General features: G+C 46.3%; 2 protein-coding genes across 8 annotated transcripts; both read right to left on the bottom strand.

The window, feature by feature from the left end:
• Window positions 1-25676: 25676 nt before the first annotated feature.
• On the bottom strand, window positions 25677-96755 carry slc2a12 (solute carrier family 2 member 12). 3 transcript variants are annotated; one of them, XM_085997570.1, is made up of 7 exons: window positions 96302-96755; window positions 78349-78463; window positions 73143-74468; window positions 72711-72833; window positions 67817-67949; window positions 62859-62938; window positions 25677-27256 (listed from the first exon to the last, which is right to left on the bottom strand). In XM_085997570.1, exons 2-7 carry the CDS (start codon window positions 78449-78451, stop codon window positions 27243-27245), a joined length of 1779 nt encoding a protein of 592 aa, XP_085853696.1. In that variant the 5' UTR covers window positions 78452-78463; window positions 96302-96755; the 3' UTR covers window positions 25677-27242. The 3 variants fall into 3 exon arrangements, with proteins under 3 accessions (XP_085853696.1, XP_085853694.1, XP_085853695.1); XM_085997568.1 differs by lacking the exon at window positions 25677-27256 and having other exon boundaries at window positions 61175-62938; window positions 96302-96754; XM_085997569.1 differs by lacking the exons at window positions 25677-27256; window positions 96302-96755 and adding an exon at window positions 88339-88436 and having other exon boundaries at window positions 61175-62938.
• A 59773-nt stretch (window positions 96756-156528) lies between these two features.
• Window positions 156529-280138, bottom strand: sgk1 (serum/glucocorticoid regulated kinase 1). Of its 5 annotated transcripts, XM_085997563.1 has the most exons (16): window positions 279602-280138; window positions 276560-276775; window positions 223031-223231; window positions 186233-186305; window positions 161444-161522; window positions 160966-161038; window positions 160814-160863; window positions 160633-160690; window positions 160440-160523; window positions 160118-160249; window positions 159736-159848; window positions 159453-159576; window positions 158665-158760; window positions 158402-158557; window positions 157914-158003; window positions 156529-157738 (listed from the first exon to the last, which is right to left on the bottom strand). In XM_085997563.1, exons 1-16 carry the CDS (start codon window positions 279668-279670, stop codon window positions 157571-157573), a joined length of 1782 nt encoding a protein of 593 aa, XP_085853689.1. In that variant the 5' UTR covers window positions 279671-280138; the 3' UTR covers window positions 156529-157570. The 5 variants fall into 5 exon arrangements, with proteins under 5 accessions (XP_085853689.1, XP_085853690.1, XP_085853692.1 ...); XM_085997564.1 differs by lacking the exon at window positions 276560-276775 and having other exon boundaries at window positions 279602-280134; XM_085997566.1 differs by lacking the exons at window positions 186233-186305; window positions 223031-223231; window positions 276560-276775; window positions 279602-280138 and adding an exon at window positions 163601-163706.
• Window positions 280139-287116: the final 6978 nt, after the last annotated feature.

Genomic DNA, 287116 nt, shown 5'->3' with positions numbered 1-287116 from the left:
AACCGCCCGTTCAGTGGCTGTCTCCTGCTCTGTCTGCTTCTTGTGTCTCTGTTTGTCTCCCATTGACTAACGTGTCAGTAATTAGAATGTTGTGGCGACACGCCACCATTGGACATAATCCGCTCACGGCGGCACGGACAGTTTACGCAGGCGCACTGCCGGCAGCAGCCGCCCCCAGCCATGGGCCCTTTCCTCCGGCAACTTGTTTCCCGCAGGGACAGGCTGCCGGGAGCACTTCCTGTCTGGGGAGTATTTAAGTGGTTGTGCGGGCTTTTTAACTTCACTTGTTTTGTCATGATGTAAATTAAAGCAGTTGTGTTCCATCAACTCCGGTCTCGACTCCCACGTTTGCCGCAGTATCTCAACACTGGTGACCCCGACGCTCAGGACTAATCCTAAGCTAGCATGGCGGATACAAACGCAGTCACGGTTAAACTACAGGACTTTTGGGAGAACCTGGCTGAGGCCTGGTTCGTTCAAGCCGAGTCCAGATTCCGGCTGAGAAGCATTACAGTTGACGCCACGAAGTACGACTACCTCGTTGCCTCTCTCACCTGCGCCACAGTCCCCAAGGTTTGGGCAGCGCTGCAGTATCCACCAGAGGAAGGCAAGTACGAACAGCTGAAGGCCGTGCTCCTTAAAAAATTTTAGGCGTCCTTCTACCAGCGCAACTGCCAACTCCTCGACCCCCCAGGCCTTGGTGACGCTTCACCATCAGACCTGCTTTCCCACATGCTGTCCCTCTCGGACGACAAAAAACCCGGCACCCTCTTTCGCACGCTTTTCATTCGGCAGCTCCCCGCCAGCATCCGCCCGCTCATTGTGGAGTCTGGCTCCATGGACCTGAACGAGATAGCCGAAAAGGCCGACCGGCTGCTCTCCGCGCAGACCGCCCGCGACGTCGCACCCGACCTCACGGCAACGACCACTAGGCCCGACCGTCCTTCCACTCCGGGTCACTGCTACTACCACACCCGTTTTGGCACTAGGGCCCAACGCTGCACGCCGCCGTGCACTTTCAAACCCCCCGCACCGGCCCCCACGATGGCCGCGGGGCAAAAGGGGCCCCTACTGTACGTCACCGACGACAGCACCAACCGCCGATTTCTGTGCGACACAGGAGCCCAGCACAGCATCACCCCCGCCTCCGCCCTCAAAATCCAACGCGGCGCATGGGGTATCACGCTGGCTGCAGCCAATGGCTCTGACATCCACACATACGGCACCCGCATGGTCACGCTCGACCTCGCAGGCCGCCGCTACCGCTAGGAGTTCCTCACAGCCATGGTCCTCTGCCCACTCATCGGCACCGACTTCCTATGCGCCCACGGCCTCCTTGTTGACATTCCGAGGCACCGCCTCGTCGACATCAACACTATGGCCCCCATCCCTGGCGCATTCACCCTGGCCCGTTCGGCCGGCCTGACGACCTACTGCCTCGCCAGAGCCACGGACGACTACTCGGCACTACTAGCCGAGTTTCCCGCCCTCACTAACCCGACCTCTTCGGCCAAAGCCGCCAAACATGGTGTGGAGCACTATATCCCCACCACCGGCCCCCCGGTCTCTGCCCACGCCCGCAGACTCGACCCGGCCAAGCTGGAAATCGCACGGGCCGAGTTCACCACCATGGAGCAACTCGGCATCATCCGCCGCTCCAGCAGCCCTTGGGCCTCGCCCCTCCACATCGCCCCCAAGCCCGGCGGAGGCTGGCGCCCCTGCGGGGACTACCGCCGCCTCAACGACGCCACCACCCCCGACCGATACCTGGTGCCGCACATCCAGGACTTCGCGGCCCGACTGGCCGGACGAACTGCCTTCGCCAAGGTCGACCTGGTGCGCGGTTACCACCAAGTCCCCGTACACCCCGCGGACATCCCCAAAACGGCCGTCATCACCCCATTCGGCCTGTTCGAGTTCCTGAGGATGCCTTTCGGCCTCAAGAATGCAGCCCAGGCTTTCCAGCGCCTTATGGACTCAGTCCTCCGGGACCTGAACTTCCTATTCGTCTATTTAGACGACATTCTCGTGGCCAGCTCCTCCAAACAGGAACACCTCGAACACCTTCGCATCCTGTTCGGGCGCCTAGCCCAACACTGGCTCATCCTCAGCCCGGTGAAGTGCCAATTCGGCCTAGCCGAGATCGACTTTCTCGGCCACCACATCACCCCTGCTGGGGCCGACCCCTGCCCAACAAGGTGCAGGCCGTCCAGCAATTCCCCCGCCCCAAAACCATCAAGGGCCTCCAGGAGTTCCTTGGGATGGTGAACTCCTACAACAGGTTCATCCCCAGAGCTGCAGCCCTCATGAAGCCCCTATACAACTCCCTCCGAGGTAAATCCGGCAAGATGGCCGTAGCCTGGACCGCTGACACGTCAGCCGCCTTCGATGCCACCAAAAACGCGCTTGCCGACGCCACCCTGCTCGTGCACCCGAGGGCCGATGCTCGGGTCGCGCTCACCACCGACGCCTCTGACCATGCGGTCGGAGCCGTGTTCGAGCAGTGGGTCAATGGCGCGTGGCAGCCACTTGCCTTCTACAGCCGCCAACTGCGCCCCCCGGAGGTCAAATACTCTACTTTTGACCGCGAGCTCATCGCGCTCCACCTGTCGGTCCGCCATTTCAGGTTCCTCCTGGAGGGCCGCCCCTTTACCGCGTACGTGGACCACAAGCCGCTCACATACGCGATGGCCAAGAACACCGACCCCTGGTCCGCTAGGCAGCAACGCCAGCTCGCGGCCGTGTCCGAGTTTACTACGGACATCCAGCACGTCTCCGGTAGAGACAACGTTGTCGCCGACTGCCTTTCCCGTCCCGCCATCTGCGCGAATCACCTAGCGGTTGACTACGCGCAACTAGCAGCGGTCCAGCTCACGGACCCAGACCTCCTCTCGGCGGCTACCAGCCTGCCAGGGCTACGCCTAGCCAAGGTCACGCATGGGCCCGAAGCCACGGCAGTCACTTGCGACGTCTCACTTGGCCAACCCAGGCCGGTTGCCCCTGCAACCTGGCGCCGCCGCATCTTCGACGCGCTCCACGGGCTCTTCCGTCCGGGTTCCCGCACATCCGTCAAACTCCTCTCCCAGCGCTTCGTCTGGCGCAGCCTCAGCAAAGATGTTCGGACTTGGGCCAACTCCTGCCTCGCCTGCCAACGGGCTAAGGTGCAGCGGCACACAAAAGCACCCCTGGGAGACTTCGAGGTACCCAGCCACCGCTTCGACCACGTACACGTCGACATCGTCGGTCCTCTGCCACCATCGCATGGCCAAACTTATCTCCTCACAATGGTCGACCGCTACACACGCTGGCCTGAGGCAGTGCCGCTGACCTCCACCACCACAGCCGACATCGCCAGGGCATTCGTTAACACCTGGGTTGCGAGGTTCGGCGTACCGGCCGACATAACCTCCGACAGAGGCGCCCAGTTCACCTCCGAACTCTGGACGGCCACAGCATGCAACCTCGGGGTGACGCTTCACCGAACCATGACTTACCACCCGCAGGCCAACGGGCTGTGTGAACGCTTCCACAGGTCACTCAAGGCCTCGCTCCACGCCAGCCTGCAGGACAGCACCTGGACTGACCGCCTACCGTGGGTGCTACTAGGCCTATGCACCGTGGTCAAGGAAGACCTCCATCCTCAGCAGCGGAGTTGGTCTACGGACAACTGCTGCGCGTACCAGGCGAATTCCTCCCGGAGGCTACCACGCCTTGGTCGGCCGAACAGCAGCGGCTCAACTCTTTCTCTTCCGCTCAACAGTTCGCCCCACTTCCGGTTAACCGACACGGCGAACACGCACCTCACGTCCCGCCAAACTTACAGCAGGCACGCTTCATCTTCGTGCGACACGACGCACACCGCGGACCCCTGTGACCCCCATACGACGGATCGTACGAGGTACTACAAACCGGGGACAAGGTCTTCAAGCTGCGACTCGGCGACAGGGTCGAAACGGTCTCCATCGACCGACTCAAACCAGCACACACAGAACCAGGGGAACAGGTCCCCGTGGCCCGACCTCCAACTAGAGGCCGTCCCGCCAGCAAGCCAGCACAGCTGGTGGTGAACCGCCTGGCCCCACCAACTAGACCGGCGGCCACTCAGAGCAGCTCCGGCAGAACCATAGACCACTGTCACGACTCGTCCACTCCTCCTAAGCGGATTCTGGGGGGAGCTCTGTGGTGACATAGATACATAGATACATAGAAGATAGGAGCAGGAGTAGGCCATTCGGCCCTTCGTGCCTGCTCCGCCATTTAATGAGATCATGGCTGATCCTTTAATTCAGTATCCCGTCCCCGCCTTCTCTCCGTAACCCTTAACCCCTTTTGCCCGTAGAAATATATCTAATTCCCTCTTAAATATATTTAATGAGCTGGCGTACACTGCCCTCTGTGGCAATGAGTTCCACAGGTTCACCACTCTCTGAGTGAAGAAATTCCCCCTCATCTCTGTCCTAAATGGTTTAGCCCTTATCCTTAAATTATGTCCTCTAGTTCTGTTCTCACCCGCCAAGGGAAACATTCCTTCTGCATCCAGTCTGTCTAGACCTGTCAGAATTTTATACACTTCTATGAGGTCCCCTCTCCATCTTCTAAACTCCAGTGTGTACATCCCTAAACTACATAGTCTCTCCTCATAGGTCATTCCCGCCATTCCTGGTATCAGCCTGGTGAATCGCCGCTGCACCCCCTCCATGGCAAGAACATCCTTCCTCAGATGAGGCGACCAAAACTGTACACAGTACTCGAGGTGTGGTCTCACCAGTGCCCTGTACAGCTGCAGCAAGGTATCCCTGTTCCTGTATTCTAACCCTTTTGCTATGAAGGCCAGCATACCGTTTGCCTTCTTGACCGCCTGTTGCACCTGCATGCTCGCCTTCAGTGACTGGTGTACAAGAACACCCAGGTCTCTCTGTACTTCCCCCTCTCCCAATCTATTGCCATTTAAATAATAATTTGCCCTCCCGTTCCTGCACCCAAGGTGGATAACTTCGCACTTGTCCACATTATAGTGCATCTGCCATTTATCCGCCCAATCGCCCAGTCTGTCCAAATCGCTCTGGAGCTTCCTGGTCTCTTCCTCTGAGCCCACCCCACCTCCTAGTTTAGTGTCGTCTGCAAATTTGGAAATGCTGCATCCGACTCCCTGATCCAGGTCATTAATGTAAATTGTGAACAGCTGGGGGCCCAGGACAGATCCCTGTGGTACCCCACTTGTTACTGCCTGCCATTCAGAAAATGAGCCGTTTATTCCAACTCTCTGTTTTCTATCTGACAGCCAGTTCCCTATCCACGCCAAAACTTTCCCCTTTATCCCATGAGCCTCAATTTTCCATGCTAATCTTTTATGTGGGACCTTATCGAAGGCCTTTTGGAAGTCCAGGTACACCACATCTACTGGCTCTCCCCCATCTATTCTACCAGTTACTCCCTCAAAAAATTCCAATAGATTAGTCAAGCACGATTTACCCTTTGTAAATCCATGTTGACTCTGTCCTATCCTGTCCCCATTTGCTAAGTGCTCCGCTATTTCATCCTTAATGATGGACTCCAGCATTTTGCCCACAACTGATGTAAGGCTTACATGCCACCATTGGACATAATCCGCTCACGGCGGCACGGACAGTTTACGCAGGCACACTGCCGGCAGCAGCCGCCCCCAGCCGTGGGCCCTTTCCTCCGGCAACTTGTTTCCTGCAGGGACAGGCTGCCGGGAGCTCTTCCTGTCTGGGGAGTATTTAAGTGGTTGCGCGGCTTTTTAACTTCACTTGTTTTGCCATGATGTAAATTAAAGCAGTTGTGTTCCATCAACTCCGGTCTCGACTCCCACGTTTGCCGCGGTATCTCAACAATGTTTACATTTTCTATCTACAAAGCAGGTGATAATTAGAAGTTCACAGTTTGTTTTCAGACTTCAATTCATTTGTCTTTTAATATATAAAAAGAACTCCAGTTAGATGAATAGGCATTCTGGAGTAGTTTAAGCTTTTTCTGCAGGGTTTCCACTGATCTTCCACTGATGTTGGAGTGGGAGATTGGGCGAACCCTTGCAGAAATTGGGTCTGTCTGCCTCTCTCAATATAATTGCTTAATTTGTAATTTGAACACCAACTAAACAATAATAACTTGCATTTCTTCTTCTTAGGCAGTCCCTCAGGAACCGAGGATGACTTGCTTCCACATTAAAAATAAGTTTGCAGGTGACTGATGAGTCCAATGCAGGACCTGCAGTCTCTGTCACAGGTGGGGTGGGTGGGTGGGGTGCTTGGGTTGACGTGCGCTCCTTGTGCTGCCTGCGCTTGGCTTCCGCTTGCTCCTGGCGAAGAGACTCGAGGCCTTCGGCGCCTTCCCGGATGCTTCTCCTCCACTTTGTGTGGTCTTGGGCCAGGGATTCCCAGGTGTCGGTGGGGATGTTACACTTTTTCAAGGAGGCTTTGAGGGTGTCCTTGAAGCATTTCCTCTGCTCACCTGGGGCTCGCTTGCCATGTCGGAGCTCCAAGTAGAGCGCTTGTTTTGGGAGTCTCGTGTCGGGCATGTGGACGATGTGACCTGTCCATTGGAGCTGATCGAGCGTGGTCAAAACTTCGATGCTGGGGATGTTGGCCTGAGCAAGAACACTGACATTGGTGCGCCTATCCCGCCAATGGATTTGCAGGATCTTGCGGAGGCAGCGTTGGTGGTACCTCTCCAGTGCTTTGAGGTGCTTGCTGTACATGATCCATGTCTCATGAAACATAAGAAACAGCCCATGGCGCTTCACTGAGGCATAACGAAGAAATGAGTGTAGAGCCAAAGGAGAAAAGGTTACGAGGGGTCACCAAAAACTTGGTCAAAGAGGAGTGTTTTGAAAGTGAAGAGACAGGAGGGTTAGGAAGGAAATTCCATAGCATGGGGCATAAGTAGCTGAAAGCGCAGCCACCAGTGGAGAAAAGGGAGGGAAGAGATGGAGTCAGAGGAACCTAGTTTCGGGAAAGGAGTTTACAGAGAAAGAATTTGCATTTATATAGCCCCTTTCATGACCTCAGGACGTTCCAAAGCATTTTACAGCCAATGAAGTACTTCTGAAGTGTAGTCACTGTTGTAATGTCGGAAACATGGCAGCCAATTTGCACACAGCAAGGCCCCACAAACAGCAATATGATAATGACCAGATAATCTGTTTTTAGTGATGTTTGAAGGATAAATATTAACCAGGACATTGGGGAAAGAGAACACCCCTGCTTTTCTTTGAAATAGTGCAATGAGATCTTTTATGCCCACCTGAGTGGGCAGACGGAGCCTTGGTTTAACATCACATCTGAAAAACAACCCCTCCCTCAGTACTGAACGAGCGTGTCAGCCTCAATTTTGTGCTCAAGCCTCTGATATGGGACGTGAACTGACAACTTTCTGACTCAGGTGAGAGTACTACCACTTAGCCACAGCTGACATCTATCAGCAAGGAAGGGTGAGGGTTTGGGAGGATTTTTAACACCAGGATGAGAATTTTAACCTTAAGGCATTAGGGAACCAGTAGCCAATGTAGGTCAGCAAGGACAGGGCTGATGGGTACAATATTGGCAACAGAGTTTTGGAGGAGCTGTAGTTTATGGAAGTGAAGAATGGAAGGCCAGTGAGAAGACCATTAGAGTACTAGAGATAGTAGCAGGAAGGGTAAGTGGAGGCCTCATTTAAATAATCTGCAGACTCCCGCCCAACAGCTGGTCAAATTAGCAGCCTGGCCAGCAGGCGGAAACTAGATTTTGCAGCCGGAGGATGCAGCCAGGAATCGGTGGGAATGGACCTCAGCAATATTGGGAGGGGGGGTTCTGACTGCCATTTGGGATGGGAAGGGAGTAGCCCAGTGCCAGGGATGCCCATTGTGAGACCCGGAGGAGCACTCCTACTGTTGAGTCTGTGTGTCCCAGTTATGCTTAGGATCAATCACTGGACACAGACAACAAGAATAACTTTTAACAGGTCTTTACTATTCGGAGGTCAGGGCTGAACTGCCCAGCAAATCCCTACACAACACTTATATACCGGTGTGGTCACCACCGGTATTACAGTATACAGCAGCCAAGAGAAAGTAGTACATCTCTTAAGGTAGTTCTCTTAAGGTGGAACAGGTTACATACACCACAATCCTCCCTTTTTAGCTTAACAGTTATATCCCCATTTAACATAACATAATAACATATATATATATACAACTTCATGCAAAACAGTTCAAAGATTCAGTCTCTGAGGAGGCCTCCTGATTCGAGTTGGATAACGCCTTTCAGGGGTCTCTGATTCTCGTTGCTGGGGTGACTCATCTAGTTGGTCTCTTATGGATTGGACATCATCATCAGGTACATTCACTTCTGAGGTAGATGCTTCAGGTTCACTAACTTCTTCCACGGTTGTCTCTGTCGTAACCATGGGTTCGACCCTTGTTCTCGATTCTACCAGTTGGTCAGCATGACGCCGTATTACATTTTCACCAATATCTACCATGTACATCAGGGGTCCTTGTCTGGCCCGAATTGTTCCAGATTGCCATTTCTCGTTTTTATAGTCCCGGGCTAACACTGGTTGTCCTATTTCGAAACTCCGAGTGGTCTTGTTATTTATATGCTGGAACTGTTTGTTTTCAACTTCCCTCCGCACATTTGGTTTCAACAAGTCCAACCTGGACCGCAACCTCCTGTTATAGAACATCATGGCAGGACTTTGGTTTGTCACTGCATGAGTGGCATTTCGATATGCCAGTAGGAATTTGTCCACCTTGTGTTGTAGTGGAATCTGATCTTCGCTCATGGCCTTTATTGCTTTTTTAAACGTTTGTACAAATCTCTCGGCCAACCCGTTTGTAGCCGGATGATATGGGGCAGAGGTATAATGTTTCACCCCATTCTTCATGAATTTCTGGAATTCTTCTGACACGAACTGTGGTCCGTTGTCTGAACATATTTGTTCTGGCAATCCATTTCTTGCAAATATCGTTCTTAGCACCGCGATCGTCTTTTCCGAGGTAGTGGTAGTCATCTTAATCACTTCTGGCCATTTAGAATGTGCGTCCACCGCAATTAAAAACATGGAGTCCATGAATGGACCAGCAAAGTCAATATGTACACGTTGCCATGGGGTTGAAGGCCATTCCCATGGATGCAGCGGTGCAATCGGAGGTGCATTTTGCACTTTTTGGCACCCTGAGCAGCTTTTCGTCAGATCCTCTATCTGTTGGTCGATACCCGGCCACCACACATAAGCCCTAGCAAGGCTTTTCATCTTGACTCCCCCCAGATGACCTTCATGCAGTTCCTTTAGAACTCTCTCTCTTAACTTAGGAGGAATAATCACCCTTGTTCCATACATCAATGTTCCTTGACAGACGGACAGCTGTTCTCGTCTTGCTGAGAATGCCGGTAACAGTGGATCACCATGTGCTGGCCATCCTTTCACTGTCACTTCGTAGACCCGGGACAGTGTCGGGTCATTCCTGGTTTCTCTTTCAATACTTGCATTGGTGACTGGTAAACATTCGATGATGGTCGAGTGAAATAACTCAACAGGGTCAACCGTCGGTGCCTCCTCCTCTGTAGGTAGTGGCAGGCGCGACAGCCCATCAGCATTACCATGCTGCTTTGTACCTTTGAATTCAATCTGATATTGATGTGCCCCTAGGAAAAAGGACCATCTCTGGAGTCACTGTGCTGTCATCACCGAAACACCCTTCTTAGGGTTAAAAATGGATACCAACGGCTGGTGGTCTGTCAGAAGCGTGAACTTTTGGCCCTGCAGGTAATGATTAAACTTCTTTACTCCCCACACAAGGCTGAGAGCCTCCCTATCTATCTGAGCATAGTTGCGCTCAGCGAAGGTCAATGATCTGGATGCGAACGCAACTGGCCTCTCCAGGCCATTTGGCAACTTGTGTGAGAGTACTGCCCCAATACCATATGGAGAAGCATCACAAGCCAACCGAATAGGCAGCGTTGGGTTGAAGTGAGCCAACACTTCCTCTGAGGTGATCAATGCCTTGCTTTTGCGAAAGGCCCTCTTACAGTCCTTGCTCCACTTCCATGGTACTCCCTTCTGCAAAAGAGCGTTCAGCGGGTGCAGCACCATGGATAAATTTGGCAGAAACTTATGGTAATAGTTAATCAACCCTAGGAACGACCTCAACTGGGATACATTATCCGGAGCGGGAGCCTTCACAACAGCTTCGATCTTGTCAGGAGACTTATGAAGCCCCTCCTGGTCAATGACATGACCACAGTACGAGATCCTCTTCTGAAAGAACTCACATTTCTGGCGATTAACTCGAAGTCCATATTCTTTCAATCTGGTGAGCACCAGTTCCAAATTTGCAAGGTGTTCCTCGTCATCATCTCCTGTAATCAGAATATCGTCCAGGTAACATTGTGTGCCTGGAATTCCCTGTAATACCTGCTCCATGGCCCTCTGCCAAATTGCTGGCGCCGATGCCACTCCAAAAACCAGTCTATTATACCGGTACAAGCCTCTATGCGTGTTGATCGTGAGATACTGGCGTGACTCTTCCTCAACTTCCATCTGTAAGTACGCCTGCGCCAGGTCTATCTTGGTGAAGTGTTTCCCGCCAGACAACGAAGCGAAGATATCCTCAATCCGCGGAAGCGGATACTGCACCGTGTGAAGCATCGGATTAACAGTGATCTTGAAATCTCCACAGATGCGAACCTTCCCCGGTTCCCCCGGCTTGTTGCTCGATGAACACTTCATGACGGGAACAATGGACGTGGCCCACTCACTCCAGTCTACCTTAGACAGTACTCCTGAACGTTCTAGCCCTTCCAGCTCAGCTTCCACAGCAGGTCGTATCGCATAAGGTAGCGGTCTGGCTTTGAAAAATTTCGGGTTTGCATGTTCTTCAACCTTGATGTTTGCCGTAATTCCTCTCAGTGTTCCCAGTCCCTGTTGGAACACCTCTTTAGCATCGTCCAATATTCTGGACAATCGTTTAGGTTTGACATCTTTTTTACCGGAATCTACCGTTAGTGCTTTTAAGGAATGCCAGTCCATATTTATTTTCCTAATCCACTCCCGTCCCAGTAGTGGTGGACCTCCCTCAGGTAGCACATATAAGTCCATTCCTCGGCTTTCTTTGCCCTTGTGGACCACCTTTACCTCTATCTTCCCGATGGGGTATACTCTTTGCCCCGTGTATGTTTTCAATACAATCTCCGTATCCCGTAGGGGAATATGTGGGAATAACCTTTTGTAATCTTGCTTATTCATGACCGTCAATGCCGATCCAGTGTCCAATTCCATCTTCACTTGGACTCCTGCTATCTGAAGCGTGACCCAAATTGTTTGGAGGTCTGCTTCCTTACCAACATTGTGCACTCTTAGACTACCCAGTTCATTACTGCTGGAGTCTGAATCTGACTTCTGTTCATTCGAACTGTTCTCTGTCACCTTGTGTACCTTTCTGTACTTTTCCTGCGGTGACTTTTTGTTGCTGGTCTTCTTTCCTGACCAGCATACTTTAGCTATGTGACCAAGCCTGCCACATTTTCTGCATCCCTGATTTTTGAACCAACACTGGTTCTGATCGTGCGTTGTCTTTCCACAACGATAACATTTTACTGTACCCAAGACCATTTGATTGGTGCTGAGTTCCGGTGACCGTAGCTGCATTTCCGCCGTGCCTCTCACTGCGGCTTCTTGCGATGCTGCAATAGTGACAGCTTTATCAAGCGTAAGATCATTCTCCTCAAGCAGTCGCTTTTGTGTTCCTTCTTTTAACAATCCACACACAAATTTATCTCTCAGCGCATCTGCTAGTCCTGTTCCAAACTGACAGTACTTCGATAGCTTACGCAGTTCAATTAAAAATTCAGCGTTGCTTTCGTCTTTCAACTGCGTTCTTCTGTAAAATTTAAATCGTTCCGCTATCATCAGCGGCGTGGGGTTTAAATGATTTTTCAGGACAGTAACAATATTCACGAAAGTCTGATCCGCCGGTTTATTTGGTGATAGAAGGTGCTTCAATAGCCCGTATGTCTTCGTACCCATTGAGCTTAATAAGGTTAGTGCTTTCTCATCATCTGGTACCTTATTTGCTTTACAATAAACTTCCATGCGTTCTACATACGTGGTCCAATCTTCGATATCGCTATCAAAGGTATTAATGCTCCCATGTTTAGGCATCCTTGCAAGTTTTTAAATTTTTCTTTTTCTCAAAATGGCGGCTTCCCGCGCTTGTCTTCTTCCCCCGCCTACTAAAATGGCGGCTTCCCACGATTGGCGGTCTTTCCCGCGCTCGTCTTCTTCCCCCGCCGACTACAATGGTGGATTCCCGCGTTTGCCTTCTTCCCCCGCTGGCTGCAATGGCGATTTCCGTGCTGCTGCCGTTCTCGCCTCCCCCAGCGGTTCTCAATTCCCCCAACGCTGCTTTGCCTCGCAGCCCCGCTTGCAGCCCGGTCCTTTACACCGGCTGCATTTGATTTCTCCACGGCTCTCATGCCATAAGCTGCCCCAGTCGCTGCGCCTCTCGGCCTCGATTGCAGCGCGGCCCTTTTTACCGGCCGTGGTCGAGTTCTCTGCCCTTATTCCTCCATTTTCCCTCCCCTACTCCACAGCCAACGCGGCCGACTTTCTGCTCGTGTCGCTGATCGGCTTACCCACCACTGTGGTAGAAGGGATGATCACTGCCTGTCGCTGATGGAGGGCTTCGTGGTCAGAATTTTTTTCTTTTTAACCCGGGTTCTCGATGCCTCCCGTGCGATGGTGCTCAGCAGAATGATGAGGGCGGATGCCTCTTCTCGACGCCCGTTCTGAGGACGAAGCTGCCTTGGATGTAAAACTGCCGCAGGGTAAGATCGGACTCGTCGCCACTGTTGAGTCTGTGTGTCCCAGTTATGCTTAGGATCAATCACTGGACATAGACAACAAGAATAACTTTTAACAGGTCTTTACTATTCGGAGGTCAGGGCTGAACTGCCCAGCAAATCCCTACACAACACTTATATACCGGTGTGGTCACCACCGGTATTACAGTATTACAGTATACAGCAGCCAAGAGAAAGTAGTACATCTCTTAAGGTAGTTCTCTTAAGGTGGAACAGGTTACATACACCACACCTACCCCGCAAGGAAACCTGAAAAATAAATGTAAAACTTACTTTCTGGGGCTCTTTTGACCCAGGTTCTGACTCCTGGCAGGTTTTGTCTGACAGGGCAGCTGACACTGCCACCCACCCCTGATCAGGCCTCAGCTTGAAATTGTAGATCAGATCCTAATGGCATCATTTGACACAATTTACCTATTTAAAGCAAGACCCCGCTTCATTCTTGCGGGTGTCCTGCTCAAAAGAGCAGGTTAATACCTGGACACTGCAAGAAGGAAGTGGAATTGAAGGGGGTAACTGGCTTGCATTATTTTAACTGTCCCTACCCAGTTTCCACCAGGTGGGGGCAGTTATAATCAGGGTCATTGAATCTGAAGGTGTCAAAGTCAGGAGAGTACGAGCACCAGGTGGGCTGAGGTCTTCTTAAGCACTCCCTCGGAACCGAAGATGACTTGCTTCCACATTAAAAATGAGTTCTCGGGTGACGGATCAAGTCAAATGCAGGACCTACAGTCTCTGTCACAGCTGGGGCAGACGGCGGTTGAAGGGGCGGGTGGGTGGGGAGCTTGGGTTGACGTGTGGTCCTTCCGCTGTTTGCGCTTGGCTTCCGCTTGCTCCCGGTGAGACTCAAGGTATTCGGCGCCTTCCCGGATGCTTCTCCTCCACTTTGGGCGGTCTTGGGCCAGGGATTCCCAGGTGGCGGTGGGGATGTTGCACTTTTTCAAGGAGGCTTTGAGGGTGTCCAGGAAGCATTTCCTCTGCCCACCTGGGGCTCTCGTGCCGTGTCGGAGCTCCAAGTAGAGCGCTTGTTTTGGGAGTCTTGTATCAGGCATGCGGACGATGTGACCCGTCCATCGGAGCTGAGAGTGCGTGGTCAAAGCTTCAATGCTGGGGATGTTGGCCTGAGCAAGAACACTGACGTTGGTGCGCCTATCCTGCCAATGGATTTGCAGGATCTTGTGGGGGCAGTGTTGGTGGTACCTCTCCAGTGCATTGAGGTGCCTGCTGTACATAGTCCATGTCTCTGAGGCATACAGGAGGGTGGGTATCACTACTGCTTTGTAGGCCATGAGCTTGGTGCTGGGTTTGAGGTCCTGGTCTTCAAACACTCTCTTCCTCAGGCGACCGAAGGCTGCACTGGCACACTGAAGGCAGTGTTGGACTTCGTCATCGACGTCTGCCCTTGTTGACAGTAGACTCCCAAGGTATGGAAAGTGGTCCACGTTGTCCAAGGCCTTGTCATGGATTTTGATAATCGGGGGGCAGTACTGTGTGGCGGGGGCAGGTTGGTAGAGGACCTTTGTCTTAAGGATGTTTAGTGTAAAGCCCATGCTCTCATACGGTTCAGTGAAGGTGTTAACGATGGTTTGGAGTTCGACCTCCGAGTGTGCGCAGACGCAAGCGTCGTCTGCTTACTGTAATTCGATGACAGAGGAAGGGACGATCTTGGATCTGGACTGGAGGCGACGGAGGTTGAACAGTTTCCCGTTTGTTCTGTAAATTAGTTCCACTCCAGCGGGGAGCTTACTGAGGGTGAGATGGAGCATTGCCGCAAGGAAGATTGAGAAGAGCATTGGTGCGATGATGCAGCCTTGCTTGGCCCCGGTCCGTACATGAATTGGGTCTTTGGTGGAACCATTGGTCAGGATCACGGCTTGCATGTCGTCATGAAGCAGGCAGAGGATGGTGACAAACTTTCGAGGGCAGCCGAATTTGAGGAGGACACTCCATAATCCCTCACGTTTGACAGTGTCAAAGGCCTTTGTGAGATCAAAGAAGGCCATGTACAGTGGTTGGTGCTGTTCCCTGCATTTCTCTTGTAATTGGCGCGTTGTGAAGATCATGTCCATTGTGCCCCTTAGTGGGCGGAATCGGCATTGCGACTCTGGGAGGAGCTCTTCAGCCACTGGGAGAAGGTGATTGAGGAGGATTCTTGCAATGACTTTCCCTGTGGCAAACAGCAGGGAAACTCCTCTGTAATTACCACGATCAGACTTGTCATCTTCCTTGAAGATGGTCACAATTACGGCATCTCTAAGATCCCCTGGCATGCTCTCCTCCTTCCAGATAAGAGAAATTAGTTCATGAATTCGCGCCAGTAGTGCTTCTCCACCATGCTTTCGCGCTTCGGCAGGGATTCCATCTGCTCCTGAGGACTTGTTGTTCTTCAGTTGTCGGATGGCCTTTTCAACCTCATGCCAGGCTGGGGTTGTGCTGAGATGGTGGCGGGTAGCATGCTGCGGGATGGAGTTGAGGACACTCGCCTCGAAGACAGTCTCGGTTAAGGAGATCTTTGAAGTGCTCCTTCCAGCGGGCACTGACTGCCTCCCTGTCCTTGATGAGTAACTCTCCATTCTTGGCCCGCAGTGGGATAGGACCTTGGGTGCTTGGGCCATAGGCGGTCTTGACTGCGCTAAAGAATCCACACACGTCGTGGTTGTCGGCTAGCTGCTGGATCTCCTGCTCTTTCTCCACCCACCACCTGTTCTTTAGGTCGTGAGTTTTTGTTGGACCTCGGCCTTCAGGCATCTGTAGAGCTGCTTTCTTGCTCTCGAGTTGTGTTGCTGTTTCCAGATCAGGAATGCCTTGCGTTTGCGGCTTATTAGCTCCTGGATCTCCTGGTTGTTCTCGTCGAACCAGTCTTGGTGTTTCCTGGTTGAGTGACCAAGCGTCTCTTCGCAGGTGCTGATTATGAAGGCCTTGCGTGCAGACCAGGTGCTGTGGACACTGTGTCTCTGCATCACTGGGAGTCGTCAGGTTGTTTGTGAAGCGCAGGCTGAATAGGGCTTTCTTAGCGGGGTCTTTGAGTGCTCCAGCGTGATGGAGGCAGCCAGTGTTATGGAGGATCAATCATGCATTTTTTTGTCATGGAGGCAAATATGGTTTCAGAAGCTCAGCTTGGTTGAATAGGGCACTAAGATTGTGAATAGTGTGATTCAGCCTGAAACACGGGATGGGATAGTTGCAAACTCACACACAGCTACATAGCAACAAAAGAGGGAACTGCCTCCGCAGGTTCCAGTTCATTGGGGAGACAGTAAGGTGACCTATCAGCACCCTCCACCCTTGGGATGGCATTGCCAGTGCTAGTCAAAGCAACAACTCTCAACCTTCGTACCTCTGTTTCCTTCCAGGCTATCATAGGAATCATCTCCAGTGTCAGTAAATTTGTTGCCCATATCTAAATCAAGCAAGTGGCTGAGGCATTATTGCACAGGGACTGGACTTTCACAGGGTAGACTATTTGGTCCATTATGTCTGTTCCACCATTTTTGTTGGCTTTGACCAATCCCAATTTCCTGACTTTTTTCCATGTCTCTTATACTTGCCTCCCAAATAAGTATGTATTTCTCAAACACCTGGGGATTTCTGCTTTTTTGGGCAGTGTGTTCCACATTCTCCCAACACTTTGTGTGAAGAAGTGTTTCCTGGTTTCATTTTTAGTCAGTTTAGTTCAGACTCTAAGATTATGTCCCATTTATTCTGGATTCCTCTGCTGGAGGAATGAGTTATTCCCTATTAATTGCCTTTATTATTTAAACACTTCAATCAGGGTTCCCCTTTGTCATGGAATATAACTCCGTTTATTCAGTCTCTCATCATTATCAGTCCCTTCATCCAAAGTTTCATCCTATTGAGTTGTCGCTAGATTTTCTCCAAGGCCAGTATATCCTTCCTATTGTATCACCCAAAATTGAACAAAATATTCCAAATATAGTCTAACCAGAAGCCTGTATGACTGCACTAGTCCTTTATTGCTTTTATATTTTAAACCTCTTGTGATGAAGTCCATTAGCCATTTAAAAAATATTTATTTTCATCTGCAAGCTAACTTTTAATGGCTTATGTACCTGGTCCCCAAATAACTTTTTCCATCTACCGCCCCAGCACTTCACTATTTAGATGATGCCATATCTGGCATTCATGGGTCCAAAATGTATTACATCACACACTATGCTCTCATTAAAATATATCTGCCCTTGTTTTGACCACTTACTTAATCTATCTCTTCTACTCAATTCACTGTATCTGTTAGCTTATTACCATCATCCACCTTGGATATACTCCCCACTATTAATCAAATCCAGCCCATTTATATATAGAAAATAAAAAGCTGGGGCTCTAAGAGTTCGTTTCCCATGGAATAGTAACAGGATCATGACATGGATTTTTTAAAAGTATATGGGATTATTGATGGCATCTATGGTTAGCTGTGCAGCTGGTTCCTGCTCTTCTGGCACCAGTACTTGCACCTCCTCAGTGCTATCTCCTCAAGCACACTATCTGTATCCTCTGGCATGCGCGTAGCTATGTTGGCACTTACAAATGTGGGGCAGCTTAATGCAGGGTGCTGACTTAGTCAGGGCAATTGGCAAGATGTTCTTCCAGGCCTCTAATAAAAGAGGAACAGTGTTTGAATTTGCGGGACGGTATGTGTGATGTTTTTATGGTCGTGTATATTCCTGTGTGTCAATAAATGATAGAGGACAAGGATAAGAAGATAAGAGGATGGTATCAGCCATGAGCTTGGGGGGAATACCTTTGGCTTCACTTTTCCCTACTTCCTTGATGCTTTAATATGTCCAAGGTGGCCTCCTCAAAGGGAGTCAAGAACTTGCAATTTCTGGGCCTCTTTCAGTTTGGGTCTGATCCCTTTTTTTATGTGCCATCTTGTCCTGCAAGCAGAGAAGTAGGTCTGGATGCGCTTGCCCACCTCCCCAAAAATGCATGCACAAGTGGGCAGAACGTGGTCTGGATCGCCCTCTGCCCAGTTCCCACCCACACATTAGTCGGTCAGCTTTTCTGTCTGCCCTGGACATTAGCGCTGACGAGGCCTGCTGGAAACAAAATGGAGGAGATGCATATGTGGGCAAGATGACAATGTCACATCATCAAAATATTTGCCATTATCCCACCCCCTTATGTCAGTCATAGGGCTTTCTGGAACAGAATAGGAGCTTCAGGCTCAGCTCGCAATATAAATTTCAGCAGAGGATGTTTGAAAGCATCGAAGTTAGAAATCTGTTTCAGTAAGGTGAGATTTTGATCTATTGTAAGTAGAGCATTTATCACACAAAATATTTTATTGCTTCTGTTAGTTTAAGTACCTTAACTTAAAGCTCATTACTACTGAGGCCTGAAGCTGTGCTTTCAGAGTAGGAGTGTTTTAAAAGGTCTGCACAGTCTCTTAAAGTGGAAATCCCCTTGGGGTGCCTGACAGCATAGCTTTATCTCTGTGCATTCCTCTCTACGTTTTTGATGAGTAGAGGTGAAGCTGCATCAGAAGAGATGGAGGATGCCCAGTCACCAGATTGTACAGAGCACAGAACACTTCTCTTCAGTTGTCTGAAGAGCAGTGCCTGAAGAGACTCATATTCTCAAATGATGTACTCCATGAGCTATAGGAACATGGAAACAGGAGTAGGCTATTCAGCCCCTTGAACCTGTTCGCTCATTCTATTCGATCATGGCTCCATTTATCCACCTTTGACCCATATCCCTTGATAACCTTACCCAACAAAAATACATTAATCTCGGTCGTGAAAATTTCAATTGTCCTGACATTCACAGCCTTTTTCTGGAGGGGTGCTGGGGAGAGTTCCAGATTTCTACTACCCTTTGTATGAATAAATGCTTCATGATTTCACTCCTAAATGGCTTGGCTGTAATTTTAAGATTACGCCACCTTGATCTAGATTCCCTCCACCAGAGGAAATAGTTTATCTGTATCTACCCTATCCAATCCCTTTATCATTTTAAACATTTAGATTAGATCACCTCTCATTCTTCTAAACTCAAGGAATACAAACCAGGCTTATGCAGCCTGTCCTTATAAAGTAACCTTTCAAGCCCCGGTATCAATCTGGTGAATCTGCTCTGCACCCTCTCCGAGGCCAATGGTGCACTGCCCAAAACTGAACACAGTGCCCCAGATGGTGTGTTCACTTCCTCACTTTTATGTTTTAACCCCCTTTGAGATAAAGGCCAACAATTGCATTAGACTTTGATTTCTTTTTGTACCTATACACTAGTTTTTAGTGATCTGTGTACATGGACACCTAAATTCTTTTGCCCCTCCACATCCCCTAGACTTTTTCCCATTGACAAATCAAAATATTTTCTTATTCTTGGATCCAAAGTGAATGACCTCACACTTCCCCACATTGTCTTCCATCTGCTATAGATTTTCCCACTCATTTAGTCTGTCTATGTCCTTTGTAACTTCCTGCTCCCATCTACACAACTTGTTGTACCTCCTAACTTGAAAAGAAAAAACATTACAACATTGACTACACTTCAAAAAGTACTTCATTGGCTGTAAAGTGCTTTGGAATGTCTGGTGGTCGTGAAAGGTGCTATATAAATGCAAGTCTTTTTCTTTTTCTTTGAGAGGGAACTGGGCTTTTTCAGAGTGGCAGGTTTCCTAAGGGTGCAAGAGGCTGTGGACTGCACTGATATGGCTATCAGAACATCAGCATGAAGTACAGTGGCCTACATCAACAGAAAGATATGTGACCAGAGGGAATGGCAGCATAGTGATAGTTGTAATCCAGAGGCCTGGACTAATGATTCAGAGATGTGAGTTCAAATCCCACCAGGGTATCTGGGGAATTTAAATTCAGTTAATTAAATAAATCATGAAACTGTCAGATTGTCATAAAAACCCATCTGGTTTACTAATGTCCTTTAGGGAAGGAAATCAGCCACCCTTACCTGGTCTGGCCTATATACTCTTAACTACCCTCTAAAATGGCATAGCAAGCCACTCAGTTGTACCAAACTGCTACGAAACACAATAATAAGAATGAAACGGGATGGACCACCCGGCATCAACCTTGGCACCAGCTACGGACACGGCAACGGCACACCCAGCCCAATCAACCCTGTAAAGTCCTCCTCACCAACATCTGGGGACTTGTGCCAAAATTGGGAGAGCTGTCCCACAGACTAGTCAAGCAACAGCCTGACATAGTCATACTCACAAAATCATACCTTTCAGCCAATGTCCCGAACTCCTCCATCACCATCCCTGGGTATGTCCTGTCCCATCGGCAGGACAGACCCACCAGGGGTGGTATACAGTCGGGAAGAAGTGGCCCTGGGAGTCCTCAACATTGACTCCAGACCTCATGAAGTCTCATGGCTTCAGGTCAAGCATAGGCAAGGAAACCTCCTGCTGATTACCACCTACCGCCCTCCCTCAGCTGATGAATCAGTACTCCTCCATGTTGAAGACCACTTGGAAGATGCACTGGGAGTAGCAAGGGCACAGAATATACTCTACTTGGGGGACTTCAATGTCCATCACCAAGAGTGGCTCAGTAGCATCACTACTGACCGAGCTGGCCGAGTCCTGAAGGACATAACTGCCAGTCTGGGCCTGCGACAGGTGGTGAGAGAACCAACACGAGGGAAAACCTACTTGATCTCGTCCTCACCAATCCACCTGTCGTAGATGCATCTGTCCATGACAATATTGGTAGCAGTGAGCACCGCACAGTCATGGTAGAGACGAAGTCCCATCTTCACATGGAGGTCACCCTCCATCGTGTTGTGTGGCACTACCACCATGCTAAATGGGATAGATTCAGAACAGATCTAGCAACTCAAAACTGGGCATCCATGAGTCGCTGTGGGCCATCAGCAGCAGCAGAATTGTATTCCACCACAGTCTGTAACCTCATGGCCCGGCATATCCCTCACTCTACCATTACAATCAAGCCAGTGGACCAACCCTGGTTCAATAAGGGGTGTAGAAGAGCATGCCAGGAGCAGCACCAGGTGTACCTAAAAATGAGGTGCCAATCTGGGGAAGCTGCAATACAGGACTACATGCATGGTAAAAAGTGAAAGCAGCATGCTATAGACAGGGCTAAGCGATCCCACAATCAATGGATCAGATCAAAGCTCTGCAGTCCTGCCACATTCAGTCGTGAATGGTGGAGGACCATTAAACAACTAACGGGAGGAGGAGGCGGCTTCATGAATATCCCCATCCTCAATGATTGTGGAGCCTAGCAGCAAAAGACAAGGCTGAAGCTTTTGCAAGCATGTTCAGCCAAAAGTGCCGAGTGGATGATCCATATTGGCCTACTCCCGAGGTCCCCAGCATCACAGAAGCCAGCCTTCAGCCAATTCGATTCACTCCACGTGATATCAAGAAATGGCTGAGCGCTTTGGATACAGCAAAGGCTATGGGCCCTGACAACATCCCGGCTATCATGCTGAAGAAATGTGCTTCAGAACTAGCCGCACCTCTAGCCAAACTATTCCAGTACAGCTACAATACTGGCATCTATCCGACAATGTGCAAAACTGCCCAGGTATGTCCTGTCCACAAAAAGCAGGACAAATCCAACCCGACCAATTACCGCCCATCAGTCTACTCTCAATCATCAGCAAAGTGATGGAAGGTATCATCGACAGTGCTATCAAGCGGCATTTACTCACCAATAACCTGCTCACTGATACCCAGTTTGGGTTCCGCCAAGAGCACTTAGAGTCATAGAGTTTTACAGCGCAGAAAGAGGCCCTTCGGCCCATCGTGTCTGCGCCGTCCATCAATCCCTGTCCAGTCTAATCCCATTTTCCAGCATTTGGTCCATAGCCTTGTATGCAATGGCATTTCAAGTGCCCATCCAAATGCTTCTTGAATGTTGTGAGGGTTTCTGCCTCTACCACCCTTTCAGGCAGTGAGTTCCAGCTTCCAACCACCCTCTGGGTGAGAAAGTTCCTCCTCAAATCCCCTCTAAATCTCCTGCCCCTTACCCTGAATCTATGCCCCCTTGTTATTGACCCCCCTACTAAGGGGAAAAGTTCCTCTTTATCTACCCTATCTATGCCCCTCATCATTTTGTACACCTCAATCAGGTCCCCCCTCAGCCTCCTTTGCTCCAAGGAAAACAACCCCAGCCTGTTTAGTCTTTCTTCATAGCTGAGGCGCTCCATCCCAGGTAATATCCTGGTGAATCTTCTCTGCACCCTCTCCAAAGCAATCACATCCTTCCTATAGTGAGGCGACCAGAACTGCACACAGTACTCCAGCTGTGGCCTCACCAGCGTTTTGTACAGCTCCATCATAACCTCCCTGCTCTTATATTCTATGCCTCTGCTAATGAAGGCAAGTTTCCCATATGCCTTTTTAACCACCTTATCTACCTGTTCCGCTGCCTTCAGGGATCTATGTACATGTACACCAAGGTCCTTCTGACCCTCTGTACTTCCTAGGGTCCTACCACTCATTGTGTATTCCCTTGCCTTATTTGTCCGTCCAAAATGCATCACCTCGCACTTTTCCGGGTTAAATTCCATTTGCCACTTTTCCGCCCATCTGACCAACCCGTTTATATCGTCCTGTAGCCTGAGGCTTTCCTCTTCGCAATTTACCACCCCACCAATTTTCGTGTCATCCGCAAACTTACTGATCATACCCTTTACATTCTCATCCAAATCATTAATGTAGGTCACAAACAGCAAGGGACCCAGCACCGATCCCTGAGGTACCCAACTGGACACAGGCTTCCAGTCACAAAAGCAACCTTCAACCATCACCCTCTGCCTCCTGCCACTCAGCCAGTTTAGGATCCAACGCGCCAAGGCCCCCTGGATCCCATGGGCTCTTACCTTCTTGACCAGTCTCCTATGCGGGACTTTGTCAAAAGCTTTACTGAAGTCCATGTAAACCACATCCACAGCATTTCCCTCATCCACACACCTAGTCACCCCCTCGAAAAATTCAATCAGATTGGTCAGACATGATTTACCCTTGGCAAAGCCATGCTGACTAGCCCCGATTAATCCTTGCCTCTCCAAGTGGAGACTAATTTTGTCCCTCAGAATTTTTTCCAATAATTTCCCTACCACAGATGTTAGGCTCACTGGCCTGTAATTCCCTGGTTTATCCCTGCTACCCTTCTTGAATAATGGTACTACGTTAGCTGTTCTCCAGTCCTCTGGTACATCCCCTGTGGCCAGAGAGGTTCTGAAAATTTGTGTCAGAGCCCCTGCAATCTCCTCCTTTGCCTCACACAACAGCCTGGGATACATCTCGTCCGGGCCTGGGGATTTATCCACTTTTTGGCCTGCTAAAACCGCTAGTACCTCCTCCCTCTCGATGCTAATATGTTCAAGTATGTCACAGTCCCCTTGCCCGACTTCTATGTCTACATCGTCTTTCTCCATAGTGAACACAGAGGCAAAAAATTCATTTAAAACCCCCCTACTTCATCTGGCTCTACACACAGCTTGCCACTTTGGTCCCTAATGGGCCCTACCCTTTCCCTGGTTATCCTCTTGCCCTTAATATACTTATAAAACATCTTAGGATTTTCATTTATTTTGCTCGCCAGTGTTATTTCATGGCCCCTCCTCGCCCTCCTAATTTCCTTTTTAAGTATGCCCCTGCACCTTTTATACTCCTCTAGGGCTTCCTCCGTCTTTTGTCTTTTGTAACTGCCAAAAGCCCCCCTTTTTCTCCTAATGCATTTTTGTATATCCCTTGTCATCCAAGGTTCCCTTTGCTTGTTGGTCCCACCCTTGACCTTTACAGGAACATGTTGGTGTTGTACTCTCTCTATTTCCCTTCTGAAAGCCTCCCACTGTTTTGATGTGGATTTTCCTATAAGTAGCTGCTCCCAGTCCACTTTGGCCAGATCCTGCCTTATCTTATTAAAATCGGCCTTCCCCCAATTTGGAACCCTTATTTCCGGGCCGTCTTTGTCTTTTTCCATGACCACCTTAAATCTCACCGAATTATGGTCACTATCGCCAAAATGCTCTCCTACAGACACTTCCACCACCTGCCCGGCTACATTCCCTAGAATTAGGTCCAGTACCGCCCCCTCTCTTGTAGGACTTTCTACATGTTGGCTCAAAAAGCTCTCCTGGATGCACTTTAAGAATTCTGCACCCTCTAAGCCTTTCACACTCTGACTATCCCAATTTATATTGGGGAAGTTGAAATCCCCCACTATTATTACCCTATTATTTTCACACTTTTCTGAGATTTGCCTACATATCTGTTCCAGACCTCATTACAGCCTTGGTCCAAACATGGACAAAGGCACTGAATTCCAGAGGTGAGGTGAGAGTGACTGCCCTTGACATCAAGGCAGCATTTGATTGAGTGTGGCATCAAGGAGCCCTAGTAAAACTGAAGTCAGTGGGAATCAGGGGGAAAATGCTCCACTGGCTGGAGTCATACCTAGCACAAAGGAAGATGGTTGCGGTGGTTGAAGGTCAATCATCACAGCCCCAGGACATCGCTGCAGGAGTTCCTCCAGGCAGTGTCCTAGGCCCAACCATCTTCAGCTGCTTCATCAATGACCTTCCCTCCAACATAAGGTCAGAAATGGGGATGTTCACTGATGACTGCACAGTGTTCAGCGCCATTCACAACTCCTCAGATAATGAAGCAGTCCATGCCCGCATGCAACAAGACCTGGATGACGTTCAGGCTTGGGCTGATAAGTGGCAGGCAACATTCGCACAACAGAAGTGCCAGGCAATGACTATCTCCAACAAGCGAGAGCCTAACCACCTCCCCTTGACATTCAACGACATTACCATAGCCGAATCCTCCACCATCAACATCCTGGGGTCACCATTGATTGGAAACTTAACTGGACCAGCCACATAAATACTGTGGCAACAAGAGCAGGTCAGAGGCTAGGTGTTCTGCAGCGAGTGTCTCACCTCCTGACTCCCCAAAGCCTTTCCACCATCTACAAGGCACAAGTAAGGAGTGTGATGGAATACTCTCCACTTGCCTGGATGAGTGCAGCTCCAACAACACTCAAGAAGCTCGACACCATCCAGCACAAAGCAGCCCGCTTGATTGGCACCCCATCCACCACCTTAAACATTCACTCGCTCCACCACCGGCGTACCGTGGCTGCAGTGTGTACCATCTACAAGATGCACTGCAGCAACTCGCCAAGGCTTCTTCGGCAGCACTTCCCAAACCCGCGACCTCTTCCACCTAGAAGGACAAGGGCAGCAGGCACATGGGAACACCACCACCTGCAAATTCCCCTCCAAGTCACACACCATCCTGACTTAGAAATATATCACCAGTCCTTTATTGTCACTGGATCGAAATCCTGGAATTCCCTAACTAACAGCACTGTGGGAGTACCTTCACCATGCGGACTGCATCGGTTCAAGAAGGTGGCTCACCACCACCTTCTCAAGGGCAACTAGGGATGGGCAATAAATATTGGCCTTGCCAGTGACACACACATCCCATAATTTTTTTTTTTTTAAATAAGCTCCTACAGATCAATGTGTGTTACCCTGGCATTTGCCAAAAGGCATTTATAATGAGATGCTTCTCTGCCAATCAAAGGTCAACAGATGGCTTCTTGGAGATAAAGGTTACCCTCTACAAAGCTGGCTACTGACCCCAGTCAAGATTCCTCGCAGTGATGCTGAAGAGAGATATAATGAGGCCCTTGTGTCCACCAAGTAAGAGTAAAACAAATTTTTGGAATTCTCTAGGCATGCTTCTGTTGTTGGGACAGGTGTAGTGATGTTCTACAATATGATTCAGCTTGACTACGAAGGATAGTAATCACCTGCTGCATCCTACATAAATATGCACTGGGGGTAGGAGTCCAGATGCAGGTGGAAGAGGAACCATTACGGGAAAGGAAGTAAGATGTGGAAGCAGATGCTAATGATCAGGAGAATGAGGATGATCTAGGCGCTTATTCTGTGCCAGAAGTATTCTGATAAAAGACATTTTTTAAAGTTTTAAGTAATGAATGTATTTAGTCATAGATACACCCAGGCTCCAATATCTAGACTTGGCTACACCACCCCACAACACAGATGGCTCCCATAACATCACACAGCATCATCCCTCTTTCTGACAGTATGGTCAATGGAATAAAAGCAGGAAAATATTGTGTCTCAAAAGTATTGCGTCAACATATTAATCTTCCTCATAGTGCTTCGCCTTTGTGCCACAACATGCCTTACAACCTTCTGCAAACCAGGAAATTCTACTAGGTGCCATCTGAGTGACCAAAGTGGAGGGGGTGGCTGGCTGTTCTCAGCCTATCTGAGACTCATACTGCTGAGGTGGTTGTTGTGCCCGGCAGCCACCGCCCTGAGAAGGGCCAGCTGCAGGTTGCATTTCTAAATCAAATACTCAGTCCTGCTGCTGCGACCCAGTATGTTCAGGCATTAGAGGATCTGATAAACTCACTGTACCTGATTTCCTGAGAGAATGTTCGATCGTGTGAACATCTATCTGCCTGCCAGGTTTGAACACCTGCCTGCTAGCTACATTCTCTGATGGGCAGCGACTGGCGAAGAGGTAGACTGCATGGTCTTAATCAGAGTTGAAAATAATCCATATCTAAACTTTTCTCAACGAAGGTCTCCATGGCAACAGTGTAAGTTGCCTCTCAGGAAGCAAACATTGCTCCAGAGATGTCATTGAGGAAGTGGCCTCTGCAGATCTTAAGTTTCCGTCCTCTCCAGGGAAAGATGCAGTGAGGAGAAATCCTCTTCAATATTGCTTCACCTGCTGGTGATGGACTTCTCCAGCATACCAGACAGATGTGGCGTATTTTGGGAGACAGGGCGTGCTGCCTGTACATCAGTGCAATGTTCCGTAAGCATCTGTAGTTTGAAAGGAGGTCCTGTGAGATTTATGTCCCAAAGGTTCTCAGCCAAGGTCTGACACCTCTGACCCTTCTGATCAGAGATGTCATTATCCTCCTCATCCCCTTTTCCATCTGGCCACTTGTGAATTGTGTATTACCCTGATATTCCCTGCCCTATCAATAGTGTGCAGCTCTCATGAGATAAGAACATAAGAAATAGGAGCAGGAGTAGGCCATACAGCCCCTCAAACCTGCTCCACCATTCAATAAGATCATGGCTGATCATCGACCTCAACTCCACTTTCCCGCCCGATCTCCATTACTCTCGATTCCCCTAGAGTCCAAACATCAATCGATCTCAGCCTTGAATATAACAAAGACTCAGCATTCACAGCCCTCTGGGGCAGAGAATTCCAAAGGTGCTCTCAGATGCTTGTCCTTGGGCTGGCACTTGGAAGTGGTGGAATGAATGACGGTGTGGGTTACGGTATTCTGGCAGGGCTGCAGTCACAGTGGGAAGGCTCTTCTTCATGTCCTCAGGCACATTTCAAAGAGTTTCATCTGGATGGAGGAAAGAGTAACAGAAATTAGTATAACACCTTTCGTCACTGAGCTCCCCTGAATCTTCCAGAATGCAATACAATTACAATACGCCAGGTGAGGGCCTCAGAAGCCAGAATTGTTTCATCTATACACAAACATGGATCTGCCAGCTGCTTACCAGTCTCCCCATCTCCAACCCCTTCTGCCATTGGACTTCCTATGGTGCTGGGTACCTCCTTCTCATGGAGATTAACTTGTGTGTATTTGCTACTCTCCTGTGGACTTTCTCTCCTTGTTTATTCACCATGTTTTCCTTCAACTCAAATGCAGCCTAAGTTATGTGACAGTCTCATTCATCTCCTTGGAAATTTGGAAGAGCATCCACAGACTGCATGCAAACTTCAAGATTCATAACTGTGAAACCCAGGGGACTGGCAATGACAGTTTAACATAGAAACATAGAAGATAGGAGCAGGAGTAGGCCATTCGGCCCTTCGAGCCTGCTCCGCCATTCAATGTGATCATGGCTGATCACCCAAACTCAGGACCCTGTCCCCGCCTTTTCCCCATATCCCTTGATCCCTTCAGCCTCAAGAAACATATCCAACTCTTTCTTGAATATATTTAATGAACTAGCCTCCACCGCCCTCTGTGGCAGAGAATTCCACAGGTTCACCACTCTCTGGGTGAAGAAATTCCTCCTCATTTCAGTCCTAAATGGTTTACCCCTTATCCTTAGACTATGACCCCTGGTTCTGGACTCCCCGGCCATCAGAAACATCCTTCCTGCATCTAGTCTGTCCAGACCTGACAGAATTTTATAGGTCTCAATGAGATCCCCTCTCAATCTTCTAAACTCCAGTGAGTATAAGCCCAATCGACACAATCTCTCCTCATACGTCATTCCTGCCATCCCAGGTATCAGCCTGGTGAATCTTCGCTGCACTCCCTCCATGGCAAGAACGTCCTTCCTCAGGTATGGTGACCAAAACTGCACACAATAATCAAGGTGCGGTCTCACCAAGGCCCTGTACAACTGTAGCAAGACATCCTTGTTCCTGTACTCGAACCCTCTTGCTACGAAGGCCAACATACCATTTGCCTTCTTAACCGCCTGCTGCACCTGCATGCTTACCTTCAGCGACTGGTGCACAAGGACACCCAGGTCTCTTTGCACTTCCCCTTCTCCCAATCTATTGCCATTCAAATAATAATCTGCCTTCCTGTTTTTGCCACCAAAGTGGATAACCTCACATTTATCCACATTATAGTGCATTTGCCATGTTTCTGCCCAATCACCCAACCTGTCCAAAAAATGGCAGCCGCCTCACTTCCGCCCACTTCTGGCGCATCTTGGTGAGGGCAATAGCATGGGCGGGACGTGCGTGGGCCGGCAGTATTCAGAGTAGGCAGATCGTGACATCAGTCAGCGTGCAATGCTGATTTGACGCTTGACCTTCCAATTTTGGACGTCGCCGTTCCAATCAACACCCTCTCCTAAACATGCACAGCTGAACGTGCACGAGGAACCCCCCCACCAGTGCTATTTAAAGGGATACATCGAACTTGCAGGTGAGTTGATTATTTCTCTTGTACTGGCTCTTGCAGAGTTTATATTGGCTTGCTGGAAGACATTTATAATGTTGCTAAAGTGTGCAGGGAGTGCTGCTGGACATTGGGAAGGCACTGGCTGCAACTGAAAGGTCTCTGATTACACCACTTGCTCCCAGTCATGGGGGCTCTACTTGCTGTCCCCCTCATGCTGCAACATGACAGGCACATGGAGCAGAAGCAGCAAAGACAAGCTGCTCGCAGAGGGAGGAAGAGGAGGGGGAGGAGGGCTCTCAGCAGGAGGCCTTACCCACCTAGGGTCTTCAGGGAGCACCTCTCCTACCTGCACCTAAGCCAGGAGCAGTGTTTTCGGTGGCTCTGCTTCACCAAGGAGGTGCTCCTTCACAGTGACAAGAGGCTCTCTGGCATGACTGCAATTCCACCAGGCATTTCTGTGTGCATGCTCATCACCTTTCTTCTGAAGGCCGCCCCATCGAAGTCATTATCTGAGTCCTCTGCAACAGAACTCCTATGCGACCTCGCCCTCCGGGGAGCTGGCACCTGCGCTATCCTTTCTCCCTGGCCTGGCTACAGCCCACTTGTGCCCAGTGACTCACCATGTGCAGATCCCACCTCTATACTACCCACTAAAGTTTGTGTAGTGCCATTTTCTGAACTGGTGCCTGGGAGTGTCAGATCGAGTGACGGTGTCTCTTCTTCGCCATCACTCTCTTCCTGCACAGGCTGGGCTGGTGGCAGTTCTTGGGTATCTGAAAGGAAAAAGGCAAGGGTCGGGTTTTGGTGAGGGGATGGGGGGAAGCATGCTTACACCATCAGCAGCTTGTAAGTGAGAAGAGATTGTGGGATAAGGGGGAAGTGGGATGTGGGATTAGGTATGATCATAGCGTCATTATCAATGCTTTCAGCCTCGCCGATCGCCACAGCCTCAGTGGAGGAGCAGGGCAACTCAGACAGCAACTTCCTGAATTCTGCGTTTAACTGTGCGTGTGCGGACGCCAGAAGTTGCTGTTCAATTTACTCCTTAATAACGCTGATAGCCTCACAATTATTCTTACTGCAAAATCCAGGCCAATATAAGCAGATGCTTCAGTGCAGTATGGAGGGAGTAACTCAATATCAGAAATCTGTAAGTTATGTGCACTACAAGTTAGGCAAATGTCCTGCTACACAACTTTCCCACTATTAGCTAATTTAAGAGTCGGTTGGCTCAGTTGGTACCACTTTCAGCTTTTAAGTCAGAAAGTTGTGGCTTGAAGCCGCACTCTCGTCTTTGAGCACTTCATTCAGGCTGACACTTCAGTGCCTTACTGAGGGAGTGCTACATTTTCAGAGATGCTATAATTCAGGTGAAAATGATTTCTACTGTCAAATTTTAAAGAGGGAAACAACACTATTTGAAAACAAGTTATAAAGTAGAATGTGAGAGATAAGATTACACAAGGCAGCATTGATAGGAACAGAAACACAGTGTACAGAATAGAAAAAGACATTTTATTTACTTTTCTTCCTGGAAACACCATGAGAAATCAACTATCCGGTATTATAGAAAAACACAGCATGTGTTGCTGGATATAATGCTTCTGTATATGTATTATATTAGAATGATGATATCCCACAGCACTCCTCATGGTAGATTGTTGCAGGAGGAGTTTGCCAAGGTGTAGAAGTGGTGGAGTGGACAGCTCCACTGACAGAATTTAGAAAGAGGATTGTTAGAGACTACCCCGCAAGAGAGTGAAGTAGGTATTTTTTAATTGGTTACTGAAAATAAAGTAGATAGTATTTTCTTTTGTGTACGTACCTTTAAGAGAGAGCTGTTTTACAGCTCCTGTATACTGTAGTACCGGCAGTGACCACACCTGTATATAAAGCCGGAGCAGGCTTCTGTACTTCAGTCTTGAGACTACACTACTCCAGTAAATACCTGTTGATTGTTAAGTTACAGCATCCGTGTAGTTCTTGGGGAAACATCCTATTTAAAGAATCATGGCTCTAACAGTGGCGCCGAGTGTCGATTTGAATCTACCTGCAACTCTGCATTTCCCTTCGAGGATTCGCTCCGGGAGGGCGGTGGAAGAAAGTCAAGGCCAGAAACACGGGCGTCGACCACGAGCAACTGCCCAGTCGTCCGGCAGAGAGTGAACATCGCAGGGGAGGCTGTGGAGAGCTGGGCTTGGTTCCCCAGCCACGACGATCAGCAACAGACTGACGACAGGTACAGCGCAGACCCTTTCTGGACAGCGGCGGCTGGAGCCGACCGACGGCAGAGAAAAAGCCGAGCAGCGTCGACGGGGTAAGATAGAGGGTGAAGCGCACAGGGCACAGCCGGGGGTTGAAAACCGAGCGGCGTCGAGGAAAAACAAAATGGAGAGAGGGTAAAGCAGCAGCCGGGTTCAGGACCGAGCGGCGGAAACGGGAAAGGCGCACAGAAAAAAAAAATAAACGCGCAGAGCACAGCCAGGGCTCAAGGGCTGAACAGTGTCCGCGGGGAGAAGAAGGGAGAGCGCGGGAGACACCATTGAGTCGCGGAGAAGAAGGAAGAGCGCGGGAGACGCCATTTTTAGAAGCCGCAGCGGAGAAGAAGGGCGAGCGCGGGAAGAAAGGAAAGTGCAGGAGACGCCATTTTGTGCCAGCGGAGAAGAAGGGAAAGCGCGGGAGACGCCATTTTTGACAGTTAAATCACACCCAGGGATGCCGAAGAGTGGCAGTATCTCTACGTTCGACAACGAAGTCGAAGATTGGGCGACATATGTGGAACGTATTGAGGTGTACTGCAGGGCGAATGAAGTGCCAGATGCTAGGAAAGCACTGGTTTTGTTAAATTCCATGGGTGCAAAAACTTATGGGTTACTGCAAAACCTAATAACCCCAGAGAAGCCTGTGAATAAGGATTTCGAAAGCATAGTAGAAATCCTGCAGGATCACTTAAACCCCACACCGCTGCTGATAGCAGAACAATTTAAATTCCATAAAAGGAACCAACACAAAGACGAAAGCAATGCTGAGTACTTAACGGAACTGCGCAAGCTATCGAAACACTGCCAGTTTGGAGTGGGACTAGCAGATACGTTATGGGACAAGTTTGTGTGTGGGCTTCAAAGTGAAGGAACCCAGAAACGGCATCTATCAGAAAAGAACCTTACGCTGGACAAGGCTTTCAGTATGGCAGTATCACACGAAGCAGCCGCAAGGGGCGCTGCAGAGATACAACGGAGACCGCAAGAATATGGCACCAATGAAATGTCCTATGGAACAGGGAAGTGTTATCGCTGTGGCAGAACAACACACGACCAGAAGGATTGTTGGTTCAAGGACCAAGTGTGCAGACAGTGTGGAAAAAGCAGGACACATAGCAAGAGTCTGCAGGTCTGGGAAGAAAACCAACAGCAAGAAATCTCCACAGGAGAAGTACAAAAAGGTACACAAGGTGATGGACAGTAGTTCAGACGAACAGAAAAGTGACACAGACTCCGGAAGCAAGGAGCGGGGTTGTCTGAAACTACATAAGGTAACCAAAATGGAGGATCACCAGACTATCTGGGTTACACTCAAGATAGACGGAGTCCAAGTGAAAATGGAATTGGACACAGGATCAGTCCTAACAGTCATAAACCAAAGGGACTACAAGCGGCTATTTTCACATATACCCTTGAAAGCTACAGAGATTGTCTTGAAGACGTACACGGGGCAAAAAGTCTACCCCAAAGGAAAAATAAGGGTGAAAGTGATATACAAAGGCCAGGAAATACCTAAAATGGACTTATATGTATTGCCAGATGGAGGACCACCACTGCTAGGACGTGAATGGATCCGGAAGATACAATTAGATTGGCATTCCATACAGGCACTGGAGGTTGAGGCCAAAAAGGATGATGACGTCACACCTGGACGACTGTCAAAAATGCTAATTGATGCAAAAGAAGTGTTCCAGGAGGGACTCGGAACACAAAAAGGCATAACAGCAACGATTAAAATAGAGGAAAATGCAAGCCCAAAGTTTCTTAAGGCCAGACCAGTGCCTTATGCGATCAGACCAGCTGTCAAAGCAGAGCTGGAAGGGTTGGAACGTTCAGGAGTACTGTCCAAAGTAGACTGGAGCGAGTGGGCTACACCCATCGTTCCTGTAATGAAGAGGTCGTTGAGTAATACGCCTGGGGAACCAAAGAAGGTCCACATCTGTGGGGATTTTAAGGTGACAGTGAACCCAATCCTTCACACGGTACAATATCCACTTCCACGAATTGAGGATATTTTCGCCTCGCTATCTGGAGGTAAACGCTTCACCAAAATTGATCTAGCCCAGGCGTACTTGCAAATGGAGGTAGAAGAAGCCTCGAAACAATACCTCACGATCAACACTCATAAAGGTCTCTATCAATACAACCGGCTGGTGTTCGGGGTAGCATCAGCTCCAGCTATTTGGCAAAGGGCGATGGATCAAGTCCTGCAAGGGATTCCAGGGACCCAGTGTTATTTGGACGACATCCTGGTCACGGCCGAAAATGACGGTGATCACCTCGTCAACTTGGAGAAGGTGCTCACCAAATTAAAGGAATATGGGCTACGAGCTAATCGCCACAAGTGCGAGTTTTTCCAGAAGCAGATCTCGTATTGTGGCCACATCATCAATGAAGAGGGGTTACATAAGTCCCCTGAAAAGATTGAGGTAGTAGTCAAGGCTCCAGCACTGGAACATGTGTCATAACTGAGGTCGTTCCTTGGGCTGGTAAACTACTACCATAAGTTCTTACCAAATTTGTCCACGGTATTACACCCACTGAACACCCTACTGCAAACAGGGGTGCCATGGAAGTGGAATGACGAACGTAGACGAGCTTTCCAGAAGTGTAAAGAATTGATCACATCAAAAGAGGTGTTGGCCCATTTCAACCCAGCACTACCAATTCGTTTGGCATGTGATGCATCACCCTATGGTATTGGAGCAGTGCTGTCGCACAAATTCCCAGACGGGTTGGAGAGGCCAGTAGCCTTTGCGTCTCGGTCACTAACCTCAGCCGAGCGCAACTACGCCCAGATTGACAGGGAGGCCCTCAGCCTAGTATGGGGAGTAAAAAAATTCAACCACTATCTGCATGGGCAGATGTTCACCTTGCTGACTGACCACCAACCACTTGTCTCCATCTTTAATCCAAAGAAGGGCGTTCCAGTGATGACTGCACAACGGTTACAAAGATGGTCCCTGTTTCTAGGGGCGAATCAATATGAAATAGAATATAAAGGCACGAAACAGCATGGAAATGCTGATGGGCTATCACGCTTGCCACTGCCTACTGTGGAGGAAGCACCAGCAGTGGACCCTATCGAGATATTTTATTCATCAATAATTGAACAATTGCCAGTAATGAACGCGGATATAGAGAAGGAGACCCGCAATGATCCGACACTGTCTCGGGTATATGATTTGACGGTGAGGGGATGGCCAACACATGGCGACTCACTGTTGCCAGCATTCTCATCCAGAAGAGAACAGCTGTCAGTATGCCAGGGGACAGTGATGTGTGGATCCAGAGTGGTGATTCCACCCAAGTTAAGGGAGAGAGTGCTAAATGAGCTTCATGAAGGTCATCTGGGAGGGGTGAAAATGAAAAGCCTTGCTAGGGCTTATGTGTGGTGGCCGGGGATCGATCAACAAATCGAGGACCTAACCAAGAGCTGCTCAGGATGCCAGAAGGTCCAAAATGCACCACCACATGCCCCTCTACACCCATGGGAGTGGCCCTCCTCTCCATGGCAACGGGTGCATATTGATTTTGCTGGTCCATGCATGGACTCAATGTTCTTAATAGCAGTGGATGCTCACTCGAAATGGCTGGAGGTGATAAAAATGTCCTCAACCACTACAGAGAAAACGATTGCAGTCCTACGGACCATATTTGCCAGGAACGGCTTGCCAGAGCAGATTTGCTCTGATAATGGACCACAGTTTGTGTCCGAAGAGTTTCGAAAATTTATGAGAAGGAATGGGGTAAGGCATTACACATCCGCCCCGTATCATCCAGCCACAAATGGATTGGCTGAAAGGTTCGTACAAACCTTTAAAAAGGCAATAAAGGCCATGTGCGACGATGAAATTCCACTACAGCATAAGGTGGACAATTTCCTATTAGCCTACAGAAATGCGACACATGCAGTTACCAACCAGACTCCGGCCATGATGTTCTTTAACCAAAGGTTGAGATCTCGTCTGGATTTGCTCAGACCCAATGTGCGAAGAAATGTTGAGGATAAACAATTCCAGCACATCAATGAGAAGCCGACAAGGAGCTTCAATGTCGGACAACCAGTCTTGGCCCGTGACTACCGAACAGAGAAATGGCAACCCGGAATGATATGCACAAGGCAGGGGCCATTAATGTACACAGTGGATGTCGGGGAGAACATTGTGAGATGCCACGTCGATCAGATCTTAGCGTCACAGGAACGAGTCAACCCCATGTCTCGAGTACCTGGGGATGAATCCGACATACCGGCAGCATCTACCTCCGAACCAATAGCAGTGGAAACCGATGAACTAACCGACGAAAAGGGGCCAGAATCGCCTCTGCACCAAGAACAAGAACCTCAGGAAAGGCGCTATCCTGAAAGGGTCAGGAAGCCGCCCCAAAGACTGAATCTATAAATGGACTATTTTTAGTTAATGTTGCATGTTAAAAATGTTAATTGTTAAATGAATGTTATGGTACTGTTAATCTAAAAGGGGAAGAATTGTTGTGTATGTACCTTTAAGAGAGAACTGTTTTACAGCTCCTGTATACTGTAGTACCGGCAGTGACCACACCTGTATATAAAGCCGGAGCAGGCTTCTGTACTTCAGTCTTGAGACTACCCTACTCCAGTAAATACCTGTTGATTGTTAAGTTACAGCATCCGTGTAGTTCTTGGGGAAACATCCTATTTAAAGAATCACGGATCTAACATTTTCCTTACCCACTGCAGGTAAATAAAAGAAAAATGATTCCTTATATGCTACGCTTACATACTGTAGTTAGATAAATCTCTGCATGCAAACTCTTTACTTTCCATCTGCTTCATGTGTGTGTTTTTGACACTGAATGCAAAAATAATATATAGAAAAGATTAAAGCAATTGCATCTTTACCAAATATCCCTGCAATAGTACTGTGTTTTACCAAATTAAGATTAAAAGGGCCCAAAAATCCTCATCGGATTTAAATATTTTTGGTGGGTGCCCGTGCGACTACTGGTGCATCTTGGACACCCATTAGAGAAAGGGAGTGCAGAAGATATGGCACTCTTTAGTGTAGGTGGTGAAGAGCCCTCTTTGGCCATATGGAAGTGTTGCTGACAGGCCTCCCCCAAAAGGTGCAGATCGGCATTTGAACAGTCATTTCCAGGGTCTTCCTGTCTCTACAAGGATCTGTATAGAAACATTGAAACATAGAAACATAGAAGATAGGAGCAGGAGTAGGCCATTTGGCCCCTCGAGCCTGCTCCACCATTCAATGAGATCATGGCTGATCATCCAAATTCAGTACCCTGTCCCTGCTTTCTTCCCATATCCCTTGATCCCTTTAGCCTTAAGAAATATATCTAACTCCTTTTTGAATATATTTAATGAACTGGCCTCCACCGCCCTCTGTGGCAGAGAATTCCACAGGTATGTTGGTTTCTTCTCGTTGCCTAGTGTTGCTTGTAAAAGAAAAAGAAAAGAAAGACTTGCATTTCTATAGCGCCTTTCACAACCACCAGACATCTCAAAGCACTTTACAGCCAATGAAGTACTGTTGTAATGTAGGAAACGCGGCAGCCAATTTGCACACAGCAAGCTCCCATAAACAGCAATGTGATAATCTGTTTGAGTGATGTTGATTGAGGGATAAATATTGGGTAGGACACTGGAGATAACTCACCTGTTCTTCTTCGAAATAGTGCCATAGGATCTTTTACATCCACCTGAGAGAGCCTCAGTTTAACGTCTCATCTGAAAGACGACACCTCCTACAGTGCAGCACTCCCTCAGCACCACACTGGAGTGTCAGCCTAGGTTTTTGTGCTCAAGTCGCTGGTGTGGGACTCTGAACCCACAACCTTCTGACTCAGAGGCAAGGGTGCTACCAACTGCACCACAGTTGACACTAAAAGAGGCAGGAGCCACAGGAAATTTAATGGAGTATGCCATCCATCCAGCCCCACCTCCTTGCCACGTCATGGGACAAATATGGGGCAGTCAGAACTTCCACGTAACCCAGGCCTCATCAGAACCCTAGCAGCATTATTCCTCTGGGCAGAGTCCTTGCGTCCGCACTCTGCAATGCCCCTACCCCCGACCCTCATGCTCCACATGAGGCCCCAAGAAATGTTATGATCATTTGAATTCAGGATTTTTATTTTTAGCCTCTTTCCGAATTTGAACTATGGTATAAATCTTCCAGAAGTTGCTCTTTCCACTCAGAACTCAAAACAACATTATTCATATAAGCATAAATAAAATTGCATCAACTGATTCCATTTAGAATACATTACAAAGTAAAAAAAAACTTCTCCAAGTTGTTCCTTTACCAATTTTCTCCTGTAAATACACCCATCCATATCAGGGCAGACATATTCCAAATTTCCCATCAGTTCTGGTGAAAAATTCTGGAAATGGGCAATATTGCTGAGGTGGAATTGGTGGGCCTTGGTGACGGCGGCACGGATGTGGGATTTGAAGCTCAGCTCGAGATCAAACAGGGCACTAGGGTAACTTAGTGAAGGAGGGTATTGAGTGCTAACGTGAAGAATTGTAGAGGGAATCTGACCAGGATCGCTGTAGTTTTGCTAAGTGTTAAGTTGAGGGAACTTATTGCTCATCCAGGGCTTGATATTAACGAAGCAATCAGACAGCACAATCCAAAATGTAATTTTATAATGAAGTCCCTCATTAAATTCATAACCAATTAGCTTACTGATTACATTTTGGGGTTTGATAGATTTGGAGTGGGGCAGAATCTGGTAGAATTAGGGGTTGCTGGGATATGGTAATATGGGGGTGGGGTGGAGAGTCAGTCTAGCAGCCTTATGGGGAAAGGGGTGGACAGGAGAATAGGACCCAAACAGTCCTTGTCCCCTTTCACACCAACAGGCTCCTCATTGCAGTCTTGCATGTCAGCCTCCGACCCGACCCATCGACAGCCTCTTTTGTGCCATCAGGTACCTCTCCCATCCCCCATCGCTTTCCCCATTGTCAGCATATTTTGCCTTAAAGCAATTAGTGCAGTATTAATACATTTGACAACTTAAACAGTCTTTAATAACCATAAATTGCCACAAAATACAAAACTTAATTCATTAAATGCTTAAGGGGGAGAAATTGGGTTGGTTAGCGCCTCCCGTTAGTGCCTGGGGGGGGCACCAACGAGGCGCTAATGGGTTTGCGGCAGGGTGCGGAGAATCCAACGCCGCTCACAAAATTCACCCGCAATTTAGCGTTGTCGATAATAATCAGCGCCTACGTCTTTAGCGGCTGCCAGATTGTGATGTCAAAGCATGTGTAATGCCCCGTTAACAGCCCAGATGCAAAATTGGCTGCCATCCCCTGCCTTAGTGCCTGGCCTGAACAACAGCAGGAAGAGGAGGCATTCGGATGGCCGCTGTAGGAGTGGTATTTAAAGGGATCAACATCCGGTTTCATTTTAGTCGCCAATCAATGCTGCCTGCTCAGTTGCGCATAGGGAAACAGTTGTTTTCACTGAGGTAAAGGTGTATTACTTTCAGGAGTGTTCTGCCTGCTAAAAATTTGTCACTTTCATTCTGCTGAGATTTGCAACTCCTACACTTGGTAACGTTAATGGGGGCTGTACTGGCACTGGACCTCGCCCTCTAGTATCAACGTTGGAGGCAGTGGAGGCAGAGACAAAGATTGGAAAATGTGGCCAGAGGGAGGAGGGCCAACAGGGCTCTCAACAGGAGGCCTTACCCTCCCAGGATATTCCGGGAGCACTTCTACATCAATTTAACTGAGGAGCAGTGTCTTAAAAGGCTCCGCTTCACCAAGGAAATGGTCACAAAGCTCTGCCACCTTCTGCAGCCAGACCTCAAGCTTCAGATCAGGACCATCACGGCTCTCTCAGTGGCAGTCAAGGTCACCGTCGCCCTCAATTTCTACGCCAGCAGATCCTTCCAGTCTGCAGCAGGAGACATAGCGAACATCTCGCAGTTCGCCATCCATTGCTGCATCCAGGAGGTCACAGAGGCTCTCTAGAAGGAGAAGGGACTACATTTCCTTCCGCATCACCAGAGAGAAGCAGGACGAGCGTGCATGTGGCTTTGCCAGGATAGCGGGCTTCCCCATGGTGCAGGGCGCCATTGACTGCACCCACTTCACTTTGTGGGCACCCCTTAACAATCCTGAGGTATTCTGTAACGCAAAGACTACCACTCACTTAATGTCCAGTTGTTGTGCGACCACAGACAGTGAATCCTCACTGTCAATGCCCACTATCCAGGCAGCAGCCATGATGCCTTCATCCTGTGCCAGGCTGGTGTGCCAGCACTCTTCCAGACACCACATCAAGCTCACGGCTGGCTGGTCGATGACAAGGGCTATCCACTCTCCACCTGGATCATGACTCCACTCCACAATCCCAACTCATTGCTCAGCACTCATACAATGAGAGCTATGCCGCCACCAGGAACATCATAGAGCAGACCATCGACGTGCTCAAGTAATGGTTCCATTGCCTTGACCGCTCGGGAGGAGCTCTCCAGTACTCGGCTGAGCGGGTGTCCCTTATCGTCGTAGTGTGCTGCATGCTGCACAACTTGGCCACCAGGCATAGCGGGACCACCTCAGGAGGAGGAAGAGGGCGAGGATGAGGAGGTGGAGGAGGAGGAGGAGCAACAGCAGCGAGGGAAGAGGCAGCCACTCAATCGGCCTTCTGATCGCCTCATCAGACTGTGGTTCCAATAAATTCTACCCCACATCCATTTTGCCTGCCATATCACAGCACAAAGCTGAAATGAGAAACAGCACAAAATCTATAACATTTCATTAATAAATTTATCAACATTCAGTAAAGACATATATACAACAACAATATTAACTAATCACCCCTCTTTACAGTGCCTTTTCTTAATCTACTGCTCCTACGTAGTCTGTGCCCAGTGACTGCAGCAGGGCTGGTGGAAGGCTGCTGAGTGTCGGTGCCAGAGACTACAGATGGCCTTGCAGGACGCCCTCAACCAGCTCTGAGCCTGGAAGGCCCGGCTGTAGACTGCACCGCCTCAGGATGGGCGGCGGCAGTCTGACCTGGCTGGATGACAGGCAGCGACAAGGGCAATGGAGGAGTGGCAGTGGTGGGAGCAGGAATGCTGTCATGCTGAGAGAGGACAGCAGGTTCCTGCTCCATTGACCTACTGACACTGCCCCGGGGCAGCATCTCAGCATTCCTACCAATCTACTGCAGCGCAGATTGCTGGCCTGCTGCAACACCGTGAGATCCCCGGTGGACTGTGGTGGACCCAGTGACGATGGCAGCAGTCAGAGCTTGCGTGGCATCAAGCTGAGACTGCATGAGAGCGGTCTGAGACTAGATGGCAGCAATCATTGACTGCATTACAGCACTAAGATTTTGTGTGGCTTCCGCCTGTGCTGCAATGGCTGCTGCCACATCGCCAATGACACACGGCATGAGGTCTGGGTCCCCACAGTCTCTCAGGGAGTCCATCATCCTCTGCAGACTGCCAAGGATGGGCTCCATGGTGTGCGCAGAGCTCTGTGCAATGTTGGAGGCGGACTCCTCTACGCTCCTTAGTATTGCCCAGAGGCTCTCAGGCACCCTTGCCATTGCACCTATCATCTCGGTGTGCATGCCCATCACCGTTCTTGTGAACGCCACCCCATCGAGGTCCTCATCTGAGTCCTGTGCAGCAGAACTCGCGTGTGAACTCGCCCTCCGGGGAGCTGGCCCCCGAGCTACCCTTTCCCCTGGCCTTGTTGCAGCCCGCTCATCCCTGGTGCATCACCCAGTGCAGACCCCTCTACTAAACTTGCCTCTAAAGATCACGTAGTGTCAGTACCTGAGGTGGTGCCTGCGGGTGAGAGATGCAGTGACGCGGTGCTTTGCTCCTCCTCCTCCTCCTCTTCTCCCACCTCACTCTCACTGGCAGGCTCAGGGACAGGCTGGTCAGCTGGTTGCTGATTCTCTGAAAGCATAAAGGCACAAGACTTGTGTTAAGGTGAGGGCAAGGGGGCAGGAAGGAAGCAAGGAATACAGACAGTATCATGAGCTGGAAAGTGGGAAAGGCTTGTGGTGTGAGGGGAAGTGGGATGAGAGAAGAGGGGATAAACATACCGTTGTTGCCCCCAAGGGGTTCGACATCGCCGATGGCCACAGCACCCACCACCTGGCGCCCAATGACTCTCAGCACTCGCTCCTCCATAGAAACATAGAAACATAGAAGATAGGAGCAGGAGTAGGCCATTCGGCCCCTCGAGCCTGCTCCGCCATTCAACCCCTCGAGCCTGCTCCGCCATTCAATGCGATCATGGCTGATCATCCAAATTCAGTACTCGGTCCCTGCTTTCTCCCCATACCCCTTGATCCCTTTAGCCTTAAGAAATATATCCAACTCCTTCTTGAATATATTTAATGAATTGGCCTCTACTGCCTTCTGTGGTAGAGAATTCCACAGGTTCACCACTCTCTGGGTGAAGAAATTCCTCCTAATTTCTGTCCTAAATGGCTTACCCCTTATCCTTAGACTGTGACCCCTGGTTCTGGACTCCCCGACCATCGGGAACATCCTTCCTGCATCTAGTCTGTCCAGGTATGTCAGAATTTTATAAGTTTCAATGAGATCCCCTCTCATTCTTCTAAACTCCAGCGAGTATAAGCCCAATCAACCCAATCTCTCCTGATACGTCATTCCTGCCATCCCAGGTATCAACCTGGTGAATCTTCGCTGAACTCCTTCCATGGCAAGAACATCCTTCCTCAGATAAGGCGACCAAAACTGCACACAATACTCAAGATGTGGTCTCACCAAGGCCCTGTACAACTGCAGCAAGACATCCTTGTTCCTGTACTCAAACCCTCTCGCTACGAAGGCCAACATACCATTTGCCTTCTTAACCGCCTGCTGCACCTGCATGCTTACCTTCAGCGACTGGTGCACAAGGGCACTCAGGTCTCGTTGCACTTCCCCTTCTCCCAATCTATTGCCATTCAGATAATAATCTGCCTTCCTGTTTTTGCCACCAAAGTGGATAACCAGGTCTGTAAGCTGTTGGATGTCCGCTTTGCCCCTGCCTATTTGTTCCTTCTCCCTCCTATTGTGGCCCAGCTTGGCCTGCAAGAGAAAGGAAAGTGTGTGAGTGAGTGTGCAGCTGTGTGTTTGGGAGACGTGCCTGCCATAGTTGAATAGCTGTGATTGTAGGCAAGGCGTGAGATGTAGATGTGAGTTTGAGTACGTGGAGATGCTTGGTGGCTGAGTGGTGAGGTGTGGTGGTTTGTGTACAGACTGAGGCTCAGATGCTGGGATGTAGGACTTGTTGAAGCATGTACTCACCCTGACCACCCGAGTGAGGTCGTTGAATATTTTATGGCACTGTGTGAGGGTCCTGAGGACCACACTGCTGGCCGAGACATCCTGGGCCACTTCGCTCCACATTTCCCTGAAGACCTGGGGCAATGGCCTCCTGCTTGTTGCTGGGAACAGCACTGCCCTCCTTCTTTCGACTGTCGCGATGAATGCCTGGTTGCTGAAACGGCGAGCTCTCTCCCTGGGACTGGGATCAGCCATGAGGATCAGAGGTGTAGCTGCTGAGTTGCTTAGAGGTCGTCTTCAGAGCCAGCAATGTTGAGAATGAGTTTGTGCAGAATGATTGAACCTCCCCTTTAAGAACTGGAAGGAGCCCGTGTGAATGATGAGTCCCGATTGGAGTGCACCTGAAATTGGTTAGTGCTCTGCCGGTTGCGCTCCTCTCAGAGGTTAGTGTTATGTCCGTGTATCTTAATGTTGTGTCCTTCAATAATCAGACAACAGACTGCAGGGAACGATTCAACAGGTGTTTACTGAATGAGGGTTACTCTAGAACTAACTGTACAGATCACTACTCAGGGTTTATATACAGGTGTGGTCACTGCTGGTACTACAGTATACAGGAGCTGTAAAAAGTAGTTCTCTCCCTTAAGGTATATATACATTACATACATTACAATTCCTCCCCTTTTAGATCAACAGTACCATAATACTCATTTAACAATTAACATTTTTAATATACAGTTATATGAAAATAGTCCATTCATATATTCAGTCTCTGGGGAGGCTTCCTGATTCATTCTGGATAATGCCTTTCCCGAGTGTCTCGCTCTTGGTGCGGAGGCGATTCTAGCACCCTGTCGTCAGTTGATTCATCAGCTTCCAATGCTATTGTTTCTGAGGTAGATGCAACCTGTACGTCGGGTTCCTCACCAGGTACGTATGGCCGAGACATGGGGTTGACTCGTTCCTGTGACTCTGGGATCTGGTCAGCATGGCATCTCACAATGTTCTCCCCAACATCCACTGTGTACATTAGTGGCCCCTGCCGTGTGCATATCGTTCCTGGTTGCCATTTCTCTGTTCGGTAGTCGCGGGCCAAGACTGGTTGCCCTACATTGAAGCTCCTTGTCGGCTTCTCATTGATGTGCTGGAATTGCTTACTCTCAACATCTCTTCGTACATTTGGTCTGAGCAAATCCAGACAAGATCTCAACCTTCGGTTAAAGAACATCATGGCCGGGGCCTGGTTGGTGACTGCATGTGTCGCATTTCTGTAGGCTAACAGGAAATTGTCCACCTTATGCTGCAGTGGAATGTCGTCATCGCACATGGCCTTTACTGCTTTTTTAAAGGTTTGTACGAACCTCTCAGCCAATCCATTTGTGGCTGGATGATACGGGGCGGATGTGTAATGCCTTACCCCATTCCTTTTCATAAATCTTCGAAACTCTTCGGACACAAACTGTGGTCCGTTATCAGAGCAAATCTGCTCTGGCAAGCCGTTCCTGGCAAAAATGGTCCGTAGGACTGCAATAGTTTTCTCCGTGGTGGTGGAGGACATTTTGATCACCTCAGGCCATTTCGAGTGCGCATCCACGGCTATTAAAAACATTGAGTCCATGAATGGACCAGCAAAATCAATATGCACCCGTTGCCATGGAGATGAGGGCCACTCCCATGGGTGTAGAGGGGCATGTGGTGGTGCATTTTGGACCTTCTGGCATCCTGAGCAGCTCTTTGTCAGGTCCTCGATTTGCTGATCGATCCCCGGCCACCACACATAAGCCCTAGCAAGGCTTTTCATTTTCACCCCTCCCAGATGACCTTCATGAAGCTCATTGAGCACTCTCTCCCTTAACTTGGGTGGAATTACCACTCGGGATCCACACATCAAGGTCCCCTGGCATACTGACAGCTGTTCTCTTCTGGATGAGAATGCTGGCAACAGTGAGTCGCCATGTGCTGGCCATCCTTTCACTGTCAAATCATATACCCGAGACAGTGTCGGGTCATTTCGGGTCTCCTTCTCTATACCAGCGTTAGTTACTGGCAAGCATTCAATTATAGTCGAACGAAATATTTCGACAGCATCCACTGCTGGTGCTTCCTCCGCAGTAGGCAGTGGCAGGCGTGATAGCCCATCAGCGTTTCCATGCTGTTTCATGCCCTTATACTCAATTTCATATTGGTGCGCCCCTAGAAAAAGGGACCATCTTTGTAGCCGTTGCGCAGTCATCACCGGAACGCCCTTCTTTGGATTAAAGATGGAGACAAGTGGTTGGTGGTCAGTCAGCAAGGTGAACTTCTGCCCGTGCAGATAGTGATTGAACTTTTTCACTCCCCACACTAGGCTGAGGGCCTCCCTGTCAATCTGGGCGTAGTTACGCTCGGCTGAGGTTAGTGACCGAGACACAAAGGCTACTGGCCTCTCCGAGCCGTCTGGGAATTTGTGCGACAGAACCGCTCCAATGCCATAGGCTGATGCATCACACGCCAACCGAATTGGTAGTGCTGGGTTGAAATGAGCCAACACCTCTTTCGATGTGATCAATGCTTTGCTCTTCTGGAAAGCTCGTTTACATTCGTCACTCCACTCCCATGGTACCCCCGTTTGCAGTAGGGTGTTCAGTGGGTGTAGTATTGTAGACAAATTCGGCAAGAACTTATGGTAGTAGTTCACCAGCCCGAGGAATGACCTCAGTTGTGATACATTTTCCGGTGCTGGAGCCTTGACTACTGCCTCAATCTTTTCAGGGGACTTATGTAACCCCTCTTTATCAATAACGTGGCCACAATACGAGATCTGCTTCTGGAAAAACTCGCATTTGTGGCGATTAGCTCGGAGCCCATATTCCTTCAATCTAGTGAGCACCTGCTCCAGGTTGGCGAGGTGATCACTGTCATTTTCGCCCGTGACCAGGATGTCGTTCAAATAACACTGGGTCCCTGGAATCCCTTGCAGGACTTGTTCCATTGCCCTTTGCCAAATAGCCGGAGCTGATGCTACCCCGAACACCAGCCGGTTGTATTGGTAGAGACCTTTATGAGTGTTGATCGTGAGGTACTGTTTCGAGGCTTCTTCTACCTCCATTTGCAGGTACGCCTGGGCCAGATCAATCTTAGTGAAGCGTTTCCCTCCAGATAGCGAGGCAAAAATATCTTCAATCCGCGGAAGCGGATATTGTACAGTGTGAAGGACTGGGTTCACTGTCACCTTAAAGTCCCCACAGATGCGAACCTTCTTTGGTTCCCCAGGCGTATTACTCAACGACCTCTTCATTACAGGAATGATGGGTGTAGCCCACTCGCTCCAGTCCACTTTGGACAGTACTCCTGAACATGCCAAACCTTCCAGCTCTGCTTCGACGGCTGGGCGGATCGCATAAGGTACCGGTCTGGCCTTAAAAAACTTTGGGCTTGCATTTTCCTCTATTTTGATCATCGTTGTTATGCCTTTTAGTGTTCCGAGTCCCTGCTGGAACACTTCTTGTGCGTCAGTTAGCATTTTTGACAGTCGTCCAGGTGTGACGTCGTCATCCTTTTTGGCATCTACAGTCAGTGCTTGTATGGAATGCCAATCTAGCTGTATCTTCCAGATCCAGTCATGTCCTAGCAGTGGTGGTCCTCCATCTGGCAATACATATAGGTCCATTTTTGGTGTTTCCTTGCCATTATATATAACGTTCACCCTTATTTTTCCATTGGGGTAGAATTTTTGCCCCGTGTACATCTTCAAGACAATCTTTGTATCTCTCAAGGGTATATGTGAGAATAGTCCCTTCGGTTTATGACTGTTAGGGCTGATCCTGTGTCCAATTCCATTTTCACTTGGACTCCTGCTATCTTGAGCGTGACCCAGATAGTTTGGTGATCCTCCGTTTTGATCACATTATGTAGTTTCAGACAACCCAGCTCCTTGCTTCCGGAGTTTGTATCACCCTTCTGTTCGTCTGAACTACTCTCCGTCACCTTATGTACCTTCTTGTACTTCTCCTGTGGAGATTTCTTGCTGCTGGTTTTCTTTCCCGACCTGCAGACTCTTGCTATGTGTCCTACTTTTCCACACTGTCTGCACACATTGTCCTTGAACCAGCAATCATTATGGTTGTGTGTTGTTCTGCCGCAGCGATAGCACTTCACTGTTCCATATGACATTTCATTTGTGCCATATTCTTACAGTCTCCATTGTATCTCTGCAGCGCCCCGTGCTGCTGCTTCATGTGATACTGCAATGCTGAAAGCCTTGTCCAGCGTAAGATCCTTTTCTGATAGAAGCCGTTTCTGGGCTCCTTCACTTTGAAGCCCACACAGAAACTTGTCCCTTAAAGTATCTGCTAGTCCCGTTCCAAACTGGCAGTGTTTCGATAGCTTGCGCAGTTCCATTAAATACTCAGCATTACTTTCATCTTTATGCTGGTTCCTTTTGTGAAACTTAAATCTTTCTGCTATCAGCAGTAGTGTGGGGTTTAAGTGGTCCTGTAGGATTGACACTATGTTTTCAAAATCCTTTTCTACTGGCTTCTCTGGGGTTACTCGGTTTCGTAGTAAGCCATACGTTTTTGCACCCATTGAATTCAACAATACCAGCGCTTCCTTGTCATCTGGCACTTAATTCGCCTTGCAGTATACTTCTATGCGTTCGACATATGTCGTCCAATCTTCAACTTCATTGTCAAACGCTGTGATACTGCCACTCTTCGGCATTTTTGGGTGTGGTTAGACTGGCTTAAAATGGCGTCTCCTGCGCTTTCCTTTCTTCCCCGCTGCGGCTTAAAATGGCATCTCCCGTGCTGCTGCCAACGCTGCTCTCGGCGGTCCTCGTGGCAATGGCAGCGCCTCGCGTTTTCCTGCGTGCCTCTCTCCCCCGTTGATGCTGCTCAGCCCTTGAACACTGGCTGCGCTCTGCTCTCTCTCGTCTCTCTCCCCCGTTGACGCCGCTCGGTCCTGAACACCGGCTGCGCCCTGTGCGCTCTGCCCTCTCTCCCCCGTCGACGCTGCTCGGCCTTTTTCTATGCCACTCGGTCGGGCTCTAGCCCACCGCTGTCCGGGAAGGGTCTGCGCAGTACCTGTTGCCAGCCCGTTTCGCTGGACCACCGTGACTGGAAAGCCAAGCCTGGCTCTCGACAGTCTCCCCTGCGATGCTCAAATCTCCGCTGGATGACTGGGCGGTTGCCCGTGGTCGACGCCCGTGCTTCTGGACTCGACCTTCTTCCACTGTTCTCCAGGAGCGAATCCCTGGGAGGTGATGCAGAGTTGCAGGTAGGTTCGAATCTGCGTCGTCGCCAATGTTATGTCCGTGTATCTTAAGGTTGTGTCCTTCAATAATCAGACAACAGACTGCAGGGAACGATTCAACAGGTGTTTACTGAATGAGGGTTACTCTAGAACTAACTGTACAGATCACTACTCAGGGTTTATATACAGGTGTGGTCACTGCCGGTACTACAGTATACAGGAGCTGTAAAAAGTAGTTCTCTCCCTTAAGGTATATATACATTACATACATTACAGTTAGTGCCCTAAGTTAGGAGTGTAGTGCTTGATTTAGCCTCTTGGAGCACTAATAATGAATTTCGCAGGAGTCGACAGCTTTTACATTTTCAGCGCCCCAACTGGGGCCATGCGGAATTTCTAGCCCGAATTCAAAAGTTCGTGGTCTATAGAGTTTCCCAGTTTTTAATTAAAAGGATCATCTTGGGTCAGTAATGCCACTTTCACCTTTGTGCCAAAATTTGTGGGTGCAGGATTTGAGGACATAACTGAGGCTAACTCTTCAGTGGGCTACCCAAGGAGAGCTGCATTGTCAGAACTATTGGGCTGGAAATTGCGGTCGGAGGCTTCCCACGGGCGAACGCCTCCGAACCGCAAGTAAACTCCACACCTACCTGGTGCCTCTGTACCTGCAAAGACTCGAGCTCCTGGGCCTGCAGGCGTATGCCTGCGTAAAGGCCCATGTATCCCGGGAGTGCATGCGCTGTGCCTACGTGGTCATAGGCCCTGGAAAATCCGGGCCATTGTCTTTCGGATGATACATTGAACTTAGACCCCATTTTCCTGTACATGTGAATGTAAAAGAATGTAAAAGGACGGGAACTCAAAACACAGGAGGGTTGTGCCTCGGCCACCATGTATCTCACAACTAACACCAACAAAACCAGATAAACTGCCCAGTTATCCCTTTGCTGTTTATGGGATCTTGCTTTGTACAAATTGGCTGCTGCCTTTGCCAATAAAGCAACAGTTTCTACACTTCAAACGTAATTTTTGGCTGTAAAGCACTGCGAGATGTCCCGAGGACATGGAAGAGACTATTTAAATGCAAGTCTTCCTTTCTTTCATTTAACCCCAAAAATGGTTCACAAGGCAAAGATTTGTTAGTTGAATTTTCAACCTCTGACTGGGGAAAAAGAAATACATCTATATATATAAATCGGTACTTCTGTCTGTCATTCTGTCTGTCTGTCTGTCTGTCATTCTGTCTGTCATTCTGTCTGTCATCGCCTGTGCGTCTGTCGGGCTATGCGCTCGAAAGTTACAGGGCGTACCTACGCGCGCGTTACCTCCAAAGAAAGCTTACGCTTCCAAGACGGTTTTAAGCGTATTTACGTTTCGGCCGGGCTAAAATCGCGCCCGCGGTATCCCAAAAACCTTCAACGTTCTGCTCATTAGCATCTCATTATCCGCTCATTAGCGACAGAGTGACCTCGAGCTCGACCAATCGTACGCCGGGTTGCTGGCGTGTGCCGCCGGGCCAATCGGTGCGTGTGTGGCCGGGCCTTATCGTTCTGAACCGAGGTGAGTCGCCGCCATCTTGATTCCAAACTTTTCCTTTCTTTTTCCCGCTTTCTGCGTCTTAAACAAAAACGTTGCTTTTAAAACACATATTGTTTTAAAAAAAAATGATTTAGAAAGTAATTAACTTATCTAATCTCATTAATTTTCCTACCTTTCCCCGTTTTTCCAGGTAGGCCTAGAAGCCTCGGCGTCTCCTCCGCACCCACGCCTGAGCTAGGCACCTCCCAGCCCCACTCGAAGGCTGGAGGGCCGAGCCTCAGCCCAGCGCCGCTAGGGTGCACGCGCAGCAGGAGCTGAGACGCGGCGTCTCTCTCTGGCTCGGCCGGGGGGCGGGGCTTGCTGAGCGTCAAGCGTTACCCTGGCAACCGGGCCCGCCGGCCGTCTCGCACAGCCGCAATCGGCGGTATTCACCTCGGGGGGGGGGAGGGGCGACCCTCGGGGGGCGGCTGCGACCCTCGGGGGGGCGCGACCCTCAGGGGGGGCCGTGACCCTCGGGGGGGGCAGCGTGCGCAGCAGGAGCAGCTGAGACGCGGCATCTCTCTCTCTGGCTCGGCCGGGGGGCGGGGCTTGGTCAGCGTCACGGTTACCCTGGCAACCGGGCCCTCCGGCCGTCTCGCACAGCCGCAATGTTGAAGCCAGCTCGGGAGGCCGGTGCTCGGAAGATCGCGCCTCCGGAGTTCGGTGCTTGGTTGGTGGGGGGGGCGAGCCTCAGGGGTGGGTGGGTGGTGCGCAAGCCTCGGGGGTGGGGGTGGGTGGTGGGCGAGCCTCGGGGGTGGGGGTGGGGGTGCGAGTCTCGGGGGGCCAACCTCTGGAGTTCGGGGGGTGGGGATCAGGGGGCTCGGGAGTTTGGGGGGACGGGGATCAGGGGGCTCGTGGACTCTCCCCCTTCCCCTCCCCTCCCCCCCTCCTCTCTCCTCCTCCCTCCTCCCCCCCTCCTCCCCTCCCTCCCCCGCCCCTTCTTCCCCCCTCCTCCTCCCCCTTCCCCTCCTCCCTCCCCCTCCCCTCCCCCCCGCCCTCCCTTCCCCGCCCTCCCCTTCCCCCCTTCCCCCTCCTCCCCTCCCCCCTCCCTCCCCTCCCCCTCCCCTCCCCTGCCCCCTCCCCTCTCCCCTCCCCTCCCCCCTCCCCTCCCCTCCCTCTCTTCCCCCAGTCGCTCTCTCTCTTCCCCCCAGTCGCTCTCTCTCTTTCCCCCAGTCGCTCTCTCTCTCTCTTCCAACAACAACATGCCCTCGAAAAAGCCTCGGCACCGCCGGGCACTTCAGCTAGTCTATATATATAAATCGGTACATCTGTCTGTCATTCTGTCTGTCATCGCCTGTGCGTCTGGCGGGCTATGCGCTCGAAAGTTACAGGGCGTACCTACGCGCGCGTTACCTCCAAAGAAAGCTTACGCTTCCGAGACGGTTTTAAGCATATTTACGTTTTGGCCGGGCTAAAATCGCGCCCGCGGTATCCCAAAAACCGTCAACATTCCGCTCATTAGCATCTCATTATCCGCTCATTAGCGACAGAGTGACCTCAAGCTCGACCAATTGTACTCCGGGTTGCTGGCGTGTGCCGTCGGGCCAATCGGTGCGTGTGTGGCCGGGCTTTATCGTTCTGAACCGAGGTGAGTCGCCGCCATCTTGATTCTAAACTTTTCCTTTCTTTTTCCCGCTTTCTGCGTCTTAAAAAAAAACGTTGCTTTTAAAACACATATTGTTTTAAAAAAAAATGATTTAGAAAGTAATTAACTTATCTAATCTCATTAATTTTCCTACCTTTCCCCGTTTTTCCAGGTAGGCCTAGAAGCCTCGGCATCTCCTCCGCACCCACGCCCGAGCTAGGCACCTCCCGGCCCCACTCAAAGGCTGGAGGGCCGAGCCTCAGCCCAGCGCCGCTAGGGTGCGCGCGCAGCAGGAGCTGAGATGCGGCGTCTCTCTCTGGCTCGGCCGGGGGGTGGGGCTTGCTGAGCGTCAAGCGTTACCCTGGCAACCGGGCCCGCCGGCCGTCTCGCACAGCCGCAATCGGCGGTCTTCACCTCGGGGGGGGGGCCGCGACCCTCGGGGGGGGGCTGCGACCCTCGGGGGGGCCGCGACCCTCGGGGGGGGCCGCGACACTCGGGGGGGCCCCCCGCCCTCCCTCCCCTCCCTGCGCCCTCCCTCCCCCCCGCCCCCCCTTCCCTTTTCCCCCCCTCTCCCCCCCTTCCCTTCCCCCCTCCTTCCCTTCCCCCCCTCCCCCCTTCCCCCCGCCCTCCCTTTCCCCCCCCGCCCTCCCTCCGCCCCCCCTCCCCCCCCGCCCTCCCTCCCCACCCCTCCCCACCCGCTCCCCCCCTCCCTCCCCCCCCTCTTCCCCCCCCCCAGTCACTCTCTCTCTCTCTCTTCCAACAACAACATGCCCTCGAAAAAGCCTCGGCACCGCCGGGCACTTCAGCTGGTTCTTGATAAACAATCTTCATTGACAGTTAGAAAGGAAAGCAAATAAACCACAGCTGCTGCTAATCACAGGTCTAGTCTAACTGGGCACTTCATAATAGAAAAGTTGTTGAAGTTTTAAGTGAGATGAGCCTGAAATAAATCTTTTGAGAACTCGGTCTCCAGTTTGTTTGAAAGTCTTTTGGAAAAAGCAAAGAAACTCACAAATCCTCATAGCAGAGGGGATGCGCCAGAAGTTCTGAAAACGGCACATGCTCAGAATGCAAAACGTGGCTAGAAACTCTGTGCAGCTTTTTGGGGTGAAAATTTTCAGTCAGCGCCAAGGCATTTGAGGTAGGCAAGGTCTTGGGAAAAAAAGCTTTAAGAAGGGCATTAAAAGTACAAGACAATTCAATAGATAAAATTAACCATGTTATTGTGGAGTTTTGTATTTTTTTGATTACTGAGAAAAAATGGCAGTTGAAATTTTTTTCAAAAAGCATTTTGAATGATTTGATTGTTTTTTAAATTCATGGGATGTGGAGATCACTGGTGGCCAGTATTTATTGCCCATCCCTATTTGCCCTTGAGAAGGTGGTGGTGAGCCACCTTCTTGAACCGCTGCAGTCCGTGTGGTGAAGGCACTCCCACAGTGCTGTTAGGTAGGGAATTCCAGGATTTTGACCCAGCGGCGATGAAGGATCGGCGATATACTTCTAAGTCAGGATGGTGTGCAACGTGGAGGAGAACTTGGAGATGGTGGTGTTCCCATGCACCTGCTGCCCTTGTCCTTCTAGGCGGTAGAAGTCGTGGGTTTGGGAGGTGCTGTCGAAGAAGCCTTGGTGAGTTGCTGCAGTGCATCTTGTGTTTATATGGCTGGTCCATTTAAGTTTCTGGTCAATGGTGACCACCCCCCCAGGATTTTGATGGTGGGGGATTCGGCGACGGTAATGCCATTGAATGTCAAGGGGAGGTGATTAGACTCTTCTGTTGGAGATAGTCATTGCCTGGCACTTGTGTGGCATGAATGTTGCTTGCCACTTATCAGCCCAACCCTGAATATTGTCCAGGTCTTGCTGCATGCGGGCATGGACTGCTTCATTATCCCCCACTTCTGACCTTATAATGGAGGGAAGGTCATTGATGAAGCAGCTGGAGATAGTTGGGCTGAGGACACTGCCCTTAGGAACTCATGCAGCGATGTCCTGGGGCTGAGATGATTGACCTCCAACAACCACAACCATCTTCCTTTGTGCTAGGTATGACTCCAGCCAGTGGAGAGTTTTCCCCCTGATTCCCATTGACTTCAATTTTACTGCTCCTTCCAGAGAGGCAGTCAGTGCTCGCTGGAAGGAGCACTTAGAAGATCTCCGTAACCGAGACTCTGTCTTTGACGCGAGTGTCCTCAACTTCATCCCGCAGCATGCTACCCGCCACCATCTCAGCACAACCCCAGCCAAGCGTGAGGTTGAAAAGGCCATCCGACAGTTCAAACCGGCAGCAGTGAGTCAGGAGCAGCCCGACTAGAGCGGGCCTGTGTGGGAACACAGCATCGGCGGCAGTTCAAACCGGCGGCAGTGAGTCAGGAGCAGCCCGACTAGAGCGGGCCTGTGTGGGAACACAGCATCAGCGGCAGTTACAGCGGCGGCAGTGAGTCAGGAGCAGCCCGACTAGAGTGGGTCTGTGTGGGAACACTGAGCACCGGCGGCAGTGAGTGAACGAGGCCTGACGAGTTCAACAGCAGGGGAGAGAGGTAAAAAGTAATCAAAGTGTGACGTCACCAGGAAGCAGGTAAGTGATTGGTTGGTGAGTATTTGGTTGGTGAGTATTTCTCTTTTTTTTTTAAACTTTAACTCTGGTTTATAGTTTCTAAGGTCTCTGGTGTAGCAGGGACTGTTGGTAAACCAGTTAACTGTAGTGTAATTAGTGGGATTGATTGATTTAATTTAAATTCAATTAATTAAAGGGTAAGTCATGGCAGGACAGCCGGGCCCCGAGATCTGCTCCTCCTGCGATATGTGGGAAATCAGGGACACTTCCTGTGTCCCTGACAACTACGTGTGCAGGAAGTGCGTCCAGCTGCAGCTACTGACAGACCGCATTACGGCGCTGGAGCTGCGATTGGACACATACTGGAGCGTTCACGATGCTCAGGACATCGTGAATAGCACATTTACGGATTTGGGCACACCGCAGGTAGAGGTTAGACAGGAAGAAAGGGAACGGGTGACCAACAAGCAGAGTACTAGGAGCAGGCAGGTAGTGCAGGGGTCCCCTGTGGCCATCCCCCTCTCCAACAGATACACCACTTTGGGTACTGTTGGGGGGGGTGGCTTATCAGAGGAAGGCAGCAGCAGCCAACTTCCTGGCACCAGGGGTGGCTCTGCTGCACAGAATGGGAGGAAAAAGAGGGGTAGAGCTATAGTAATAGGGGATTCAATTGTAAGGGGAATAGATAGGCGTTTCTGCGGCCGCAAACGAGACTCCAGGATGGTGTGTTGCCTCCCTGGTGCAAGGGTCAAGGATGTCTCCGAGCGGCTGCAGAACATCTTGGAAGGGGAGGGTGAATAGCCAGTTGTCGTGGTGCATATAGGCACGAACGATATAGGTAAAAAGTGGGATGAGGTCCTAAAAGCGGAGTATAGGGAGTTAGGAGATAAATTAAAAAACAAGACCTCAAAGGTAGTAATCTCAGGATTGCTACCAGTGCCACGTGCTAGTCAGAGTAGAAATAGAAGGATACTTCAGATGAATACATGGCGAGAGGAATGGTGCCAGGGGGAGGGATTCAAGTTCCTGGGACATTGGAACCGGTTCTGGGGGAGGTGGGACCAGTTCAAACCAGACGGTTTGCACCTGGGCAGGGCTGGAACCAATGTCCTAGGGGGAGTGTTTGCTAGTGCTGTGGGGGAGGGTTTAAACTAAAATGGCAGGGGTTTGGGAACCTGAGCAGGGAGACAGAGGAAAGGGAAACAAGGATAAAAGCAAAAGATAGGGAGGAGAAAAACAAAAGTGGCAGTCAGAGAAATCAACGGTTTAAATCAAACATGGCCACAGTAAATAATAATGCTAATAGGTCTAAGAGCGTTAAAAAAACAAGCCTGAAGGCTTTGTGTCTTAATGCGAGGAGCATTTGTAATAAGGTGGATGAATTGGCTGCGCAAATAGAAATAAACAAATACGATTTGGTTGGGATTACGGCAACGTGGCTCAAGGAAGGCCAGGACTGGGAACTCAACATCCAGGGGTATTCGATATTCAGGAAAGATAGGCAAAAAGGAAAGGGAGGTGGGGTAGCATTACTGGTTAAAGAAGGGATTAACACAATTGTAATGAAGGATATTAGCTCTGATGAGCTGGAATCTGTATGGGTAGAATTGAGAAATACTAAGGGGAAAAAAACGTTAGTGTGAGTGGTTTATAGACCTCCAAACAGTAAGGCGGAGGTTGGGGATGGCATTAAAAGGGAAATTAAAGAAGCGTGCAATAAGGGCACAGCAGTCATCATGGGTGACTTTAATCTACATATAGATTGGGCCAACCAAATGAGTAACAATACTGTGGAGGAGGAATTCCTGGAGTGTTTACGGGATGGTTTCCTGGACCAATATGTCGAGGAACCAACCAGAGATCAGGCCATCTTAGACTGGGTATTATGTAACGAGAAAGGATTAATTAGCAATCTTGTTGTAAGAGGCCCGTTGGGCCGGAGCGATCATAACATGATCGAATTCTTCATTAAGATGCCGAATGAAGTAGTTGACTCGGAGACTCGGGTCCTCAATTTAAATAAAGGAAACTATGATGGTCTGAGGAGCGAGTTGGGTAGGATTGATTGGGGAATGGCACTCAAAGGGTTGACGGTGGATAGGCAATGGCAAACATTCAAAGACCGAATGGATGAACTACAGAATTTGTTCATCCCAGTTTGGCATAAAAATAAAACAAAAAAGGTGACCCAACCATGGCTAACAAGGGAAATTAGGGATAGCATAAGGTCCAAGGAGAGGGCATATAAATTGGCCAGAAAAAGCAATAATCCTGAGGATTGGGAGCAGTTTAGGATTCAACAAAGGAGGACAAAGGGATTAATTAAGAAAGGGAAAATAGAATATGAGAGTAAGCTTGCAGAGAACATAAAAACTGACTGTAAAAGCTTTTATAGATATGTGAAGAGAAAAAGATTGGTGAAGTCAAGCGTAGGTCCCTTACAGTCAGAATCAGGGGAATTTATAATGGGGAACAACGAAATGGCAGACCAACTAAATACATATTTTGGTTCTGTCTTCACAACGGAGGACACAAATAATCTCCCAGAGATGCCGGGGAACATAGGGTCTGATGAAAGGGTGGAACTGAAAGAAATCAGTATTTGTAGGGAAATGGTGTTAGGAAAATTGATGGGACTGAAGGCCGATAAATCCCCAGGGCCTGATAATCTACATCCCAGGGTACTTAAGGAAGTGGCCCTAGAAATAGTAGATGCATTGCTGGTCATCTTCCAGAACTCGATAGACTCTGGAACGGTACCCATGGATTGGCGGGTAGCTAATGTTACCCCACTATTCAAAAAAGGTGGTCGAGAAAAGGCGGGGAATTATAGACCGGTAAGCTTGACATCGGTAGTGGGGAAAATGCTAGAGTCCATTATAAAAGATGTAATAGCAGAGCACTTGGAAAGCAGTGACTGGATCGAACAAAGTCAACATGGATTTACAAAAGGTAAATCATGCTTGACTAATCTACTGGAATTTTTTGAGGATGTAACTGGTAAAATAGATAAGGGAGAACCAGTGGATGTGGTGTATTTGGACTTTCAGAAGGCTTTCGATAAGGTCCCGCATAAGAGATTAGCGTGCAAAATTAAGGCACATGGGATTGGGGGCAAGGTATCGACTTGGATAGAGAACTGGTTGGCGGACAGAAAGCAAAGAGTTGGAATAAACGGGTCGTTTTCCGAGTGGCAGGCAGTGACTAGTGGGGTACCGCAAGGATCGGTCCTAGGACCCCAGCTGTTCACAATATAGATTAATGATCTGGACGAGGGAATTGGATGTAATATCTCCAAATTTGCAGGAGACACAAAGCTGGGTGGGAGGGTATGCAGTGAGGAGGATGTCGTGAAACTCCAACACGATTTGGACAGATTGGGTGATTGGGCAGAAACATGGCAAATGCACTATAATGTGGATAAATGTGAGGTTATCCACTTTGGTGGCAAAAACAGGAAGGCAGATTATTATTTGAATGGTAATAGATTGGGAGAAGGGGAAGTGTAAAGAGACCTGGGTGTTCTTGCACACCAGTCGCTGAAGGTAAGCATGCAGGTGCAGCAGGCGGTTAAGAAGGCAAATGGTATGTTGGCCTTCGTAGCAAGAGGGTTCGAGTACAAGAACAAGGATGTCTTGCTGCACTTGTACAGGGCCTTGGTGAGACCACACCTTGAGTATTGTGTGCAGTTTTGGTCGCCTTACCCGAGGAAGGACGTTATTGCCATGGAAGGAGTGTAGTGAAGATTCACCAGGCTGATACCTGGGATGGCAGGAATGACGTATGAGGAGAGATTGTGTCGATTGGGCTTATACTCACTGGAGTTTAGAAGATTGAGAGGGGATCTCATCGAAACCTATAAAATTCTGTCAGGCCTGGACAGACTAGATGCAGGAAGGATGTTTCTGATGGCCGGGGAGTCCAGAACCAGGGGTCATAGTCTAAGGATAAGGGGTGAGCCATTTAGGACTGAAATGAGTGGAATTTCTTCACCCAGAGAGTGGTGAACCTGTGGAATTCTCTGCCACAGAGGGCGGTGGAGGCCAGTTCATTAAGTATATTCAAGAAAGAGTTAGATATATTTCTTAAGGCTAAAGGGATCAAGGGATATGGGGAGAAGGCAGGGACCGGGTACTGAATTTGGATGATCAGCCATGATCTCATTGAATGGCGGAGCAGGCTCGAAGGGCCGAATGGCCTACTCCTGCTCCTATCTTCTATGTTTCTATGTAACTGAAGAATGACAAGGCCTCAAGATCAGATGGAATCCTCGCCGAGGCAATAAAGCATGGCGGAGAAGCACTACTGGCGCGAATTCATGAACTAATTTTTCTTATCTGGAAGGAGGAGAGCATGCCAGGGGATCTCAGAGACGGCGTAATTGTGACCATCTTCAAGAAAGGTGACAAGTCCAAAGTGGATGATCTCACATTTGCCTACATTGAAATTCATTTGCCACAGTATTGCCCATTCACTTAATCTATCAATATTCCTTTGTAATTTTATGCTTTCATCTACACTGCCTACAATTCCACCTATCTTTGTGTCATCGGAAAATTTGGATATGTGGCTTTCTATGCCATCATCTAAGTCATTAATAAATACAGTGAATAGTTGTGGCCTCAACACAGATCCCTGCGGGACACCACTAGTCCACCCTGCCAATTAGAGTACCTGCCCATTATCCCTACTCCCTGTCTCCTACCAATACTGACAGAATAAGTTGAGGGGTGATTTGATAGAGCTGTACAAGATTATGAAGGGTTTGGATAGGCTAGATGGGGAAAGGCTGTTTCCATTAGTTGATAGTACAAGGACTAGGGGACACAGATTTAAGGTTTTGGGCAAGAGATACAGGGGGGACGTGAGGAAAAACTTTTTTACACAGCGAGTGGTGATGACCTGGAATTCACTGCCAACGGAAGTGTTGGAAGCGGAGTCACACAATGTTTTCAAGGGGAGACTGGATAGGCCCTTGAGGGAAATACACTTGCAGGGCTACGGGGATAGAGCGGGAGAATGGAACTGACTGGATTGCCCTACAGAGAGCCCGCATGGACTTGATGGGCCGAATGGCCTCCTTCTGTGCCGTCATGACTCTATAGAAACATAGAAGATGGGAGCAGGAGTAGGCCATTCGGCCCCTCGAGCCTGCTCTGCCATTCAATGAGATCATGACTGATCATTCAAATTAGTACCCTGTCCCTGCCTTCTCCCCATATCCCTTGATCCCTTTAGCCTTAAGAAATATATCCAACTCCTTCTTGAATATATTTAATGAACTGGCCTCCACCGCCCTCTGTGGCAGAGAATTCCACAGGTTCACCACTCTCTGGGTGAAGAGATTCCTCCTCATCTCAGTCCTAAATGGCTTACCCCTTATCCTTAGACTATGACCCCTAGTTCTGGACTCCCCGGCCATCTGGAACATCCTTCCTGCATCTAGTCTGTCCAGGCCTGACAGAATTTTATAGGTTTCGATGAGATCCCCTCTCAATCTTCTAAACTCCAGTGAGTACAAGCCCAATCGACCCAATCTCTCCTCATATGTCATTCCTGCCATCCCAGGTATCAGCCTGGTGAATCTTCGCTGCACTCCTTCCATGGCAAGAACATCCTTCCTCAGATAAGGCGACCAAAACTGCACACAATACTCAAGTTGCGGTCTCACCAAGGCCCTGTACAACTGCAGCAAGACATCCTTGTTCCTGTACTCGAACCCTCTTGCTACGAAGGCCAGCATACCATTTGCCTTCTTAACCGTCTGCTGCACCAGCATGCTTACCTTCAGTGACTGGTGCACAAGAACACCCAGGTCTCTTTGCACTTCCCCTTCTCCCAATCTATTGCCATTCAAATAATAATCTGCCTTCCTGTTTTTGACACCAAAGTGGATAACCTCACATTTATCCACATTATAATGCATTTGCTATGCTTCTGCCCAATCACCCAACCTGTCCAAATCGTACTGGCGTTTCACGACATCCTCCTCACAGCATACCCTCCCACCCAGCTTTGTGTTGTCTGCAAATTTGGAGATACTACATCCAATTCCCTCGTCCAGATCATTAATATATATTGTGAACAGCTGGGGTCCTAGGACCGATCCTTGCGGTACCCCACTAGTCACTGCCTGCCACTCAGAAAACGACCCGTTTATTCCAACTCTTTGCTTTCTATCTGCCAACCAGTTCTCTATCCAAGTCAATACCTTGCCCCCAATCCCATGTGCCTTAATTTTGCAAGCTAATCTCTTATGCGGGACCTTATCGAAAGCCTTCTGAAAGTCCAAATACACCACATCCACTGGTTCTCCCTTATCTATTTTACCAGTTACATCCTCAAAAAATTCCAGTAGATTAGTCAAGCACGATTTACCCTTTGTAAATCCATGTTGACTTTGTCCGATCCCGTCACTGCTCTCCAAGTGCTCTGCTATTACATCTTTTATAATAGACTCTAGCATTTTCCCCACTACCAATGTCAAGCTTACCAGTCTATAATTCCCCGCTTTTTCTCTACCACCTTTTTTGAATAGTGGGGTAATATTAGCTACCCTCCAATCCGTGGGTACTGTTCCAGAGTCTATCATGTTCTGGAAGATGACCAGCAGTGCATCTACTATATCCAGGGCCACTTCCTTAAGTACCCTAGGATGTAGATTATCAGGCCCTGGGGATTTATCGGCCTTCAGTCCCGTCAACTTCCCCAACACCATTTCCCTACAAATGCTGATTTCTTTCAGTTCCTCCCTCTCATTAGTCCCTATATTCTCCGACATCTCTGGGAGGTTATTTGTGTCCTCCTTCGTGAAGACAGAACCAAAATATGTATTTAATTGGTCTGCCATTTCTTTGTTCCCCATTATAAATTCCCCTGATTCTGACTGTAAGGGACCTACGCTTGACTTCACCAATCTTTTTCTCTTCACATATCTATAAAAGCTTTTACAGTCGGTTTTTATGTTCCCTGCAAGCTTACTTTCATAATCTATTTTCCCCCTCTTAATTAATCCCTTTGTCCTCCTTTGCTGAATCCTAAACTGCTCTCAATGCTCAGGTTTGCTGCTTTTTTGGCCAATTTATATGTCATCTCTTTTGATCTTATGTTATCCCTAATTTTCCTTGTTAGCCATGGTTGAGTCACCTTTTTTGATTTATTTTTATGCCAAACTGACTCTATGAGATGTAGATTGTGAGGATGAGGTCAAGTAGCTTTTTCCCTTGTGTTGGTTCTCTTACGACTTGCCGCAAGCCGAGTCTGGCAACTACGTCCTTCAGGACTTGGCCGGCTCGGTGCCACTGACATTGAAGTTCCCCAACCAGAATACATTCTGTGCCCATGCTTCTTTCAACATGCAGGAGTCCTGATTCATCAGCTGTGTTAGGTGGTAATCAGCAGGAGGTTTCCTTTCCCATGATACCATGAGACTTCGGACTCAATGTTGAAGACTCCCAGGGCCACTCCCTATTGACTGTGTACCACTGTGCAGCCAACTTTGGTGGGTCTAGCCTGCTGGTGGGACAGGACATACCCAGGGATGGTGGTGGAGGAGGAGTCTGGGACGTTGACTGAAAGGTATGATTCTGTGAGTATGACTATGTCAGGCTGTTGCTTGACTCATCTGTGGGACAGCTCTCCTAATTTTGCCACAAGTTCCCAGATGTTCGTGAGGAGGACTTTGCAGGGTCGACTGAGCTGAACGTGCCTTTGTCCTGTCCGAATCCCTTGGTTAGGTTGATGCCGGGTGCTCCGTACGGTTTTATTCTTATTGTACTTTGTTGTAGCGGTTTGATACAACTGAGTGGCTTTCTAGGCCATTTCAGAGGTGAGTTCACCACACCGCTGTGGGTCTGGAGTCACATATAGGCCAAACCGACAGGTTTCCTTCCCTAAAGGACAATCCGACAGCGTCATGGTCTGATACTAGCTTTTTATTCCAGATTTATTTAATTGAATTCAAATTCACAAGCTGCCATGGTGGGATTTCAACTCACATCTCCAGATTAATAGTCTAGACCTCTGGATTACTAGTCCAGTAACATAACCACTATGCGACTGTACCCTACTTCTCCGCCAATATAACCAAGGAGGCCCAGTATAGGTAAGTTTTAAATTATTTCTTGAGACCTGGAGGAGCAGGACTGCATGTTGCATTTTTAAATTATTTTCCATAATCAAGTGAAATCTGCTCTATTGACTTTCTCTTATTAATTAATTTTTAATTTTAATAAACTTGATCTGTAGTTTATAACCTAAGCCACATGGACTATCTAAAGGCCAGAACATGAGAATGTTCATGCCATTTCTAGCAAGGAAGAGAAGCAGAGGCCCCGATATTGCCAGGGGCGGGTTACGTAGGTGGGGGAGGAGTTTTGGCGGAGCGAGGGGTGGGGGGGGGATCCGATCCCTGATCCTGGATGCGGCGGTGGGGGGGGTTGAGGTCGGATGCCCGATCCGGGGGGATGTCTTTGGATGGGGGGAGGTGTCCGATAGCCAGGGGTCTTTGGCTGGGGGGAGGTGTCTGATAGCCAGGGGTCTTTGGATGGGGGGAGCGGGTCCGATGGTAGGAAAGAAGGTAGCTTGGTGGGCTGGGTGGTAGCACTCCTGCTCCTCCTGGCTCACAGGCAATGCTGTAAAAGGTACCTACCTTTTCGCAAAGCAGTCCTTGCTTCCCTTGAGCTGGCGGGTTAAACGTCTCCTGGGAGCGGGCTGGCTGCCCGCCCCCATCCCGCCTCCGTTAAACCCGGAAGGAGGCGGGTTGGGGTCGGGTCTGAGATTTTTAAAAGATTTACATCTCACCCTACCCCAACCCACCCGTTTTGGGGAGTTAAAATTACCCCCAGAGTCTCTTTGGTGTTGAAATACAGGTGATGGAAGATTGGAACCAAGTCAAACCTCTGTGACACATATAGCAATCTGATACCTGAGTCAGGCAAGCCTGCAGTAGTCCAGGGCAATGACCAGCCTCACTAATGGGACCTACAAGGGTATTCCAGGCACTAGTGCTGCGATTCTTCATACATGGCTCTAGATAACCCTGCAAGACAATGTCCTAATGGGCAGGCTGGTCCTGGCTGGACAGGCAGGGATTGGTGCACCACAGCGATAAAGCCATATGGTTTTAGCAGGTTAAACTCCAGCAGTATCTTACACACTTATCTCGAAGATTTTCTGGCCCTTGCCAACCTGCGCCTGAGCCCTCTGAACTCTGGTAAGTTAAGTGTGCCCCTACCAGAGAGTGCGTGCACTCCTTATCAGACACACAGAATCTCCACCCGTGTTGGGTAGTTTGTTTTGGAGACTTTTGAGCATGGTGATGGGTATTTGTGCATGGCAACACATTAAAAAAAAATCATGTGCCAATAAATATCATCAACCAATATTTGTAGACTATTGCATGCGAAGAAATGAGAACCAATAACATTTTTGAATTAAAACAAAATTTGTAGAAAATCAGTGTAACATCACTTCCAAACAATCAGTTACATTTTTTTTGGAGTACAAGTTACAAAGTACTGTCACCAAAAGAATTTTCGAAGCCACGTGTGTGGTATTGCATATCAGTAGCCCAGATGGAGTGCTCACCATCTTTCCGTTTCCGAAGTAGTCCTGGGATTAGTCCCTTTAAACGTTCAGTTGTACAGCAAGTTGCAGTTGTGTTGAACCTGGAAGATTGTTGACATTTCATGCTGGTTAGAATTCAACTTAGTATTTGACCTTTCAACCACAAATCTATTTCTTTAGTTATATTAATAAGTATTCTGGGCTGCAAGCTAAGTCAAACAGTTTTAAAAAGATTGTCATTGTTCAAATTAAATCAGGCTAAAAGTATTTCATCATGAACCCATTCTCAGCTGAAAATAGCCATGGACAAACTAACGTGTACTAGAGAAGTACATTGTTGAATGATAATACAATTTTTCTAATGAGAATATAGCTTGTTAAAATTCTGTATTCAATAACTTGTCACTTGGCTGTGCAAAATATATACAAAGTTTCATTTCAGATGCCATGAGGATAGAAATTCCTCAATCTAATCAATCAGTCAAGGAGTGGGACTGGTGACAACTCGTTGATGTTCCAGGTCGGTTGACTTCCCACCTGAGAAATTGTGCACTGATGGGGTGAACAAATAATATGTCCCTGGTGGGACAAATTGTTCACCATCATGGTTACTAACACTACTCCTCAAGATGCTAGAGTTACATCTGGAAGATCTACCTTCTCTAGAATTTTGATTGAAGCCCTTTTTCCTTCCACACATTTATGATTTTTCTCAGATATGTGAGTAATCAGAAGCCAATAAACTTGGCTACAAATAACCCTGCAAGCCAATGCCCTAAATTTGTAGGATGGTCCTAGCTGGACGAACAGTAGGAAGCTTACCAGCACACTGTACTGGTAAGCTGTCCAGTTTTAGCTGGTTAAACTCCATCAATGCCCCTGTGCACTCTTGAGGACCTTTAAGCCTTGGGTCTGCCAAGCTGCACCTCTCTGGACTTGGATAATTGAGATGCCCTCATGGAGTGGGAGTGTGCACTCTGCATCAGGCAAGCAGAAATTCTAGATGCGAATTTCCCAGTGGCTTGGTTCTAAAACTCAAACACAGAGCTGGGCTTCCATGTGTTCAGAAACCTGGCTGACCAAAACAAAACAAAAAATGACATTACCTGACTTCATTTATAAGCAAGCCGGCAGCTTCTGCAAGTATACCAATGACACACAACTGTACTTCTGTCACCACCACCAACTTGAAGGCTATTGCTGTACATTCTAACTCCCTGTCTAACATCAAGTCCTGGATGAGCCATAGGCTCGGAATTTCTTTGGAGCTGCTGCTGTTGTGACTTTGCCCGAACTGCACATAAACAGGGCTTCCACCACAATTCTGGCAAAGTTACAGCAGCCGAATGGAAGTAGCTCTGAGAAAATTCCTGACATAACGCCCATTGGTGCAAAGCTAGGAAAACCAAAACCATCCTTTCTTGGCTCCCAGAACGTCTTTGTGATAGAGAGGATACCAGTTCAGGGTTGAATAGGATGGCGAGATTGCGAACAATCTGGTTCAGCCTGTGATAGTAGGTGAGGAGAGGGGTCGTGTTTGTGGCAGGGGCTGAAAACAATAGCTTTGGTTTCCTCGATGTTTAGCTGGAAGAAACTGTAGCTCATCCAAGATGGATAAACTGACAGCACAAAGGCAATGAAGGGTTTGAGAGAGGTGGTGGAGAGGTAGAACATGGCTGCTTGGCATGGTTGCCCTCTCAAACAGAATTGGGTGGGGCACAACTTGGCATGCTGTACAATGCCTATAATCAATCTGTTGCTGGGGCCCATTTTTTCACCTCCATAACATTGCCCGTGTATGTCTCTACTTCTTCCCCAACTGCTGCTGAAACTCAAAGGCATGTCATGTACATATTACCTTGAGGATTGACTTCTCATACCCGTTCTTTGTGGTGTCCCTGCCCCCACCCTTCAGAAACTTCAGATATTCCAAAATTTCAGTGCTTATGTCCAATTCTACACAAAATCTCATACAATCATCATTCTCATCATTACTGAGCTCCATTAGTTCCCTGTGCCCATCAAATTGATTTTGAAATCTTCATCCTCATCCCCCTCCACAGCCTTGTTCTACCCTGCGTGATCTCCCCAACTATTCCTGCACTTCTGATTCAGAATTATTGCATGTTACATGCTCGGCTGCTTTTTTTAAAAAAGGTATTCATCATGGGATGTGGGTGTTGCCAGCAGAGCCAGCATTTATTGCCCATCCCTAATTGCTCTTGGAGGCGTTTGGGGACCAGAAGCCATTGCCGGTCAACAAGGACAGGGGTGATAGCTGAGTGAAGCTTGGTGCAAGATAGGATACAGCCAGCAGAGTTTTAGATGAGCTGAAGTTTATGTAGGGATGGGAAGCCGGCCAACAGAGCATTGGAATAGTCAAGTATGGAAAAAGGCATGAATGAGCCTCTTTTAAGCAAATTTTTCCTCTTGTCTCTTTCTATCCTAAAGACATTAAACAAATACTTTGGTTCAGTCTTCACAGAAGAGGACATAAATAACTTCCCAGAAATGCTAGGGAACCAAGGGTCTACTGAGAAGGAGGAATTAAAATTAATTAGTATTAGTAAAAAAATAGTGCTGGAGAAATGAATGGGACTGAAAGCCAATAAATCCCCAGGGCCTGATAATCTGCATCCCAGAGTACTAAGAGAGGTAGTCATGAAAATAGTGGATGCATTGGTTGTCATCTTCCAAAATTCTATAGATTATGGAACAGTTCCTGCAGATTAGAGGGTGGCAAATGTAACCCCACTATTTAAAAAAGGAGGGAGAGAAAACAGGGAACTACAGACCGGTTAGCCTAACATCAGCAGTAGGGAAAATGCTAGAGTCTATTATAAAGGATGTGATAACAGGACACTTAGAAAATATCAAAGGGATTAGACAAAGTCAACATGGATTTATGAAAGGGAAATTGTGTTTGACAAATCTACTGGAGTTTTTTGAGGATGTAACTGGTAGAATAGATAAGGGAGAACCAGTGGATGTGGTGTATTTGGATTTTCAGAAGGCCTTTGATAAAGTCCGACTTAAGAGGTTAGTGTGCAAAATTGAAGCACATGGGATTGGGGGTAAAATACTGACATGGATTGAAAATTGGTTAACAGACAGGAAACAGAGAGTAGGAATAAATGGGTCTTTTTCGGGGTGGCAGGCAGTGACTAGTAGTGTTCCACAGGAATCAGTGCTTGGGCCCCAGCTATTCGCAATATATATCAATGATTTGGATGAGGGAACCAAATGGAATATTTCCAAGTTTGCTGATGACATGAAATTGGTGGGATTGTGAGTTGTGAGGAGGATGCAAAGACGCTTCAAGGCAATTTAAACAAGTTGAGTGAGTGGGCAAATACATGGCAGATGCAGTATAATGTGGATAAATGTGAAGTTATCCACTTCGGAAGGAAAAACAGAAAGGCAGAGTATTATTTAATGGTGACTGATTGGGAAATGTTGATGTACAGAGGGACCTGGGTGTCCTATACACCAGACTCTGAAAGCAAACATGCAGGTGCAGCAGGCAGTTAGGAAGGCAAATGGTATGTTGGCCTTCATTGCAAGAGGATTTGAGTACAGGAGCAAGGATATCTTACTACAGTTATACAGGGCCTTGGTGAGACCACACCTGGAGTACTGTGTGCAGTTTTGGTCTCCTTACCTAAGAAAGCATATACTTGCCATAGAGGGAGTGCAGCAAAGGTTCACCAGACTGATTCCTGGGATGGCAGGACTGTCATATGAGGAGAGATTGGGTCGACTAGGCCTGTATTCACTAGAGTTTAGAAGAATGAGAGGGGATCTCATGGAAACGTATAAAATTCTGACAGGGCTAGACAGACTGGATGCAGGGAGGATGTTTCCCCTGGCTGGGGGGTCTAGAACGAGGGGTCACAGTCTCAGGATACGGGGTAGGACATCTAGGACTGAGATGAGGAGACATTTCTTCACTCAGAAGGTGATGAACGTGTGGAATTCTCTACCACAGAAGGCTGTGGAGGCCAAGTCACTGAATATATTTAAGAAGGAGATAGATAGGTTTCTAGACACAAAAGGCATCAAGGGGAATGGGGAGAGAGCGGGAATATGTTATTGAGATAGCGGATCAGACATGATATATTGAATGGCGGAGCAGGCTCGAAGGGCTGAATGGCCTACTCCTGCTCCTATTTTTCTATGTTTCTATGACATGAAAGTCTTTTGGGGATAAGGTTTCATGAGTACTGGACACCAGCAGGGATCAAGAGACAGCGATCAGGAATAAGAAACCTGGCTGTATTTTATTCGCTGTAACCTAAGGGAAGAGAGGTCAGTTGTATCACGTGCTCCAGCTGATATCAAATATCTGAGCACAGGTGAAGATCAAACCTGAGACCTCTCTAGGGCCTAAGTAAAAACTTCCAGCTTCTCCAATGGCCCATGGAAATGGTTCAAATTAATGGACCACCTCACAATGTAACAAACACTCGTCACGTAGTGACTCTTGCTAATAGGTCTTGAAGAGGAAGCTCCGATTAAAAAAAAAAAAATCAAAAGTAACTTAGTAATAGACCTACCTGTTTTTTTATCTGCCTCCATTATCCTTCCATTCACGATTAATCTGGGACTCGCATAAGTTAAATCTAATAATTGATTGGCTGGTTTTCAGAGATGAAGTTTTAGGTAAGGAAAAAACTGAACATTGTAGCTTGACTTTGTTGCATCATTTCAGTAGCCAGGACAAGCTATGAGGCCTTTTTCAAGACAACATTCAATGTCCTGAAGTGGTTAGAACAGCCAATAATATTAAGTCAGCAGAGGCAAAGGGAGTTAAAAACTGCCAAAGCGAGTTACCTCACTGGTAGTACCCAAAGACTTAATTTTGACACAAAATACAAGATTCAGTTTTTAGCCTGCTACACAATGCTAGCCAGTACTGAATCTGGTTCGCTGGCACACTGCTCTTACCATACCGAGCACTGGATTTTACATCAACTTACCCTTGGCCTAGTTGTTCAGATATCTCCTCCAGTGACTGACCTTTTGTCTCCGGTACAATGAAAATGACAAAAATCAGTCCGGCAAGACTCAGCATTGCATATATTAGAAGCATCCACATCATGCCAATTGATTCTGGAACCAGCAAATAATCATACATGTCAAGCACATTTTCAAAAACAAAATGACAATAGTTTTATGGTATACTCCACAAGTTTGCCATAGGCGCAAAGTAAAAATCACCACACAAAAGTTACAGTTATAATGTTGAATGCACCCTTAGGTCATGAATTCAGTGCATGTCTCAGCCAGTTAAGAGATCTAATTTAAACTGCAGAAAAATTTGGATGGAGAGGATCATGTGTATTTTGAACAAATATTTCATTAATGTCTACTCATAATGGATCTTTCATAGCTAGGAACATATAAGCATGAGTAGGCCATTCAGCCCCTCAAGCCTGTTCCACCATCCAATTAGATTATGGCTGACCTGTACCTCAACTCCATTTACCTGCCAATGCATCCCTTGATACGCTTACCCAACAAAAATCTATTGATCTTAGTCTTGAAAATTTCAATTGATCCAGCTTCCACTGCCTTTTGGGGGAGTTGAGTTCAATCTTGGTGAATACATAGCACATGCTTGCTGAATGATTGAGTTACTTGGACTCAGACTACTATAGACTGTGACTGAGCTGACCTTTTTAAATGCAGATGATAGGAATCTGGGTCCAATAGTGCCTTATCATGGTTAAATACCTCAAAGCACTCCAAATAATGAATTACTTTTTGAAGTGCAAAGACAAATATTCTCTGGCGAGAAGCCAGAATTTCCAAGGAAGTCACCGAATTTCCAAGAAATAATTCATTGTATGAAGTGGTTTAAGATATTTCAACGTGATAAGACATTATTTCCTTGCCTTTCCAGCTCCTTTTTATTGGGGTTCGTCTGCAGCAGATCAGGATTTCTGCTCGTCACAAAGATGTACTCTGAACTCCGCCAAGGCCTCGGAGTCACTTAAATACACGATGTGAAAGAGCAAAAATAAAGACTTGGATTTATATGGTGCCTTTCACGACCTCAGAACATCCCAAAGTGCTTTACAGCTAATGAAGTACTTTTGAAGTGTAGTCACTGTTGTAGTGTAGGAAACGTGGCAGCCAATTTGCACACAGCAAGGGCCCATAATGTTAGCTCCACAGCCTCCACCAGGGAGGACTGCCAAAGTGTGGGCAGTTTTGCTGCTGCAAGCTTTGGTAGCCTGCCACAGCGTAGGGGTGCAGACAGCCTCTGAACTGCTGGTAAAATAGTAATTAAAAAAAAAGTTTTGCTCATTCCTCCTTGGGCCTTTGTAAGGCACCACTCTGAGGATTCAATTTAAATGTTCTTTCTAAACACACACCCAGATGTAGACAGGGGCATTCTGTGTCATCAGGTCTGGGCACCGGGAAATGGAGGGAAGGCGCAAAGAGATGGTGGAGTGCATCTCCGATTAATTTTCCATCTTCACCCAAATCTGATCCACTTTTGAAAGGCAGTAGCAGAAAATCAAGGTCTATATAAATGCAAGTATTATTATAGGAGACTCTAGTCTAAGTCCCAGCTTATCTGACATTTGTATTTGGCTTTACACTTGGAAGAAAAAAATGTTTTGGCTGTCTCAGCCAAGATTTGATTTGGTAACATGAGTTGGATGTGGCATGCTACAAATCTTGAGAGATGGCATGTAGATGGAGTAAGGGTGATATATCATAGTACACTTTGTTCTGGATCTGTAAAACAGCAAACATTGATCTGTTACTATGAACCATGAGTGTTCAAAACATTTGTATGCTACATTTTTCTGTGATATTGGACAGTAACTGCTCCCGCTTGACAAATATTGAAAATAGTCACTCAGCCACCTAACTGAATATTTAGTAGGTATTTACAGAATCAGAGGAATTAGTTAAGTAGGAGGTTAAGTTTGCAGTAGAAACCTGGATTTTGGGCAGAGTTGATTACAATTTAAAAAAACATGCAACTATTTTAATGACAACATTGTGCAACAGATTGAAGTCAATTTGCAAGAGCAATTTCGGATCAATAATTATTAATATATATTTCATTTGTTGGAGACAAAAAATTAGATTTGAAACTTATGTTACAGTAAGCTAAGACAGAACATTGGAAACAATTTACAATGTTTTACGGCTTAGTTAGAATTTCCATTACATGAGCAGTTTACTCCCAAATAGTTACAAACAAATACAAATCTCACCTGAAGAGCTGTTTAGGAAAGGCTCAAAAGGCATTTCAACACATTGTCAGACTTTGCCGAGGCTAAATGGACACAGAGCTAAGAAGTGACAGGCAAAAAAATAACTGAAGGGCAAGCCAATGTGCAGGCATGAGTCTGCAGGCAAGTGTTATGTGGATGGTAGTCCTGTTTGCCATTATATAGCATCATCCCCATAGATCAGCATTGCCGTATGTCTAGTCAGAAGTAGAGGCAGGTTTGAGGCCTCAGCTGACCAGTACTTTCATTGGACTTGCCAGTCTTATGCTGCATATTAGCTGCAGATGTCCTTACAGAAGATGGCACAGCTCTGCATTTGGCTTTCTGCTGACCTGGACCCTGTGAAAACAATTGCCACCCTCATTGGCAGGTAGATGTGACAATGTCTGTAGATGCCTGGTTTGTGTCATCTGGGTGGGTGTGGGCAATCAAGCTATGTTGTATGTTGATCACTCTGGCATATTATCTTTCATGCATTGGCACTACCTTCTACGACTGGGGGGCTTTTTGAAGAACCATCCAGCATTACAATTCGCCAGACATTGACACATCATATTTGTGCCATCTGCTGCCACGGCCTATCTTGGAAATTGGAGCCTCTGCATACACTAATCCTCGGCCAAAGCAAGGGATGTGCACCTCTGCCTGTGGTTGCAAGTGTGAGGGTATCAACAGATGGGCACAGAACACAAAGCTTGACCTGCCTGGCAGTCCTCCATTGGCCATTCTTTTTGCCCTCCAAGAAGCTGAGATAGTGGTAATTCCCACTGTATAGCACTGAAAGAAGTAGCAGAGTCATTGTCACAAAGGCCTCTCAAACCTAAGTGGCAGCAGCAAAAAGAAAAGAACAAATGAAGAGAAACAGTGCAGAAGTGGCCTTAAACTGTTTTCCTAAATTAATTTCCTTATTATGCCCTTCAAATGAACTTAAGCACACAGCCAAGCAAGACTGAGTGGCCGTAGTTCATTGATGCAAGTATGATTGAGCATCTTGCATGTCCAAACATCGGATAATTGCGTGCTTGCCCTAATTTTAATATTTAAATGAAGCTCTCACCTTTGTCAGGTGGCTGCTTACTGCTCCCATTCTCCCCACCCCTGAAAGTGGTAGAGATCCTGCAACATGGATCTTCACCCACTTTTCCACTTGGGTTTACCTGATACATTTAGATTTCTTGCCTCTGTTTGTTTTAATTGTACTGGATGTAACTTTCTTTGTTGGCGGACCCAAGTGAAGGGTCAAGTGCCACAGTGCAAGGCATCATTGAAAAAAGTAAAAGTAGTGACTAGCAGATGCTAAGCTTGAGTTTTAAAAGTCTGAAGATTGTGGTCCTGAATTTCTGAAGGAATTGTTTTGGTCCCTTGCTGTAACTTCAGTGGGAGCGCAGTGGAATCCCTTCCCTCTTAAGCAGTTCGCTGAGGCGGCTGCCGGCAATGCAGTGGCCATAAATTCCAAGCCCATTCGCAAGCAAGCTGCCTGGGGATCCACAGCAGGTGTCCACAGCTCGCTGGTCTCATTTAAATGAGGCCCAAGGCCCAATATCAGGTGCACCTCGGACCTAGCCATTCAGGCGCAGGGAATTTCTAGGCCAGTGCCTATTCATATCAACCCCATGGCCTTCATGAAGAGAAAGAGTTTGCATCCAATCCATGTACAGGAGGTATCTGCTCACAGAAAGACCATGATGTACATCAATGACCATTATAAACTGAATTATTTGGGGTACAGTAGTGCAGTGGTAATGTTACTGGACTAATAATTCTGGGAATGAGAGTTCAAATCCTACCATGGCATTTTGAGTATTTGAAGTGTGCCATATAGCTTTAGCACCATGAAGGACTGTGTATAACACAGCAAACGTTGTATACAATGCTGGAAATGGTATCCTCCAGAGGGTGTGGGAGTTCCTGTCTTAGATTTACTCCATGCTTGATAGGATTCACGGGAAATGTGCTTAACACTGAAGAGTACACGTGCCTTCTTTCTGATACCAGCAAACTTATTCTTTATTTTCAGCCACGTGGACTCAGCGTGTGATCTCCTCTGATGCAGCTTGCACCTGTGCTTTTACTGGAGGGTGGTCTTCAGCTCCAAATAGCCCTGCCCTTTGTGCACCTCCTGCCGCAGGACCTCCAACTCTCCAGCAGAAAAGGGAGTAATGTTGCCACTGTGCCACTGGGTTCCATTACTGCCCTTTTCAGTCCCTGTCACAACTTGCCCTTTAATGGCTAGCTGCAGCCCTTTCACAGTTGCTCCCTGGATGGATTTTCTCATCCCTAGCCAAGTATGCCGCAGGTCAAGCTCTCTGGGCAAGCTTTTCCTTTGCCTGTGGCCTATCCAAATTAGGGAGGGGCTGGGAGGGGTGGTTGTGGGGTGGGTGGGGGAGCTTCTGGAAAACTGGGTCAGGCCGGACCTCTGTGCTGGAGGAGCAGGCGAACCTGCAAATTGGGTCAGTACAATCCCATTTTTGCCAGACTTGGGAAATGGGAGCAGATTTGTAAAATAACTCAAATAAAGTTCAAGTTTCAAACTGTGACCACAATTACTCTCAATACATAAGTTCCAGGATTCATCCCATAATTACATTTTCCAAAAGCCTTTGTGGCTGTGCCTTACCAGTCATGGATAAAAAAGTTAAAGCAATGAGCAGATTCAAGGCCCAGTTCAAGCATCCTATGAAAGCCACAGCCCTGCCTTTTATCCCAATTGGAAAAATTTCACTCAGCAGCACCCAAACTACTGTAATCAGAGACAGAGAAGAAAATAAAGTTAGAGTTCGTACTTCCAAACTTAAATACTGCTCATAGACAATCATTTTACAATGCGCAAATATAGTGACACATCATTTTGAACACAAGTAAAAATCTCAGCAGACATCAAACTATAGGAGAAAATCACATACAGTTTATAACCATTATACAATTAGATTCAAATTATATTACATATATATTTAACCAACTAAATCTATACTCTAAAGTATTCAGTTTATAAAGTTTACCACCGATAGCATGATCTGTGCAGGATTTGTTTCTACATAGAGTTGTTTACCTGGTCCAAAACTTATAGAATAGGCAGCCACATATACAAGCAGGCAACAAAGAGACAGCCACTTCAACAAAGGAGAGACATGTTCAGTCCTATGTCCATCCATCTTAGGGCTTCCCGTGAATGGAGAAAAGGATTCATTTTGCAGTATTGCAATTCCCATATTGCTTTGGTTTGCTACTGTAAAGTTTGTAGGTTCTGATGAACTAAAGTGTATATTCGAAGGAAAGACTGTGGCAGTTGTTGAATTATATCCAGGCATTGCAGATGTGACGTTATCTTGCCAGTGATTGGGGTGATTGCAGATATCCTTGAACTGCATTGGGATTTTACGGATAATCATTGCCATTATAATCAATGTTACAATCATAACAGTACTTCCAATGTAGAGAAATGTTTTACGTCCTACTTGGTCAATGAGGAACATTGCTAGAACTGTACCAAGCACTTTCACTATCCCCACAGTAACTGAAGCTAATGTTGCTGTTGAATCACTTTCAAAGCCAACAGATTTTAAGATAGTGGATGCATAAATTAAAACATTTGGTTGACCCGTAGCTTGCAAAAAAAAGGCTAAACCAAATCCTAGTCCGATTCGTGCTTTCATGTTGTCCTTCGACCTAAACAGATCTAAAAAGGTATAATTGCATTCATTGTTCAAGGAAGATTTGATGCTTGTCAGCTCATCATCAACATTGGAATATGATCTAATCTTCTTCAGGATGAGACTTGCCTTTTCATCATATCCTTTCTTAACCATAAACCGAGGACTTGGTGGAAGGAAGAACACACCAATGGTTTGCAGCACAGCTAGTGGGAGAACAATCGCAAACATGTACCGCCACCCATTTGAAATGCTAGAAAAAGCATAATTTAAAATATATGCCAACAGAACACCAAGAACAATCATGAATTCAGTCAGCGCTACCAGCAAACCTCTTCTGTCTGATGGTGCAACCTCTGATAGATAAATACATGCTGCAACTATTCCTGAAGTTGTAGCGATTCCCACGATGATGCGGCCTCCAACAAGCATTGGGTAGGAGGTAGACGCTGACATAATGGCATTTCCCACTATAAAACAGCCAGAAGTTACAATGATTCCTATCCGCCTTTCCCATCGATCTATGATGTATCCACCAACGAGGGAACCTACTATACCTCCAATTAAGATTGAACTTACAACTACTTCTTGTTTCTCACAGGTAAGCTGGAAATCAGCGTTCAGTTGTAGAAGAGCTCCAGAAATGTTTGCAAACACGTAGCCAAAGATGAGTCCACTTCCAGAAGCAATTACAGATGCAGCAATGAGAATAAGGCTAAAAGGTCCTACAAAAAAAGTAAAATAATTGATGAGACTTAAAGTGATCAAAACTGTGGCAATTAAACTAAATCATGAGGAGTCATTTAATGCCCCGAGGAACGGCTGCAGCTGTACCGTAACATTCTATATCAAAACCAAAAGAATTCAAACTGGTTATTGGTGACAGATTCTCCTGGTTGGGGAACTGATTTACAGTTGGCACTGCATGGGACTCAGTTTGTTGCACATAACAGTTCAAATGGAGAATTAAATCACTCGTCAAACCCAGTTTATTTCAGCATGCATTAGACTTTGGGAAATCTGAGATTTCTTCAAGTCTTTGTGTTGCCAGCAATAACCAGGATGGAATTACTGAGAAGTCTGTTATTCTTACAGGTGCACCCGGTTATGCTACTGTCCCACAATTTACATGCTGCTTTGTAAAATGTGGGACTGTAGCAGTTGTAAGGGCAGATTATGATGTTATTGCACTTGGGTATATTGGATCATCTGCGGCAGTGCATAGGCAAAATTGGACAGGAAGATTTGCATGCACATAATGGAGCCCACCCAATTTTTTGTCTATGGCATTTGTTGCAAAACAAACTTACACAGGGGCCAGTATGGCAGCTGGGTTTTCCTTGCCTCTGTCATATTACAGAACTACTTCCAATACGCATTCCATAATTGAGCCATTTCCCTTGGTGCCAATTTGATCCCATTTATACTACAGGGCGGATTAAGCAATAACAGACCAATTGCATATCCATAAATAAAATTACATTTGACATGGGAAGATTTGTACATGCCAGCAACAGCAAAAGTGAATTGCTGACCTATTTGGGTGAGCTGAGAGTTCAATCTGCTTGCAAACAAAATTAAAATGGCGGAGGATCATAAGTGCTGCCAGCGAGCACAATTTATCTTTGCTGCCACTATCAACTTTTTGCCGTTAGAATTCCCTAGTGAAACAACCTCCCAAGGAAGGTTCAGTGCCTCCCAGGGTGCTGAGCCTTATTAATTAAGACTACAGGATTGCTTTCAATAGAGCGCTTACTATCATAGGCAACTCTGTAAGATAAAAGAGATATAGATATAAAGCAGGCTTTTCCAGGGACTAAGCCTACCCAGACATTTCCCATTGAGACAATAACACCCCCTATAATAAACAAAGCACACTTTAAATATTATTCCTAATACAATTTGATTTTTATAACTATCATTTATAGTTGAAATAAAATATTTTTGACTTTCTGTAACAGTCATTAATTGATTTGGATAGATTGTCAAAAAGCCTTTACTTCACAGATGAGTGAGCATGTTAGAGAGGTCCATTTAACAACTATATAGAGCTGCTTTAACATAGAAAAATGTTCCCAGATATTTCATAAATAGACAAAAGGAAAACAGGTGCCAAGCTAGGAAGGGAGAGTTTAGAAGAGGTTATGAAATGCATGGCACAAGAGGTGGATCTTGAGGAGGTTTTAAAAGGTGGAAAAAAGGCGGAAAGAGTTGGAGAAGAAATTCCGATGAATAAGACTGAGGTAGTTGAAAGTTCTTCTGCCAACAGCAGGGCTGAGGTAGTGGCAGAGGCCTGCAATTTTTAGTGGTGCAAGTAAGCAGTCTTGGTGATGGATAAAATGTGGGGTTTACAGCTCAGATCAGGGTCAAACAAGAGTACAAGTGGTCTGACTGGTCATGAGAAGAGTGGGCAAGGAACAGGGTGGAATCAGTCACAAGGAATGGAGTTTGTGGCATGTCCTCTACACAATGGCTTTAGCCTTCCCAATGTTGAGCCAGATAAAATTGTGCCCAATCCAAGACTTGATGATGGACAAAAAGACTGATAGCATGGAAGCAGTCCAGGGGTTAAAAGAAATGATGCAGATGTAGAGCTAGGTATCATTCATGCACATGTGAAAGCAGGCCATATGCCAGCGAAGAGAAGACATTGCTGGAGATTCATTAGCTGTTTTCAGATAGGTAGGAATGGAACCATGTAAGGCCAGTTCCAAAGATTTGGACGCTGGAGGAGAATAGCATGGTCAACTGTATCAATTGTTGCAGAAAGGTTGAGCAGGACAAGAAAGGAAAATGCACCAGGGTCACAGTCACATAAGATGTCTTTCATGACTTTGGTTCGAGCCATCTCAGAGCTGTGAAAAGGGTGGAAGCTGAACTGGAATGATCTGAACAAGAGGTTTTAGGTAAGGTGGACATGAGGTGGACATGAAGCTGGGAGTATATGCCACATTCAAGAACTTTAAAGAAGAAATGGAAGTTGGATAGGTGGACGTAGTTGGAGAGGATAGATGAGTCAAGGATTTTTGAAGAAGGGCAGATTATAGTGGTTTTGAAGGAAAGAGGGGGCAGAGCTGGATGAAAGGGAACTATTGGCACAGATAACATGGCACTCAGGGAGAGGATTGGGGGAATCGTAGGTGGGTTTCATGGATGTGATGAACTTTGAGTGAGTGGGCAGTGGGGGGGGTGCAGGAAAGATTGAGGGTCTGGGATAGAACAAGTTGGAGACTCTGGAAAGATAGGGGATGTTTGGACAGAAGGAAGAAGAGGAAACAGTAGAGGCAGGTGCACAGTTTATCTCAGTCTTAGAGTTGAAGAAATCTGTGAGCTCCTCACATTTGGTGTATGAGATGAGAGTTATGGGGGATAAGGAGGTGGTTGGACTTGGAACAATGGGGCGTGGAGTTGTCTTTGCATTCCAGGATGATCATTGAGTAATATATGGTTTTAGCTAAGGGAAACAAAATATGGTGGAACCTGACATGGTCAAGCCAGATCTGATGATTGATGACTAAGCTAGTTGTGCACCAGGTACATTTGAGTTTACACTCTTCTGACCAAATCAAATCAAATCAACTTTTATTGTCATTGTTAGTGCACAAGTGCAGTACAACGAAATGTAGGCTTGCGGCTCCCAAGAGTGTACATTTGGATTAAGACATTTAAACATTCAACATACATTTGGCTTGTAGTATATTAACATAAATATAACCATAATAAAGTGCATTGGCAGATGTGCAGGCTTTAGAGTTTATTTGTGGAGTTCAGTAGGATGACAGCCCTGGGAAAGAAGCTGTTCCTAAATCTGGTCATACGGTTGCGAATGAAAATGAGGGCTATACCAAAAGGGGCAACAAGGCAGGGAAATAGGTGATAAATTTGCAAGGGACAAAAGCACCGAGGGCAGAGGTGAGAGAGCGATTAAGTAGATCCATAGTCGTAGAGGTGTCCCGATGGGTGAAAGGTCAAAGGTGAGAGAGCTGGGAATTTGAGAAGGAGCTGGGGGAAGAGTTTTTTCATGAGCAGATTGTAGGAATAGTTGTATTGGAAGAGAATAGGGGGATGTGGGTAGTAAGGGAGAGGAGGTAATGGTGAGATATTGCCTTGTCAGTGATCAAGATCTAGGGTGCAGTGATGAGGTCAGGAAGATGTGGGTGGGGGAGTTCATATGTACAGGAAACTCTTTGGTATCCGGCACCTACGGGACCGGGATGGTGCCGGTTGATTAAAAATTCCGGATAACGGAGAGGTATACCTACCAAGGTACGAGAGCCCCATTACACAGCACACCAGTTACACGGCCACAGATCCAGGAGTCCCTGTTACATGGCCATAGGTGCAGGAACCCCTGTTACACAGCCACAGATCCAGGAACCCCAGTTACACGGTCACTAATATACAGTAAAACTTACCTGAACCTACTCCTGAATTTTGCCGATTAATAGAGATTTCCGGATATTTAGGTGCCGTTTAAACGAGAGTTTCCTGTAGATGAGATTGAGGGGAGGTGGGAGGACAGTGAAGTCAGAAGGGAGTGAGCTGGCAGGTTGAAATAAGTAACGCTGCAGCTTTGAGGAATGTACCAGCACACAACCTTTCTACCTTTTTTAGTTGTAGGCTGGTTCAGGATACCATATTGAAAATCACTTTGCATCTCAGTTGACTTGAATTTACGTTCCTGTTCAAATTCTGCCTCAGTGTTCATTATTACGGCTTGCTGTAGAAAAGAACAGAATAAAATGTATTCTTCATTACTTGTTTGCACATATGTAAGAAGTCACACAACACCAGGTTATAGTCCAACAGCTTTATTTGAAATCACAAGCTTTCGGAGCGCTGCTCCTTCTTCAGGTGAAGTGGAGAAATGCATAAAGACACAGCTTATATAGTCAGAGAATCATGTCAGATGTTTACAGGTAACCTTTCCAACTGCCATTTATCACACCTCGGCAGAGAGATAATCACAGCAGTCAAAGATGTGAATGGTGTCCAAACAGGTCAGTCAGGGAAACATTACATCAAAGAACAATGAGGTGGGGTCACAAGGGGTCAAATATTGCAGATGCTGGGGTCTGTATGAAAAACAAAAAAAGACAAAAAACAGTTTTTTTGGCTGGAAATCACAGCAGGTCCGGCCGCATCTGTGTAGAGCGAACAAGCCAATGTCGACTCGAGTCTGGATGACCCTGCATCAGGTGGGGTTACATGTAGCGTGACATGAACCCAAGATCTTCGACAACCAGTTCTTTATCCAAACACACGGAACAGCCATGGGGACCAAATTCGCACCCCAATACGCAAACATCTTCATGCACAAGTTCGAGCAAGACTTCTTCGCTGCACAGGATCTCCAACCAACGCTATACACCAGATACATCAACGACATTTTCTTCCTATGGACCCACGGCGAAGAATCACTGAAAAGACTACACGATAGCATCAACAAGTTCCATCCCACCATCAAACTCACCATGGACTACTCCTCAGAATCAGTCTCATTCCTGGACACACGAATCTCCATCAAAGACGGACACCTCAGCACTTCACTCTACCGCAAGCCCACGGACAACCTCACGATGCTTCACTTCTCCAGCTTCCACCCTAACCACGTTAAAGAAGCCATCCCCTGTGGACAAGCCCTGCGAATACACAGGATCTGCTCAGACGAGGAGGAACGCGATGGACACCTACAGACACTGAAAGACGCCCTTGTAAGAACGGGATATGACGCTCGACTCGTCGATCGACAGTTCCGACGGGCCACAGCGAAAAATCGCATAGACCTCCTCAGAAGACAAACACGGGACACAACCAACAGAGTACCCTTCGTCGTCCAATACTTCCCCGGAGCGGAGAAACTACGCCATGTTCTTCGCAGCCTTCAACATGTCATCGATGACGACGAACACCTCGCTAAGGCCATCCCCACGCCTCCACTACTCGCTTTCAAACAGCCGCCTAACCTCAAACAGACCATCGTTCGCAGCAAATTACCCAGCTTTCAGGAGAACAGCGACCACAACACCACACAACCCTGCCACAGCAACCTCTGCAAGATATGCCAGATCATCAACACAGATACCATCATCACACGTGAGGACACCACCCACCAGGTACATGGTACATACTCATGTGACTCGGCCAACGTTGTCTACCTCATACGTTGCAGGAAAGGATGCCCCGGAGCATGGTACATCGGCGAGACCATGCAGACACTGCGACAACGGATGAACGGACACCGTGCAACAATCACCAGGCAGGAGTGTTCCCTCCCAGTCGGGGAACACTTCAGCAGTCAAGGACATTCGGCCTCCGATCTTCGGGTAAGCATTCTCCAAGGTGGCCTTCGAGACACACGACAACGCAAAATCGTCGAGCAGAGACTGATAGCCAAGTTCTGCACTCATGAGGACGGCCTCAACCGAGATCTTGGGTTCATGTCATGCTACATGTAACCCCACCTGATGCAGGGTCATCCAGACTCGAGTCGACATTGGCTTGTTCGCTCTACACAGATGCGGCTGGACCTGCTGTGATTTCCAGCCAAAAAAAATGTTTTTTGTCTGTTTTTTTGTTTTTCATACAGACCCCAGCATCTGCAATATTTGACCCCTTGTGACCCCACCTCATTGTTCTTTGATGTAATGTTTCCCTGACTGACCTGTTTGGACACCATTCACACCTTTGACTGCTGTGATTATCTCTCTGCCGAGGTGTGACAAATGGCAGTTGGAAAGGTTACCTGTAAACATCTGACATTATTCTCTGACTATATAAGCTGTGTCTTTATGCATTTCTCCACTTCACCTGAAGAAGGAGCAGCGCTCCGAAAGCTTGTGATTTCAAATAAAGCTGTTGGACTATAACCTGGCGTTGTGTGACTTCTCACATTTGTCCACCCCAGTCCAACTCCGGCATCTCCACACCATGTTTGCACATAGATAGCTAATGACTCAGGCACAGCATAAACATATGAAATGCACCTGACTGTCACTGTAGAGTGTCAGCCACAAATTAAAATTCAATTTTTCATTCAATAAACATAAAGCATATTGTAAAAATACAATGAATGTGCCATATAAGAGATTGGTCCACAACATTGGAAGGCATGGCATAGGTAGAGTGCTTCTGAAATGGATCGGAATTTTTTTGAAACAAAGGAAGCAAGGGTTGGTTGTACATGGAACTGGATCAGCATGGAAGTAACTTGTGGGATGCCTGAAGGATCAATGGTAGGGCTATTATGTTTATATGTTATAATGGACATATAAATAATCTAAACAGAACTAACTCTCCAAGCTTGTAGATGATATCGAACTGGAAGGGACTACAAATAATCAAGAAACAAATGAAGGGGGGCCTGGATAGAATAGGGAAAGAAAGAAAGAAGGAAAGAAAGAAAGAAGGAAAGAAACAAAGAAAGGAAGGATGGAAGGAAGGAAGGAAGGAATCACTCACTCACTCACATAATGCATTTCATGACCGCAGGATGCCCTAAAGTGCTTTACAGCTAATGAATTACTTTTGAAGTGTAGTCACTGTTGTAATGTAGGCAAACAGCAGTAAACAGCAACAATATAAGCTAAATGGTTTATTCTACAGGACACAACACAAGAGACGGATTTGGGGGTGCTGGTGAACAGATCGCTGAAGCCAGGAGCACCATGTGCAACAGTAGTACATTGAGCGAATAGGCCATATAGTCAGAGAAATAGAGCACAAATCTCAGGAAGTGATTCTGAGTTTGTGCAGAACACTGGTCTGGCAACACGTGAAGAACTGTGTACAATCTGGTCACTATATTGAGAAAGACACCCAGGCATTGGAGAGAGTGCAATGAGGAGCAACTAAAGTGATAACTGGGATAAGGAACCTGAATTATGAGGAGTAGCTGCGGAAGGCGAGAATGGTTACACTAGAGAAAAGAAGATTCAGGGGTGATCTTTTTGAAGTATTCAAGATCCTAAAGGATATAGACATGATAAACATCAATGGGCTAAAAATTTGTGGCCGGCACGAGAGTTGCCGGTATCACCGTGGCCTCGGATTAACGGCTGTTGAAAATGAACGAAGCGCTACAAGAGAAAAATTCACGCTGAGGGCTAAAAAATTTTTAGCCCAACGCTAGCTTTCTGTGTAACACCCTTCTGGTGCTGATAGTGCAGGCATTGCAGGCGAAGTTTGGCATCCAGAAGCGACGTTCCAGCTTCCAACAGCCTCTGGAAGCGAGACAATAGAGTTCACTAAGCATTGTGGGAAATTAAAAGGGCAATGCATTAAAGACCAATGCCTTCTGAACTAATAAAAATAAAAATGAAGTGAAAAATAGCAAATTTTCAGCCCTTACTGCCTTTTAAAGTAAAATTTACATTAAAAAGTCTCAAATGGGAGTCTTCAGCTCTTAAAGCTGAATTCCCTTCCGAACCTCAAAAAAATGGGAAAACACCATCACTTTATTTGACACTCCCAACCACCAGCTCCTCAAGGTTGACCAGCAAATCCATTTGCAGTGTCCCCTACTGAAAGTCAGCAGCCTTCTACCAGCCATGCTGCAGCCACTGGGGAGCACTGCGTGACATCAGTAGGATAGGCAAAGGCACACATAAGACAGTCACTAAGGGAATGCATAAGGGTGATGAGTTGATTTCTTGATGTCATATTGGATGGATAGACGTATAAAGTTGGATTGGAAAGTTTGTTTTGTGGTGGCTTTTATTTCAGCATCGTGTCCAGGAGGACATTGTGATGGTCAGTAACAGATGGAAGGTAAGGTGTAGGACTAATGTTGAAAGGGGAATTGGGGTTGTGGTCACTGGTACCGCAGGCGGATGATTCCATCCGGGATATCCAGGCCTGGCAGGGGCTGTCTGGGTTACATCCTTCCTTCTGCTTCCCCCTCTTCAGCTTCCTCCTCTTCGGCGTCTTCCTCTTCCCTCTGTGAGCGGATGCTGTACATCTGAAATGACAGCATAAAATGCTGGAAATATTCAGCAGGTCAGGCAGCATCTTGACTTGAGACGTGAACCCTGTTTTTCTCTCCATGGATGTTGCCTGACCTGCTGAGTATTTTCTGTCTTCTTGGAGGCCTTCCTTTATCATATGAGGTCTTGCAAGCGTCCAGCAGTGCTCCCTGCACATTTTTAAAACTTTCAACATGTATTGCAGCAAGCCACTACTTAAGTAAAATTTAAAAAACCAGGCCAAAAATTTAAATGCAAACTTACCTGAAAGATGTGTGTGTCCCTTTAAGAGGTGCTGACAGCACCCCTGTCAGTCTGCTGCAAGCTCGGTTTACATGGTGAGCTTAGGACTCAGCGCTGAACTCAGTGCAAAGATCCAAGTTCGCAGTGGTGACGTTAAGTCAGCGTTGCACACCGACTGACATCACCTCTCCCTCATTTCAATTTGCCACGTGATAGATATTACTGGCAGCGCTGCCGGGCCTTGGAAAATGGAGGATGCCGCGGGATCTGCCACCAGTGGGCGAAAGAGCGGCCACCCTCTTAATGCAACCTTTTGCCGGTAACAGGTGGCGTTGAGCCCCTGAAATTTTAGCGCAATACGTTTAATATAGATTCTACAATAAGAGGGCATAATAAACATATAAGAGCGAGGATGAAAAGACAGTTTAAGTTTAATTATTTTGTGCAGTATGGGATGGACTATCAAGGGAGGCAGTGAGGGCTGATTGTATCAGCAAATTCAAGAGAGAGTTAGATAAGTATCTGAAGAAAAAATTAATAAATGTGTTTGAGTGATTTCATAAGATATATTATTTCCAAGACACTGTGACCAGCCAGGTGGACCATAATGGTCTTTTCCATCCTGTACATTTATGTGTTCCTAAATACAGTGGGGTAGATCCTGACTTTAGTGTCAAACAGGTGGTAGCAAGTTGGCAGCCCGTTTTACATCTCTCCTGATTTTTATTTCCATTGAAGTCAGTGAGCTGCCGATTGGCTATCACCCATTTTACACTATCAAGATCTACCCCAATTAGTCAAAAGTTATAAGGTGATTTACAGGGCTATTGGGAAAGAGCAGGGGAGTGGGACTAATTGGATAGCTCTACCAAAGAGCCGGCACCGGCACGATGGACCAAATGGCCTCCTTCTGTGCTGTATCATTCTATGATTCTAACAACAACTTCATCATATATATATAGTTCCTTTAAGCATCGAAAAATGTCCCAGGGTCCTTCCACAGAGGCGTACTCAGAAGAAAATGGGCACCGAGCCAAAAATAGAGATACTAAGAGGGGCGAACAAAAGCGTTTGAGGAAGGTCTTAAAGGTGGAGAGGGAGATGGAGGTAGAGGTGAAGGGATAAAGGATAAGGTGAAGGGATAAGGTGTGAATTCCAAAGCATGGGTGACAGGTAGATCCACAGGAACAGTGCAGGTGAGGGAGCCGGTCCAAGTTACCACTGTAGGGAGGTGAGGAACACACAAGTTCGGGAGCAGCTGTAGGAGCTTGAGGAACCAATCCAACCATGTCCAGCAAGGGCTGATGGAGAAGTGCTGAAGGGCAAATGGATCAGTCAGCAGTGGTCACAGGAAGCAAAGCAGAGATCATTCAGCAGCATGGGTGCAGAATCCAGAGCAGGATGGGAGCCAGCAGGAACAGATCTGAGCTCGCTCAGAGTAGAGTGAGAAGTCCAGAGGAGGAGCAGAAAATTGACCCTGCAGGCAGCCCAGCACAGGATACAGTCTCAGTAGAAAGCTGGAGAGAAGGTGAAAGTCACAGTAAAGCCCAGAAGCCAGTGAAGAACTGGAATTTGGCACAGGAAAAAGTGGATTTCTGTCCAGAACTCAACACAGTATAAGTCTTTGCCTTCTTCATAGGAAGGAGAAAGAGCACAAATAAAACAGAAGTCCCAACAACCAGAGGAAAAATACCTAATTAGTAAGCTCAGGGAATGAAGATCAGAGGTTGACCTGATTAGATTACAGGTCAACCAATACCAGATTGCTAAACGTCCCAAGTCGTCTTATGTTCATTTGTTGAGATCCCCCCTCCCCCCACTTCAATTTTCTCCCTCTCTCCTGAAGGCCTCATCCAACAACAACAACTTGTATCTATATAGCGCCTTTAACGTAGTAAATCATCCCAAGACGCTTCACAGGCGTGTTATAAGACAAAAAAATTGACACCGAGCCACATAAGGAGAAATTAGAGCAGGTGCCCAAAAGCTTGGTCAAACAGGTAGATTTTAAGGAGCGTCTTAAGGAGGAAAGAGAGGTAGTGAGGTGGAGAGCTTTAAGCAGGAAATTCCAGAGCTTAGGGCCTAGGCAACAGAAGGCACGGCCACCAATGGTTGAGTGATTATAATCAGGGATGCTCAAGAGGGCAGAATTAGAGAAGCGCAGAAATCTCGGGGGGGGGGGCGGTTGTGGGGCTGAAGAAGATTACAGAGATAGGGAGGGGTGAGGCCATGGAGGGATTTGAAAACAAAGATGAGAATTTTGAAATCGAGGCGTTGCTTAACCAGGAGCCAATGTAGGTCAACGAGCACAGTGGTGGTGGGTGAACAGGACTTGGTGCAAGTTAGGGCACTGGCAGCCGAGTTTTGGATCACCTCAAGTTTACATAGGGTAGAATGTGGGAGGCCAGCCAGGAGTGCGTTGGAATAGTCAAGTCTAGAAGTAACAAAGGCATGAGGGTTTCAGCAGCGAATAAGCTGAGGCAAGGGCAGATACGGGCAATGTTACAGATGTGGAAATAGGCGGTCTTAGTTATGCTGCGGATATGTGGTCAGAAGCTCATTTCAGGATCAAATATGACACCAAGGTTGCGAACAGTGTGGTTCAGCCTCAGACAGATGTTAGGGAGAGGGATGGAGTCAGTGGCTAGGGAACGGAGTTTGTGGTGGAGCCCGAAAACAATGGCTTTAGTCTTCCCAATATTTAATTGGAGAAAATTTCTGCTCATCCAGAACTGGATGTCAGACAAGCAGTCTGACAATTTAGAGACTGTGGAGGGGTCGAGAGATCCTAGTTTGCAAGTCCATTGGCATTGTTTACTGCTGACACCTCACCCAAGCAGACAGGCTCCTGATTCAGATGCAGGCTTGGTGCCAAGACTGGTGGGAGATGGAAATTGTTTGAGTAAGTCCAATAGATGGACCCAGCAGCAGAGTGAGCTGGATAGGCTGATCGACCTTATCTCATTCCTCAAATAACTTTCTCTATTTATAAATCTTTTCAAGTCATTGACGAACATCATTTGTAAATTTACACAGGATAATAATTTTCATAAATGAGCTTATAGCTCTTTTTAATTAAGTTTCATTATCCAGTGGGATATTGACTTAGCAGATTGGCTGAGAGATGTGGGGCAGAATGCCACCATGTCCAGACCATTGACGGACCTTGGTAAAAAAAACAAAAGGGTAATGCATTCAATTTGCACCCCTGCCCTAAGTGTCATGAGTGGACAGAAAGTTGGGGGCAAATCACCTGTGATTTTCTGCTAACCCTCCTGCCACAGGAGCTCCAGGATTTTCACTCGTGGTTCTAGTCAATTAAAATCAGGTGACTATTATTGTCACCAGGCTTATTCCACATATTGGTACCTGATAGGAATAATCGCAGGTAATCTAATACACTCTAGTATTGTAAACTTCTTGTGTAATGCTCGAAATTAATTGGCACTGAACTTCCACAGAGGTTCTCCTGATCTCCTGCCATAAGGAGATTGGTGGAACCACCGTGGTTGAAAATGGCCCTTTATACTGTTTCTTTGGGAGAGCCACCACATAATTTCCATGCCATTATTTCAAATTGTTCTTCCCACTAACACTCATTAGTGACAGACCTATAACCTTCAGTAACCACCCCAGTTATAGAACTCAAAATGCTCCCTCCAGAAATAAGTTTTTAAGGATTAAGGGGGAAAAATTCATTAGAGCCCCTTTTGGGGCGCTAACATTTAAAAGTTGAAAAAATTAGCACCAGGCGCTAATGTCTTTCAACTTTTAAAAAATTCGGTTTTGCGCTTCAGGAAGGAAGTGGAGCGCTGAATCAAGCTCTCCACTTCCTTCCTGGAGCACAAGAGGCAGCAGGCGGGGTGGTGGGTGAGCAGCGCTGCACACTGGGCCGTACAGTGCTGTCGCGTTGGAAGGCTCCTTCCCTCCCTTAAAGGAAAGGACCATCGCTGCAGGCTCTGCAAGGGCAAAACTTACCTGGTCCCCGACGGCAACTGCGATCCGGCCCGATCAGCCCGATGCACTGCAGCAGAGTGCCGGGCTGATCGATCACTGTAGAAGAAAACTGAAAAAAAAAACAGAAACATAATTTCTGATATTTCATTACTTACCTCGGCCACCTCGCCTTTAAGTATCGCCCCCGACGTGCCCGGCCTCCTGATGAACGCCTCCTGCAGCTGCCGGTGTTTTCGCCCGGCGATGCTGCAGGGAGCGGAACCGAAGTTCGGGTCCAGGTGCTACTGGGGCGATGTGCACGGCGATGACGTCACAATCTCTGGGCGAAGGAGATCGGGGCGTAACGCCATACCGCCGCCGCAAACCTCCCGCTGAATATCGCGGGAGTCGATCTTCTTGCCACACCTGGTCGGAAAGTGATTACCGCCCCTGTTATCGCCCCCCACAGGTGATAATGAGAGGTGCAAAAGTACCCAATTTCTCCCCCTAAATCTACTATTGTACTATTGGATCTATGGTTCAAGGTACGTAATAAGGCCAATTTAACAAATGTCTGCTCTCAGCAGGGTGCCTGCTAGGAGCAAATAGCAAACATGGTCCCCATAATTTTCCATTCATTCATTTTAGTAGGCAGAAAATTGTGGGGGAATCACATCAGAATTTCTCAATATGTAATCCTAGCAGGAATCAGCTGGCTCCTACACTGGGCAGGCTGGCAGGGCAGGTATGTGAAGGGTAAAGGCAATCGGAGGAGAGGGGCTTCGCACGGCTCAAGAGGAGCAGTCTTGCTTCTTCTGGGCCCACAAAAATAAAAACTCAAAATTTCCTGGGCTTTTTTTTTTTTAAGCAGCCTCCAGTGGTCCCTTTAGTGACTGCTGGGTTAGGTCGTTCAACACCTGGTATCCGCCTGGTGTGCACGACGCATGTTTTGCTCCTTTGTACCTGAATTATGCAATTGGGGGCCTACAACTGGTGTAGGACCACGAGTTATATATTTAAGCAGCCTGTTTCAGGTAAAACCTAAATATTCTATCAGGCGGGCCTTGGGAGTCAAAAGGGGCAGCCAAAGTGCCCCCACCCTGAGATTCAACTGCTGGGTGTCCATTCTTCAGGCACAAAATGTGTGGTTGTGAGTTGAATTTCTGCCCCATGGTTTCTGTTTCAATCATTAACTCCAGTTGTGCATTCCACAGCCTCACAATGCTCTTGTGTAAAATGGTTTCTCCTGTTCTTTGACCTAAATATCTTACATTTAATCTTATATCTACAGTATATCCCTTTGTTCTAGGCTCCTCATCCAGTGGAAACAGTCTGTTTCCATCAAACTCTGTCCCATCCCTTCATAATTTAATGACAACAATACTACTAGATTGTTTTTCAACAACAACAAAAGTCAAAAGCTACAATCAGTTGTGATAAATGAATTCTTTACCTATAGCTCATCATAGCTGTTCCGATCTTGAGTTCAGAAGAAAGTCTCCTTTTCCTGAGAACTACATCTGGCCGTAAGGGCAACGTGTACTACCGGGTGCAGGGTGCAAATGCGCTGATTTGAATTTAAAAGATCATAATTTCAATGGGGAGGTTTTAAGCTCATATACTTCCTGTATAATGTTAATACAGAATACAGTTGGCACAGTGCCAAGTTGGTTGCTACAGCTACCTTGCACTGAACAGTACAAAGGGAGAGAAAAACAAGGAAAGGAAAAATAAAGGGAAATAAGAAAGCTTGACAGAATCAGCAAACTGTGAGCCCACTTTTCTTTATTGAGAAAGTTAGATGAAGGGCCAGGGTCCATAGTGCAAAAAGCCAGCGCGAGTAAAAGAGAAGAAACAAATTAAGAGTAGGGCGGAACTTTCAACTTGAAGTTAATGGAAAGGAAAATCAGGCGGGGTGTATAATACTTGGCCAAACCACGACCGCCCCTTTGTTCATCCCAGTTTGGCATAAAAATAAAACAAAAAAGGTGACTCAACCGTGGCTAACAAGGGAAATTAGGGATAGCATAAGATCCAAGGAGACGACATATAAATTGGCCAGAAAAAGCAATAATCCTGAGGATTGGGAGCAGTTTAGGATTCAACAAAGGAGGACAAAGGGATTAATTAAGAAAGGGAAAATAGAATATGAGAGTAAGCTTGCCGGGAACATAAAAACTGACTGTAAAAGCTTTTATAGATATGTGAAGAGAAAAAGATTGGTGAAGTCAAGCGTAGGTCCCTTGCAGTCAGAATCAGGGGAATTTATAATGGGAAACAAAGAAATGGCAGACCAACTAAATTCATACTTTGGTTCTGTCTTCACAAAGGAGGACACAAATAACCTCCCAGAGATGCCGGGGAACATAGGGTCTGATGAAAGGGTGGAACTGAAAGAAATCAGTATTTGTAGGGAAATGGTGTTAGGAAAATTGATGGGACTGAAGGCCGATAAATCCCCAGGGCCTGATAATCTACATCCCAGGGTACTTAAGGAAGTGGCCCTAGAAATAGTAGATGCATTGCTGGTCATCTTCCAGAACTCGGTAGACTCTGAAACAGTACCCATGGATTGGAGGGTAGCTAATGTTACCCCACTATTCAAAAAAGGTGGTAGAGAAAAAGCGGGGAATTATAGACCGGTAAGCCTGACATCGGTCGTGGGGAAAATGCTGGAGTCCATTATAAAAGATGTAATAGCAGAGCACTTGGAAAGCAGTGACAGGATCGGACAAAGTCAACATGGATTTACAAAAGGTAAATTATGCTTGACTAATCTACTGGAATTTTTTGAGGATGTAACTGGTAAAATAGATAAGGGAGAACCAGTGGATGTGGTGTATTTGGACTTTCAGAAGGCTTTCGATAAGGTCCCACATAAGAGATTAGCGTGCAAAATTAAGGCACATGGGATTGGGGGCAAGGTATTGACTTGGATAGAGAACTGGTTGGCGGACAGAAAGCAAAGAGTTGGAATAAACGGGTCCTTTTCCGAGTGGCAGGCAGTGACTAGTGGGGTACCACAAGGATCGGTCCTAGGACCCCAGCTGTTCACAATATATATTAATGATCTGGACGAGGGAATTGGATGTAATATCTCCAAATTTGCAGACGACACAAAGCTGGGTGGGAGGGTAAGCTGTGAGGAGGATGTCGTGAAACTCCAGTACGATTTGGACAGGTTGGGTGATTGGGCAGAAAAATGGCAAATGCACTATAATGTGGATAAATGTGAGGTTATCCACTTTGGTGGCAAAAACAGGAAGGCAGATTATTATTTGAATGGTAATAGATTGGGAGAAGGGGAAGTGCAAAGAGACCTGGGTGTTCTTGTGCACCAGTCGCTGAAGGTAAGCATGCAGGTGCAGCAGGCGGTTAAGAAGGCAAATGGTATGTTGGCCTTCGTAGCAAGAGGGTTCGAGTACAGGAACAAGGATGTCTTGTTACAGTTGTACAAGGCCTTGGTGAGACTGCACCTTGAGTACTGTGTGCAGTTTTGGTCGCCTTACCTGAGGAAGGATGTTCTTGCCATGGAAAGAGTGCAGCGAAGATTCACCAGGCTGATACCTGGGATGGCAGGAATGATGTATGAGGAGAGATTGTGTTGATTGGGCTTATACTCACTGGAGTTTAGAAGATTGAGAGGGGATCTCATCGAAACCTATAAAATTCTGTCAGGCCTGGACAGACTAGATGCAGGAAAGATGTTTCTGATGGCCAGGGAGTCCAGAACCAGGGGTCATAGTCTAAGGATAAGGGGTAAGCCATTTAGGACTGAAATGAGGAGGAATTTCTTCACCCAGAGTGTGGTGAACCTGTGGAATTCTCTGCCACAGAGGGCGGTGGAGGCCAGTTCATTAAATATATTCAAGAAAGAGTTGGATATATTTCTTAAGGCTAAAGGGATCAAGGGATATGGGGAGAAAGCAGGGACAGGGTACTGAACTTGGATGATCAGCCATGATCTCATTGAATGGCGGAGCAGGCTCGAAGGGCCGAATGGCCTACTCCTGCTCCTATCTTCTATGTTTCTATGTTTCTATGCCCCGCCGATGTTGAAAGCTCACCCATAGGCTTATTTATGTCAGACTATTTTTAACTTGTGTAATGCTGATGGGTGTAAAGCAGTACAGTCCTTATCACTCAGTAGTGTACCTCCAGGTCTGTCTAGTTTCAGCAAAGGTGCAGTACTTGATTTCAGGTTTCAGTTCTGTAAGTATTTTACAGTCTTAGGTCTCGGTATGAACAAGGTACCAGTGCCGTTTTTACACTGATTATTTCAGCAGCACTGTGAGCAAGGAGTTGTGATTGCACTGCCCACTCAAATCTCTGTAGAGTGGAGTAGGACAAATTTCCTTTTGTGGGCACTTAAATGCTCCACAGTACCACCTACCAACCACCGATTATGGTCACTAGCCAACAAGCAACAATAGCTAAAATGACAACAAATTGCATTTATATAATGTCCTTTAGTGTAGAAAAACACTGCAAGGCTCTGCACAGAAACGTAATCAGACAAAAATTGATACCAAGCCATAGAAGGAGGTATTAGGAGGGGGACTAAAAGCTTAATCAAAGACATAAGTTTTAAGAAAGATCTTGAAGGAGAGAGAGAGGTGGATGGGGCTTAGTGAGGAAATTCCAGAGCTTAGGGCCTAGATAGCTGAAGGCATAGTCTCTAATAGTGTGGCAAAGGGAGTGGGAGTGCACCAGAGGCCAGAGTTGGAAGAATGCAGAGTTTTGTGAAGGTTGTAGGGCTGGAAGAGATTACAGAGATAGGGAAGGGCAAGACCATGAAGGGATTGAACAACTCTCTTTTATGTTGCAGATATTGAAAGTCATAGAGCAGGGGTGTCAAACATACAGATGTGGCCCGTGGAACAGTTTCATCAGCTCATGGTGTGCTTTGCTTATGGTTGCCGAGTTAGAATCTGTGCCCAAGACAACTGCGCCTTTTAAATTTTGTGCCACAGAATCCACCCAATCCCACCCCGCTCTTTGACGTCAGCCCTTCCCCCCACTCAGGAGTGACCGGAAACGGGATTGTCTTGTGGAGAGACATGGAGGAAGGAGAGATGCAGGGTTGGGCTGGACTGGAAGAGAGTGAACAGGAACAAGGCAGCAGGCAATCAGGACTTGGGAGTTTGGGATTCAGGGAGGGAAGTCGGGAGTTTGGGACTCTGGTGGAGGTGGTTGGGAGTTTCGGACTCAGGGACAGGAAGTCGGGAGTTTGGGACTCTGGTGGAGGTGGTTGGGAATTTGGGACTCAGGGACGGGAGGTCGGGAATCTGGGAGGAGGGGTCGGAAATTTTGGACTTGGGGCAGGGGGGTCTGGAGTTTGGGACTCGGAGGGAAGGTCGGGAGTTTGGGACTCAGGGAATGGGTGGGTCGGAAGTTTGGGACTCAAGGGTGTTGGTAGTTTGGGACTCTGGGAAGGGGGGGGTCAGGCGTTTGGGACTCTGGGATGAGGGGTCAGGAGTTTGGCACTCTGGGAGTGGTGAGAGAGGAGATGGTGACTGTTGGATACGTGGTTCAGTGGATAAATAATTACACGGATGCTGTACATAAACAAATAACAGGTCTTTACTGGAGGAGGGTAATCTCTAGACTGGGGTACAGAGGCATGCGCACAGCTTATATACCGGTGTGGTTACTGCCGGTACTACAGTATACAGGAGCTGTAAAAAGTAGTTCTGACTTAAAGCACATACACTACAATTCCGTTGCCTTCAGAAACTTTGGGCTTGCATTATCCTCTATTTTAATTGTTGCTGTTATTCCTTTTAGTGTTCCTAGTCCCTCCTGGAACACTTCTTTTGCGTCAGTTAGCATTTTTGACAGTCGTCCAGGTGTGACGTCGTCATCCTTTTTGGCCTCCACCTTCAGTGCCTGTATGGAATGCCAATCTAAATGTATCTTCCGGATCCATTCACGTCCTAGCAGTGGTGGTCCTCCATTTGGCAATACATATATATCCATTTTAGCTATTTCCTGACCTTTATATGTCACTTTCACCCTTATTTTTCCTTTGGGGTAGACTTTTTGCCCCGTATAAGTCTTCAAGACAATCTCTGTAGCTTTCAAGGGTATGTGTGAAAATAGCCGCTTGTAGTCTCTTTGATTCATGACTGTTAGAGCTAACCCTGTGTCCAATTCCATTTCCACTTGGACTCCGTCTATCTTGAGTGTAACCCAGATAGTCTGGTGATCCTCCATTTCGGTTACATTATGTAGTTTCAGACAACCCAGCTCCTTGCTTCCGGAGTCTGTGTCACTTTTCTGTTCGTCTGAACCACTGTCCATCACCTTGTGTACCTTTTTGTACTTCTCCTGTGGAGATTTCTTACTGTTGGTTTTCTTCCCAGACCTGCAGACTCTTGCTATGTGTCCTGCTTTCCCACACTGTCTGCACACTTGGTCCTTGAACCAACAATCTTTCTGGTCATGTGTTGTTCTGCCGCAGCGATAGCACTTCCCTGTTCCATAGGTCATTTCGTTGGTGCCATATTCTTGCGGTCTCCGTTGTATCTCTGCAGTGCCCCTTGCGGCTGCTTCGTGTGATGCTGCCATACTGAAAGCTTTGTCCAGCATAAGGCCCTTTTCTGATAGAAGCCGTTTCTGGGTTCCTTCACTTTGTAGCCCACACACAAACTTGTCCCTTAACGTGTCTGCTAGTCCTGCTCCAAACTGGCAGTATTTCGATAGCTTGCGCAGTTCCGTTAGGTACTCAGCATTGCTTTCGTCTTTGTGTTGGTTCCTTTTATGGAACTTAAATCGTTCTGCTATCAGCAGCGATGTGGGGTTTAAGTGGTCCTGTAGGATTTCTACTATGCTTTCAAAATTCTTGTTTACCGGCTTCTCTGGGGTTATTAGATTTCGCAGTAACCCATAAGTTTTTGCACCCATGGAATTTAACAGAACCAGTGCTTTATTAGCATCTGGCACTTCATTCGCCCTACAGTACACCTCAATACATTCCACATATGTCGCCCAATCTTCGACTTCATTGTCGAACGTAGAGATACTGCCACTCTTCGGCATCCTTGGTTGTGCGTTAACTATCACCAATGGCGCCTCCCGCGCTTCCCCTTCTTCTCCGCTGGCAAAAATGGCGTCTCCCGCGCTTTCCTTCCTTCCCGCGCTCGCCCGTCTTCTCCGCTGCGGCTTCGCAAAATGGCATCTCCCGCGCTCTTCCTTCTTCTCCGTGGTTCAATGGCGCCTCCCGCGCTCTCCCTGCTTCTCCGCGGCTCAATGGCGTCTCCCCTTGCTTCGCCCCGCGGACCCTGATCAGCCTGTGATCCCTGGCTGTGCTCTGCGCGTTCTTCTCTTGATATTTGTCGACGCCGCTCAGTCTAGAACCCGGCTGTTTCTTACCCTCTCTCGCTCCGGTTTTGCAGTATTTTTCCTCGATGCCGCTCGGTGATCAACCCCCGGCTGCGCCCTGCTCTCTTCACCCTCTTTCTTACCCCGTCGACGCTGCCCGGCTCTCTCTCTCTGCCGTCGGTCGGATCCAGCCGCCGCTGCTCGGGAAGGGTCTGCTCTGGACCTGTCGTCGGTCTCTTACTGCTCGTTGTGGCTGGGGAACCAAGCCCAGCTCTCCACAGCCTCCCCAGCGAAGTTGGATCTCTGCCTGACTGCTGGGCGGTTGCTCGCGGTCGACGCCCGTGTTCCTGGACTCGACTATTTTTTTTGTTGTTGTTTTATGTTGCAGGTAGATTCGCATCCACACTCGTCGCCACTGTTGGATCCGTGGTTCAGTGGATAAATAATTACACGGATGCTGTACATAAACAAATAACAGGTCTTTACTGGAGGAGGGTAATCTCTAGACTGGGGTACAGAGGCATATGCACAGCTTATATACCGGTGTGGTCACTGCCGGTACTACAGTATACAGGAGCTTTAAAAGTAGTTCTGACTTAAAGCACATACACTACAGTGACTGAGCTGGGGTCCGGGGAGAGGGGCTCAGGGGAGAAAGCACGACTGGGAAATAAGGGTCAGGGATGGGGGCTTGGGGGAGAGATGGGGACTAGGGAATGTGGCTTGGGGGATTGGTGCTTGGGCTTGGAGAGAGAGGACTGAGGTGGGGTTGTATGGGTCTGATGCCTAACATTTCCTGCAGAGCTGGGAACAGCAGCAACAGCAATAGCCACAGCCACATGGTGAGTGTAAGTGGTGGTGAGAGAGGAGCAGCCAGTAAAGGGGGTGAGCGAAACCTGGGGAATTTACTTTGGGCAGATAGTGAAAGATGTTGTTGCACTGCTGGGTGAGTGGGGAACAAGGGGATGGCGTCTGAGGATTCTCACTGTACACTCTGACTTTACATCGCAAGGTCCAACCAATCCACTCACACCGGGCTCGGAGAGGGTTGGAGCTGTGCACCAGTTTGTAAAGCAAGACCATCCATAACAGGCTGAGCCAAAGTAAATTTGGTTTAGTAGCCCAATAAAGCCCACTCTTTGAAACGGAATCGAGAGAAAGAGCTGGAAGCAGAAACCTCAACAAATAATTAATATACATAATTCCAGAGTTACATCTGCAGTTTGAAGCAAAATGCTGATTGATCAGTGATTTTGTTACAATTACACAAGTATTAAGACTTCATGTCAGTGATGTAGGATCTGATACAGGGGGAACAGCTGAAAGACGGAGTTGGAGGGGGAGACTGTCCTGGTGGCTGGGATTTTAATGATACATATCCATAAATCTTGGAGAGGCACATGTGTCTATGCCTAAATCCATTGGTATGCTTTTATTCCCACCATTTACTTTACTAATGGTGATGATAAATCGAACAACTCAATGTTTTACTTTAAAAATGAAGTCGTTATTTTGCCTCAGCAGAACCCAAGCTACCGGTGCACTCGATCAGAGGGAGAATATTTGAGGAACTGCGTGATAAATCCTGCAGAAAGAGTGGGCTGGAACTTCAAATCCGCGCCAAAAGCTGGGGTCCGAGACTCATCTGAAATTCAGCCCCTGTTTTAGTAATAGAGGCGAGCTGCGGCACCGCCAGAAGCAGCTCGCCTGACATCGGAGATCAGATTTGGGCCTGCTGCATCGCCGGAATGGCTTGGGCGGCGGGTGGTGGTGGAAAATGAAGGAGGGCCGAGTGCGGGCCGGCAGTGGCGCTGTATAGCCCAGAGAGGCACTCAGGCTTGCACGGCGCATGCTCCACCTAGTTTCTCGTGCATTTTACAGGAGGGTCCTGAAACCGCTGCAGGATCCTTCTTTGCGTATTTAATTTGATCCAGTGCTGAGTTCAGGCAGCTGCCAGGGATAAGTAAAAACAGTAAGGTCCAATATGACGGTGGTTATGCCACCAAAGCAGATTAGATGTTGGACCTCGCCTCCAGAGATTGGTGCACATTGAATCCGGCCAAAAAGCAGGCAAAACGCATACTAATTCCTACCGTAGTGTGTCCAAATAACTTCTGCGGAATGTGTCCCACGCCAAGTGCCAGGATGTCAGATCAGGCCCACCAAATAAAATTAATTTGACAACCCTGTTGTAGAGGGTTTTTAAAATACTGAAAGAAGTAAGCTTAAATATATGCTTCGAGCCAGCAGCAGCTGCATAGCTGTCTGTGGCACAAAGGTAGTAAAGCATTAAAGTTACTTCATCTCATAACACCAGCAGAGATCACAATTTATGAGCTGGTTCTGCATGGATTAAAACTGGTTTAACCAGACCAGCTACTTTCGCAACACAAAATTCCTTTGTAAATGCACAGAGCATATTTTGTAATCAAAATTGCTGTTTATAAAAGTCTGTCATATTGCAGTCACACCGTCCCCGCTTATCCTGGACAGCCACTTATATTAGGCAAACACCGCTGACCAGTTGTCATTAACATAGGCGACAATTACAAGGGCACTGCTTAAACCGTATGAAGCACACTGACTATTTCAGGCAGTTTAAGCAGCTGCTCGCCCCTTCCGTAAAGTGCAATTACCTGTCATTAAGTCCTAACCCCCGTGGCCTCTAGGGGCTAAAAATTGGATATAGCCACAAAATGGGCAGTGTTAAGACTGAACAAGGTTAAGCTGCGCTACCTGAAAGTGGTGTCGGTAGCACGCAAAATTTGTGCTGACTCTTCATTAACATGATTATAGTTATGCTTTCAGCACTAAAACTGATGCTCATTGGCTTAACGCTCAACAGGTGGACCAATATCGGGGCCAGTCTAATTCACAGTCATGCTTGCCCCAGGCTTTATCCACTACTTAAAGGGGAGGTGCATTAATGCTGCAGCACCTAATTGTCAGGGTGGTTGGGTTTGCAGCTGCCCCAACAACAATCAGAAGAAGGCCAAGGCCAAGGCCAAGGCAGACTTATTTAGAAATCGTGATGGCAGATCCTCGACCAAGGGCGAGAGCCCAGAGGTTTTCAGATGAAGCTCTAGAGGTATTGATATTCACAGTGGAGAGGAGGCAGGCGGTCCTATACCCGCAAACTGGCAGGAGGCCCTTGCCCTACACATCCCGAACCATGTGGTGGGAGATTGTGGATCACGTCACGGCCAGCTCTGTGGTCCCCAGGACCCTCACCCAGTGCAGGAAGAAGTTTAATGACCTCACACTGGTGGTCAAGGTGAGTGAAGGCTTCAGCAAATGCCACATACCACCATCTGCACCACAAGCCTCACACATTGCTCAATGCACCACCTACCAACAGTCTCTACCTATCACCACTCACACCTCACAATCAGAACTTCACTTCAGCCTCACAACCTTACCACTGCTGCAACACTCACACCCACATCTCACACCTTGCACACACTGACAGCTATTCAACTACGGCAGACATATCACCCAAACACATTGACTAAACTCACTCAACACTTTTCTTTCTCTTGCAGGCCAAGCTGGCACACAAACGGCGTGAGCAGCAACAGACAGGCGGGGGCCAGGCGGACACGCAGGGCTTCAGCCAGCTGGAGAAGCGAGTACTGCAGATCATTGGGTGCCACGTTGTCGACGCCATGGCAACCAGCGAAGTTGAACCCCTTGGGGACAACAACGGTATGTTCATTCCTAATCCATCTTCTCACATCTCACTTCCCCCTCAGCCCACAATCTTTTCTCACTTTCAAGCTACTCATGCTGTATGCGTGCATTTCTGGCTTCCCCAGAAGTGGGGGGGGAAGGGAAGAAGACTCCGCGTCACTGCATCTGTCAGCCGCAGACACCAGTTCAGAAACTGGCACTACATGAACTTTCGAGGCTAGTGTAGAAGCGGGATCTGCACAGGGTGAGGCACCGGGCATGAGTGGGCTGTAGCAAGGCCGGGGGAAAGGGTAGCTCGGGGGCCAGCTCCCCGGAGGGCAAGTTCAGGTGCGAGTTCTGCTGCACAGGACTCAGAGGAGGACCTCGATGGGGAGGCCTTCAGAAGAAGGGTGACAGACATGCACACAGAATTGATGGGTGCAATGGCAAGCATGCCAGAGAGCCTCTCGGCAATGTCAAGGAGTGTGGAGAAGTCCGCCTCCAATATTGCACGGGGCTCTGTGCAGAGCATGGAGCCCAGGATTTCCAGCCTGGAAATGATGGTACACTCCCAGAGAGATCGTCGCGACCCAGACATGTAGGCGCGCATGATGGGTGATGTCGCATATCCATTGCAGCACAGGCAGAAGCGACCCAACATCTTATTGCTGCAGTGGAAGCTCAGACTGCTCTCATGCAGTCTCAGTTTGAAGCCACCGAAGCTCTGACTGTTGCCATTGTGGCTGGGTTTACCAGTGTTGACCGGGGCTTGCAAGGTGTTGCAGCAACCCAACAATCTGTGCTCCAACAGATTGCTAGGGAAGCTGAGATGCCGTCCCAGGGGAGTGGCAGTGGGTCAATGGAGCAGGAACCTGCTGTCCTCTCTCAAGATGACAGTATTCCTGTTCCTACCATTGCCACTCCACCATTGCCCTTGCCACTGCCTGTCAACCAGCCAGCCCAGACTGGTGCCACCCATGCCGAGGTGGTGCAGTCTACAGCCGGGCCTTCTAGGTCCAGAGCTACTCGAGGTCATCCTGCAAGGCCATCTGGGGTCTCCCGCACAGAAACTCAGCAGCCCTCCACCAGCCATCTTGCAGCCACTGGGGGAACACTTCATAGGAGCACTAAGTTAGGAATATTCACACGAAAGACAGACACTCAGGGCTGGATTTTGTCAATGGGGGTGCATTGGGGGCGGGACTGCTGGTTGTCAGGTTTCAGTCCCGCCCCCAACGACATCTGGGCAACCCACGCTATTTTCCCTTGATTGACCTTGTTAAGCCTGCCCTGCGGGCTTAGCCAGCCAATTAAGGGAAAGCCGGTGACAGAGGACGTCAGCGTATGACGTTTCATCTGTTGAAAATTTTTGACAGATGAATTGTCAGCGTTTGACAGCTTTGCGAAGCTGTCACAGTGACAATCTCTGTTCTAAGGTGAGCCCATACACAAAGACTCCCCAAAACCTCTTTCCTCAGTAGAAATCAGATGGCTGCTGCATCTGAGAATGCAGCAGCCGTTCTGTCATCTCTGCCGTTGAGATGAGGCACCTCCGGATCCCCAAGGGTTGAAGCCTGCAGGAAGAAGCAACGGTATGTAAACTTTTTCTAACACTTTACACTCACCGCTCATATTTAGCTCTCCACACTTGCACCCATCACTCACCTCCACAGCGGACTTTTTGACCCCTCTCACCCCTGCAGACCCACTGCTCGCCTTGCTGACCCTGGCGAGGTTCGCAGCCGTCGGGAAGTCTGCACTTGCAGGGGTAAAATGTTGATAAGCCTCAAAATTGCCTGTTAACTACCTGTTAACAGGCAGTTAATTGGCTCTAATCACATTCCCGCTTCGAGGAGAGACGGGTCCCTGCGCGAGTCAGGGGACCCACCTCCCGGGAAGATGGCACGAAGGTGGGTTGGGAGTGGGTTCGGTACCCACTCCCAGTTTCTGCCATTTTTCCGGCAGTCCCACCTCCATGCCCACGTCCCCAGGGCTGGCAAAATTCCCCTCTAAGGGATTGCACAAGGATGATTAGTTAATAGTATTAATGTAAATAATTGTGATTTGATTATTGATAAATTTATTAATCTTTTGTGGTGTCTCATTTCAGCTTTGTGCCCAGGAGGACACTGTGATATTCCGTAAGTCAGGGATAGTGTGATGGGGATGTGGTGAGCAATGGGGATCTGGGGTTTCATTCATTCGATTCGGAGTCTGATGAGCCGTTCACAGACAGCCCATCTGGATGGACGAATGGCTGCCTGCCTCCTCCCTCCCTCATCTTCCTCTTCCTCCTCTCCCTCCTCCTGAGATGGTCCCACAATTCCTGCTGGCCAGGGCTGCGCCCTCATGATGGCCAAGTTGTGCAGCATGCAGCAGACCACCACGAAATGGGACACTCGCTCCGCCGAGTACTGGAGGGCTCCTCCCGAGCGGTCAAGGCAGTAGAACCATTGCTTCAGTAGCCTGATGGTCTGCTCGATGATGTTCCTGGTGGAAGCATGGCTCACATTATATGAGTGCTGGGCACGAGTGTTAGGGTTGCAGAGGGAAGTTATGAGCCAGTTGCAGAGCGGATAGCCCTTGTCTCTGAGCAGCCATGCTCGAGTTTGCCGTGGTGGCTGGAAGATTGCTGGCACAATGGACTGGCGCAGAATGAAGGCATCATGGCCACTGCCAGGATAGCAGGGCAATGATATTGAGGATTCGCTGTGTGTGGTCATACACCAACTGCACATTAAGTGTGTAGAAGCCTTTGCGGTTAGGGAAGATCTCAGGATTATTCTGCGGCGTCCGCAAAGCCATGTGAGTGCAGTCGATGGCGCCCTGCACCATGGAGGTTGCCCGCTATCCTGGCAAAGCCACATGCGTGTTTGTCCTGCTTCTCTCTGCTGAGAGAGAAACCAACATAGTTCCCATCTCCTGGTGTAGAGAACCTCAGTAACCTCCCAGATGCAGCAGTGGACGGGAAAGATCCGCTGGCGCAGAAATTGAGGGCACTGGGAGAGCCGTGGTCACCCTGCTCTGAGGTTGCAGGTCTGGTTGCAGGAGATGGCAGAGTTCTGTGACCACCTCCTTGGTGAAGCGCAGCCTTTTTAAAGAATTCCTTTATGGGATGTGGGCGTCGCTGGCAAGGCCAGCATTTATTGCCCATCCCTAATTGCCCTTGAGATGGTGGTGGTGAGCCACCTTCTTCAACCGCTGCAGTCCGTGTGGTGAAGGTACTCCCACAGTGCTGTTAGGTAGGGAGTTCCAGGATTTTGACCCAGCGACGATGAAGGATTGGCAATATACTTCTAAGTCAGAATGGTGTGTGACTTGGAGGGGAACTTGGAGGTGGTGGTGCTCCCGTGCACCTGCTGCCCTTGTCCTTCTAGATGGAAGAGGTCGCGGGTTTGGGAGGTGCTGCCGAAGAAGCCTTGGTGAGTTGCTGCAGTGCATCTTGTAGATGGTACACACTGCAGCCATGGTACGCCGGTGATGGAGGGAGTGAATGTTTAAGGTGGTGGATGGGGTGCCAATCAAGCGGGCTACTTTGTCCTGGACGGCATTGAGCTTCTTGAGTGTTGTTGGAGCTGCACTCATCCAGGCAAGTGGAGAGTATTCCATCACACTCCTTACTTGTGCCTTGTAGATGGTGGAAAGGTTTTGGGGAGTCAGGAGGTGAGACATTCGCCACAGAATACCTAGCCTATGACCTGCTCTTGTTGCCACTGTATTTATGTGGCCGGTCCAGTTAAGTTTCTGGTCAATGGTGACCCCCAGGATGTTGATGGTGGAGGATTCGGTGATGGTAATGCCATTGAATGTCAAGGGGAGGTGGTTAGACTCTCGCTTGTTGGAGATATTCATTTCTTGGCACTTCTATGGCGCAAATGTTACCTGCCACTTATCAGCCTGCAGGCATGCGGGCATGGACTGCTTCATTATCTGAGGAGTTGTGAATGGCGCTGAACACTATGCAGTTATCAGCGAACATCACCATTTCTGACCTTATGTTGGAGGGAAGGTCATTGATGAAGCAGCTGAAGATGGTTGGGCCTAGGACACTGCCCTGAGGAACTCCTGCAGCGATGTCCTGGGGCTGTGATGATTGACCTTCAGCCACCACAACCATCTTCCTTTGTGCTAGGTATGACTCCAGCCAATGGAGCATTTTCCCTCTGATTCCCATTGACTGCAGTTTTACTAGGGCTCCTTGATGCCATACTCGGTCAAATGTTGCCTTGATGTCAAGGGCAGTCACTCTCACCTCACCTCTGGAATCAGTTCATTTGTCCATGTTTGGACCAAGGCTGTAATGAGGTTGGGAGCCGAGTGGTCTTGGCAGAGCCCAAACTGGGCATCAGTGAGCAGGTTTTTGGTGAGTAACACTGAGGACACCCTCCACCGTGCTAAATGGGATAGATTCAGAACAGATCTAGCAGCTCAAAACTGGGCATCCATGAGTTGCTGTGGGCTTGATAGCACTGTCGACAACACCTTCCATCAGTCTGAGAGTAGACTGATGGAACAGTAATTGGCCGGGTTGGATTTGTCCTGCTTTTTGTGGACAGGACATACCTGGGCAGTTTTCCACATTGTCGGATAGATGCCAGTGTTGTAGCTGTACTGGAACAGCTTGGCTAGAGGTGCGGCTAGTTCTGGAGCACGTCTTCAGCACGATAGCCAGGATGTTGTCGGGGCCCATAGCCTTTGCTGTATCCAGTACGCTCAGCCATTTCTTGATATCACATGAATTGGCTGAAGACTGGCTTCTGTGATGGTGGGGCCCTCAGGAGTAGGCCGATATGGATCATCCACTCAGCACTTTTGGCTGAAGACGCTTCAGCCTTGTCTTTTGCACTCGCGTGCTGGGCTCCGCCATCATTGAGGATGGGGATATTCATGGAGCCTGCTCCTCCCGTAAGCTATTTAATGGTCCACCACCATTCACGACTGGATGTGGCAGGACTGCAGAGCTTTGTATGCTGCTTCTGCTTTTTAGCATGCATGTAGTCCTGTGTTGTAGCTTCCAGCTTTGCACCTCATTTTTAGGTATGCCTGGTGCTGCTCCTGACATGCTCTCCTACACTCCTTATTGAACCAGTGTTGCTCCCCTTGCTTGATGGTGATGGTAGAGTGAGGGATATGCCAGGCCATGAGGTTACAGATTGTGGTGGAATACAGTTCTGCTGCTGCTGGTGGCCCACAGTGCCTCATGGATGCCCAGTTTTGAGCTGCTAGATCTGTTCTGAATCTATCCCATTTAGCATGGTAGTAGTGCCACACAACACAATGGAGGGTGTCCTCAGTGTGAAGATGGGACTTCGGCTCCACAATGACTGTGCGCTGGTCACTGCTACCACTACTGTCATGGACAGATGCATCTGCGACACGTAGATTGGTGAGAACAAGGTCAAGTAGGTTTTCCCCTCATGTTGGTTCTCTCACCACCTGTCGCGGGCCCAGACTGGCAGTTATGTCCTTCAGAACTCGGCCAGTAGTGGTGCTACCGAGCCACTCTTGGTGATGGACATTGAAGTCCCCCACCCAGAGTACATTCTGTGCCCTTGCTACTCTCAGTGCTTCTTCCAAGTGGTGTTCAACATGGAGGAGTACTGATTCATCAGCTGAGGGAGGGCGGTAGGTGGTAATCAGCAGGAGGTTTCCTTGCCCATGCTTGACCTGAAGCCATGAGAATTCATGGGGTCTGGAGTCAATGTTGAGGACTCCCAGGGCCACTCCTTCCTGACTGTACTGCCACCCCTGGTGGGTCGGTCCTGCCAGTGGGACAGGACATACCCAGGGATGGTGATGTTTGGGACATTGACTGAAAGGTATGATTCTGTGAGTATGACTATGTCAGGCTGTTGCTTGACTTGTCTGTGGGACAGCTCTCCCAATTTTGGCACAAGTCCCCAGATGTTGGTGAGGAGGACTTTGCAGGGTCAACTGGGTTGGGTGTGCCATTGCCGTGTCCTTAGCCGGTGCCGAGTGGTCCGTCTGGTTTCATTCTTATTATTGTGTTTCATAGCAGTTAGTTACAACTGAGTGACTTGCTGGGCCATTTCAGAGGGCAGTTAAGAGTCAATCATATTGCTGTGGGTCTAGAGTCACATATAGGCCAGACCAGGTAAGGACGGTAGATTTCCTTTCCTAAAGGACATCAGTGAACCAAATGGGTTTTTATGATAATCCAATAGTTTCATGGTCACCATTACTGATACTAGCTTTTTATTCCAGATTTATTTAATTAACTGTGGTGGGATTTGAACTAGGATCATTAGTTTAGGTCTAGTTAGGATTACTAGCCCAGTGACATTACCACTACGCTACCGTTCCCTTGGACCGTTCCTTCTAAGACACTGCCCCTCACTTAATTGGAGGTAGGAGAAGTACTGTCAGATGACCCTAGGTGGGTAAAGCCTTCAAATAAAAACAAAGTACTGGAAATACTCAGCAGGTCAGGCAGCATCTGTAGGTTCCAGTATTTTCTGTTTTTATTTCAGATTTCCAGCATCTGCAGTTTTTTTTGCTTTTGTGGGTAAAGCCTTCTGTTGAGTGCCCTCATGGCCCTCCTCCTCCTCCCTCTGCACGCATCTTCCCATCTTCCTCGCTGCCTCCGCTCCCTCTGCCGAAGATCCTGGAACGTGAGGTCGATTGTCAGTACAGCCCCCACAATTGTGAGCAAATGTTGTGAGCAGAAGCCTTTAGAAAATAATGGAGTTCTTCACTTGCAACAACACTCCCTGTTACCAAAGAACCTTGAAAGAAGTAAAGAAAGCTTCTGGAGTTGCAGAAAGTAGCACAGAGCCAATCAAACTGCATAACCATGTCAGATGCAACTGATTGCTGATAATCCCTTTAAATATCGCTGCTGGAGCCTCCTTCCTGTTGTTGAACGCCTGTTCTCCCTGTCATTGCTTAGCCATGCCGGTAAGTTGAACGGCGAAATCGACTGCTGCAGATCGGGCGTCAAGTGAGCGATGCGCACTCACTGACGTCACGATCTCATTGATTTAAATCCCTCCAGTGATCGCGTTTACCGGCAGCGTTACCGGTTCTTGCAAAATGGTGCCCGCCGCGGGATCCACCACCAGCTGGCAGAAGAGCGCCGGCTGCTGTTTTTTCGACATTTCATAGCGTTGACGGGTGGCGCAAATCCCCCGAATTTTTAGCCCTTGGACTCATGTGATTGCATCTTACAAAAAAGTGGCAAAAATAAAAGACCTCTCCTGTCACAGCCTGCTGAAACTCATGCTGAATTTACCTGCTGTAGTAGTGAAACTAAGCAGAGGTGAAAGTGACCAGTTGAAAGTGACCAGTGGTTTAACTGAGCAGAGCTGAAACTGGCCAGTGTACTGACCAGAGGCGAAACTGACCAAACTGCTGCATACTTCAGCCTCGTTCAGCTCTCCATAGCTGCATAATGTGAAATGCTTCCACCTTGCAAAGCTTGTCTGTAGCCAAAAATATTTTCATAAATATAATTAAAAACATCAGAGAAGGAAAGAAGCTCAAAGTCACACAATTTAAAGTGACTACAATAGAGCCCAGGTTCAAATATAAATAAATATTAACAATATAGAAGCCCAGAAATTCTCTTCAGACCACCAACAGCAAATTTCTACTGGGAGTGCGAGAGAAGTGGAGAGGTGGAGGGTGAAGATTACACCGGCAACTGTGTATAATGGGCAAATTGTGTCACCACTGTACATGCAAATGATTCTTTTACAACTAGGTACATGGCGCTGGTCCGTCTAGTTGCCCCTCAAAATTGTATTGAGGTCCAATGTATGTCATAGGATTTGCATATAGTAACGAAGCTCCTGCCGAGGGTTGGCAACCCTCTGGGATTGTCCAGGAATTAAAGATGAATCTCCAGGGTGTAAGAATCCTGAGAAATCCTGGTTTCAGATTCTCACTAACTAACATGGACGAAATTAAATAAGCATTATTACTTATAGATTTAAGTTTGTTTTATGTAATTGTAGTGCAATGCATGTCAATCCTTGAATAATGATGCCTTTAACCTAGTGTAATACACCTTGGGTAGACCTGGTTAGAGTTAAAATGGAAGAAACGAGGTGTTGGGCCTACTTGACCAAATGAAAACTGCAGATCTCAACAAGCCTCATTAGCAAAGCTGACAGTCAGTCTGTGAGAAAAGCTGAAAGAATTAGTGGAATTCCAGAGACTGAGATAAGAGGCAGGGACTGTAAGATTGTTTTGAATTATATGTTAGCTGTTTTTTTGAATAATTGTTTTGATATCTTATAACCATTAATATCTTATCAGTAGTAGATCTATAATCATGTGTAAGGATTAAATGTAGAAGTCTGTAATTATCAACTGCATGCAATGATAACCTGAATTATGTATAACATGTAACGCTTTTTCTTATGCTTAAAAGTCTGTGAGTAAGCTGTAACCAGACAACCTGGGGTGAGAAAGAGATTGCCATGGTCGAATAGACTGCAGTTAGCCTGGGTAGGTGCAGTTACCATTGTGCTGAAATGTTATAACATTCACAGTGAATTATAAACAAAGGCCAACAGCAAGGGCTGTATCTCACCCTATGGAGACATATTCCTTTTGTATTGCCATAACTACCCCATATATGAGTCTTGGTGGTCAAAAACAGATGATGTAAGAATGTCATAAGACTAAAAGCCTGCATAAACCAAAGTGCTACGAACGTGGCAGCTTTATGATTGGATTTTGGGTTTGGGTGTCAGCCAGTGATTGGTTCAGGAGGACTCCATAGGTATTGAATGAGAGTAAGGGTATAAGAAGGGGATCTTAACAGCCACAAAGTAGCTGTAGAAGTAGAAGAGCAGAATCCGGAATAGAAGATTTCAGGACTAGAAGATTTCAGGAAGAATCAAGGAGACACCCGAGAAACGGAGGGGGGTGGAGAGAGAGAGAGAGAGACAAGAGGCACAGGGTGCAGCCTGCTCACAGTTGCCCTTCTACCCAGAGTATAAGTGGTAATATAAGTCTCAATTATTCTCTGTAAACTGCTGCTCGAATACTGTAATGTATTAAGTCTTGCTTGTGCTGAATAAAGCTAAATCACTGTCCCAATACGGGTCAACCTCGAATCATTTGTGTTAAGTCCGTGAATGATTGAGACACGGACTAGCAGGAGTGAAAACAAACAGATCTTTACTGGTGGAAGTCAATAACGAAACTAAACAACAGAGGCTCTCTAGCGCCTTTTATACAGGGGTGGTCACTGCCGGTACTGCAGTCTGAGACCAGTTATTCTCTTAAAGGTACATACACAACAATTCCTCCCCTTTTAGATAAACAGTACATAACATTCATTTAACAACTAAATGATAACGAATTACAATCACAATTACTGTTACTAGATACAATGGTTAAGTTTAAGCAATTATAAGTTCAGTCTTTGAGGAGGCTTCCTGATTCTGTCTGGATAACGCCTCTTTGGGGTAACAGGTTCTTCTGGCAATGTTGAGTCGGAATCAATGTCGTTGTTTGGCTCATCTGCTTCCAATATTACCGGTTCTGCGGTAGCTGCAATTGGAACGTTGATTTCATTACCAGGTGTATCAGATCGTGGTGTGGAGTTGACGTTTTCCAGTGACTCTAGAATCTGGTCAGCATGGCATCTTACAATGTTCTCCCCAACGTCCATGGTATACATGAGGTCCTTGTTGTGTACAAATCGTTCCTGGCTGCCATTTCTCAGTGCGGTAGTCCCGGGCCAAAACTGGTTGACCTATCTTAAAACTCCTGGTCGGCCTTTCATTCATATTCTGAAACTGCCTGTTCTCCACATCTCTTCGGACGTTTGGCTTAACCAAATCCAAGCGGCATCGTAGTCTTCAATTGAAGAACATCATGGCTGGAGTTTGGTTGGTAACCGCATGTGTCGCATTCTGGTAGGCAAACAAGAAGTTGTCCACCTTGTGTTGTAGGGGTATATCTTCATTACACATTGCCTTGATAGCCTTCTTGAATGTTTGGACAACCCTCTCGGCCAATCCATTAGTGGCTGGATGATATGGGGCAGATGTGTAATGCTTAACACCATTGTTCTTTAAGAACCTCCAGAACTCTTCAGACACAAGCTGTGGTCCATTGTCAGAGCAAATCTGTTCAGGCAGCCCATTCCTGGTGAATATGGTTCGTAAAACTGTGATAGTTTTTTCCGTGGTGGTTGAGGACATTTTTATTACCTCTGGCCACTTTGAATGTGCATCCACCGCAATTAAAAACATCGAGTCCATGAAGGGACCAGCAAAATCAATGTGCACCCTTTGCCATGGAGATGAGGGCCACTCCCATGGATGCAGAGGAGCTTGTGGTGGGGTGTTTTGGACCTTCTGGCATCCTGCACAGCTCTTGGTCATCTCTTCGATTTCTCTATCGATTCCCGGCCACCACACAAACACTCTGGCTAAGCCCTTCATTTTTACCCCACCCAGATGACCCTCATGAAGTTCATTGAGCACTCTATCCGTCAACTTAGGTGGAATTACTACTCTGGATCCACACATTAAGGTTCCTCTGCACACTGACAGCTGTTCTCTTCTCGGCGAGAATGCTGGCAGCAGTGGTTCGCCATGTGCTGGCCATTCCTTCACCGTTAAATCATAGACCCGTGATAGTGTCGGGTCATTCCGTGTTTCCTTTTCTATGTTTGCATTCGTCACAGGAAGACATTCGACTATGGTCGAGTGGAATAACTCCATTGGATCCACTGCAAGGTCTTCTTCTTCCACCGTCGGCAACGGTAGATGTGACAATCCATCAGCATTTCCATGCTGTTTAGTTCCTTTGTACTCGATGTCATATTGGTGTGCCCCTAGGAAAAGGGACCATCTCTGCAGCCGTTGTGCTGTCATTATCAGTACGCCCTTCTGAGGGTTGAAAATGGAGACAAGAGGTTGATGATCGGTTAGTAGAGTAAATTTTTGACCGTGCAGATAGTGATTGAACTTCTTCACCCCCCACACTAGGCTGAGGGCCTCTCTGTCAATCTGGGCATAGTTACGCTCGGCAGAAGTTAACGAGCGTGACGCAAAAGCTATCGGCCTCTCCAAACCATCAAGGAATTTATGTGACAGTACCGCCCCAATGCCGTAGGGAGACGCATCACACGCCAGCCTGATTGGCAGTGCTGGGTTGTAGTGAGCCAATACTTCCTTTGAAGTGATTAAGTCCTTACTCTTCCGAAAAGCACGCTTACACTCATCGCTCCATTTCTATGCTACCCCCGTTCGTAGCAGGGCGTTCAGTGGGTGCAGAATTGTCGACAAATTCGGCAAAAACTTACGATAGTAATTCACCAACCCGAGGAATGACCTCAGTTGCGACACATTTTCAGGCGCTGGGGCCTTAACAACCGCTTCAATTTTGTCAGGGGACTTATGTAACCCCTCTTCATCAATCACGTGGCCACAATACGATATCTGTTTCTTAAAAAATTAGCACTTGGGGCGATTGGCTCGCAGCCCATGTTCCCGTAGTCTAGTGAGCACCTGTTCTAGGTTGTTAAGGTGTTCACTGTCATCTTCACCTGTTACAAGGATGTCGTCCAAGTAACACTGAGTCCCCGGAATCCCTTGCAGGACTTGTTCCATCGCTCTTTGCCATATCGCCGGAGCCGATGCTACTCCGAATACCAATCGATGATACTGGTAAAGACCTTTGTGAGTGTTTATCGTGAGATACTTCCTAGAGGACTCTTCAACCTCCATCTGCAAATATGCTTGTGCTAGGTCAATTTTTGTAAAACGCTTTCCTCCAGACAGCGAGGCGAAGATGCCTTCTATCCTTGGAAGAGGATATTGTACTGTGCGAAGGACAGGGTTCACCGTCACCTTGAAATCCCCACAGATGCGAATCTTCCTTGGCTCTCCGGCCTTATTGCTTAACGTTTTCTTCATGACAGGAACGATGGGTGTTGCCCACTCGCTCCAGTCGACCTTAGACAACACGCCCGCCTTCTCCAGATTCTCCAGCTCTGCCTCGATGGCTGGGCGAATTGCATATGGTACCGGTCTCGATTTGAAAAACTTGGGAACTGCATTCTCTTCTATTTTTATTGAGGCGGCTACGCCTTTAAGCGTGCCCAGTTCTTGTTGGAATACCTCTTTGGCGTTAGCTAAGATTGTTGACAATGGTCCAGGAGTGACGTCTTCATCTTTTTTACCGTCCACCGTCATTGCATGAATGGAATGCCAATCCAAGTTTATCTTCCTGATCCATTCCCGTCCCAATAACGGTGGTCCACCATTTGGCAGTATGTAGAGATACAATTTCCGTATTTTCTTGCCATTGTATTCGACAGGCACCCTTATTTTTCCTCTGGGGTATACTTTTTGCCCCGTATACGTCGTCAAGACGATGGATGTCTCTCTCAAGGGTATGTGTGAAAATAGCCGCTCGTAGTCTCGTCGATTCATGACGGTTATCGCTGATCCTGTATCCAATTCCATTTTAACTTGGGACCCTGCTATCGTGAGTGTGACCCAAATGGTTCGGTGATCCTCTTTTGCGATTACATTGTGAAGTTTGAGACAGCTTAGTCTCCTGTTTCCGGATTCATTATCGCTCATCTGGTCTTTGGAACTACTGTCCGTCATCTTTTGTACTTTCTTGTACGGTTCCTTAGTAGCCTTTTTGTTGTTGCTGGTCTTCGTCCCAGACCTACAAACTCGTGCAATGTGTCCAATCTTCCCGCATTGTCTGCATATTTTGTCTTTGGACCAGCAGTCCTTCTGGTCATGGTTAGTTCTGCCGCAGCGATAACATTTTGCAAATCCCCATGTCATTTCGTGGGTGCCGTATTCCTGTGGTTTTTGTTGAATTTCTGCAGCTCCCCCGGCTGCTGCTTCACACGATACTGCCACGCTGAAAGCCTTATCTAGCGTCAGCTCTTTTTCTGAGGGTAACTTCTTCTGTGTTCCTTCACTCAGGAGTCCACAGACAAATTTGTCCCATAGGGTATCTGCCAGTCCTGCTCCGAACTGGCAGTGCTTTGATAGCTTGCGTAGTTCCGTAAGATACTCAGCATTGCTCTCATCTTTGTGCTGAGTTCTCCTGTGGAATTTAAATCTTTCTGCTATCAACAGCGGTGCAGGGTTTAAGTGTTCCTGTAGAACAGCAACAATTTCGTTAAAACTCTTCGCCTTCGGTTTGGCTGGAGTAATCAGATCCCGCAATAGGCCGTACGTTCTAGCGCCCATTAAGTTTAGCAATATCGATGCCTTTTTCCCCTCCGCTATTTTGTTTGCCTCGAAATATACCTCGACTCTTTCCACATACGTGGTCCAGTCCTCTAATGCATTATCAAAAGCAGTGATACAGCCAGTCTTCGGCATCTTGCAAATCTAAAATGGCGCCTCCCGCGCTTTGCCTTCTTCCCCGATTTAACAAAATGGCGCCTCCCGCGCTTTGTCTTCTTCCCCGCTGTTGTTAGCGCTGCTTTCCACGGTTTCTTGCACGTTAAATATTGATTTTTTTTCTTTTATTATTTTCCCGTCGTGGAGCGGACCCTCTGGGACACTTCCCTCCCTCTTCTTAGGTCCGAACGCTGCCCGGCTTCGAAGCACTGGCCGCGCCCTGTGTGCTCCACCCTCTCTCTCTCTCTTTGCTTCCCGACTCGCTGCCTGGCCCCGTTGAAAAGCCACCCGATCGAGCTTCAGCCCGCCGCAGCCCAGGAAGGATCAGAGCACTACCTGCCACCAGCCCGATTAGCTGGGAAACCACGGACCGAGGAACCCAGCCTGGCTCTGGACAATCTCTCCTGCAAGTTTTTAAACCGATGATTGACGGTCGACGCCCGTTTCTCGAGTTTCAATGGACTCTATATTTTTTTCTTTTTTTTTCTTCTGGCTCCGACCTTCAACAGCGTCGTCGGAGCTGCTGCCGAGTTGCAGGTAAGTACGTTTCTTACTCGTCGCCAGTGTTAAGTCCGTGAATGATTGAGACACGGACTAGCAGGAGTGAAAACAAACAGATCTTTACTGGTGGAAGTCAATAACGAAACTAAACAACAGAGGCTCTCTAGCGTCTTTTATACAGGGGTGGTCACTGCCGGTACTGCAGTCTGAGACCAGTTATTCTCTTAAAGGTACATACACAACAATTTGTAAGCTGGGTCCCTCTGGGATGTTATAAAGGTATTATTGCAAGCCACCCAGGAGAAGGATCAGAGGGGGATTAAAAAATATTGGGGGAAAGATTCAGTATCGACCATTTTGGGGCGCTAACATCGGCCGGCCGCAAACTTTAGTGCCTAGCGCAAATTAGCGCCGGCGACCATGAAATTCGTCTAAATCAAGTGCTACACACTTCTCTTAGGGCGCTAATGTCGGGGAACGGGGCACTACCTCAGAGTACTATTCAAGCTTATGCGCTGTGAATTACCTAGTTCTCAGACATACTGGCGCCTTCCAGTTCTTAAAGGGGAGGGTCTATGATGCTGCACAGCCTCACCCTGATCGTTGCTGCTTTTGAACTGGGCCTGCAAGGAGGTGCAAATCTTGAACAATGAATATCATGGCTGCTCAAAGACCCAGGGAGAGAGCTCGCCAATTTAGTGACCAGGCATTGGCAGCTCTGGTTGGCACTGTGGAATGCCGACAGGCAGTGCTGTTCCCAGACACTGGCAGGAGGCCATTGCCCCGGGAGTTTACAAGGGTGTGGAGGGAGGTTGCCCAGTACTTTTAATCCAGGAGCCTGGTCCAAAGGACTCACACCCAGTGCCGTAAGAAGTTCAACGGGAATAGATGCTTGAAATGCCTCTACATCCCACTATCCCAACCTCACTCTGTGCACAGACGGTATCAACTGCCAGATCCCCAACATTCACCCAACAACTATGCCCATCTACTAAAAGTCACATCCACATCTCACGCCTTGCAGACATTAATGGCTATTCAACTATGGTAGGCACATCTGCCACACACATGGCTGAACACTCACTCACACGCTGTCCTTTTTCTTGCAAGCCAAGCTCTCTCATAACAGGAGGGAGCAGCAACGCATGTGAGGAGGTCAGACGGAGCTGCATCCCTTTACACAGCTGGAGGAGCGAGTGCACAGATTCATCGCGAGTCATGTCATGGGCGCTGTGGCAGTCGGAGAGGTTGAACCCCTTGGAGACAGCAATGGTTTGTTCATCATCTCTCTCTCCTCTCACATACCACATCCCCCTCACAACACGAGTCCTTCCCACTTTCCAGCTAAGTATACTGCCACCATTCCTTGCTCCCTTCCGGCCCCCCTCCCCTCACATTAAAGCCACTTTTGTGCCTTCCTGCTTTCAGATAGTGAGCCACCATCTGAACAGCCTGTCCCTCAGCCTCCCAGTGGAAGCGATGCGGGAGAGGATCAGGAACACCAAGCCGGAGCCTCACTACCTGTGTCTCCCGAGGGCAACACATCCGATACTGGGGCCACGCGGTCACTGGAGGGGAGCAGAGGACTTGGCTCTGATGTGGGTGAAGCTCTGGCACCCAGCGGGCTGCAGCAACGCCATGGGGGAAGGGAATCTCGGGGCCATCTCCCCGAAGGGTGAGTGCGTGCACGAGTTCTGCTGCACAGGACTTGGATGAAGGCCTCGATATCGCGGTGATGAACACGCAGGCGATGAGCATGCATACTGAGCTCATGGGTGCAATGACAAGGGCGCCCGAGAGCATGGATGCACTGGCTAGGAGCGTGGAGGAGTCCACCGCCAGCACAGCTGTCATCTGTGCGCAAACCCTTGAACCCATCCTTGCCTTGTTGCAGAGGATGGTTGACTTGCAGAGAGACCGTGGGAACCTAGACCCCATGCTGAGTGTAATGGGGTTTGCTCTCATGCAGTCTCAGATTGATGCCACACAAGTGCTGACTGCTGCCATCATCGCTGGGTCGCCCACAGTCCATCGGTGATCTGACGGTACCACAGCAGGCCAGCAATCTGTGCTCGAACAGATTGCTCCGGATGCTGTGGTTCTGCCACAGGGGAGTGGCAGTGTGTTGGTTGAGCAGGAAGGTGCTGTCCTCTCTCAGAATGACAGCATTGCTGCTCCCACCACTGCCACTCCGCCATTGCACTTGCCACAGCCTGTAACCCAGCCAGCCCAGACTGCTGCTGCCCATGCAGAGTTGGTGCAGTCTGCAACCGGGCCCGCCAGGCCCAGAGCTGGTCAAGGGCGTCCTGCAAGGCCATCTGATGTCTCTGGATCCGAAATTCAGCAGCCTTCCACCAGCCTTGCTGCAGCCACTGGGGCCACATTATGGAGAAGCAGTAGGGTGGGAAGGGGGGAAGTGGGAAGGGGATGGAGATCATTGAAGAAGGCCGACTAACTAAAATTTTTCAACCAAAATGGGTGGAGTGTTTGTACCAAAGTTGGATGTGTTTGTAAATATATTGTTCACTTTGTTAAGAATTATTTCGATGCGTTCAATGTGCTAAGAACCAGTTGTCTTTGTTAATAAATTGTTGTGTTTGTTTGTTATTGGTTGTGCTTAATAAGACACAGTTGTTCAGAAGAATAACATTTTTTATTTAAACGTTACAAATTTCCTCATGTTTCTCATTGGACTTTGGCTGGTAATAGGGGCTGTGGGCTTGCTGTAATGATGTGGTTGTTGATCCCAAATGCCATCTTCTCTGTCATTCATCGGAAGCGCGTGTTATGAGGCGTTCATGAATGGCCCTGGCAGAAGCTACATTGAGCGGCTCCCTCCTACATTGGTGCTGCTTATCCTCCTCTTCATCCTCCTCCACCTTTCCCTCTTCCTCCTCCTGAGGTGGTCCACCCATCCCTGGTGGCAATGGCTGGGTCCTCAGAATGGCGAGGTTGTGAAGAATGCAGCACACATCTATGAAAACTGATACTCGATCAGGGGAGTACTGCAGGGCTCCTCGAGAGTGGTCAAGACACCAGAACCGTTGCTTCAGCATGCCGATCGTCTGTTCAATGAGGTTCCTAGTGGCGCTTTGGCTCTCATTGTAGGCGAGCTCAGCAGGAGTGTTGGGGTTACAGAGCGGTGTCATCAGCCACGTGCAAAGTGGATAGCCCTTGTCCCCAAGGAGCCAGCTGTGAGCTTGATGCAGTGGTTGGAACAGTTCTGGGACACCAGTCTGGCGCAGGATAAAAGCATTGTGGCTGCTGCCAGGATAGCGGGCATAGATGGCGAGGATGTGTTGTCTGTGGTTGCACCCCAGAGAGTGGAAGCCTTTGCGGTTGCAGAAAATCTCTGCATTTTCATGAGGTGCCCGCAATGCCACATGCGTGCAGTCAATGGTGCCCTGAACCATGGGGAAGCCCGCTATCCTAGCGAAGCCACATGTGTGTTCATGCTGTTTGTCTTGGGTCATGGGGAAAGAGATGTACTCCCTTCTCCTTTTATAGAGAGCATCTGTTACCTCCTGGATGCAGCAATGAACAGCGAACTTGGAGATGTTTGCAATATCCCCTGTTGAAGCCTGGAAGGAGCCGCTGGCATAGAAATTGAGAGCCACTGTCACCTTCACTGCCACCAACAGAGACATCCTGGTCCTGAGCTGAGGCTGGAGCTCTGGTTGCAGGAGGTGGCAGAGCTCTGTGACCACCTCCTTGCTGAAGCAGTGCCTTCTAAAACTCTGCTCCTCGGACAGATGGATATATGAGAATTGCTCCCGGAATACCCTGGGAGGGTAAGGTCTCCTGTGCAGAGCCCTGTTGGCCCTCCTCCCTCTGGCCACATTTTCCACTCTCTCTCTCTCCGCCTCCGCTGCCTCCAACAGTGAAGCTGGAGGACGAGGCCCCGTGCCAGTACAGCCCCCATTAACTCTTTTAAATGTCGTAGTACTAAAGGTTACAGAAATGGGAACCTGATAAGTCTTGCTGACGACCAAAGTAGGAAACTGTTAAATGTCTCCAGACACCTCTCTCCCTCTCTCAACCTACATATGCAGAATTGATTGCCGGCAGGAAAAAACAGGAAGCGAATGCCTTTAAATAGCGCTCCCCCAGCTCCCAGCCAACTGCAAACTGTCCCCCTCTACCTGTCTTTCCAGGTGCTGAGGCAGGGGACGAGAATCAATTTCCGGCCCGGGGCGCTACCGGGGCAATGCGCGCTTAGATGACATCATGATCTCCGGGCGCAGGAGATTGTGGCGATAGTGTTTAGCGCCACCGCAAACCGCCAGTTGAATTTTGCGGGTGGTGCTAAAATCGCCGCGCATGGGCGGTATGTCGTTAGCGCCTCGTTAGTGCCCCCAGAGCTGCTAACAGGCGGCGCTAACCAACCGAACTTTTCCCCCATTGTGTTTTTTAAAATTTCTTTGAACACTTTCATTGATAAGTTATATAAGTATTGGAAATGATTTAAAAAAAGGCTGTTTGACTAACAGTCAATAATCATCCAATCGGATAGCAAAGGGTTTGTTCGCTTTCCAGTTGGTGTGGGCAGGCAGTGTGCCCCCCACGGACCGACATGTTGAGTGACCAATGCTGGCCCAACTGGTCCATGCCGGTGTTTATGCTCCACACGAGCCTCCTTCCATCCCTCTTCATCTAACCCCCATCAGCATATCCTTCTATTCCTTTCTCCCTCAGGTACTTATCAATGAAACATCCTGGCATACACCCAACATGAGCTGGCAACCCTACTCCTCTCTGATGCAGGCAGGCGCCCACTGAAGACTCCGGGAAATATGGCGGTGGCTAGAATCCGAGCGGGACTCTCAATTTTAGGACTGCTACTGCCAATCAGCCCTGTAGGAAATACACTGGATATAGTTCACTGAGAATAAGTCCTTAGGGTGAATTTTTAGATATGGGTACTAATATTGAAAGCGGAGCTACTGGTGTTGAAAATCTTTTGTCTCCCACCGATTTTTGAAGCACAGATTCAGCACTGGATTTACTGATTTCGTAGGCGGACTTCCCACGGCAGAAGTGTGCACAAATAGTGACCGCCGCCATATTGGAAAGGCGGACATTAGGCATCGTGGCGGCTGCCTGAAATGAATGCTGGCCTCATTAAATTATGTTAATAAGGTCCTGGGCTTGAATTAGGACCCCTTTACAAAATCGGTGCCTGGGTGCCTTTCATTCGCGCTTTCTTATACCTGCCCAGAAAAACATGCTGCCAACAATCAGAATGCTGGCTGAAGCGGTGCTCGTCAAAGAGATCCCCACCTCAATTAAGGGAAGTCATGGGCAACTCATTTTTGGCGACAGGGGATTCTTGGAGCCATTTGTTTGCGATGTTCTGATTGCCTTTTGGCAGTAGTTCAGAGTGCAGAGCAGTTGAAGAGCTAACTTTTGGCTGCAGCTGCACTGTTTGACTTCATTGGCTACAGGATGCCCAGAAAAGGTGGGAATGTTGCTGGGATTACCATTGAGGCTGCCACAGCGGCGGCAAGAACAACAGCAGCAGCAAGCACGGCAGCAAAGGCCAATGGCGGGTCAAAGAAGACGGTGAAGAAGGATCAAGGACCATGGAGCCGTTACAGCCTGTGGATCTTCTGGAACAGGATGCCGTAACTCAACATGTCAGAGGAGCAGTGTGTGAGGAGGCGGCGCTTCTGCAGGCAGGCAGTCACTGACCTTGTCACCTGTTGCAGCAGGAATTGGAGCCAAACACTAGGGCAAGCACAGCACTGCCTGTGGTTGTGAAGGTGACCGTGACTCTCAACTTCCATGTCACAAGCTCATTCCAGACTCCAACAGGTGACATCAGCAAAATCAATCAGTTTGCTGTCCATACAGCCATCAAGCAGGTGACAAATACCCCCTTTGCAAGGAGACGGCAATAAATCAATTTCCCCATAGAGGCAACTGATCAGGAGGTGAGAGCTCTCAGATTTGCCTGCATCGCTGGATTCCCCAGTGTCATTGAGTGCACACACGTTACCCTGCGTTCTACCCCCATCACAAACCAACCCTATTTTATAACAGGAAGGGGTTTCATTCCTTGAACGTTCAGCTGGTATGTGACTACAGGCAGCGGATAATGTAGGTCTGTGCTCGGTAGTCACGGCGCCTTCATACTGCGCCAGTCCTCAATCCCACAAACTATGGGTTATATTCCCTGGAATTTAGAAGGTTAGATGATTTGATCGAAGTTTTCAAAAGGGAGTGCTGCACTGTCAGAAGTGCCGTCTTCCAGATGAGACGTTAAAACGAGGCCCCGTCTGCCCTCGCAGGTGGACGTAAAAGATCCCTTGGCACTATTCACAGAAGAGCAGGGAGTTCTCTCGGTGTCCTGGCCAACATTTATTCCTCAATCAACATCACTAAGAACAGATTGCTGTCATCAGATCGCTGTTTGTGGGATCTTGCTGTGTGCAAATTAGCTACAGCGTTTCCTACATTATAACAGTGACTACACTTCAAAATACTTAATTTGCTGTAAAGCATTTTGGGACATCCTGAGAATGTGAAAGATGCTATATAAATGCAAGTCTTTTTTTCTACCCGCCCCCACATTGTTTCATCTGGAATCCTTCAAACATCTAGCCTTGGCACCTCCTTTTCCTTATTTACATGCAGTCTTTTGGCAACACCATCCGGAGACATTGGGTTAACTGATCTAGTCGCCAGAGATATGCTCGATCCCGACTGAGTCAGGCAAGCAAAATAGCAAAAGTCAACTCCCAGTGTCAAAGGCTGCTGGTGTGCAAGTTTGATCCCTCACTGGATTCTTGTTGCCAGTTAAGCTGCAGAAAGAGATGGCAACCAGATAGCCAGTGAGAAAAACAAACATAAATGAGGGAAGTCTCCACGCGTATTCAGCTCCTGGTAGCTGGCCAAGCATATCATGGGTGGAAGCTGCAAACATGCTCTTTGCCCTCTCTGTTATGGGAGATGTGCTGTCAATGGATAGGGAACCTGCGAGGTGCATAAATGGATGAAAACAGGGCAAATGTCCTCATAGGAGGGTATGTACTCTAAAAACAAAATCTTATCCTATTGATTGATCCAACATAATAACACTGATACTGCTGTGTTATTCGGTAAGGTTCAACTGAATAAACATTGTACCCAACAGGTCCATGTCACACATGCATTCAGCTCAGGAAAATGTTGAAAACCATCATAGTGTCTCCCATCTCTTCTCATACTAGGGAATAGCTCCATACAGTTGGCAGCCCTCAAATACTTCACCGTAGCAGTCACTTTTCATATTTGAGCAAGGATGAGAATTTTAAATTCTGGGAGCCAGTGTAGGTCAGTGAGCACAGGGGTGATGGGAGAACGGGGCTTGGTGTGAGTTGGGAGAACGGGGCTTGGTGGGAGTTGGGAGAATGGGGCTTGGTGTGAGTTGGGAGAATGGGGCTTGGTGTGAGTTGGGAGAACGGGGCTTGGTGTGAGTTGGGAGAACGGGGCTTGGTGTGAGTTGGGAGAATGGGGCTTGGTGTGAGTTGGGAGAATGGGGCTTGGTGTGAGTTGGGAGAATGGGGCTTGGTGGGAGTTGGGAGAATGGGGCTTGGTGTGAGTTGGGAGAACGGGGCTTGGTGGGAGTTGGGAGAATGGGGCTTGGTGTGAGTTGGGAGAACGGGGCTTGGTGGGAGTTGGGAGAACGGGGCTTGGTGGGAGTTGGGAGAATGGGGCTTGGTGTGAGTTAGAACACGGGCAGCAGAGTTTTGGATGAGCTCAAGTTTATGGAGGGAAGAAGATGGGAGGCCATTGGAATAGTCGAGTCTGGAATAATAAAAGCATGGATAAGGGTTTCGCTGAAGCCGGGGCGAAGACGGGTGATATTTAGAAGGTGGAAGTAGGTGGTATGGGGATATAGCAAGTTTCAGCAGGCTATTTCCCATGGGGAGTATGACAGCTGAGTCCAACCTGATTCTCACCCATCGTTCATGTAATCACACTTTCCAGTAAACGTCCCAGCAAAGTGATCAGGATTGGGAACCTTGACTGATTCTTTTCCTATTCCTGACCTGGAGACACCAAGAACATTAAAATCTTCTGATTTCATGCACCTTTAGGAATAATAGCAGATTCTGTCACAAGTCCAAACATTCCCTTGTTAGCACAATCCAAGTACATAGTTATTATCAAATATCAAATACTTTGAACTGAATGATAACAATTTAGCTCAAACTGCAAAATTGAATTAATCATGATAAGTCATGTGCACTTAATTTTACATGTATTCAATAGAAGCACAGGCACTGCCAGTCACCTCTGCATTCTTGAATCATGAGCTTGACCTTGGAAACCTTGCCATTTTCTTAAACATGAATGTGCTACTCCCAGAAAATTTACTACATGTAGACAGATCAGAGGTGCATTTTTAATACAGTATAACCAAACCAATGAAACCTAGTGTTGGAAATAAGTACATAGTTAACAAGAGAATACATGCAGAAAGGGCGACCAACGGATTGAAGGCTTGTACAATATCAAGAGCAATCTTAAAGAACTGAAGGACATACTCACTGAATGGTCCTATCACTGGTTCTGGAAACAGACTAACTGAGGAGCTCACAACACACAACAGCATTATGCAGTTCACATTTAGATATACACCAAGCACAGCTTAAAGACTCAATAGTTGGGTTCCAAATTCAGTTGTGGAAGAGAAAATGGAATTATATTGATCTAATTAAAAATACTCCCTTAAGCTTGCTTACTTTATGCTTGAAGTCACACAACACCAGGTTATAGTCCAACAGCTTTATTTGAAATCACAAACTTCACTCCAGGATTCAGTCAGTTAACAAAACTACTCCTTCATTCACACAGCAAACAAATGAGACATAAGTTGTATCCAAGTCAACATTATTACACAGTTAAAACTGAGTTTGAAACACAGTTGTACATCACTTTACTTTGTTGTCACCCACAACTACTATGACTCTGGTATCCTGCCATGTGTTTTTCTCACATATTCTTCTGGCTTGCTGCTCAGCTTCTAGCCGCGTCTCATACTGTCTCTTGTACTTTTCTCAAAGCTACCTGGTACTATTGTAGCATCATCAGCTGATCCCAACTGAGACCAAGTGCTTCTACAGTGCGTTGCTTGCTTGGCCCCTGACTCATACAGACATAGTGCTTGCCTAGCCCCATACATGATACTTGTCCAGCACCTTCCTGCTGCTCTGTTGGTGCAAGACCATGGCACATAAACCTCAAACTGGCAGAAGTAGAAAAAGAAATACCTGCATGATGAGCTTCTTTCAGCCTGTACACTCTTGTTCAACCTCTACACTCTCCTCGACGTCAGCAGACTCTGCTAAGTTTTCAGAACACTCTTATATTACAATCCAGGGTGGGGCTATGTTTGACTAACAATTACTTCAAGGAAAGGGAAATAATACAGCTGGAACGGCAGAGATCCAAATGATATTCAAAGTAAAGCTACTAAGTGCACTTAATTCTCCAATCTAAACATAAGAGAGGTGCCGGCTCCACCTCAGCACAAGCAATTGATTTTGACAATTCAGTTTTTTTAAAGAATGAATATACAGCTCCTGCAAAGGTTGCTAAACGCAGACAGGCCAGACAAACATTTTTAACTAAAATCACCCAAGACATTGGGGTCAATTTTAACTCAGCCGTGAGGTGGGCTTTGAGGCATGTGGGGGGTTAAAATCGCAAAAACTGAGGGTCGGGACCCCCCCCACCTGGTTCCCGACCCCGAGCCAATTTAACCCAGGCGTGTCTGATGGTCCCAAATCAGTCCCGCCTCCAACAGGCGGGACTGGTCTTTAAGGCCCTTAATCAGCAATAATTGGCCTTTATAATCCCATTTCAACAGGCCCTTGCATTTTTAATCCTTTTCCCACGTAAAACACGCCTGGTGGGGATCACGCCTGTGAAACCTGGCGTGAGCACTATTGGCTTGCTGACTATAAGCTGCAGGCCAACCATTAAAGAGGAGATTTGATCAGTCATCATTTGCAGGTGGCAGGACTTTGTTGTTTCAGGCCTGGGGCAACTTTTACCAGGCTAAACCACACCTGTGGAAGGTTGGAGCCTCACACACATCTCCAGTGTGACCTCCTGGGAAACCCCACTCGCCACCTTCACTCAGCGCTTCCTCAACGGAGGCATATACCAGAAGCATGGGAGTCATTTATTTCCTTCCCTTCTGGACATTAGATGCGCTCGAACACCAGCTGCGGCACCAGCAGAACCAGGAACAACAGCAGCAGCAACAGGAGCACCAGGCTGCTGCTCACCCACCTGAAGCTGCACAGGCCATAAGGGGTCAGCGCTTGGAAGTGGCTTGAGAGCACCTTGCTGCACATCAGGGGGCCATGGGGATCCGTATCTGCACTGGCAGTCCTACTCAGAAGGACTTCCATGAAGGTCTGGTTTCTCTGTTCAATAGATGCCCATCGCTCCTCAAGAGATGTCATTCTATTATGAACACTCACCATGTTTTCTGCACCCTGGCGACTTATCTCCTCCAAGGAGGTTGCCATCCTTTCCATGGTGATGCGTTCATGTGTCAATGACTCCACAAAGGCTCTGCTCATGTTCGCTATGGACTCCTCCATTCGCTCCACACTCACATCGACCCTGGAGACAAAACCTGCCAGAGACTCCTGCATCTGTTCCTGGAGTTCCAGCCCCACTGATCTTATGGATGGACCCAGAGGCAGAGGGTCGGCATGCAGCTGAGCCGAGCTGGCAGAGTCCTGCGCCCTCCGACTAGCACTCTCCACTGCTGTCCCTGTCTCCACAATCTGCTGATGCTCACTTGTGAGCTGTGATACACCAGGTGACAACACTACTCTATGTCCCGAAGGTCCCACTGAGGTGTGAGTGTCTGCACTGGTGCTGGGTGCGCTGAATTCTGCTGACGCTGCGCCCTCAGAGGTTGCAGATTCCTCTGAGGAGTCTGGAAGCTCAGGCTCTTCCTCCTGGACAGTGGGGACAGGGGCTCTCGATGGTCCTGTGGGGGAGTAAAGGAAAGAGTCAGAGATGTGAGATCAAGGTTACATGCACATTGCATATTGCAGATGATCATAGGTCCATTTGATATAGCTTCAGAATCATTATCAGCGACTCATGCAATGTCAATGAGATGGAAAACTATTCTGTCACCAGCTTGCTGCGATGCACCCGTCTGTCCGTCCCCCACTTGTGCCTCAACCTCCAGTCCTACGATCTCCAGGACCGCCTCCTCCCAGGGGGTGAGGTGGGCTACTGATGGTGGCCTTCCTCCTGTCCTTGCTCGTTCTCTTTTATTGTGAGCTCTCTTTTCCTGCAATGAGGGAGACAAGTGGAGTTTGAGTGAGAATGAAGGAGTGAGTGTAGAGAATCCATAGTATAGATGCTTAGAAGGAGACAAAGATGGAGTGAGGTGGCAAGACCAAGGGCCCTCCCTGTGTGTTGCCAGTTGTTTTCATAGCATCAGAGTGATAGGGAGTGTGAGGGCTGCATAGTCAAATAGTTAGGTGAATGTGAGCATAGAGAGAGAGGGAATGGGTAAGGGTGCATGGATGTCAGTGTCAAGTGGGATGTGGAGGAAGAGATTGCTAAAGCTGAGTGCTGGTGTGGAGAGGCAATGGAAATCAGATTGAGAGTGATGGGAACTTCATACTCACTTTTCCAGTGTGCTGAAGGTCATGAAATCTCTTCCTGCACTGTATCCAGGTTCTGCGGGTAGCCGATAAGGAGTTGACCTCCTCTGCCACTTGCAGCCACACAGCCTTTGTCTGCTAGGGAGGCATCTTCCTCCCTGATGAAGGGAAGAGCACCGCCTTGTGAGCTCTTGCTCCCTCCACTAAAGCCTGCAGGGCAACGTTGTCAAAATGGGGTGCAGACCTCGGTCTTTCTCTTGCCATTCTGCTTCCAGCTCAGTGTATCAGCAAATGCCAAAAGGTTGGCAGCCTGCAGAAGAAGCAAGGCTTGTTGCAGACCCTAAATGCAGCAGCAATAATGACGTCATAATATGCGACTTTCTGACTGGAAATACTCATTTGCCAAGGGTTCCCACACGTTGGAAATCAATTGGCCAATTGAGTTAAAATTGCATCAATCTCACACACCCATTTAGATCAGTGTGGGAAACACCAAATTCGGGGAACCCGACAATTCCCCGCACCCGAGTTAAAATCGACCCCATTGTGTCAGAAATAAGTACATAAAATACAAGAAGGAAGGGGTGTATGTGGAGAGAGGCCAGTGGACTGGAACCCTTGAAAAATTATGGGTAGAAATTCTGATAGCTGTGCTCTTGTGAGAAGAAAGAAAGCAAGAAAAGAAAGACTTGCATTTTTATAACTCCTTTCAGGGCGTCCCAAAGTGCTTTACAGCCAGTGAAGTACTTTTGAAGTGTAGTCACTGTTGTAAGGTAGGAAACCCATCCACCACCTTAAGCATTCCCTCCCTCCACCACCGGCACACCGTGGCTGCAGTGTGTACCATCTACAAGATGCACTGCAGCAACTCGGCAAGTCTTCTTCAGCAGCACCTCCCAGACCCGCGACCTCTATCACCTAGAAGGACGAGGGCAGCAGGCGCACAGGAACACCACCACCTCCAAGTTCCCCTCCAAGTCACACACCATCCTGACTTGGAAGTATAGCGTCGTTCCTTCATCGTCACTGGGTCAAAATCCTGGAACTCCCTAACAGCACTGTGGGAGTACCTTCACCACACGGACTGCAGCGGTTCAAGAAGGCGGCTCACCACCACCTTCTCAAGGGCAACTAGGGATGGGCAATAAATGCTGGCCTTGCCAGCGACACCCAGATCCCGTGAATGAATTTTTAAAAAGTGGCAGCCAATTTGTGCACACAAGATCCCACAAACAGCAATGAGATAATGACCAGATAATCTGTTTTACTGATGTTGGTTGAGGGTAAACACCTCGCTTTACCAATACAGCAGAGAAGGTGCTGCCGCATGAAGTGGATGAATGGAGGGTGTATGTACTTGGCACTGTAGAGCACCCACTCCTCAGGAGATCAATGAAGCACGCCTGAGAAGAAGTGGTGGATAGAGCAAAAGAGCAAACGCTATCTGCACCATTTATAGGACAAAGGAGGAAATGAGGAAGAAGTTGCTAGTATTTCTCTATACCAAGTAAATGGTCAAAGTATGTACCTCGCAAAATGTTTCTTCTCAAATTGTTAACATGTTGTAGTACAGCCATGGGTCATGTGCCACGAGTCAGCGATCACAGAGCTGTAAGGCTGCCCGTTTGCTGCTCATACAAAGCACTCAGCCAGCCTTACAGTTAGTTCTGTGATTGCCAGCCATGCACAGCCATACTACAACAAAGTACACATTCCCACTGTAAGTTTCAATTGGAATTACCATCACATTGAAATCTTAAAAGGGGTCCATACAAAAAAATTCTTCAACACAACCAAGTAGCATGATACCTGTTCCTTCACTCACGTACATAATAGGATACAGGATGAGCTTTTGGTTTCAATGTATATGCTCTTGAAACTTTCAACACCTCAATACTATTCCTCTGCTTGCAGTAGATAACTACTCATGGCTGAAGTAAGCAAACCCTGGGAGGAAGCTCCAGAAAGTTCAGGTCACTGAATGCATTCAAGGAGGCCCTCTTGCAAATCATAGACTAGAGGGAGTGGGGGCAGGGTGCAGCCAAAAGTTCTTACCCAAGCTGAAAGATTTTACTTCTTCTTCCTCACTCACTACGGTCAGAATATTACTACAAAAGCAAAATAGTGCGGATGCTGGAAATCTGAAATGAAAACACGAAATGCTGGAAATACTCAGCAGGTCAGGCAGCATCTGTGGAGAGAGTGGACAGAGTTAACGTTTCAGGTCGATGACCTTTCATGAAACGTTAACTCGGTTTCTCTCTTCACAGATGCTGGCTGACCTGCTATGTATTTCCAGCATTTTCTGTTTTATTACAGTCAGAACATTGTAGCCCTGATTCTCCAATCCATGTTCTCTTTGAATATAATTCACTACTGGGCACACAAGAACACTGAATTTACTCCTCAATATATTAGAATGTAAGCACTATTTTGAATGGATGTACTTTAATTTCTGTAGACACCTCACAATACCCTGGCAGAAGTCAGTGTGGCGCTGATGGATCCAACAGCTCACATTCCTCTGTGTCACATAATACACAGCCAAATAGCTGATAGTTACTAAAGTAATAAGGGCTGAAATCTGATGGGGATTCAAGCAGTCTCCTGTTTTAATTTCAGCCACATAATGTATTTTAATGCTGTAATTGTGTCTTAATTCACTGGATGCAATAAAATGCCTCAATTGTGATGATTCTAGCTTCTCTTTAACTTTGCTATAATTCATATTGGAGTTTCTTCAGCATTTGAAGATAATAATTTTCTCAAATATTTCATCATGTCTCACTTCCAAAGGAAAGGAGATCACACAAATATGTTCCTATTGGTGATATCCAATTACTCACAGTTAATTTTCTAATTTAAGATTTGGGTAAATTTATTTCATAAATTCAATATTTTTCTTTGCCACCATCAACCATATGATATCAAAATGCATACATTGTTAATGGAGCTTAGTACCTCCTTCCACCTTTTTGATTGCAGAAACCATCTGATTGATCAGCTAATCCAAATAAAAATGAGAAGAAAAGGAATCCTATGTCATTCCCCTTATGAGTGAAAGAAGTGTATTGATAGAATCACAGAGCACAGAAGGAGGCCATTTGGCCCATCGTGCCTGTGCTGGCTCTTTGGAAAAAGCTATCTAATTAGTCCCACTCCCCCGCTCTTTCCCCATAGCCCTGCAAATTTTGACTTTTCAAACATATATCCAATTCCCTTTTGAAAGTTAATATTGAATCTGCTTCCACCACACTTTCAAGCAGTGCATTCCAGATCATAACAACTCACTGTTTAAAAAAAATCTCCTCATCTCCCCCAGTTCTTTTCCCAATTATCTTAAATCTGTGCCCTCTGGTTACCGACCCTCCTGCCAGTGGAAACGGTTTCTCTCTATCTACTCTATCAAAACCCTTCAGAATTTGCTCACCAATTGTAGCCTTCGCCAAAGTTAAAAAGTTTACTTGGGTAATGGCACGGATTTTGTGGTGGGTATGATAGCGTACTCTCTGAGTACGCCATCATACCACCTTTGAAATCCACCGCACATTCGGGATTTAAGGACATGCACTAAATCCCGAACTTGCGGTCTGTCCACGTACGCGTCGACAGGCCATCTGCTCCGTCTCCGAAAACTGAATTGCCGGCGCAGAGTGGGGCTATTTGCCCAGCAAGTACGGGCGGAACTTTTACAGCTGGTGGAAACAGGCGTAAGGGGATCCCTGAGATGAAACAATGCTTTTTTTAAATTAAATGACTTAAAAGCTTTAACGAGAAGCAATCCTAGCTTATATTAAAACTGCAGGTTTTTAAAAGAAAATATCATAACTTTCTGCACAGTATTTGTTTAGAAGTGGGATTCATGAGTAATAAATTGGATTCCCACGATTAAAACTAAATCTGATAGCATTTTAAAGGCTGTAGTAATGAGTATTGCTGTAATTGCAATGAATCAATGACGTTCTGTTTTATGATTGGAGGAGCAAGCCCACGTGATCCCAGGTGCACTGCCACACAGGCTGTGTCCCTGGGATCCGTGGGCCATTACGCTGCCCTCCATTACGCAGCATCAGAGCGCAAGTTTTCACAGGAGGGCCGCCACCTCATAGGTGCGTGTTCTTTTCGCAGGTCGGCACCGTACTCCGGAGGTACGCCGCCGACTGCAATTCTTGGCCTATTACTTTTATTAGTATTACAAAGCACTCGGGTTCACTTCTAGAGGAATAGAATTCAAAAGCATGGAAGTTATGTTAAACTTATATAGAACCTTGGTTAGACCACAAGTGCTCCTCCTGCCGTCTGTCAGAAGACCACCCACAGTTAGAATTGCCCCCAATGTCTCAGGTGTGTGACCTGTGATTGATGACCTCAACCTTTAGGGGACTAGCAATGTAATAACTGTGTCGATATACTGCTGTCCTTGCTCCTTAACTAACTAAGAATGAAAGACTGATGTGTTGCAATATAAAGAATATAGGGGGAAATATTTGGTTGGTTAGCGCCGCCCTTTAGCACCTCCAGGGGGCGCTAACGACTTACCGCCCGTGCACGGCGATTTTAGCGCCACCTGCGAAATTGAACTAGCAGTTTGAGGTGGCGCTAAACATTACCGCCATGATCTCCTGCGCCCGGAGATTGTGACGTCATCCAAGTACGCAATGCCCCGGTAGCACCCCGGACCAGAAATTGATTCTCGCCCCCTGCCTCAGCGCCTGGCACTAGGAACGACAGGTAGAGGGAGACGGCTTTCAGTCGGCTGGGAGCTGGGGGGGCGCTATTTAAAGGCGTGCGCCACCTGTTTTCTCATGTCGGCAATCAATTCTACATACGTTGAGAGAGGGAGAGAGGCGTCTGGAGACATTTAACGGTTTCCTACTTGAAGGAGTTTTGGTCATCAACAAGACTTATCAGGTTTCCATTTCTGTAACCTTTAGTACTGCCACATTTAGAAGAGTTAATGGGGGCTGTACTGGCACGGGGCCTCGTCCTCCAGCTTCACTGTTGGAGGCAGCGGAGGCGGAGAGAGAGAGAGTGGAAAATGTGGCCAGAGGGAGGAGGGCCAACAGGGCTCTGCACAGGAGACCTTACTCTCCCAGGGTATTCTGGGAGCAATTCTCATATATCCATCTGTCCGAGGAGCAGTGTTTTAGAAGCATCCACTTCAGCAAGGAGGTGGTCACAGAGCTCTGCCACCTCCTGCAACCAGAGCTCCAGCCTCAGCTCAGGACCAGGATGTCTCTGTCGGTGGCAGTGAAGGTGACGGTGGCTCTCAATTTCTATGCCAGCAGCTCCTTCCAGGCTTCAACAGGGGATATTACAAACATCTTCAAGTTCGCTGTTCATTGCTGCATCCAGGAGGTCACAAATGCTCTGTACAGAAGGAGAAGGGAGTACATCTCTTTCCCCATGACCCGAGACTAACAGCGAGAACGCGCATGTGGCTTCACTAGAATAGCGAACTTCCCCATGGTTCAGGGCGCCATTGACTGCACGCACGTGGCATTGTGGGCAACTCATGAAAATGCAGAGGTGTTCCGCAACCACAAAGGCTTCCACACTCTGAACGTGCAGTTGGTGTGAAACCACAGACAGCGCATCCTCGCCATCAATGCCCGCTATCCTGGCAGCAGCCACGATACCTTCATCCTGCACCAGACTGGTGTCCCAGAACTGTTCCAACCACTGCATCAAGCTCGCGGCTGGCTCCTCGGGGACTAGGGTTATCCACTCTGCACCTGGCTGATGACACCGCTCTGTAACCCCAACACACCTGCTGAGCTCGCATACAATGAGAGCCATAGCACCACCAGGAACCTGACTGAGCAGACGATCGGCGTGTTGAAGCAACGGTTCCGGTGTCTTGACCACTCTGGAGGAACCCTGCAGTACTCCCCTGATTGAGTATCACTTTTCATTGTTGTGTGCTGCATGCTTCACAACCTCGCCAATATGAGGACCCAGCCATTGCCACCAGGGATTGGTGCACCACCTCAGGAGGAGGAAGAGGGAGAGGAGGAGGAGGCGGAGGAGGAGGATGAAGAGGAGGAGGAGCAACAACAACATGGGAGGGAGGCACTCAATGTTGCTTCTGCAAGGGCCATTCATGAACGCCTCACAACACAGCGCTTCCAATGAATGACAGATAAGATGGCATTTGGGATCAACAATCACATCATTACAGTGAGCCCACAGCCCCTCTTACCGTCCAAAGTCCAATGAGAAACATGAGAAAATTTGTAACATTTAAATAAAAATTTTATTCTCCTGAACATCTGTGCCTTATTAACTGGATTATCAAAATCCACAACGAGGCCTTGGACAACGTGGACCACTTTCCATACCGGGGAGCCGACTGTCAACAAGGGCAGATGTCGATGATGAAGTCCAACACCGCTTTCAGTGTGCCAGTGCAGCCTTCGGTCGCCTGAGGAAGAGAGTGTTTGAAGACCAGGACCTCAAACCTGGCACTAAGCTCATGGTCTACAGAGCAGTAGTGATACCCGCCCTGATGTATGCCTCAGAGACATGGACCACGTACAGCAGGCACCTCAAAGCATTGGAGAGCTACCACTAACACTGCCTCCGCAAGATCCTGCAAATCCATTGGCAGGATAGGTGCACCAAAGTCAGTGTTCTCACTCAGGCCAACATCCCCAGCATCGAAGCTTTCACCACGCTCAATCAGCTCCGATGGAAACATAGAAACATAGAAACATAGAAGATAGGAGCAAGAGTAGGCCATTCAGCCCCTCGAGCCGGCTCCGACATTCAATGCGATCATGGCTGATCATCCAAATTCAGTACCCAGTCCCTGCTTTCTCCCCATACCCCTTGGTCCCTTTAGCCTTAAGAAATATACCCAACTCCTTCTTGAATATATTTAATGTATTGGCCTCTACTGCCTTCTGTGGAAGAGAATTCCACAGGTTCACCACTCTCTGGGTGAAGAAATTCCTCCTCATCTCAGTCCTAAATGGCTTACCCCTTATCCTTAGACTGTGACCCCTGGTTCTGGACTCCCCGACCATCGGGAACATCCTTCCTGCATCTAGTCTGTCCAGTCCGGTCAGAATTTTATAAGTTTCAATGAGATCCCCTCTCATTCTTCTAAAGTCCAGCGAGTACAAGCCCAATCGACCCAATCTGTCCTCATACGTCATTCCTGCCATCCCAGGTATCAGCCTGGTGAATCTTCGCTGAACTCCTTCCATGGCAAGAACATCCTTCCTCAGATAAGGCGACCAAAACTGCACACAAGACTCAAGATGTTGTCTCACCAAGGCCCTGTATAACTGCAGCAAGACATCCTTGTTCCTGTACTCAAACCCTCTCGCTACGAAGGCCAACATGCCATTTGCCTTCTTAATCGCCTGCTGCACCTGCATGCTTACCTTCAGCGACTGGTGCACAAGGACACCCAGGTCTCATTGCACTTCCCCTTCTCCCAATCTATTGCCATTCAGATAATAATCTATCCGATCCTGTCACTGTTTTCCAAGTGCTCTGCTATTACATCTTTTATAATGGACTCTAGCATTTTCCCCACTACCGATGTCAGGCTTACCGGTCAGTAATTCCCCGTTTTCTCTCTACCACCTTTTTTGAATAGTGGGGTAACATTAGCTACTCTCCAATCCATGGGTACTGTTCCAGATTCCATCGAATGCTGGAAGATGATCAGCAAAGCATCAACTATTTCTAGGGCCACTTCCTTAAGTACCCTAGGATGTAGATTATCAGGCCCTGGGGATTCATCGGCCTTCAATCCCATCAATTTCCCTAACACCATTTCCCTACAAATACTGATTTCTTTCAGTTCCTCCCTTTCATCAGACCCTATGTTCCCCGACATCTCTGGGAGGTTTTTTGTGTCCTCCTTTGTGAAGACAGAACCAAAGTATGTATTTAATTGGACAGCCATTTCTTTGTTCCCCATTATAAATTCCCCTGATTCTGACTGCAAGGGACGTACACTTGACTTCACCAATCTTTTTCTCTTCACATATCTATAAAAGCTTTTACAGTCAGTTTTTATGTTCCCGGAAAGCTTACTCTCATATTCTATTTTCCCTTTCTTAATTAATCCCTTTGTCCTCCTTTGTTGAATCCTAAACTGCTGCCAATCCTCAGGTTTACTGCTTTTACTGGCCAATTTATATGTCCTCTCCTTGGATCTTATGCTATCCCTAATTTCCCTTGTTACCCACGGTTGAGTCACCTTTTTTGTTTTATTGTTATGCCATGGACGGGCCACATCGTCTGCATGCCCGATACGAAACTCCCAAAACAAACGCTCTACTCGGAGCGCCGACACAGCAGGAGAGCCCCAGGTGGGCAGAGGAAACGCTTCAAGGACACCCTCAAAACCTCCTTGAAAAAGTGCAACATCCCCACCGACACCTGGGGATTCCCGGCCCAAGACCACACAAAGTGGAGGAGAAGCATCCGGGAAGGCACCGAACACCTCGAGTCTCTTCGCCGGGAGCAAGCGGAAGCCAAGCGCAAACAGCGGAAGGAGCGCACGTCAACCCAAGCACCCCACCCACCTGCCCCTTCAACCACCATCTGCCCCACCTGTGACAGAGACTGTAGGTCCTGCACTGGACTCATCAGTCACCTGAGAACTCATTTTTAGTGTGGAAGCAAGTCATCCTCAGTTCCGAGGGACTGCCTAAGAGAAGAGAGACAAACAATAACAAACAAACACAACAATTTATTAACAAAGACAACTGGTTCTTTGCACATCGAACACATCGAAATAATTCTTAACAAAGTGAACAATATATTTACAAACACATCCAACTTTAGTACAAACACTCCCCCCATTTGGTTGAAAAATTTATCGGCCTTCTTCAATGATCTCCATCCCCTTCACACTTCCCCCCTTCCCACCCTACTGCTCCTCCGTAATGTGGCCCCAGTGGCTGCAGCAAGGCTGGCAGAAGGCTGCTGAATCTCGGATCCAGAGACTGCAGATGGCCTTGCAGGACGCCCTCGACCTGCTCTGGGCCTGGAGGGCCTGGCGGCAGACTGCACCAATTCTGCATGGTCTGTTTGGCTGGGTTACAGGCTGTGGCAAGTGCAATGGCGGAGTGGCAGTGGTAGGAGCAGGAATGCTGTCATTCTGAGAGAGGACAGCACCTTCCTGCTCGACCAACACACTGCCACTCCCCCGGGGCAGAACCACAGCATCCGGAGCAATCTGCTTGAGCACAGATTGCTGGCCTGCTGTGGCACCGTCAGATCCCCGGTGTACAGTGGTCAACCCAGCGACGATGGCAGCAGTCAGCACTTGCGTGACATCAATCTGAGACTGCATCAGAGCAGTCTGAGATTGGCTGGCACCAACCAATGACTCGATTCCAGCACTAAGCCATTGTGTTGCCTCGGCCAGTGCCGCAATAGATGCTGCCACCTCACCCATTACATGCGGCATGGGCTCTGGGTCCCCACGGTCTCTCTGCAAGTCAACCATCCTCTGCAACAAGGCAAGGATGGGTTCAAAGGTTTGTGCACAGATGACAGCTGTGCTGGTGGCGGACTCCTCCACACTCCTAGCCAGTGCATCCATGCTCTCGGGCACCCTTGCCTTAGCACCCATCAGCTCAGTATACAGTCTCATCGCCTGTGTGTCATCGCCGCGATATCAAAGTCCACATCCGAGTCCTGTGCAGCAGAACTCGTGTGCGCACTCACCCTCCGGGGAGATTGACCCAAGCTTCCCTTTCCCCATGGTGTTGCTGCAGCCTGCTGGATCCTGGAGCTTCACCCACATCAGAGTCAATTCCTCTGCTCCTCTCCAGTGACCGCGTGCCCCAGTATCGGATGTCTCGCCCTCGGGAGACGCAGGCAGTGAGGCTCCGACTTGCTGTTGCTGATCCTCTCCTGCATCGCTTCCACTGGGAGGCTGAGGGACAGGCTGTTCAGATCGTGGCTCACTATCTGACAGCAGGAAGGCACAAGAGTGGCTTTAATATGAGAGGAGGGTGGCAGGAAGATAGCAAGGAATGCAGACAGTACACGAAGATGGAAAGTGGGAAGGGCTCGTGTTGTCAGGGGGATGTGGTATGAGAGAAGAGGGAGAGATGATGAACATACCGTTGCTGTCTCCAAGGGGTTCGACCTCTCCGACTGCCACAGCGCCCATGACATGGCTCGCGATGATGCTGTCCACTCGCTCCTCCAGCTATGTGAGGGGGTGCAGCCCTGCCTGACCTCCTCCCGTGCGTTGTTGATCTCTCCTGTTATGAGAAAGCTTGGCCTGCAAGAAAAGGGACAGCATGTGAGTGAGTGTGGCAGATGTGTGTGGCAGATGTGCCTAACATAGTTGAATAGCTTTTAATGTCTGCAAGGTGTGAGATGTGGATGTGGCTTTTAGTAGATGGGCATAGTTGTTGGGTGAGTGTTGGGGATCTGGCAGTTGATACCATCTGTGCACAGAGTGAGGTTGAGGTGGTGGGATGTAGAGGTATTTGAAGCATCTATTCACCCTAACCACCCGAGTGAGGTCATTGAACATGTTCTGGCACTGGGTGTGAATCCTTTTGGCCAGGCTTCTAGACAAGACGTAATGGCACACCTCCCTCCACACCCTTGTGAACTCCTAGGGCAATGGGCTCCTGCCAGTGTCTGGGAACAGCACTGCCCGTCGGCGTTCCACAGCCACAGCCAGAGCCACCAATGCCTGGTCGCTAAACCGGCGAGCTCTCTCCCTGGGCCTCTGAGCAGCCATGATATTTGTTGTTCAAGTTTTGCACCTCCTTGCAGGCCCAGGTCAAAAACAGCAATAATCAGGGTGTGGCTGCGCAGCATCATTGACCCTCCCCTTTAAGAACTGGACGGCGCCGGTCTGTCTGAGCAGGTAATTGACATTGCCTGAGCTTCAGTAGCGTTCTGAGGTAGCGTCCCGTTCCCTGACATTAGCACCCTAAGAGAGGTGTGTAGCACTTGATTTAGCGCTCCAATCACCTCCAGGGGCGCTGCAGATGAATTTCGCGGCCACTGGCAATAATTTGCGCCGGGCGCTAAATTTTACGGCCGGCTGATGTTAGCGCTCCAAAATGGTCAATATCGAATTTTTCCCCTGTAGTACCTAAAAGAAGATACAAGTTCCTGTAAAAAGAATTATAATTCCACAGCCTTCATTTCTTTTTGTGATGAAAAATTGAGTCCAGAGAAGCACATGCATTAAATCCATGACATCAGCACGGCACTTAGAGCACGCAATGTGCCTGCTGATGTCACAGAAGTGATATGTGCCCATCTCTGGACCTGAGTTTTAGTAAGAAAGCAATAAGGAAATCTGCTTTTTATCCAAATCTGGGAGGAAATCACCAACTGAAAATATTTGGGGAACTTAACAATGGAAATTGGTAAAAACTGTTAATAATGATGCCTTTTGTTTAAGCACAATCAAAGTATAGGGTTACAATCCACTGCCAATCGCGTCAAATTGAAGGACAACAATTTCACCTAATGTACAGAGCATTAGCTGATAATTGAGATAAAGCTAGTAAGTGCACGTAGTTCACCAACGTAAAGACGAAAGGCACAGGCACCACCAGTCAGCTCTGTGTTCCTGCAGCACCAAAAAGTTGACCTTGGTAATCTACCTTCTTAATGAATAAACATACAACTCCCTAAAAACTTCTCAGGCATAATGAAGTTTGCGTCTCACAGGGCGGGCAGCCTTCCCGTGCCTGATTTCAAGTAAGCTAAGAATGTGGGGGAGGGAATGCACCGCGAACATGGCACGAACCCCACCCCGCCATCTTAACACACCCATACTGTTTTCCTGGATGTGGAAATGCTAACAATTTCTTTCAAGTTGGCCACGTTCATGCTAATACACAAGAGCAAGCATTCCTCCTTGTTCACATCATACAAGCCCATTTCCTCATTACAACCATAACGATAAAATCTTAGCCAAAATCCTGGTATGCAATTTAAAGCCAATGGTGTATAAACTGATCTATCAACAGTACAAAGGCTTTATACAAGGTATCACTTGGAGGCTGACATCGGTGTGGCTCACCACTGCAGCAGCTGGTCACATCAGCCCTGGTATTCTTCTGAAGATGGAAAAATATTCAGTTTGGGAATCTGGGGCTTCCTACCTCTGTATTTAAGAGCATGCCTTTCATAAATTCATAGAATAATACAGAACAGAAGGAGGCCATTCGGCCCATTGTGCCTGTGCCAGCTCTTTGAAAGAGATATCCAATCAACTTTATCCAATCAAGATTATCAACTTGTTCTGCTACTTTCAAAGATTTTTGGATGTGAGCCCCCAGGTCTCTCTGCTCCTGTACCCCCATTAAAATTGTACCATTTAGTTTAACCTCCTCATTCTTCCTACCAAAATGTATCACTTCACACTTCTCTGCATTAAATTGCATCTGCCATGTGTCTGCCCATTTCACCAGTCTGTCTATGTCATCCTAAAGCCTGTTACTATCCTCCTCACTGTTTACTACATTTCCAAGCTTTGTGTCATCCGCAAACTTTGAAGTTATGCCTTCTATACCCAAGTCTAGGTCATTAATATATATCAGGAAGAGCAGTGGTCCCAATACCAACCCCTGGGGAGCTCTAGTGTATATTTTCCTCCAGTCTGAAAAACAACCGTTCACTACTGCTCTCTGCTTTCTGTCTGTCAACCAATTTTGTTTCCATGCTGCCACTGCCACTTTAATCCCATGTGCTTCAATTTTGCTAACAAGTCTACTGTGTGGTACTTTATCAAACGCCTTTTGAAAGTCCATAGACACATCACCTTCATCAACCTTCCATTAATTCGTCAAAGAACTCAATCAAGTTAGTCAGACACAATTTGCCTTTAACAAATCCGTATTGGTTGTCATTTATTAACCCATGTTCTTCCAAATGCCAATTAATTTTGTCTTGATTATTGCCTCTAGAAGTTTCCCCATCACCGATGTTAGGCTGACAGGCTGGTAGTTATCTGATTTATCTCTCTCCTCTTTTTTGAAAGGTGTAACATTTGCAATCCTCCAGTCCTCTGACACCACTCCCATATCCAAGGCGGATTGAAAGACTGTAGCTAGAGCCTCCGCAATTTCCACCCTTAATTCCCTCAGCAGCCTAGGATGCATCCCATCTGGACAGGGTGACTTTTTTACCTTGAGCACTGCCAACCATTTATGATGTGGAGATGCCGGTGTTGGACTGGGGTGGACAAATGTAAGAAGTCACACAACACCAGGTTATGGTCCAACAGCTTTATTTGAAATCACAAGCTTTCGGAGCGCTGCTCCTTCGTCAGGTGAAGTGGAGAGATGCATATAGGCACAGCATATATAGTCAGAGAATACTGCCAGATAATTACAGGTAATCTTTCTAACTGCCCTTTATCACACCTCAGCAGAGAGATAATCACAACAATCAAAGGTGTGAATGGTGTCCAAACAGGTCAGTCAGGAAAACATTACATCAAAGAACAATGAGGTGGGGTCACAGGGGGTCAAATGTTGCAGATGCTGGGGTCTGTATGAAAAACAAAAAACAAACAAAAAACTATTTTTTTGCTGGAAATCACAGCAGGTCCGTCCGCATCTGTGTAGAGAGAACAAGCCAATGACGACTCGAGTCTGGATGACTCTATGTCAGGTGTGGTTACATGTAGCGTGACATGAACCCAAAATCCCGGTTGAGGCCGTCCTCATGAGTGCGGAACTTGGCTATCAGTTTCTGCTCGACGATTTCGCGTTGTCGTGTGTCTTGAAGGCCGCCTTGGAGAATGCTTACCCGAAGATCGGAGGCTGAATGTCCTTGACTGCTGAAGTGTTCCCCGACTGGGAGGGAACACTCCTGCCTGGCAATTGTTGTGCGGTGTCCGTCCATCCGTTGTCGCAGTGTCTGCATGGTTTCGCTGACGTACCATGCTCCGGGGCATCCTTTCCTGCAGCGTATGAGGTAGACAACGTTGGCCGAGTCACATGAGTATGCACCATGTACCTGGTGGGGTGTCCTCACATGTGATGATGGTATCTGTGTTGATGATCTGGCATGTCTTGCAGAGGTTGCCGTGGCAGGGTTGTGTGGTGTTGTGGTCGCTGTTCTCCTGAAAGCTGGGTAATTTGCTGCGAACGATGGTCTGTTTGAGGTTAGGCAGCTGTTTGAAGGTGAGTAGTGGAGGCGTGGGGATGGCCTTAGCGAGGTGTTCGTCATCATCGATGACATGTTGAAGGCTGCGAAGAACATGGCGTAGTTTCTCCGCTCCGGGGAAGTACTGGACGATGAAGGGTATTCTGTTGGTTGTGTCCCGTGTTTGTCTTCTGAGGAGGTCTATGCGATTTTTCGCTGTGGCCCATCGGAACTGTCGATTGACGAGTCGAGCATCATATCCCGTTCTTACGAGGGAGTCTTTCAGCGTCTGTGGGTGTCCATCGCGTTCCTCCTCGTCTGAGCAGATCCTGTGTATTCGCAGGGCTTGTCCATAGGGGATGGCTTCTTTAACGTGGTTAGGGTGGAAGCTGGAGAAGTGGAGCATCGTGAGGTTGTCTGTGGGCTTGCGGTAGAGTGAAGTGCTGAGGTGTCCGTCTTTGATGGAGATTCGTGTGTCCAAGAATGAAACCGATTCTGAGGAGCAGTCCATGGTGAGTTTGATGGTGGGATGGAACTTGTTGATGTTATCGTGTAGTCTTTTCAGTGATTCTTCGCCGTGGGTCCATAGGAAGAAAATGTCGTCGATGTATCTGGTGTATAGCGTTGGTTGGAGGTCCTGTGCAGCGAAGAAGTCTTGCTCGAACTTGTGCATGAAGATGTTGGTGTATTGGGGTGTGAATTTGGTCCCCATGGCTGTTCCGTGTGTTTGGGTAAAGAAATGGTTGTCGAAGGTGAAGACATTGTGGTCAAGGATGAAGCGGATGAGTTGTAGGATGACGTCTGGAGATTGGCTGTTGTTGGTGTTGAGTACTGAGGCTGTCGCAGCGATGCCGTTATCGTGGGGGATACTGGTGTAGAGTGCCAAAACGTCCATCGTGGCGAGGAGTGTTCCTGGTTCAACTGGTCCGTGGGTGCTGCGTTTCTGTAAGAAGTCTGTAGTGTCGCGACAGAAGCTGGGGGTTCCCTGTACGATGGGTTTCAGGATGCCCTCGACGTATCCAGAGAGGTTCTCACACAGGGTTCCGTTGCCTGATACGATAGGACGTCCGGGTGTGCTGGCTTTGTGTATCTTTGGGAGGCAGTAGAAGTCTCCCACGCGGGGAGTACGTGGGATGAGAGCGCGTAGGATGCTTTGAAGTTTTGAAGGTCTGGATCGAAGGTCTTGATCAGTCTGTTGAGTTGGTGGGTGTGTTCTTTGGTCGGATCTGTGGGTAACTGTCTGTAGTGTTCCTGGTTGTTCAGTTGTCGGTATGCTTCTTTGCAATAGTCCGTTCTGTTCTGTATGACGATGGCTCCTGCTGGTTTGATGACGATGTTGTGGTTGGTCTTGAGAGCGTGGATGGCATTGCGTTGTGCTCGGGTGATATTCTGGACTGTCTTGTGAGTGCGGCTGATGAATCTGGCATTGATGCATCTCCTGACAGCTTGAGCATACATGTCAAGCTTAGGGCAGCAACCCTCCGGAGGGGTCCAATTTGACTCTTTCTTCTTCGGTTGCTGCACTGCGGATCCCTCTGTCTGCTGTTCCGGATCATTGATTGTCTCATTGGGTTCGCTGCTGACATCTGCTGACCATTTATGTACATACTCTTTATCTATTTTCATCCTATCCAATTTCTCTACCCCTTCCTCCATTAAATCACTAAAACATCAATTGATAAGGCAATACAGTGCAGATAAACAGCAACATGCTTAGGAGCTGATGATACGCCTCTAATTTTACTGCACATTTTCAGTGTGTACAGATGTTCACATCTACAGTGCTATCAAGCGGCACTTTCTCACTAATAACCTGCTCACTGATACTCAGCTTGGGTTCCTCCAGGACCACCTGACTCCAGACCTCATTATAGCCTTGGTCTAAACATGGACACAAGAGGTGAATTCCAGAGGTGAGGTGAGAGTGACTGCCCTTGACATCAAGGCAGCATTCAACCAAGTGTGGCATCAAGGACCCCTAGTAAAGCTGAAATCAATGGGGATCAGAGGGAAAACTCTCCAGTGGCTGGACTCATACCTAGAACAAAGGAAAGTGGTTGTAGTTGTTGATGGTCAATCATCTCAGCCCTAGGATATTGCTTCAGGACAGTGTCTTAGACCCAACCATCTTCAACAGCTTCATCAATGACATTCCCTCCACCATAAGGTCAGAAGTGGGGTTGTTCACTGATAATTGCACAGTGTTCAGTTCCATTCACAATTCCTCAGATAATGATGCAGTCCGTGGCTGCATACAGCAAGACCTGGACAATATTCAAGTTTGGGTTGATAAGCTGCAAGTAACATTTGTACTACACAAGTGCCAGGCAATGATCATCTCTAACAAGAGAGAGACTAACCACCTCCCCATGACATTCAATGGCTTTGTCATTGCCAAGTCTCCAACCATCAACATCCTGGGGGTCACCATTGACCAGAAGCTCAATTGGACCAGCCACATAAATGCCATGGTTACTAGGTCAGAAGCTGGATATTCTGCAGTGAGAGGCTTGCCTCCTGACTCCCCAAAGGCTCTCCACCACCTACAAGGTACAAGCCAGGAGTGTGATGGACTACTCCCTACATGGCTGGACGGGTGCAGCTGCAACAACACTAAAGAAGCTCGACCCCATCCAGGATAAAACAGCCTGTGTGACCGGCTCATCATCCACTAGTCTAAATATCCACCTTCCTCCAACAGTTTAGCGTGGTTGCAGTGTGTACTATCTACAGGATGCACTGCAGCAACTCATCAAGGATTCTTTAGCAGCACCTCCGTAAACCGTGACCTCCACCACTTAGAAGGACAAGAGCAGCAGGTGCATAGAAACACCATCACCTCCAAATCACACACCATGCTGACTTGGAAACATATTGCCAGTGGCTATGTCTGTGAACCTGTACAGATAACTGTAGCTGTAGTAAAGACAGCTGCTTTATGGTAGCTGTAGTAAAGACAGCTGCTTGACGGCAGTCATATAAATAGGAAGCCATCTTGGCCATGCAGCAGTACTGCACAAGCTGGCACTGACTCAAGACCTAATAAAGAGTACTCAACGATATCTACTCGTAAGCCTCTTAATACTAAGATATAAGATAACATTACATGGTACCAGGATTTATAGAATGCACGATACGGGCATACCACAACAATGGAAGGGATAAAACCACTGACTAGCCTGCAACTTGAAGGAAGTCTGGACGAAAATTGGCACAAATTCAAACAACGCTTTCTTCTCTACCTCACAGCGATCGACGCCACTCTTATGTTCATTAATAAATAGACATTCTTATTATGAACACAGCTAGCTTTTGCTAGTTATTTTATTGAGCACATGTGGACTGGTACAGTATCTGTAGAGGCTTCCATCTTGACTGTTGCCTTGTGGGTAGCCTAGTGCCTCATGGGTAATGTAGTCTTAATATATATATATACAGCTGGGTAGTGTAGTCTTATATACAGCTCTACACAGCTCTACGGCTCCACCTAGTGTCCACTATAGAATGACATGTTATTGATCATTACATCCCCCTTTCTTTGAGGTTTAACAAAATCAATATCAATCAACTTTCAAGAAAACAATAAAGATAATATCAGTAACACTTTTGTTAGTGCTCTATAAACATAAACATTTTCAAAACAGTCAACACATTTTCAAAACTTTACATTGTACTCAAAGATTAAGTCTATCAGACTCTTTTACTTCATGTGTGGATCTTCTCAACACGGGTAAGTCTGATGTGTCTTCATGAGATTGTTCTGGCGGTGAATGACACGATGCAGTTGCGGCATTGTCATCAATCTGGTCTTGAATAGTCTCTTGTGTTTTTAGGAGGGAACGGCGGTTCCTCCTGAGAATCTGTCCTTCCTCAGTTCTAACAGTGTATGACCTTGGTCCTACTTCCTCAAGAACTGTAGCTTTCCTGTTCCATGCATCTGGATCCTCAATCCTGACAACATCATCCATTGTCAATGGTTTTAGAGTTTTGGATGACTTGTCATAGTATGATTTCTGTTTCAACTTTAACAGTTGAAGTCTCTGTCTCAGTTCCTCACTTTGCTGTTCTTTTGCACAGCAGGGTAGCGTGGTGCGCAACTTGCGACCCATTAGTAGTTCAGCAGGTGAAGAACCACAGTCTAAAGGTGAGGCTCGGTAGCTCAGCAGGGCGAGATAAGGATCAGACTTGCTTTCTGTCGCTTTCTTCAGTAGCTGCTTGAGAACTTGAACATCTTTCTCTGCCTTACCATTTGACTGAGCATACAAAGGACTGGATGTGATGTGCTGAAAGTCATAATGTGCTGCAAACTGTTGCCACTCCTTACAGTTGAAGCACGGACCATTGTCACTAATGGCAATCCTGGGAATTCCATGTCTGGCGAAGATGGATTTCACATGCATTATGACACTGCTTGCTGTGGTGCTTGAGAGCAGCGCCATCTCAGGATAGTTAGAATAGTAGTCAATCACTATTAGATAGTCTTTACCATTTAAATGAAAAAGGTCCATACCAACCTTTTGCCATGCTGCTGTTGGTATGTCAGCTACTATCATTGGTTCCTTTGCTTGTTTGTTTTGGTGTTTCTGACATGTCTCACATTTGCCTATCATGTTCTCAATGTCCTTATTTATGCCAGGCCAATAAACAGTGTCTCTTGCTCTCCTTTTGCATTTTTCAATTCCGAGGTGTCCCTCATGAATCCTTTTGAGCATGTCTTGACGTAGAGCCTGTGGAATGACTATTCTGTTCTGTTTTAGTAATAGTCCACTTGCGACACTCAATTCTGACCTTATGTGAAAATATTTTGGACAGGAACCTTTTGGCCAACCATGATGAATGTTCTCTATTACTGTTTGTAATACTGTATCTGTTACTGTTTCTTCTGCTATTTGCTTTGATTTTGTGTCTGACACGGGCAGCGCAGCAGTGACCATACTCACATGAACATCCACGTCTTCTTCAGTAGAGCTCACACGACTTATTGTGGGTGCTCGGGATAGTGCATCTGCTAACACTATGTATTTGCCTGGTGTGTAGGTCAGTTCAAAGTCATATCTTTGCAGCTTCATCATGAGTCGTTGAATCCTTGGAGACATCTCATTCAGGTTTTTTTTTATGATGGCAACCAGAGGGCTGTGGTCTGTCTCAACTGTGAAGGTGGGAAGTCCATATATGTAGCCATGAAACTTTTCTAGTCCAACTACCAAGCCGAGACATTCCTTTTCAATCTGGGCGTATCGACACTCAGTATCAGTCATAGCCCTGGAGGCATAGGCAACAGGCTTCCAATCTTCACCCTCTGCTTGTAGCAAGACCGCACCTAGGCCATCTTTTGATGCATCCGTTGACACTTTGATTCTTTTTGTTGGGTCAAAGAAGGTGAGTACAGGTGTGGTTGTCAGCACTGTTTTGAGGTTTATCCACTCTTGTTCATGTCTTTCTGTCCATGCGAACTCATTTGTTTTATGTAGCAGGTCTCGCAGACAGGCTGTCTTGGCTGACAAGTTAGGAATTAACTTTCCAATGAAGTTTATCATCCCCATGATGCGTAGCACTCCTTTTTTGTCAGTGGGTCGGGGCATTTTGAGTATGGCGTTTACTTTTTCCATATCTGGCTCTATTCCTTTACCAGATAGATTATCTCCTAGGAAAGTGACTTCCTGGATGCCAAACTGACACTTGGCTTTGTTGAGCTTCAGTCCATTCCAGCGTATGCTCTGTAGCACTTTAGTCAGTCTCTCATTGTGTTCTCTCAGTGTGGAGCCCCAGATGATGATGTCATCAACATAGACCCGAACTCCTTCCAGACCTTCAATTATGTGTTCCATCGCTCTATGAAAGATTTCAGATGCAGATATTATCCCGAAAGGCATTCTGAGGAAACAATACCTGCCAAATGGTGTGTTGAAGGTACAGTATTTGGTGCTCTCTTCATCCAGTTTTAGTTGCCAAAATCCTTGTGCGGCATCGAGCTTTGTAAAGTATCTGGCACCTGACATTTCACTGGTGATTTCTTCTCGCTTGGGAATCTGGTAGTGTTCACGTTTTATGTTTGCATTTAAGTCCTTTGGATCCATGCATATTCTTAGATCATTGTTCTTTTTCTTTACACATACCATGGAGTTAACCCAGTCTGTTGGCTCTTCGACTTTCCTGATGACTCCTAGTGTGGTCATTCTGTCCAGTTCATTCTTGAGCCGGTCACGCAGGGGTGCTGGAGCTCTTCGTGGAGCATGTACCACTGGCTGAGCATCCTCCTTTAGCTGGATCTTGTAAGTGAATGGTAGAACTCCAAATCCTTTGAACACATCCTGGAAATTATTCACTACAGAATCCACCAAGTCATCTGGTCTGCTTATGGCACAGTTTATACGGTAGACTCTTTTGACCAGTTCTAAGTCCTCACAAGCTTTGTCACCCAGTAGTGAATCAAGCCTTTCAGCCACAACAGAAAACATGAGATGATGCACTTTGTCTTTGACTGTCACTTTAAGTCTGCATACACCTAAGCTATCTATTTTCTGTCCATTATAGTCCTTCAGTAGTACTGACTTTTTCTGTATTTTGGGCTTTTCTTTCATATTGTTAATGTCACTCATACTGATTAAGTTTGCTTTTGCCCCAGTGTCTAGTTTCAAGGTAACTAATGTTCCATTTACCTGCAGTGGGATCATCCATTTGTCCTCTTTTACTGCATTAACTTTATGTTCAGCATTGTCCATTTCTGAGGGCTGCACATTTTCTGTATCCTTTTTGATATTGTCACATGACACCATTCCTACAAAAAATGTCTCACTTAAATCAGTGTCCTCAATTACATTAACTCGTTGCCCTTTCTTAGTTTGTACTTTTGAAAAGCATTGTTTGGCAAAGTGATTCTTTCCATTACACTTTGTGCACATTTTTCCAAATGCTGGGCATTGTCTTAACTGGTGTTTGTAACCACAGCATTTACAATTAAAAATTTCATCCTCCGATTGCTTTTCATTTCTGTTCTGCCCATGTTTCTTCCCCTTATAGGACACAGCACCGACAGCAGCATTATCACTCGTTACAATCGCATCATTATTGATTTCACTGAAAGTCTTCGCGTGCTTTCGAGCTAGCTCGCTGGCTTGGCATATTTTCACCGCGTTTTCCAAATTTAGTTCGGTTTCTCTCAACAGACGTTCCCTGACTTTTTTATCATGAATACCAAACACAATCTGGTCACGAATCATGGATGCTTTGAGCTCAGAGAAATTACATGTCTGTGCTTTCAGTTTCAGATCAGTTATAAAGCTATCAAAAGTCTCATTTTGCTGCTGTGTCCGAGAACAGAAGATGTATCTTTCATAGGTCTCATTCTTTTTGGGAGAGCAATGTGCATCAAATTTTTTTAGCACATCTTCTAATTTTTCTCTGTTCTCCACTGGATTAAATACAAATGTATTAAATACCTCTATCGCCTGTGGGCCTGCAACCGTAAGCAGCAACGCTATCTTCCTTGCGTCTGGCTTCGTACCGAATCCGATGGCTGCAATGTAGAGTTCGAATTGTTGTTTAAAAGTCTGCCAGTTGTAGTCGATGTTTCCTGTGAGTTTCAAATGCTCTAGTGGCTTCAAATTCTCCATGTCGCTTTTAACAATTTTCAGCAGATCTTCACCACCCTGGTACCATCTTATGTTCATTAATAAATAGACATTCTTATTATGAACACAGCTAGCTTTTGCTAGTTATTTTATTGAGCACATGTGGACTGGTACAGTATCTGTAGAGGCTTCCATCTTGACTGTTGCCTTGTAGGTAGCCTAGTGCCTCATGGGTAATGTAGTCTTACTATATATATACAGCTGGGTAGTGTAGTCTTATATACAGCTCTACACAGCTCTACGGCTCCACCTAGTGTCCACTATAGAATGACATGTTATTGATCATTACAGCCACGACTAGCTCTGGAACACGTAAGGTAGCTTTGTTGCTAACAGTGGCTGGCTTGCAGGCAATCGAGCTGTATAATACATTTATGTTTGCAGCTGAAGGTGACAAAAATGATCTGGACAAGGTGATAGATTTGTTTGATAAATACTGCACACCTAAAAAGAATGAAACGTTCGAGAGATTTGTTTTTCGCTCCCGCATGCAAAGGCAAGGAGAATCCTTTGATGTTTTTCTGACGGACTTGAAAACAAAAGCACAAACATGTAACTTTGGAGACTTGAAGGAATCGATGATACGCGATCAGGTCGTTTTCGGAATACTTGACAAGAAGGTGAGGGAGAGAATGCTTAGGGACAATGACTTAACTTTGGATGCTGCAGTAAAAATATATGTCATGCTAGTGAACTCTCAGCCATGCACACGCAAACATTCGATGGGAGAACTACAGCAACGGGCGTGAGAGCACTGGGACTGGACAACCTACCAGTGGATGTAGTACACAGAAGGGACACAAGAGGGCACACAGATTTCAGGACTATGATGCCATACGATTGCAGACGGTGTGGCAATAGACACGTGGCAAGACAATGTCTGGCTTATGGGAAGAACTACGCAAAATGTAAAGGCAGGAATCACTTTGCTAAAATGTGCTTTTGGGACGAGAAAACCGAAGGTAAAAAGACAGTGCATGCTATTGAGACTGAAGACACGGAATCGGAGACTTTGTATGTTGGAATGGTGCAAAATGACTTTAAACAGAGTAAAGATATGGAAAAGGAAGTACATTCCGTAGGACTAAAGACTGAAGTTTAGCAACAAATTCAAGGGTGAAGTCAGTAAAGCTTCAGTTAAAAAGCTTCTGAAAATTTGTATAGCAGCATCTCCCTTCACGCAGAATCTTCATGGCTCCAATCATAATTACAGATCACAAGCTTCACAGATCACATTATAACTCCAACTGCAGATCTCTGCAAAAACCGGCACTTCACAAATCGGTTTGGGGTCAGCAAGCTTTGCAACGACGCAGAGCATTCTCCTATTTTTTGTTAGAAGAGGAATTCCAGATTTAGAGAAGCCACAAGCATAGCTGGAGTGGGAAGTGGAAAATGAAGCAAATATTGTTCCTGCGGGGTTGGGGGTTAAGGCACATTGGGCAGAATAAATTAATCTTTAATCTGCACCTAGTCCATGTTATGCTTGTCATGGAAGTGCTCGTTGCTGATATGTGGGGTGGGGAGGGGATAAAGGCCGAGGGGTGGGGGGACACCACTGGCAATTTAGTAGCAATTTGCGGGCACCTTTGTCTTAGAGCTCGACATTTACTATTCAAGCTTACTTCATGCAGGGCCCTTGTACCTGGTAAAAAGAGAAATCTTTCATCCCACCGACTGGGTTGGATTACATTCAGTTTCCAGAGGAGAATGAACAGTGTGTTTTAGCAGAGCACTTGGAAAACAGTGACAGGATCGGACAAAGTCAACATGGATTTACAAAAGGTAAATCGTGCTTGACTAATCTACTGGAATTTTTTGAGGATGTAACTGGTAAAATAGATAAGCGAGAACCAGTGGATGTGGTGTATTTTGACTTTCAGAAGGCTTTCGATAAGGTCCCGCATAAGAGATTAGCGTGTAAAGTTAAGGCATATGGAATTGGGGGCAAGGCACTGACTTGGATAGAGAACTGGTTGGCAGACAGGAAGCAAAGAGTTGGAATAAACGGGTCTTTTTTCCGAGTGGCGGGCAGTGACTAGTGGGGTACCGCAGGGATCGGTCCTAGGACCCCAGCTATTCACAATATATATTAATGATCTAGACAAGGGAACTAGATGTAATATCTCCAAGTTTGTAGATGACACAAAGCTGTGTGGTCGTGTGTGCTGTGAGGAGGATGCCGAGAAACTCCAGTATGATTTGGACAGGTTGGGTGATTGGGCAGATGCATGGCAGATGCAGTATAATGTGGATAAATGCGAGGTTATCCACTTTGGTGGCAAAATCAGGAAGGCAGATTATTATCTGAACGGCAATAGATTGGGAGAAGGGGAAGTGCAACGAGACCTAGGTGTCCTTGTGCAGCAGTCGCTGAAGGTAAGCATGCAGGTGCAGCAGGCGGTTAAGAAGGCAAATGGTATGTTGGCCTTTGTAGCGAGAGGGTTCGAGTACAGGAACAAGGATGTCTTGCTGCAGTTGTACAGGGCCTTGGTGAGACCACACCTTGAGTATTGTGTGCAGTTTTGGTTGCCTTATCTAAGGAAGGATGTTCTTGCCATGGAAGGAGTGCAGCGAAGATTCACCAGACTGATACCTGGGATGGCAGGAATGACGTATGAGGAGAGATTGGGTCGATTGGGCTTATACTCGCTGGAGTTTAGAAGAATGAGAGGGGATCTCATTGAAACTTATAAAATTCTAACAGGGCTAGACAGACTTGATGCAGGAAGGATGTTCCCAATGGCCGGGGAGTCCAGAACCAGGGGTCACAGTCTAAGGATAAGTGGTAAGCCATTTAGGGCAGAGATGAGGAGGAATTTCTTCACCCAGAGAGTGGTGAACATGTGGAATTCTCTACCACAGAAGGCAGTTGAGGCCAATTCATTAAATATATTCAAGAAGGAGTTAGATATATTTCTTAAGGATAAAGGGATCAAGGGATATGGGGAGAAAGCAGGGACCGGGTACTGAGTTTGGATGATCAGCCATGATCTCATTGAATGGCGGAGCAGGCTCGAGGGGCCGAATGGCCTACTCCTGCTCCTATCTTCTATGTTTCTATGTCATGTTGGGCAGCCCAGATCCTTTAATCATTTTGTTACACATAGATTCCACTAGATGGTGCTATTGAACTGTGGAACTGTTTGTGGCATTCCCTAAATTTATAAATATTTCCACCTTCCAATCTGTACCAGATTCAAGCTGAGGTTCACCTCAGAGTGGTATGAAAGCAACAAATTAATCTTTGTTTGATTATATTTACAGCCCTGCAGCTTTCATTTTTCCCCTCAGGTTTTCAATTCGCTCTGTAAATGAAAAAAGAATGAAAAATGACTGCTTGAGAGTGCCAAGATCTGGCACGACCCAGGGAACTGTACCTTGGCATAGGCTGAATAGTCAACAGCGGAGGGGAAAAGGGCAGAACATTGGAGGGGAATTTTTTGTAAATTGCTTACTTACTTCAGTTCTCAATGCTGCAGAAGCTGGACCAAAATCACAAATGTTTTAATTCCCTGAGACTGATACTTGTGTATAATTTGTGTATTTACCGACTCATTGACATGCCAATACAGGCATGCTTGCGCCAAGGCAATGCAGAAAGTAACAAGTTTTCTTTTCAACAAAGGTGCAGAACATATTTAAATTCCACCAGCAAAGAAACTTGGGCACAAAGAAATTGGCAAAGAAATTGGGCACATTATTAGGAGAGTGGATTTGTAGCAACACGTTATTTGTTATTGCTCAGATCTGGTCAGAATCCAGCACTCTCACTATGTTCGGGACTTCTTGTGCACAATCGAAGTACTCAGGCAGCAAATCACAAAAAAAGAATGACTTGCATTTATATAGCACCTTTCACAACCACCGGACATCCTAAAGACCACCGGACACCCTAAAGACCACCGGACATCCTAAAGACCACCGGACACCCTAAAGACCACCGGACACCCTAAAGACCACCGGACACCCTAAAGACCACCGGACATCCTAAAGACCACGGGACATCCTAAAGACCACGGGACATCCTAAAGACCACGGGACATCCTAAAGACCGCCGGACATCCTAAAGACCGCCGGACATCCTAAAGACCACCGGACATCCTAAAGACCACGGGACATCCTAAAGACCACCGGACATCCTAAAGACCACCGGACATCCAAAAGCGCTTTACAGCCAATGAAGTATTTTTTGAAATGGAGTCACTGTTGTAATGTGGGAAACGCGGCAGCCAATTTGTGTGCACAGCAAGGTCCCACAAACAGCAATGTGATAATGACCAGATAATTTGTTTTTTTCTGTTATGTTGATTGAGGAATAAATATTGGCCAGGACACTGGGGATAACTCCCCTGCTCTTCTTCAAAATAGTGCCATGGGATCTTTTCCTTCCACCTGAGAGAGCAGACGGGGCCTCGGTTTAACATCTCATCCGAAAGACAGCACCTCTGACAGTGCAGCACTCCCTCAGCACTGCAGTGTCAGCCTAGCTTTATATGCTCAGGTCCCTGGAGTGGGACTTGAACACACAACCTTTTGACAAAGAAGCAAGAGCACTACCACTGAGCCACAGCTGACACACACACTGCAGTAATTGTAGAAATCCGTGGGTTTTGCGCTACACCAAGACATTTGCCCAAATTATAAGGGACGATTTTCCAGATACGCGTTATCATGGAAAGACATGCTCGCTGTCGCGCATATGGAGAAATTCCAGGCCTGCTGCTCACAATTTCCCATTCATTTTCTTGGGTAAACTATTTGTGCTGGACCAATATGCATGCAGCAATAGGTGCTCGTACAAGACTGAAATAAATTGAAGGAGCCCCATAACAATATATAATATTTCCCCCCTCCCATCAAATGCACAAGACACAGCCTAATAGGTTAATTTTATCTAATTTAATACTCGTTCTTGTTTAATGTTCCCTCTATTCACTGAATTTTTATTGCATTGTATGCTAAATAATGTTAAGTGGGCTGTAAAGCAAAAATTGTAATTTCACCTTCATAAACTGTTTAAATCTGTGAATATACCTGTAGCATTTTGAGATTTTTACCCATTTGTTTTTCAGACCACCTCAGTTTTGAAACAAAGGGTCTGAGTACATTTCGAGCTGTTCACACCTTTAATGCTAGAGTGGTTTTCATCCAGCAGAGGGAGCAATCTTATCTTAAACAGCCTATGCTCCCACTCCCAGGGAGAGAGGCTTCCGATTCAATGTGATGGTTTGGACGGGCAGCTCAGCAAGCCAGTCCTCAACACAGAAAGCTGAGGGAGGGGTCAGAGGTCAGCCTTTGCCTCTCTGCAGAGGTGGGTCTGGGACAGAGAGAGAGAGACAAGAGTGAGGTCTCGCTTTCTCTTTAACCAGGGAGGGTAACAGTCTCCTGGCGAAGATATGAATGCCTATGGCCTATAATAGAAGTTTAATGCAAATCAATTCAGGGTCTGCTAATTTGTGAGTAATTTTAGCTCATTATAGAAGGGAATGGTTAGATATTTTGTTATGTTTTATGATGCGAGGAGCAGTAGAGAATTGATTGAATCTCGCTGTGAAAACTGTATTGTCTTTATTCATATATTTCATGTAAAATAAACCAGTTTCGGTGCTAGTTCAAGCTGCAAACATTGAAGAACTGCACAATAGAGGAAATAATTGCTCTGCACATGACTTGAACATTGTGATGAGTACTTCTCTGTCATTGGTTACAATATAGCAGGAACCCAGCGTAAGATGGCAATAGAAGGTACTTCAAGAACAGAGCATGTAAGTGTAGAACAAATTGGTTTAGTTTGAAAATCGTGGGCTGTGATTTCGCAACCTGTGCTAATCAGCCCTACCACATCCACATTGAGATAAAAATATAATCCTTTTCAAGTGATATAGAGCACCAAATTGTGCACAGGGGCAAAGTTACAACATGGGTGCGGTTGATGATCTTCTGGACTCAGAGAAATCCAGCAGTTCGGTAGAATTCTGTTGCCCTCTCCTGTTGCTGCTATTGGTGAATGACAGAAGAGATTGGCCCTAATAAATAATGCATCTATGACCTTCTTGATAAAACTGTGGGCAGCAAGCTGGCTGACACTGTAGAGGTCTTCAATGCCAGCGTGCAAGTTTTATAGTAGTTTTGATCATTAAATATCTGTATAAAAATTGAGGGTCGCACTGACTTTGATGTACACTGCCGGTGCTCTAGGGATGTTGCGTGTTCCCTAGCGATCTTCTAGAAGAAGATGGCGTAGATGTGTCAAAGGGGTCCCGCTAAACCTCAGCTTTCTTAGATGCCTCTCTACTGTTATTACCAGGTATCTCTGCCTGGTACAGCAGATTTGGTACATAGTAGACTGGCAGGATTTGACGGTATATCTTACATGTCACCTACACCAGTCAACTCTTTCCTGTTTTAGCTGTTTCTCCTCTGCCAAGTTTGGTGATAGTGGAGCACCGAGTGCACAAAAACATGGAACATGGCAAGAAAATTTGTAGCAACTCACCTTTAACTGAAGGCACCAGCTTTCTCACTGCAGCCTCTCGCGTAATGCCCATCCCGTCTGAGAGAGGGAAATACATTGCACTAGCAATGCATTACTACAGCAGTATAAGGTGCATGATTATTAAATGTCTCATCTGCCAATTAATTGGTTTACTGCACACATTAACACTTAAAGTAAGAATTCTTCATTCAGCACTTTTGCTGTGACCGGGATACAGGTGGTAATCAAATGTGATACCGCACTTCTAGCATTACTGGTGACTATCACATGTTTACCACTAAGTAAGCTTAATAACACCTGCAAACTCTAGGCTGTAGTCTCAAGTCCACAGTACTTCGAATGAGGCTTTATGACCTGAAAACTGTTAGCCATAGGGTGGCACTAGTATCTCAGGAAACCTGCTACTTACTACCAAATAATGTACAATCTGCCTTCACTGACAGTTTATTATTACAAAAGGAAAATGTTTAATTAACATTAGTACACTTTTAATTCTAAGAATTATCTCAAGTACAGTATAATTAGTTTAAAGTTATATTAAGAACGTAATGATAATACTCACAGTGGAGTTAATCAACTCTAACCAGAGGATGAAGCTTCAAATCCCAGCCTTGACTCACAGTCAGGGGTAATTTTATAAGTTCATGCTTCCGAGTCAAAGTCATGGTTAATACATGCCCAAATTTCTGATATGCACTCGCGGGCAAAGTTTCTCATATAGGGTTGCCAACTGTGGTTGGACGAATTCCGGGGGGTTTCATCACATGACCTTTCACTTCCAACCCCCTTGCCCCCACTTTCTAGAGAGTCTAGAACCAGGGGTCACAGTCTCAGAATACTGGCCGGCCATTTAGGGCTGTGATGAGGAGAAATTTCTTTACTCAGAGGGTGGTGACTCTTTGGAATTCTCTACCCGAGAGGGCTGTGGAGGCTCAGTCATTGAGTATATTCAAGACAGAGTTCGATAGATTTTTGGATACTAAGGGAACCAAGTGATATGGGGATAGGGTGGGAAGGTGGAGTTGAGGTAGAAGATCAGCCATGATCTTATTAAATGGGGAGCAGGCTCGAGGGGCCGAATGGCCTACACCTGCTCCTATTTCTTATGTTCTTATGTTCTCCTGCCATTGGTTGCCGGACATGTCCATCCTTGCGGCGTACCGCCTTCCCACACCAATTGGAAAGTGAAGAGACTCTCTGTTACCAGATTGGCCGATTGACTGTCAGTCAAACAGGCTATTTTCCCATCTCCAATATTTTTTTTTAATTACCCTTATAATTTTTCTCCCGAGTTGCTCGCAACGGTGTCTAGGACATTAATCTTTCATTTCTGAAGACCCCGGAACAATCCTGGAGTTTTAGCCGCCCCATCCCTGCAGGAGGTAAATAGTCCCCCTGAAACTCATCTGCTCTACTTGTGTAACTTTTGCTGGCTCTTGCCTGGGCTGTGAGATGGAGCCTGTTGAATAAAGAAAGTATTTTGAAATCAAATCAAATTGAGATCTGTCACTTTTTTATCTCTACTAAATGATGCATAATTTTATCCTGTGGATCTAGCTTCATTGGCAGATAATATTTGATTGATATCAGTTTATTTCCAAAGTATTTTCTGTGCAGCTAATCTGTGCCTCAGTATTGTTAGTGGACTGTACCGACATATGGGACTTCCTCAATGGACAGACTTGTTTGCAATATCAAATGACTTTGAATGAACGAAAGGAAACTTGCATTTATATAGCTCCTTGTCACATGTCCCAGCAATGTCTCAAAGCATTTCACGTACAGTGAATGACTTTGCAGGGCAGTGATTTATTATTTTGGCAAACACAGCAGTCATTTTTCACTCAGCAAGATCCCATAAACAACAATGAGTTGAATTATCAGTTGGTGTGTTTTTGGTTATGTTGCTTGAGGAAGCATTTTTTTGTTTTATTTATTTGTTAGGTTTTATTTATTAAAAAGTACAAACAAATCTTTGTAGCAGATGATGATAATAAAAATAATATAAGCAATGGCATTTTTAGAGGTACCCACATGCATGTTGCATAGAATTACATACAGTTTTACACCACAGAAACAGGCCATTTGGCCCAACAGGTGTTTATGCTCCACACGAGCCTCCTCCCACCTTACTTCACCTCACCTTATCAACATATCCTTCTATTCCTCTCTCCCTCATGTACTTACTTGCTTCCTCTTAAATGTGTCTATGTTATTCGCCTCAACCTCTTCATGTGATAGCAATACATATGTTGCGCACAATTGTAGATTTCAGTGTGTGCATATATTCAGTGAGTACGCACATAATGCAGGTTTTAATGTTTAATTACATAGCAGCATATGCAGATATGTTATCTTTTTTATCACTATCATTCACTTTGTAGATATCCATGATTATAAACAGAGTAGTTCCAATGAGCTGGATAGTATATTTGAATAGTGAACCCACATTAAGTAAGAGATCTTAGCATAAGTCTGCTCAATAACAACTAACCACCAGTAGAATCCCGTTATATGCGATTGATCACATCAGCCAAAAAGGACAGTTATACAATTATGGTGTAAGAAGAGCAAAATCCATATAAAAGGAGATTGCCAGGAATATGCCTGTTTAAGATTGTATACTTGTGGATTGGGTTATATATATATCCATTGTTTGCTGATGTCTGCACTCAAAGTTTTTTCTAACATTTTAATAAATGAGGACTGAGATACCAGTGGCTTGTCCCATGATCGGAGCTCATCATGGTTCATCTAATATATTAACCTAATAGCATTAAAACTCTTAAAGCAAAGATTAATAAGATACACTTAACAGTCTACAACAAGCTAAATTAAACTGATCAAAGATGGCATTTCTGAATCCGGATTACTACAATGTTTGTCACTGGTTCCTAAGGCGCTGGGAAAATAAACCAGCTGATTGAACTCCCATGTACCATTAGACATGTGAATTTAGGTCATCAGGATATTAAAAAATCCAACCCCTTTCTTGGTAACCTTGTTTACTTTAATACCTCTATTATATTGCTATTCCTCAATTGGTCGAAGTAGTAGTGTAAGATGCTGTGTCTTACACATTGGCAGTTATTTAAAAGTTGTGATCGCAACTTCCCCCTTTGTGTTTGCAAATCTTTCTTGATATGAATAGAAGCAATGCAGCAAAACACGACAGAAAAGTGGCTCTCCACATCACTGAGGGCATTATATCCTGCCAAGGCAAGCACTTACTCCCACTGTGGGTTGTTGTGACAGTAAAGGGTTCTTTGAATCAAGAAAAGCAAATCTTGCAAATATGAGAAGGGCCTGGTCTCATTAGCAAGTAATAGGACAATTTCCTACACTCACACAAATCCCTGATAGTAGCTTTCAATGAATTTGTCCAAATTCCAGAGCACAATATGGAGTTTCCTGCAGTCTGCAAACTTTTCTCCAGTTTTAAAACTTCTGGGAGATTAATACATGGAAACTTTATAGGTTTCCCAAATAATCAAAATGAACTATTTTGCCTTCGCAGCCCTCTCAGAACTCTGTGTTCTTCCAACTCTGGCCTCTTGTACAACCCCCACAATCCCTTCACACCACCTTTGCTGGCCGTGCCTTCAACCACCTCAGCCCCAAGCTCAGGAATTCCCTCTGGAAACAGCTCCACCTCTCTCCTCTGTTAAAACCCTCCATAAAACGTACTTTTTTGACCAAGCTTTTAGTCACTCCCTCCCAATATCTCCTTCTTTGGCTCAGTGTCAATCTTTGTCTAATGTTTCCATGAAGCACCTTGGGAGGTTTTTTTCTACATTAAAGGCGCTAAATAAATGCAAGTTGTTATTATATAAATGCCCCAGACAGCCCCAAACATTCACATCTATCTGCACTCCTACATTAAGGGAAGGCCCGTTGTGCCTACAGAGTACGATCCAGCCCTTTCCTATAGTGTCACAGCAGAGAAGTGATTAAAATAATTTTCTGCACAGCTTCCTGACCTAAATATGTGGCATAAGTCAAATTAGATTGACCAGTCCAAAAAATACTATTTTTATTTCTGGGTATCATGACTAGAATGAACCATTATCTCATTTCACCAATGCATTAAACACAGAGGATATAAGTTATGGAGCAAGCGGGAAACACATGAGTGTTCAAACATTATAAACACTGGAGCTCTTGAGACTTAGATCCCTTCATAAAGAAATGACTTGCATTTATATAGCGCCTTTCACAAGCTCAGTACGTCCCAAAGCGCTTTACAGCTAATTTAGTACTTTTGAAGTGTAGTCACTGTTGTAATGTAGGAAATAATGTACCATTGCTGGCATGAGTGTGATATAGCTACTGTCAACAGCAAACGAAAGAGGCAAACTCCAGCACTGCTTTCCTATAAGGTTCAGTGTGGTGTTATGGTTCTCGTGCAGTTAATGGCAACACCAAAGTAAATTTATCAGATTCGCTAAGGCTAACAAGTTTACCTTGCAGTTGATGCCAACTGCATCCATAGTTAGTGGCCTTAGCATCCCACTAAACCCAATATAAAAGTAGCTCCAACCTCTAATAACACCTAGGACCCAACTTTTCATGGATTTCAAGAGCAGAGACACAGAAAATGAGCATTTATTTCCCACTAGAATGCCAACAGGGCCTATGATCACCAGTGGCACATTGATGGAAGTATAAAGGGGAGAATGGTACTCCAAGATCATGGGACTCTGCTGTCTTGCAATTCAAGAAAAATGTAGAAGTGCCTTAAACATGTTTGGATGTTTAACAGACTCCTTTGCTGCCCCATGAGAAAGTGTGGATTTGTTGTGTGCGAGTATGTTCAGTCAATTTGACATTGACCACAGTCTTTAATGCAAGATTCCTTTTGCATTGAAATTTTAAACAGTGATGCAACACTTATCCATAGCTACAAAATATGGGAGTAATATATTTTTTAAATAGTTTCACATTTATTGCAAACCCAACCTTAGTTCAGGAATGTGTACATTTCAAAACAAATTAAAATTACAGTCTATTATACAGAAAAACCATTTACATTATTGGTAATGTCTTAAATATACACATTAAAACTAGTGCAGCAACGGATCACAACATACAGATTTCTTTACATATGCACAGCTGAAATGAGACGACCATTAAAAACTGGAATGCAATAGAAACAAAAAAAAAGTTATTTTATACATACAGGATTACTAGCACATACAAGCCAGTTGGAAGTTATAAGACAGACTCCATGAATGGGGCATTTTGGTCCTAGAAACAATATTTATAGTTCTACCTATAGCAGCAATGCTTCTAGCATATTGTAGTGAACTATTTTAGTGTGTGTTGTGTGTATTTGAGGGGGGGGGGGGGCGGGGGCAGGAGGGAAGTGGGGTTAAATTATACAGAGACAATATCTACATTTCATCTCATCTTCCTAGTGTGGATGTGATGAATAGACCCCATCGTATAGTGCCTGCTGTGTCGATCAAAATCACTCAAGTGAATGTTTAGAGCACAGAACAATCATTAGGTCCAATGGCCATGATTAAACCACACTTGCACCATTGTTCACATTTCCGTATGTTGTGACTCAACACCTGAACGTGACCACTTCAAAGCCTACAACCTTGCTAATTGCAAAAGGCACATGTAGCTGAAACAACAGTCTCCCGACAATCATCACCCTTATTCAAGTCAGGTTTAAATAAAAAATCTTCAAATGGTGGGATGACAGCAAGTTCTTATTCCGTCCCTTTGATAAATGGACTTTCTTCCGGTATGCAGCACTGCCGCGGCCATCTCCCAGACGCACCGAGCAACAAGTGCTCCTTGAAGACTTCAGCGTCACCTCAGAAATGGAACTGAAGGTCAGGCAGCTGCCAATGAGATGTGTAATTTTCCTTCCAGATAAGTCCCATTTCTTGGTAAACCCAAAGAGAGCTCAGATAAGGTAAACCCTCATCAGACAACTCCATTTGATCATTCACTACAGGAAGGAGTCCATGGGTGGAGCATATGAGAATCCCAGGAAAGCGTCAGATGCTGCCTTAACACTGGCAGTAATCAGAGCATTATCAGGTGATCTGCCAATCGAGTTTGGAACGGGCTCCTCTGTGAACTCTGGGTCAAAGTGCTGCAAGTCAGCAGGTCCACTCTAGAATAATAATAAAAAAGTAAAGAGAATTACAATTCCAGCTTTTATTTTTGCTGTAATTTTATACATAATTCCCCAAATTTAAAAGGGAAGAAACAAACTTGGGTTGTTTTATTTGTATAAACCACACAAATCTACTATTGTGAAGCAATTCTGTGAGTAATTAGTTACTTACCACATTAGGGTTAAACGGAGGTGTTAGCTTCTTGGCATTTAAATCAACCCAGTTTATTGAAGAAAAGAAGATGTGAGCCTTGATATCCATCTGTAGAAAGAGAACATTACAGTCAAGTAAAAAGGACTTTAATAGAAGAAAAGACTGATTGGCTAAAGCAATTTACCTGACTCCACAATTAGGTTTTAAAATGTAGGAGCATGGCAACTGGTTAGGTTTAAATACCCTGCCCAGTTTAAAAATAATATTCTTTACTGATATGGTCCACTATGTTTAGTCCGATAGTAATCAGAATGAGTATGATCAGGTAAGTCTGAATAAAAGGATTTTTTCCAAAGTATTCAAGACCTCATTACAGAGTACTTCAGAAAGACAAAGTGTGGGTCCCTCAGCTTTATTGATGTGTTCACACTACACAAGTAGCTTCCCCATAAAGCCAAAGATCAATAGGAAAACAGTTTAATCAAAAGAAATAAGTATTTACTTACAAAGTCCTCCTTTGCACCCAGGCGTTTTGTTCTATCTTTTTGCAGCAAGCCCTCCAGCAGATCTCTGGCAGCATTAGAGATGTTTGGTTTCAACAGTAGTGGCTTGTTCAGAATATTGTCGTACATCTCAGCAGTGTTCCTGCTATAGAATGGTGGCTGTATCAAAACACCGAGAGAACGTTATTAATTTACAATAAGCTAATATGCTTTAATTTAAAGAAACATCTTGGTTGCTTGCCTAATAATGCATTGATGGTGCTTACCAATCCATACAACATCTCGTAGAGGACTGCACCCAAGCACCACCAGTCGACTGTCCGGTCATAGGGCTGTTTGTGTAAAACCTCAGGGGCCAAGTACTGTAAGAGAATAAATGAACAGACAATTTAAAAACATTTGTCTTTCACAACAAGAAGTAATAAACAAACCCTGGTACAATACAGACAGGATAGTCAACCCTCATTGTAGAAATGTGCTTGTTGATACTTTTACAGTACATTAAAAAGTGCCACTTTATGTTGCACTTGTATAACAGAATTAAAGTATAGTTGATTCTAATAGCCTTGGTTCCTAATCCTATCTCGCCCTAGTTATACTACAGGGTGTGTTCCACAGCACTGGCAGAAACAAAAATAGCAAGTGTGTATGAGCAGGGTTATGTGTACACAGCTGTTGAGTGTCTATCAGATCTTTCTGGGAAAGGTCCATATGTGACAGCAATAGGAAAACCACATTGCTAACTCGATCAAGGCAGGCTGAGCACTCAACTTGCCCACAGCCAGAAAAAAAGCCATGACACTGCTGCCTCCGGAGGCACTAAGGAAAAATACTTCTTCACAAGTGTATCTGTGTGTCTCCAGGGGCAGCTGCATCATCTCATTGACTTTACAGCGCAGTCTCCACAGTCAGGGCCAGTGTTGGCAGCAGCTCTGTAAGCTCAACTCGCTATTGGTTCAAAACATTATCTGAAAGAGATGGTGATTGGTCTAGCAGAAGAATACGGAGTCTATAAAAGTGCCTCTGGGGCCCACGAAATACAGGTTTCACTTACCTCAGGTGTGCCACAGAAAGTGCATGTTGTGCCGTTTGGTTCAATGTTCTCTTTGCATAGGCCGAAATCAGTCAGAACAATGTGTCCTTGGCGATCAAGTAAAATATTCTCAGGCTTTAAATCTCTACAAGATAAAAACATGAAGAGAGCTATTTAGAATCTGCTCAAATCTACATCCAAGTAGTTTTAGTGACTTGAATTATATATGTTCCCTCTCAAGATATTGAAATAGTATTGTACAGTTTAATCACAAGGTTGCTTCCTTTATTCAAGTCTTACTAACCTGTAAACAATTTTGAGAGAGTGGAGGTAGCCCAGAGCGCTGGCAATCTCAGCAGCATAAAACCTGGCTCGTGGTTCTAGGAAGCAACGTTCACGTTGCAGGTGATAAAACAACTGTAGGAGAAAGCAAACCAACAAACAATAAATTAGAATCGATCGGAAAACAATCAAGATGTCCTTCTACAACAAAAGGGAATGGCCTGTTACACCACCCACCTCCCCATTTGACACATCTCTCACTCACCAGCTAATTACAGTTACTTATTCTAAGGACTGTCCTCCACGTCCGCTATTAAGTCCCCCCTTTACAATGTCTGAGTCTTTCACACCACTGCTACTTGGGGCAGGAAATCCCGTCCTGCCGTCAGTCCCCTGTGGCTCACCTCGCCTCCATTTATGTAGTCCAGGACAAAGTAGAGTTTGTCGGCTGTCTGGAACGAATAGTAGAGCCCCACCAAGAAAGGGTGTTTCACATTCTTCAGCAGGACATTACGCTCCGACATGATGTGCTTTTCCTTAAAAGGAAACAATAGAGAAAGCGCTGAGTGACAAAACCAAGTGAACCCGTGCGCAAGAATATTCATTCATTTCAAGTCCCAGCAAGTTTGACGGAATGAACGAGTGAACGTAAACTCCCCGGACACAAAGTTTTAACGCCCTGTGCAGCAGGAAGTTACTCAGTGTCTAAAAAGTGTCAATTATTACCTCTTTCTTCTTCAAAATGGCCTTTTTCTGCAAGACTTTTACTGCGTAGAACTGGTCGTCAGCTTTGTGTTTTGCGAGCAGGACCTGTTGAAAAGATTGCCATAAATTTAGAGAAACTCACACATTTCCAAAACAAGATCGTTTGACAGTTTGTAATCGGTTATGTCGCATTTTAGAAAAAAGTGTTGCAAACCTTTCCAAAGCTTCCTTTTCCGATCACCTTTAGAAAGTTGAAGTCACTTGGCTTGGCCCTATAGGGGAGAAAGTTTAAAACAAATCGTTAGAAAATGTTACATTCCGAGGGTGAATTCCACTGCAATGAACAGCAAACACATGTTTCCATCCCAGCAATGAATGGATCCACTGATACTCACTGAGGGTTAGAGGAAGGGCCGAGGTTGATCTGTGCTGTTGTGGGGCTGGGCTGCAGGGGAAATCACATCAATAGCGAAGTTAGCACCGCTCGTGTGAAGCGTCAAGAAACAGAAACAATCAGCTAGATCCTTGATTTAATTTATATACTCACTGGAGGAGACGCGCCGGTCCCGTTCATCTCAGTTTCTGTTGGATTGACGTGTAACATGGCTGGAACTTCTGAGCTGTTTAAAGAAACAATGTACAAAACCCATTAGCAACTGAACCAAGACCCGCAGTCGGTTTGAGAACCTGTCCACAATTCGATGCTCTTGTATGAATTAGAGACTGTGATCTTAGTGAAGACAAAGCATTGTTTCAACGGGGGAGAGATGAGCCGGAGATGTCTCGGTGCAGACAGACGCGCTATTGTGAGCGGAGCCAGGTGCAGAGATCTGTATGGGGAACGGGCTCTGCTCGGACCAAAACCGGGCCAGACCTCAACTGCACCCACCCCCCCCCCCACCACCCCGCAACCATTACCACCTCAAAACGGGCCGCGTTCACCTATCGCTACCGGCAGCTCCTGTCCACAGCACCCGCTGAGAGTGCAACAAGTAGTCAGTGACAGTAAGGCACAACATACTCACTGTTTACAGGCGTATGACTGAGAGGCGGCGAGTTTCTGGATGAGGTCGTTCAGTCCCATTCGTTTCTGTTTCATAAAAGCTGTAAAAAAAAACAATAAAGGTACTTAGAATAACAAGCACAGAATACTCTGATAAAGTTACCCGGCACAAACAAGTCGAACAAGTCAAAAAAGCCAGTTGCTTTTTGCAGCTGCCTTTGCAAGTTATAAACCCATTTACCATCAGCACTTAAAGTTAGAAAGTCATTTAGCATCAGCGTTTAGTCATATAATATATCTCCAGGGTGAACGATCTCGAGTTTTTTTTAAAAACGCTGCTTTGGGAATCTAAACATACACGATTGTAACTTGCAGCTTTTGTACATTATATATAAAAAACACCAATCCGGGGATATGAAAACAAACATTACCAGTAAGTATCGCGACCATCCCTCTCATCTTGGAGTAAGTGAGAGCAGATCCCGAGGAGCTGGATTTGATAGTCATGGCTGATAAAAGATTATTAGGAACTGGAGGTTTGTGTCCTGATTGCCCCTGCGCTGTCCTTGCCCAGTGAGAGAGAGGTTGCCGACTGTGAGAAGCTACGGCTGTGCTCTTTGCTAGATATATATATGCAGGCAGGAGCCGGGGCTGGGGGCGGTGGTATGTGAGCAATGTCGCGGTGCCGGGCGGTCCTGCCTGCTCTGACTCAGCCTGTCAAAATCATTCACCCTCGGCTTCCTCCCGGAACGCCAGCGTCACACAATGCAAACAACAAGCCAGCACCAGCAACTTGTGGAGCTGTCACAGACCGAGCGCTGGGAACATTCCCCCGGCTCCACATTCCCACCTGTTCACTATCAGGTCACCTCGCTCCTCCCCCTCCCCCCATGGTGCTGCAAAAACCTTGAAGATCGTTTGATGCGAACAGCTCGGGCAAGTTTGTGAAATGTGTGTGTATCATTGTGTTGTTCAATCGCATTGTTCTTTGAGCACATAATCAGACTCTTGTTGCTTTTGCAATTCCAGCTATCAGGAAAAGTTCAGGAGATTAGTCCAGTCATTCCAATTCCATCCAGAATTAAGTAAAACTGCCTTTTCTACCAGCGAGATGTGTCATGCACAACCAGTAATGATGGAAGAATTCTTCATTTCACAAGAGGAAACGATTTCTCATTGTAAACACAAGTTATTAGTGATTTTCTGTTTCCGAAACCAACGAGTAAAATTACAATTTATGACTGATTCGGATCGCCTCCCTATATTTTCTGTACAGGAGAGGGGGGAGGGGAGTGAGAATCTGACATTCTTGGTCTGTTGACTCGGAGCATCACTTGGTCAAAATGTAACACTGACTACTCCATGCAAAAGTCAAGAGCCAATCCGGAGTCGTGGACACGGCATTCCCCGCCCGCCTGTGCCACAAGGGTTACTCGCAAGCGAGTTTCCCAGTTGCTGCCAGTCCCTCCACACCGCCTGTGGGATTTTAAAAAAATAATAATGCTCCGTCTTTCACAGACTGGAATGACGGTGTGGACTGAATGACTCGCACAACGATTGGCATCAACGTTAAATCACCCTCGGAATCATTTATAATGTAAAGCAGAATCACAGATAAATCAGTGTAACCAGTAAGATGACAGTGCATCTGGGTGTTCACTTCATGGGGAGCCGGGAGCTTTGCATTCTGCACTGATTCCAATTGCGGTCTGCAAAACGCACATATCTTTAAAATCACTGGGACGGGGGTTGGATTATGTTTAGCATACAGACCAAATGCAAGAAAAAAGATCAATCCGGTCGGTGAAATACTCGCAAATCACACACTCCAAGCAAAACGCATGTATCTCTTCCCACAACATTTAGCTTCCCCCCACCCCCCAACTGATTTTCGACGTGGCAATCTGGACCATTCATTACTCGTCACTGGCTCGCAGTCTCGTCCCCTCCCGCTGAACCACAAGTGGGCCTTTGATACTCAGCCAGAGAAACCGAGATCGGATCCAAGAATGAAAGTGGAGATCGGCCAGACCCGGGCCGGGCACAGAGGAAAGTGATCGGGTTTCACAAAGCGATCCCTTCCCCTTCACCACACAGAGCGGGCAGCCAGGATCGCCTCTCACAGTCACACTTCGACATTACAGCAGTCAACTCACCCCAGCACGGAAAGGTATCTAACCTGTGAAAGAAATCATTTCTGTTAACGGTTTCATGGTCGTCTCCGCGTGTTAAGACTGGTGGACAAGCCCCACAATATCCACTGGGAACTGACAGAAATCACAGGCACAACGCGGTCCAATATATAGGCGAAGCGCCTTTAATTAAACATAGATAACTTATCACCGTGCGTCGATTATAAATTCCACAACGTAAGGGGCTGATTGCTCTACTCGTGCGATTAAAAGCGGGGCCCTCTCGAAATATATGTACTTGACCTCCACATGCCAATTACAGTTGCTATATATATTTTACAACATTTAATTTGCTTAAGTTAACCGTTGTTAACAGGCCGTGATTTCAGTCTGATTCTTCTTAGTTTGAGGGGGAACTGAACTAACAGTGGCTGAGGTAAGTGTGTGCCACTTGAGTGTCACCAGTCACCACAGACACAGGGCCCTCTTGTGGCGCCAGGACATTGGGCACCGAGGCACTTGCGTGGAAGAGACTTGTTGAGACTGCTTCCAAGGGACCGGATACCTCTCGGGTGGAGGGGGCGCCCCCTGCTAATTCCTGGCATCCACCACAGGTTTCCTTCAAGGAAGACAGTCGGCCAGGAGTGGAGCGAAGTTCAGAGCAGCAGTTTGTGAATTGCAATATCTTGTCTCTTCTGCATCTCCAGTGTCCGGTGCAGGGGTCCATGTTTTAGAAACTAGCACAGAATTTTCTGTGATTAAGTGCTCGAACACAAAGAGCTTGAGTGTACACACGCGTTCTTCATTGTGCCAGAGCAGTTAATCACAGGAAATACTTGCACTCTGCTTCTCAATATTATATAATATATATTAGGTAGACAACCCATTCCCCAGTCATGAAGTGGAAATTATTTCTTGGTAAATCTGCAGTAATGACATCACAGACATTAATCTTCCCGTGTGAACATCATCATTTAGAGTTACCCTGAACCCCAACATGAAATAACATTTTCACATAAAATTAAACCATAATTTATATAATAAATAGACAACAAAAAGCGATTTAGAGATAGTAATCTGATCTCCGGGAACAAACAAAATAATAATTATAAATAATCTGGGTTTGATCTCTGGATTTGATACATCATGTGAATCCGTTAGGCAGATTTTGACCTTGTAATCGCTCCTGGGTTTCTGCTTTCTGTGCTTAACTTTTATGGAACACCTTGAGTGGCTTTTTTCCTGCACAATATTTAATTCATAAATAGGTAATTGTAGAAAGGAACAGCAGCATGTATCTAAGAGGGCAGTGATACCTTTGAGTTCTTATTGCTATTCCCAACTCAGCACCCACATAGAACCAATCTGCACCTTTGAATATGAAAAATTATATTCTGCAAGGTCGTGCAAATATTTGAGCAATTTCAGTAACACTACAGAAACCAGATCTCACACAGACCAGTAGAATGAGTTGTGCTATTGTATGCAGAATATTTTTGACACTATTACCAAATTAAATATGGGCATGGTTTCTTCTTTGTGCTGGAGCAGATTGGAGAGCCAAGTGATGTTACAAGACAGAAATGCATCACAGGGTTGAGATGATCTTATAAACCACGAGAAGTTCAGATAGTTCATTAACCCGGTGGTGTGTTGCATCCTCGAATGACACTCTAACCTGTATTATTTGTTGTGATTCGATAGGGGGAGTGAGAGAGACAGGGAACAGGTTCATAGGGACACCTTTATTCCATTTTCAGCAGGTTTTATTGTTGGCAGCAGACATCCTTCAGTGATGGATAGCAGCTTGCCACAATGAATTACATCGTTTGACCTTAATGTTGTTGTACATTGTGACTTGCATTGTATTGATATGTTTTATTTTACTGCAGGTTACAAAGAAATTGTAAACCTTGGCTCTTTTAGTAAAACATTAAGACTACCTGGGAGTGGTTAAAAGGTAATCTCATTCTGATGACATAATTAGCTAAAGGAGTGAATGCCCCCCCGATGGCTTTAGTGGGTAAATGCACCATCTGATGTGGTAATGATAAAACAAGGTAGCAAAAACAACAAATGAGCTGAATGACCAGGCAATCTGTTTTTAGTGATGTTGATTGAGGGAAAATGTTGGTCAGGACACAGGGAGAACTCTTTTGCCATTCTTCAAATAGTACTACGGGATCTTTTACATCCACCTGAGCTGGCAGAAAGGGCCTTAGTTTAACGTTTCATCTGAAAGACGACATCCCCTGCAATGCCACCCGCCCTCGGTACTGCATGGAAGTGTCAGCCTAGATTATGTGCTCAATTCCATAGTGGGCTTGAACTCATTCACTTCTGAGTCAGAAGTGAGAGTACTGCCAACTGAGTCAAGCTGATGCTGCCTGACAAGCTGAGTATTTCCAGCATCTTCTCTTTCTACTTCATATCCTGAACCATTTAGATTGGAAAGACCCAGCTTTGTGCTGAGTTAGCCAGCCTCAGTTGAAGCTTTAGGCTGCGACTTCGCCTACAGAGGTGGGATAAGTGCAGCCGAGGTAGGCGACGGACTGCGACCCCGCTCCCGGTTCCATCGCGCTTTGTTGAAGTAATTTTGCCCAGATTGGTCTTGTTAAGCCCACCTTGCGAGGTTCCCGGCCAATTAAAAGGAAGCAGGTCTGATGACGTAATTTGATGATGCGTCATCAGCCGGTTTCCTTAAAGGGATCATGTCCACATTTATTTTGACAGTTGAGCTGTCAGTGTTCTACAGCATTGAGGGGCTGCAAACACTGACAAGCACTGCACAAAGGTGCACGGCTGCACCCAGGCTCTCCCATGACTCCCTACATATACTTATGCAGGGAGTCGCAGCATGCAGGGAGGTCCTCTTCCCTTCCCGTGGGTGGAAGAGACCTCCCCAGGAGATCAACGCAGCCTGGTTGCACATTGCACAGGAGGACACAAGCAGGGATGTCGTTAGGAGGACCAGGCTACAGTGGTGCAAACCTTTCAGTGATCTCAGTAGATCATGGAACGTTACTGCAAAGCCACACTCAACCTAATCCTGCTGTGCCACTCATCACATACCCATCACTCTGCCTTCCCTACCCTACTCCTGCACATCCTTACACACATCAACTTACCTTGCACCACCACCCATCCCTCTCTCTATCTACATTATCACATCCCCATCTCACTAGCCACCCCTCACACTCACTCTCATCCTTGTCCAATCATACCAACTAACAACACACAAGGGTAGGCACTTGGGTCCTTTAGCCGATGTTCATGTAAAGTTTCTGCTAATGTGTTGTCAAACATTGAAATCTTTATTTTGAACACTTTGCCTTCTTGGACAGATTTGTGTGCACCTTTGGAAGTGGCTTAGTGAGTTGCAGTGAATGGTGAGACATAAGGGCACCCCCCGCAATGGTGATGAGTGGGAAAGGAATGGCTTGGACATTGCAGGGATGCTTTATGGTGCTGGTGTGAGGTGGTGCCAACCTGGCACATCATGTGGCAGCCAGGGTGTACAGCATCAAGTGAAGTAAATCTGGCCATGGTGAGGCCATCCCTGGCCTCCCGGGCAGCAATGTGGTTGGGTGCTGATGCCCTGTGTCCTGTCCAGCATCAGGTGATTGCGGAGAAGGTTGGTGTTGTTGTTGGTGCTGCTGGTGTGTCTGGTGATGTTGGTGTTGGGGCTGATTGTGGTGGGATTCTGAGGACCAAGGTGAGATTTGTTGAAGGGCACTGATGTTGCTGGAATAGATGGCAGCTGAAGTTGAGATGACAGAAGTGATCTGTCAATGGTGAGAGAGCTTGCTCCAAGGAGGTGACAATGGATAGAGAGTTTACTCCAAACACTTCCAAACTGCATAAAGCTGAAAGTGTATTCCAAATCCTGAATGCTCCAACTTTTAACATTGGAAAGTGAATAGCTGTGAAATGGTAGCTATTATACCACTTTTGCAGCTGTCAATTATTCAGAGGAATGGAGAGCCATTGAGAACCCAGCATACTTACCTGACATGATCCCCGTGTGCCGGGAACCTCGTGAAAAAGCTGGTAAAATAGTAAATACATGGTAAAATGCTGCTTAAGTACCTTTTAACAAGCTTTTAAGTACCTGAATTGGCTGACCCACTGCTTGGTGTCGAGTCTGTTCAGGGATGACAGTCCCGACAATTGGGAAATTGACATGGAGGCGGGTTGACAGCGGGATACCGGCCCGCTGTCAATCTTTTTGATTGACAGCGGACCCGCCTCCGAACCCACCCTCTGAGCGCTGGCAAAATTCCAGTTCAACAATTTCAGACTGTAACCCCTGCCCCTATTTTTTCAGGCAGCAGCTGTTGATGATTCTGCCATCCCCATGGCAACATTTAACCACTCCTGCCTTCCGCCCTATCACACACCGTCCCTTTTGTTCTTCCCTCCTCTCCTCCCTTTCCCTGCACCTGCTTAAAGCCTATTACAGCTCTAACTTTTTCCAACTCTTTTGATTGGCCCCTTTCAATTGACAAGTTTATCAATTAGTAACTTAAGATTAATTTTAAAAAATAACACTACTTATCTTTCTAACAACATTTTGTGGGTCTTTCATTATCGTCATCAAAATGTGTGACCATTTGAGTTAGTCTGTCAATGTTTTCTGCCTCCTTGCTTAAGTGTGTTCCTTTCCTTTTTAAATTCGGCCCGGAATTTGCGGTCCTGATGACAGCGAGCTGGCATCGTTCGCCGTCATTTCGTCTTTGAAACCGACCGCAACTTCAGGATTTAGCGCACGCACTGCCTAATGAGGAAATCTAAAGTTGCGGTCTGTCATTCACTGCTCCTCCACAGGCTGTGCTGTGCCCACCCCACCACGGAGCCGCAATCAATGAAATCTCCCAAAACATGGAAACTGACAAAAATTTCGGCTCTTCCGCAGTAATCTCACTGTTAAATTCCCCATTAAAAGTTAGACCCTTTTGGATTAGGTGTAACTGGGGTTTTAACAGCCTATTGACTGCTAAACAAAGGCTATGGCCCTGAAAAACTAATTTTAATTTTGTGCAATGTCAATTTTATCCATTTTAATAAAAATTAAAAATTTTAAGAAACTTTAAAAAATATATATATATTTTTAAAGTTTGTTCATCTTTATTTCAGGTGTGCCTTTTCCCCATGTGAGAGCCCCAATTTTTGTTTCGCTCTCTCTAACATTTTTTAAAAAGTTAGAATTTTAGGAGCTTATCCACTTCCTGGTTCTCGGTCTGTGAGAATTCCGCGTTTTGATTGGCTGCTTAGACAGCTTGTTGACGTCACAGCAGCTCTTCGCTGGGAATCCCCATTAACTTCCGTTGATTTCAATTGCACATCGGAAAACCCGAAATTCTCGACACAGAGATGGCGAAATCTTTGTGTGAAGCTTATTTCGGGGCCAGCGGCGAACACCTTTGCTTTGCTGCTGACCGCAAATTCTGGGCCATTATTTTGGCTTGTTTCTACTTTTGTTATTCACCAATTATATTGTGCAAAACCTCTCTCTCCAATTTCAATTCTCTCCCATCACATTCCAGCAAAACAAAGTCCTTTGCGATACAGTCACCATGACAGCTCCTCACCCGCCCCAAAATGTTTCCCTAAAAATAAAATCTGCCGTATAACAAGCACATTTAAAAAAAAATCATTAAAAAAACAAACTTGCCTCCAACAACTTCCTCATCCTTCACCCTTACACCAAAAACACAATGCACCTACCAGGCCTCACAGGTTTCAGAGCATCCTGGACTCTGCATGCACCCTTCAGGTTATTGCCTAACAGTTCAGACTGAAATACAACTGATACAGTAATAAACAAAACTATTCTTCTACAGGAATTATCTAGCATGTACTTGTGCCATACACAGCCTACTCAATGGTAAGCTGTTGAATACAGATGTTATTGTTAGTGGGCAGTGACGGGGACCCAAGCGACACTCTTACATTTGTGGTGTTCTCCTGCCCACTTGCAAGATTAACTCTGCATTCAACTGTTTTCTGTCAAGTATCCTGCGTATACCACAGAGTCTGAAATGTTTACATTGTTTCATACTGCTGCATGGCAGATGACCTGAACAAGGATACGACAGGATGACTCTGGGGTGCTTGCTGTATTTTGACTGAATTAAAAAGGAACGAAAGGCCTGGCTGAGACCAGGAAATCTGAGGGATTACAGGCACAACCCTCCGCCTGACAGCAACAACAATATAGCGCCTTTAACATAGAAAAACAAAGGCGCTGCATAGAGCTTTGATTTTAAAAAATGGTACTATCCCTCCAGTATTCTGCACCATCAGAAAATATTTCTTAAAGAGTCTTTAAGGGATAGCGGCGGTGATCAGCGTGGGAAGACTAGCAGCAGCGGGGAGTTCTGGGGGGAGGGTTAGCAGTGACCAGCAGCAGCCTACTTCTCCCAGCTGTACATTCAGGTAAGTACATTTTAAATATTTACTTTGTTGGTTGCGGCCTGCGGCGGTCCCTTTAAGGACCCCCGTAAGGCCACATGTAGACCCAGTTTTCCTGAGTGCTCTCAGGGCAAACCAATCTTGCAGTGGAGGCCTCAAACAGGCGGTAGGTCCCTGGTTTGCATATGTAAAGGGCCTAACACCTGTTTCAGGTCTGGGCACTGCATGGTGAGTTTTTGGCCATCACAAAAATGGCGCACGGCGCACTTCTGTCTCGTACCGAGCGTGCTCTTCTGCCCTTCATCTTGGAGGCTTAGGAGGCTGTTTAGCGTCTGAGAAACGGGCTCTGTATGGATGAATTTCTAGATCTAAAAGTCAGTTTGTTTTAAAGCGGAATTTGATCTTTGAGTTTACTTCTGTATCTTATGATCTGCCAGCATAATTATTGACATTTTTAACTGAACGTTTACTGGCAAGAAAGTAAACATGAGAACTCAAGCTGTGATCCAACCCCTTGCCCTACCTGCTTCCTACTCCAGATTCTAATTTGGAACTGCAACACTTGTATCCAGGTAACAGGGAATGCTAGTACAGAGGTGACATGACCACAAGTACCAACCATTTATTCGGTGTACTTAATGCTGAATCAAAGTGAAATTATATGGAATAATTTCCCTTCTCTTAGTGTATCAATCCAATGCAGCGCATAATCTAGGTTGACAATTCAGTGCGGTACTGAGGGAGTGCCACACTGTTGAAAGTGTCGTCTTTTGGATGAGACGTTAAACCGAGGCCCCTGTCTGCCCTCAGGTGGACGTTAAAGATCCCACGACACTATTCGAAGACGAGCAGGGGAGTTCTCTCCGGTGTCCTGACCAGCATTTACCCCTCAACTAACATCATTAAACAGACTATCTGGTCATTTATTTCATTGTTATTTGTGGGAGCTTGCTGTGCGCAAATTGGCTACCGTGTTTCCTACATTACAACAGTGACTACACTTCAAAAGTACTTCATTGGCTTAAAAGTGCTTTGGGATATACTGATGTTCTGAAAGGCGCTATATAAATGCAAGTCTTTCTTTTTTCTGATGCAGCAAGTAAACAGAGGAAAGAATTAGGGAAGATTATACAGGAAGGGATAAGGATATAGATATTGTTTATTAGCTGGAAATTTGTTTTTTGAACTCATTGGAGCCAGGCCTACCCTGGGCTGGAAGGGAAAGGCCAATGCGAAGAGTTGGGGTGAGGGGAAGCAGAACTGGGGTGTGATTCCAGTGGGGGGCATTATTTAGGGTGGCACCCCAATCCGCTCGGTTTCTGCTTACATAGTTTGCCCCACAAACTGTGCTCTGGGGGTGGAAACTTCTTACGTCTGCCACTGTCACTTTGAAAACCTACTTTGGGCGCTTTGGGTGACTGTGGCATTTCTGGGCTGTCCCAGCAATTATCTGTTTCCCCGGATATGTCCCCTGGGACATACACCTGCTGAGGCCAGGTGTGGGTTCTGTTGTTGGCCTACTGAAGGCCCCAAGAATTTGAAAAAAATGGTCACTGGTCCTCTGACAAACCATAAAAATGTAGTTTTTTTTTCTTCAGCCCGATCTGGGCATCAGATGCCCCTTTCAGGGCAACAAAAGGCCGCTAAACCCTCTACCTCCTCAGCAAGGGCACACGGCTCTGTTACACCATTACATGGGCCGGCACCTGCACCAAATATTCTAATGACCCCATCCCTGGGATTTGGAATGGGGTCAGCAGCAGGTCAAAGCAACAGGCGGAAGTCCCGCCCGCCCCTCTTCTATCCCTTCAAAAAGGTCCGTCTAATTTCCACCCTAAAGTGTTTAAACCAACGGTATGACTGAAATTCTCACACTTAGCAATTTTTATAAGCACGGTCCATTTTTTCAGCAATCTTCTATAAATCTATTACATAATGAAAAGAAATCTGGCACATGTCCAAAGCTTCCATATGCTATGGGAAAGTGTCTATGTGTCCGTGAGACGTGGGAAAGTGCCTGACATGTCCGTAAAGTGTGGGAAAACACGCATCCGTAAAGTGTGAGAAAGTGTCCAACAAATCCATAAGTTGTGGGAAAGTGAGTGTCTGACGTATATGTAGAGCACAAAGCATGCTGGTTGGTTCAAGTTTCACATTCTCTTAAAAAAAACAATCAATCAAAATCACCACTTATAAATAAACAGCTATCATCTCCTAATTCGCTAAAATTTAATCAATGATCCATCACTAAAGCAACCAATCAGATGTCTGGAAAATAATTTGAAGTCCTGAGAGCAGGAATGCTGTTTCCCCATCCATTCTACTAACTACTCTTCAAGTTTGGAACATAATCAGCAAATAATATAGTCAATCATTCAAAACAATGACAAAACTAGCCCATAACCTACTTGTCTCACTTTCCCAATACGTCCTATACCTTTCCCTTAGATACGCTTCCTCTACCTCAATGGCTCAGGCTTATCATCTGCACCAACCCTGGAGCTGGGCCCTGGCTCCCAATATTCTTCATGTCTATGATCGCAGTGTCGCCCCAGTCCCACATATGCACACACTTTCAGACCTCCACACATGTTCTACTATTCATCCCATCAGGATATCTGTAGTCACTCTCACAACCTACCAGAACAGCCACTATCTGTGCTCCCAGTGAAGCTACTCCCTTTGATGCCGGTAGAGCAGCTCTCTCTCCTGTCAGTGTAGCCACACAATCTCTTGCCCTGAAAATGTGCTAATTGTAATGAAGCAATAATATCCATGTAACATTCATGTTGATTTCTAGCCAATCGCTTTCAGAATATATTGGTTGGTCCCCCAAAATGCGCCCATTCCCAAAACCAGTGCTCATAGACTCCAGTCCCCCCAGTAGTCCCATCACTCCAAATGCTTATAGATACCAGCTACCCCAAGTGCTTCTAAACTGGAATCCACCCCATGTTCACAAACTCTGACCTCAGTCATGCCAAATACCCCCCAGCCATCCCCCAAGTCTCCTTAAATCTCAAATTCTCTGAGAGCTCCTAAACTGGAACTCTTACTTTCATACCCAACATCAGTGTTCCCAGCCCTCCCCTGAATAATCACTGATCTCGCATACCAGTCTTCTCCCTGCCAAATGTCCCACGACTGATCTCTCCAGCGTCCTCCCCCCCACTAGTGATTAGAGATGAGCCTCGCTATGTGTTCCCAAGTCTCAGATCCCAGTTCTCCTAGACCCCACCTCCCCTATCAGTCTGCCAAATTCCCAGATCGCCAAAACGTCCTCCCAGATTCCACCATGCCCTGTGCCTCCTACACGTCATCCCCTGTCTCAAACTCCCCATCCCAACCTGAGTCCTTAACCCATCACTTTCTCTCTCAGCCCCACCCCCTTCCCCACCTTGTCCCAGTGAGGTCCTCTCCCTGTTTGATCCTGGTACCCACCTCCAACCAGGCATAAGATGACCTCCGTCTTGCATCAATTGCTGGGCTTTCAAAAAGGTAAGAGATAGTTAAAGGGCTGCACACAGAGACTATGAGAGACACAGAAGGGAGAGGAGCCACTGCAAATGACAGACTTAGATAAAAGAGTGAGAAAAAGAATGCATAGTAAATAGAGAGATAGATACCACACTGTGTGACAGCCAGCAGAGAACAAAGAGTGGTGAACAAACAGAGAAACACAGAAACAGTTAAAGCACTTTCATGTTCAAAAAATCACCGTGAACAGAAAAACACGAATCTTTCACCTTGACTGCAGTTAGAAATATAAATGATCTAATTTTCCTGCTGCAATGGAGATGTACTTTTTCCTGGATTAAAAAAAAATGTATTCTAGGGATCTGGGTGTCATTTGCAAGGTCGCATTTCTTGCCCATCACTAGTTGCCCTGAGAAGGTTGTGGTGGGCCTTCTTGAACTGATCAGGAGCAGTTTGCTAGGCCACTTCAGAGGGCAGTTGTAAATCAGCGACGTTGGTGTGAAACTGGAGTCACAGATAGGCCAGGCTGGGTAAGGACGCCAGGTTTCCTTCGCTAAAGGACATTATTGAACCAGCTGGGTTTTTAACGACAATCCTGTTTTTATGACACACTTCATACTCAATTTTACTGATACAAGATTTTTGTCGTGAACTGAATGCAAAGTGCCATGGTGGGATTTGAGCTCACTTTGTCTGGTTTATCAGCAATGCTCCCTTTAAGCTGCACAGCCACACGGCACTCTGGAGCGCCCGCGCAGCAGGCTCACCGGCTTTTAAATGGGAAAAACTGCGCACGCGCGGTATTTTCAAGGGGATGCGAAGCCCCTTAAAGGGGCCGCGCACTCAGAGAAAATGAAAGGGAACATTACTTATCAGTCCAAGCAGTCGGCAGAGTTGCAACAGAAATTGTGCAGAGACAAATTTTCCACGGGCAGGCGGAACTGCTCAACTCAAACAGATGGGTGCTTCATTTAAATAGTAACTTGCAGCATGTCTGTCAGTCCTGAATGCTATCTGCTGCTATTGTGTCCAGGAAATCCAGGGTAAAGCGTAATCCATTTGAAATGGGCATCCAAGGTTTCTAGGCCGAAAAATATATAGCGGAGGTCGTTGAAATAATAGAGTAACATAAAGGAACGTCTATTTTAGCCATTTCTGAACCTTTTTCTTTTTACTCCCTTGCTGGCACTTAGGCCCTTGTGAACCTTTGTGTTGCTAGTTGTGGCAAGTTATTTATTTTTGCCCGCAGCACTATTACTCGCACCAATGGGTTTCCCATTGTTTGGAAGAAGAGGAGTATGGAGTGATGCCAGACATGTCAGGCTGCACGAGAGATACCCTGTGCCTGCTGGTACCCACACACCTGCATCTGCAGACAGAGGTCAGCGGACCTCGCTCTAGAAGGCAGTTAGTGTAGATGGAAGTTCCTCTTCTTGAAAGAAGTTGGCACAGCAAACATAATGGCCCCACTAAGATATGATACCGAGCTAACCACAAAATTGGATACTGGCTGGCAAGCACCCACATCACAGCGCGCCATGTTTCAATGGCACTGTGTGTAAGAAGGCACGGCAGGGTGATCATGGGCCAGCTCAGCCTGAGTAGTCACACCCATTGAACTACCAGCAGCCACTTCTGCAGGCATGGCACATCTACTTGGCAATAGCTAGGGGGAACTGTCTTCCCAGGATCTGGGTCAGCAGTGAGGGAGCTGCAGAGCCATCTGCTGCAAGGACTCCTGCAGCTACCATGCAGCATAAGGGTTGGCACATCCAATGAAAGTAATTATCTGCTGCAGCCTCAAGCTTGCCTCCACCTCCTTCCAGGCATGCTGCAATATTAACCTTTGCAGATAGTGTCATGTAGTGGCACAGAGAACCATTCTCTTCACAGCCATCTTATGCTGCACCACCTATACTTCAGCAGTAAACAAACAGGACGTCAGGTGCTGGACTGCACCATGACTTGCTTGCAGATCTGTGCCTGTGTTTTGGATTTCCTTTCCCTTTGTTTTTAAACTGTCTTTTCTTAGCACTCCTGCTCCTTCCGCCTCAGCAATGGTTGATAAAGATGCCTTTCGAGGCTAAAGTCTTTAAATGTTTTTGTCATCCTACTGTGACGCCCCTTTACTGTCTTGATCCATTAAAATTTAATTTTCATACAAATTTCCTCTTCCAACACTAGTGTGCTTCCTGCACCTGACCAGAGAACTAGGTGGTGCAATGAGTTAGACGGTGGTCTAACCTGTGGGACCTGGGTTCAAATCCAGGCCAGATTGGCAGGATGAAAGTTTCCGCTGTCTGCTGTCAGTAAAGGGGGCAGGCCTACGTTAAAGGAGTTGGGTAGTCTTACCAAAGTCCCTAGTGTGCATTGGCCTATATCACAGACTGTCTGTAAATTGGCACAAATTAGGAATCTCACTCAGAGAGACCACATTGGAGCAATACCAGATGCTCTTCTGAGGGTGGGGCATGTTGATGGGGCAGAGTAGAAGAAGCTTTACTCTGTACCTTGCTCTGCCATAGCAGTGGGGGCGGGGTAGATTTTAACTTCCACTGCTGGCAGAAAGCTGGAAAGAAAAATCAGGCGGAGTGTATAACGAGCGTTCGATCTGCTAGTGCCAGTTTTCCATCTACCCCTGGGTGTCTGAACAGGAAAGAGTTCCATTCTCCAGCACCAGCATCTCTTATCTTGATGAGTACAAAAGAAATGCATCTAAACAACTGCTACAACTGGATTGAATTGGAAGCTGTGGTAATGCAAAGATTTTTCATTTGGGCAAGGTCCTCGAGGCTGCCGCTTCCCCGGGAACTACACCTCAGCCCAAGGCATTGTCTTCAGGAGAAAATTGGAATAAACAAAGAAAAAGAGGATTAATCATTTCTTTTCAGTGGTTTCTTTTCTCACTGCAATCGTGTTCAAAACAAAATGATCTCACCATGTGACAGACATGACTAACGGGCATGATTGTCTGTAATTAAAACCACACCCACTAATTTATCAATAAAAAAGAAAAGTACCTCTCTTTAGCATGACTAAATCCAGCTGCTCAAACCAATGCAAATCTTCAATATAAATTGTTCTTCCTTGCTATCTCCAATCTGATATTTCTGATCGCCAAAATCCACACTGAACCTTCAGATGAAATTATGTAATTGCAGGCCGCATAACTGTGCTACCATAGCAACCAACAAACTTATAAACAAGTCTGCCCCAAAATCATATAAATATCATTATACAATGCAATTCGTTAATCATAAAATGTATCCAATTTCATAAATGTCTGTAGAGTATATCAAACACGCGACATAAAAGCAGCAGTTTATGTATATTAAATGTGCTTGTCTGTGGGTTTTTCTTTCCTGAACTGTATCCCTAAATATTTTGAATGTATTTCAAATTGTTCTGAAACTTGTTAATGGTGACCTGGTGAGACTTGAAGGGAATTTATAGTTCAGGCAGTGCAAACAGGTCATTTCAAATCACTATTGATGAACCAAAGAAAGGAAGAAGAAACATTTATATAGTGCCTTTCCTGGCCTCAGGATGTCCCAAAGCACGTCACAGCCAATGAAGTACCTTTGACGCATAATCACTATTTTCACCTGCTTTCTGATCTTATGCTTGTAGATCAAACATATGCTACCAGAATAATGTGTGGCCAGTGAGTATAATCACGTAACTATACATTAGATATCTTGCATATGGCACACACAGTAACCTTAATTCCTATGTCACGCTTTTATAATAAAAAAAAACCTCATATGTCATCAAGTCACAATGGAGAGACTATCTAAACATATCCACATTTTATAATGGGAAAACTCTAAACATATCACCGTCATGGTTTGTTCATGAACTAACTGATTCACTCCAAGTCCTTTTTGGAAATGTTTTCGTATGCCAGCTTTTCCTCAGTAACTGAAATTTCTAATGACTAAAATAAGGTTAAAATAATTTTTTTAATGTATATATTTCTGAACAATATAATTAAGTTTATCAATTGATTTTTTGTTGTGTCTTTTAATACCCTCATTAAAGGATGTAGCTGTTGTATAACTTTACAATACAAAGAAGACTATCCATGCAGGAGATGAAGAGGAGGCCCAAGGAAATTCATTTCAGACAGCGGGATGGAGGCAGCAGCGGGGTCAGGACCCGCCACAGACATCGCCCGCCATGGACCCGCTGAGGGTCATAAAATCACGGCCATAGTCTCAGGATAAGGAGTCGGCCATTTAGGACTGAGATGAGGAGAAATTTCTTCACTCAGAGGGTTGTGAATCTTTTGAATTCTCTACCCCAGAGGGCTGTGGCTGCTCAGTCAATGAGTATATTCAAGACAGAGATCGATAGATTTTAGGACACTAGGGGAATCAAGGGATATGTGGATAGGGCAGGAAAGTGGAGTTGATGTAGAAGTTCAGCCATGATCTTATTGAATGGCAGAGCAGGCTCGATGGGCCATATAGCCTACTCCTGCTCTTATTTCCTATGTTCTTATGAAACTTTCATCCATGTGTTCGTCACTTCAGTGTTTCATTTCTCCAATGTACTCTTTGCTGACATCGCCAGCTCTACTCTACACAAACTCTCACTCATCTGGTGGAAAAGCACACAGCCAACACATTCCTAGGCCTAGAAATTCACTTTGGGGCGGCCAGCTCGCTCGCGCCCAAAAGTTAGCGCTGGGCGGGGAGCCATTCGCGATCGTCAGATATTCAGTGTTTGCACCCCAATTCGGAACTGGGCACTATACCAGGGTGTGCCCGCCTCCGCTTGGGGCGCTGACACTGAATTTCAGCGCTCTTGGCGCCGCTGCGCCAGCCGCTGCGGAGCGGCAGGCTGCGGTACTGCAGGCCTCCTCCTTCTCTTAAGGGGGAGCTGCCTGCAACGGGGAGATCGCCACTGGAGAGTGCCGGCAAATGAGCCCGGCACCACGGAGAAGTGCCGGGTTCGCGGAAAGCAGCCGGCAATGCCGCGGGGGGGTGGTGGAGGAGGCCGGGGAAGGAGGTGCGGGGAGGCGGCCGCCAAAAAAGCGGCCGGCCGCACCTTCCCCTTTAAAGCGCCCCACTAAGGCTACAGCACGGCCCCGTTTTCTGGTCGCTGTTTGCGGCCGCTTCGGAGGAGGCGGCCGCTACTAAATATGGGGATCGGGCCGGTTTCGGGGCGGAACCGGGGCACTGCGCACACCGATGACGTCATCGGTGCCGGCGCAGCGCTAACGGCTACCGCCGCCAATACCGCTGCGCTGAATATCAGCGCAAACTCATTTTTGGCGCAGAAGCCCTCTTTAGGCGGTAACTGGCCGCAAAGCTGGCAGCGCCTTAATGAATTTCTAGGCCCTAGAGTCTGGAATTCTCTTCGTAAACCTTTTCAGCTTGTTAAGTCTCTCTCAAATGCCTCCTTAAAAAGGTATCTCTTTGATGTTGCCTTCAGCTTCCCCCCCCGCCCTGCACCCACCCCCACCCCACCTATCTCCTACTCTTAGTTAAGTATCCACTGCACTCTCTGTAAAATGCGTTGGGACTTTTTGTTACGGTAAAGGCAGTATACAAAGTTTTTGTTGGATCAGCAGTGCACTCAATAGGCACTTCATGATAATGTGGAATGACCAAGAAATACTTACAACCTGATATCTATATCCTAGGCCTAGACTTGTCCTCTATGGGTAATCTCTCAATTCCAGAGATACTTACAGCAGCTACTTCTCTCTTTGGTGACTTAGTGTCCTTTGTTAAAAGTAATCTTTACTTCTACAGATTTACTTTACTGGGAATCATCATAAGTTTAGGTTCTACTTTACATCAATATAGGATGTCAGTCAATGAAACAAGTGAAAGGAGCTGCTCAAATTCCATTCTCCTCAATGACTTTTGGACAATTTTCACAGACTGTGGGTCATCCCAGGGGAGCCACTGTGCAGTTTCTCTGATTTACTCTTGTAATTTTCAGTTCGTCTGTATCATGAGCCTCAGGAGAAATCTTTTCAGCTAACCAAGTTGCACGGGGACCGTCGTGAGTCAAGAGATTTCCTGAGTCCCGCCCCTGGTGAGATACCTGGTTCAGAATGGAAAATCTACCCTAAAATGTAAACGTACAAGGGTAGAAATTGGTGTGAGTGTTGCGCCAGTTTTTCAGGCATATTCCAGGGTATAGAATCTTCAGGCGAGACAGAGGGGGGTGTAAAAGAGGAGGGGGTCGCAATATTAATCAAGGAGTCAATTACTGCTGTAAGGAGGGATGATATCGTAGCAGGTTCCTCTAATGAGGCCATATGGGTAGAACTTAAAAACAAAAAGGGGGCAAGCACTTTGCTGGGAGTGTACTATAGGCCCCCAAACAGTCAGGGGGAGATAGAGGAACAGATATGTAGGCAAATCTCAGAGAAGTGTTGAAATAATAGGGTAATAATAGTAGGGGATTTCAACTTCCCCAATATTAACTGGGATAGTCAGAGTGTGAAAGGCTTAGAGGGTGCAGAATTCTTAAAGTGCATCCAGGAGAGCTTTTTGAGTCAGCATGTAGAAAGTCCTACAAGAGAGGGGGAGGTACTGGACCTAATTCTAGGAAATGTAGCCGGGCAAGTCACAGAATTGTCAGTAGGAGAGCATTTTGGTGACAGTGACCATAATTTGGTGAGGTTTAAGGTAGTAATGGAAAAGGACAAAGATGGACCGGAAATAAAGGTTCTAAATTGGGGGAAGGCTGGTTTTTAATATGATAAGGCAGGATCTGGCCAAAGTGGATTGGGATAAGCTTCTTGTAGGAAAATCCACATCAGAGCAGTGGGAGTCTTTCAGAAAGGAAATGGAGAGAGTATAAGGCCAACATGTTCCCGTAAAGGTCAAGGGTGGGGCCAACAAGCCCAGGGAACCCTGGATGTCAAGGGATATACAAGAATGGATTAGGAAAAAAAGGGAGGCTTTTGGCCGATACAAAGGACTAAAAACAGTGGAAGCCCTAGAGGAGTATAGAAAGTGCAGGGGGGTACTTAAAAAAGAAATTAGGAGAGCGAAGAGGGGGCATGAAAAAACACTGGCAGGCAAAATAAAGGAAAATCCCAAGGTGTTTTATAAGTATATTAAGAGCAAGAAGATAACCAGGGAAAGAGTAGGGCCCATTAAGGACCAAAGTGGCAATCTGTGTGTAGAGCCGGAAGATATGGGTGTGGTTTTAAATGAATATTTTGCATCTGTGTTCACTATGGAGAAGGACGATGTAGGCATAGAAATCAGGCAGGGGGTTGTGATATACTGGAACAAATTAGTATTGAAAGGGAGGAGATACTTAAAAGTGGATAAATCCCCAGGCCCAGACGAGATGTATCCCAGGCTGCTGAGTGAGGCAAGGGAGGAGATTGCAGGGGCTCCGACACAAATTTTCAGAACCTCTCTGGCCACAGGGGAGGTGCCAGAGGACTGGAGAACAGCTAACATAGTACCATTATTCAAGAAGGGTAGTAGGGATAAACCAGGGAATTACAGGCCAGTGAGCCTAACATCAGTGGTAGGGAAATTATTGGAAAAAATTCTGAGGGACAGAATTAGTCTCCACTTGGAGAGGCAAGGATTAATCAAGGATAGTCAGCATGGCTTTGTCAGGGGGAGGTCATGTCTAACAATTTGATTGAATTTTTCGAGGGGGTGACTAGGTGTGTGGATGAGGGTAGTGCAGTTGATGTAGTCTACATGGACTTCAGTAAGGCCTTTGACAAAGTCCTGCATGGGAGACTGGTCAAGAAGGTAAGAGCCCATGGGATCCAGGGCAATTTGGCACATTGGATCCAAAATTGGCTTAGTGGCAGGAGGCAGAGGGTGATGGTCGAAGTTTGTTTTTGTGACTGGAAGCCTGTGTCCAGTGGTGTACCGCAGGGATTGGTGCTGGGTCCTTTGCTGTTTGTAGTGTACATTAATGATGTAGATATGAATGTAGGAGGTATGATCAGTAAGTTCGCAGATGACACGAAAATTGGTGGAGTGGTAAATAGCGAGGAGGGAAGACTCAGGCTACAGGATGATATAGACGGGATGGTCAGATGGGCAGAACAGTGGCAAATGAAATTTAACCCTGAAAAGTGTGAGGTGATGCATTTTGGGGGGGACTAACAAGGCAAGGGAATACACAATGAATGGTAGGACCCTAGGAAGGACAGAGGATCAGAGGGACCTTGGTGTGCATGTACATAGATCCCTGAAGGCAGCAGGACAGGTAGATAAGGTGGTTAAAAAGGCATATGGGATACTTGCCTTCATTAGCCGAGGCATAGAATATAAGCGCAAGGAGGTTATGATGGAGCTGTACAAAATGCTAGTTAGGCCACAGCTGGAATACTGTGTGCAGTTCTGGTTGCCACACTATATGAAGGATGTGATTGCATTGGAGAGGGTGCAGAGGAGATTCACCAGGATGTTACCTGGGCTGGAGTGCTTCAGCTATGCAGAGAGACTGGACAGGCTGGGGTTGTTTTCCTTACAGCAGAGAAGGCTGAGGGGGGGACCTGATTGAGATGTACAAAATTATGAGGGGTATAGATAGGGTAGATAGAAAGGAATTTTTCCCCTTAGTAGAGAGGTCAATAACCAGGGGGCATAGTTTCAAGGTAAGGGGCAGGAGGCTTAGAGGGGATTTAAGGAAAAACTTTTTCACCCAGAGGGTGGTTGGAATCTGGAACTCACTGCCTGAAAGGGTGGTAGAGGCAGGAACCCTCACAACATTCAAGAAGCATTTAGATGAGCACTTGAAACGGTATAGCATACAAGGCTGCGGACCAAGTGCTGGAAAATGGGATTAGAATAGATAGGGCTTGTTGGCCGGCGTGGACACGATGGGCTGAAGGGCCTCTTTCTGTGCTGTATTGATTTTGGGGCGGACTTCGATTTAGGCGGCCAGCGCTCCTGCCGGAAACAGTTAGGAGCCGAATCAAAATATTAAAATTGGAAGTCAGATGACCCAGTCAATCAGTGCTGCCTTTGCTACTTTCTCAACCTGCCGACAAATCACGGGCGGTACAGGTCGAGAGGTGGTCATTTCTAGCGCTCCGTACAGTATCCGAGGTCGGAGGCTGCACTTTAGGGAGTCTGTCACACTAGTGTGCTGGAGATTGTGGAGGAGTCCACTGCTAACTTTGTGACAGTCTCCCTGGAGAAGTGCAGCCTCCGACCTCAGATCACATTACGTAGCCCTAGATCCCTTTACGACCTCAGAACCCTTTACTTAGCCCTAGATCCCTTTACGACCTCTGATCCCTTTACATAGGCAGTTCAATACATTCAGCAATTACTGCTATGCAGAAAGTACTTTCCTCTTAAAGGCTGGGCCCCTTACATTTGCATCTCTGTCCTCTTCAGCAAAGCTAGGACCTGAGCTTACTCTCAGGGAGGTACCATTTTAAGCATCATACACAATTCCTCTTGTACTGCCAGAGTTGGAATGCCCATTTTTCTTGCAGGTGGAGGTGACAGAAATGGAACAACAAACAGATGGCCAGTCTTCCAGCCCAAGGTGCCTCTGCTGTTAAAGGGTTTCTCACTGGGGTGTGCAGGCAAGGGTTCAGAGGATAGATCTGGTCTCCTAAGAGTCATCTGCTCAGTGCTTCTTCTTCAAAAAACTACAGGCAATGTGGACTGCTACATAACAAATGCATCACAGCTGCTTCCTAGATAAGGGCTATTGATGTGCATAATAATGTTTCTCTAGTCAGAATTTGAACATTAATTGAGTGAAAACTCTTGTGTTTATGTAGGCCATGGGCATGATATAAGGAACCATGCTGCCCATAGGGTGCCATCCACAATGTCTTGTGTTCAAATGGAGCCTGCCACCTGCTGAAAAAGCTCTGTGCCCTTTCTAGCTGATGTCTCCACAGGGAAAGTGATGATGTTCTTGTCCCTTGGGATAGGGGCCTGGGTTGGGGATCATGATGGGGGCATTGGTCAGGGGTCAGGGCATGGATTGGAGGTTGGAGTCTGGGTCAGAGATCACGGGGGTCGGAGTTGGGGATCGCGGGGGTCGGGTCGGGAGTGGCGGCGATGGGGGGAGCGGGGGTTTGGGATCTGCGATCGAGTCCTTTAATGTAGAGTCGGGAGGAGCGCTCTTGTTCTGCCCAGCTACACATTCAGGAAAGTTACTTACCTTCTTTGTTGCAGGCAAGCCCTAGGGCTGGTTTCCCCGAGTGCAGACTGCGTTGGCGCAGGCTGCCTCAGGGCAAATCAATCTTACAGAAGGGGGCTCCAGAGGGTCCGATGCCTGTTTCAGACTTGGGTAAAGGACATCTCTTGTTTGTCCTTACCCAATATGGCGGACGGCAAACTTCCGGCAGCAGAAATGTGCGCATGCTTCCTGCCTGCCATATTGGGGCCTTAGTAGTGCTGCGCAGGCCAATTTCTAGACCATAGAGTCTGACACTTGCTTGATATGTGTGCGCATTGCAAATTGCCAAATGTGACTAGTGTCCTAAGGCAACTTGGAAAGATCTATTAGTATGAAAACATCATGCCATGGTAACCTTCACTTCCATGGGAAGAGCATCCCTGTTACAGATTTTGTTTGCAGGCCATCCTGCAGCAGGTGATGACTGACTTGTGAAGGAGAGGCGGTGAATACAGGTCTCCCCTGACCTGTCCAAGTACGTATGGAAGAGTCTGTAAATGCACGTCCTAGGGTAGTGATGGGTGTGGACAAAACACCTCAGGTGTTGTTGGACATGCAGTTGTTGGTCCCTCATAAACCCGGCTCTCAACTAAATCAAGAAATCATACTCAGAACCCCCAAAGGAATACTCATTCTCACTACTTTGTATGGTGTGATTTCGATGCCAGCAAACAATAATGGAGGAAGTTATTGGCAGGATATATCCCCAAAAATGCAAAAATGGCACATAACCTAACAAAAGAATTAATCCATGGAGAAAATTGCAATTCAAAATGTAAAGTAAAAACATTTTAGCCAACAACTGAAACTTTATGAAGTTACTTAAGCAGGCTAGGCCCAGATTTCCTCCCACACCCATTTTATATGGGCATCTGGAATCAGGAGAGTCATTGTGGGGCCCATCTATATCTAATTATTCTACTTAAATGTATGCCTGTAGCACAATCTTATTTCCTCCCCTCAAATCACACCTCTGAAAATCTGGTGTGGCATGATTCAAGAACCTGAGGTTGGAGGCCTGACTTTATGACCCCTGCCCACCTTCATTGAGGCTTACGCTGTCAAAAGAACCTCGGAAAATCAGGGGTATAGTGCAAATCCAGAATCGGGGCTCGATCCGACTCTGGAGTGAAGTGGAGTGAGGAGGAAGTCTGGCACTGTTTTGCTCAGGCATCAGGTTGAGCCCTGACCCTGGAATTGCAGTGAAGCTTCTTAGCATTGGTGCAAAATGAAATTGCTTCACATTTGATGCTGCGGTCGTTAATGCAGCCTCAGTTATCACTCCTCCACATTCCAATTCTTCGTAAATGGTATAATCTTGATTATTTTTAAATTCCAGCTAGCACCGCCGCCAGCAATAAAGCCAGAGCCACTGAACTACTGAGAAACAAGTTCATCTTTGCTAATTGTTACAATCAGGGTTTTGCAGCAATGAGTATTTCTCTCAGATAATCTCAACTTTACTGCTCAAAGCAGATATGATATGAATCACTCCATCAGCACGTCCATACCCATGGTAATTCCTGCATTTTGCAGAGAAAATGTCCTGTGTACAGATAAGGTGGAGAGATAGATGGTGCTGCTCACCGGAGCACAAAATAAGGCGCTGGTTATAGGACAGCGCCTGCATACCACACTCTCCAACAACAACAACAACTTGCATTTATACAGTGCCTTTAACATAGTAAAACATCCCAGGGCGCTTCACAGGAGCATAATCAGACATAAATTCACACTGAGTCACATAGAAATATTAGGACAGATGAGATAAAAGATTTGTCAAAGAGGTAGGTTTTAAGAGAAACTTAGGGAGCGAACTCCAGAGCTTAGGACCTAGATAGCACGGCCACCAATGGAAGGGCGAAGGTAGTCTGGGAATGCACAAGGGGCCAGAATTTTCATTTATACCTGGCTGCATATTTCATCTTCCAGGAGCCAGCTCCCACCATTTATGCTGTTAAATCTATTTTCTGTAGCTCGCAGGCAGACATGTAGGCCCTAATATCTTCCTCATATACCTTTGCATACCTTGCTCAAGCTCTTCAACAGCCACATTGTGTTAAACGGAAGTTAATCTTTTCTTTACATTTAGGAATATGTTTCTTGGAATTAAAATATGAGGGTGGAAATTGCAAGATGCCACTGCTGTTCCTTCAGATAGCAAGGGATAGACCTACAGCACTGTAGCCCTGGGTCTGTGCTCTCACTCATGTCCAGCAAGGCTCTGAATCCCTCCCCCATGTGCGTGCGCAATGCTCTAATTAAGGCTAATGGAAATTGTTCAACCAGCTCCGTTGATGTATCCCTTATCCTCCACACAAACCCATAATTGCCTCTGACAAAAATCTGGGTTCATTTTCAAAAATGTCTTCGACTTCCTTTAACTTTTTACAGTTAGAATTCCTGAGCTGCCCTTTCAACTTTCCTACTTTGTTTATTTCAGTTCAAAGCTGCTGTTTTACTATTCCCTTCTTTTTTACTATGATGGATCCAATAATAACTAATATTTTGGCTGGAGGTAATAAACCAGGCTTTAAATTGAAACAGTTCTCCAGAGTTACTGGAAATTAATTGTTTAAAAATACTTATTGATTTGAGGTTTAAAAGGACATCTGTATATTTCAGTCAAATTGTACCTGGATTGCAGTTGCTTGTGACGAGTTTCTCTGAGGGATGTTTCTGGAGTTCACCTTGACACTGCTTCTTTGCCTGTAGTAATATTAATATCATTAGTTGTTATTTTCTGCCATTCAGTCTTCCAGTTCACTGAACAATATTACATTGTAAATCATCAAGCAACCAGTTAGAAGCGAGAACACTGCAAGAGAGCCCCAGGTGGGCAGAGGAAACGCTTCAAGGACACCCTCAAAGCCTCCTTGAAAAAGTGCAACATCCCCACCGGCACCTGGGAATCCCTGGCCCAAGCAGCGTAAGGAGCGCACGTCAACCCAAGCACCCCAGCCACCCGCCCCTTCAACCACCATCTGCCCCACCTGTGACAGAGACTGTAGGTCCCGCATTGGACTCATCAGTCACCTGAGAACTCAGTTTTAATGTGGAAGCAAGTCATCCTCGGTCCCGAGGGACTGCCTAAGAGAGAGAGAGAGAGAGAGAGAGAGAGAGAGAGAGAGTTAGAAGCACCTCATATCTTTTTCATTTTACTCCCACCATGTTCAGAGCACATACTCACACAGTCATTGTATTGTTCCCCACATAACAACCGTCACTTCAGTTCGAAGAGGGTGTACAAAGATAGGTGTATGAGGCCTATATGGAGAGGAGATCACTACAAGGCCTTCTCATTCCATGCACCTTTCTCCTGGTAGTCCTTGGCTTCAGCAGAGACAGTGGCAGTAAAGTAGGGAAATGAGGTGGCTTACCAGGCCCTATTTCTGCACCAACATTTACAAGTGATCGTCCAGCTGGGGGTGGGCGAAGAAAATTGAGGTCAGGGTAGCAGGCCTTGTCTGATTTTCCCATAGGTATCCCACCCAATTTTGGACAGGGTAGCAGAGGAACCATGAGTGCTGGTAGACAAAGGCCATCACATCCACCCCAGGTCCTGCCTTCAAATGACATCCACATGCACATATATTGCAGCACAAGTCACTGGATAATGATCAGTAGCAGGAACCCTGGCTGAGTTTTCCCCAGTCTTAGTCCAAGGATACAAAGGCCAATTGTAAAGGAAGGGACCTTCCTGTTGCTTTAGCTAAGATCAGCAATGCAAGCACAGATTAGGAGCTGAACCTGGGACCTTCCTGATTCAATACAGCTCCCTATCACACCGAGCAGAACATTTACTCACTACAACAACAACTTGCATTTATATAACGCCTTTAACGTAGCGAAACGTCCCAAGGTGCTTCACAGGATTATTATAAAGCAAAAAAAAGTGACACCGAGCCACATAAGGAGAAATTAGGGAAGATGACCAAAAGCTTGGTCAAAGAAGCAGGTTTTAAGGAGTGTCTTAAAGGAGGAAAGAGAGGTCGTGAGGCAGAGAGGTTTAGGCAGGGAATTCCAGAGCTTTGGGCCTAGGCAGCTGAAGGCACGGCCGCCAATGGTTGAGCGATTATAATCAGAGATGCTCAGGAGGGCAGAATTAGAGGAGCGCAGGTATCTCGGGGGGTTGGGGGGCTGGAGGAAATTACAGAGATAGGGAGGGGCGATGCCATGGAGGGATTTGAAAACAAGGATGAGAATTTTGAAATCAGGGCGTTGCTTAACCGGGAGCCAATGTAGGTCAGCGAGCACAGGGGTGATGGGTGAACGAGACTTGGTGCGAGTTAGGACACGGGCAGCCGAGTTTTGGATCACCTCAAGTTTACGTAGGGTAGAACGTGGGACCCAGCCAGGAGTGCGTTGGAATAGTCAAGTCTAGAGGTAACAAAGGTACGCCAAGCACTAAGTATAAACCAAAAATTATTTTACAATTGACAATGAGAACTATTGAAGATTATGTGGAATGACCAGGACACCAGAATTAGACTAGGTGGGTCATCCCATTTAAAGCTGAGTGATATTGGTCCTAATCTGGACATTGTCACCCATGACTGATGACCACAGGGGTGAAATGCTGGACAATGACCAGCACCTGTTCAAACATACATCAGCAAAGAGTAAACTCTTTCATGAGAGGAACAGAGTGGAGAAGATCGGTGACAGAAAAAACCCTCACAGGTTTGATCCTCAAAGAGTTCCTTCTCTCTAGCATGAGAGTTACTCGATGAGCAGGTGCAGAAATTATTTATAGTAAACCTCACATCTGTTGGCTTTAATTGAATGCAAGAAAAGAGATAACGCCTGGAGGCTCCACATAAAGATGATTCCTGCTTTCATTTTGTTTTCTGAATATTGGAATGATTTTGAACCATGTTGGAGTTCCTTTGTACCTTGCAGGATCATGCATGCAGGAGTTTGTTACTTGTCTGTTGACTCAATTTTAAACAATAATTAAAACCTCTTTTATTTGTGGGGACAAACAAGTTTTGCGTACAAGTTGCTGTGAGTTCAATCTCGAAACAAAGAGGTTTAACCTTAGACCACCAGCAGGTTCAGGGAATTTCCTGTCTCCCCCCCAGTTTTTGTGAATTTTAAAAGATCATGCACCGTGAAACTGGAACAGTGATTTTTCCAAATTCTTTTTATAGTATTTACTATGCTAGTATATTCATTTAAAATTATGCAGGCCCTGTTTCACATAGTTACATAGAATCTACAGCACAAAAATCGGCCATCCAGCCCAATGTGTCAGCTGTGGCTCAGTGGGTAGCACACTTGCCTCTGAGTCATAAGATTGTGGGTTCAAGTCCCACTCCATGAACTTAAGCACATAAATCTAGGCTGGCACCCCAGTGCAGTGCTGAGGGAGTGCTGCACTGTCAGAGGTGCTGTCTTTCAGATGAGATGTTAAACTGAGGCCCTGTCTACTCTCTCAGGTGGATGTAAAAGATCCCATGGCACTGTTTTGAAGAAGAGCAGGGGAGTTATTCCTGGTATCCTGGCCAATATTTATCCCTCAACCAACATAACAAAAACAGATTATCTGGTCATTAGCACATTGCTGTTTGTGGGAGCTTGCCGTGTTTCCCACATTACAACAGTGATTCTACTTTATTGGCTGTAAAGCACTTTGAGATGTCCGGTGGTCGTGAAAGGCGCTATATAAATGCAAGTTTTTCTTTTAACTGGTCAATGCAGGTTTTTATACTCCACATGAGCTTCCTCCCACTCCAATTACCTCTTCCCATTGGGTCAGGAGCTGCTTGTTAATGATTTGATATGGAAGAGCAGTGTTTTCCTCTTATCAAACTGGCTCAAGGGAATTTGCATTAACAGAGAATGATTCTGTTAGTTTCAACTGTATTGAGTGCAAAAGTAATTTGTTTTAATCGGGATAAATCAACAGAAATAAAAAAGAGCATTTAAATAAACAAATAAAAAGCCCTTCCAACTCTCTGAAATTTTGACTATATTATATATATTTTTTTGCTGACATATTGGCCTGGAATTTGCAGTTGTAATGATGGCAAAATTGTCAACGCTCATCACCATTACTGTGTAAAACCGACAGCAACTTCTGGCGTCTGCACATGCGCAGTTAAATGCGGAAATCCGGAGGTTGCTGTCAGTGATACCCTGCCCCTCCACAGGGTGCGCTGTTTAGGTCTTCACAACTGGAATCAACACAGAATCAGTGAATTGATGTGAACTTCAACTTTTTACGCACTATTCTCATCAAATCACACCTGGGTCTGTCCCCATACTCCTCCGGCACTTTCTCCTCCTTTGAGCATCTCACCTTATTCCACCCCTCACCTCTCATTTAAAATTCTCGTTATCTACCACCCACCCAAGTACCATAAAAATTTTATTACCGAGATATTTTCACTGCTTTCCTCCCTCAGCCTCTGCACCGAGCGACTTTTCATCCTTGGTGATTTCAACCTCCATCTCAATTCATCATGTTCTCGCTCCTCTGAGTTCACTAGCCTCCTATCTTCCCTTAATCTCGCCATCCATGTAAACCCCCCAACCTATATTCATGGCCACCCCCTTGACCTTGCCATCTCTTGTGGCCTCGCTACTCCCATCGTGTCAATCGCAGATAAGGCCATCTCTGAGCACTTCCTCATATCGCTCTCCACCCACATCCCCCTTCCACCCGCGCCCCCCCACCCCACCCCACCCCAACCCTACTTCCTTCAGTGTCCGCCCCTGGAAAAAACTCTCTCCCAACTCTTACAACTGCACTTATGAAATCCCAACTGTCCAGCCTTTGGCCCTCCATTCACCATGATAATTCTGCAACTACCAATCTGCTCAACCACACCTTCACCACCACTTTTGATGCCCTCGTCCCTATTAAAACAATTACTCTCTCTCACCCTGGCCGATCCCCCTGGTATGACCCTCATCCTTGCTCCCTTAAGTCCAAGGGACGCAGACTTGAACGGATATGGCGGACAACTGGTTTAGACATTCATATTGGGTCCTGCTCTCGTCTGCCAAAATTGCGCACTATTCCAGAATAATCCTGGAATGTAAAGAAAACCCCCCGGCTTCTATTTTCCACTGCTAACCGTCTTCTTAAACCCCTCTCCCCTGTCTCCTCCACCCTCACCTCTGACAACAATTGTGAGGAGCGCATGGACTTCTTTGTCTCTAAGACTGAGCACTTGGAAAACTGACAGGATTGGACAAAGTCAACATGGATTTACTAAAGGTAAATCGTGCTTGACTAATCTACTGGAATTTTTTGAGGATGTAACTGGTACAATAGATAAGGGAGAACCAGTGGATGTGGTGTATTTGGACGTTCAGAAGGCTTTCGATAAGGTCCCGCATAAGAGATTAGCGTGTAAAGTTAAAGCACAAGGGATTGGGGGCAAGGTACTGACTTGGATAGAGAACTGGTTGGCAGACAGGAAGCAAAGTGTTGGAATAAACGGGTCTTTTTTCCAAGTGGCAGGCAGTGACTAGTGGGGTACCGCAGGGATCGGTGCTAGGACCCCAGCTATTCACAATATATATTAATGATCTAGACGAGGGAACTAGATGTAATATCTCCAAGTTTGCAGATGACACAAAGCTGGGTGGGCGTGTGTGCTGTGAGGAGGATGCCGAGAAACTCCAGTATGATTTGGACAGGTTGGGTGAGTGGGCAGATGCATGGCAGATGCAGTATAATGTGGATAAATGCGAGGTTATCCACTTTGGTAGCAAAAACAGGAAGGCAGATTATCTGAACAGCAATAGATTGGGAGAAGGGGAAGTGCATGAGACCTGGGTATCCTTGTGCACCAGTCGCTGAAGGTAAGCATGCAGGTGCAGCAGGTGGTTAAGAAGGTGAATGGTATGTTGGCCTTCATAGCGAGAGGATTTGAGTACAGGAACAAGGATGTCTTGCTGCAGTTGTACAGGGCCTTGGTGAGACCACACCTTGAGTATTGTGTGCAGTTTTGGTCACCTTATCTAAGGAAGGATGTTCTTGCCATGGAGGGAGTGCAGCGAAGATTCACCAGACTGATACCTGGGATGGCAGGAATGACGTATGAGGAGAGATTGGGTTGATTGGGCTTATACTCACTGGAGTTCAGAAGAATGAGAGGGGATCTCATTGAAACTTACAAAATTCTAACAGGGCTAGACAGACTAGAGGCAGGAAGGATGTTCCCGATGGCGGGGGAGTCCAGAACCAGGGGTCACAGTCTAAAGATAAGGGGTAAGCCATTTAGGACAGAAATGAGGAGGAATTTCTTCACCCAGAGAGTGTTGAACCTGTGGAATTCTCTACCACAGAAGGCAGTTGAGGCCAATTCATTAAATATATTCAAGAAGGAGTTAGATATATTTCTTAAGGCTAAAGGGATCAAGGGATATGGGGAGAAGGCCAGGACAGGGTACTGAGTTTGGATGATCAGCCATGATCTCATTGACTGGCGGAGCAGGCTCGAGGGGCCGAATGGCCTACTCCTGCTCCTATCTTCTATGTTTCTATGTATCCTTTCAGCTGCCTCCGTCATTTCCCTTCCTTCCCCTAGCCAACCTCTAAGGTTTCCCCCTGCTCTCATCAATGTCACAAATGACATCCTTTGTGACTGTGACAAAGGTAAACTATCCATCCTCATCCTTCTCGAGTTGTCTGCAGCCTTCGACGCGGTTGACCACTCCATCCTTCTCCAACGCCTCTCCACCCTCATCCAGCTGGGTGGGACTGCACTCGCCTGGTTCCATTCTTATCTAAATAATCGTAGCCAGAGAATCACCTGCAATGGTTTCTCTTCCTGCTCCTGCATCGTTACCTCTGGTGTCCCCCAAGGGTCTATCCTTGGCCCACTCCTATTTCTCATCTGCATGTTGCCCCTTGGCGACATCATCTGAAATCGCAGCATCAGTTTCCACATGTACACTGACGACACCCAGCTCTACCTGACCACCACTTCTCTCGACCCCTCCACAGTCTCTAAATTGTCAGACTGCTTGTTGACATCCAATTCTGGATGAGCAGAAATTTTCGGTCCCTGCCACAAACTCCGTTCCCTAGCCATTGACCTCATCTCTCTTCCTAACATCTGTCTGAGGCTGAACCACACTGTTCGCAATCTTGGTGTCATATTTGACCCTGAAATGAGCTTCTGACCACATATCCACAGCATAACTAAGACCACATATTTTCACCTCCGTAACATTGCCCATCTCCGCCCTTGCCTCAGCTCATCCACTGCTGAAACCCTCATCCATGCCTTTGTTACCTCTAGACTTGACTCTTCCAAAGCACTCCTGGCTAGCCTCCCACACTCTACCCTACGTAAACTTGAGGTGATCTAAAACTCAGCTGCCCATGTCCTAACTCACACCCAGTCCTGTTCACCCATCACCCCTGTGCTCGCTGACCTACATTGACTCTTGGTAAAGCAACGCCTCGATTTCAAAATTCTCATCCTTGTTTTCAAATCCCTCCATGCCTCACCCCTCCCTATCTCTGTAATCTCCTTCAGCCCCACAACCCCCCGAGATATCTGCACTCCTCTAATCCTGCCCTCTTGAGCATCCCTGATTATAATCGCTCAACCATTGGTGGCCGTGCCTTCTGTTGCCTAGGCCCTGAGCCCTGGAATTCCCTGCCTAAACCTCTCTACCTCTCTGTCCTCCTTTAAGACGCTCCTTAAAACCTACCTCGTTGACCAAGCTTTTGGTCATCTTCCCTAATTTCTCCTTATGTGGCTAGGCGTCAAATTTTTTGGCTTATAATACTCCAGTGAAGTGTCTTGGGATGTTTTACGATGTTAAAGGTGCTATATAAATACAAGTTGTTGTAAAAACTATTGAAAATGTTAAGCCTTGTTGATTGATGTGTAACTTAGTTTTTTAATGGTGTACTAAGTCATAACTACTGCTGAACAACTAATTTTATATTGTGGAGTGTCATTCCTTCCATTCCATGATAAAAATTCCACAGATTTTTAAAATAATAAAAGTTAATTTTTGGTGTTTTTACAAGTTTGTTTATGATATTTCATCTTCTACCTTAATTCCATGTGTATGTCCCAATCTTTATTTTACTTTCTGTAAAATGATTAAAAAGTGAAAAGATAAAACCTGCTTTTTACTTCTTGGGTCGCTGTCTGTGAGAATTCTTGAATGTGATTGGCTGCTCAGCCTGCTTGAAGATGTCACTGTTGCTAGATGCCACAGATCCTCTATGGATGGTGGCAGATGGAAAGTCACATTGGAAAAAGGGAAATCAATGCCACAGAGCCCTCTAAAACTCTGTGAGCAGCTTCCTTCGAGGTCAGCGGTGAGCACCGTCACTTTGCTGCTGACTGCAAATTCCGGGCCAATGCTCCACATCCTGTCTGGCAGTTAACTCAGTCCCACCAATACAGTGTCAAAAAGTGTACATGCTCACCCCATACTTGGAATCCAAAGATAATTAGAAACTACCCACATCATCCTTAGGACATTTGAGACCATACCTTACACCCACATTATGTTTTAGGAGAAAAAAAACACACACACACACACACACACACACACACACACACACACACACACACACACACACACACACACACACACACACACACACACACACACACACACACACACACACGTTTTCTGCAGGAATCTATTAAAAATTCATATATTCCAATACCCTTATTATATGAAAAATATGCAAATGATTATGCAATTATGGATAAGTATTCTCCAAGTATATCAAGCGATATGGAAGGCATCTTACATTTACTTTGCAAACACTCAGGAGAATCAGTAAGAAAGAAACAGGAGTATAATAGAAACTGGAGTTATTGGTGATTGGAGTGTTGGGTTACATATGATTTGTCAGTTTTGGTCTGAATCCTGAGAGAAGTACCATTTGAATTGAAGTCCAAGTGAGCATATTTGCAGGGATCATTTTGCCCTGCAAGAACCACAAAGTAAACTGGATTGTTTAACTCGGTGCTTTCTACACAGAAAGGCCTGGCTGGACTTAAGGTGGTGCCAGGGTGACATATTTCTCCTGTGTACAATGCCACAGAAATCTTTAGAACCTGTCCAAAATAAATCATTCCCTGACTAATAACTAACAGACTGAATGTTCTTCAATAAACCAGGGAAAACTGATAAAGTTGTACAGCCTGTTTCTTCATCAGGTATATTAAGACACAGTCTCCTTTACCTGTGACTTGTCTGTCAAAGTTCAGTCCAGAACATAGCAGTTCTCAGCACTTCAATTTACAACCCCACGTTATTTTGCCTTATGATACAAAGATCCTGTTCAGAGGCTTAGGTAGCACTGTGGATTAGACCAATATCTATGTGTATGCATAAATATTTTATGACAACAGAGAAATAATGTAGAAGCTGCAATTTGTAAATATATTATTTACTCTATACTGCCCTGCTTTCATTGTGCAATTGTTAGTTATAGTCTGTTGCCTTTAGTTATGTAGTTAAGCAAAACCTGTAAATTATGTATGCACATCTAGAAAGAATGCAATGACCTGTTACCAATATGTTAGGCATTACAAACACAGTCCTTCTACTTCTGGAAACTGTGTCCAGCCCAGAACGAGGGGATGAGAGTCAATTTTGATTGATTTCAGTAATCATGGAGCCAGAATTCGCAGAGTAAAGGTCAGTGGCGTGAGTACAGAATTATTCTTGACACAAACTAATCACCAGTGGCCATCATGGCAATGTTTCAGATCAGAACTTATACCTATATACTTTAGGAAATGCTGCCAGGTTGCAAACCTCCCCAAGTGCGTCATCTTCTAGAATTGCATAAACTATCAGGGTAAATGGGATCTGTGTGTCATTACAGTACAATGTACATGTGGTGCCATGAGAGGTTTGTAAACTGGGCTGGAAAACAAAACATAGCTGCACTTGATTAGTTTGACTTCTAAACTAACACTTTGAATAAATGTTTAAGTTGGCAAAATCTTAAATGGGATTGTGGAAGCCGCAGTATGTTACAAAGGGGGAGAACCAGAGGTGATGCGTTTTCTGGGTTTCTTTTGTCCAGAAATAAGGAAATGTATAAAATCAGCCATGAAGCAGTCTCATGAATTATCATCATTACACTGTCCACCATCTACACGTGGCTCATGACCAGGAACAGGCAGCATGAGTGGGGTAGTAACCTTCCCATGACTCTATAGATCAGTGGCACTCTTAAAACAGCCTAAGGGCCATATATGGCCTGGGCCTACTTCCACTTCGTCAGTGGCTCTTGGCAAACTTAGAAATTAGAATCATAGAAATTTACGGCACAGAAGGAGGCCAACTTTCTGCCTCATGTCCCAGCAGGCCTTCATTCACGGTCTGCTTGACTGTCAGATGGTGATTAAGTTGAAATTCAATATTGTTCCCTTGCCTTTATTTTCTCACCAGCAAAAAAGGCAAAAGAATGTTATTAGAAGGCAGGATTATTCCAGCTTTCATATACCATGTGAAATTATTTAAATTAAAGTATTTAACCTTGAACTTGTCCTCATCTATAGGCCACAGGTGCATGCTTTCCAGCCGGAGTCCCACTAGAAACGCTCGCCCTCTATTTTTCTCACTCCTGTCTTGGCCATATTTGAACTCTTTCATCTCTTTATCAGCAGCGTCCATTCTCACAGCAACTTTAGCTGCTCTTTTCAAGCTCAGATAGCCTCAGTCAGAAGTTTCTGTCATAAGGCATTTAAACTGAGGCCACAGGGCAGTCTGTTTTGAGTGTGTCTTCTAGAAATTTCCCAAATTTATAGTTTGCTGATCTCCCTAATAATGTGAAAAAGAAACAATTTGCCTGTTTTTCAATCCTTTTGATTTTTGTTGTAATCTAAAATATTCAGAAATTACAAATATTTGTAGGCTGAAGTGATCTCTTTTTAGATCATCAAAATTACCTTTACAGGTTTTATCTGGTGTTACTCGATTTCTTATCAGACTGTAGCTCTAACTTTCAAGGTCTATCAGAAAGATAGCACTATCTTCAATCTTAATTGCTTCTAAGTATTGTAATTTCCCAGGCATAACCTGCTGCCAATGTATCTTCTTTCCCTTCACTGTCCAAACACTTGCCACATCTTCCCATTGTTATGTCTTCAGACCTTTATTCTGAAGAACAATAAAGTACTCTTTATCAAACAGAACTTCACAGAAAGATCCCTATTCCTGGTCCATCAACACACTCTGCTTAAAACTTCCAGCTACTGATGCCATAAAGCACACCATCCTTCTGCTAAAGCCAGAACATGCATTTAGTGTGGTGTCAAACCTGAGGAGTGTGAGGCAAACGCCTGCAGCGAGTCGCACCATGTCCCTGACTTGAGGGACATCCAGGCCAGCAGCCAAGTATCGGTCTGGATGAAAAAGATTGAAATAATTTTCTCAACTAAATGTGTAAGAAACAAACAGGCTGGAGTCCTGCATCACTGATTCCACGACTCCTCGAGCTGTGTATGTAAAGGGAAGGTGATTTTTAACTTTGGCATCGCTGAAAATTCGAAACTGCTTTGCAGTAACGATAAACGTGTATTGTAAACGGACCCTTGGCGAAAGTGCCACTGACTGTGGTCTGCCTCTAGGAGCAGTCAGGACTTCTGCCGTCCCACTGGGCAACACCTTTGACCTGTCCAAGAGATTCCAAACCAAACTAGATAAGAGTTTTTCAGAACCCCCGGCAATCATCTAAGGTCAGAGACCAGGCTGGGTGACGTCCTGAATGTCTTTTAGTCCTTCACACAATAAAGGCTGGAAACTATCACTACTGTCAGTTATACCTACACTCAGAGGCAAACATATTCCAACCCCTATGTGAGCAAAACCAGCATACTGCAAAGGTTCAGCACTCAAGCCATTAAAACTCAGAGTGTGAGCTAGAGCCCAGGTCCTATATCAGTAATGTTAATCTTTAAGCTTGAAATAAAGAATGCTGCTGGGGAAAAAGGGAAGGGAGAGTCATCCGGTCCAGCAGTCAAGTATGGGCCTGGATGAAAAAGATTGAAATAACTTTCTGAACTAAACCCTCAACATGTGTAAGAAACAAACTGGCTGGTGTCCTGCGTCACTCATTACACTACTCAAGCTGTGTATGTAATGGGAAGGCTATTTTAATAAAAAATCATTTGAAATGCAAGTCTTTTTTATAATAAAATACCATCTTTGGCAAGAATCTTGCAATCAGCAACATGCAGAGTAACAAAAGAAAATCACTAGGGAATAGTAAACATGAATGGGAAGCAAATTGGTGTACTGGAATCCTACTTTTAGCTGAAATCCAAAATCTGCTTGGATCAGGTGCATGTTCATCTGGAATCAGTTGTATTAAATCACATTATTTGTTAGCAGAAAGAAAGACTTTGCAGTTCAAAAAATTCATTTGAGAGGCTCATAGATGGTGTCTGTCAAGCATTTTACATAATATACAGAATTTTAACCCCAAAGAATGGGTGAGTTGGAGTCGGGTGGGAGGTTAAAAATGTAAAAATATGAATCCCGACCCCAACCCACCTCCAACCCGTCCACTTCCAGTTTTAACGGAGGCGGGACAGGGGTCAGGCATCCCACCCACTCCCAGGAGGCGGGATGGCACTTTAAATATTATAATGAGGCTCATGGTGATCCACCATTTTAAATTTTACTCTGGTTGGTCGGGTTTCCCGGGCCTCGGGGAACTCACCAGCTAAAGGAAGGCGAGGGGCGGCACGGTGGCATAGTGGTTAGCACTGTTGCCTCACAGCGCCAGGGACCCGGGTTCGAATCCGGCCTCGGGTGACTGTCTGTGTGGAGTTTGCACATTCTCCCCGTGTTTGCGTGGGTTTCCTCCGGGTGCTCCGGTTTCCTCCCACAGTCCAAAGATGTGCGGGTTAGGTTGATTGGCTATGATAAATTGACCCTTAGTGTTAGGGGGATTAAATACGTGGGGTTATGGGGATAGGGTGGGATATGTGTCGGTGCAGGCTCGATGGGCCAAAATGGCCTCTATCTGCACTGTGGGGTTTCTGTGATTCTGTGACTACTGGGTCCAAGAGGTAAGTGCCTTTCCACTTACCTGCTGGATCCAGCATCCCTGGTTTGTATGGGTGAGTTCCACACTGGAGAGCAGATTTACTGTTGGAGCTACCCAGGGTTTGACAGGGTAGATGCAGGGAGGATGTTTCCCCTGGCCGGGGAGTCTAGAACCAGGGGTCACAGTCTCAGAATAAGGGGTCGGCCATTTAGGACTGAGATGAGGAGAAATTTCTTCACTCAGACCGTGGTGAATCTTTGGAATTCTCTACCCCAGAGGGCTGCGGAGGTTCAGTCGTTGAGTATATTCAAGACAGAAATCAATAGATTTTTGAATATTAAGGGAATCAAGGGATATGGGGATAGTGCAGGAAAGTGGAGATGAGGTAGAAGATCAGCCATGAGCTTATTGAATTGCGGAGCAGGCTCGAAGGGCCAAATGGCCTACTCCTGCTCCTATTTCTTATGTTCTTATGTTCAAAATCTGGTTCAGAGACAGTCATTTCCTTTTTGGATTTAAATAAAGATTCTCTGTAAGTGTTTTGGCTTAATACTACCAGATTACTACAATCCTGATTTATGTATGCTTTTCTAAGAGCAAGTAATGGAGTCTAATTGTCTCTACACATGTTGTAACATCATATCACATTTTTAATCTATCTGTTACAAAGTTTCTTAGAGTTGTTTTGTATGAAACTAAAATTGCTGAATCGAATGTTAGGTTTTCCACAGCACCTTTGTATTCATTTTAGATTGAACCACAAACTGCAAAAATAAATGGTTAACAGTAAAATCATAGACTGCTATCTACCCCTTGTGAAATACCCTGGAATGTTAAGAGGCGTTATATGGGTGCAAGAAATGAGAAGATTTTGTTATGAAGAGAGACCAGAGGAACTAGGGCTCTCTTCTTTAGAATAAAGAGATCTGATAGAGGTGTTCAAAATTATGAAGGGTTTTGATATGGAAAATAGGGAAATTGGGGGATATAAATTTAAGATCATCACCAAAGGAACACAGGGAGAGGTTAGAAGAATCTTATTTTAACCAAAGGTTTATGAGGACATGGAATGCTCTACAAGAAACTGGAAGCGCAATTTATAATAGCTTTTAGAAGTGGATAAATATTTGAAAAAGCGAGGTTTAAAAGGGCATTAAGAGAGGGCAGGGGAATGGAACTAAATGGAAGCTCTTTCTAGAAAGGCCTCCCTCTATGCTGTAGAATTTGATGATTCTCAGTTGGTGTTATCCCTGAAGGAGAAAGTTTCCACCACGCGCCCCGCCCCACCAACCTGCCTCCCGCCAACAGTGCATCTCCATCCCTCAGCCCTGTGCTCTATAGATCTTCTTTATATATTTCAGGCTACAGGAAACTCTCGATTTACCGGCACCTAAATAACTGGAAATCTCTGTTAACCGGCAAAATTCAGGAGTAGGTTCAGGTAAGTTTTACTTCATATTAGTGGCCGTTCTGGATCTGTGGCTGTGTAATCGGGGTTCCTGCACCAGGGATGCTTGGTCTGTGGCCGGGGTTCCTGCACTTGGGAAGCCTGGATTTGTTGCTGCGTACGGAGCTCTCGTACCTTTTAACTATACTTCTCTGTAATCCGGACTTTTTGATAAACCGGCACCACGCCGGTCCTGTCGGTGCCGGATAAAAAAGAGTTTCCTGTATCTTGTTGAATCAAGCCTATAAAAACTGGACATGTCTTCAGTCTCACAAACAGAGCATACTCAGCTGCCCAATATTTCAGATTAAGAAACACCAGTTGTTTTCACTAGTGAGGCAGTTGGATAACTCAGAAAAAAACTGTCAGAGAGGAATTAACTATCCCATGGCAAGTCACCTTGAATTCTGATTAAGTAGGGGAGCTACGTTAATGAACACTATGCCTATCCAAGTTGCAGCAGAGAATTTTTTTTAACCTTTTCCCTTTTTTCCTATATACGGGATTATAGCAAATGGTGGAAGCAGTGACAGCACAAGTGAAGATGGACTTGTTTTATATTATATATAAAAACAGAAAATGCTGGAAGTACTCATCAGGTCAGGCAACACCTGTGGGGAGAGAAACATAGTTAACATTTCAGGTCGATGACCATTCGTCAACCTTTGTTTTGTATTATGATTGTTTTCTGTTGGAGCTACTTAATCATGATGGCAGATTATATTCATGGTAGTGACATGTTGACTGAGTTCTGCCTAGAGATGAAGGCAGAAGAATTACACAAGACTATCAAATGGATTGAGTTGTGCATTGGATGGTCTGTCTCTTTCAGTGAAGAAGATTCTGCTGTGAAGGATGTTATCTAAGTAGCCTTCAGCCTCTCATTCAATTCTGTTTCATCCCCAGCTCATTTGACTGCCAAAGATATTTGCCTCTGGCAGGGTTCAATATTATTTAGTTTCCCTCTTGTTATTCAGCAAGAAGGCAAAGGATCACCATGAGGAGGTGATGCTGACCCATCCTGTACACTGCAAGTGAAAATCTCTATTAACCACAGCAACAACAACAACAACTTGTATTTATATAGTGCCTTTAACATAAGCACTATACTTTTTTTTTTCCCCTCCTTCCTCTCCTGAAGTGGTGGCTCATGCTGGATATTATTCGACAGGTGCTGAACACCTTCCAGTATCTCAGTCATATCGCCATGCTACATGTGTGAGCTCAATCAATGTCAAGCCTGGGGAGCATTACAGCTCGCCTCACCTCATATTCACATGTTCATTTTTCCAGCAGAGGTTACTGGATAGCAATCAATTGTGAGAACCCTGGGTGACTTTTTCCCTTCCCTAGCTCTGGGGCACTAAACTCTTCCCATCAATGACCTTCCATCCATCATAAGGTCAGAAATGGGAATGTTCGCTGATGATTGCACAGTGTTCAGTTCCATTCACAACTCCTCAGATAATGAAGCAGTCTGTGCCCGCATGCAGCAAGACCTGGACAACAACCAGGCTTGGGCTGATAAGTGGCAGGTAACATTCACGTCACAGAAGTGCCTGGCGATGACTATCTCTAACAAGAGAGAATCTAACGACCACCCCATGCATTCAATGGCATTACCATTGTCGAATCCCCCACCATTGATCAGAAACTTAACTGGACCAGCCACATAAATACTGTGACTATAAGAGCAGGTCAGAGGCTGGGTATTTTGTGGCAAGTGATTCATCTCCTGACTTCCCAAAGCTTTTCCACCACCTACAAGGCACAAGTAAGGAGTGTGATGGAATACTCTCCACTTGCCTGGATGAGTGCAGCTCCAACAACACTCAAGAAGCTCGACACCATTCAGGACAAAGCAGCCGCTTGATCAGCAGCCCATCCACCACCTTAAACATCTCTGGGACCTAGAAATTCAGTATAGCCACTTTTGGGGCGGTAAAGTCGGGCGGACGCTAAATTTAGCGCCCGCCGGAAAGTGGAGGCCACTTCGCCGATATTCAGTAGCTTTGGCCAAGGAGTTTGGGCGAGCGCTGAAACTGGCGTTGCACTCCTATCTTTAGGCGCTAAGCCGGCGGTGCAGACTGATAACGCTGAGGCCGGGCGCAGCGCAGGTGCGGTCATGTTTTGATTGACAGCAGACACCCTGACGCCGGCCAGCTCTTAAAGGGGGAAGGGTTGACTTTGCCTGCTGCCACGCCCTGGATAGTGGAGCCCTGCAGCTAGGCCTGAACACTGCTGGTGGACCCAAATAGCGCCTGAAGCCATGCAGAAGGCCCGTGAACGAGCGCAGCGCTTCTCAGAGCATGCTTTGAGGGTGCTGCTTAGGGGTTTGGAAAAGAAAAGAGAGATCTTGTGCCCGGACAGTGGCAAGAAGGCTCCCAGGAGGCAGTACAGGAGAGCCTGGAGGGAAATCGCCCAGAGGGTCTCAGCCAACAGCGATGTCCCCAGGACTGGTGACCAATGCCGCAAGAAGTACAACGACCTCACTCGGTTGGTCAGGGTGAGTACCCTTTCCAGTGTCCTCCTCATCCTTGCATGTGCACCTCACATTATGGGCAAAGGGACCTCAAAGGCCTAATGGCCAGCCCTCCTCCCGCAGCTATGGCACTGGCATGATCATCAATAGCACTTTCTGCACTTTACACACTGGCCAAGCTATTCGACCATGGGAGGCAGTGCACACAACAACAGGGCACCACACTGGCCAAGCTATTCGACCACGGGAGGCAGTGCACACAACAACAGGGCACCACACTGTACTTAGAGACCGTCCTTTCTCTTGCAGGCCAAGCTGGCGCAGAATCTGAAGAGCCGGACTGTCACCGGGGGAGGCCGTGTCCAGTTCCAGGAGCTCAGTGACCTGGAGGAGCGCGTGGCTCGACTCATGCGTGCCCGGGTGGTTGGCCCTGTAGCTATTGGAGATGCCGACCCTGTGCTGGGCCCCAATGGTAAGGACATGACCGTTTGCACCTCCCTCGTTCCCCTTGCGCTTCAGATCTACATCCTTTGCCACTGTCCCACCAATGCACATAATGCCACCACTCATGCCTCCCTCGCTGACTCCCTGTCCTCACTCTAAAGCTACTCTTGTGCCTTCCTGCTTTCAGCTGGTGAGGAGGAGGTCCCTGAAGCTGAGAGTGCCAGTCCCTCGGAAGAGGAGGACGACGAGGACCAAGAGGAAGGCGGCACATCGGGGGAACCCTCATCCGCGCCAGGGGATGGCAATGGAGGGGAGACGTCTTGCCTGGAGGAGAGCCAGGGGGAAGTGTTGCAGGGGGGTGTAGCTCCTGGGCCCAGTGGCGTCCAGGCACGCGGGAAGGGTCGGGCAGCATGGCGGCCTTCTCCCCAGAGGGGGGAAGTGTTGCAGGGGAGGGCAGTTGCTGGGCCCAGTGGCGTCCAGGCACGCGGGAAGGGTCGGGCAGCTCGGCGGCCTTCTCCCCAGAGGGAGAGTCCGGCCTCCAGTCCGGAGACGGTCCTCGCCCAGGAGGTGCGCCTCCTTGATGAAATGTCCGCGGACTCGGAGCGGCGCCACACCGAGTTCATGGGCCTCAGGCCATTGAGTCCCTGGCTCATAGTGTGGCCGATTTCGGGGACTCACAGGCCAGGGGTGTCGACCAACTCGCGGCAGCACAGGACGCGAGTCGAGAGTTCGAGTGGTGCCGTGCAGACACTGGCTGGTCTGATGCGGGCACAGACCAGGGCAGTTCGGGCACTCACTTCTGCCACACTCGCTGTGTCACGGAGGCATCGCCAGGGCACCCGCCGCCCTGCTGCAGCGCAGCGGTCTGGCCTTCACCAGATTGCTGCGCTTGCTGCAGTGCCAGCCCGGCCGAGTGCCAGTGTCTCTGGCGACCAGCGAGCGCCTGGCATCAGCCAGCTTGCCCCCATTGCTGCAGCCGCCACTGCCACTCCCCCAGCCAAGCTGCGACGAGCTGCTGCAGAGACTGATGCTGCCCAGCCACAGCTGCAGCAGTCAGCAGCCGGCCCCTCCAGGGCCGGACCTCGTCTAGGCCGACCCCCAAGGGCATCTGCCGTCACGCATTGTGCCCCTCAGGAGCCTTCCCCCAGCCTTGCAACACCCACAGGGCCCAGGTTGAGGCGGAGCAACAGGTCGGGCAGGGGCCGGAGAAGCCTGCACAAGGACTCGCCCTCTCGGCACACCAAGTAGAGTGTGTTGCCAACTGTTTTTTTATATGGGGGTGTTTGTGTTCTGTATGGGGGGGGCTTATTTTGGTAAGGCCGAAGATGAAGGCAACTGTTTTTTTATATGGGGGTGTTTGTGTTCTGTATGGGGGGGTTTGTCTTGGTTAGGCCGAGGATGAAGGCCAATTGGATGGACAAGTTTTGTTATTCCTCCCCAGGTTCTGGGAGTGAAATATGTTTTTGACTGTTTTTTGGGGGTCTTGTCTGTTTTTCTGTTTCATGTGGGAAGGGCCCTGAGTTTGTTAAATAAAGCTTTTTATTTATTCAGCTTGTCCAGGTGTCATGTTTCAAGTGGTTGTTGCGTTAACCGGCTGAGGGCTTGCGGAGCGGCTGCATTCAGGTGCGTTCATTGCCACAAGCCATTCCCTGACAGGGGGCCTAGAAGTGTCGTTCAATAAGCCGCCGGCGGACGGCCCTTGGACCTTGTGGCTCCCTCCTGGGCTGGTACTCCTCCTCCTCCTCCTCCTCATGGTCCTCCTGCTTGTCCTCCTGAGGTGGTGGTCCAACGTGAGGTGGCAGTGCCTGAGTCCTGCGGATAGCCAGGTTGTGCAGCATGCAGCAAACGACGACGAACTGGAAGACTCTATCCGGCGAATACTGTAGAGATCCGCCGGAACGATCCAGGCAGCGGAACCATTGCTTGAGGACGCCAATCGTTTGCTCTATGATGTTCCTTGTGGCTTGATGGCTTTCGTTGTATGCCTCCTCAGCAGGGGTCCTGGCCGTGCGGAGCGGGGTCATGAGCCATGTACACAAAGGGTAGCCCTTGTCCCCAATAAGCCATCCCCTTGGTGGAGGCTGTGCCTCGAACATGTCAGCCACAGTAGTCTGGCGCAGGATAAATGCATCGTGGCTGCTTCCTGGAATGCGGGCATTGACAGCTAGGATGCGCTGCCTGTGGTCACACACCAGCTGTACATTGAGGGAATGGTAGCCCTTCCGGTTGCGGTAATCCTCGGCATTGTCGATAGGTGCCCGCATAGCCACATGCGTGCAGTCAATGGCGCCCTGCACCATGGGGAAGTCGGCGATCCTGGCAAAACCGACTGCACGCTGCTCCTGCCTCTCTAGGGTCATGGGGAAGGAGATGAATTGGTGTCTCCTTGCGAAAAGGGCATCGGTGACCTGCCGGATGCAGCGATGCACGGCGAACTGGGAGATGTTCGCTACGTCCCCAGCAGCGGCTTGGAAGGAGCCGCTTGCATAAAAGTTCAGAGCCACCGTGACCTTCACTTCCACCGACAGACGTCCTGCACATCAGCTGTGGACGCAGATCTCTGTGAAGCAGCTGGCAGATCTCTGCAACCACCTCCCTTCTGAAGCGCAGCCTCTTAACACAATGCGCGGCAGTCATGGTGAGATAGGACACCTGCTGCTGGTATTCCCTGAGTGGGTAAGGCCTACGTTGCCGACGCCTGATGGCCCCTCTGCGTCTAGGCATGGCTGGCCCTCTCACACAGCGTCTGCGAGCCCTTCGCACATAATGCTGGAACTGAGGGTTGGAACCCCATGCAGCCCCCATAATAAACTTGCAAACAGTGAAATCACAATGAGTCAAATTTCCAAGCTCTGGCCAGAAGCCAAAAATACCTCTCCTATGTTGTCCCAAATCAGGAAGGTCTGTTCCTTGGTCTCTGTCCAGAAATCCAAAGCACTAAAGTCATTGCAGCAAAATGGCTGGCCTTTATAGTTCAGTCTAAGTGCCCTTTAATTATCGCTCCCCGAGGCCCGCAGGGCCTCTGCTGCGTTCCACTTCACAATTCTTAACAGCGCCACGCCCACATTGGGCGGGCGCCACTGAATTTCCGGTTTGGGGCGCACAAACAGCGTTGCACGACGAAATGACGTCATAAGCTGCGCGCGCAGCTGAGCGGGCGCAAACACTTTGCGCCGGCGCTAAATGTCAACTGAAGTTGGGCGTAGGCGCAGATCGGCCTGCGCCCGGGCGCTAAGTGCCTAGCGCTCGAAATCTACCCCTCTTATGGCGCTAACGGCTGGCGAACGCAACTGAATTTCTAGGCCCCATTCCCTCCACCATCGGTGCAATGTGGCTGCAGAATATACATAAGAACATAAGAAATAGGAGCAGGAGTAGGCTGTACAGCCCTTCAAGCCTGCTCCACCATTCAATAAGATCATGGCTGATTTTCGACCTCAACTGCACTTTCCTGCCCTATCCCCATATCCCTTGATTCCCCGAGAGTCCAAAAATCTCTCTATCTCAGCTTTGAATATACTCAATGACTCAGCATCCACAGCCCTTTGGAGTAGAGAATTCCAATGATTCACAACCCTCGGTGATGCGCCTCAATAACTTCAAGGCTCAAAGTTAACTAGATAAAACAAGGCTTTTATTAGCAAAGAAAGATGCCTGTGTCTTCACCTAGCATTCTGCTGTTCTGCTGCAAGACAAGCCTGGGCTTGTCTTAAGTAGGGCCAGGTATGGGCGGAGCCGACACACCCAATGGGGAGAAAGGGGGCGGTGCACTATATACAATACAAGGTAAAACACAGGAGCAGGCAATACAAACACAGGAGCAGGCAATACAATATATGTAGTTAAATACAGAGTCTGATGAATGACATATTTCATCACACTCGGAGTGAAGAAATTCCTCCTGATCGCAGTCCTAAATGGCCGACCTTTATCCTGAGTCTATGCCCCCTAGTTCTAGACTCTCCAGCCAGGGGGAACAACCTCTCAGCATCTACCCTGTCAATCCCCCTCAGAATCTTGTATGTTTCAATGAGATCACCTCTCATTCTTCTAAACTCAATCTCTCCTCATAGGACAACCCTCTCATCCCAGGGATCAATCTAGTGAACCTTCGTTGCAGCGCCTCTAAGGCATGTATGTCCTTTCTCAGTTAAAGAGACCAATTGACTGTGCACAGTACTCCAGGTGTGGTCTTAACAAAGCCCTGTACAATTGTAGTAAGACTTCCTTATATGATCTACCATCTACAGGATGCAGCAATTCGCCAAGTCTTCTTCGACAGCACCTCCAAATCTGCAACCTTCACTACCCAAGACAAGGGCAACAGGTGCATGGAAACACCACTACCTCCAGGTTCCCCTCCAAGTCGCACACCATCCTGACTTGGGAGTCTATCGCCGATCCTTCATCGTCGCTGCGACAAAATCCTGGAACTCCCACCCTAACAGCACTGTGGTAGTACCCTCACCACGTGGACTACAGCAGTTCAAGAAGGCGGCTCACCACCACCTTCTCAAGGGCAACTAGAGATGGGTAATAAATGCTGGCCTTGCTAGTGATGCCCATGTCCAGAGAATGAATTTTAAAAATATATTGAGCCGAGATAGCTCAGCAAAGATTAGGGATTGAACTTGGAGCTGTCCTGATCTTTATGGCTTGGTGATTACTCGTTAAATCACTTTTAGTTTGAGATTTCCTTAACTCTCTCATGTCCTCCTTGCAATGATTGTTACCAACAGTTTGTTTCTGTTTAAAAATTAGAATATGACTAGTTTCAAGAAGCATGACCTGCAGGATGCTGTACCGGCAGTCTCCACATTCAGAAAGGGTCTGGAGCTTACAGCATTGTGACTGTTACAAACAGCGATAACTTCTTAACCTTAATTAAGGATTCAACATCAATCATTATGAAATGAATAGTTTTAGAAATGGACTCACTTAGCATTTCTTCTAACCTTATGGCTCTCTTCTGAAACCAGTTAATGAACTTCAAACAGAAAGGAAGCTCTCATTCAACAGCTCAAAGAGAAGCTTCCTTTCAACTGCTTTGCTTGAAGTCACTTTCGCTGCAACAATAAATGTTCCGTTAATATACTGTGTGATTTTTTTTCAGCTAATACAAATTCCAGTAACATTAAGTTGTCATATAAAACTGAAAAATTAAATCAGCCAATGTCTTAAAGTGTCAGTGACACCCAAGATTGAATGTGGAGATGGCTCTTTAAACATGTTATTATAGGGATAAAACAAGGCTAAATATTTAAATATTCATTACTTTTGGCATTGTTTAGAGATTTTCAAATGGCTCCAGATCCCAGTTCCTCGAACAGTGTCTTTTGCCTGTCTACCAGTCTCACAAGTCCTTTCTGTGACTAGTCTGTGGAAAAAGCTTATTGTGAGTTCATTTCCCGGTTTCTGCTGCCCATGTCCTTTTTGTGGCCTGTCTTATCCAATCTGCAATCTGATACTCCAGATAGTTATACAAGTTAGTTTGATGATTCAGATTTGAAGGTATAGGTTTAAGTATTGGATTATCTTTTTTTCAGTACATATTAAATGCTGTTATCTCTGTTTAAATAAACTCTGCTAATTTATACCCGGAATGGTGTACTAACCCATAGAGAAAGAAGTTCTGGCTTTAATTCCTGGCTCTGAGCTGACTTAACTGATCTTAGTCAGGCAGCAGTTGGAAGACTATACTTAACCCAAGTGACCCTGAGCCAGGGAGGAGAACAAAAATCAGCCACGATTCTTGATCCTCGTCACCAACCATTGGCTGGAAGGTGCACCTGTCCGCATTAGGTTGACAACAGGAATGACACTGTAGAGTCATCAGGGAATAGCCCCACTCCTGACCTTATGATGGAGGGAAGGACATTGATGAAGCAGCTGAAGATGCTGAGGAACCCCTGCAGCCGTCTTGGGGCTGCGATGACTGGCACCTGACAATCCTGATGATCTTCCCGTGTATCAGGTATAACTCCAGACAATGGAGGGCTCTCCCTTTGACACCCATCAACCTCAGGTTTGCTGGGGTTTTTTGTTGGTGCTGTACTTGCTTAAATACTGCCCTGATATTGAGGGCAGCTATTCTCATCTCTTCTCTGGCATTCAGCTCTTCTGTCTATCTCTGGATCAAGGCTGTGATTAGTGTGATGAAATATTCCATTCATCACTCATCAGTATTTCTCTGCCTGTGACTGTGGTTGGTTTCAGTTTCATTTCCATTGTATTGTACTGTGTGTAGGGCTCCGCCCATACCTGGCTCCTATGTAAGCTGGCCCAGCCTGCAGCACATCCAGTACGGCAGACCTCTGGATGGAAGATACATTCTCCTCTGTGTGTTACCTTCTAAGTCAATAAAAGCCTTGTTTTGTTTCGCTAACATCGAGTCTCGGATTTATTGAGGCACATCAATTAGGTCTGGAGCCAGTTAGGTTCTGAACTGAACATCAACAAGCAGGTTATCAGTGAGTAGGAATCCGCTTGATGGCACATTTAAAATTCCTTTGCCTGTCATTTTAATAGAGTCTCTAACCTGCTAAAATAAATAAGTTATCACCTCAGTTAAAACAGTAGTCAAAGGAATTTCAGATGAACCATTTGAGTGTTTATGCAATGATATTGGCAGAATGTACAGCCCCGATTTTAATCCTCCCACACCTGACAAGAACAGGGCGTGCATACAGGGGATTTAAAACCCTTTCAGCGACCTGGTCACCCGATGCTAACTGGCTAAGTGCCATTTTAACAGGTGCATTCTGGCGAGTCAGTGAGGCCCTTTGCACCAGGTAGGTGAGGGCCTCACTGAAATTCAAAATTCAGGGCCTGATGATGTCATTCAGACCCCGACTGCATTTTAACGCTGGCCAGCCACATTCAGTGCTTGGTGCCACCCTTACCAGCAGCACCAGGTGTGAAGGAGCAGGCCCAGAAGAGGGATGAAAATCTTTCTTTAAAAAGATGTCTTTGTTGGGTTCAGAGGAGCACTCCTGCTTCTCCTGGCCCTCGAGAAATCTTTGGGTGGTGAAGAGCGGCTTAAGCGATTGCTGTTGGGGGGTTTTTCTCTTCCCCGACGGCAATTGCCTACCATCCCCGCCCCCAAAGCCCCCGCCCACCACCACTTACCTGACTGTCAGGGACCGTTCACGCAGGTCTCCGGCCATGCTCGCCTGACTCTCACCCGCCAGTCTGATGTCATTGACGTCAGCTTCGGGTGGCAGTCAGGCCTGGTATATTTAAATGAGGCCTTGGAGTTAAAATGGCCCAGACCTCACGTTGGCGAGCCGAGCCCCACGTTCACCCCTCACCCCCAGTTAAAATCAGGGCAGTAATGTTCAGTTCAAAGGAACTTGGTTCAATATTATTTTGAATAACGAATATCCTATTTGCTCCCTTAACACAAGAATGTTTTGAGTTTATTAATTCCATGCTGTTCTTCGCCAGGTCCAAGACTATGCAGTTACCTTATGTGATTTTATTGTACACTCACAATTCCACAGTTTTCTTCCCTCTGCTTGTGTTAATACTATTCTCATTAATTATGCCTGCGTCATCCCACTTTGCAGAATATTTCTAATGTTGCCCAGCTCAGTTTGTTTCTTTGTTTTGTCCCTATACTAACCCCAGCCCATTAAACTCAAATCTGAACAAAGTGTTCCAGGACTGACAGTATAAGCAACTAAACTGATCCAAACCCATGAAAACTCAGACCCAGATCAGAATGATTTTTATTACTGTTGAATTCAACGATACAAGTGAAAACGTGACTCAGCTCCAAGTGTTTTTGGCACTTTGAGTTCAGCTTTATTGTAAACCTGAGGAATTCACCACTTAGCATCAACATATCAGTGAGTTCCAAGTGGCTCCCTCCAAACCATACTTGTCTTTCAACAAACAATGGCCTAAAAATTTGAGCGTGGGCACGCAGGGGGCACAGGGTAAACTCCCTACACCTAAATGGATGGGCCTCAGGTGCACGTAATATTTGGCCTCAGGTTTCATTATCATCTGCGTCAGTGAGCTGCGGACATCTAATAGGCGTCCCCAGGCAGATCGCTGGAGAAAACGACTCGAAGATCGGGCTGCTGTGACATAAGCAGCAGCTCTTCGGTAACTACTTAAAAGGAAGTGGGGCATCCGGGAAGGGGATGATCTGGAAGGAGGGTAGCCGTAATCAGGAGGGAGGTTAAAGGCCAAGATCGGTGAGCGTAGAGGCCAGAATATATTTGGCTCTCGCATGATTCAGGCAGGCCCCTTGGCCGCCAGAAAAAACAGTTGTGTTGAAATCGACCAGGGAACATAGGAACATGAGTAGGCCATTCAGCCCCTCGAGCCTGCTCCGCCATTCAATGACATCATGGCTGATCTGTGACCTAACTCCATATACCTGCCTTTGGCCCATATCCCTTAATAACTTTGTTTAACAGAAGGCTATCAATCTCTAATATAAAATTAACAATTGATTTAGTATTAATTGTTATTTGTGGAAGAGAGTTCCAAAATTCTCCCACCCTTTGTGTGTAGAAGTGTTTCCTAATTTCACTCCTGAAAGGTCTGGCTCTAATTTTTAGACTATGTCCCCTAGTCCTAGATGCCCCAACCAATGGAAATAGTTTCTCTCTATCCACTCTATCTGTTCTCTTTAATATCTTAAAAACTTCGATCAAATCACCCCTTAATCTTCTAAATTCTAGGGAATACAACATTAATTTGTGTAATCTCTCCTCATAACTTAAACCTTGAAGTCTGAGTATCATTCTGGTAAACATGCGCTGCACTCCCTCCAAGGCCAATATACCCTTCCTAAGGTGTGGTGCCCAGAACTGCTCACAGTACTCCAGGTGTGGTCTAACCAGGGTTTTCTATAGCTGCAGCATAACTTCTACCCCTTGTATTCTAGACCTCTAGATATAAAGGCCAGGATCCCATTAGCCTTTTTGATTATTTTCTGTACTTGTTCATGACATTTTAATGATCCATGTACCTGGACTCCCAAGTCTCTTTGGACCTCCGCTGTTTTTAGCTTTTCACCATTTAGAAAGTACCCTGTTCTATCCTTTTTAGGTCCAAAGTGGATGACCTCACATTTGCTTACATTGAAATCCATTTGCCACAGTTTTGTCCATTCACTTAATCTGTTGCTATCCCTTTATAATTTTATGCTTCCATCTACACTGCCTACAATTCCACCTATCTTTATATAATCAGCAAATTTGGATTTATGACTTTCTATGCCATCATCTAGTCGTTAATAAATACTGTTAATATTTGAGGCCCCAACACAGATCCCTGTGGACACCACTAGTCACCTCTTGCCAATTTGAATACCTATCCATTATCCCTATTTCCCGACAACAGATGTTAGGCTAACTGGCCTATAATTCTCTGGTTTCCCTCTCTCGCCATTCTTAAAATAGTGGAGTGGCATGCACAATTTTCCAATCTAAAAGGAACTTTGGAAGGTTATAGTTCGGGCATCTGAAATGTTTTCACCTACTTCCTTTAAAATCCTGGGATGGAAACCATCTAGTCCTGGGGATTTGTCACTCTTTGGTGCCATATTTCTTCATTACTGTTATTTACTTACAGTAATTCTATTGAGTCCCTGTCCCCGATTCAATATTAGTTTCCTTGGGATTTCTGGCATGCTATCCTCTTCCTCTACTGTAAATACTGACAAAGTAATTATTCAACATGACCGCCATTTCCTTATTGTTATTATCATTGATAATATCACCAGTTTCAGTTTTTAAAGGGCCAACATTGCTACTGACCACCCTCTTTTTCCTAATATAATTGTAAAAATATTTTGTGTTGATTTTGATATCCCTTGCGAGTTTCCTTTCATACTCCCTTTTTAATAGCTCTTACTGTTTTTTATATCTTTCCCATTCACCAGGATCTGCTTTTTTTGCCTTTTTATATGCTTTTTCATTTAGTTTTCTGCTGTCCCTTTACCTCTTTAGTCGTCCTTGGCTGGTTTTGTTGGCAAGTAGAGCTCTTGCCCCTCGGGTATAAACTGGTTCTGTATCACATTAAATTCTTTTTTGAACATTTCCCACTGATCTCCTGTCATTTTACCCATTAACGGATTTGCCCAGTTTACTGCGGACAGTCTCTGTCTCATCCTTTTGAAGTCGGCCTTACCCAAATCTTAGTAGCTGTTTCGCGTTTCTCCCTTTCAAACGCTATGTTGAACTCGATCATGTTATGATCGCTATTGGATAAATGATCACGCACAGTTAGGCTGTTAACTAAATCTGGCTCATTACTCATTAGGGGCGGGAATGGAGGGGAAATGGACATTCTCAAATTTAATTCTGATGACAACCAATTTCCAGCGCGTGGGGGGGGGGGGGAAAGAGTTAAAATTTCCCCAATAATTCTGGTCCTATGTACCCTTTTGCTCGTTTCCAGATACTTTTTTCTTTTCAACATCAATTTACAGAAGAACAATATAATACAGTAAAACCTATTGTAAGAACTGAGTATATTGTTAATATAGAACATCTAAAATATAAAGCAAATGGGGAAAGATGAAATAAGGACTCCTCAATGAGTCATCACTCCCACATGATATTATTTCATTGTACCTTGTCAGCATTTTCATGCCCTACAGGATGTTTAGAATTGTGTGCAGAGTGAAATCTGGTTTTAATTAAATGTATTAAAACTAAATTCATGGATCATTGGTACGCACTGAGTAGACATGTAATAATACCAGCTGCAGCACACAATATGTGAGCCTGAGGCAGCATTGGCTCTAGTTGGAGGTGGAAACAAGGTGGGTGACACCATTACTGACTCAGGAATGGGGCTCGTCGGGGTGGGGATGTTGGGGGTGGAGTACTTCTGGTGTCTTGTCTACAAATCAAAAAGGATTATCTACCAACAATAGATATTCATTTATTGCAAAGAAAAATGTGTTAAAATGCAGAATAGGCTTTCTTGGTGATAATGAATTAGGAACATTCTAGTTGGCAATTGCTTGTAGATGAATTAGCTGCTCCTTATTGATTGCAAGAGATCTTTTGTCTGAATCGTCTAGTATGGGGCTAATCACTTCAATGTGTCACTACTGGAGATAACTCAACATTTACAGTTAGTTTCTCACGAGTCTAATCATCAGCTACCACTGTTAATAGCTCCATCTTATTTGTCAGCTGTGGCTCAGTTGGTAGTACACTCGCCTCGGAGTCAGAAGGTTGTGGGTTCAAGTCCCACTCCAGGGACTTGAGTACATAAAGCTAGGCTGACACTCCAGCACAGTGCTAAGGGAGTTCTGTATTGTCAGAGGTGCCGTCTTTTGGATGAGACGTTAAACCGAGGCCCCGTCTGCTCTCTCAGGTGGGCGTAAAAGATCCCATGGCACAGTTTCAAAGAAGAGCAGGGGAGTTATCCCCGGTGTCCTGGCCATTATTTCTCCCTCAACCAACACAACAAAAACAGATTATCTGGTTATCACATTGCTGTTTGTGGGAGCTTGCTGTGAGCAAATTGGCTGCCGTGTTTCCCACATTAAAACAGTGACTCCACTTCAAAAGTACTTCATTGGCTGTAAAGCACTTTGAGATGTCCAGTGGTCATGAAAGACACTATATAAAGGAAAGTCTTTCTTTCTTTCTTTCATCATTCGGTCTTCTTCATCTATTGACAGCTGCATTACCCAGAGGCCTGTACGATACCATACATTTATATATCCAGGGTTTGATGCTTATGAATGGGCTGCAGAGATACAAGCAGCTGCTGTTGAAGCTTAACACCTCTCATTGGCTCCATACTCTAACTGGTGGAATCATTATTCAGTGGGATAAGGTCAAGGGATGGTGTTAATGCGTTCTGATATTCTATGGGTAATTATCAAAATTTGCTGATTGTCATAAATATTGAACTCGTTCAAGGATCCTGCCACCCCACCTGGTCTGTCCTTAGGGCAAGTAAGGATGGGCAATAAATTTTGCCTTGCCAGTGTCACCCACATCCCAAGAACAAATTTAAAAAATGGACCTCCTAATAACTAGTGTCCACATCACATAGGCTCAAACGGGACATCCCCGGTGTAGGTTTCCGAACCCACAGCAAGGCCTAGGGCAGAAGGGGCAGAAAAATTTGAAGCTGCAAAAACCAACCTACGTGACAATCTTCAGCCTGCTGCCTGGATTCCTCATGAACCTTCCAGTCAACGGGGGTTTGGCGAAAGGCCACGGTGCCATATTTTCTGGGTGCCTCTGCACCGGAAACCTGGCAGGCGATAGTCTCAGAAAACGTGGTGGTGGGCTGGTAAAGCTCTGCCTCGCCTCATCTGTATAGCTCTTATGGGCCTGTGACACAATAGGCACAGAGCTAGTTCTGTCCTCAGGAAAGCCCTGCCATTCCTCGGCTATGGAAAAGGGGCAGTGATCCAATGAACTAGGTCTCTGCCCCTTTTTCCTGACCTCTGTGCAGGGACATGGCCTTTCCCTGGGACATGGGTCAGGAAAATTGTCCAATCAGTTTAACAAATAAAGCATAAATCCTGATATTTGTACTTTGAACTACAAAACATCACTGCAAGGATTAATATTTATGATTGTGTCTAAAGCTGAAATGATAGGCTTTGATGGTATCGTTTTCAGACTATTTACATAACATTGCTAGACATCAGTGCTGGCGAATGAATATCTCTATACTTCAGAATTATCCATCTTTTTCTCCCATTTATCTGTTTCAATCATTTTTTTTAATTTTAGCTGGTCAATGCGTTTTAGATTCTCCACAATACCATGACACCATGTTTACACAAGGGATGGCCAATTTATCTTTGTCAAAATCTTTGTTCTGGTGCTGGTGAAGTCTGTCAAAGTACATGGAAGTATTTGCTACTGACATTGATAAATCTCAAAGCAAGGCCCACTTTAGGATCCTCCAGCATACATCTGCATAATGATGTATGACAATCCCCCTCTTTCAAAGTATATATTAAATTACTAGCAGAGCTGGTTGCACATAAATCAAATTATTCATGAGATATCCAGCCTTACCTCAGCACTTTAAATCATTGAAGTTTGTGTAAAACAAATGTCACTATTCTTCAATAGCAAAAAATCAATCTTGTGTAATAGTCTGAGACATTACTACCACTGGGTCATAGTGGTGTGGCCTACCACATTAAATGGAATATCAAGTTAACATTTATGAAAGAACATGGCCCATCTAGGAGGGGATTGACTTCCTCCACTCTTCAATAGGAAATCCCTGATTACAAGTAATAAAGTTCCTGATGGTAGACAAAACCAATGTGGCTGTGTCCATTGCTACAAGGTGAATTATATTACCGTTAGAATTTAAATAGAAATATAAAGCACTGCAACTTAATATATTCAGATGACAATTCATTCTGCTAATGATCTATAGTATCCTCTTGGGCCTTGTCAGATATGACTATCAAACTGTAATTGGCTTACACGGATTGCCTAGAAATCACAATAACCAGACATATACATTTAGGTCACCTGATATTGCGCCGGCAAGCTGCCTCGGGACACCTGTTTGGCACCCAAAGCCTGCCGCATATATATTAATAAGGCCTGGCCCTCGGAATGGACCAGGCCTCCCACTGGCACTATTGGGGTGGCCAGCTGGCACATTCCACCAGTCGGCCACCCGATAGTTAAAATCTAGCCCACACTCTCTTGTTTTCATCCCCATGTGCAAAGTCCATTTCTGATCATTTATAAATAACTCACTTCATTAACAGGTAACAGGATAACTTAAATACGTTTGCTGCACACCTGCAGAGACAGACTGACCTCCGAAAAACTCTGTCCCCCAGGAGCGCAGATTCGTAAAATCTAAACTAACATGTATCCATCAAAGAAAATAGCGACCACCTGTCCTTTGGAACATAATTAAATCTGGTCAGGGGGACTCAGGACCAATTAGCTACCAGATTGCCCAGTTAAAACAATAGATATGTATCTAGGTCCAGACCTAAGCTGTAAATTAGCAACATTTGGGATAACTTGGCTTTTATGTCTTGTTTGGTGTATATAATTAACCTAGATTATTATAACACTTTGCTTAAATATTTTCTGATAAATATATAAATACAAAATAAAATCATGCTTGACTGTCACACTTACTCATTAACGTGAAGGCAATGTTTATAATTCCCTCATTAATAGAGAAACTATAAGACTCCTGACTGTATTATATGCAAATTATGGCTCTCAAAGGCAGTACAACATAAAAGTTCTACACACATGTCCAGACTCAACAAAACCAGAAACAGATCCTGCAACATTACAAATAGTGGAAACAGAGGCCACCACCTTCATGAAAAAATGTTTGGAAAACCTTTTCTTGTTTGTTTCAAGATCAGATTGACTCTGTAGAGTGGTACTCTCACCTCGGAGTCTGAAGGTTATGGATTCTAGACCCTTTCCAGGACTTGACGAGATAAGGGCTGAATTTCCGTGAGGGTGCTCTGCTGTAACCTCGCCGGAAAATCCTGGAAGAACGGCATTTATGGAAATTCACCCCCGTAATCTGGGCTGACATTTAAGTGCAGTACTGAAGGAGTGCTGCATTGTCGGGGATGCCATCTTTTGGATGCAGTGTTAAACTGAGACCCTGTATGTCTGTTCACATGGACATAAAAGAAATCCCATGTGTAGTGTCCGTGTGTAGATAAAGACACTGAAGACAGGAGTTGGTTCATAGGTATTTACTAAGCAAGTCTGGGGGGGGTTTCTAAAGGATATACACAATACACAGGCTTATATAGCCCAAGTGGCAATTACTGGCATTACGCACACCTGGGGCTCTTAAAGGCACATACACCACAATTCCTCCCCTTCTAGCTAACTAGTACATCATATTTTAAGTAATTATTAATTACATGTTATATGCAAAATAATATACATTGCTGTATTAATTAATTATAAGTTAGTCTCTCAGGAGGCTTCCTGACTCGGTCCGGATAACGCCTCGGGGGTGTAGTAGTTTCTGGTGGTGTAGTAGGTTCTTCTGGCAAGGCTGATTCGGCTTGAAGGCCAGTGTCGGGTTCATCGGGCTCCAGTATCACCGGATCGGAGGTAGATATGGGTATCTCTACTTCATCGTTAGATGTATAGAGTGGTGGTGTAGGTTGTCCCTTTTCGGATGACTTGATGATTTGGTCAGCATGGCGCCTTATTATGCTGTCTCCGATGTCCACGGTATACATCAGTGGTCCTAATCGTGTGCAGATAGTTCCAGGCTGCCATTTCTCGGTACGGTAGTCCCGGGCCAAAACCGGTTGGCCTATCTGGAAGGCCCTAGTTGGCCTTTCATTCATGCCCTGAAACTGCCGGTTCTCCACGTCCCTTCGGATGTTGGGCTTGACCAAATCCAGCCGGCATCTTAGGTTTCTATTGTAGAACATCATGGCGGGAGTTTGGTTAGTAACCATATGCGTTGCATTCCTATATGCAAATAAGAAGTTATCCACCTTGTGCTGAAGTTTTACGTCTTCATTACCCATGGCCTTGATGGCCTTCTTGAAGGTCTGGACAAACCTTTCAGCCAATCCATTGGTGGCGGGATGGTATGGGGCGGACGTGTAGTGCTTTACCCCATTGTTCTTTAAGAACTTTCTGAATTCTTCGGACACAAATTGCGGTCCATTATCAGAACATATCTGCTCCGGCAGCCCATTCCTGGCAAATATGGTCCTTAATACTGTGATGGTTTTTTCCGTGGTGGTGGAGGACATCTTTATTACCTCCGGCCACTTGGAGTGTGCATCAACTGCGATTAAGAACATTGAGTCCATAAATGGACCAGCAAAGTCGATGTGCACCCTTTGCCAGGGAGATGAGGGCCACTCCCATGGATGTAGAGGGGCCTGTGGCGGAGCATTTTGGACCTTCTGGCATCCTAGGCAGCTCTTGGTCATGTCTTCGATGTCTCCATCGATACCTGGCCACCATACAAACGCCCTAGCTAGGTTCTTCATTTTCACTCCACCCAGATGCCCCTCGTGAAGCTCCTTTAGCACTTTATCCTGGAGTTTGGGTGGAATCACCACTCTGGATCCACACATCAAGGTTCCTCGGCACACTGACAGCTGTTCTCTTCTTTGCGAGAATGCTGGCAACAGTGGTTCGCCATGTGCTGGCCATCCCTTCACTGTTAAATCGTAGACCCGTGAGAGAGTAGGGTCATTTCTTGTCTCCCTTTCAATGGCAGAATTTGTCACCGGTAGACATCCCACTATGGTAGAGTGGAATATCTCTACTGGGTCTACTGTAGGTGCCTCTTCTATCGTTGGCAACGGTAGGCGTGATAAACCGTCAGCATTCCCATGCTGTTTTGACCCTTTGTATTCAATGTTGTATTGGTGTGCCCCTAGAAAAAGGGACCACCTCTGTAGTCTTTGTGCCGTCATAATGGGGACACCTTTTTTAGGGTTGAATATGGAGATGAGGGGTTGATGGTCAGTCAGCAAGGTAAATTTTTGTCCGTGTAGGTAATGGTTGAATTTCTTCACTCCCCATACCAGGCTGAGTGCTTCCCTGTCTATCTGGGCATAGTTACGCTCAGCTGAGTTCAATGAGCGTGACGCAAAAGCTATCGGCCGTTCCGAGCCATCAGGGAATCTATGGGACAATACCGCTCCTATGCCGTAAGGGGATGCATCGCACGCCAGTCTGATTGGTAGTGATGAGTTGTAATGAGCCAAAATTTCTCGGATGTGATTAAGTCTTTACATTTATGGAAGGCACGTTTACAGTCTTCGTTCCATTTCCAAATCACTCCTGTCTGTAGAAGATCATTAAGAGGGTGTAGAATAGTTGATAATTTCGGTAAAAATTTATGATAGTAATTTATTAATCCCAGGAATTACCTTAATTGTGAAACATTTTCAGGTGCTGGGGCTTTTATAACTGCTTCAATTTTTTCAGGTGACTTATGCAACCATTCTTTATTAATTATGTGGCCACAATATATCTGATTTTGGAAAAATTCACACTTGGGGCGATTTGCTCGTAGGCCCCGTTCTTTCAGCCCAGTGAGCACCTGCTCCAAATTGGCAAGGTGCTCGTTGTTGTTTTCTCCTGTTATAAGGATGTCGTCTAGGTAGCATTGAGTCCCCGGAATCCCTTGCAGGACTTGCTCCATAGCTCTTTGCCAGATAGCTGGAGCTGATGCTATTCCAAAAACCAGTCGATTGTACTGGTACAGGCCTTTGTGTGTGTTTATTGTGAGATACTTTTTAGAGGTCTCCTCAACCTCCATCTGTAGATATGCCTGTGCCAAGTCAATTTTTGTGAAACGTTTCCCTCCAGATAGTGAGGCGAAAATATCTTCTATCCTCGGAAGAGGATACTGTACCGTGTGAAAGACCGGGTTTACAGTCACCTTAAAGTCCCCACAGATGCAAATTTTTTTCTGTTCCTCAGAGTTATTTTTCAATGTTTTTTTCATGACTGGAACGATGGGTGTTGCCCATTCGCTCCAATCTATTTTGGATAATACGCCTGCCTTTTCCAAATTCTTCAGCTCTGCCTCGACTGCCGGACGTATTGCGTATGGCACCGGTCTTGCCTTAAAAAATTTTGGAATTGCTGTATCTTCCACTTTTATTGAGGCGGTGATGCCTTTCAAGGTTCCTAGTTTCTCTTGAAACACTTCTTTGGCGTTGGCCAAGATGTCTTTTAATCGTTCAGGTATGATGTCATTATTGTTTTTTTCCTTACTGGTCACCGTCAGTGCCTGAATGGAGTGCCAGTCTAAATGTATCTTCCTTATCCATTCACATCCCAACAACGGTGGACCACCATCTTGTAGAATGTATAAATACAACTTTTGTATTTCTTTGCCGTTGTATACCACAGGCACCCTTATTTTTCCTTTGGGGTAGACTTTCTGCCCCGTATATGTTTTTAAGATAATGGATGTGTCTTTTACAGGTATATGCGAAAATAGCCTCTCGTAATCTCGTCGATTTATTACGGTTAGAGCTGATCCTGTATCTAGCTCCATTTTAACTGGGGACCCTGCTATTGTGAGGGTAACCCAAATGGTTTGGTAATCCTCTTTGGCAAGTACATTATGTAATTTGAGACAGCTTAGTCTCTTGTTTCCGGAGTCGCTATCACTATTCTGGTCTTCGGAGCTATTGTCCATCATCATTTGTACCTTCCTGTACTTTTCTTTATTGATTTTTTGTTTTCTGTCAGTGGATTTATTTTGTCCAGATTGGCATACCCGTGCAATGTGTCCAATCTTACCACATTGCCTGCATGCTTTGCCTTTGAACCAGCAGTCCCTCTGGTTATGGGTGGATCTGCCGCAGCGATAACAGCTTCCGAACTCCTGTGTCATTTGATGGGTGCCGAAGTCCTGTGTCTCTTGTTGTATCTCTGCAGCTCCTTTTGCTGCTGCTTCGTATGATACAGCCATACTGAAAGCTTTGTCCAATGTTAAATCTTTTTCAGAAAGCAGTCTTTTTTGTGTTCCTTCACTTAAGAGACCGCAAACAAATTTGTCTCGAAGATAATCCGATAGTCCTGCTCCGAATTGGCAGTACTTTGATAGCTTTCTTAATTCGTTTAGGTAATCAGCGTTACTTTCATTCTTGTGTTGATTTCTCTTGAAGAACTTGAATCGTTCCGCTATCAGCAGCGGTGTTGGGTTTAAATGCTCCTGCAGGGTATCAATAATTTCTTTAAAAGTCTTGTCCTTTGGTTTGGCTGGAGTGATTAAATTTTGTAACAGCCCGTATGTCTTCGCGCCCGTTAAGTTCAGAAGTACTGAAGCTTTTTTTTCATCTGTTATTCCATTTGCAGTGCAATAAACCTCTACTCTTTCCACGTATGTGGTCCAATCTTCTATTTCGCCATCAAAAGCCTCAATATTACCAGATTTAGGCATTTCAGAAAAGATATGGCGCTTCCCGCGCTTTTTTTTTCTCTCTGTAGCAACGATATGGCGCTTCCCGCGCTTTCCCGCCGCTGCTACCGATAACAACGCTGTTTTACTGTGGTTTCCGTTTATTCACTGTTGGAGACTCGTTCCCGACGGAGGTCTAAACGCTGACCTGCTTGCTGCGCCGGCCGTCTCTCGAGTGCACCCTCCCAGTCCGTTATTGCTTGCCTCCGATTTTGCTGCCTGTCTCAGCTGTAGAGCCCGCCGCTGGAGCTCCAGCCTGACGCCCAGGAAGGATTAGCGCAGTACCTGTCACCAGCTTGGCCAGCTGGTGAAACCACAGTTTCTCTTACTTCCTTGAGTCTTCTGGACGCTGGAGGAATCGATGTCCTTGAGGTGCTGCCGAATTGCAGGCAAGTCCGTTTCCACTTCATCGCCACTGTAGTGTCCGTGTGTAGATAAAGACACTGAAGACAGGAGTTGGTTCATAGGTATTTACTAAGCAAGTCTGGGGGGGGGGTTTCTAAAGGATATACACAATACACAGGCTTATATAGCCCAAGTGGCAATTACCGGCATTACGCACACCTGGGGCTCTTAAAAGGCACATACACCACACCATGGTCCTATTTGAAGAAGTGCAGGAAGTGCTCCTGGGGGGTAATTTCGACTTTGGGTGATAGTGTAAAATGGGGATTATCTATTCAGCCGCAAGTTGTACATTTCTCCTGATTTTCGGGAGATATACAACAGGCGACTGAATCGATATTGCCCATTTTACACTATCACCCAAAGTGTCCTGGCTAAGGTTCACCCTTCAACTAACCCCACCAAAACAGATTAACTGGTCATTTATCTCATTGCCATTCGTGGGGTTGATATGAATTGGCTGCTGCATTTGCCTATAAATCAACAGTGACTGCACTTCAAAAGTAATTAATTGGCTGCCCTGAGGACATGAAAGGCTTTATATAAATGCAAGTTATTTCTTGTTTGCAAACTCATGATGCAATGAGATAAATGTCAGTGACCCACGTCAAGGTATCAGTTGCAGGTAACGTTCTAAGGCTCTTCTTTTGCAAACAAAAAAATGTCATACAATTTTGATTAAGACAGTTCCTCTTTAAATTAGGTTTGTACAATTTTAACAGCTATACCTTGGTGCTTTTTCTGGTTTCCCACGATCCATCAGTTTTATGGGTGATATTCCCTTGGCAACAGTGACATTCCATTATGGATGACTGAGCTGCTAATTTAGGGACTTTGCCCATCTGAGATGCACAGGAACCTGGATCATCTGTCTTTATTGCCAGCATTTTTTCTGGGTTGAATTTGTCACTCTTCTTCCATGTTTTGACCTATACAAAAAATTAATGGTTAATGGTTATTTGCATGGCCACCAGACTTAGTTTCCCATTTCTTCAGACTAAAGAATAAACCAACAGGAATAATTAGCTACATCAGACTCAGATAGTTCAACATTTGGCAGGAGAACATGGTGAGCATCCGACATGAACACTCGTGAATTAAATATTGCAATTTGGGGTTAATCCATACACAACACGAAGCTATCCATTTGCCATGAACACAAGACAAAACCTTTGGGAAAAGGCCACAATTGTAAAACATACATAGCCGAATGCATACACAAACAAAATAAACAAGCAATGAACATGTATGTGCATTAACAAATTATTTCAGTGACCACTTCTTCACAAGTTAATCCCCATAATACATTTTAAATTATACTAACTCCTGTTCTTTTGTTTTCTAAGAACAAGGGTGTTATTCCAAGTATTATCAGAGACATTGATTAATTAGCCCTGGGGTTTGGGAGAACTTGGAAGAAGGTCTAGGCTCTGGTATCCAGGAGCAATGTGGAGAGGGGATCTGAGAGCATTGAGGGAAGTACTAGGATCTGGCATCAGTGGGAGAAAGTTTCTAGGATTTGGAAGCATTTGGTGGAACTCCTGATATTAGGGAGCACTACAAAGGATGCCCTGGGGTCTGTGAGCATCTGGTCTGAGCACACCAAAGCTGTTTTAGGGAGGGGTGGTCCAGGAGTGGACAGCCTGGAGGTGGACTTCTGGGGAGAGGAATCCTGGTACTTTTTAATTGAATTTTGAGCCAAGATGTGGATGAGAAGGATTTGCTGTGATTGACATGGACAGAAGCCAATCAGGAAGAACACAATAATTCAAGTTCATCTTCTAACTAGAACTAAACATCTTAGGGGGGGAAACTGAAATCCTCTTCAACTCATCCACTGAGGAAAAAAAATCCATTCTCAAGAAAACAGTATTTGGTTTTATTTCTAAATGTCAACAAAGATAGACAGGTGTAGTTAATCACAGGCGTCATCCAACTGTCTGAGATAAAATTGAACTGCTCTTAATAGAAAAAGAGCAGCTATTCATTTTTTTAATGTGATGTTTGCTTGAAATAAAACTTTCAGAATTCAAAGCCCAGTATATCTTGATTTTTTTTGGAAAAAGCAAAGCAACTCACAAATCTTCACAGGGTGGGTCAAGCAACTGATATATTCTGGGACAAACTACTTATGCTCAGAATGCACAGATTACACGCTGAGAAATTGTGCACGGATGCTGGGAAATTGTGCACGGATGCAGTTAGTAACCCCCTTTAACTATTTGGGGAAAATATCCAGTCAAAGCCTAGGCTTTTGAGACAGGATGAGACTTTGAATTAAAAACTTTAATGAAGATATTAAAAACACAAACGATAATCCAATAGGTAAATGTAATCATAATGGCCCAGAAATTCGGGTCCCAACGCGTGAGTACTCACTGGGTACTCACGCGTAGGCCCAATGAAAGTGCCGGTTTCGTGCATGCACTGCGCATGCGCGGGAAACTGGCACTTCCGTTCCCCTGAAAGAAGGGGATGACAGGTGGAACGCGTGCACCGTAGAGGCAGCGCGTGCGCATCGAACTTACGTTTTTTTTGCAGGTTTCTCCGGGAGGGTAAGTCTCCAGCAGTTACACTTTTAAAAAGCAGGCACAAGGCCTGCTTTTAACAAGGTAAGTGGTGAATTAATTAAAATTAAAACATTTTTTCCACAGGTTTATTATTTTTAAATACTTTAAAGAAAGGTAAGTTTATTTTTAGCCCCATTAGAAAATGTAATTAATTTTTTCAAAAATTTAAATTATTGTTTAAAATAGTTATAGATACATAGATACATAGAAGATAGGAGCAGGAGTAGGCCATTCGGCCCTTCGTGCCTGCTCCGCCATTTAATGAGATCATGGCTGATCCTTTAATTCAGTATCCCGTCCCCGCCTTCTCTCCGTAACCCTTAACCCCTTTTGCCCGTAGAAATATATCTAATTCCCTCTTAAATATATTTAATGAGCTGGCGTACACTGCCCTCTGTGGCAATGAGTTCCACAGGTTCACCACTCTCTGAGTGAAGAAATTCCCCCTCATCTCTGTCCTAAATGGTTTAGCCCTTATCCTTAAATTATGTCCTCTAGTTCTGTTCTCACCCGCCAAGGGAAACATTCCTTCTGCATCCAGTCTGTCTAGACCTGTCAGAATTTTATACACTTCTATGAGGTCCCCTCTCAATCTTCTAAACTCCAGTGTGTACATCCCTAAACTACATAGTCTCTCCTCATAGGTCATTCCCGCCATTCCTGGTATCAGCCTGGTGAATCGCCGCTGCACCCCCTCCATGGCAAGAACATCCTTCCTCAGATGAGGCGACCAAAACTGTACACAGTACTCGAGGTGTGGTCTCACCAGTGCCCTGTACAGCTGCAGCAAGGTATCCCTGTTCCTGTATTCTAACCCTTTTGCTATGAAGGCCAGCATACCGTTTGCCTTCTTGACCGCCTGTTGCACCTGCATGCTCGCCTTCAGTGACTGGTGTACAAGAACACCCAGGTCTCTCTGTACTTCCCCCTCTCCCAATCTATTGCCATTTAAATAATAATTTGCCCTCCCGTTCCTGCACCCAAGGTGGATAACTTCGCACTTGTCCACATTATAGTGCATCTGCCATTTATCCGCCCAATCGCCCAGTCTGTCCAAATCGCTCTGGAGCTTCCTGGTCTCTTCCTCTGAGCCCACCCCACCTCCTAGTTTAGTGTCGTCTGCAAATTTGGAAATGCTGCATCCGACTCCCTGATCCAGGTCATTAATGTAAATTGTGAACAGCTGGGGGCCCAGGACAGATCCCTGTGGTACCCCACTTGTTACTGCCTGCCATTCAGAAAATGAGCCGTTTATTCCAACTCTCTGTTTTCTATCTGACAGCCAGTTCCCTATCCACGCCAAAACTTTCCCCTTTATCCCATGAGCCTCAATTTTCCATGCTAATCTTTTATGTGGGACCTTATCGAAGGCCTTTTGGAAGTCCAGGTACACCACATCTACTGGCTCTCCCCCATCTATTCTACCAGTTACTCCCTCAAAAAATTCCAATAGATTAGTCAAGCACGATTTACCCTTTGTAAATCCATGTTGACTCTGTCCTATCCTGTCCCCATTTGCTAAGTGCTCCGCTATTTCATCCTTAATGATGGACTCCAGCATTTTGCCCACAACTGATGTAAGGCTTACAGGTCTGTAATTACCTGTTTTTTCCCTACCCCCCTTTTTGAATAGTGGGGTAACGTTAGCTACCCTCCAATCCATCGGCACTGTTCCCGAGTCTAATGAATTCTGAAAAATCATCCTTAGTGCATCCGCTATCTCTAGGGCCACCTCCTTCAGTACCCTAGGATGCATGTTATCAGGCCCTGGGGATTTGTCCACCTTCAATCCCTTTAGCTTCCTTAACACCATATCCTTAGAGATATTGATTTGCGTCAGTTCCTCCTTTGCCAATGTCCCTATTTTTCCCGATATCCCAGGGAGGTTTTTTGTGTCTTCCTTCGTAAAGACTGACCCAAAGTATGCATTTAGTTGATCTGCCATTTCCTTATTTCCCATTATATATTCCCCCGTATCTGACTGCAATGGACCAACTTTGGTTTTCACCAGTCTTTTCCTTTTGATATATTTATAAAAGCTTTTGGAGTTAGTTTTTATATTTTCCGCCAGCTTGTTTTCGTAAGCTATTTTGCCCCTCTTGATCATGCCCTTTGCCCTCCTTTGCTCTATCTTAAACTGTTCCCAATCTTCCGCTCTGGCGCTTTTTTTGGCTATTTTATACGCCCTATCTTTGGATTTTATGCTGTCTCTAATTTCCCCTGTTATCCACGGTTGAGTCACCTTTTTAGATTTCCTTTTATGCCAGATTGGTATAAACAATTTTTGCAATTTTGTCATTCTATCTTTAAATGTTTGCCATTGTTTATCTACCTCCAGTCCTCTCAGGAACGTTGTCCAATCAGACCTACTCAGTTCCCGTCTCATGGCATCATAATTCCCCTTGTTTAAATTCAGGACCTTAGTCTCTGAGTCAATTTCTTCGCTCTCCATTTCGAGTGAGAAATCGATCATGTTATGATCGCTCTGACCCAAGGGTCCCCGTACAACAAGATTACTGATTAGTCCCTTCTCATTGCACAGTACCCAGTCCAATATAGCCTGTTCCCGAGTTGGTTCCTCGACATATTGATCCAGATAACCATCCCTTAAACACTCAAGGAATTCCTCCTCCTCATTATTTTTACTGATTAGGCTAGTCCAATCTATATGTAAGTTAAAGTCACCTATGATGACAGCTGTGCTCTTATTGCACGCTTCTCTAATTTCCCTCGTGATGCCCTCCCTAACCTCTATTTTACTATTTGGAGGCCTATATACCACTCCTATTAATGTTTTTCGCCCCTCGCTATTTCTTAGCTCCACCCATATAGATTCTGTATTAACTGAGTTAATATCCTTCCTTTCAATTGCATTTATCCCCTCTTTTACTAGCAATGCTACCCCTCCTCCCTTTCTTTTTTGTCGATCCTTCCTAAATACTGAATACCCCTGTATGTTAAGCTCCCAGCCCTGCTCACCCTGCAACCATGTAATTTATAGTTATTTTTAAAATGTGATTTAAAAAAAAAAATTATTTAAAGTTTTAGTGATATTTTGGGGCTTATAGTATTTATAGGTTTGACAGCTCTTCCTGTCAAACTTATGAATGAAGCATTCCCTGCTACCATTGGCTCTCCATGGCTCACGTGATCCCAGAGGACGCATCGAACTAACTGCGCCCCTGGGATACGCAAGCACTGCGCACCGGCAGTTGGAGGAGGCCCAGGATTGGAATCCCACGGGGGCCCACAGCTCAACGGCCGGCGCGCTAGGTAAGTGCAGGTCGGGGGGCTTGCACCCGTGGGAAGCTCCCGACCTGAATTTCTGGGCCATTATTGTTAAAGATTTAACTTTGAGGTTTTTATTTTGTTTTAAAGCTTATTTTTGCCATTAGAACTTTCAGTCACTGAAGGTGATTTTTTTTTTTCAAAAAGCATTTGGAGTGATTTAGTTGGTTCATTTTTATTTGATTTTACATTTTTTTTAATTGACAGGCTCTCTTGGCCAGTCAGATTCTGAAGGGGATTGACAGGGTAGATGCTGAGAGGCTGGTTCCCCTGGCTGGAGTGTCTAGAACTAGGGGGCATAGTCTCAGGATAAGGGGTCAGCCATTTAAGACTGAGATGAGGAGGAATTTCTTCACTCAGAGGGTTGTGAATCTTTGGAATTCTCTGCCCCAAAGGGCTGTGGAAGCTGAGTCTTTGGGTATATTCAAGGCTGAGAGATAGATTTTTGGACTCATGGGATATGGAGATCGGGCGGGAAAGTGGAGTGGAGGTCGATGGTCAGCCATGATCTTATTGAATGGTTGAGCAAGCTCGAGGGGCCGTATGGCCTATCCCTGCTCTTATTTCTTATGTTCTTATGTCATTCAAGATTGGTTGCTTTCAAAAGTTAATCGTAGTTTCTCATTGAGAGTTTTCTAGCCGTTTTCCTCGACTTTCCCTCCCTCTCTCTTCAGTTGTGATTTGCTGCTGGCTTACTTTGAGCCAATTAACAGAGTGTAATTGTGACACTGTGATAGCAAAAGTGTGACAACCATAGTGTGACCACAGGAAGTGAGTGTGACCAGCATCAAGTCCATGCTAGATGCAAGACTTCTAACAGATATTTGTTTTAATGACATTGAGCAAAAGTCTTAAGTACAATGCAAGTACTGACATTTCATATCACTTTCATTGGATAAATAGTACATTACTAATGAATACCCGTGCAATATGATATTTATGCAGACATTGTCATTCATTGAATAAATATATTGGGGGTAATTTTAACCCCCAAGAATGGGTGGATTTGGTTCAGGTGGGAAGTAAACATTTTTTAAATTTCAAACCCGACTCCAACCGACCTCCAACCCGTCCACTTCCAGCTTTAACGGAGGCACGTCAGGAGGCGGGCGACCAATCTGCTCTCAAGAGGCAGTTCGGGCACTGAAGTCTTTAAGGAGGCTGCATGCGTCCAATTTTAAAAGGTTTTTTTATTTTTAACTAATGTTGGCTGTCAATCAGGCCGGTTGTCGGGCGGTAAACCTACTGAAAAATATTTTTAAATACTGCAGGACATTCGGGAAACCCATACTTCCAGGTTTCCTGTCCGGATCTCCTCCCCTCTGCTCTCTTCACAGCTCTGAGTAAATATCAGGGCCATTGTATCGCACCAGCATCAGTAACTATATTGTTAGCCTTTTAAAAAGTGAACTTGTTATAAAAGTGTTCCTGAAATCAATTGTCATTATATTCATAAATGTACAAATTTATTCATTGCAGTAAAAGAATTGCCAGCATTAGTCTGTATGTCAGTATTTAACATTTCAGTCTGTCATGTTAGTGATAGTTAACAGCAGCTGATTGTGCTGGCACCCATTCCAGTAAAGCCCTGAGTTACAGAGGTGAGGGTAGAGTTTCCACTTTGGGTAAAAATGGGAAATTGCGTCCAAAACGAGCTTGGAATTGTGCTGGTTAGATTACACTTCAAGTTTTCTCTCAAACTCATTTGCATAATCATAAACTTAACATCTTCCACGAACCAGTGCAATTGGGCAGCCTAATAGAACCGTCTTTCGGATGAGACATTAAACCAAGGCCCCGTCTGCTCTCTCAGGTGGACGTAAAAGATCCCATGGCAATACTTCGAAGAAGAGCAGGGGGATTATCCCCGGTGTCCTGGTTAATATTTATCCCTCAATCAACATCACTAAAACAGATTATCTGGTCATTATCACATTGCTGTTTGCGAGAGCTTGCTGTGCGCAAATTGGCTGCCGCGTTTCCCACATTACAACAGTGACTACACTTCAAAAGTACTTCATTGGCTGTAAAGCACTTTGGGATATCCAATGGTCATGAATGGCGCTATAGAAATGCAAGCCTTTCTTTCTTTTATAATTGTTTTTTTTTTTTTACTATGCATTAAAAAATATTCCTTGTATTTAAGAGTGGCAACCTGGAGCAGTTTTATTAATACAGCTGAAAATGAGTTTTTCACAAAAAATAAGCATTTTTAATAAGGATGTCCAGTCCTCCACCTGCGGGTAACCCGATTTAAAATCACTGAAAATGATTTAAAGAAACTATACTGAACCATTTAATAGTTTCATTGGCGTACACTAACCAGTTTCTTAGTAAATTAAATATTTTTTGACATGAAAAAACTTTAAAAACGTGCCTACGAGTGCCTGTGCGCCCAAGAAAATTATGGCAATTTAAAGAACCTTTCCGAACCAGTACAATCGGTGGAATCTCGCAATCTCGACCTGGGAGCGTGGCCAGTTTTGTGGGCGGGGCCTGATCTGGGCGAATTGAATCTTGAAGCAGCACAAAGAATCGCGGAAAACACGAGCGCAAGGGTGGTTTGGGGCGTAACTCACATTTAAAATTCACCAATCTTTTGCGCTGTTTTGGCCGATTCCGCCCAGATTGCGCTGATATAACTAACGGAAACAAGCAGAAATTTGACCCCGCAGAATCTACTCATTGGTAAAATTGTTAGCAAGGGGAAAAAAAAAAATCAGCCAAAAATGTTCTGAACATATAATGGCCCAGAAATTCGGGTCGGGGGCTTCCCGCGGGTGCAAGCCCCCGATCTGCACTTACCTTGCGTGCCGGCTGTTGAGCTGTGGGCCCCCGTGGGATTCCAATCCGGGGCCTGGTCCAGCTGCCGGCGCGCAGTGCTTGCGTATCCCAGGGGCGCAGTTAGTTCGATGCGTCACCTGGGATCACGTGGGCCATGGGGAGCCAATCGGAGCAGGGAATGCTCCATTCATAAGTCTGACAGGAAGTGCTGTCAAGACTTATAAATACTACGGCCCCAAAACAGCACTAAATCTTCAAATAAATTTTTTAAAAAACCATCACATTTTTTAAATAACTATAAATTACATGAAATAACTATTTTAAATAATAATTTAAATTTAAAAAAAAATAATTTTATTTTCTAACGGGGCTAAAAATAAACTTACCTTGCGTAAAAAATGTTTTAATTTTAATTAATTCACCACTTACCTTGTAAAAAGCAGGCCTTACGCCTGCTTTTTACATTTCTAACTTCTGGAGACTTACACTCTCGGGAAAACCTGTAAAAAAAACCTAAGTTTGATGCGCACGCGCAGCCCCTCCTGCGCACGCGTTTGACCTCTGAACCCCTGCTTTCAGGGGAATGGAAGTGCCGGTTTCCCACGCATGCGCAGTGCATGCAGGAAACCGGCACTTCCATTGGGCCTACGGGTGAGTACCCCGTGCGTACTCACCCGTGGAGATCCGAATTTCTGGGCCATTATCTAGTTTCTCAGTGCATTAAATAAAAGGGTTCTAGGTGTCCGAAGAGCACTTTGCCTCCCTGATTACTCATTGGATATGTGGCACTGAAGTTTCACAGGTCGGAAAGGCTCCAGAATCGATTCTTTATCTATGCTAATTTAGTTGATCCCTGCGGTGGAGTCACTGGGGGAGTTATAATTAGCTTTAGTGTCTCTGCGTCAGATAAAGTGAACACTGGCCAGGGTTCCCACTTCATATCATATTCAAAAATACATGTGTGGTGGTTGGATGAGAACTGGTTTAGGCTCGGTTATGAGCTCCCCCCACAAGCATTAGTCCAGTAGCACGCTTGCTATCCATGTTCATATGTGAAAAAGCAAGGACCTGAGTGAAGCATGGGTGGGTGGGAGTTGCTGCAGATGCAACTGTACACCCGTGTTGCTACTTTCGGAAGAGATGTATGGGGAGAAAATGAAAGAAAGCAAAAGAAGTACATTTGGCCATTTAGCAGTAAGGTATCAGACATAGTCGGCAGTTGCTAATAAAGCAGTAGGTTAATATTGACTATGCATTTTCATTCTAGTATTTATGTACATCACTTTCCTACCAATGTTGTTTACTCATTTGTATCTAATGTGATTCAACTGGAAACCAAGGCTTTGCGCCTAAGTGAAATCACTTAGCCGAATTGTACCTTGAGCGATTAAGAATAGTAAAGGAGGAGAAAGTCCAAGTTGGAATGCACTAATCTTTACAAAGGGCAGAATGTATCCAAGTTACAACTCTAGTTATAGCACCAAATAACTTTAGTATCCCTCGCACCCTGAACACAGAGCAAGCTGACGTCAATATCACCATGGTTAAGTTTCTAAAAGTTTTGCCTCGCAAACTACACTGCATTGCATTGCATAGTTTGAATGCATGGACTGGTTGGGCCGAATGGCCTGTTTCTGTGCCGTAAATCCTATGTAGTCCTGTTTAACTGAGCTATGGAAGTCATAGTATTCAATACAGACCACCCAAAGTTTAGGTGTCCCAAATATCAAATCTGAAACAAAAGCAGACTGCCAGTTAGCAGGAAGCCTAGAAACACCTTCACTCCCTTCTATTAAAATGACAAGAAACACTCTTTTCCCTCCAGCTCACCAGAGAATTATTAACCCATAATAATGAAAATAACCATTAATAAATAATTTTTATGTTTTTCTTTACAAAAGCAGACTGTGTTTTCAGTCTTCTAAAATGGGACCTGCACACAGGAGGAACCAATAATGCAAACTGGCCTCTTGTTAATGTGTGGTGCAGGGTCTGAATGATCTGAACTGAATGAAGATTCAGATTTTTGCAAATATCAGAATTTTGGCCGTGAATTTAATCGCGCTAAGGGAGCGGGCTTGGAGGCGGGTCCGCTGTCAAAATAGCAAAGATTGACAGCGGGTAGGAAACCCACTATCAACCCGCCTCCACGCGAGTCTCCCAGGTGTCGGGTCTGTCAGCGGAGAACTGACCCGACACCAAGCGGCGGGGATGCAATTCAGCTTGTTAACTGGCTTATTAAGAGCCAATTTAAGACTATTTTGAGGCTTACTTCTAATTTTAGCTTCTCCCGCACTGGTTACCCGCTGTTCGGGGAACACGCCAGCTCAATCTGGCGTGTTTTGAGTCTGCTCTGATGTTTGTGAAAAGCTGACAGCTGCAGAAGTGGTCTCAAGGATGCTATGTTGCAGATGGTAAGTTTCAGAGCCCAGAAAATGTTGGTTACTGCATTTTTAATACATATAGAGATTTCTTTAGCTTACAAGTTTTTCGATCCAACTGTATGTCCAGTGCCACCTCATTGGGAGAACCTCTCTCACCAGTGACAGATCGCATCTGTCATCTCACCTACAGCTGCCATCTATTCCAGCAACATCATTGCCCTTGAAAAAATCAGACCTTGGTCCTCCGAATCCTTCCACGATCGGCCCCAACATCACCAACCTTCTCCGCCATCACCTGATGCTGCACTGGACACAGGACATCAGCCCCTAACAACATTGCTGCCCGGGAGGCCAGCGATGGCATCACCATGGCCAGATTTTCTTCACTTGACGTTGTAAACCCTGGCTGCCACATGATGCTCCAGATTGTCACCATCCCACACCAGCACCGTGAAGCATCCCTTTAATGTCCAAGCTATTCCATGCATACTCATCACTATAGCGGGGGGGGGGGGGGGGCGGGGAAGTTATGTCTCAACATTCACTGAACTCAGTAAGACACTTCTCAAGGTGTGCACAGATCTGTCCAATAAGGGGCAGTGTTGGAAAAATAGATTTCACTGTATGACAACACATTACCAGAAACTCCACATGGACATTGGCTAAACCTCTCAAGTGCCTACCCTTGTGTGTTGTTAGTTGGTATGCTTGCATTAGGATGATGGTTAGTGAGATGGGGAAGTGACAAAGTAGATAGAGGGGGTTGGGTGGAGGTGCAAGGTAGTTGGTGTCCTGGGGAGGTCTCTTCCGCCCTTGGAAGGGAAGAGAACCTCCCTGCGTACTGTGACTCCCTCCATAAGCATATGGAGGGAGTCATTGGAGAGCCTGGGTGAAAGCGTTCACCTTTGTGCAGTGCTCGTCAGTGTTTGCAGCACCTCAATGCTGTCAATCACTGACAGAACAACTGTCAAACTTCATGTGGACGTGGTCCCTTTAAGGAAACTGGCTGATGATGCGTCATCAAATGACGTCATTAGACCCGCTTCCTGTTAATTGGCCGGGAACCTCACAGGGCAGGCTTAACAAGGCCAATCAAGGGAAAATCACGTCTACAGAGCGGATGCAGCTGGGAGTGGGAGCAGAGCCCGGAAACCAGCTCTCCCGCCACCATCCCGCCTCCTCCATTAAATTCGCAGCCTTTGGCTCAATTCACATTAGGTCCTGTTCAATTTTAGAATTAAATCTCATTTAACTTTGTGAAATGTCTGTGAAATTAGGATGTGAGAATGTATTAAGAGCAGTCATTACTAGTGAAGCCTAAAGAACTATTTACTCATTTCGTGTTCACCTGAGCATGGGACACTGGCTTCCTGATAAATATTGCACATTATGGTTCCTTTAATAAGGGAACTGAAGACCCAAGAGGCATTATCACTGCGTGTGAAACACTTTATGGTCATCAGAAGTATGTGAGGTTCCAGCATTTTTTAAAGCCATACTTAACCTTTTCACCACAAACCCCATCCAACAAAGAGAACATCTTGCCTGTTATATTCTCCAACCGTCTACCAGCTGATGTATGATTGTTTAAGATTATATCACAAACAAAAAGGAGGAAGCAGCTTGCTCCATTGTTTCTTTGGACATAGGTTGTACCATTTAGCCTAATGAAGTGCCACGAGATGCTTGGGCCCCAATTTTAAATCTGGGTGAGTGGGTAGCCCGCTGCACTAAAAAGCAGACCTGGGACAGCCAGAGGCCTACTTCAAGCGGGAATGCACCTCATAAAGTGAGATTACATTTCCTTTTACAAGATTTTGCTTTGGATTGGTGGAGGAATCTTCAAAATGAGTCACAGGCAAGCCCCCAGGTTTTCTGAAGCCTCTCTGGAGGTCCTGCTGGAAGAGGTCAGGGTGAGGAAGGAAGCTCTCTTTCCAGTCAGTGAGGATCACGAAACATCAAGCCCACCAGGCATGGAGAGAGATCGCGGAGATTCTCAGCTCTAGGAGCGTCACCCCCAGGATCGGAATCCACTGCAGGAATCACTTCAATTACCTCACAAGAGTAGAAAGAGTGAGCACAGCTCTTCATTTCTCCATCTCTCTCAAGAACACATGTCAACACTCTTTTCCCCCCTCGCCCAGCACTCTCATCCAGCATTACAAATGCACACTCACCTCTTCTTTCCTCTCTTCACAGCAGCCACTAGCAGCATTCTCTCTTCTCTAGGCACCCTTTGCAGAATTGCCAACTTCTTTCATGGCGCCTTCCTCACTTCACACTCCAGACACACAGTTTTCATTTCACACCTCCCTATCCTGATTCCATCTTGCTTCTTCTCCCTCTCAGCGTGTGCACAACAAGCAGCAGCCCCAGTCATCTGCGCTCTCCTTTGTAGGAGAAACTCACTAACTCTCATCCTCTCTCTCTGCAGGACAAGACAGCGCATACAGGTGGAGTAGTACAACTGTGAGAGGACCACTCAACATCATGAACCTCTCCGAGCTGGAGCAGCAAGTGCTGGAAATCAGTGGCTCCTCCAGAACTGTCAGATAGGAGATTTTGAGGGCTTCTCTGAACAGGGTCTGAGTATTGCTTGCATCCCCACATGAACCTTTATAAAACACACAATCAGGCAGCTTCACTACATCAAGCTGGATTGTGAAGACACCTCAGAGGAGGATAATCCTTCTAAGGATGCACCATCCCATGCTCCATCACTCCCAAGCACCTGCACAGAACCTGGTACCCTGGCTGGGTTAGAGTTAGAGGGGTTTGCACATGGTGAAACACTCAATGGGAGTGTGCAGCAGAAGGTGCTGATGGTAGGGACAGTCCAGGAGACAGCTCGTCGGAGTGTGGTCTTCTCCCAGCTCTGCTGAGCAGGACAGAAATGCAGACTTCAGGGGCCCAGTAATGAGAAGAAAATTGCTTAGTCTCACAAGTAGTTATAGCAGGTATTGGAAGGCCTGCCTAGGAGTTTCAGCACTATGGCTGAAACTATGGAGGAGCCCACTTCCAGCCTATGTGGTGTCATCTCGAATGGCATCAACACTCTGGAGTGTACCCTGGAGAGCGTGACCACCAGTGATGCTGCAGCCAGACCCTCACAACAGGAGTCGATGTTCATTGTCTTTGCAGCTTCAGTGGAAGTTCAACCATCTGCCATGCAGGGTCTAGGCTCAACCCTGTGCTCCACCTTGGAATGACACACTTCTACCTTGGAGAGATTGGTGGAGCAAATGGATAGGGGCGTTCAAGGGATCCATCATCTTCTGCAGTCTGCACTCCCACAGTACAGTGGAAGTGATAAGTCCCAGGGAAGTGGCAGAGGTGCAGTGGGAGTGGCACATGTAGCTCTCTCTCTCTCTCTCTCAGATGTCCGTACACCTCAGCTGCGCCGCACTGCCCCAATAATTATTGGCAAGCGCGGGGCAGTAAGACATTTCTGGTGATTTTAACCAGTTACCGACCCCATTCCCACCGGGAGGTTTGGGTTAAAATCTGGGCCTTAGATTCTGATTCTAAATTGGGTTGGAATTCAGATTTTTCTGCTTACTCAAATTTTGGTCCAAATTGGACTGATGTGATTCAACGTTCCTCCACAGTGTAAAATAGTCAGCTCACACCATTATCAAGAAGATAGCTGCAGTAAAGCAAAATAAAGTTGTTTTGGGGACTGGTATATAATGGGATTGCTATGTTGTTCAATGATTTTCCCTATCCCCTTCACTCCCTTCTACTCCTCCCTCCTCTCACCCTTCAGTCCCTTACCCGAGCTCTGTTGCTATTTGAAGTGATTCCAGTCGTTGTATACTGTAGGTGGGAATTCCTGTTCTTGTGAGTGTCAGCATGAAACCCCAATGATTGGCATGTATGTTTGGTATAAGTGTGGGTTAAGTCTACCTATAGACATGGCACACTGTTATTACAGGATTGTTCGATTTGCATAACTAATAGGCAAAAAAGTTTTGAAATCAATTGCACAGTAATAGTTGACACAACTGCAATTTACTGGCAACCTCTTTTACTGATTCACAAATATGCTGTATTTTTGAAACCAACACTTTATCAAACACTCTTGGGCAAGAAAGGAAAAATGTAGAAGTTGTGTAACATATAGCCTTATTAAACAAAGAATATATCTTGAAGATTAAATGTCAGAGTACATTAAACATTGCAGGAACAGGTAAAGCATGCCAAAATAGAATTCTTACTCATTCACAGAAAATAAGTGAAAGTTCTCCGCACAGACGCCAATCATTTATGACGTGCTTTTTTGTCCTCTCCTCTCCTTTCCTCCCCTCTCCTTTCCTCTTCTGAAGGTGCTGACTCATGCTAGGGTATGACTCCATATCACCAGAAGCTCCTCAGTACATCATCCAAATGGCCATTCTTCATGCATGTGCCCAGTTAGTGAATGATAGCAGCCCATTCAGCCATTGATGAGTCCAGTCCTGCCCTCATCTGATGTCCACACACGCACATTCTAACAGCAATAGTCACTGAGTAATGATCAGGAGAAGGAACTCAAGCTGATTCCTCCTGTAGCCAGATGGTGCTAAGGCCAAAATGTCATTCCCTATCACGTCTAAATGTACTTAACATCTTGGCCTAAGCGGATTATTTTTAACCAAAAAGTAAATTGATTCAATGGATTATCTTAAATGTATTTTTCTGCTTGCAAATAATTTTTGACATTTTTTTCCAGGACCCCCAAAAATTAATCAAATGCAGAAACTTGTTTAGAAAAACTAAATGGAGCTGATTTTCCTGTTGTTATACCTGGGCTTTTGGATTGCCTGGGCACAGCACATAGAGGAGAAACAGGCAGGAAGGATCGCACACTGATAAAAAAACGCTGATGTATGGGTGTGCGATCCTCTACGCCTGATTTCCTTCCATGGGCTGTGCCCAGATGATCCAATATGCCATGGTACAAAAACAGGAAAATATCTTCTTCTGTTTTAAAGCACCCAAAATACTCAACTTCATATAAAATTGTAAGCTGAGAAATGCTCCTATATAATAATACATTCTTCAGGAGGTAAGGTGAGTGCAACTGTTCTAAAGTCAAGATTTAATTTTTCAGTATATTATGACCTGGAATTCCTTCCAAGCTGCTCCTGCTCTGCAGCAATAACTTAGCTGGAAGGGCGGCAGTAATCCTCTGTATGCATGTAAATGGAGTTTCCGCTGCACTTCCAATGAAGTTACAGCAGTAGAGCAAGAACAGGAGCAGCTTCAAGGAAACGCTGTGCCTATGTTCCTCTTCTTGTAGAATCGGAGAATTTTACAGCACAGAAGTAGGTTATTTGGCCCATCGCTCCTGTGCCAGCTCTCCGAAAGATGGGGGGAGGGATCTACAAGAAATGAAACCAGCCTAAATATAAACAAAACAGGAAAGGGAAGCATAGGAAAGAATAAAGTAAGGGAGGACATTGATGGCCAGGGAATAAATAAAGTTATAGAAGAGGTGTGTAAAAAGATGGTTAAAAATAAAGTGAGAGGAACTGCTATTACAAATGAGTTAAACTGCCTTTACAGCAATGCACACAGTGTCCATAATAAAACTGGGGAGCTGGAGGCAATCATGCGTTGCGAGGAACCAGACATAGCAGGGATTACTGAGACATGGCTACAGAAAAATCAGGACGGGAATTAAACATTGCAGGGTATAACATATTTAGAAAGGATAGTGAAGGAAAAAGGGGAGGTGGAGTAGCTTTACTTATTAGGGATAACATCATGGCAGTAGAGAAAAGTGATGCAGCTTTCAGCAAGTCAGAAATAGAATCTATGTGGATAGAGATAAAAGATAATAAAGGATCAAGCACACTAATAGTGGGGCCCTTCCCTTTAATTCAAGGAAGAGCCCCTGCAACGCATCAGCGCCACGCGGCCCAGTGCATGGCGTTGCTGACCCGTGCACTCCGGGTCACGAATTTACCCCCCTCTTGCACTCCAAGAAGGAAGCGGCGTGCTTGATTTAGCACTCCACTTCCCTCTTGGAGTGAAAAGTTTTCCAGCTTTTCTGATTTAGCGCCCCAAACGAGGCTCGAGGGGAATTTCTAGCCCATAGAATAATAAACATGGGGGATTTCAACTACCCCAATATTAATTGGGGAGACAAGGTAGGTAAAGGGGATAAGGGAATGGAGTTAGAACAGGTGAACATGACATTGGAAGATGAGATTAGTAATGAGATAACTGCATTTAAAATAAAATGAGGAGATATATTAAATAAACTAATCAGACTCAGAGGATAAACCATTTGGTCTGGATGGATTACATCCACGCATTTTAAAAGAATCTAGGGAAGAGATAGCAGAGGCATTACTACACATATTTAATAATTCATTAGAAAAAGGTGTAGTGCCAGAGGACTGGCGGATAGCTAAAGTAATACCTATATTTAAGAATGGAGATAGAACATGTCTAGGGAACTATAGACCAGTCAGCTTAACATCGGTGGTAGGAAAAATAATGGAATCCCTACTAAAAGAGAAAATAGAAGAACATCTAGAAACCAAAAATAATAATGAATAGTCAGCATGGATTTCAAAAGGGAAAGTCTTGCTTGACCAACCTCATTGAATTTTTTGACGAGGTAACAGAGACAGTAGACAAGGGTAATGCAGTAGATGTAATTTATCTAGATTTTCAAAAGGCCTTTGATAAGGTACCCCATAATAGACTAATGAACAAGGTCAGAGAATGCCGAGTCAGGGGACAAGTAGCAGAATGGATAGCTAGCTGGCTTCAAGACAAAAAGCAGACAGTAGGGGTAAAGGGTAGCTATTCACAGTGGCAGAAGGTGGGTAGTGGTGTTCCACAAGGATCAGTGCTGGGACCACTGTTGTTCACAATTTATATTAACAATTTAGACTTTGGAATCAAAAACACAATTTCTAAATTTGTGGGTGACACCAAATTGAAGGGGAGGGGTTAGTCAATACTGAGGAGAACTGTAACAAATTACCGGAGGACATTAATAAACTTGCAGAATGGGCATATAATTGGCAAATGAATTTCAACACAGATAAATGTGAGGTATTACATTTTGGTAAGAAGAATAAGGAGGTCACTTATTACTTGGAGGGTGTGAGTCTGGATGGGGTAGAGGAGCAAAGGAATCTTGGGAGTACAAATACACAAATCACTAAAAGTAGTGCCACAGGTTAACAAGGCCATAAAAAAGCAGACCAAGCACTAGGGTTTATTTCTAGAGGAATTGAATTGAAAAGTAGTGAAGTTATGCTAAACTTGTATCAAACCTTGGTTAGGCCACACTTGGAGAACTGTGGACAATTCTGGCCACCATATTATAAAAAGGGTATAGAGGCACTAGAGAGGCTGCAGAGAAGGTTTACAAGGATGATACCAGAAATGCAAGGGTATACCTATCAGAAAAGGATGAACAGGCTGGGTCTCTTTTCTCTTGAAAAGAGAAGGCTGAGGGGTGATCTAATAGAGGTCTTTAAAATTATGAAAGGTTTTGATAGAATGGACACAGAGAGTGTGTTTCCACTTGTGGGGAAGAGCATAACTAGAGGCCATCAATATAAGATAGTCACCAAGAAATCCAATAGGGAATTCAGAAGAAACTTCTTTACCCAAAGAGTGGTGAGAATGTGGAACTCGCTGCCACAGGGAGTAGTTGAGGAAAATAGTATAGATGCATTTAAGGGGAGGCTGGACAAACATATGAGGGAGAAGGGAATAGAGGGTTACGCTGATAGATTTAGATGAAGAAAGACAGGAGGAGGCTCGAGTGGAACATAAACACTGGCATGGACTGGTTGGGCCGAATGGCTTGTTTCTGTGCCATATACCCTATGTAGCTATCTGCTTATTCCCAATCCCCTGTCCTTTCCACAAACCTTTTAATTTTTTTTCTTTTTCAAATATTTATCTGCTTCTTTTTAAAAAGCGACTTTGGATTGTGCTTCCACTGTTGTTTCTGGTGGGGCATTCGATGTGTTTGCATAACAATAAAATGTTCTAACCTTTTCCTTCATTCGTTTGCTGACTAATCAAAATTTATGTCCTTCATTTATTAGTCACAAATCAGCAGAAATAGTTTCCCCCATTTGCCTTATCAAAAACCCTCAGAATGAGACATCTTTTAGATCTCCTCTTAACTTTTTTTTGTTCTTGTCAAACTTAGGGATTTTTGACTATTGGTGTCGGAGGGATTTCACATTGATTATGTTAAGATTAAGTTAAATTGAGTGAATAATGGGTTAAATCTATAAAGCACACACATTTCAGGAATGTGAATTAGATCCAGTTGAAACATCTGTCCATAACGATATTTCTTGCTTAACATATCAGTTTGAGACAATGAAGTTCATGAACACATTCCAGAGAGGAGACCAGGTGTAATATCACAATAGTCTCTCCTCACAGAGCAGTGTGTGGTCTAAGTTGACCAGGCCATGAGCGGTGTCTGACTTGAGGAAGCAAGCTTAATTGGCTGCCGATCCCGGAGCACAGAAAGCTTGGGGAGGGTCAGAGGTCAAGTCTTTGGCTTCCTGCTTAGTTGAAATACAACTCAATCTGCATAAAACCTGGTGTGGAAGACATAGCCAATGAGAGATAATCTGCGGCTTAAGGTTAGCGCTAACTAGTTTCAGATATTTGCTCATCAGTAAAGTGAATTTAGGTCACAAACAAGGATAGTGTGGTGTACTATGTTATTTTCTATGTAACGAGGGACATTATAAAATAGATTAAAGTTCACTCTAAACTTTATTTTATTTGCTCATATATTACGTGTAAATAAATAAACCACCAGTACCCTGCACCACTTCGCTGGATGTCAATTCTTTCTCTCAGCTTCAAATCTAGGTCTGTCTCTCTGTTGTTTTCCGATCTCTTTTTCTCCCCGTGCACCTATATGGCTTTTTTCTGCAATTCTACTAATTTAAGATGAATTTTGCCAATCTATGACCTCATAGGTCTCTGTAGGTCTTGCAGCAGCCATTAAAAAAATACAAAATGGCCACCAAATTTAAGTGAGTAGAACAGCTAAAGTTGAAAGTGTGTAAGTTATTGGGACTTGCCATTTTTCTGCCTAGTCAAGATCTTTGCTAAGTATGGGGATTCCTGAAAACTTGGAAATATTCCATTATTGAGTCAATTTCCCCACCTAAAAAAAGTAGTTACCTGCTATTTCAAAAAGTATTTTGCAATAATGTGATAAAGGCCTGTTATAAGGTCAGTGCACCAAGCAATAAAATCCAACTATGCTGAATCAACAGAGAGCGTGTAATCTATGTTGAACATATTTATCTTATAATGCATCTTGTTGCTACCACACTATAATCTTTGGCAAAAGACAAGATAAGAAATATGAACAATAGTTTTGAACTCTCGGGTTCTATTGCCTTTGGCCCAGTTCTACATAGTTACATAGGGGGGAATTTTGCCAGCCCTGAGGAGGCGGGACTGCTGGAAAAATGGCAGAATCTGGGGGCGGGTGCCCATCCCGCCCCCAACCCGCATCCGTGCCATCTTCCTGGGAGGCGGGCACTCGACCTGCGCTGGGAGCCACCTCTCCGAGGCGGGAAGGGGATTACAGCCACTTACAGGGGCGGAGAGGCGGGGACAGGGGCGGAGGGGGGGGCGGGGACAGGGGCGGAGGGGGGGGGGGGGACAGGGGCGGAGGGGGGGGGGGGGACAGGGGCGGAGGGAGTGGGGGGAAGGAAGGGGCGGGCGGGGGAAGGGGCGGAGGGGAGCCCGGGGCAGGCAAGTCCTAAAGGTTTTCTTATGGGTCCCAGAGGAGCACTCCTGAAGTTATTGAACCCCGACTTTTGAATACTTATGAGACCCTCACCTGCCCGCGGCGAGCGCCTCACACATTAAATTGCCAGCAGGCAGGAGTGCAGCATGAACAGGGGGGTAAGTACTCTGCTCCTAATTTAACCCCCCACACACACCATTCTTGTCGGGTGCAAGGGTTTAAAGTCAGGGCTTTAGATCTTTTTGCTCAGCTGTGATCCCAACCTGAAGTAAGGTGGGATTCAGATCACACCTTCCTAAAGGATGCTGGAAATGGGGAAGTAGAAAAGCAGGCGGTAGCTGTGGGTTTGTGACGACATTCTGCTTCCCTTCTCATTAAACTGTCAGTAAACCACATCACAAAACCCTCACGTTACTCATTTTGCCCGTTTGTACGGGTGAGGTGGTGAAACAGAGCAAATGACGTAAAATGTGGCACATGGCATCATGACACCATTTTCGACTCACTTGCATGCAACCACCCGAAAATAGACAGATGCTCCCTGCAACCTGCAGAATGACAGCGGAAAATGGGGTGGGCAACAAAGTGGGCAGAGAAATAACAACAGAAAATGCTGGAAAAACTCAGGTCAGGCAACATCCGTGGAGAGAAATTTGAGTTGACGTTTGGGTAAAGTCTCATCTTCACCGCCAGAGCGATCATCTGGCAAAGCAGATCGACAACCCATTAATGGACCCGCCCGATTTTCATTCCATCGATTTCAACAGCATTAATGAGGTTTTTCCGCAGCTCTTCCACCAAAGTTACGGGAGATGAGGGGGCAGCCCGATGGAATCTCATCCCCTTAAGTGCTTGATTGAACAGAAGTAAATGTGTAATGTGTGCCACAGCTGTTAGTTAAAGATAAAAAAAAGTCTCTGAGCCCAGAGGTTAAAGAAACTGTATTACATACAGAGAGATAAGTTAAATCAACCTGGGACAAGAAGAAGATAATTGAAGGATGAAGCCAATGACCCGGAACAGTGGTTTGCCGCAACATCGTGGAGGAGAGGCTGAGCATCGTAGAGGAAGACAGAAAAGCTCAAGTGCTACACTACAACAGCCAACCTACTAGCATGAATGTATGCTTTATCTTTGTATTATACAGGAATAGATATAGCCTGCAAACTTGCCTTGTCTAATCAGTTAACCTTGTCATGGTGTTGTTAACTGAAGGTATTGTTAAATAAAGTAGTGTTATTACATGCATCAGTTCATCCGACTTTATCTGTGATAACTCTAGCAAGCAGGAGTTAAATCTACTTCACTGAGCTCCAGTTGCGATAGGGTTGCCTGGCATAAAGATTAGTATAATTTGTCTGGGTCATGTGAGACAGTTCAAAGGTGAGCACTCCTGCTCCTCCTGGTTTCTCATTCAGGTGAGTGACAACATTTTAATTGCCATTTTGTTGGCAGCCTCCAGCAGTCTCTTTAAAGACTGAAGGCCTGGCTGCTTTTCGCCCAAGAAAACTGTTGAGAATCAACTTTGTAAGGGGGTCTGAAAGAGACATTAGTCCCCCCCATTTTGCATACGCAGTGGGCTGATACAAGTTTCAGGCAGACGCCCTCAGCAACTACAGAGCAACCTAACCAATGTGGCAGCACCATATATCCAGCATGTTGCATACCATATTGACCCTCCAGTGAACATTTTTTGTCTGAAAAGCAATTTCTGGGCCCAGAAGTGAATGTTATGTTCCAATCCATTTTTTATTTTAACAGGCCAAATCTTCCTGGGAAATAATGACGTGTTAACGATGCACACTGTTATTAATGCATAAGTCGACCAGCAAGTTCAGGGAATGAAGAGATGCGGCATGAGTTGTGAATCTCCAGAACTTGCTGATCGATTTATGCCGCTCCGCCGGTTACTTCACACCAATGGCATCGCTCCCTTAGTCTTCCCGATATTTTAAGAACTTGCTGGATATGCACATTAATTGCCCAATAAACTCACCCTGGAACGTTAGGGCTCATAATTAATATGGTGTGGAGATGCCGGTGTTGGACTGGGGTGGACAAATGTAAGAAGTCACACAACACCAGGTTATAGGCCAACAGCTTTATTTGAAATCACAAGCTTTCGGAGCGCTGCTCCTTCGTCAGGTGAAGTGGAGAAATGCATAAAGACACAACTTATGTAGTCAGAGAATAATGTCAGATGTTTACAGGTAATCTTTCTAACTGCCATTTATCACACCTCGGCAGAGAGATAATCACAGCAATCAAAGGTGTGAATGGGGTCCAAACAGGTCAGTCAGGAAAACATTACATCAAAGAACAACCTCACGATGCTCCACTTCTCCAGCTTCCATCCTAACCACGTTAAAGAAGCCATCCCCTATGGACAAGCCCTGCAAATACACAGGATCTGCTCAGACGAGGAGGAACGCGATGGACACCTACAGACACTGAAAGACGCCCTCGTAAGAACGGGATATGACGCTCGACTCGTCGATCGACAGTTCCGACGGGTCACAGCGACAAATCGCATCGACCTCCTCAGAAGACAAACACGGGACACAACCAACAGAGTACCTTCATCGTCCAGTACTTCCCCGGAGTGGAGAAATTACGCCATGTTCTTCGCAGCCTTCAACATGTCATCAATGACGACGAGCACCTCACTAAGGCCATCCCCACGCCTCCACTACTCGCCTTCAAATAGCCGCCTAACCTCAAACAGACCATCGTTCGCTGCAAATTACCCAGCTTTCAGGAGAACAGCGACCACGACACCACACAACCCTGCCACAGCAACCTCTGCAAGACATGCCAGATCATCAACACAGATACCATCATCACACGTGAGGACACCACCCACCAGGTACATGGTACATACTCATGTGACTCGGCCAACGTTGTCTACCTCATACGTTGCAGGAAAGGATGCCCCGGAGCATGGTACATCGGCGAGACCATGCAGACACTGCGACAACGGATGAACGGACACCGCGCAACAATCGCCAGGCAGGAGTGTTCCCTCCCAGTCGGGGAACACTTCAGCAGTCAAGGGCATTCAGCCTCCGATCTTTGGGTAAGCATTCTCCAAGGCGGCCTTCGAGACACACGACAATGCAAAATCGTCGAGCAGAAACTGATAGCCAAGTTCCGCAACCATGAGGACGGCCTCAACCGGGATCTTGGGTTCATGTCATGCTACATGTAACCCCACCTGACGTAGGGTCATCCAGCCTCGAGTCGTCGTTGGCTTGTTCTCTCTACAGATGCGGCCGGACCTGCTGTGATTTCCAGCAAAAAAAATGTTTTTTGTCTTTTTTTGTTTTTCATACAGACCCCAGCATCTGCAACATTTGACCCCTTGTGACCCCAGCTCATTGTTCTTTGATATAATGTTTTCCTGACTGACCTGTTTGGACACCATTCACACCTTTGATTGCTGTGATTATCTCTCTGCCGAGGTGTGATAAATGGCAGTTAGAAAGATTACCTGTAAACATCTGACATTATTCTCTGACTATATAAGCTGTGTCTTTATGCATTTCTCCACTTCACCTGACGAAGGAGCAGCACTCTGAAAGCTTGTGATTTCAAATAAAGCTGTTGGACTATAACCTGGTGTTGTGTGGCTTTTTACATTCATAATTAATAGCTTGAGTACTCTTTTAATGATGTGATAATTGTTAATGAAATGCCAATCAATCTCTCCGACCTAGAAAGGGAACAATTTAAACTGTTGAGTCTCATTCTTGCATGTAGTAAATTGTTGTTGGAAATGTAAAAATTACAAATTTAAATTTTTTAATTTTTTGTTACATTTCCTTACTGTTTCTTTTTTCTCTCTCTCTTAATCCATTATTTCTTTCCCTCTCTTTATATACTTGATTTGACTCCAATTCACCCTCCTTCTCAGTACTTCCTCTGTTCCTTTTTTCAATCCTTAAATCTCATTGGTTAAGGAGATACACTTTTGGTCCCGTCGTTCACTGAGGTCCCAGATGCCCTGTTGCCCTCACCACGCCGTTATCAGCTCACATTTCCAGTAAGTTACAGTGCGAAACATTTTCAAGCTGAAGGGTGCAGGAAAAGCTAATGCCGTATGTCATGAGATGCCCTGCTCCAACAAGATTTGGCCCAACAGGTTAGAAAGAAAGAGAGAAAAGGTTTGCCATTACAGTTTGATCAATATTGGGATTTCTAGTACAATATTTCTTGCATATTTTATGGAATTTAGTGATCAGCAATCTTGCACACCATTTTTCTGTTCCTTACACCCATCCAAATCTGCACCTGAAGCTATGCTAATGAACTGGTCTCAGAAAATTGGGTGTAAATAGCATACTTCAATTTGCATCTGTCTTAAACCTACCAATAGACATTCGGGTCTGATCTACAGGTGGAGTTTGACAATTTAATCAAGGCATTGTGAAGGTTATACTGGGTGACATTGGAATCTCGATAATAAAGGGAATATTTCATCAGTAACTGTGTCTTCCAGGCAACCTTACATTCATGAAAGAATTGCCATAATTCACTATCACCAATGGGATATCTTCTGCTACTCAAATCCTTTGGTTATAAAGCTATAATTGCTTGTAAAAAGCATTTGGAAAGCTAATGTCAGCAATCCAAATTAATGACAGTGCATTGTATAATGTACAACTTCAATATGGACTTAAAAAATGGGCACTGTGCTCTCTGATGGCTCAATGTTCAATCCCCTGTTGTGCTGAGTTAACTGATTTCAGCCAGGGTGCTGATAGGGGTACTACAAATGGACTCAGTTGCCCTGAGTTAGGGAGGGGAAAATCATTCAGGGTTCTCCCTCCTCAATGCCATCTTATTGGACTCTGACTGGAAGTATCTGTGTGGATATCAATCGAGGGCAAGATCAGGCTCAACCTGGTCAAATATCCTGCCAGTCAGCACTCAATGTCAAAGTCTAATCTTATATATCAAGAATGGTTGTTTGCGTGAGTTGCTGGAGGGTCCCAAGCACCAGTGGGACCATATCATAATGGAGTCAATGCCTTCAGGAAAGGAGGAGGAGAGGGAAGAAAATTGGCAGGAAAAGGAGGCAAAAACACTAGGATGAATCTTTTTCACTTGGCTATTAGATAATCGCCTGTGCAAAGTACGTAGAGGCAAATCGAATGGGCTCTGTTACAGGCATGCGATTCTCTTTGCCCACTTTTCCTCTATGCGCTCCACTCAGGAAATTACTTAACACCTAGCACTAAAGAGGAAAATCTACCCACTACTATATCTTGCCAAGAAACATGAAGAATCGATATTTGGTAGTATGTAAGACAGTGATGGACTACGGTGGCCATGTTCTTGAGTTGTTGATCTCAGGCGTACTGCTGTAAGGAGGCATGTGGAAAGTGGGAGGAGGAAAGAGGTGAATCAGAAGAATGGCAATCAATGGGTTTCCAAAGAGCTAGATCAGAGTGATGATGGCAAGCCTAGGGTTAGAAACTCAGCTTTAAAGGACCGTTTGCCAGTCTGGATCATATAAGATTGACAGTGTCACATTATAAGATGCCATCCGCATGCTCGATACGAGACTCCCAAAACAAGTGCTCTACTCGGAGCTCCGACATGGCAAGAGAGCCCCAGGTGGGCAGCGGAAACGCTTCAAGGACGCCCTCAAAGCCTCCTTGAAAAAGTGCAACATCCCCACCAACACCTGGGAATCCCCAGCCCAAGACCGCACAAAGTGGAGGAGAAGCAACCAGGAAGGCGCCGAACACCTCGAGTCTCTTCGCCGGGAGCAAGCGGAAGCCAAGCGCAAACAGCGAAAGGAGCGCACATCAACCCAAGCACCACACCCACCCGTCACTTCAACCACCGTCTGCCCAACCTGTGACAGAAACTGTAGGTCCCACATTGGACTTATCAGTCACCTGAGAACTCATTTTTAGTGTGAAAGCAAGTCATCCTCGGTTCTGAGGAACTGCCTAAGAAGAAGAAGAAGATGATAAGGTGCCAATAGGAGTGGATGAACCGAGAAACCTAGGAGTACAAAAACGTAATTCCTTGAAACTGCGACTGTGGAAAGATAAGCCATAAAAAGGCCAAATGGCATTTTGAATTTTATAAACGGGGCAGAGAGTACAACAACAAAGAAATAATGCAAAATTTATACAAGGCATGGTAGAGTACCGTGTGCAGTTTTGGACACCCTGGGGGAGAAATTGGTCCCTGTTGCACCCAATTTCTGGGTGAAGAGTAAGAGTTGGGGGAACAATTTCCAGGTGCAATCTTCCTGGCCTGGTTCCCCCACCCCGGAAATGAGTACAGCCACTCCCGAGTGCCCAGAGTACCCATTTTAGGAGCCCGATGCCAAATTTGGAAAACACTGCAGTGATCTAACTGGAGGTCCTTAATGGAGGCTGCACATTAAATTGGAGTCAGGAGGAGCAGGGGCAGTCCATGCTTGCTTTCCTCATGTTTGCTTGAGATATTGGAACCATTTCCACTGCAGCAGAGACCTAATGGGTTTTTAAACATTTTTTGAAGAGATTTGAGTTGGAGACTCAGTGACAAGAGCCATCAATTTAAAATTGCCTTGGAGAGAAAGGTTAGGAGAGATTTCTTTATGCGGAGAGTTGAGGCAGAGACCACGGCATCTTTGAAGGGAATATTTGAAATGGTGGAGGATGCAGGGCAATTGTCAGATAAATGTTGGAATGCTCTAGCAAAGAATTGGGACAGCCTCAAGGTGCTGAACGGTCACCTGTTCTGTAAACTCTTGAGGCTCTAAAAGCAAACAGGTGAAACTTTGAAATAAAGACTGTATCAAAATCACCAACCAGTAAATTTATTGGCTGCCCCTGCTCACTGACAGTACCTAGATGAATAAATAAATTCATGAAACACTTGCTTGGAATTTCCTCAGAGCTGCTCTCACTCCGCCGTCGCAACTTTACCGGAAATGCAGCGGAATGAAAAATGTAATTGTTTCCTTTTCAGAAAATAATTTCAGGAAACAGTCCACTAACAATTAAAGGTATGCAAAAATATTCAACTAGGAATGGTTTACTGACCATTTACTTTAAATTGCTTGGCAAGAATACGGATGAATGATTAAACCGAAGTGGCTCAAAAAAACTGACAGCACGACACATAAAACAAATAACTACACAGGAATTACAAAGTTCAGAAACATGGTTCCCTTTCAATTGTTCAGTTCTCCAATCACTTAAAAGGCAGGCACATATGTTTGAACTTATACTTGAAATGTGCTGATCACAGCTAGTTGTGTGCATAGGGGTGTTAAATGAGAGGCAGTGTATCAATGAACTGAATGCTGACTCCGTTGAGACACATATTTCACCTTTGTATCTAAAGTTATATAACTGGAGCCTTGATGAGTGCTCCTCTCCTGAACCAATGTTCTCTGCAGACATGCACACAAGTAACACATGAACCTAGGAATTATTGTTGGTAATATTAGCGGACAAATGTTTAACCCATTACTTTGTCTGCTCTTTGAATGCCACTGTAAGGCTGTTTATTTTAAATGGGCTAGTGCCTCTGCTGAAATAGGGGAAAGGAGGAATGATATATGCATTAAGCATTCATTCACTAATATTGCCAGTGGTGATTAATAGGCTGTTGTAACAAAGTACTCATACATGAGCCGTAACGAGTGTCAGGTTGGCACTTCTGCTTCTATGTCAGAAGGTGGTCTGTTCAACTCTGACAAGACTGGAGTTCATAATCTGAAACTGTCCCCCCAAGGTGTCTGACAAGATCCTTTTTCCTGAGTTTGTAAGTAAAGGAGCAGACAGTGATGCTTTTGGCAAGGGAGGGGTGAAGGTTTCCTCTGTCTACTATTTGCAGTGAAATCGTAAGCCTCTTTATGAACATGGTTGTAATTTCATCCCCCATTGTTACATTATTGAGCTGCCGATGACATTAGCCTCTGCAAAACAAAGACAAGTCACGCTGCAGAATCCACCCTGCCGCAGGTGTAGCATCTGCTGGGACACACACTTCAGTTACCAGCCAATTTAAAAGTTTGAAATGAGCTTTTGGAGCTTGCTGTCATCTGCTCTCTCGAGAACTGAATGTGACCAGAAACAACCCAATATAACGACGCTGCCTCTTGAACTTCTAATTTCTGCCTAATTCCAAAAGTTTGATTCAGATTAGAAAAAAATTATAGCCTGAACAGTGTAGCAGAGCAGTCTCGGGTTAAACCAAACCTGTCAAATCCATTGAACCTACAGCTGCAAATTGCTAGCAATTGCCATCTATCTCCTGCAGAGATATCATTAGGAAAAGTGGACATTTAGCACACAAAGCCACTCTGTCATCCATTGCCTTGATTGCATCGCTGTGCAACAGTATAATTATGTCAGCTTGGGTGCGTGCCCATTGGCTGCTCATAATTCAGGTCACGTTATTTGGATGCATTTGGAACTAGAAACAGCCTGAGCTGTTCACTGCTGTTCTGACTTAGTAATCAATGAACATCTCATATCCATTGTATTGGGAAGTCCTTGGTCCTAAATGCTCGGGAGGGTGTGGGTGGGGTTATCAAGCATAGGCCTTCCCATCGACCAGTGAACGCAGGGAGATAAAATACAGTGGCAGGGACATAAGCTAGCAGTCAGGTCCAGCGATGACTGCAAAGTCAATCAGGTTTGTAAACAGAAGCTGCAAGAGCAAGCTTTTACCAGTCATAGAAAAAAAAGTTGCAGAGGAATAGTTGGGAGTTATTTTGTTTAAGTCAAGCAAGGTGGGCCACTGATGTGAGGAAGCATAGTAACATTGTTACCTTGCATTGCTACACTGATTGAATTAAGTGAGTCCAATCATAATACTTGGGGCCATATTTTCTGATCAGAGGCTTCCCGCGTGCGGAAGCCTCCGATCTGGAAAAAATCGACGCACTTACCTGAGGACTCCCGAGGTGCGTTTAGTTCCAATGCTGGGCCTCTCAAACTCCAAGTGCGCAGGGCCCACGTATCCCAGGGGCGCATGTGGTTCGCAGGTGTCCCTGGGATCACATGGGCCATGGGGAGCCAATCAAAGAAGGGAATCTCCCTTCATAGACTTGACAGACAGACCTGTCAAATATATGAATGGAGATCACCCCAAAAACACTTCAAAACATTAAATAATTTTTTTTTAAATCACATTTTTAAAATTAGTTGAAATTACAATAAATTAAATATTTTAAATAAAAATGTAATTTTTTGAAAAAATAATTAAAGTTTTTTTACAGGGCTAAAAATAAACTTTAACAACGTATTTTTAAATGAAAATGACTGAACATTTAAAAAAAACTTTTTTTTAACTGTTATCCTGGTAAAAGCGGGCCTTATGCCTGCTTTTACCAGGCGTAAGAATTCTAAAGATTTTCTGCGGGCGGAGGGTCTCCAGAAAGCGGAACAATCCGCCCGCAGAGGCCCTTCTCCAGGGCAGCCAGAGGATCTGTCAAGAGGATTCTTGACAGATCGGAAATGCCAGTTTTGAGTGCATGCACTTCGCATGCCTGAAACCGGCATTTCCGATGTCCCTACGGGTGTGTATACAGCCCTTACCCACCCGAAGGGATCGGAATATCCGGGTCTTGATCCCTATGTTCACTTCCTGTGAAATAAAGCAGCTTCACGATTCATATATGCTCAAGTTTTACCGCCCGTTATACACCCACCCGTTATACACCCCGCCCAACCCCGCCCCGTTATATACCCCGCCCGGTTATACACCCGCCCCGTTATACACCCTCCCCGTTATACACCCCGCCCCGTTATACACCCCGCCCCGTTATACACCCCGCCCCGTTATACACCCCGCCCCGTTATACACCCCGCCCCGTTATACACCCCGCCCCGTTAAACACCCCCCCCGTTATACACCCGCCCCGTTATACACCCGCCGTTATACACCCCGCCCCGTTACACACCCCGCCCGTTGCACACCCCGCCCCGTTGCACACCCGCCCCGTTGCACACCCGCCCCGTTGCACACCCCGCCCCGTTGCACACCCCGCCCCGTTGCACACCCCGCCCCGTTGCACACCCGCCCCGTACACACCCGCCCGTTATACACCCCGCCCCGTTATACACCCCGCCCGTTATACACCCGCCCCGTTATACACCCCGCCCGTTATACACCCCCCCGTTATACACCCGCCCCGTTATACACCCCGCCCGTTATACACCCCGCCGTTATACACCCCGCCCGTTATACACCCCCCCGGTTATACACCCCGCCCCGTTATACACCCCGCCCCGTTATACACCCGCCCCGTTATACACCCGCCCGTTATACACCCCGCCCCGTTATACACCCCGCCCCGTTATACACCCCGCCCCGTTATACATCCGCCCCGTTACACACCCCGCCCCGTTACACACCCGCCCCGTTATACACCCGCCGTTATACACCTGCCCGTTATACACCCCGCCCCGTTATACACCCGCCCCGTTATACACCCCGCCCCGTTATACACCCCGCCCCGTTATACACCCCGCCCCGTTATACACCCGCCCGTTATACACCCCGCCCCGTTATACACCCCGCCCCGTTACACACCCCGCCCCGTTATACACCCGCCGTTACACACCCGCCGGTTATACACCCGTCCCGTTATACACCCGTCCCGTTATACACCCGCCGTTATACACCCGCCCGTTATACACCCCGCCCCGTTATACACCCCGCCCGTTTTACACCCGTCCCGTTATACACCCGCCGTTATACACCCGCCCCGTTATACACCCGCCGTTATACACCCGCCCGTTATACACCCCGCCCCGTTATACACCCCGCCCGTTTTACACCCGCCGTTACACACCCGCCGTTACACACCCGCCGTTACACACCCGCCGTTACACACCCGCCGTTACACACCCGCCGTTACACACCCGCCCGTTACACACCCGCCCGTTACACACCCGCCGTTACACACCCGCCGTTATACACCCGCCCCGTTATACACCCCGCCCCGTTATACACCCGCCTGTTATACACCCGCCCGTTATACACCCCGCTCGTTATACACCCCGCCCCGTTATACACCCGCCCGTTATACACCCCGCCCCGTTATACACCGCCCGTTATACACCCCGCCCCGTTATACACCCGCCCGTTATACACCCCGCCCCGTTATACACCCGCCCCGTTATACACCCGCCCCGTTATACACCCGCCCCCCCGTTATACACCCCGCCGTTATACACCCGCCCCCCCGTTATACACCCCGCCGTTATACACCCGCCCTGTTATACACCCGCCCCGTTATACACCCCGCTCGTTATACACCTACTCGTTATACACCCGCCCATTATACACCCCGCCCATTATCGTGCAAATATATTTAAAATAAATGTCAATATTTCCATATGAACTCATTTTTGCCTCTGTGCATTGAAAGGCGCAGCTCCTATTTTGATGATAAAAGTTAAGATAGGCATAAAAAAATGGTCACAGAGTGCAGTGGCGTGCCAGTGTGCCGTCCCAAGGAATGGCTGAATGTGGGTTTGTTTCAAAACTTCCCTCTGGGTGAGTTGCTGTACCACAGTAGAAAGTGCTGAATGGAGCCAGACTCTTCCCACAGGGAAAGAGACAAAAATTAGATGAAAATCATGCTCAGACCACTCTTGCCAACCTACTAGATGCCAGTTCACAATGGCATAGCTGGGTAGCACATGGCATGAAAAGAAGAAAACAAATATTTGAAAAAGATCAGAGGGGAAAAATTGATGATCGCCAGCAAAGCAGTCGGTGTCACCGCCAACTGCCGTTAACGGCTGCCTGAAATGGCTGCAGCGCTAACAGACCTAAATTGGTGTGGGGTACATGAAGTTAGGTGGTGCAGCACTAACCTTAGGTTCACGCCGTCCTGGTGGCATTACACGAGGGACCCGGGACCAATTTGTAGTCCTGGTCCGGCATTGCTGCTTCCCCAGCCTCTGTGTGCGAGGCTGTGAAGCTGGCAATGCATTGTGGGCAGTGAGGAGCTCTGAAATTTAAAGGGGCCATGCACATTGTGCAAGACAAAATGCACTGATTCAATACATTTTTCAGCCCTTAATGTCTTTTTACAAATATTCTAAAGAAATTCCAAATGTGATTATTCAGCTCTTAAACCTTCCTAAACTGAACAAATGGGAAAACTGCCTCAGCACTAACACAAATGGCTCAACAAGCCAGGGAAGGGGCACCCAGGGTCTCGCACGCAGCACTCCAGCTTTGTGCATGGGGGTCAACAGTGCCAGAGGAGTCCTCTACCCACAGGGGCCAGGAGGCCCTCCAGAAAGAACAATGTGGGAGTTCATCACCAAGGCCGTCACTGCCAGCAGTGTTGCCCCCACCACTTGGCTCCAGTGCCCAAAGAAGTTTCATGATCTCAGACCACTGGCTAAGGTCAGTGAATGCATCTTCAAAAGACATCTCCTACCAACTGCACTACTAGCCTCACACACTGCTCACTGCAGGATCCCCGATCACTCACTTACCAACAACCTGCACCAACGACGAGGTACTTCTACCATTCCTAGTATCACCTCACCCCCTTGGAGGAGATGGTGCAGGCCATTCTTGGCAGGGGCATGGCTGAGCCCTTGGCCAGTGGCAGGGCTGAAAGGATACAAGATGCTGGTATCCTCGTACGTTATCCTCCTTCTGGCATGCATCTCTAGGTTTCTCGCCCTCCCGTCAGCACAACTCCACCCTTGTGTCTTCCTCATTTCACACACCCAAGAAATGCAGCCTGCTCAGCCAGTGGGTCAACAAGAAGAGGCAGCCTGCCCAGCCAGTGGGACCGCAGGCAGATGATTTCATCCCGGCCACAAAGGAGCTGTATGGGATGCATCCTCCCATCGGATTCCTCCTCTTCTGCGTCTTGCTCTTCTGTGTCTTCCTCTACTGCATCTTCCTCCTCTGTGTCTTCCTCTTCCCTCTGCAAGTGGATGCTGTAAATGTGAAATGACAGCATAAAATGCTGCAAATACTCAGTTGGTCAGGCAGCATGTCGACCTGAGGCGTGAACTCTATGGATGTTGCGTGACCTGCTGAGTATTCGCAGCATGTTCTGTCTTCTCAAAGGCGTTCACTTACCATCCGAGCCCTTGCAAACATGCAGCAGCACTCCCAAAACACTTTAAAAAACTTTTCACATGTATTGCAGCAAGCCACAGTAGTGTATGTGCCTTTAAGTCAGAACTACTTTTACAGCTCCTGTATACTTTAGTACTGGCAGTGACCACACCGGTATAAAAGCTTTGCGCATGCCTCTGTACCCCCAGTCTTGAGACTACCCTCCTCCAGTAAAGACCTGTTTATTGTTGACGTACAGTATCCGTGTGATTATTTTATAACAGCATATGCTCTGAATCACAGATCCAACGGTGGCGATGAGTGTCGATTCGAATCTACCTGCAACATAAAAAAAAATAAAAAATAGTCGAGGCCAGGAACACAGGCGTCGACCACAAGCAACCGCCCAGCCGCCAGGCAGCGATTGAACTTTGCAGGGGAGGCTGTGGAGAGCCGGGCTTGGTTCCCCAGCCACGACGAGCAGCAAGAGACCGACGATAGGTCCAGCGCAGACCCTTCCCGAGCAGTGGCGGCTGGAGCCGACCGACGGCGGAGAGAAAGCCAAGCAGCGTCGACAGGGTAAGACAAAGGGTGAAGAGCGCAGGGCGCAGCCGGGGGTTGAACACCGAGCGGCGTCGAGAAAAAGAAAACAAACCGGAGAGAGAGAGAGAGGGTAAAGAAACAGCCGGGTTCTAGACTGAGCGGCGTCGAAAAAAATAAAATAAAAAGAAGAACGCGCAGAGCATAGCCAGGGCTCACGGGCTGAACATGGCCCGCGGGGTGAAGAAAGGGGAGCGCGGGAGACGCCATTGACCCGCGGAGAAGAAGGAAGAGCGCGGGAGACGCCATTTTTAGAAGCCGCAGCGGAGAAGAAGGGCGAGCGCGGGAAGGAAAGCGCAGGAGACGCCATTTTGTGCCAGCGGAGAAGAAGGGGAAGCGCAGGAGGCGCCATTTTTGACAGTTAACTCACACCCAAGGATGCCAAAGAGTGGCAGTATCTCTACGTTCGACAATGAAGTTGAAGATTGGGCGACATATGTGGAACGTATTGAGGTGTACTGCAGGGCAAATGAAGTGCCAGATGCTAATATAGCACTGGTTCTGTTAAATTCCATGGGTGCAAAAACTTATGGGTTACTGCGAAATCTAATAACCCCAGAGAAGCCGGTAAACAAGAATTTTGAAAGCATAGTAGAAATCCTACAGGACCACTTAAACCCCACACCGCTGCTGATAGCAGAACGATTTAAGTTCCATAAAAGGAACCAACACAAAGATGAAAGCAATGCTGAGTACCTAACGGAACTGCGCAAGCTATCGAAACACTGCCAGTTTGGAGCAGGACTAGCAGATACGTTAAGGGACAAGTTTGTGTGTGGGCTACAAAGTGAAGGAACCCAGAAACGGCTTCTATCAGAAAAGGATCTTACGCTGGACAAAGCTTTCAGTATGGAAGTATCACACGAAGCAGCCGCAAGGGGCGCTGCAGAGATACAACGGAGACCGCAAGAATATGGCACCAATGAAATGTCCTATGGAACAGGGAAGTGCTATCGCTGCGGCAGAACAACACATGACCAGAAAGACTGTTGGTTCAAGGACCAAGTGTGCAGACAGTGTGGGAAAGCAGGACACATAGCAAGAGTCTGCAGGTCTGGGAAGAAAACCAACAGTAAGAAATCTCCACAGGAGAAGTACAAAAAGGTACACCAGGTGATGGACAGTGGTTCAGACGAACAGAAAAGTGACACAGACTCCGGAATCAAGGAGCTGGGTTGTCTGAAACTACATAAGGTAACCGAAATGGAGGATCACCAGACTATCTGGGTTACACTCAAGATAGAAGGAGTCCAAGTGAAAATGGAATTGGACACAGGGTTAGCTCTAACAGTCATAAATCAAAGAGACTACAAGCGGCTATTTTCACACATACCCTTGAAAGCTACAGAGATTGTCTTGAAGGCGTATATGGGGCAAAAAGTCTACCCCAAAGGAAAAATAAGGGTGAAAGTGACATATAAAGGCCAGGAAATACCTAAAATGGATATATATGTATTGCCAGATGGAGGACCACCACTGCTAGGACGTGAATGGATCCGGAAGATACAATTAGATTGGCATTCCATACAGGCACTGAAGGTTGAGGCCAAAAAGGATGACGACGTCACACCTGGACGACTGTCAGAAATGCTAACCGACGCAAAAGAAGTGTTCCAGGAGGGACTAGGAACACTAAAAGGAATAACAGCAACGATTAAAATAGAGGAAAATGCAAGCCCAAAGTTTCTGAAGGCCAGACCAGTGCCTTATGCGATCAGACCAGCTGTTGAAGCAGAGCTGGAAGGGTTGGAACGTTCAGGAGTACTGTCCAAAGTGGACTGGAGTGAGTGGGCTACACCCATCGTTCCTGTAATGAAGAGGTCGTTGAGTAATACGCCTGGGGAACCAATGAAGGTCCGCATCTGTGGGGATTTTAAGGTGACAGTGAACCCAGTCCTTCACACGGTACAATATCCGCTTCCACGAATGGAGGATATTTTCGCCTCGCTATCTGGAGGTAAACGCTTCACCAAAATTGATCTAGCCCAGGCGTACTTGCAAATGGAGGTAGAAGAAGCTTCGAAACAATACCTTATGATCAACACTCATAAAGGCCTCTACCAATACAACCGGCTGGTGTTTGGAGTAGCCTCAGCTCCGGCTATCTGGCAAAGGGCAATAGATCAGGTCCTGCAAGGGATTCCAGGGACCCAGTGTTATTTGGACGACATCTTGGTCACGGGCGAAAATGAAGGTGATCACCTCGCCAACTTGGAGAAGGTGCTCACCAGATTAAAGGAGTATGGGCTACGAGCTAATCGCCACAAGTGCGAGTTTTTCCAGAAACAGATCTCGTATTGTGGCCACGTCATCAATGAAGAGGGGTTACATAAGTCCCCTGAAAAGATTGAGGCAGTAGTCAAGGCTCCAGCACCGGAAAATGTGTCACAACTGAGGTCGTTCCTCGGGCTGGTAAACTACTACCACAAGTTCTTACCAAATTTGTCTGCGGTATTACACCCACTGAACACCCTACTGCAAACAGGGGTACCATGGAAGTGGGATGACGAACGTAGATGAGCTTTCCAGAAGTGTAAGGAATTGATCACATCAAAAGAGGTGTTGGCCCATTTCAACCCAGCACTACCAATTCATTTGGCATGTGATGCATCACCCTATGGTATTGGAGCGGTGCTGTCGCACAAATTCCCAGATGGGTTGGCGAGGCCAGTAGCCTTTGCGTCTCGGTCACTAACCTCAGCCGAGCGCAACTACGCCCAGATTGACAGGGAGGCCCTCAGCCTTGTATGGGGTGTAAAAAAATTCAACCACTATCTGCATGGGCAGATGTTCACCTTGCTGACTGACCACCAACCACTTGTCTCCATCTTTAATCGTAAGAAGGGCGTTCCAGTGATGACTGTACAGCGGTTACAAAGATGGTCCCTGTTTCTAGGGGCGAATCAATATGAAATAGAATATAAAGGCACGAAACAGCATAGGAACGCTGATGGGCTATCACGCCTGCCACTGCCTACTGTGGAGGAAGCACCAGCAGTGGACCCTATCGAGATATTTTATTCGTCAATAATTGAACGATTGCCAGTAACAAACGCGGATATAGAGAAGGAGACCCAAAATGATCCGACGCTGTCGCGGGTATATGAATTGACGGTGAGGGGATGGCCAACACATGGCGACTCACTGTTGCCAGCATTCTCATCCAGAAGAGAACAGCTGTCAGTATGCCAGGGGACAGTGATGTGTGGATCCAGAGTGGTGATTCCACCCAAGTTAAGGGAGAGAGTGCTAAATGAGCTACATGAAGGTCATCTGGGGGGAGTGAAAATGAAAAGCCTTGCTAGGGCTTATGTGTGGTGGCCGGGAATCGATCAACAAATCGAAGACCTAACTAAGAGCTGCTTAGGATGCCAGAAGGTCCAAAATGCACCACCACATGCCCCTCTACACCCATGGGAGTGGCCCTCCTCTCCATGGCAACAGGTGCATATTGATTTCGCTGGTCCATTCATGGACTCAATGTTCTTAATAGCAGTGGATGCTCATTCAAAGTGGCCTGAGGTGATAAAAATGTCTTCAACCACTACAGAGAAAACGATTGCAGGGAGTTAGGAGCTAAATTGAAAAGTAGGACCTCAAAAGGTAGTAATCTCTGGATTGCTACCAGTGCCACGAGCTAATAAGTTTAGAGAGAGTAAGATAGATAAGCTAAATACGTGGCTTGAGCAGTGGTGCAAGGGAGAGGGATTTAAATTCTTGAGGCATTGGAACCAGTTCTTGGGGAGGAGTGACCTGTACCAAGGGGACGGTCTACACCTGAACTGTGAGGGAGCCGATGTCCTCGGGGTAATATTTTCTAGGGCGGTTCGGGAGGATTTAAACTAATTTGGCAGGGGGATGGGAACCTAGGTAGTGGAAAAGAGGGAAGTCATATGAAGTTAGAAATAGATGGTAGAAAGGTGAGAAGCAATAAGCAAAGGAGAGAAACACAAAGGGCCAAACTAATTCATAATGAGAGTGTGAAAAAAGCAAGCCTGAAGGCTTTGTATCTTAATGCTAGAAGCATTAGGAACAAGGTGGATGAATTAGTTGTGGAAATAGAGGTAAACAAGTATGATTTGATTGGGATTACAGAAACGTGGCTGCAGGGTGGGCAAGGCTGGGAACTTAACATCCAGGGATATACAATATTTAGGAAGGATCGGCAAAAAGGTAGGGGAGGTGGGGTAGCATTGCTGGTAAAGGAGGGGATTAATGCAATGGAAAGGAAGGATATTAACTCGGATGAAACGGAATCTGTATGGGTAGAAATGAGAAATAGCAAGGGGAGGAAAACGTTAGTGGGTGTGATATATAGGCCTCCAAATAGTAATATGGAGGTGAGGGAAGGCATAAAAAGGGAAATTAGAGAAGCGTGCGATAAGAGCACAGCTGTCATCATGGGTGACTTTAATTTACATATTGATTGGACTACCCAAATTAGTAAAAATTCTGAGGAGGAGGAATTCCTGGAATGTTTTCGGGACGGTTATCTGGACCAATATGTCGAGGAGCCGACTCGAGATCAGGCCATTTTAGACTGGGTATTGTGCAATGAGAAGGGACTTATCAGCAATCTTCTTGTACGAGGCCCCTTGGGTCAGAGCGATCATAATATGATCGAGCTCTCAGTCGAGATGGAGAGTGAGGAAATTGAATCAGAGACTAAGGTCCAGAACTTAAATAAAGGGAATTACGAGGGTATGAGACGGGAATTGGGTAAGATTGATTGGGTGGTGTTTCTGGGGGGATTGACAGTGGATAGACAATGGCAAGCATTCAAAGATAGAATGGAAGAATTCCAGAACATGTTTATACCGGTTTGGCATAAAAATAAACCTAAAAAAGGTGACTCAACCGTGGATAACGAGGGAAATTAGGGACAGCATAAAATCAAAAAAAAGGGCATATCAACTGGCAAAAAAAAGCACCAGACCGGAAGATTGGGGGCAGTACAGGATACAGCAAAAGAGGACAAAGGGATTAATCAGGAAGGGGAAAATAGAATACGAAAGTAAACTTGCAGCAAACATAAAGACAGACTGCAAAAGCTTTTATCGGTATATCAGGAGGAAAAGACTGGTAAAATCCCAAGTCGGTCCCTTGCAGTCCGATTCGGGAGAATATATAATGGAGAATAAGGAAATGGCAGACCAATTAAACTCATACTTTGGTTCTGTATTCAAAAAGGAGGACACAAATAACCTCCCAGGAATATCGACAAACATAGGGACTAATGAGAGGGAGGAGCTGACAGAAATTAGTATCTCTAGGGATATGGTGTTGGGTAAGTTGAGGGGACTGAAGGCCGACAAATCCCCGGGGCCTGATAAACTACATCCTAGGGTACTTAAGGAGGTGGCCCTGGAGATAGCAGATGCTCTAAGGATCATCTTCCGGAACTCCATTGACTCGGGAACAGTACCCGTGGATTGGAGGGTAGCTAATGTTACCCCAATATTTAAAAAGGGGGGTAGAGAGAAAGCAGGGAATTATAGACCAGTAAGCCTTACATCGGTTGTGGGCAAAATGCTAGAGTCCATTATTAAGGATAAAATAGCGGAGCACTTGACAAATGGGGAAAGGATCGGACAGAGTCAACATGGATTTACAAAGGGTAAATCGTGTTTGACTAATCTGCTGGAATTTTTTGAGGAAGTAACTGGTAAAATAGATAGGGGAGAGCCAGTGGATGTGGTGTACCTTGACTTCCAGAAAGCCTTCGATAAGGTTCCACACAAAAGATTATCATGCAAAATTAAGGCTCATGGGATTGGGGGCAAAGTATTAACGTGGATAGAGAACTGGCTGGCGGATAGAAAACAGAGAGTTGGAATAAACGGCTCGTTTTTGGAGTGGCAGGCAGTGACCAGCGGGGTGCCGCAAGGATCTGTCCTGGGACCCCAGCTGTTCACAATATATATAAATGATCTGGATCAGGGAATTGGATGCAATATTTCCAAATTCGCTGACGACACTAAACTAGGAGGAGGGGTGGGCTCTGATGAGGATGTCAGGAGGCTACAGTGCGATTTGGACAGGTTGGGGGAATGGGCGGATACGTGGCAGATGCACTATAATGTGGATAAATGCGAGGTTATCCACTTTGGGGGTAAAAACAGGAGGGTGGATTATTATCTAAATGGCAATAGATTGGGAGATGGGGAAGTGCAGAGGGACCTGGGTGTTCTTGTGCACCAGTCACTGAAGGAGAGCATGCAGGTGCAACAGGCGATTAAGAAGGCAAATGGTATGTTGGCCTTCATATCAAGGGGGTTCGAGTATAGGAATAGGGATACCTTACTACAGCTGTAAAAGGTGCTGGTGAGACCGCATCTGGAGTATTGTGTACAGTTTTGGTCGCCCCATCTGCGGAAGGATGTTCTTGCCATGGAAAGAGTGCAGCGGCGATTCACCAGGCTGATACCTGGAATGTCCTACGAGGAGAGATTGAATAGTTTGGGCTTGTACTCACTGGAGTTTAGAAGATTGAGAGGGGATCTCATCGAAACATATAAAATTATGGCAGGCCTGGACAGGCTGAATTCAGAGAGAATGTTTCCAATGGCAGGGGAGCACAGAACCAGGGGCCACAGTCTAAAAATAGCGGGCAAATCATTTAAAACAGAGATGAGGAAGAATTTCTTCACTCAAAGAGTGGTGAGCCTGTGGAATTCCCTGCCACAGAGGGCTGTGAAGGCTAATTCAATAAATATTTTCAAGAGAGAATTGGATATATTTCTGAAGGCTAAGGGGATTAAGGGTTACGGAGAAAAGGCGGGGACGGGGTACTGAACTGGTAAGATCAGCTATGATCTCAGACGAAGATCAGCCATGATCTCATTGAATGGCGGAGCAGGCTCGAAGGGCCTACTCCTGTTCCTATCTCTATGTTTCTATGTTTTCTATGGACCATATTTGTCAGAAACGGTTTGCCAGAGCAGATTTGCTCTGATAATGGACCACAGTTTGTGTCCGACAAGTTCCAAAAATTTATGAGAAGGAAGGGGGTAAGGCATTACACATCCGCCCCGTATCATCCAGCCAGAAATGGATTGGCTGAGAGGTTCGCACAAACCTTTAAGAAGGCGATAAAGGCCATGTGCGACGATGAAATTCCACTACAGCACAAGATGGACAATTTCTTATTAGCCTACCGAAACGCGACACATGCAGTTACCAACCAGACCCCGGCCATGATGTTCTTTAACCAAAGGTTGAGATCTCGTCTGGACTTGCTCAGACCAAATGTGCGAAGAAATGTTGAGGACAAACAATTCCAGCACATCAATGAGAAGCTGACAAGGAGCTTCAATGTAGGGCAACCAGTCTTGGCCCGTGACTATCGAACAGAGAAATGGCAACCCGGAACGATATGTACAAGGCAGGGGCCATTAATGTACACAGTGGATGTCGGGGAGAACATTGTGAGACGCCACGTCGATCAGATCTTAGCGTCACAGGAACGCGTCAACCCCATGTCTCGAGTACCTGGGGATGAACCCGACATACTGGTAGCATCTACTTCAGACCCATTAGCAGTGGAACCCGATGAACTACCCGATGAAAAGGAGTCAGAATCGCCTCTGCACCAAGAACAAGAACCTCCGGAAAGGCGCTATCCCGAAAGGGTCAGGAAGCCGCCCCAAAGACTGAATCTGTAAATGGACTTTTGTTGTTTAATGTACATGTTGAAATGTTAATTGTTATTTGAATATTAGGGGTACTACTAATCTAAAAGGGGAGGAATTGTAGTGTATGTGCCTTTAAGTCAGAACCACTTTTACAGCTCCTGTATACTGTAGTACCGGCAGTGACCACACTGGTATATAAGCTTTGCGCATGCCTCTGTACCCCCAGTCTTGAGACTACCCTCCTCCAGTAAAGACCTGTTTATTGTTGACGTACAGCATCCGTGTGATTATTTTATAACAGCATATCCTCTGAATCATGGATCCAACAGCCACCACTTCAATAAAATCCAAAAAACCAAGACCAAACCCTTCCATTCAAACTTACCTGTTTGATGTGTGTGTCCCTTTAGCAGCTGCAGATAGCACCCGTCAGTCTGCTTGCATGCCAGGTTGACCTGGCGTGCTCAGGACCCAGCGCTGAATTGAGCGTTAGGGTTGAAGTTCGCGTAGGTGACGTTAAGTCGGCGTTGCACGCCTACTGACGTCACCACGCCGCCATTTATTTTTACAGGGCGCTGCCGTAATGGTAACAGTAACAAATATTGCGGCCACCGCGGGGACCGCCTCCAGTTGGCACAAAAGCGGCGCCAACAGGTGGTGGTAAGTATATGAATTTCTCAACTGCTGTGTTACCGTGACAAGCAGGGAAAAGAGAATAAAAGGAGGCATGAAAAGTTGGTTCCCATTACAGTGTGTGAGACAGTCTTCAATCCTTTCATAAGGGGCCAGATTTTTTGAGCTGTGTCCCAGCACTGCCCTTTGAATCATTCCCCAGCTGGAGCAGAGCTGAATTCTGAATTAGTTCCAAAAAACACTCAGCAACAGGGAATAGGTCAGGAAAATCTTGCAAAATATATTCCAAATGTGCCGTTCAGCTTCAGAACCAGCGGAAATAATTTGCTACCATGTGAGTCAAAATACTGTTGCTGTGCTTTTGATTCCAATGAAAATAAGTAATACAAGAATGAAATTCACTGTTTCTAACTCTTCCTTACAAGAAGACTGTTGAGGACATGCGGTAGAAATACGTCTTGGGTGGTAATGCAAAACGGGCAGTATTACTTCAGCCACCAGGATCAATAGAACTGAAAACTGAATTGTGGGCGGAGCATATAACTGGCGGCCAAATTGATACCGCCCATATTGCGTGACTGCCCAAGGTGAATTTCTATCCCCTTGAGTTGATCGTATCAGGTACATTTTAAAAAATGCCTAACACTCTGGACTATTCCTTACATGAAGCTCCAAAGCCTGTCGCAGCTTAATAGATAGGCAGAGCTACAAGGAATGCAGGTGATACTTTAATACATAAGAAGCTATTAATCTGCAGAAATACAGTGTTTAGTCTATGTTGTATGTTTGGGAAACTGACTCAGGCCTTCATTTAAGACAAATCAAACATTGGGACATGGTAGAATGGCAGTGATCTTTGGAGCACTTACACTCACAGTCAATGAGCAGGGTCATGGGGGGCTAAATTTGATTGTCCTGGAAAATGGGCATGAGGATGTGCAGTTAACCCATGCCCATTCAATGTGATGCAGGCAGCACATCAACTTCATGCTGCCTACTAATTAACATGATTTCAGCGTGTAGCCAGCATTAATTGCGCAGTTGAATGGCTGCAAGGGGCCTAATATCATTAGAGGTTAGCACCAGTTAAAACTAGCCTGCACTGCTTAAAGCTAGCCTGCACCTCTTAAAGGGGAGGTGCATTGTGGCTGGAGCAGGCAGTGGAAGTCGTTCTACAATTGATTCTGATGTGAGAAACACTCAATAATGGTACGACATGGGAGTGAGCGTGTTCCAAGATTTTACAACGATGTACTGGAGGCCTTGATGGAGGAGGTGGAAAGGAGGAGAGATGTGCTGTATCCACTGGGGGCCAGGAGGCCCTCCAGACACATACTCAGAAGGCAGTGGGAGCAAATAGCTGTGTCGGTCAATGCCAGGAGTTAAGCCCAGAGGACCTGGATGCAGTGCCACAAGAAGTTCAATGACTTCACACGAGTGGTCAAGGTCAGTGAAGGCATCTCCAAATGCCATATCCTACCAACTGCACCACTAGCCTCAAACACTGCTCAATGCACCACACTCCCATCACTCACCTACCAGAAATCTCTATCAATCAGGACTCATACCTAACATTCATATGTTTCACCTCACCCTCACACACTTAGCACTGCTGCAAGCCTCACACCCACATCTCACAGCTTGCACACACTGCTAGCTATTCACCCATGGCAGCCACATCATCCAAACACACTGCACCACACTCAGTGATGCACTTCCCTCTCTCTTGCAGGACAAGGTGGCATAAAACCAGAGGCAGCAAGAGCTAACCGGCAGGGGACAGGCATGCCTGCATGTCTTAATCCCCATGGAGGAGACGGAGCCTGCCATTATTGGGATGGCCATAGCTGAAGCCATGGCCAGTGGCGGGGCTGAAACCATCAAAGATGACGGTATCCTCATACCTAATCCTCCTTCTCATATCCCACTTCCCCCTCATCCCACAATCTCTTCTGATTTACAAGCTGCACATGGTGTAATCATGCACCTTCTGCTTTCCCCCCACTCCCCTCACCACAACCTTACACTTGTGCCTTTCTCATTTTAAATACCTAAGAACTACAACCTGGCCAGGCAGTGGTGGAAGAGCAGGAAGACAGTGAAGATGAAGTCACACCATCACTCGATTTCACACTCGCAGACACCAGCTCAGAAACTGACACTCGCGTAGTTTAGAGGATAGCTTAGAGGCGGGATCTGCATGTGGTGAGACACCGGGCATAAGTGGCCTGCAGCCAGAGCAGGGGGAAAAGAATAGTCCAGGTGCCAGCTCACCGTAGGGTGAGGTCACACACAAGTTCTGCTGCAGAGGACTCAGGTGAGCACTTTGATGGAGCGGGCTACAGAAGGCGGCTGATGGGTATGCACAATGAAATGCTTGGTGCATTGGGAAGCCTGCCAGAAAGCCTGGGTGCAATGTCAAGGAGGAGTCCAACACTAACTTGGCACAGAGCTTTGCGCAGAGTTTGGAGCCCATCCTTTCCAGCATGGAAGTGATGGCCAACTCCGTTAGCACACTTGTGGACTCACCATGATGCAGCATCTGATGGCCGAGGTCTCAGCTTCCATTACAGCACAAGCAGCAACCACCCACCGTTTGAGTGCTGTAGTGGAAGCTCAGACTGCTGCCATCATGGCTCTGGATTCCAGTTCAAAGGGGCTTGTAGGGCATCACAGCAGTCCAGCAATCTGTCCTCCAACAGATTACTAGGATTGCTGAGGTGCTGCCCTGGGGGCGTGGCTGTGGCTCTGGAGCAAGAACCTGCTGTCCTGTCTCAGGATGAGAGCATTCATCCTCCTACCACTGACACTCAGACAACAGCAAAGGCAGTGGCAGTCAGCCAGGCAGCCCAGACTGCTGCCACCCATACGGAGATGGTGCGGTCCGCAGCCGGGGCTTATAGGCCCAGAGTTGCTCGAGGACATCCTCCAAGGCCATCTACAGTCTCCCACACTGAAAGTCAGCTGCTTTCCACCAGCTATGCTGCAGCCACTGGGGTAGCACTGCATAGGAGCACTAGGACAGGCAAAGGCACATAGAAGACAGGCACTAAGGAAATGCACAAGGGTGATTAGTTTATGTTTGTATGCAAAGAGGTATGATTTCATTTATTAATTTGGTTTGAAAAGTTTATTTTGTGTTGGCTTTTATTTTTGCATTGTGGCCAAGCAAACGCTGTGATGGACAGTGACAGAGGGAAGGTAAGGTGTGGGACTGTTGGTGAAATGGGGAATTGGGGTTGCGTTTACTAGTATCACACTCAGATGAGTTCATCACGGACAACCCGACCAGAAATGGGCTGTCTAGGTTGCCTGCTCTCTTCCTCATCAGCTGCTCACTGTATAGCTGGTGGCAAAGGCTGTGCCCTCAGGATGGCGAGGTTGTGCAGCATGCAGCAGACCATCACAAATCTTGACACACGCTCTGCTGAGTACTGCAGGGCTCCTCCACAGTATTCCAGGCAATGGAAGTGTTGTTTCAGCATACCAATGGTCTGCTCTATCACATTTCATGTGGCAGCATAACTTTGATTGTATGCATGCTGCCCACTTGTGCGTGGGTTGCCCACCGGAGTCATAAGCCATGTTGTCAGTGGATAACCCTCGTCACCCAGTAGCCACCCTTTGGTTTGCCGTGATGGCTCAAATGCAAATGGCACAGCGGACTGCCGCAGAATGAAGTTAGCATGACAGCTGCCAGGATACCGAGCTTGACCTGCATGATTTGCTGCGTATGGTCGCACATTAGCTAAACGTTGAGGGGATGGAATCCCTTTCGGTTGCAGTATCAGAGTTGACATGCGGCACTGGCAAAGCGATGTGCGTGCTGTCAATGGCACCCTGGGGAAGCCTGCAATCCTAGCGAAGCCAGGTGCTCGTTCTACCTGCTGCTCTCTGGCAAGAGAGAATGAAATGTAGTCAGCTCTCTTTGAATATAGTGCCTCAGTGACCTCCCTTACGCAACAGCCGATAACAAATTGCGAGATGTTGCAAATATCTCTGACATGAATCTTGTCATTCAAATGGAAATGACTTATGAAATGATACTGGGCGGCCTGCTGGTGGCGCTGTCCAGGGAGAGTATAAATACTCAGGCATGGGCCCAGCTTGCTCAGGACATTCTTTAACAGGAACTAGTGAAGGACACAACTAGATCTCCATATTGAAAAACTGTTGATTAAAGCCTTGTTTAATACTTAGACCAAGTGCCTAGTAGTTTTCTTACGTCAATTTAATCAACTGCAACCCACTCCACGCTCAGTGATTTGGGAACAGACAGCTACGATTCAAACTGTAGAAGAGAACTCGGACGTAGTAATCAATCCATCATGGAGAAACTACTCAGACCCGCACGTCTCGACCTGGACCCGAATTCACTTACAGCTGCTAAGGTATGGAAACACTGGTATCGTACCTTTAGCAACTTCCTCGAGGAGTGTGGTGAGAATGTTCCTAATAAGTTACGAATGCTTGCCAATTATGTACCCCCTCATGTGCTTGACTTTATCGAAGACTGTGTAGACTATGACTCCGCTATCCAAACACTACAGCAACTATATGTTAAGGCCCCAAACAAAATTTTTGCTTGGCACCTACTGGCCACAACTCGACGACAACCAGGGGTATCACTTGACAAATTCCTTCAAGAGCTTCGCAGGCTCAGCAAAGATTGTAACCTCAAAGATGTCTCAGTTGAGCAGTACCAGGAAGAATTAATTTGTGACTCTTTTATTAACGGAATTGCTTCTTCCCTCATATGCCAGTGTCTGTTGGAGAATAAAACCTTCGGGTTACAAGCTGCCTATAACCAGGCATTAGCTCAAAAAAATGTAGATGCCTATTTTTTTACCATATGCACGAACTGCTGCTACCACTTTTAGTGACTCCCCCGATAAGCCTCAGGTGGAAACCCTCATGATGACGACCCTACGCTAGCGACATCGTGGCAATCTAAAAAGAAATGGTTCTTCTGTGGAGGTGCATTCCATTATAGGAAATGTTGTCCTGCTCGTAATGCAACCTGCAATCATTGCAGTAAGAAAGGTCACTTTTCTAAAGCATGCTGGTCAAGAGCCTCTACTAGTGTTGCAGCTGCTATCTATAAAACTGCTCCTCCCCAAGAGCCACTGCTAGTGTTACAGCTGCTATCTATAAAACTGCTCCTCCCCCAAGAGCCATTACTAGTGTTACAGCTGTTTTCCCCAAAGCCTGTCCCATGCAGCCACGAATGTTTCAGTAAATGGACACATTTTGAGTGCATTAATCGACTCGTGTAGCTCTGACAGCTTCATCAGTGAGCGGGCTGTCAGTAAATTAAAACTGCATATTTACCCCTCGGACAGGGAAATTGTAATGGCTCTGACGATACTGACCACCAACTCTTTTGTCTTGTTGACCTTATTCTCAATGACTGCACTTATTTTTCCACCCGGCTCAGGGTGCTCAAAAACCTATACAGTGATGTGCTACTGGGACAGGATTTCCAGAAACAACACAAAAGACTCACTTTCGAGTTTGGAGGGCCAAAGCCGGAGCTTACTATTTCCAAAGTACTGTTTTGTGCGCTTTCGGCAGCTTTGCTCGACGAGCCCTCCTTGTTTGCCAAACTTTCCCCCCGATGTAAGCCCATAGTCACTAAATCACGACGTTTCAGCCAAGATGATCTATCCTTTATCGAGGCAGAAATCTCTCGCCCTCTAGCTGACGGTATCATTGAGCCATGTTCATCTTCCTGGCGGGCTCAAGTCGTCGTTGTTAAAAATCCTCTGAAGCAACACAAGAAATGTCTTTGCATCGATTACTCGCAAACTATTAACCAGTTTACCAACCTGGATGCCTACCCACTACCACGCATCGATGACATGGTCAATAACTTTGCCAACTACAGGGTATTTTCAACTTTTGACTTAAAGAGCGCATACCATCAAGTACCGTTAAAGGACTCTGACAAAAAGTATACGGCCTTTGAGGCCAATGGTCGGCTTTACCAGTTTTGTCGCCTTCCATTTGGGGTCACCAATGGGGTGGCCGTCTTTCAATGGGCAATGGATAGCCTAGTCAAACAGGAGAACTTAACGGACACTTTTCCATATCTGGATAATATCACCACCAGAAGGAGCATAATGCCAACCTCAAGAAATTTCTTGACGTTCTCCTTAATCACAACTTAACCTTAAAATGAGTCCAAATCTGTGAAATCAGTACCATCAGTCAACATCCTTGGCTACTGGGTGGGCAATGGTGTCATCAAACTGGATCCGGAGTGACTTTGTCCGCTTCAGAAGCTCCCTCCTCCTACGAATCTCGGCTCTCTTCGTCGGGCCCTCGGCATGTTTGCCTATTATGCGAAGTGAATACCCCACTTTTCCAACAAGATCCAGCCCCTGCTTCACGCAAAGTCATTTCCGTTGGACGCGATGGCGATTTCAGCTTTCAACCTCCTCAAGCAACAACTGGAAAAAGCCATGCTTCATTCCATCGATGAAAATCTCCCTTTCATGGTCGAGTGCGATGCATCGGAGGTGGCGATCTCGGCTACCTTGAATCAAGGTGGTCGACCTGTTGCATTTCTGTCCAGAACTTTGCAGGGTAGCGAGCTCCATTATCCTCCTGTCGAGAAGGAGGCTATGGCTATCATCGAAGCAGTATGTAAATGGAGTCATTTTCTTGCTTGTCGCTATTTCACGCTCATAACTGATCAGCGCTCTGTGGCCTTTATGCTGGATAACCGGAAACGCACTAAGGTCAAGAATAACAAAATACAGCTCTGGAGGATGGAATTGGCCGCCTTTGGCTGCACCATACATTATCGACCCGGCAAAGAGAATGTGGCCCCGGATACCCTCACGCATGCATTCTGCTCTTCCATGTCAACTTCGACTCTTACGGATCTTCATACTGACTTGTGCCATCCTGGCGTTACCTGTATGTTGCACTTTGTGCGATCTAAAAATCTCCCATTTTCTACAGAAGACGTGAAAAGAACATGCTCCACTTGTAGAATTTGCACAGAATTAAAACCGCAATTCTTCCGTCCATCGGTTGGCTCGCTCATACACGCTACACAGCCTATGCAGCGACTCAGCATTGACTTTAAAGGGCCATTGCCTTCCTCAACGCGAAACACCTACTTGCTTACTATGGTGGATGAATATTCACGCTTTCCCCTGTCCCAATATGCTTACTTCCACAGTGATCAAATGCCTCGATGAAGTCTTTTCCCTTTGCGGTACGGCAAATTTCATCCACTCTGATCGGGGTCCCTCCTTCATGTCAAGCAAACTCAAAAGTTATCTTTCCCAACGGGGAATCGCCACAAGTAAAACGACACCATATCATCCTATTGGAAACGGACAGGTTGAGAGATACAACGTCATCGTTTGGAATGCTGTCTGTCTTGCAGTGAGGTCACACAACCTATCAGACCAGCAGTGGGAAACTATGCCCCCTGACGCGTTGCATTCCATCAGGTCTTTTCTTTCTACATCCACCAACGCTACCCCTCACGAACGATTCTTCGGGTTCCAGCGTCGCTCCACTCATGGGACGTCCCTACCATCATTGTTGGCAACTCCTGGCCCTGTGCTGCTCCGAAGATTCATCCGATCCTCTAAGAGTGATCCCCTCGTCGACGAAGTGGAACTGACGGATGTCAATCCCACGTACGCGCGCGTGCAGTACCCTAATGGCCGGGAATCCACAGTGTCACTTCGGGATCTGGCTCCCTGCCCAACCGGTTCCACGGACCCAATCGATAGTGGATCCGTATTAATGACGCCGATACCCTGCGCTCCTCTGAGGATGATGCCCTACCCAGGACGTCAAGGGATCTGCCAGCTATTCCACCAGATCAACCCAGGGAACGGAGCACCCCCCGCGGGATGGCCACCCGAAGCCAGGGTGCTGGTCAGTCACCAACTACTGAGCAGGGTGAAGCCAGCTCTGCGCCAGTGGGGGCCTGCACCCACAGCCACGATCTCCCCAGTCCCCCTCAGGTCGATCAAGGCGACATGGACTCTTCCGGCCCGCCGGTACGAACCAAGCGACCCAGGGACCAAAACATGGTCCGAGGAGACGTGCCTTCCAGCCTCCAATGGAGATCCAAATGACTGCGTCTATTCTTAGTCCGATTAATTCAGTAGAAGGAAGCCGCCGGACTTCCAATCTTTCAGGCGGGAAGAATGACATGAATCTTGTCATTCAAGTGGAAATGACTTATGAAACAATACTGGGCGGCCTGCTGGTGGCGCTGTCCAGGGACAGTATAAATACTCGGGCATGAGCCCAGCTTGCTCAGGACATTCTTTAACAGGAACTAGTGAAGGACACAACTAGATCTCCATGTTGAAAAACAGTTGATTAAAGCCTTGTTTAATACTTAGACCAAGTGCCTAATAGTTTTCTTACATCAATCTCCAGCTCCAGGAAAGAATGAACCCGATGCATATAAGTTCATCGCCACGGTCACCTTCACAGCCACTGGCAATGCGATCCTTGCCCTGTCCTGAGGTTGCAGTTGTGGCTGCAGCAGGTGGCAGATTTCAGTGAGGACATCCTTACTGAAGTGCAGACATCTCATGCGTTGTTCCTCGCTGAGGTTCAGGTAGAAGAATTACTCCCTGAACACCCTGGCAGATGTGGCCTCCTGCTAAGAGCCCTTCTCCCCCCTCCCCTCCCTCTTCCAGCAGCTTGTCCTGCTCTGCATGGCCTCTGTTCATTCTCCAAGTCATGCTATATTCTAAGGGGAATTCCTACCAGTCCATCCATGTCTGAGAGCAACTTGTTTGTGCAGAAGCCTTGAAGTCAGTACAAAGTCCTTCAGCACCTGCCACACCATTCCCTGTAGACCTTAGCAACTTTAAAGAACTCTGGAAAGTACCAAACACTTGTACAATCTAGCAACAGCCAATAGAAATCAATCAACAACTAACCTGACAGTTGGTGATGATCCCTTTAAATAGAGCTGGTGGGTGGGTCCTTCCTGCACTTGTTCAGCTGTGTGAGCTTAAGAGAGGGCATTAGCTGAAGCATTGAGCTCCAAAACGGCATCAAATCAGTGTTTGGAGTGGATTGGAGACATGTCTCTGCTCATTGGCTGTGAGTGCAAGTGCTCCAATACTCAGTGCCATTCGACCATGTCCCAGCATTTTGTTTGTCACAAATGAAGACCTAGGTTAGTTTCTCAAACATACAAATAGTCTACAGTTTATATTTTTGATGCGAAGGTATGAAAAAGCACTAACGACAGTGATATCGGTGCTAAAGACATATGGCATCACATGATTGGAAATGTTTGTTTTCTAACAGAATATAGTACACGTGATCCATGTCTTCCTTACCTCTAGACTTGATTGACCATATTTTGAGTGGATGTTCACATTTTGAGTGGATATTCACATTGTGCTAACACCCTCACCAATATGGCGTCCAGCACGACTCGCACCAGAAGTCATTTTAGATCTCTAAGGGCACTCGTAGTGGCCAAAAAACAGGCGCTATGGATCCTAATTTTGCGCCGGGGGATCTCCAATCCACTCAATTTCACATTGAGGCACATTACGAGGAGTTTGTGGTGTCTCTCTGCAGGGGGAGGAAACATTAGAAGGGGTATTCATCCCTGGGTATTCCCCAGCACTTGCTGCCAGCCAGCTACAGGGGCATTGCCAGGAGCCACAAAGCGGACTATGCACCGCCCACTCTTTCATCAAAGCCAATCAGATCAGAGACAAGGAATAAATTATAAGCAAAAAGTTTATATTTAAACAAATAGATTAAAAAAAAATCAAAGTTGAATAAATATAGGATAATAGATAGTGGACAGTGAATTACAAGATAATAATTTCTTAGAATACTTATGGTTACAACACTAGCATTTCATTAAATAACTGTCTTCATCTAACATTTGTTACTTGTTAGAGTAAATTGAGTGGATTGGAGACATGTCTCTGCTCATTGGCTGTGAGTGCAAGTGCTCCAATACTCAGTGCCATTTGACCATGTCCCAGCATTTTGTTTGTCACAAGTGAAGACCTAGGTTAGTTTCTCAAACATACAAATAGTCTACAGTTTATATTTTTGATGCGAAGGTATGAAAAAGCACTAACGACAGTGATATCGGTGCTAAAGACATATGGCATCACATGATTGGAAATGTTTGTTTTCTAACAGAATATACTACACGTGATCCATGTCTTCCTTACCTCTAGACTTGACTATTCCAATGCACTACTGGCCGGCCTCCCATTTTCCACCATCCATTAACTTGAGTTCATCCAAATCTCTGCTACCCATATCCTCCCTATCTCTGTAACCTCCTCCAGCCCTACAATCCTCCAAGATCTCTCCACTCCTCCAATTCTGGCCTCTTGCACATCCCCGATTTTAATCGCTCCACCATTGGTGGCTCTGCTTTCAGCTGCCTAGGCCCAAAGCTCTGGAATTCTCTGCCTAAGCCTCTCCACCTATTTTTCTTCCTTTAAGACGCTCTTTAAAACCTCACCTGTCCTAATATCTCCTTATGTGGCTCAGTGTCAAATTTTGTTTGATAACACTCCTGTGAAGCGCCTTGGGACATTTTACTACATTAAAAGGTGCTATATAAATGTAAGCTGTTGTGATATATATAAATAATGGATACCCAGGAGGGATTGCCAAATTACACCCTAAGAGCAAAGTTTAAACGATTTGTAATTTTCATTTGGTTCCTAAGGTTAGAACACAGCTGTGAGCTGACTTTCTGGGAACTATTATATATTTTATAATAATATATAAGCTGTTATATTGGGGGCAGTTCTTAATTTTGCAGCTACTTCTGTGCTGGTGGCAGCTTTTAACATACTGCCTGCACTTGCTATGTGATGATATGGAAGGATGGGAATGCCTCGTGACTTTGACTAAAGGTTATTAATGAGTTTTATTGTACTGCGCTTTACTACAATTTGACACTGCTCACTATATATGAGATCATTACAGGAGGTAATGCAATAAATTATATTTAAAAGGTATTATTTTTGCAATGATCTGTTTACTGTGCATTAGTTAATTTTCTCAATGGATGTCTTTGAAAACAGCAGGCACAATATGGTTTTATATGTGTGTCTAGGCTTGATTTAAAAATCATGCAGAATAAGTCACAGCCCTAAACATCTACAAAATTTAGAGCTTCACATAAGGAACAGTCCAAAGTGGTACAGTTCTTTTTAAATGTATCTGACGCAATCAACACATGGCATCTATCACTGTAGCACTAATACTACATTTAATAATGTGTTTGGTGCTCAAACTGTTATACACAGGAATGGCTCAACATGGCAGAAGAGGCCCACCTCGTTAGATTCAAATGGCCCAATCAGTCAATTAGATTTTTAGTTCTGACTATTTCATTGGGCATACAAATCTAAACCATCCAATTAAATGGCCAGATTTCCAAAGGCATATTGTCAAGTTTCAGTTGTTAGAGATAAATATGGAACACCTAGTGCTACAGTATAGTAAATATAAAGCTGTTTGTAGAAAGTGTGTTAGTAAAATGTTAACTTATTCCGATTGACAGGCTTACTTTGCAACTTCTGCCATTTGCCCGGACTCCAACTTCAATGTCCTGAGTATTAGCCATTACTTGACAAACATGGCATTCTTGACATGTAGACTGACATCTTAACTGTGGGTCTGCATCTTTTTGCGGTGTGGCCTTCACAAACGCATCAGAATTGTTCAAACGTGTGTGCTGATGTTTGTCCACATTGACCTTTGGGCTCCTGATCCATCTCCTCACCTGCATATGGCAATCGCAGTCTCAGAAACAATGTAGATTTATAACAAGTACAGAAATGATACCACAAAGCTGTAGTATTTAATATAAAATTCACAATATTACACTGTAGATAACAATGCACCAAACTAATCTCCAACATCCATGTGCATGATGCCAGCAAAAGGACTTACGATGGTAAGAAGGAGATAAGACCATGCAACCCATCTAACTTGCACTGTTGTTTAGGTCCATGATGTTCAGGATTTTTTCAAGCTCTTTATACTTGGTGCCAAACGCACATCCCTTACCATCTTACCAAATCAACAATCTGTCTACTTCCTTTCTGAATGAGGGAGGTCATTTTGACTTTGGGCGATAGTATAAAATGGGTGATATCACATTAGCTGCCCGTTATGCATCTCATGCTTTATTTCTCCCTTCCCAGTTTTTAGGTTCCCCAGGGTATATACCACTCCTCAATTAGAAGGGCAAATTGACAATCTGCATATAGATCTTTTTCAATGTTGTTCTCAGTCTAATCATTAGGTGATGCATGGGAGTGAGCCAAAAGAGAGAAGAAAGAACTTGCATTGATATAGCACCTTTCACAACCTCAGGAAATCCAAAAGTGCTTTACAGCCAGTGAAGTACTTTTGAAATGTAGTTACTGTTGTAATGTAGGAAACGTGGCAACCAATTTGCGCACAGCAAGACCCCAATAAACAGCAATGAGATCATTACTAGGTAATCTGTTTTTAGATGGTGGTTGAGGGATAAATTTTGTCCAGTACACAGGGGAGAACTCCCCTGCTATTCTTTGAAAAAGTGCCATGGGATCTTTTATGCCCACCTGAGAAGGCAAGCGGATTTAAATAAAAAGTACATTACTTGATGATGTTTCCTTTGTCCCTGTGGGGAAGTGCCTGGCCTCCATTTGGGGTTTCCCAACCCTTCCTATACAACTCAAAACAGGAACTTGTCATGTCGGAACATCAAAGGTGTCAACTGGGATCTTACTGCTCCATGGCTCAGTGCACTGCAGCATTGTGCTGCAGTACAGTACATGGTGCTTTCTAACTGTTGGCATCACCTGTAGATCCTCACCTTGACTGCAAGTGGCAGGTCCCCTTGGAGATTATTCACATTTTTATTTTCTTTCCAAGATTTGACATGCAGTTGGGCCCTTAATATAAATACACAACCCCTGCTCTTGAAAGTTTAACTAGCAGAAGAGTGATTCTAGCCAAGCCTGATTCATGTTGGCAGGCGGCACACGTGATCCTGGCATTTTACTCATTATTTATAATCAATGAATGCTTCTGCAGCTTAAATCTTTAAGTTCAAAGATGTGCTTTTAGTCAGGAATATCAGAGGGATCGAGATGTGCTTTGTAGCTGTTGCTGACAAGCTTGGGCTTTACAGAAAATGTGGCCAGAGTACAGAAAACACGTTTTAATATTCCTGGAAACCAAACAAACAGTCAGGATGATACCTAATAGGCATATGTAACATTTCCATTACAAAGCACAGCTACAGTATATGTTGAAACATATTTTTGTAATCTGAAATTCTTTATTAAATCAATGTAACAATATACTATTATGGTAAGAATGAGATTTTGCTTAGATTAGCATAAGTGTCTATAAATGTTGCAAAGTCACCTAAGATATAATCTTAAGTAAGAGTGCCCTCATCTCCCTCTTTGCTTTTAAATGCTAGTGCCGATATAGAAAAACATGCCTGTTAATAGGTATCATTCTCTCTATTATTTCGGGTGCAGCACAACACTGGATGATTTATTGATTCAGCGCTGGACTGACTTCTCTAGCCGCAAGCACCTATTTGATGCTAGAATGAGGGTTCAGGTCAAAGACAACAAGAAAGACCTACAGTGACCGACTATAATTGGGCTGGATACCAGTCTGTTTAGTCTTTACAACATTCATTCATAGAAACAAGCGTAAGTGACAATGGTGCTTTCATCTGAAATATGAGTCAGTGGACTCAAGAAACGACATGAAAGTTGTGCCTCAAAAAAAAAGCCATTTGAATATCTTATTCATAAGCTGGAGTGCAGCTAATTCATAGTTTATGAATATGAAGTTCAGAGAGGTAACTAGACATCCAGCAGGTATTCATACATGGGCTTTAAAAAAATTTACAAATGAAATTCTTACAGTAATATCCATGCATTAGTCTGAAACTCAATGACATGAACCTGGAAGATCATTGCATATGTAAAAATATAAAGAAAGACAGACAGAAAAAGAGTATATTGAACGCAACAGTGTACTAGATGAGATCTTATACACGAGTCATCAATCAGGCAATGTTCTATTTTAATACAATATGTTTCCTTTTAATTATGTACTAAAGCTCTTTACACTACACAGGCCATTCGGTGACATTAAAATACAGTTAATTGTCATTTTCATTTTCGCTGCAGTGAATGGCGACATTGGGTTATGAAGTTATCACTAAATCTGCAACGTAATTATAACCTTTAAATCCTAGTAAATAAATTGCATTAAATGAAGCGGTTCTAATATTCAGAAGGTTTCCCAAGGAAAGTCATTCACACAAATCAAATTGTACAAAACATAGTTCCAAATAATAATATTGCAAACTGTTTCGGAGGTTTAATTTTTTTTAAATACATCCTTAATTTTAACTGACACCTGAGTCTAATAGCTTTTGTAACTCTATCCCTTGACATTTATATTTAACCCAGTTATTCTGATCCAGTGCCTTAGCTGTCAGATTAAAGCTGTGACATTGAGATAATTGCTCTTTCAAGGGAACTGCAGTATAATAAACATGAATTGAAATAAAATTAACTCTTCTTACCCGCTTTTTAAAAAACTGAAATGCAGAACATTTGGTGACAGAAAAGCCAGCTATTTTCCGGTTTTTCATCTTCAGAGTCTTGCAATGAAGCAGCACTCCAGGTCCAGCAGCTTGTTAAATCTGCTTAGTCAGTACATCTGCTTTTCGCCATTCTCCACACTAACAGTCATTTGTGAAGTGAAGAGAAAGTGTTCAGCGGTTGATAACGGTGGGACTCCCTGAAGCCCAGGTGATGGTTTTGCCTGCTCACAGCTGTATTGCATCAGTCTCTTATTCCACTCCTCAGCCCCAACGTGACAGCTGTTAAGTCACAGCACAGAGTTCATTATGAAATAAAATCACTATGCAGTCAGATATGTGCCATTAAAGTGGTTTTATCGCCTCACTTTTAGCAGGCAATGCAAATGAAGGCAGTTCAGGCTTTCTTGAACGCTGTATTGCTTATCTCATTGTGCGGTGTTCTCACTGAGGCTACAGCTCCTCAGCCTCCTTCAGTGGCTTCTTGTAAGCCCTAGAGGTGATCGGGAGCGAAAACAATAACAAGCTGGCAAAGAAAGAACATAACAAGAACATCATTAGTGAAAAATTCTGGGAAATGCTATTCGATTCACTCAAATGCTATTCGTAATCTGTCAGTGATGTATTCTAAATGATCCTTTCATTTAGCAGGGTCTCTCTATTGTTCCTTTGAGAACTGTAGATCAATTCATAAGGGCAGTGCTGGCAGGTCCTTAACATTTCTTTGAGCAAAGGGATAGCTTTAGCAGAAGATATCCTGTGTGACTAAAGTGTGACTAAATAGTCTGTCTCTTTTCCAATCACAAACACGTGGGAGAGTCCGGTATACTCCGCTTCTATTAAAGCCACAAACTGTATTTCACAACTAACACAATTTGTACCCCTTCAGCACCTAACCTTCATTTCCTCCTTCTGGAATGCTCCCAGGTATTTATCGTATAATCAGAAACAACAATTATAACACTGCCATGACTGTTAACACTGCCTCATCGTAATTAGTTATTTTCAAATCGTAATACTATAATAAACAAATAGAATTTTAAAAGCGAGCACGTACAGATTTTTTGGAACTGTGTACATTTTTTTGGAAGCCTAGAGTGTGTTATATTGTGAAATGTGATCTCAGGATTATTTGATAACCTTCAGGTATGGCATGATCCAATCAGTAGTGTAGTGGTAATGTCACTGGACTAGTAATTTCAGAGACAGGAGTTCAAACCCCACCACAGCTGCTGGGAAATATAATTTCAGTTAATTAAATTTAAAAATCTGGAATAAAAAGCTAGTATCAGTAATGGTAACCATTAAACTATCGGATTGTTGGAAAAACCCATCTGGTTCACAAATGTCCTTTAGGGAAGGAAATCTGCCATCTTTACCTGGTCTGGCCTACATGTGACTCCAGACCCACAGCAATGTGGTTGGCCCTTAAATGCCCTTTGAAATGGTGTACCAAGTCACTCAGTTGTAACAAACCGCTATGAAACACAAGAATAAGAATGAAACCGGATGGACCACCCAGCCTCGGCACCGGCTATGGACACGGCAATGGCACACCCAGCCCAGTCGACCCTGCAAAGTCCTCCTCACCAACATCTGGGGAATTGTGCCAAAATCGGGAGAGCTGTCCCACAGACTAGTCAAGCAACAGCCTGACATAGTCATACTCACAGAACTATACCTTTCAGCCAATGTCCCAAACTCCTCCATCACCATCCCTGGTATGTCCTGTCCATCCGGCAGGACAGACCCACCAGTGGTTGCGGCACAGTGGTATACAGTTGGGAAGGAGTGGTCTGGGGAACCCTCACATTGACTCCGGACCCCATGAAGTCTCATGGCTTCAGGTCAAGCATGGGCAAGGAAACCTCCTGCTGATCACCACCTACCGCCCTCCCTCAGCTGATGAATCAGTTCTCCTCTATGTAGAACACCACTTGGAAGAAGCACTGAGAGCAGTAAGGGCACAGAATGTACTCTACTTGGGGGACTTCAATGTCCATCACCAAGAGTGGCTCGGTAGCACCACTACTGACCAAGGACACAGCTGCCAGTCTGGGCCTGCGACAGTTGGTGAGAGAACCAACACGAGGGAAAAACCTACTTGACCTCGTCCTCACCAATCTACCTGTCACAGATGCATCTGTCCATGACAGTATTGGTAGCAGTGACCACCGCATAGTCATTGTGCTCCAGAACTAGCCATGCCTCTTGCCAAGCTGTTCCAATACAGCTACAACACTGGCATCTACCCGACAATGTGGAAAACTGCCCAGGTATGTCCTGTCCACAAAAAGCAGGACAAATCCAATCCAGCCAATTACTGCCCCATCAGTCTATTCTCAATCATCAGCAAAGTGACGGAAGGTGTCATCGACAGTGTTATCAAGCGGCACTTACTCACCAATAACCTGCTCACTGATGCCCAGTTTGGGTTCCACCAAGACCACTTGGCTCCTGACCTCATTACAGCCTTGGTCCAAACATGGACAAAGGAACTGAATTCCAGAGGTGAGGTAAGAGTGACTGCCCTTGAAATCAAGGCAGCATTTGACCGAGTGTGGCATCAAGGAGCCCTAGTAAAACTGAAGTCAATGGGAATCGGGGGAAAAACTCTCCATTGGCTGGAGTCATACCTAGCGCAAAGGAAGATGGTTGTGGAGGTTGATGGTCAATCATCACAGCCCCAGGACATCGCTGCAGGAGTTCCTCAGGGCAGTGTCCCAGGCCCAACCATCTTCAGCTGCTTCATCAATGACCTTCCCTCCAACATAAGGTCAGAAATGGGGATGTTCACTGATAATTGCACAGTGTTCAGTGCCATTCACAACTCCTCAGATAATGAATCAGTCCATGCCCGCATGCAACAAGACCTGGACAACATTCAGGCTTGGGTTGATAAGTGGCAGGTATCATTCGCGCCACAGAAGTGCCAGGCAATGACTATCTCCAACAAGCAAGAGTCTAACCACCTCCCTTGACATTCAACGGCATTTCCATTGCCGAATCCTCCACCATCAACATCCTGGGGTCACCATTGACCAGAAACTTAACTGGACCAGCCACATAAATACTGTGGCTACAAGAGTAGGTCAGAGGCTAGGTATTCTGTAGCGAGTGTCTCACCTCCTGACTCCCCAAAGACTTTCCACCATCTACAAGGCACAAGTCAGGAGTGTGATGGAATACTCTCCACTTGCCTGGATGAGTGCAGCTCCAACAACACTCAAGAAGCTTGACACCATCCAGGACGAAGCAGCCCACTTGATTGGCACCCCATCCACCACCATAAACATTCACTCCCTCCACCACCGGTGTGCCGTGGCAGCAGTGTGTACCATCTACAAGATGCACTGCAGCAACTCGCCAAGGCTTCTTTGGCAGCACCTCCCAAACCCGCAGCCTCTTCCACCTAGAAGGGCAAGGGCAGCAGGTCCACCTCCAAGTTCCTCTCCAAGTCACACACCATCCTGACTTGGAAGTATATTGCCATTCCTTCATCATCGCTGGGTCAAAATCCTGGAACTCCCTCCCTAACAGCACTGTGGCAGTATCTTTGTGAAGGAATAAGCCATTTAACCTATTCAGAAAAATTCACTATCTTATGAAAGAACTCTGGCCTTATTAAAACATGACAAACTGGGTTTGGAAATTTAGAAACCTAACTATGAAATAGCTATGAAAGAATTCTGGCTATTGAGATAAGACAGTTGTTGACCCTGAATAAATAACCTTATTGAAACAGAAGGTGCATGGCTCCGACAGGCTGACCTTTGGGAACAAAAACAATGGTTCACCCTGGATAAGGTGTTCTAATTTAAACTTCGTAAAGATGGCACATAAGATAAGGAACATCTGCCCTCATAAAGATGACATAAATAAGGAACACCTGCCCTTCAGACCATTCTATATGATAAACTCAGAACGCCTGGAGATGAGGCAAGATTCTGGAATAATACAAGCTGATGTAGCAGTAAGAATTGCAGAAGTCGGCAGAAAGATGAATAGGGATAATTGACTTGCATCAGCAGAAACTTTAAAGGAAATACCACTGAAAAAGGGTATAAATATTGAAGTCTCAAATGGGATATCAGACTCGCTTTAAACGGGCAAGGCAATTCTCGGCTGCAAAGGCGGCTCTGTGGTCTCCAACTCTTTGTACCTCGGGGATCAAGGTATTTGATACTGATGGATATCATGTATAGAAAACTTTAAGAACTGTAATACTGTGGCAAGGTTAAGATTTAAAAGTAAAATTCTCTGTTAATAATAAGATAGTATTTTTCTCTTTTTAGAACTGTTAACGTTGCGATTGACTGATTCACCAACTGTAAATTGCATGTCGGTTCTTTTAATAAATCTCTATATATTTTTAGAATTGTCTCACATAAGTCTTCTGTATCAATAACTCATGAACTCAATCTCTGTACATGCTTTGGTGAAGAGTTACAGAACTCTGAGGGAGTTTTCTGGACCCTCATAATATCCGGGACGTTACAGTCTAGCTAAACTTATTAAAAGCACTATCTGGAGGACGGTAGCATTCTCAGGTTGTTCCTTTCCTTTAGGGAAAGATAGCCTAAGGGGCTAGGACTAGTAAAAATCCCTTCACCTTCACCACACGGACTGCAGCGGTTCAAGAAGGCGGTTCAGCACCACCTTCTCAAGGGCAATTAGGGATGGGCAATAAATGCTGGCCTTGCCAGCGACGCCCACATCCCATAAACGAATTTAAAAAAAAGTTACTGAGCTTAGCCACCATTGTAAGATTCAGGCTTGAACTTAAAACTGCTGGGCCAGTATATCCTTATCTCAGGAGGAGCTAGCTGAGAAAGGATCAGCCATTGCTCATGTGCATGCCCTACTAGTATTAGCAAGGGTAGATTGCTTCATCAGAGATGGCTGTAAACGCAGGCAACTGAGCATTAAAAAAAATGAATGAGAAATGAGTGCAACAACTCCTCTGCCTGAATATTTTGCTAAAATTAGGCACTCATAATTGATATTTCATTACAGGGTATGCTGTTCAGTTACCTTACAGAAAAATCAATGGTGTTTATAAAATCCATGGCCTAGAAATTGGATAAGGCCCAAAAACGGGCACGGGCAGTGTGAAGCGCGATGTGCCCGTGCCCATTCAAAGTGGTGCAGGCAGCTTGCAAAATTCGTGCTGCCTGCTCATTATAATGTTTGCAGCACTCATTTCAGCACTAAATGTACTGCTGATTGGCTTAGTGCTGAACAGGGCAATATTGGGTGCAGTTTACTGGCCAATAAAGTTTGGCCCAGGCTCTCTGGACTACTTAAAGAGGAGGTGCTTTGTTGCAGAAGCACCTCATTGTCATTGTGGAGAAAGGCATGGCCCAAAAGCCAAGAGAGAGGGCGAGGAGATTTTCGGATGCGGCACTGGAGGCCTTGGTCCTGGAGATGCAAAGACGCCGTCAGGTCCTCTACCTGCAGGGGGGCAGGAGGCCTTCAAGGCAGAATGGCAGAAGGCTGAGGGAGAAAATCGCTGAAGTCGTCAATGCGACGAGTTTTGTCCCCAGGACCTGGATCCAGTGCCACAACAAGTTTAATGACCTCACATGAGTGGACAAGGTAAGTGACTGCATCTTCAAATGCCATATCAAGAGCCTCACACACTGCTCAATGCACCACACTCCCATCACTCACCTACTAACAATCTCTAGCAATCACCACTCCTACTTCACAATCATCGCTTCACTTCACCTTCACACTCTTACAACTGCTGCAAGACTCACAGCCACATCTCACACCTTGCACACACTGCCAGCCATTCAAGTATGGCAGGCACATCACCCAAACACATTGCAACACACTCACTGACACACTTCCCTTTCTCTTACAGGCAAAGGTGGCTGATAACCATCGGGAGCAGCAGCAGATGGCTCGAGGGGAAGCCCGACTGCAGAATCTCACTGAGCTGGAGGAAGCAGTGCTGGACATCATTGGCGAGGCCATCACAGAGTCCGTGGCAAGTGGTGAAGTTGAAAGCATTATTATGATGGTATGCTCATACCCAATCATTCTTCTCACATCATACTTCTCCCTCATCCCACAATCTCTTCTCACTTATAAGCTGCTGATGGTGTATGCATTGATATCTTGCTTCCCCTCTCTCCCCTCACTACAACCCAACCTTTGTGCCTTTCTCCTTTCAGATGCCCAAGAAGTCCAACTAGCACAGCCAGTCCCCGAAGTGACGGAGGAGGAGAGTGAAGGAGAAGACACACCGTCACTGCATCCGACACTCGCAGGCACCAGCTCAGAAAATGGCACTGCGTGGTCTTTAGAGGGTACTATAGAGGCAGGAGCTGCATGTGGTGAGTCACCGGGCATGAGTGGGCTGCAGCCAGGCCAGGGGGAAAGGGTAGCTCGGGTGCCAGCTCCCCGGAGGGCGAGTTCACTCACGACTTCAAGACTCAGATGATGACCTCGATGGGATGGCCTTCAGAAAAAGGATGATGGGCATGCACACAGAAATGCTTAGTCCAATGACAAGCCTGACTGAGAGCCTCTTGTCAGTGACAAGGAGCATTGAGGAGTCCGGCTCCAACATTGCGTGGGGCTTTACGCGGAGCTTGGAGCCCATGATTTTCAGGATGGAAATCATGTGCAACTCCATGAGAGACCTTGTGGACCCAACCATGATGCTGTGTGTGACGGGCGATGTCGCAGCTTCCATTGCAGCACAGGCAGAAGTGACCCAACGTCCTCAGTGCTGCAGTGGAAGCTCAGACTGCTGCCATCGTGGCTGGGTTTACAAGTGTGGAAAGGGGCTTGCAGGGTCTCACAGCACTCCAGCAATCTGTCCCCCAACAGAGGCCTAGCAATGCTGAGGTGTCGCCCTGGGGTAGTGGCAGTGACTCTGTGGAGCAAGAATCTGCTATACTCTCTTAGGATGACAGCATTCGTACTCCCACCACTAACACTCCACCATTGCCCTAGCTGTTGCCTGTCATCCAGCCAGCTCAGATTGCTGCCATCCATGCTGAGGTGGTGCAGTCTCCAGCTGGGCCTTCTAGGCTCAGAGCTGCTTGAGCTCTTCCTGCAAGGCCATCTGTAGTCTCCCCCACTGAAGTCAGCAGCCTTCCACCAACCATGCTGCAGCCACTGGGAGAGCACTTCGTAGGAGCATTAGAGTAGGAAAAAGAACATGAAAGACAGACACTAAGGGAATGCACAAGGGTGATTAGTTGACATTGTTGTTTTGATATGGATGTGATTAATTTATAAATTATGTTTGGAATGTTTGTTTTATGGTGGTTCTCATTTCAGCATTGTGCCCAGGAGGACGCTGTGACGTTCCGTGACAGAGGGATGGTAAGAACATAAGAACATAACATAAGAATTAGGAGCAGGAGTTGGCCACATGGCCCTTCAAGCCTGCTCTGCCATTCAATAAGATCATGGTTGATCTTCGACCTCAACTCTACTTTCCTGCCCACGCCCATATCCCTTGATTCCCCTCAAGTC

This window comes from Somniosus microcephalus, chromosome 9, assembly GCF_052327205.1.
Source record: "Somniosus microcephalus isolate GS21.2 chromosome 9, FLI_Smic_1.0, whole genome shotgun sequence".
Lineage (NCBI taxonomy): Eukaryota > Metazoa > Chordata > Chondrichthyes > Squaliformes > Somniosidae > Somniosus > Somniosus microcephalus.
Note: the sequence above shows the minus strand (reverse complement) of the source record. Positions and strands in the feature narration are given on the sequence as shown.

Bases quoted from the DNA above. Each gene is read 5' to 3' on its own strand.
- slc2a12 (XM_085997568.1), bottom strand. From the start codon at position 78,451: ATGAACACTGAGGCAGAATTTGAACAGGAACGTAAATTCAAGTCAACT. The intron at 74,469-78,348 runs GTAGAAAGGTTG...CTTTTTTTGTAG, and splicing joins CCAGCCTACAACTAAAAAAG to GACCTTTTAGCCTTATTCTC. The intron at 62,939-67,816 runs GTAAGTTGATGT...ACAATCTTCCAG, and splicing joins TCTGAACAACTAGGCCAAGG to GTTCAACACAACTGCAACTT.
- sgk1 (XM_085997563.1), bottom strand. From the start codon at position 279,670: ATGAAAAACCGGAAAATAGCTGGCTTTTCTGTCACCAAATGTTCTGCA. The intron at 276,776-279,601 runs GTAAGAAGAGTT...TGCCATATGCAG, and splicing joins TTCAGTTTTTTAAAAAGCGG to GTGAGGAGATGGATCAGGAG. The intron at 159,577-159,735 runs GTTAGTAAGACT...TTTATCTTGTAG, and splicing joins TCTCTCAAAATTGTTTACAG to AGATTTAAAGCCTGAGAATA.